Consider the following 288358-nt stretch of genomic DNA (forward strand, 5'->3'; position numbering starts at 1 on the left):
TTAAGGCAAGCAGTAGCATAAGAAGATTATATTCAATTCCTTTGTGTTTTTCCTTTTTCTTATACACAGTGTAATAGAAGCAAAACAGCTACTGCGCTGGAAGGTTAGTTAAGGTAGGTAACTCAAATGAGAAGAAACACCTAATCCAAAACACACAACAAAGCAAGCAATGTGAGTGTGTTGCGTACACTCTCCTACCTTGTTAGCAAACAAATTAGAAACTACTGAACACAATTTTGTTCCAATTTCTGTACAAAAATTCTTGTACCAAGCCACCGACTATTCTACCATGACATCAGAGAATTATGACTTAAACATATCAGTGCTCCTACAGCTACTTAATCAGATTTAAAAGAGATTTATTAGAAACAAGAGTTGTAGTTGAGCAGATCATGAAGAATGACACCATGAATACATTTCAAATCTTCTCTTGAAACTCCAGAGAATATTCAAATTCAATAAGGACCCACAGCTGATCTTGCCGGGTGTCCACATAAAATAAACAAATTAGTGGGATGCTGGTCCCTGCTTGACTTAAAGATAATTCTAATGCATTGACCACCTCAACTTCCGGTATCTACACTACCAGCACCCATCATTACATTTGCAGTCAGAAAAGCTCGACCTGTAGCTGAGTCCACTGAAGACATCTGCTATGTTTGTGACATCTGTAGAAACCAGATTCGAAAGACTGAGCAATACGTAATTCTTAGTAAGGCATGAAGCTAAGACCTGGGGCAACAGGATGTACCTGAACATAAGGTCTGGATAAGCTTTGTACTCTGCCAAATATCAAGCAATCAATGATAGAAGAGAGGCATTGTGCGAATTCCATTTACTCCTTTTTACACAAGAGAATGATATTATTCCAGAAACGTGGGGAAATAAACTAAACAAAAAGGAGGTATGGTCTGTCCTCTACCTATCTAAAGAAATTAAACAGAGAACTTCAAATAGGAGAGAGGCCACCAGTCCATGCTTAATTTCTGCAGGTGAGTGCAAGTGGTGATTAACCTCATATGTTTTCGAAAATCCGTACTTAATTTGTCATCAGATCGAGAGCAAGAGAGAAAAAGACAGAAAATGAAGAAAATACTGAGAAAAGGGGAAAATCAATTATAGTAGAAAGGGGAGAAAGCAGCCATGAAAAAGAAATGGAAGTGTGTGATCAAGAGACTGGTAGCAAGTGTAGAAGTCTGTTGAGGATTCTGGCCCACAGCTGAGAACACTAATGATCGTTTAAGGCTCTAAACTAGAGTTATAGGCCAACACCACGGACGAAAGCCTATCATGAGGGTGAGCTGCTTTAATAAACATTATAGCCCTAGGCAAAATGTTTCTGTTAGAACATTCCACTCACATTATAATGTTGAAGCAGATGGTCTGCACAACCGATCATTGCCCCAGAGCCGTTTCATTGTCATCGACGGAGTTCCCACCTACCTCAGTGTGTTAATAATTGTTATCCCTCTGGCACAGAAACATACATAACCCTAGGTATGAGTGCAGCCCAAAAGCATGGCAAGTAAAAAAAAAAAACACAATAATAATAATAACATTGTTTCTGTGTTGCAAATGTCTTTTTTATGCTACAAACATCAGTAATCGAAATAATAATTAAGGATGTTGCTGTGTAAACTAAAAGGGGTGTGCAAGCAATGTGAATCTGTAAAAAAACAATAATTTGCTGTATGTTATTAAAGAAGAGGCATTTGTAGATTCGCCTCTTTTGTTTAACATCCCACCACATGTATAAGCATATATTTAAATGCTCAAATTAAAAAAATTAGGTCTTGTTTTGATAGTTTAAGACCACACACTCCCTTGGCCACAAATGTATTTTGACAGCTCCTACTCTGATCAAAGACATCCAGTTTAAATATAGTAAATCTAGTTGACAAGAGTTTGTTCATCATCTGTAAACTGACTTTTAAAGTTCAAAAGAATTGTTTCATTTCAAACAAGTTAAACTTGGCATGAGAATTTTTTTTTTTTTATGTATATCAATAATATGTTATTTGACCGTCGAGAAGTATTCATTTCCCTATATGCCACAGTCCAGCTTTTCAAAACATTTTCTCTTTTAATATCGGCAATTTACTTCTTGAAACTACTCTCCATTGTTTTTTTTTATTTCTGTTGCTTGATGTGAGCGTGTGCTTTCCTTAATTTGTTTACTTTGACAAGCTCAATGGAGCTTACCACTACATAGTATCAAAAGACTACAAAATTCACAACATATTTAGGCTCATATTTAAGGAAAGTGGCGCTGCATTATATGCAGTGCCGCTTTTCCGGTGTCCATCAGCACATCCCTAACGCCACCATGTTTATTCTGTATTAAACATACAATGCACCATGGCACCGGTTAGGAACAATAGTGTTAACATTTTTGACGCTACTGTAATAGATTGCAGGATTAGCCCCAAAAATGCTGGCGCTCATCCAGCAAAGTACATAGGGTCCATTATAAATAAAGGTGTGCCCCTTTTTAATGCCTGCTCTGTGCAGGCATTAGAAAATAGCCACTAAAAAGGCGCAGTGGAATCTCATTAGATTCGACCGCACCATTTTTCCAGTCCGCCTAATGGAGAAACGCTCCCCTTGCATACATTATGACTGACACAGGCATAATGTGGGGCGAGGGGTTACAAAGTGGCACAATTCATGCAAAGCACCGTTTTGTAAATGTGGCGCTGTGAATTTGGCCTTGTTGAACCACATTAGTGGTAAAAAGTGATGCTAATGTACTGCAAAGAGGCAATAGGCCCTCTTAAATTTGTGGCTTAGGCCCTGATTTATACTTTTTGGTGCAAAACTGCACTAACGCAGTTTTGCACCAAAAAGTTTAGCACTGGTTTGCACCATTTCTGTGCATTAGCCGGGCACCCTATTTATGGAATGTTGCAAGCCAGTGTAAAGGTTAGGCTCGCGTAAAAAATAATGACGTTGGTTGGGTGGGGCTGGCGGTATGGAAGAAGGGTGTTTTAAACCAAAAAATGCTGTTAGGCAAGTTAGAGTGAAAAAAAATGACTCTAACCTGCCTAGAGTCATTTTCTGACACAAAACCATCCATACCACATGACCCCTGTCTTAGAAAAGACAGGAGTCATGCCCACTACCCCAATGGCCAGCACAGGGGACCAGGGTCCCCTAGACATGGCCATTACACTCTGTGCCATGTATGGGGCCCATTTCAGGGCCCCTATGGCACCTTAAAAAATAAAATACGTACCTGTACTTACCTGGGATAGGGTCCTTCATCCTCTGCTGTTCCTCTGGTGTGGTTGGGGGTGTCCCTTGTGAGGGCACCTGTGGGGTTATTCATTGGTGTTAAACCATGGAAATAGGCCCACAGGTCCCCTAACACCTGCCCTGACCCAGGAGTTAAAAAATGGGGCAAAGCAAGCTTTGCCCCATTTTTTGACCTCTCCTCCTTCCCGTGCACCATTTTTGCATGGGAGTATAAATATGGTGTTAAGGCCATGGAGTCATTTTTGCACGGGAATGCCTACCTTTCATCTCATTAAGGCAAGGTAAGTTTCCACATCCAAAAAATGACTAGCTCTATAAATGTGGTGCTAGGAGGGTCTAGTGCCAAAGTGTAAATATGGAGTTAGTTTTGCACCGAACTAGAGTAAAATAAAATGACACTAATTTTGGTGCAAACAGAGTATAAATATGCCCCGTAGTGTTATGATCTACATATTCAACTTTTAGAATTACTGTGCACCATTACTCAATCCTGGGAGGCAACTGCGCTGTTTTTAAAAATAGACTCCCTTAACTTTAGAATTCATACCTTTGAATAAGGCCCTGCTATGACAACCTGATGTAAGAGACGAGGAGCAAAGAAAGCCATAACTTTCAATTAGGGTCAAGTGTGTATATGCATCTTATCACCTCATCCTAAATCTCATTCAAATCGAAACAGTTCTCTATTCCCACTCTAAAACCTTGCAGAATTAAATTATACTCACTCACCTGCATCAGCTGGAGAACAATAGGGATTTCCTATTCTGTGTGCTTTGTTGTGGCATCCACATAGTGCTTGGAGGTCACGTCAATAGCACCCAATTGAGAAATGCAGACATCTGATTTAGTGTTGTCATAACAACAACTCAAAAATCTGATCTCAACATATCATTTGTTAACCGCTACGATGTCCCGGGCGAGCTGGTCTTGCCCTCCCACACCCACAGTCGATGATGGAAGGGGAATCGCTTCCCCTTCCACCCCCGGCACCCCCAGTGACGTCTGATGACATCAGCGCTCAAATCGTAGGCTGACCTCATCAGAGGCCACCTCGGATCGAGCTGGAAGCATGTTTCCAGCGCGATCCCGGAAGAGACATGCTTTTGCATTTCTCCTCCGAGCAGAAGGTGGGGTGGGAGAGACAAGAAAGGAAAGACCTTTCTTTTCCTTTCATGTCTCTCGCAGCATAATATAATTAGGCCAATCTGCCTTCAGGGTGGGCAGAAAACCCCTAGACACCAGGGATAAAAAATATATATATGTATATTTTTTTGTTTATATGTGGGGAGCGACCACTTAGGCAAGGGTCACTCCCAGGGGGGGGCAAATTATTTTAAGGCCATTTCTGCCTCCTCTGAGGGCAGAAACCACTAGACACCAGGATATTTTTTTATACATACTTTCACATAAGGGGAGCGGCCCCATGGGCAAGGGCTACTCCCCGGGGGGGGCAAAATATTTTTAGCCCATTTCTTCCCCCCTTGGGGGCAGATCGGCCTAATATAATTAGGCTGATCTGCCCCCAGAGGGGGGCAGAAACCACTAGTCACCAGGGATTTTTTTTTATATATACTTACGCATAGGGGGAGCGGCCCCTTGGGCAAGGGCCGCTCACCAGGGGGGGCAAAACATTTTTAGGCCTTTTCTGCCCCCCCTCCCCCCGGAGGCAGATCGGCCTAAAATAATTAGGCTGATCTACCCCCGGGAGGCAGAAACCTCTAGACACCAGGGATATTTATGTTTTTTTTTTTACTTTACGTTTTTATGTATGGGGAGCGACCCCTTAGGCAAGGGTCACTCCCTGCTGAGCCAAATTATTTTTAGGCCATTTCTGCCTCCCCTGGGGGCAGAAACCACAAGACACTAGGGATTTTTTTTTTATACTTATGCATAAGGGGAGCGGCCTCTTGGCAAAGGGCCACTCCCCGAGGGGGGGGGAAATGTTTTTAGGCCTTTTCTGCCCCACTGGAGGCAGATCAGCCTAATATAATTAGGCCGATCTACCCCCGGAGAGACAGAAACCTCTAGATACCAGGGCTATATATATTTTTTTATTTACTTTATGTTTTTATGTGTGGGGAGCAACCTTTTAGGCAAGGGTCTCTCCCTGCTGGGCCAAATTATTTTTAGGACATTTCTGCCTCCCCTGGGCGCAGAAACCACTAGACACCAGGGATTTTTTTTTATATACTTACGCACAAGGGGAGTGGCCTCTTGGGCAAGGGCCGCTCCCAAGATGGGGGGTAAAATATTTTTAGGCCATTTCTGCCCCCCGGGGGCAGATCGGCCTAATATAATTAGGCCAATCTGCTTCGGGGTGGGCAGAAAACCCCGCGACACCAGGGATAAAAAAATATATATACATATTTTTGTTATATATGGGGAGCTACCCCTTGGGCAAGGTTCGCTCCCCGGGGTTCCAAATTATTTTTATGCCATTTCTGCCTCCCCTGGGGGAAGAAACCACTAAACACCAGGGATTTTTTTAAATATAAACTTAGACATAAAGGGAGCGGCCCCTTGGGCAAGAGTAACTCCCCAGGAGGTCAAAATATTTTTAGGCCATTTTTGCCCCCCCTGGTGGCAGATTGGCCTAATATAATTAGGTTGATCTGCCCTCGGGGGCAGAAAACAGTAGACACCAGGAAATGTTTAGTTTTCTTTATACTTGCGCATAAGGTGTGCCGCCCCTTGGGCAAGGTCCACTCCCCAGGGGGGGCAAAATATTTTTAGGCCATTTCTGCCCCCGGGGGGTACAGAAAAGCCATAGACACCAGGGATAAAAAAAATGTGTTTCGTTTTTTTTTTTATGTGGGGAGCGACCCCTTAGGCAAGAGTCGCTCCCAGGGGGGTCAAATTATTTGGGGGCAGATCGGCCTAATATAATTAAATGAGGCTGATCTGCCCCTAGAGGGGGGCAGAACCCACTAGACACCAGGGATTTTTTTTTTACACCACTTACGGATAGGAGGAGCGGCCCCTGGGCACGGGCCACTCCCCAGGGGGACAAAATATTTTTAGGCCTTCTCCCCCCCCCCGGAGGCAGATCGGCCTAATAGGCCGATCTACCCCCGGGGAGGCAGAAACCTCTAGACACCAGGGATATATATATATATTTTTTTTTTTATTTACTTTATGTTTTTATGTATAGGGACCGACCCCTTAGGCAAGGGTCGCTCAGCTGGGGAGCAACTTGTATTTAGGCCATTTCTGCCCCACTTGGGGGCAGATCAGCCTATTTTTGTTATGCCAATCTTCCCCCAAGGGGGGCAGAAACCACTAGACACCAGGGATTGGTGTGTGTGTCTGTGTGTGTTTTGTTTTGGGGGGCAGCCCCTTGGGCAATGGTCGCTCCCCATGGGGGCACATTACTGTTGGCCATATCTTCCCCCTTTGGTGCAGATCGGCCTATTTTTGGAAGGCCCATCTGCCCGCAATTGGGCAGAAAGCTCACCAGAGGCCAGGGATTGTTTTTTTCAAAATAAGAGGGTGGGGGTATGGCAATACCCCCGCCCCAAAAAATGGGGCCAAAGTTGTTCTGCCGATTGGGCAATTCCCCCGATCCACACCCCGGGGGCAGAAAGTCTACTAGATGCCAGGGAATTTTAAAAAAATTGTGGGGTGGTGGCTACCAACCAGTATGGTCCTGGTCATGGCCCTACTCCAGCTAAAGGGGGTAACAGTCTTTCAGCTCTCTCCTGCACACTAAATGATCTTACCCCACGGCAAGCAAGAGGACATTTGATTATTTTGGGTTTTGGTTTTACATTTGGGCCATGAGAGCTTGGTAACTCTCAAAATCGTCCCACTTGGAATGGTGAGGGGTGCACTTTTTTGACTTTGGGACGCTGCCATGTAGAAAAATCCACAAAACCTAGACACATCTGAAAACTAAACATATGGTTGATTCCAGGGTGGTGTGCTTTACATGTACCCTGCACCATTTCCTTACTCACAATGCCCTGCAAACCTCCAACTTTGCTAGAAGTCATACATTTTTCCCGCATTTTTGTAATGGAACCTTCCGGAATCCGCAGGAATCCACAAAATTCCTACCACCCAACATTCCGGTCGCGGCGCTAGACCTACCCACATAAGTGAGGTACCGTTTTTATCGGGAGACTTGGGGGCAACGCTGGGTGGAAGGAAATATGTTGCTCCTCTCAGATTCCAGAACTTTCTGTCACCGAAATGAGAAGAAAAAGGTTTTTTGGGCTAAATTTTGAGGTTTGCAAAGGATTCTTGGTAACAGAACCTGGTGAGAGCCCCACAAGTCACCCCAGCTTGGATTCCCCTAGGTGTCTAGTTTTCAAAAATACACAGGTTTGATAGGTTTCCCTAGGTGCCGACTGAGCTAGAGGTCAAAATCTACAGCTAGGCACTTTGCAAAAAACACACCTACCCACGTAAGTGAGGTTCCATTTTTAACGAGGGACTTGGGGGAATACAGAATAGCAAAACAAGTGTTATTGCCCCTTGTCTTTCTCTCCATTTTTTCCTTCCAAATGTAAGACAGTGTGGTATAGAATTTAAACCCATTGTAAGGTGCAGCTAATTTATTGGCTCTGGATACCTAGGGTTCTTGACGAACCTACAAGCCCTGTATAACTCCGCAAACAGAAGAGTCCAGCAGACGTAACAGTATATTGCTTTTAAAAATCTGACATCACAGGAAAAAGTTACAGAGTAAAACGTAGAGAAAAATGCCTGTTTTTTTCACCTCAATTTCAATATGTTTTAATTTCAGCTGTTATTTTCTGTAGGAAACCCTTGTAGGATCTACACAACCTACTCCTTCCTGAATCCAGAATTTTGTCTACTTTTCAGAAATGTTTAGTTTTCTGGGATCCAGCATTGGTTTCATACCCATTTTTGTCACTAACTGGAAGGAGGCTGAAAGCACAAAAAATCATAGAAATAGGGTATGTCCCAGTAAAATGCCAAAATTGTGTTGACAAATTGGGTTTTCTGATTCAAGTCTGCCTGTTCCTGAAATCTGAGAAGATGGTGATTTTAGCACTGCAAACCTTTGTTGATGCCATTTTCAGGGGAAAAAACACAAGCCTTCTTCTAGAGCCCTTTTTTCCCTTTTTTTAAAAACAAAACAACATGTTTGCTATATTTTGGCTAATTTCTTGATCTCCTTCAGGGGAACCCACAAACTCTGGGTACTTCTAGAATCCCTAGGATGTTGGAAAAAAGGACGCAAATTTGGCAAGAGTCGCTTATGTAGACAAAAGGTTATGAGAGCCTAAGTGGAAACTGCCCCAGATAGCTAAAAAAAGGTCTGGCACCCGAGGATGAAAAAGGCCTGGCAGCGAAGGGGTTAAAATCAAAAAGGATACATTAAAATGACACAATTCGGTTAGAGTACATTATACTTCACTGAGAAAATTCTGCTCTAACCCTGGTGTCAAGTGCAGAAGCAGTTGGCCTTCACACACGGAAATGAGCGAGTGGTTTAAGCAGAATTTAAAAAATAATAATAATGAAGTCCAAAAAAACACACAATGAAAGTACCATGTCAATTAAAAAAAGATCAAATAATAAGCACAATCACTTAACATTGTTAAAATAGTGTTGAAAGAAACAGATATTCATTATCAAATTTCTATTTAAAACGGACAAAGAAATTACAAAATGACAATCAAGCAAGCATGAGCATACCGGACTAAACCAGGCCATACTATCCGACTGTATGAATCTAACACACTCGTATAGAGTTCCCTGGCTAAAATATATCATGACCTTTTTCAAAAATATGGGCTGCGAAGCGTATTATCTAAACCCACAATTACTGGAAAAAATAACCAGGAGAGACTTGAAGGCTCTGACTTTGAAGTATTTGGATGAACAGAGATGGGAAGTGGAATAAAAAAAAACAACAGTAATGTCTAACCAACTAATTCTGTCGACGGACGCAGTCCAGCCCTACTTAGTAAGCGTGGTAAATCCCCGACATCGATTTGTTCTCACAAGATTCCGCTTAAATATCTTCCACCGGCTAGTAACTTTTCCGACTATGCGTGACTGGAGTACAGTCTTAAGAGCATGTCCATGTGATGCGAAAGCTCCCCAATCTACAATGCATGTGGTCCTCCTTTGTAAATTTTATGATATACCAAGAAAACGCTTTTTACTGCCTTTTTTAAGATCAACTAATATGCACAAGTGTCGCGACGCGTATTTTAGCTTACAGATTTTATCCTCTATTGAAATATGTGGAATTTTAGCACATTTTTTATGTACAGTACTCTCTGTAAGGAAGTCTATGGGTGTACTGAATTAACTTTACTTCTAAATCTGCAATTTCTGGCAAATTCCTTACTCCCAAAAAAAACAAAAAAAAAAAACACCGTAATTGAACCCGTCTTTGCACTGATGTATATTTATCAAGTTTTATATATACCTGTTCTTGAATGAATTAAGGATGTGTCTTATAATCTTACTTATTTTATGTACAACCCTTCTTATATTTATTTATTACCAATGTGCTATTACTTGACACTTTTATGGCTCGTTGAAAGCTGAATAAAGTTTTGTTTGATTTGATTTGATTTGACAATCAAAATCAATACTTGTGGTTGACAGGGACATATGCGTGTTTTCAAGCCAATAGCAAGAGAGCAAAGTTATTATTTGCAGGTTGCAGTAGTCAAACATTGTACTTTGGGACTCATGCCTTGTTTAGGGGTTGGTGAGGCTGCAGCACCTTTGCAAAGAGGGGGGCCCTCGCCCCTCCAAACTTGCACTTCTGTCAGTTCATTTAGAGCTGGAGAATTGATGGGTTTCTGTTGGTAGAGGCACTTCTGGCTCTGTGGATAGCAACCCCTGAGCAGGTGCTCCAACAACCACCAAAGGACCTCTGGATCATGCTGGCAGTTGCCACAGCTTGTTGACATAGGGAAAGCCCTTATTGATTTTCCCTGAAAGGTCTTCCATACAAATGGCGGTTGCAGGCAGCAAACTCCCTGTACATGCAGATCATGTGTTTTCTTTTTATTTAGATAAATTGAAGTCCCATTTCGGGGAGTTTGTTTCCTCAAAACAAAATAGTTTGTGAAGCAAGTGCTTTTATCATGGTGCCTGCTCACCAAACCTGTAATTCGGTTACAGGAGCAAATAGGGGAGCAGTTCCCTTCACAGCACAGAGATTCTTGTTAAGTAGATGAGGAATTCTATATAAAGCTGTTCATCCATGTTAGAAATGGTGTCTTTGGTTGGCAGTCAGGTTACCCCCTGTCCAAGTAAGGACCCTCACTTCAGTCAGGTCAAAGGAGAAACAAACCTGGTTAACCCCCACTCACCCCATTGGCAGCTTGGCATGATCAGGAAGGCTTATCACAGAAACAACGTGTGAAGTATTTGTACCAACACCCACAGTAATACAGTGAAAACACTGCAAAATGGACACCACACCAGTTTAGAAAAATAGGCAATATTTTTTTTAAAAAATCAAACAAGACCAGAACAACAAAAATCAAACATACACAGTCAAGATATGAATTTTCAAACGAATGAGAGTCTTACTCCATAGAAAACAATGGAAGCATTGATTTTACACAAAGTATCTGGTTTGCATAAAAAATAAAGCCGCACGGGTGAGCGTGTGTCAGAAAAGTCACTGATGCATTGATTCTTTATTCGCAAGTGAGGCCATGTTTCATTTTCTTCTCCGGTCGAATCGGCAATCTTTTGCAAGAGAGAGATGCATTGATTTCCAGATGAGGCACCTTGGCTCTGCGCAGGTTCACTATGACTTTGCCACTCAGCAGCGATGCGTAAGAAATCCGGTTGCACGGTAATAGAAAACCATGCTGCGTGGGGTTTGTGTTGTTATCAGCAGCCCCAAGCGGATGTTGCATCGTTTTTCCAGCCACAATGAGTCAATCTCCCAGCAACAATGAAGTCGGAGAGTCAATTTCAGCTGCGAAATGGGTGCTGCGTCATTTATCAGCCGCGTTGCAGATGGTGCGTCAAACATTTCTCTGCACTGTTGCGTGGATTTCAGTCCTTGTCCTGTCAACTTCAAATTTCAAGGGACTGGGTAGGGCACCACTTGGCAGGACAGGAGTCTCAGCAGAGAGTCCAGGTGCTGGCAGATGGCCCTGAGACTTCAAAACAGAGAGCAGGCTCAGTTCAAGACCTTGGAGATTCTTCTCAAGCAGGAATGCACAACAAAGTCCAATCTTTGTCCCCATTCACTGGCACAAGCAGCAACTTCAGGATAGCCCAACAAAGCACAATCACAGGCAGGGGCAGCACTTCTCCTCAGCTCTTCTCCTTGGCAGAGGTTACTCTTGGTTTGGGGGGTTGGGTCCAATGCTTATACCCCTTTTTACCTTTGAAGTAGGCAAACGTCAAAGGAAAGTCTCTGTTGTTCACAAGATCCTACCTTGCCCAGGGTAGGCCCCAGACACATACCAGGGGGTTGGAGACTGCATTGTGTGAGGGCAGGCACCACCCATTCACATGTAGGGGACCACTCCTCCCTCCCATCTAGCCCAGATGCCTCATCAGGATATGCAGGCTACACCCCAGCTCCCCTTGTGTCACTGTCTAGAGAAGATTCTCAAAAAGCCCAACTGTCAGTCTGACCCAGACAAGGAATCCACAAACAGGAAGAATCACAGAATGGTTTAAGTAATAAAGTAACTACTTTCTAAAAGTGGCATTTTCAAACTAACAATCTAAAAAACAACTTCACTAAGAGATGTATTTTTAAATTGTGACTTCCAAGACCCCAAACTCCACATTTCCCTCTGCTCTCAAAGGGAAACTGCTCTTTAAGGATATTTAAAAGCAGCTCTCATGTTAACCTATGAGAGAGATAGGCCTTGCAACAATGAAAACCGAATTTGGCAGTATTTCACTACTAGGATGTAAAACACATCAGTAAATGTACATGCCCATTGGGCTACCTAGGGCCTACCTTAGAGGTGCCTTACATGTAGGTTTAGGCCTGGCAAGTGGGGACACTTGCCACGTCGAATTGGCAGTTTAAACCTGCACTCACAGACACTGCAGTGGCAGGTCTGAGCCATGTTTGCAGGGCTACTAATGTGGGTAGCACAATCAGTGCTGCAGGCCCACTAGTCCCATTTGATTTACAGGTCCTGGGTACCTCTAGTGCACTTTACTAGAGACTTACTAGTGAGTCAAATATGCCAATCATGGAAAAGCCAATTACACATGCAATTTACACAGGGAGCACTTGCACTTTAGCACTGGTCAGCAGTGGTAAAGTGCCCAGAGTACCAAAAACAGCAAAAACATTGTCCAGCACAGAGTCAAAACATGGGACCCAGAGGCAAGAAAGACAGGGGAGACCACGCCAAGGATGCCAGGTCTAACAATCCACAACCAGAGAGGTAGAGGCCCAGATCTAAATGTCCCCTTAGTCTTTTTTTCAGGAAGCCACACTCCAACAGCAAGGCACAATAAGATGCATAATTCGAAGTTAGATGCACTGATTCTGGGCCCTCAGTGATATGTTTTGTTTCAGTGCCAGAAGCTCAGAGTGCAACCATGCTGCTGCTTCTTGCCAGCAAATCAAATTTCCTGTTCAGGTGCCTTCGCCATAATATCCAAGTACAAAGTACTGTGTTCCAATGTAGACGGACATTAAGATTATGGTGGGTGGCCCATCAGCATCCCCCCACACGTCAGCCCTGGCATCTCCTATATTTCAAGAGTCCCATCTGTGTGACAGGGACCTATGTATTAGAAGTGCATTCACCAATGCACTTTTTTACCTTTGAATACCTGATGGCCATGTTGATGCAGCCCACTCAGCATTCCCATTTGGTTTGCAGTAAAAAAATAAATAAATAGCAAGATTGTTTTTTGCAAAGACAAAGACCATTGTCTCTGGCATGCTGGCAGTTTTATCCCTGTGAATCAGGGACATGTACAGGTTTTTTTCTGTCCCAGATCACCAGGCCTTGCATGGTGGTCATCAGAAGGAAAGAACGGTGACAATACTCTGTCCTAAATAAGGTGAGGCGATTGCCACTGTGACTTAGTGGTTCTGTAGTGAAGAGACCATCTGCTGATGATTTGCCAATAGAAATCTAACATTTCCACCACCTCTAAATGGTTTAGCACAGAAGGGAGTTTGCCACAGTTTGACCGGTATCTACCACTCTCTAAATAACCCTTTAAGTTTATTTTTGTTCCTCACAAATATACAGCAGGAAAGCAGAGTGATTGAGGTGCTGAGGGTTCTGTGATGTACGATAATTCTGTTCAAGAAGTCGCAAGGAGTTCACTGGAAAAATGCCAGAGTGAGATAAACTGACTACCAAAGGAACCCATAATAAATGTCCTGTTCTACTTTGTCTTACTTTTCATATTCCATACATTCTCTCACTTTTGTCTCCACTTCTAAAACTACATGTGGCCACCAAAAATCTCCTCTTACTCTTTGATTTGTCCAAGTACTGCCAAAGTTGTTCTTTGTACCTCATCCACAAGGTAGTCTAACACTAAAATAGTGGTCCCATCCCCTCTTTAACCTATACTATCCTTGACCAAAATCTAGTCCTTCACTAACCAATGTTAGTGATCCAATTTCTCACAAGTGAACAATCATATTCTGCCCAGAAAACACATCCATTTACCTCTCATGTTCGCCCACAACTTGTGATGACTTCCCCTTTTGAACAATGCTTTTACCTTTGCTCAAGAGTTAAGCTTTAACTTGTTTGTGGATAAAAGTTATACTGTGAAATAAGTGTTTCAAATGAATAGAATAAAATGAATTGTTTTACTGTTTCCAAGTTGGCCCAAGTGTGATCTCCTAAACCAACTGCACTTTGCCTAGCCCACATACATGTATTTCTATAACAGAATGCCTTGTTAATTGAGCCCCCTGTAATTAACATTACATAACAGAATGCTCTGGATAGTGGCGGGCAGAAGGGTCTAATGTACTTCAACACCAGGAGACAGCCACAGCTGGGAGAAACAGCCATTGCCCTCAGCTGGGGAACAATGAATATATTCCTGTTCATATGTAATGTTTTACATAGCCTTGCATTCTCTGACAGAAGTTGTTTTTCTAGGATGATGTATTTCTTTAGTTATTTTCATGCAACATAATACTCATGTATAGTGTGTTCTGTGGCTTCAGTTTGTGGGTGGGAGTTTATAATGGGCCACAATTGAAAGTTGTGGAAGTAAGGGTGAAAGCAGTGCAGATTTCTCACAGTGAACTATAGTCAGTCATAAAGAAGTTTGGAACACATGCTCATCCTATCCTTGGCCTGTCTGGACAGACCATAGAGCAATCGTGATGAGTGCCAGTTCTAATTGTATTCTATGCAAAGGTGTGTGTCGGAAGTATACACTTGTCAAACGACTGACAGGGTGAAAGGTAAAGAAATGCATTGCTTATTAGTGAGTGGGTGTGTAATGTTGAGAGGATGGTGGAGGAGGTGCAATAAGGTGTGTGCAAGAGAAAGAGAAAAGAAGGTGCTGAAGAGGAATGTGAGGAAATGTGAGTTATACAGAGTGGAGTGAATAGCAGTGATGGAATATTGTACACAGCAACACAACATACAACACAACATACAAAACAACATCAAAGTCATATGCAAGTGCCACACATCACACAACTACACCACCCACTCCAGATCCATCCACCTTACCCAGACAATTGCATCGCAAACACACATAAACATACTGACTCACACTTAGAACTTGCAGCACAACATGACAAATCACCAGGCAATGTGCACACATGAGCACAGTGGTCAGGTGTGAATGTACTTTCATTGTGGTGGCAGCATCCATTTACCAATGAATACTGGCATCATAATGACAGTTGTGTTTGGGTGCAATATGTTTGGCGTACCCGTGTCTGCCCTCCAGGTGTCCTCGACATATTCATGTAACAGTAGCTTAAAAAAAAATTACTGTGACATGTATATGTCTGCATTGGTCCCATGCACATGTGCAGCGACCCCCCGGCTTGTTCCATACCTTCGTGTTCATCGACTTGGGGGGGGGGTTCTCGATGATCCTTTGATAACAGCAACAGAGGGCCCTCTCCAGTCGTGTTCAGTTGAAAACGAGAGAGGAATGGGGAACAAAGATGGGCTTCCACCCCTTCCCCCCAAAATCTGCCAACTCTTACTTGAAGGTTGGACTGCCACTTTTTTCTTGGTTGAAAGGCAGATTCATATTTACTCTGTCATAAGTGTAGATGCTTTTCTGGTTTCAGCCACCATTTCCTATGGCACAGTCGACGGCTAATGGGATTCCTTGGCGGATTCAGCATGACTCAGGCGAACTTTGCCTATAGGACCGCCAACATTTAAATATAACGGGTGGACCACCAAGACAGGGGGCGGTTTTCAGTCGTAAAACCGAGAGCGGGACCATTACTGGCAATATCTAAATCGTTCCTTAAGACTCCAAAGACCACTGCCCCGTCCACAGACAATAGCAACGTGTAATTCACATTCTGCCTCTCTGCTTAAAAAGTTTAATCACTTTGTAAACATAGATAGATAGATAATCTTCACAATTGCCTGTTGTAAGTTGCGTGTCAGTTTCATCTAACGCTACTGCCTCTGGATGTTCTATGCAGTGCACACTGCACATGAATTGAATCATTGTACATTCGCCTACTGAAATATCGGTTTGTTTGGCAAAATCTTTAATTAAAAGACTTCCGTTTTTTTGTTTTATGAAGATGAGCCTATCAAGAGGCACTTCTCGGCCTTGTGCATAATTGATTAGGCTCCTTCAAAACCCCTCTTGCGTCTTCCTCACCTTTTTTGCCTCACCTAGATAAATTAGAAGCTGCCTGGCAGTCCACATAATGAACGAGAAAACAACATAAATTATGCCATCCTTGAACAATAAATGCTCTCCTCATCAATCAAGGGATGAGCTGCACTTGGACCTTGAGGTGTTCAGGCAGAGCTGATATGCAAGGCGCAGAGCGCACTGCCTTCTAATGACACTAACCTCATTTAACAGTTTGAACCTGACGGTGGCGATTTATTAAATACTCCAAGCTCTCGCTTCCCAATTACTTTATCAGGAAGAGCAGCGGTATAAACAAGCGCGCGCCTAACAACACAGATCATGCTCCGCACTGATCCGTCATCAGGAGAACATGTTTTCAATTACGCAGCTCGCGAGTGAATTTGTCCGACTTGTCAGCTGCCAAGGCTCGTGGCATCCTCGCGTGTAGCTCACCTTCCGCAGAATCCCAGCCTTATCTAGAATCCCAAAGCATATACTTATGTGAAGAGGTTTGAAGTGATCACCTAGACGTGACCTAAGCTTGTACCAATATGGCTTTGTTAATACTTAAATACATGTAAACGATATTTTAAGGAGAGGTTTGTGAAATTCGAATAATTTGATTTTCTAATTACGAATACCTTCTGGAAAATTATATGAAATTATGGCCATATTTATACTTTTTTCAGCGCCGCATGTGCGCCACTTTTTGACGCAAAAGCAGCGCAAATTTACAAAATACAATTGTATTCTGTACGTTTGCGCTGCTTTTGCGTCATAAAGCAGCGCACATGCGGTGCTAATAAAAAGTATAAATATGAGCCTATGTGTAATTATGCGTATTCCTCACCTTGCACTATATTTGAGTTTGAAATGCATTCTTGCATCCAGCGGCATAAGGAAACTTAAAGGGGACCCACCGCAAAGTACCTCCAGGGGTCACCCTTCCACCTGGACCCAGTCAGGGGCCTGCCTCCCGTGCAAAGTGTACTGTGCTGAGGGGTCCTCCTGGAGGTCGGCCTCTGTACCCCGGGGCTGCAGGGCCTTTGTTAAGCCCCTGGTGCATCATTTTTTAATGTAATAATTAATTATACCCTAACAAAAATAGTGTAAAAAGACAAATGCACCACGAGTAACAATTACCCTTACTGTACCACCCAGTGAAGGGAAAAGACCCAAGAATCCTTTGAGTCTCCATTTGAAAACCTATGAACGGACCAATGGGTGCCGAAATCACAAACCCTTTTGCATGTGTAAGAATGATTGACACCAGCGAATGGTAGGTTGAACACGTCTTTAAAAAAAGGTGATTTTGCACTCATAATTCTTTTGATCACATGTACTATCACCCAACAATGGTGTAACTCTGCACATAAGTAAATTCCACACAAGGGTGGGATAGGATGTTCCATCGTGTGATTTGGCTAGAACGTTTGACAATACCTACAAGCTTGGGAGTTTGTGGTTTTCTGCTCAATGACTTATGCCCGCACTAAAATAGTCACATATTTACCACTGAGTTGAGCAGAATGGAATCCTTCTCCATAATTGAAAGGGGGAAGTAAATACTCCCAAAATTGACAGGTGGTTGGGGGAAAGGGTTTAGCGGTATGAAAAAGAAAAATGTTTTCATTGGGGAGAAGAAAAACAAATGTGCCTTCTCAGAAAAAAATAAACATTTTAGCATGCATCGTTGTACAAAATATACAATTGTGCAAGCATAAATGACTGCGCATAGGCAACTCCCGATTAACAAACGTGTCCATGATGTTCAGATGGAAATGTGTGTGATTCAGCAATCTAGGTTAAACTCCGGGAAGGTTTTAAAATACCCATAAGTCAGAAATGTGCACACGTGTGAAAGTGTAAGTCTCGGTACAGGTTGGCAGTATTTTTTGGAAATTACATCAAAACGCATTTATTTTTTGGTTTTGCTAATGATCTGTGTTTAAGTATGGATACGTTTTATTCAACTATGTTGCAAAAAATGTCACGATTCGGAAGTATGGTTTCAAAACTTAAATATAACGTTTTTCCAATTTGCGAAAGGCGGAGACCAATTCCATGTATTGCCACCATACTAAACGTGGTAACCATGTAGTCCATAAGAATGTTCTTCACAAATTATTTAATGATATTCTTTCCTTACTTAAAGGTTTATGATTTTATATGGTTTATCCATGTTTGTTTAGGGTCCTCAACACTCCATACTCAGTCATTGTCTGTTTCTATTTCTTCTCTTATTAAACTTTACGCGAACAAACCACATATGCAAACAGCAGCTCGGTTCACAGATCTGTGCGACAACCCAAGTTGGATAAGTATGGAGAGGATAGTGTATTTGTGTATAATGGACCGCTGCACTGTTGTGATGGCATCAACTCCACCTCCCTGGTCTTCATTTCTCTGTTGTTACATGCTTAGCTCCTCCTTGCACCAGGAGCACCAGCTGCCCAGGAGAGGTGGGCAAGCGGGCGCCCTAATAGAAGGACCTGAGCCAGGGCCGAGTTTTGGTCTTGGCCCGAAGAGCCACAGCACCAGTCAAGGGAACAACATGTTTAGCTTATACATTGTACAATAAATATCGTATAAAATATGATAAATGCTCTTCAGAATTCCAAAATCTGCATTCCCTTAATGGTTGGAATGGTTTCACTGTAGTACATTCAATCGTATCACTGCATTAAATGGCATTTTTTAAGAGTGATAAACATCAACTTAAGAACATTTATTAACTCGTCGTCGTACTAGTTCTAGTCATTACACTTTTAAGTCAAGTCTGCCTTGATAGAATGACCATCCCCTAACCAGTCTATTATCAAATCAACCTGAATCATCCCAGGAAACTCTGCCAAGGTTCAAAATATTAGACTGACTTCTATTGTTTCCTGCCCTCTAAGCATGACGGTCCACGATCAGGAAGAAAGACTAATGCAACTGCCTTATAAAGCAACAATGGTTCCAGCGAGCCCGGCCGGGTCCATGGAATCAAGGAAGGAGTAAGCATGGATCAATTTTGAAGAAAAAAATAGAATATGACAGAGCAGGGCTGGCTAGAGTGCATGTGGCTCCCGGTGCAACAGTCTTTGTGGGCGCCCCCTAGTGACTTACTTCTCCAAGGACTCCCACACTACCATCCTGCAGAGGTGACTCTCATCTCTCCATAGCCGTCCTCCCACATGCATGACGTTTATTTTCTAGCACTATTCATACCAATGAGGGGTGTGAGAGTGCTTTACATCACACATATCAGAAAGCTACAACCACTCATAAATGAGTAAATAAATGTATAGGAAATGTTATATAGGACACTGAGGACTACAAGGTGTAGGAGTCACATGCCATTCATACTGGTAGGCACTATATTTTAAGTGTGTTTGGCTTGGAGTCGCACAAACAAATTGGTTTTAGCAACTGTAAGATAATGAAAGGCTGGGGGAAAGCATACGTTTCTAACCTATGTCTTGCAGCTTGCACGTTTGATGCCAGTTCATAGGCTCAATATTTTAAATTAGGATTGTAATTTACGGACTGAAAGTAATGAAATGATATCCGTGACACATGCAGTAACCCACTGAGTTAGCTGCATTTAATACAAATCTGTGAGCTGCATGCTACATGTGCTTTGCAGCAGTCACATTAGACCTCTGAACTACTTTACGCTGAGACAAAACTGCAACTATACCAAACTCTGATCTCTCTCCAGCAGCTACATTAATCACTAGTTATCTTGATGCTTTATTATTGCCTCAAAATTGCTGGGTGCACAAAGAATGCAGCAGCAGGTGCTTTACACACCATTAAACATTTCAAAACTGAGTGCACTCCCAGCTCACTGCCAGGTCGGTGGCACCCGTTGCACTGCTCTAAACCTGGCCCTGTGTCATGGCATAGCGGTTAATTTAACTTCTAATGGAGAGTACCTAGCTAGAAATGAAGCAGAGTGCTGGAACAGTGTTGGGAATGACCCTTGTTGCAGTCATCCCTAAACTTTTTGCCTCCTTCCTCCTATTTTGTCTGACCAGTTTTTGTTGGCTTTAGGACTGTGGGCACTTTACCATTGCTAACTAGTGCTAAAGTGCAAATGCTCTCTGTCTAAATTGTATTGTTGATTGGTTTATCCATGATTGGGATATTTGATTTACTAATAAGTCCCTATTAAAGTGCACTAGATGTGCCCAGGGCCTGTAAATCAAATGCTACTGGTGGGCCTGCAGCACTGGTTGTGCCACTCACACTGGTAGACCTGTGAACGCGGCCCAGACCTGCCACTGCAGTGTCTGTGTGTGAAGTTTTAAACTGCCAACTTGACTTGGCAAGTGTGCCCACTTGCCAGGCCTAAACGCTCCCTTTTCATACATGTCAGGCACCCCTAAGGTGGCCCTAGGAAGCCCCATGGGCAGGGTGCAGTGTATGTTAAAGGTGGGACATGTACCGATGTGTGTTACATGTCCTAACAGTGAAATAATGTTAAATTCAGGCCCGTATTTATACTTTTTTTTAGCGCCGCATTTGCGCCGCTTTTTGACGCAAAACGGCGCAAACCTACAAAATACAATGGTATTTTGCAAGTTTGCGCCGTTTTTGCGTCAAAAAACGACGCAAATGCGGCGCAGAAAAAGTATAAATACGGGCCTCAGTCTCCAATGTTGCAAGGCCTATCTCTCTCATAGGTTAACATGGGTGCTGCCTTTAAATATTATGAAAGTGCAGATTCCTTATGAAAGCAGATAGAAATATGTGGTTTGTGGTCTCTGAACTCAAAATGTAAAAATACATCTGTTAGTGAAGTTGGTTTTTAAATTGTTAGTTTGAAAATGCCACTTATAGAAAGTAGATATTTTCTTGCTTAAACCATTCTGTGACTCTGCCTGTTTGTGGATTCCCTGTCTGGGTCAGTTTGACAGTTGGGCTGTTTGTGCATCCTCTTTCTCTAGACAGTGAGACAAAGGGAGCTGAGGTGTAGCCTGCATATCCTGATGAGCCACCTGAGCTCGAGTGGAGGGTGGAGTGTTCAGTTTCACATGAATGGGCTGTGACCGTCCTCTCACAATACAGAATCCACCCCTCTGGTGTGTGTCTGGGGCCAGGCCTGGGCAAGGCAGGAGCTTGTGAACAACATAGATTTTCTTTTGTTGTGGTGTCCTATCCAGTCCCTGGGCTACATTTTATACAGTTGAGGAAGATTAATTACTTTTTTAACCCAGAACACAGGACTTCAGGATTTGGCAGATGGCTCCATACAGCTGAATACCCTACAGTCAGACAATAGCTTTCACTGCAGAGCAATGTGGCAGCCAACACATTTGTTGTGCCATTGCCTACGCTTCATATAAATGAAAAAGGCTGAATTTTTAATTCCACTAGCCAAGGTGGAGGAATTTGGTGACTCTATGATACTCTTCTAACTCAAATTGGCGAGCTAAATGGCAGAATTATTTTCCTGTTCAAACAACTCAAAGACAACCGGAACAACATGAGGCTACAGCAATCAATCTGGCTAGTATGAGTGAAATGTGGCATCGCTTAGCTTGACTTTTGGTCACTGAGAAGTCTTCCTTTGTGATTTTTTAATGAGAGTGGTCACACGCATGGTCACAGGACTGCTTCTCAAGTAGATTTCTCGAATGACATGTGCCCTTTTGCAATACGTGTTGCCATTCACTCTGATTTTTCAACATAGAATGTGCTTTCAATGCAAAATTGCAGTGCAAGCAGCACCAACATGCATTTTTTCCGCCATCGATGGAACTCCACGGAATCTCACTGATTTTTTAGTAACTTAGTGGAATTTCATAAAGTGAAATTCCACTGAGTTCCACCAACTAGTAATACATATTATTTGTACTCCTATATTCAACTATGTTGTGTTCCAGAATCTTAGAGCATGACATCAGTGATGTTTAGAGATTAAGAAATATTTATAATGGTACCTGAAACTTAGATAACATGCAGATGGGAATTTAATTCCATATTGTTTGCTTTGATAATATAATTAGATTTTAGTTATCAGGGGATTGTAGTCTTTGGAAGACAGAGGTACATCTTCAAATTGGAAGGAGTTGAAATGGAGCAGCCTCCAATCTTTCTCATAGAGTTGCCAGAACTAGATTGTTTTGTTCTCCTAAGGATGGTGAGCAGAGTGGCATTGATTAATACTCAGGCAGGTGACAATCCTTGGGCTTGTTGACCTTGGAGTTTAAACCCTGACACGGAATCACCTCTGCAATTAGGCGGACATCTACATCAAGACACGTTGAAGGTTTGGGAGTGGCAAACATGTCTCGTTCACAAGGATATTGTGGCACAGCCCCTCTAATTACAACTGCCGCACACTGCTTTCCCATCCAACACACACAGAACATTCACAGTTTGCTTATGTGACAGAATGAAATCTTTTCAAATGCATTGACTCAATTTGTTTTTTACTGTACCTTAAAGCAAAAGGACTAAGGCCCATATTTATACTTCATGGCGCAAAACTGCACAAATGCAGTTTTGCATCAAAAAGTATAGCGCCGGCTTGCGTCATTCCTGGGCCCCAGCCGGGTGCCAAATTGATGGAATCCCGCAAGCCGGCGCTAAGGGTGGGCTAGTATCTGGGGAAATGACATTAGCCGGGTGGGGGTGGTGGTATGGGGAAGGGGGTTTTGCCCCCCAAAAATGATGCTAGGCTGATTAGAGGCAAAAAATGCCTTTAACCAGCCTAGCGTCATTTCCTGATGTAAAACCATCCATACCACATGAGTCCTGTTTTATAAAAGACAGGAGTCATGCCCACCACCCCAATGGCCAGCACAGGGGACAAGGATCCCCTGGCCATGCCCATTGCACTCAGTGCCATGTAGGGGGGCCCTCTACTTACTCTACTGACCTTACCTTATCAATAACGTTCATCTTTCATGTCTCATATGCACACCAAGGCATAATCGCCCTCATTGGGAAATGTTAATCTGTATGAGTGACAAGAGAACACACAATTGCTGAATGCTATGCTGTACAAAAACTCAGAAACATAACATAAGGGTACTTTAGGCTTGGAGGGCTGACTCAAAAGAGAAATGAAAACATGCCTTACTCAAATACACTGAAGTAAAGAATAGTGACTGAACATATGTAGGGACTGGTGAATTTCATTCCTCATTGACCTCACTGTATTAAAAATATCAACGGTATGTACATTTTCTGACTCATTACAAATAAGGTGTGTTCTTCTTCATGCACAGCAACTTTGCTCTATCAAAGTTTTTTTTCTGCAATTCCTGTCTTCTCTGACAACATAAGAGCATGAAAGAAGTGCCATCACCTAAGAATCCATGTGTGTTTTTCTATCTCAATTGTATATGAACTTTGCTTTGGTGGCTGCTGTGTCCTGAGCACTTAACACCCACTTGGCACCACTCCTGCTGGTCTTTAGGCTTTAGCAGGGTGCAGTGTGAGAATCTGGATTATAGAATAAGGAAGTACTGGAAGACTTCCCCATCACCATGCATTCTCCAAGTAATTGTTATAGAGCTTCTGCCACCTGTTAGCCATAAGTAAGTAGGAGACCAGCATGGTGTGAGGGTGCAACATGACTAGTCATTCCAAGAGAATATACTTGACCTTTTAATAATGTTTCTCAGCATTTTAAATAAAATGGAAAAACAGAAGAAGTTGATATCTAATATTGCTTTGATTGGGGTCAACGCATTTGCATTTTGCCTGTATTACCTATGGAGTAGAGTTGGCATACTGAAGAGCTATGAAATCAGCAACATTAGGGTATCATTTGTAGGGTTAATGCATTCTGGAAAAGACCTACAGGAATATCTAGCAGAAAGGCATTGATGTTTTTTTCCTGAATTATAGCAGGAATTTATTTCAAACACCATAGCTCTTGAGATCATTTAACATTTTACCTAAAAGAGTCCTTATAATGAAACCCAGACTCAGGTTTAATGACGAATACATAACCATGATCTGAAAATATAACAGCAACTTTGGTCAAAGGCATGAACATTTTGTTTCCAAAAAAGGCCATTGTATTAATACTCATTGGAGAACAGTTTGATGTAGGTGTCTCCGTCTACCTGTCTCCCTAGTTGGCTCGGGACTACAGTAAAATGTTAGCAAATTCCTGCTCTTCTGCATGGGTTTTCACACTTTGATTTCTCACATTCTCACCTGCGCCATGGAACATTCAGAAGTTATGGTAGAAATTCTCTTTTAGCCACACAGAAGCTTGTAGTAAATTGGACTGTGAAATCGTGAAGAAGAGTGGCTACAGTATTGATACGTGCCATGTCTGGCATCCAGCAAAGCCAAACCAATCTGATTTACACCCCACAGGACATCACAGGAGGACAAACAGAGAGAATAAAGTGAAAGAAGATGAGCGGAGAAATAAATTATTAATGAATGGTGAACACACTGATGGAATAAGTAGACCGATGGAAGAGCAGACGTGCAATTTCAGAGTAGAGCGGGGCACGCAGAGTAATAAAAATTGAAAGACGAAAATGGGAAATATGGAAGGAGAGACACCGTGAAACTGATAGGGCAAACAATAAGGAGAGGCAGTAAGAAGTGAATGCAGGAAGGAGTGGGATGTGGAAAGAGTAAAATCTTTGGGAAACAAGAACAATGCATGAATAGGTTAGATTAGATTAGGAAAGAGCGTGAAAGAGTTAGAGATGCAAATGGGGCAGAGAATGTGAAAAGTAGATTGAAAGAGACATACCAGAAGAAAAATGAAGAGAGGTAGAGGAGAATAAAAGGGTTAGGTAATGGACAGCAGTGGAAATTAAAGTTTGAGTGAGAGTAGGTAGACGTAGTTGGAATAAGATAAAGCAGGAGGAATACTAGAGAAAGTAAAGAGGGACAGACATTGAAGTAGACCAAGTGGCAGGGTGAAGTAGACAAAGAGAGGGGAAATAAACAGCACTGGGAGAAAGATGTATAATGGTGTGAGGGCAGTGTTCTTAAATCAAGTCTCCTGCCCGAGTGGAGCACCAATAACACAAAGGTGAAACTGAGGTATGCACAAAGTGCACACAGCACAATCTTTGATGGGCCATTAAGCCAGATGCCAGGAGGGGGTCCCACATTTTGGTGTCATTCACCCTCAATCTTTGGAAATACATCAAGACTAAAGACTATCCAAAAGATAAAGAAGTGAGTACAATGTCTGCTGTTAAGATCACAAATGAAATATCTATGTTGCTTTCTGTGACACAAGTCTAGAGGCTAGCTTGCATGCATAGAGAATTGTATACTCTGCCAAAAAAGTGCTGATGTGCACATATGGAATGAGCAATAAAGACGTCCACAAAGTTAGCAAAAATTTCTGTCGAAACAGTCGAATATTGATTCTAATCGGCCAACTATTAATGGTTCTACATGCACTCCACTCGGTACTGTTGCTGCATCTTCTTTAATTTTACCCATTATCAAGAATTACGTTTTTCCTGCACTGTTGTGCATTCAGGGTCATAATTATGGTCAAGTTACATAGTGCAGTGCAGCAAGTCACCTTGCTGAGTTGTGTGCCAGAGAAAGGGCAGGATTGAACCGTATTTGGGAGAATGCAGTGCATATTCGTTTCCTTTCTTCATGTGCTGACTATTCCCAACGTAAGTGCCCTTACATCACAATTCAAGGAGGCCTGAGTTGTAAGGAAAATCGTTTTTGTGCATATTAAAACCATATGAAATAAAATGATGACGTGTAAAACAGACCTGGGCCATATTTATGACCTGATTTGTTTTGCTTTTGCACCAGACAACTTGGTGCAAGAGTGACACAAATCTTAAGACCTATTTTTCAAATGATGCAAAGCCACTTTGTGTGGCTCCAAAACTATGGATTAATACAATGCAGCAAAATCGCTGTGTTGCATTACTCTTCCGTGGTAGGCATTCCGTGGGCATTGCATGGATGTTCCCACGAAACACCCATTGTTTTTTTATGTATTCCCAGGTTTCCAAGACCTTGTAAAACTGAGAATGCGCCAAAAAGATACACCTCCCAGGAAAACGTATAGAGGAGAAATGTGTTTATTTATCCTTGTTTTTTTCTGTTTCCATGTTGCTGCATTCTGCAGCACACATATAAACGAAAAAGGCGTCAGCAACCATTTCATTAAACAACAGACAAAAAACTACCATTCCCAGAAACACTTTGGAATGGAATAACAACACTAGCCAATCAGCTGTCAGCAGTTCCAACCAAGGGGTATATATTTACAAGGAATTGGCATAGGGCAGCGCTGCAAGCTTTTCCGCTGCACTGCCCTATGCCAATTCAAAAGGGCAGAAATGCACTTAGTTACAAGATAAAGCGCATTTCTGTCCTTTCCCTCGTCAGTGGTGCACAAATTGCACAAATTGCTGCCTAGCGCCAACACAGGCACCCTTGCACCATGATGCAAGGGTGCCTGCATTGTCAGCAGGATTGTTCTTGTGCAGGACGGAGCATTTTACTGCACAATAACAATCCAAAGTAGTATTTTCCTATACTATGTGTGGTGCAGAATGCAGTATACATGGAAAGAGGAAACATCTTCTCTGTGGAGGTGTGCAGTTTTCACACATTACCAGATTTACAGATTCTTGTAAATCTGGGAATGTGTCAAAACCCATAGGTGTGCATGGGAACACCCACTGCAACTCCAATGGTACTTCTCCCTGATGTAGTGTAAGGCAATGTAAGGCAACTCGCCCTGCATTGCCTTACACTGTATCTATTAGGCTGTGAAAAGCCACTCAAAGTGACTTTTTGGAGCTTTGTAGATATAGGTCTGGACTATGCGCCACCAGTACATCACAGAAATTGATGCACCAGCGGCCCACAGGGCTTGTACATATTTGTGTTGTTACTGCCTCTTTCATCGCTCAAGTCATGTGCTGCACGGTCACCGTGAATCCTGTTTACCAGCATCAGACCCTAGGAATGAAAGAGTCATCAGCCAAAGGTCTAAAATAAGGTCACATACATGAAGATAATTATCATTTCAAACATAAAAAAATTATCATCCAATTCCACTTCAGCATCATCGTAAAGTATCATTAATAGAATGATCAGAAAAAGCTATACTTACAAGCCATGTTGAGGGTCATTCAAAAAAGATTCCCACTGAGTGGGATAACCTTTACTTCCAAGTCCTTAAAAGAATAGAAACTTTCTTTTAAAATAGCTAGGAAATCTTTTGTTCTATATCAGGAGCGGAGGCAAGGATTTTGCTGGTTTAAAGCTTGCTCACCACCAAATGAGCCATATCCAGCACCAACTTAAAATAGAATGGTTTAAAGTTGGAGTCCGAGGATCAGTCTGCTGCATATGTCCTTCAAATGGACACCTAAACTGAATGCCTTGGAAGCTATAGTCCCCATGCTGAATGTGCCCGAAAGACCTTAGGGTCAATGCCAGCCTCCCGTTTGACCCATCTAACCCAGTGGGCCATGGCAAGAGAAGAGACTGCCCTATGTGGTTGACATAGCGCAATAAGGAGCTGCCATTTGCCTGGTGGCTGAAACTCTTCAGACATTTCCTTGTATGTCTTGAGGCACTGCATCTACTGACTGTAAAGGACACCCCGGATGGGGAAAACATTTGACCTGTAACATCCAGGGCCTATGCATCTGAGAACCATCCAAAGGATAGCAGGCAGAAGAGCATGGCCAACTTGGCTGAAAGCTCTTTTTGAGATAAAAACCTGTTAGGTTGCCAAGACAAGAATAAGTTCACTTGATTCACATCACAGTGCACTGAGTAGCATGGATCTGGGGGATGGGACATGTGAATCACCTAAGGAGGCACTGCACACCATGGTACTCACCCACTGGGAAAGCCCACCACTGGGGAGTGCCCTGATAAGATGGCCAAAAGGAAGGTAATAATTGAGCGACACACCAAACCCTCTATTGCCAGACTAGCAAAAATATTGAGTACCTGTACTATATTTTGGTGACCACAGGATCAGCACCCCATCACAGACACCAATGTGTCTATAATGTCCAAGCCAAGCTGTACTGCTTTACTGTACTGTCAGCCCAGGATTTAGGTAGGAGGCCTGATCCTCTCTCGAAAGGCAATGAACCATCCATTGTCCCCTGTAATCTGTCAAGCACAAGAAACTCTCCAGCACCATCTCGTGCTGAATTTGGTCCGGATTCAAAAGGAGAGTCTGGAGAAGGGGGAGATGCATTGGAAAATCCCAAGAAAGTTCAGTCAGAACCGTAAACCAAACTTGAGATCTACAAATGGGAATGATTAGTACCACTGGGGTACGCTGACGTCTGATCTGGGCCGAGTCCTAGGTGATCATTGTGAACAGGGTAAAAATGTAACCTTGCTCCTGAGTCCAATCCTGGAGGAATGCATCTGTCACTAATGCTTGTGGATCTGACCTTCAACTGAAGTATCCAGGCTGATGATGATCCAACCAGGATGCAAACAGGTCCACTAAAAAAGCTTCCCAACATTCCTTTATCGTGGCAAAGACCTCTAGATTGAGCTTCCAAAGGCTGGAGTCCTATAAGTGGTGAGAGTACCAATCTGCCACCTGATTTGCCTGGCAGGGAAGGTACTCTTCCATGACCAAAATATGGTGGTCCAGACAGTATTACCAAAATTTGGCTGGCAGGGTGGACAGTGCCATGGATCGAGTGCACTCTAGGTACTAGATATATTGGACAGCCCATAGGTTTTTCCATCTTGAGGAGGACGCATGATTGAATCCTGTCTCTGGTCCAACAGCACACTACAAAGGATCCGGCTATGAGCTCCAAGCAATTGATATGCAATTTCTGTTCTTGAGGTGACCATGAGCCCCCTGTGGAAAAACTCTCCATACCTCGCACCTTAGCCTGATCTGCTGCAATCGGATTCCATAACAATGTCTGGGGCCAACCTGAAAATTGCTCGCCCAGTCCATGTCTCCATGTGGGAAATCCACCTGTCGATTTCCTCTTTCTCTTCGTTCAATAGGGGTACAAGTTGGGAATAAGTGAGTGCCTTGTGCAAGTGATAGTCTTTGAGGCACTGCAGGGCCTAGTAGTGGAGAGGACCCAAGAAGTTGGCCTGAATGGAGGATGAGAGCAGTCCTACCAGGTGAGCAATCTGATGCAGCAAGATGCGTTGCGTGGCCAAGGTCTTCCTCAACCTGTGCCATATTTTTGTGACTTTCTGAGACGAAAGGCTCAGAGAAGTTGTGGTGGAGTCTATCACAAAGCCCAGTAAGGTAGTTCTGTGAAAAGGCACTAGAAACAACTTTTTTCTCATTTATCACAAACCCCAGACCTTCCAGAAGGTTATTTGCTATTTGTAGATGGAGCAACAGCTTCTGAGGACACAGGACCAGTATCAGCATGTTGTCCAGGTAAACATTGAGGCACTACCCTGTACCTGGAGGTGTTCCACTACAGGTTTGAGGACTTTCATGAAACACGATTCAAACATTTGTCGACACCACACAAACTGGAGGAAACACCAATGTGGCAGGAAAAACTGAAACCATCAGGTAAGCATCTTTTAGGTCCAGACGGACCATCCATTCAAAGGGACACAGCACATCTTGGCAGTGGTGGATACCCTGAATTTGAAGTGGCAATAGATCAGTCACTCATTGAACTCCCATAGGTTGATAACTGGCCATTCACCCCCATCTCTTTTGTCCACCAGAAAGAGGTTGCTGATAAAACCATTGTGATGTGGAACCGCTGGACACATCGCCCCTTTGTCCAGGAGTGCATCAACGTCTGCATCTATAAGCTCAGCTGCCTGAAGTGAGAATTGTATCAGGCATGGATGAAGATCCTGTTAAAGGGAGCCACAGAATTCGATCTGAAACACTTGAACTGTCTGCAAGACCCAGGCATCTGCTGTTGTAGACTTCCACGTATGGAAAAAAAGGTCCAGACTGTCCCTTACTTTTCAGAAGGAAGAAAGTGGTTACTGATCAAATCAATGGGATGTGAAACCACTGGACATATAGCCCCTTTGTCCAGGAGTGCATCAACTTCCACATCTAGGAATTCAGCTGCTGAAGCAAGAATTGTATCAGGCGTGGACGGGAATCCTGTTGAGAGGAGCCAGAGAATTCAATCTGAAACACTTGAACTATCTGCAAGACCCACATGTCTGCTGTTATAGACTTCTATGCATGGAAACAATTTGCCAGCCTGCCCCCTACTTTTCTAATGGAAGAAGCGTGAACACTCACCAGTATTGGAGGTGGAGGTGGAGGTGCTGTGTGCTCTGAAGCCTCTGCTATGGAAAAGCTGACCGCTGGTCGGGTAGAAGTTCTTGTAGTGGGACTGATGTTGCCACTGGCCTCGCCTGGATTTTTACCCTCTAGAGGGGTATTAGAGAGGAGCATGGCCAGCCAAGCAACCCATGCCATGACCACCTCCATGAATTAATGTGGCCACAAACTTGGTCAGTTCATTGATAAAGGCCTCCCCAGAGAATCCACACTGTGCCACTGCCCCCTCCTCTGAGGTTGCGAGGTCCCCAAGCTTTGGGTCCACCTTAATAAGCATGCAACAGTGATATTCTATGGATCGCACCCAGGGGACATTGCCCAGAAAGATAATTGTATGCTCCTAACTAAGAGGACTTCAGGGGACATAAGGGAGCCTGAAGACTTCAACCATGTTCAAAAAGCTTTGTAAGAGGCCTGATTGTATCAAACAACTTAACCTGGTATGACCTCCAGGATCTACCTATGCCCTTCTTGGTGTCTTTCATGAATTTGACCACAAAGACAGACATGTTGGAATTGATGTCAGGGCGACCGTACCCTCCAAAGCAGGACAGGATTCAGCCCATAAGTGGTTGCAAGCCTTCTTTACCAGTGGCTTTCTAAGACAACATGCTACATAAGTTGCCACCTTCTCCACTGGGGCCCACACAGAAGACTGAGGGTGGAGGATGTCATCAGGGTCCAACATGTCTGGCTCCACATCTAGAGAGGAGGGTTCAATGAGAAAAGGGACTGGGGAAGGGCACCAAGGCTTGGAACACCTACCTCCTTGTCAGAGTCTACATATGAATAATTATCGGGTATGGCGAGCCCAGCTGCAGGGGAACTGGGACAGGCCTAGCAGGTGCTGGGTGGGGGATAGAGGGAGGGGGGCCTGGGCCAGAAAGGGCCTTTTGAAATGTGCAAATGTGTCATGATCCACCCTGGCTTCATTGTGTCATTTTGGTCTGGGTTGAGGAGGACCAGAAGACCCAGGGCCCCTGCAGGAACCTGGGACACCTGACACATTCACACATGATTTTCCTCACAAGGCATTGTTATACAGGTCCATAGACCTCTGAGAGTGCCCTGTAGATAAACTCATCTACTGCCTCACAGAGCTCATCGTCCCATAGTAAGAAAGCAAAGGCATCCCCTTCTGTATGTGTTCTGTCAGAGGTCTCCATGACTTGAGCACAAGGGACACAACAAGGAAAATACCAGTAGGAATAGCACTGAAGCTTTGGTACCGGATGGCCAGTAAGGATATCTGTTTGGGTCAAGCTACAGTCTTTGAAAGATCTAAGACTGTGTCAATCCCCTGTGCGGTTATCTGTGGGGTAAAAAGCCTGAGATTGTGTCCCCAACTTTGGCCTGAGTGGCCTCTTAATGTATACAGACCTCATGGGGCGTCAATAAAATCAGGCAATACTGAGTCAAAAGGGCACAAAACTATACCATGCAGTAGTTGCAGACCCCGTTTGCATGCAGGCTATCACTATCCAGGCCGGTAAGGCTCCAGTAGCTACCGGAGCGCACAACTCTGAACCCGTCTTTCAGGAGAATCAAAAGCCTTGTATCATGGGCCATGAGCACTGCTGATTACAGTGCGACCTTGCAGGTGGGAGAACACACCACGGTTTGCTTCAACACGTGTGGTCAAGAAAACCAGCCACATAAAATAGCAATTGGGTTTCCATTGCCCACCACACAAACAAGGGCACTCAAGCAAACAAGAAAAGTACCCCCAATAGCTCCAAACAGTTAAATCGGAATAAAAAACTTTGTCAAAAAAGGAGGAAACAAAAATATGACTTATCTCTGTTGCGAGCAGCAAAGAAAGAGTCAGTACCAACCCAAACAACAGAGTCAGGACTGCTGACAGCTGATTGTCTTTTGTTGTTGTCCCATTCCCAAGTGTGTCTGGGTCTGGTAGTTTTTTGTTTAGTGTTTAATGGAACGGCTGCTGTAAAAATAAAGTGAAGGAACAAAGCACAATCCTCACTTCCAGTCCTGGCATTGAATTGATCATTTTATTTAACAGAGTTGCAATATAATATAACATCAGAATAAATATAAAATCGAAGTGCATCAGGTTCAAATTGAGCACATAGGAATTTATGTAAATTTACAATCTTCGAACATTTATAAAGATAAATCTATGCCAGCATTGTCTACCAATTTTTGATACTGATATTTAATGGAAAGCAAATAACTCAGCCTTTGTACTATGCCCTTAAATGTTTCTATAGTTGAAAAACTTTAGGAATTTATTCTAAGACTTCTTTTATGTTTATGGATATTCACTTTAAAATGCCCAATAGTTATCTCTATGAAAGAAAAAGGTGGCGTTGTAGCTGACCAATTCTTTCCTTAATTATTTCTCAAAGTCAAATAATCTGAGAAATAATGAATACTAATAGTCACCAAAAATATTTTGATTGATCCCTTATTTAATGATTGTTGAATTCTGCATTTAAGCCAAGTGCAATGCTATCCCTAATCCTAGTTTTGCCATTCATACCTGGGACATTATATGATCAGAAAAATATTTGTTAATGTTGTGAGTATCTTGCGTCTGACTTGTTTATGATTATCGGGTAATTGTTGGAAGCACAGAAATCCTTTGTGTGAATCAGTTACGATGTGTATTCAATGTATTAAAAGAGATATCATATTTTCTAACATATTTAGCTTCTTATAGTAATTTAAGAAAATCCTTTTTATATGGTCACGTTTTGTAGTGTGTAAACCTGTACTTGGGTCTGTGACTTTCTGTACCACATTGTTAGAATGTCTTTTTTATCTAAATTTTCATAGCAGTCCTCCAGCAAATTTGTACTCTTCCTATCAGCATTGCTCATTTGCTGATGAGTTGACAATATCCTGCTGTATGTAATGATAAATCCTGTTTGTTGTAATTTGTTTTCAGATGACCTCACGTGGGTATAGTGTTGCTTTCAATTTAGCAATGATGCTTCTATTTTAAAAGACCCTACTTCTTTTTGCTGATTGTGGCTGTAAATGCTTTACAATTCTGCATATAAAATTGATTTAAAGGCCTCTTAGACAACTGATAGATGTGCTCACTTTTTGCTTCTTTTTGCATAATCACCATCATATTTGAGAACTGATGCTGCTCCTTTTTTGACCATGTGAATTGGTACTCTGCTAGCAAGGCACAGTGCATGTGCCCTGACCCCTACAACATATTGAATTGACTAAATCCCTACTTGGCACACTTAACTTACCTAAAAGTCCCTATTATATGGTATCCCAAGTACCAAGGGCTTATAAGGTAACTGTCACTATTGGAGAGCAGCACTGATTTTGCAGCCACCACGTGACAAGATAAAACATATATCCATGCCTGCTGCTGCCTGGTGGTGCAGTTTTAGTTTGACCAAAATAAACCTTCAAATAGGCCTAAACCTTCATTTTTAATCCTTATAAGTCACTCCCACGGTAGGTCTTAAATACTCATGGGACAGGGTGCATGGTATTTAAAAGCAGGACTTGTTGGTTGTAATGTTTTACCTGCCCTGGTAGTCACTCTCCAAATTGTTCCACTGTGGCAAGGCAGGCTCTTCCACAGGCTAACCTTAAGTTACACTAAGGCAAAGCCTGGTTTACACTATTACATTTAATAAGTGCTAAATTTAGTTTGAGAACAGCTGCAAAAATAATTGACTGATTCATTTTAATAGTTATTGAAAATGCAATTTAATAGTGAGGTCAGATTTTATGTTACTATAAATGAACATACATCTTCTTTTCTGCTCAAAGCTAAAAGTATTTCTTGCAAGTGTCCAGCTGTCACCTGATGGCTCCCCTAGAATGAGATTTGGATTGCATCCAGACATTGGACAAAGGGTTTTGGGTGTAGGGACGTGTCTTTCCTCCTTGAGCAGAACTGCCTGGGTCTGTCCCCAGGGATGCCTACCCTATCAGTGACAGATGTGTCTCACACCTAGGTCATCTTCCCCCCTTGTCATCCTAGTCAGGCTGCCTCCAATCACAGTGCGAGCTGTGCAGGAACTAATTTAGTTTGATCTGTGGGGTGGGTAATTTTGCCCATTTCCACAGCCACACTTGTGGTAGGCAAAGGCTGCTCCCCACAGGGGAAGAAAGGTTCTACCAGTTTGGCTCTGGGCATTGGCATTGTGGGATTGTTTGATTCAGGCAAACAAATGTTGCTGCAAACTTGGGCAGGGTTAAACCTGAGATTTGTTTCCCTACTGCTTAGGGAGGGGCCAGGAGTCAACCCCACCTACAAGCTTGTACCAGGCATAACTGTGGCATCCCTGGACACATTCTTCACTACACTACTGGACCTCTGGAAGACAAAGGACCACGCCTGCTGTTGAGAGCTGTGGGCATAACCTAAATGATAGAACTGCCTCCATTTGTACCCAGAACAAAGAAGTGGAATGGCAGTGTCAGCAGCTGAACTCCTCCTCCAGTTAAGCTACAGAGATACAATAGCTTTAAGAAGCCCACTTCTCTGCAAAACCCAGCTAATCATTTTCAACTGGACCTGCTGAGGATCCTGCTGGTGGCTTCCACTGGAGTGAGTGTTGACCGCAACATGCTGTTCCGAGGTCCTGGAACAATTGGATGCTGTCAGAGTGTATTCTTCCTGTCTGATCCTAAAAGTAGAAACTTAGGAACCTTTAAGCCACGCTTTTTCAATAGAACCCACATTGAGCTCTCCACTGGCTTCAGCGTACAGCCTCTGCTGAGGTAATGCCAATCTTCAGAGAAGCACTAAAGGCTGACTGTAGACAACCTCATTGGAATCAATGTGGTCTGACACTTTCAGGTCATTTTTTAGGCCGTTAAGACCATTTTTGGTGCAAATCATGAACTTCTTCTCTTCAGCACCTTCACCGGTTCATGAACAGCCACACTGAGACTCCTATAACCTATTGCTCTGCTTCCATTTCAGCCTGCTGTCTTTGACACTAGCAATATCATTGATGATCCAACAATGGCTAGAACTGTTTCTAAGAAACAAAGGTAACCCAGCTAAGGACTAACCCAGTCCCTGTATCAGACCAGCAATTGCCGTCAGCCTAAACTTTTGACACACCAAGGTGTACTCAACCAGTTGCTCATGGTTGGCACCATCATTTTTATGTACAATTTTGAACATTCATATATGCGGGTCGCCTTATTGGTTTATTGCTGTTTTTGTGTCATTTTGTTCATTAAAATATTCCCTATTGTTATCCTTAGGAGTGGGATCCTTATTGTTAGTTGTTTTCAATTTTTTAACTGATTTGTTATTTCTAAATGCTTAGCACATTTTCGTAAGTTATGCCTGTCTTCTCTGAGCCACAGCTACTAGAGGATGAGCTCAGGTTTAAACTATTAAAACGTTTACTGGACCTAACACAAATAGTGACATTATTACCTGTGGTGGACTATAATCCACCCCAACAAATAATCCACTTTCTTATCTCACAATGTCTTGAAAAAAACAAGAGGATAAACAAATTTATGGTGCCCTACAATTAACATAGTACAATTTTGTCAAAGAGTCATCTCTATAAGATGATTGAGGTTTGATGACACCAAATTGTAATTTGAGAGAGTGGGGCATTAAGAAATAATCTATTCTGGAGGCAGTGATATCTTTCCCCAATATAAATTTGTTTTCTAAAGTATCACGATTATTTGGGCACCAAGAATCAATGAGGTCAAATACCTGCTTAAAATGTGTCATAGCCATGGCTGCTCCTTTGCTTTGATTGGTGTCTTTTAGAACTGGAGGAGTCTAATTTGGGACCCTGAAAGTCGATTGGCCCACCAGCATTTCTGTGCATCTTCTGAATGAGGCAATGTGCCTCTTACATCCACTAGGATCCCACCGGGAGCCCTAGTCAGGACTGCAGCCTTCACCGGACCACAGAAGTGCCGGCACAGCCAGAGAAGCCTCCGCTACAATCTGGGAGCCATCTGGGACTGGGCCCTATTCACTCTAATAGACGCGCCAGAGGATTGATTTTAATTTCTTCTACCAGCAGCCTTTCTAAACCAGGACAACATGAGGCCCCCAAATCACAACAACAGGACATCCTATGTTTCTGCTTCCCTCGTGGGTGGAGTTTAAAGGAGTACAGTAAGTCTCTAGACCCCATACTCATTGCCTAATGGCCTAGATTTTCACCCAGACCTTTAACCTGGATTACCTTATCAAAGTATTGACATTTTGGCTGCAAAGCTTCACCATAAAAAACAGGAATCCTGATACAACCTTAAACAAAACAAATCCTTAACAAACTCAGCAACCCTTTAAAGAACTCATCAGCTCACTAAGGGATTTGCTAAGTAAATTTATGGTGGGGGCACCCCTGATATTTGGGGACCATTGCGAGGGGGGATTCATTTACCCTGGTGGGACTGTCTGTCCCAGGGTTATTGTGCCTGCTTCCCCGTCTGAGATTTCTGCCCTGGTGGGACTACCTGTCCCATGGTGCTGCTTCCTCTCCTTGCCACATTGATTCCACCTGTGCTATGGAGGAGGCGTCTCATCACGCTTATAGCGCTGATTCTCCCCCCACAGCGTGTGACACCCCTGATGTTTGGGGGCCATTGCAAGGGGCAATTCATTTGCCCTGGTGGGACTGCCTGTCCCAGGGTTATTTTGCCTGCTTCCCCACCTGAGACTGCTGCCCTGGTGGGACTAGCTTTCCCAGGGTGCCCTCCTGTTTCCTCTACCTGCCACAGTGATTCCACCTGTATGAGGGAGGAGGTGTCTCATCGCGCTAGGCTGGGACCCCCTCTTTAATTTTCAATTCTAAACTCCCCAATGGTTGTCGTGGACTTTGTTACCACAAACAAGGTATTTAAGGGCTTACTTGCATCTGGGCAAGTAATTGATCGCCTGCTAGTAAATCAATTGTGCAACATGGTTGTGAGACCCTATCAGGTGGTGCTAATTACCCTTCTTTGGGAAGATAACAGGGAAATACCAGTAAATAAGGAGTAGGTTATAGAAATAGAAAAGACGTTAATAACAGGGGCTGAGTAGATTGGGATCAAAGCTAATTAAAACAACGGATTATGGGGAAATGTAAAGCGGCTGAGCTTCCTCTGGGTAAGGGGAAAATCCCCAAGAGAATAAGAAATGCAGGTGAAAATTGTACCATTTCTGAGATTGATGGCCTAATAAAAGAGGTCGAATCCTTGTTATGCGTGAAGTCCAAATCACAGAACTCACCCAGTAAAAAGATCATGTCCTCCTATACATTTAAGCCAAGTGCTATGCTATCCCTAATCCTAGTTTTGCCATTCATACCTGGGATATTATATGATCAGAAAAATATTTGTTAATGGTGTGAGTATCTTGCGTCTGACTTGTTTATGATTATCGGGTAATTGTTGGAAGCACAGAAATCCTTTGTGTGAATCAGTTACGATGTGTATTCAATGTATGAAAGAGATATCGGGGGTGATTCTAACCCTGGCGGTCGGTGTTAAAGCGGCGGCCAACCCGCCAACAGACTGGCGGTCAAAAAAATGGAATTCTGACCCTGGCGGGAACCGCCAACACAGAGAGCCACTTTAACACTCCGACCGCCACGGTGGTACAAACAAACAGCGCGGCGGTCACCGCCAACAGGCAGGCGGCAGACAATGTACCGCCCACACTATCACAACTCACCAATCCGCCACCTTTTCCGGGGCGGGAGCACCGCCGATAAAAACACGGCGGAAACAGACTACGAACGGGAAAACGCACACCACTACGCACTCCAGGAGGAAGGAGGACAGCATGGAACCCGAATTAAACATCCTGCCTGCTCTCGTCTACCTTCTCATCTACCACGAGTACGAAGTCCGGCGCAGACGACAACGGTGAGTACTGCACCTACGACACACGGGAGGGGGAGGACGAAAGGTTACGGCCACACACATATGCGACCCCCCCCACCCCCAACTATGTACACACCAATGCAGAGCAACAAGTCACAGTGACACCACCCAAACACCCCTGAAAAATGCTATGACATAATCAAATTTGGAATAAATATTTATGTACAAAAAAGCTCCTGAAAATTATCGTACAACCATGAAAGATATTTACAAGAAAACAAATGATATACACATCAGTGTATAACTGAAGTAACAAGTCCTGCACATCCTACGAATTCATCATGTCAGTGGGCCAAAGTTTTGAGAAACAAGGGCAAAGCCCACACAGGAGACCTGAGTCCTTTGGAGAGAACACTGCAGGGGCATCAGATGTAAAAACTACAGGCACCTCAGGGGGAAGGGAAGGGGGGGGCACCACAGCCACATGAGTCCACGACGCCAGATCCACGAGGAGCCACCATGCCCACTGTACCATCCTAGGGAGTGCAAAGCCACAGTCTCTCAATGTCTCTACAGTGGGTGGGCTGCACACTGTACCATCCTGGGGAGTGCAAAGCCACAGTCTCTCAATGTCTCTACAGTGGGTGGGCTGCCCACTGTACCATCCTGGGGAGTGCAAAGCCACAGTCTCTCAATGTCTCTACAGTGGGTGGGCTGCCCACTGTACCATCCTGGGGAGTGCCAAGCCACAGTCTCTCAATGTCTCTACAGTGGGTGGGCTGCCCACTGTACCATCCTGGGGAGTGCAAAGCCACAGTCTCTCAATGTCTCTACAGTGGGTGGGCTGCCCACTGTACCATCCTGGGGAGTGCAAAGCCACAGTCCATCAGGTGGATGACAGTCTCCACTGGTCAAAGAGGAGGCATGGTGGGCACAGTGAACCATAAACAGTGCTTGAGACGGCGGTGCCCAGCGGAGCGGTGCTTGAGAAGAAGGGCCCAGCGGAGCGGTGCTTGAGATGAAGGGCCCAGCGGAGCGGTGCTTGAGACGGCGGTGCCCAGCAGAGCGGTGCTTGAGAAGAAGGGCCCAGCGGAGCGGTGCTTGAGAAGAAGGGCCCAGCGGAGCGGTGCTTGAGACGGCGGTGCCCAGCGGAGCGGTGCTTGAGATGAAGGGCCCAGCGGAACGGTGCTTGAGACGGCGGTGCCCAGCGGAGCGGTGCTTGAGACGGCGGTGCCCAGCGGAGCGGTGCTTGAGATGAAGGGCCCAGCGGAGCGGTGCTTGAGAAGAAGGGCCCAGCGGAGCGGTGCTTGAGACGGCGGTGCCCAGCGGAGCGGTGCTTGAGATGAAGGGCCCAGCGGAGCGGTGCTTGAGACGGCGGTGCCCAGCAGAGCGGTGCTTGAGAAGAAGGGCCCAGCGGAGCGGTGCTTGAGAAGAAGGGCCCAGCGGAGCGGTGCTTGAGACGGCGGTGCCCAGCGGAGCGGTGCTTGAGATGAAGGGCCCAGCGGAGCGGTGCTTGAGACGGCGGTGCCCAGCGGAGCGGTGCTTGAGAAGAAGGGCCCAGCGGAGCGGTGCTTGAGACGGCGGTGCCCAGCGGAGCGGTGCTTGAGATGAAGGGCCCAGCGGAGCGGTGCTTGAGACGGCGGTGCCCAGCGGAGCGGTGCTTGAGAAGAAGGGCCCAGCGGAGCGGTGCTTGAGACGGCGGTGCCCAGCGGAGCGGTGCTTGAGATGAAGGGCCCAGCGGAGCGGTGCTTGAGACGGCGGTGCCCAGCGGAGCGGTGCTTGAGATGAAGGGCCCAGCGGAGCGGTGCTTGAGACGGCGGTGCCCAGCGGAGCGGTGCTTGAGATGAAGGGCCCAGCGGAGCGGTGCTTGAGATGGCGGGGCCCTCTTCAGCGGTGCCTATCTTCACGGCGGGGCCCTGTTCAGCGGTGCTCTTCTGCACGGCGGGCCCTGTTCAGCGGTGCTCTTCTGCACGGCGGGCCCTGTTCAGCGGTGCTCTTCTGCACGGCGGGCCCTGTTCAGCGGTGCTCTTCTGCACGGCGGGCCCTCTTCAGCGGTGCTCTTCTGCACGGCGGGCCCTTTTCAGCGGTGCCTATCTTCACGGCGGGGCCCTCTTCAGCGGTGCTCTACTGCACGGCGGGCCCTGTTCAGCGGTGCTCTTCTGCACGGCGGGCCCTCTTCAGCGGTGCCTATCTTCACGGCGGGGCCCTGTTCAGCGGTGCTCTTCTGCACGACGGGCCCTGTTCAGCGGTTCTCTTCTGCACGGCGGGCCCTCTTCAGCGGTGCTCTTCTGCACCGCGGGCCCTCTTCAGCGGTGCCTATCTTCACGGCGGGGCCCTCTTCAGCGGTGCTCTACTGCAAGGCGGGCCCTGTTCAGCGGTGCTCTTCTGCACGGCGGGCCCTCTTCAGCGGTGCTCTTCTGCACCGCGGGCCCTCTTCAGCGGTGCCTATCTTCACGGCGGGCCCTCTTCAGCGGTGCTCTACTGCACGGCGGGCCCTGTTCAGCGGTGCTCTTCTGCACGGCGGGCCCTCTTCAGCGGTGCCTATCTTCACGGCGGGGCCCTGTTCAGCGGTGCTCTTCTGCACGGCGGGCCCTGTTCAGCGGTGCTCTTCTGCACGGCGGGCCCTGTTCAGCGGTGCTCTTCTGCACGGCGGGCCCTCTTCAGCGGTGCTCTTCTGCACCGCGGGCCCTCTTCAGCGGTGCTCATCCAGCAGGTCAAGGGAGCCAGACCTGTGCTGCACTCCCTGCTCAGTCGCCCTCGGACCGTGACGTTTCTGGACCCTTCGGGGACGGACTCCTGGCCTCTTTAGTGTCCTCCTTCCCAGCTGGGATGTGACATGTGGGGTCCACCTTCTCCGCGCTCCTGCTGCCCTTCCGCTCCTTTGATGGGGCTCTCGTGCCCTTGCCTCCCCTAGATGGTGTGGCTGGTGAAGTGGCCGCACATTGCTCCTTGGGGGCAGCCCTGTCAGTCCTCGCACGGCAGCCCTTGTTTTTGCGGGTCCTCTTGCCGGGGGGGGGGGGGGCTGGACGTGTCCTTGCTGCTGATCGATGTGTCACTGCTGGCAAAGGGTGGACTCCAGAACCCATGCACAACAGTGACACTCGAAGCTGGGCTGGTGGTGGCTGCGGTGCTCTTGGGACTCTTTGCAGATGGAGGGGGGAGCTCATCGGAGGGAAAGAGGTTAAGATTAGCCAGGAAAAGCTTTTTAGGTCCAAGGTAAAGGGTAGGAGAAGTGGTGATGGGAGTGGAGGAAGAGGATGTGGTTGTAGGAGAGTCAGGTGTGCTGTCATTGGGTGAAGGTGCTGGTGCTGTAGGCTGACGTGAGGTGGATGGCTGTTGGGTGGGTGGCTGCCTGCGTTTGTGTGTCTTGGAAGAGGGGGTGACAGACACAGTGGGAGAGGACACAGGGGACGTGTAAATGGCAGTGGGGGTGGTGACTGCACGAGTGTGGACTGTACTGGAGGGTGAGGTGGTGATGGAAGCACTGGCTGATGTTGGGGTGCATGCAGGTGTGAGTGTAGACGTCACAGGGAGGGAGGAGGGAGACGAGGAGGAGGGGGACACAGAGGTGGTTGTGACTGCTGGAATGTCTGCATCTGTGTGTTGCTTGGGTGAGTGTTTGTGGGATCTGTGGTGCTTGTGTCTGGATGAGCTGCTCTTGGGTGTTGAGGTGTGTGCAGGCTGGTCTGATGGTGTGGATGGGATAGGCTGAGGAACAGGAGACAGAGACAGGCTGGAGGCAGTCAGAAGAGGGAGGCTGGAAACAGGGACAATGGCTGCCGTTAGTGCTGAGGCCAGAGCAGTGAACGCTCGTTGATGGGCAGCCTGACCCGAATGAATGCCCTCCAGGTACGCATTGCTCTGTTGCACCTCCCTTTGCACACCCTGGATGGCATTCAAAAGGGTAGTCTGCCCAACAATGAGCGTCCTCACCAGGTCAATGAGCTCCGCACTGAGGGCAGCAGGGGCAACAGGGGCAGGGGCTGAGGTGCCTGGGGCGAAGGAGACGCGCGCCTTCCTGGACGAGCGGGCACGGAGCGTAGGCTGAGGGGCTGCTGGGAGGGCGGTGCTGGTGCGCTGGGTGGCGGCTGTACCTGTAGAGGCGGGGGCCCGGATGTTGCCGCCACCGCTAGGGAGCACCCATCCGAGGACGTGTCTGAGTCGCTGGTCTCACCACCGGTCCCCGTTGTGGTGCTCCCCTCGCCCTCCGGATCACTGGTGCCCTCGGTGTCTGTTCCTGGGCCCACCAGGGCCTTGTGTCCTGCAGCTCCCTCGTGCTCCGATGCCAAATCTCCTCCGCCTGATGATGCTAATGCACACATGCACAAGAAGATGAAGAGAAAGGGTGGGGGGAGAAAAAAGAAGACCAGGTTGAGTGCATGCAATGTCAACACCGTTGGCGGAGAGGACAGACACAGGAGCCTCATGCACTAAGCCGCGCATTCGGGGTACACTACTCAGTACTACTGACTAGGACAACAGGCCAAGAGACGTCAAACGCGCACATGGGTGATGCTGGACCATCAATGGCTGTACTTGTCACCCTACAGAGGTGGGGGCCGGGGGCACAGGGCCATGCCTAAGGGAAAGGACTACACTACAGAAAGCGCCCTGGCCTAATGTCACCCACAGCCCTCCTCCCCCACCCAGACGCCTCCACTGCGCAGAAAGATAGGAGAATGTGCTGATACTCACCCCCTTGTGTCTGCTGTGATGTCTTAAAGCGCCCATCCAATTCAGGGTAGGCCACCGCCAGGATCCGGGACATCAGGGGGGCCATGGTGCGACTGGCACCCCTCCTAGGTTGGGAGGCCATCCCCAGCAGTGTTTCTGCGGTCTTCCTTGTTCCGCGGCGGATGTCCTCCCACCTCTTGCGGCAGTGGGTGCCCCGTCTGTTGTGGACCCCCAAGTTCCGGACTTCCTTGGCGATGGCACGCCAAATCTCGATCTTCTGATGGGCGCTGACCTATTTGACATGTACAGGGTGGAAAGGAGGAAATCATCAATGACCTGCATGTTAGATGTGATTGCCCCCCCCCCACCAACTTTGCCATATGGCACATGCTCTCATCTGTCGTGCGTTGCACTCCTCATTCGCCCCCCACCCCACCAACTTACATCCACCCCAATCCACACAGGCATAGCCCATTCCATGTGCACCCGGTGTACTCACTTGTTGGTCTGGAGGACCGTAGAGTAGCGCATACTGGGGGAGGACCCCATCCACGAGCTTCTCCAACTCTTCAGACGTGAAGGCAGGGGCCCTTTCCCCAGTCGCAGCAGCCATTGTCACTTCCAGACCGAGGTCACAGCAGCACTTGCAGTATAGGTCCTCTCCTGTGGATGATCAGGTCTCGAGTGATCAATCAGCTAGGAAATGGCGGTCACGCCCGCGGCGGTGCGTACCGCGACCGCCGGCGCACATCGTCATTGGCTCCTGAAACCCATAGGGTTCAATGTTAACCAATGCGGCTTTGCGCCGCGGTCTTCTACCGCCTACCGCCACGGTGTGCCCCGCCAGCGCATTGACCTCACATCCCATTGTCCCACTTCACAGGTCAGGCAGCCGCCATTTCAAGGGCCTACATGGCTTAATTTTGACTGCGACACACAGGCCTAGGCCTTGCATTGCCACACATACACGCCTTTCAACCCATTGCCATTCTTTAACTGTGCAAGCTGTCTGTACGTACCTGTGGTTTGCCTGACTCTGTGCTCCATGTTGTCCTTCCTAGGCACCGTCCGCTGGGACTTGCGAGGAGAAGGACGAATCCTCGCGTGTACCGACCGCTGGTGGACCTGTCGACAATGGAAGAACGCCATATAATACTTCGATACAGACTTGACCGTGCCACTATCCATGAACTGTGTGCCCAGCTGGAGCCAGCCCTGATGTCCCCCATCCGCCAACCCACAGGGATTTGGTTGGTGCAGGTTTTGTCAGTCCTCCATTTTTTGGCAAGTGGGTCATTCCAGACAACAGTGGCCATGTCATCTGGAATGTCTCAGCCTATGTTTTCAAAGATTTTGAGCAGAGTGTTGTCTGCCCTGATGAAACTCATGCGGAGCTACATCATTTTCCCAGAGGAGGGTGACTTGCCTACAGTGAAGGGTGATTTCTATGCCCTTGGACATATCCCCAACATCATTGGTGCCATTGATGGGACCCATGTGGCTTTGGTACCCCCAAAAGACGATGAGCAGGTGTACAGAAACAGGAAAAATTATCATTCGATGAATGTGCAGGTGGTCTGTTTGGCTGACCAGTACATCTCCCATGTAAATGCCAAGTTCCCAGGATCAGTGCATGACGCGTATGTTATGCGAAATAGCAGCATCCCCTATGTGATGGAGCAGCTACAGAGACAACGTGTGTGGCTAATTGGTGACTCTGGTTACCCCAACCTGCCTTGGCTACTGACCCCAGTGAGGAATCCCCGGACCAGGGCAGAGGAACGGTACAATGAGGCCCATGGGCGAACTAGGAGGATCATCGAAAGGACCTTTGGCCTCCTGAAGGCCAGGTTTAGGTGCCTGCATATGACAGGGGGATCCCTGATGTACTCACCAAAGAAGGTGTGCCATATCATCGTGGCCTGCTGTATGCTTCACAATCTGGCATTGCGACGTCAGGTTCCTTTCCTGCAGGAGGATGGTGCAGATGGTGGTGTTAAAGCAGCTGTGGAGCCTGCGGAGAGTGAAGAGGAGGAAGACTCAGAGGACGACACAGACAACAGGGACAGAGTAATAGAACAGTATTTTCAGTAGCACACAGGTAATAATCACCCATGCCATTTTACATTTCCTGAAAGCCTCCTGCATCTCAACTTTGTCGATTTCCCCCCAGAACTATAAACATGATGTTTGATTTTCCCTTCCCTTTTCTGTGCTGTATGAGCCACTGCGTGACCTCGGCTTGGTTGGCCCATGGACTAATGCTAAGTTACCTCGGTATGTGTAATTCACAATGTTAAAAATACATAATTGATATGTAATGTGTCATACATTTGTAAATAAGACAGGCTGAGTCCTGATTGATTTCAGTGCAATGTGTGATTTATTATTAGTGCATAGATATTGGTACATGATAGTGAAACAGTGATGGGTGGGGGTGGAGTAATGTCCATGGCAGAGTCCAGTTCTCAGTCTGAAAGGTGCATTGTCCATATGCCTGTGGCAGGATGGAGCAGGGGCAGTTCAAGGTTTGACAGGGTGGCAATGTTGAACAGTGGGAGGACTTCAGGGGGTATGTGATGCTGGCGGGGGTCTTGACATCCTACTCTGTCGGTTTTTTTGATCTCAGGCTCCTTTTGCGGGGTGGTTGTTGTTCAGCAGGAGGTGGGGTTCTGGTGGGCTGTCGTTGTGGTGGGGCCTCCTGTCCACTAGCGCCGGCGGAGGTGGTAGGCTGTTCCTGTTCCTGGCTAGTGACAGGGGCCCTGTGTGATGCCACATGGTCCCGAAACGTGTCCTCTATACGGTTCAGGGCCTGGACTATGCTCCCCATAGCGGTTGAGATGTTGGTGAGTTGGTCGCTGAACCCCATGTAGCGTTGCTCCTGCTGTGCCTGGATCTCCTGGAACCTGGCCAGTACCGTCGCCATCGTCTCTTGTGAGTGGTGGTAGGCTGCCATGATGGTGGTGAGGGCCTCTTGGAGAGTGGGTTCCCTGGGCCTCTCCTCCCCCCCCTGTCGCACAGCAGCCCTCCGAGTTGCCCTGTTTCCCTGGGCCTCTGTCCCCTGGACGGTGTGCCCACTCCCACTGCCCCCAGGTCCCTGTTGTTGTTGGGTTGGTGGGTTACCCTGGGTGCCCTGTAGTGGTAGACACACCGCTGCTTGACCTGTCCTAGAGACAGAGGCATGGGCCCGCTGGGTGGGAGCTGTGCTGTTGTTCCCAGAGGGGGTTGGGTCTGCAGTGGCCTGTGTCTGGGTGAGGGGAACCGACTGCCCAGAGGTCCCCGATGGTCCGGGCTGGTCATCAGGGTCCAGGTCGACAGAGCTGCTGTCATCACTAGGGGCCTGTTCCGGGGGTGGGATGGACATTTCTGGTCCCTCCTGACCGGTGTGTTGTCGTTCGGGTCCTGCATGGGGTAAGAGGGTATGGTTATTGTTTCTGTGTGTGCATTAGCTTGCGTTTTATGGGTGGATGTGTGCTGGGGGGTTGGGGGTGAGGGTGGGGGTTAGCATGCTGGGGGGGGGGGTGAAGTGGTTGGCCTTGTACTTACCAGAGTCCATTCCTCCGTGTACTCCAGCGAGGCCATCAGGATGCAGGATGTTTAGTACCTCTTGCTCCCATGCTGTGAATTCGGGTGGAGTGGGTGGGGGTCCCCCGCCAGTCTTCTGCACTGCGATGTTGTGTCGCGAGACCATCGATCGCACCTTCCCCCGTAGGTCGTTCCATCGTTTGCGGATGTCGTCCCTATTTCTGGGATGCTGTCCCACCGCGTTGACCCTGTCCACGATCCGCTGCCAGAGCTCCGCCTTCCTAGCTATCGTGGTGTGCTGTACCTGTGTGCCGAAGAGCTGGGGTTCAACTCTTATAATTTCCTCCACCATGACCCGGAGTTCTTGGTCCGAAAAGCGTGGGTGCCTTTGTGGTGCCATGGGGTGGTGTGTATGAGGTGTGGGGTGGTGTATGTGTTGATGTGTGTGTTGGTGTGTGGTGCTTTGTGCTTCTATGTGGTGTGTGTGATGTTGTGGTGTGCCTCTGTGTGTCTGGCTCTCTATTCTCTGATGTGTCTCTCTCTCCTTCGTCTCTGGTTTTTGTTGGTAGGGGTTTGTGGGTGATGTGGGTGTGTGTTTTATATGGTATTGGATGTGTGGGAGTGGTGTATGTATGTGTTTCAGGTGTGTGCCTTTCAAATTGTCCAATGTGGTAGGGGTTTGTAAAGGTGTGTGTATTTTGACCGCGGCAGTGTGTACCGCCAATGGAATACCGCGGTTGAATGACCGCCGCGTGGATTTGCGGGTCATAATGGGATGGGCGTATTTCTGTTGGCGTGGCGGTGGAGGTTTGGTCTTCTCCAGTTTATCGCTGGCCGCTGATGTGGCGGACTGCAGTGGAGGGCGGATTTTTGGAGGTTTTGCAGTTGTGGATCAGAATGTCCGTTGCGGCTGACCGCGGCGGTATTGTGGCGGCCTTCTGACCGGCGGTAAGCGGCTTTTACCGCCGAGGTCAGAATGACCCCCATCATCTTTTCTAACATATTTAGTTTCTTATAGTAATTTAGGAAAATCCTTTTTATATGGTCACCTTTTGTAGTGTGTAAACCCGTACTTGGGTCTGTGACTTTCTGTACCACATTGTTAGAAGGTCGAATCCTTGTTATGTGTGAAGTCCAAAACACAGGAATCACCCAATAAAAAGATCATGTCCTCCTATACAAAAAAGATAGGGGCGCAAAGGGCAAAAGTCACTGATGGAAGGGGGGATGCTGTCCGACAATCAATCCACCACAGTTCTGATATTATAATGGAAAGAGATAAAGATAAATCTGCACAGGCCCCATACCAGCCCCTCGGTCAAAGCTAAATAATTGAAGAAAAGGGCGCAGCACAAAGGTGCAACATAATTTGCTCCAACAGATATACTCTTCTGGTGGAGGATGGGTTAAACAACGCACCTGACAAAAATTGTATAGATACTTACTCCCAATATGGCCTGGTAATACAATTGACCAAGGAGGGAACTGCATCATTACATCAAGACAGTACAACTGCCCGAAATGTAAAATGTGGAACAAAGTAGACCTACATGAGATAATTGGTAATGTAACACAAGAGGTTAAGGAGTTAAGGTGTCTGTTAGAAACCCTGTTAATTTATGCCAAGGATAGACAGGAAACAGGAATAAATAGACAGGCAGATATCAAAGGAAACTCACCCAGTCCCTTGCATTTATTAGGTAGATGCTCAAATCCCCCACGACCCATTGCACAGTTCAATCAAACTTCAGAGCAGTGCAATACTACTTATACATCACATGGGCATAGAGAATGGGATAATGATTGCAACAGCAGGGCACATGATTGTATTGATCTCCAGGTAGGAGCTCCCATAAGGAAGTTCATATTGATCTCCAGGTAGGAGCACCCCATGAGGAATTTAGAAAAACCGGTTGGAGGCCCGTTTTAAATCTTGGCCACTAGAGATAACAGCATGGTGTCCAACTAAACCACATATTATATCTCATGACAAAAGGGCAACTAGCTCTGTAAACATGCAATATTCTGAGAGATGTTCAAGCACCTCAAGGAACATATAGGGGGTCATTCTGACCCTGGCGGCCGGTGACCGCCAGGGTCACCGACCACGGGAGCACCGGCAACAGGCTGGCGGTGCTCCCAAGGGCATTCTGACCGCGGCGGTTCAGCCGCGGTCAGAAAGGGTAAACCGGCGGTCTCCCGCTTCCCCATTGAATCCTCCATGGCGGCGGAGCGCGCTCCGCCGCCATGGGGATTCAGACACCCCCTACCGCCATCCTGTTCATGGCGGGAAACCCGCCATGAACAGGATGGCGGTAGGGGGTGCCGCGGGGCCCCTGGGGGCCCCTGCAGTGCCCATGCCAATGGCATGGGCACTGCAGGGGCCCCCGTAAGAGGGCCCCACAAAGTATTTCAGTGTCTGCTTTGCAGACACTGAAATACGCGACGGGTGCAACTGCACCCGTCGCACCCCTGCAACTACGCCGGCTCAATTCTGAGCCGGCGTCCTCGTTGCAGGGGCATTTCCGCTGGGCCGGCGGGCGCTCTTTTGGAGAGCGCCCGCCGGCCCAGCGGAAATGTTTGAATGGCCGCCGCGGTCTTTTGACCGCGGTGCGGTCATTTGTTGGCGGTACCTTGGCGGACGGCCTCCGCCGTCCGCCAAGGTCTGAATGACCCCCATAGTCTATTTAACAAATGTGCTGAAACTGCATCAATCATGTGAGGAAGATGGGGACTCCCTTAAAAATAAATGTACCCACTGGATTAGGCATAAATGGCAACGTTATCATTTATTCACTCAGACATCGTGAAAGTAGAAAGGATGTCAGGAGGTAAGGGGAGATACAATGCAATTGCACTGACAGTGAGGGAGAAGAGACTAATAGATGGTTTAATTGCTATGGAGCTGAGATCTGGTGCATCCCCTAAAGCCACTATCAGATTTAGATTACACAACCTTTGAGGAATAGCCAAAGAGGGATGGGTCAGTCAGTAATGACCAGAAGAGATACTGACCTTGAGATAGTAGATTGACTGACTCAATTGGGCCCGTTATCCCAGGGCAAGAATGCAGGTGTAACAATAGATGGAACCCTAGGTAAGAACAACCAGCAGAATTTGAGTTCAGAGAGGAAAGAGGGGCTAACACTTGGTAGCAATGATCTTGCAATATCCCAGAGACCTGCATCAAGCTCCGTGGTTCAATCAGTGAGGGATACTGTTTCCATGATCTCATGGAACGTGGCGAGTCTAATGAGCAAAATAATTGACCCTGATTGGCACAAGTATGTTGATTTATTCCAGCTCAGCCTTTTTCAGGAGACTTGATTAATGGAACCACCATACAAGCTGGGCTACAAAATGTATTTTGGGAGTGCACCCTGATATCAAGGGGGAGAACATCTGGGGGATTGGTCCTATGGATGAAAATCTCCCTAAATGTTGAGATAAATATGTATGACATAGTCTCTCCTGATATCCTGGGGTGTCAATGTCAAAAACAAAATCTCATTCCACCTTTTCAACATTTATATAAGACCAAGGAGACAAACCCGGAGTCACGTGCAATATAAATTCTAGATGATATGTTAAAGAATATCTCTATAGGAGAAACAATATTAGTAGGAGGTTACTTCAATTGTAATTATGAACCCATAATTGGTCTAGAACAATTGGTGGTGGATGAAGACCTGGCAAGAGGTATTCCCCTCCTGTCCTCCAAAGAGACAGTTCCTTGTACAATTGTGGCTCTGCAAATTATGGAGCTGACTGTAAAACATGGGTTAAGGGTCTGCAATGGTAGAATAGCACAGGATGGTTCCAATTTGGATACGCTCAAGACTTGATTATTTTATGCATAGTATGACCACGTGGGATAGGGTAGCAATATCTAAAATAGATAATAGAAGAGAAAGCAACCATTTTCCATTAAGAATAGAGCTAAGGGGATGTCTTCTACATTTAAGTTGCATGGGGAGGGATAGGGTAGAACATCAACCTACTGTCAGAAATTACCGTAGGTCAGTAAAATGGCCTTCAGTATTGAATAACTTGGGGGACATAACAAACATATATAATACATTCTCAGATCTACTGAACCCATATGTCCATAGAAGACCCACTGACATACCAATACTAGATATTCATCAATCCTTGATTATAGCTCTGAGGCCTTACCTTACTAAAACAATACAACAAAAGCAATACCAGGGCTAAGACATGGTATACGAGTGAATACAAAGAGGGGAACAAACTACTCCTTGAAGCCTTGAAGTTGAAAAATCGGATAATAGTACAGCAAGCAAGGACTAGCTATAGGAAAATCTTGGCCAAGGTAGAGAAAAACTGGGAGGATACAAATTGGGCTGATCTTCTCGCTGCAGTCAGGTGTAATGATACAGTAATGTTTTGGAGGATAGTCACCCATGAGAGCAAAGAGGGGATATCTAACACCAAGCACCATAAAGATCCAGGCATATGGGTCAACCATTTCACCAATCTCTACTCAGAACCATTGGAGTACCATCAACATTCTCCTTCTGCCAGGGAACAAATAACATTGGCTACAACAACGGGTATTTGCCTTAGCCTGGAAGAAACAGTGGGCACCATAGAGACCATCAAACTAGGCAAAGACCTGAGTCTGGACAAGATCCCAAGGAACCTATTCAGACACAGCACCAACCTATGGGCCCCATATATAAACGTAATAAACAGCACAATATCAAGGGGATACTCTGTCCCTGAGAAGTGAAAAGAGGTGGAAATTATACTGATCTATAAAAAAGAATCCGGCCAGGAGCCTGGAAACTACAGGCCGATTATTTTGATTGATGTACCACAAAAAATCTATGCCAGGCAGCTGTTAAATAGAATAGCTGACTGGATGGGGGAGGGTAACATTTTAACATCTTGCTAAGCAAGCTTTAGACCAAGAAGATCGCGCACAATCGATCAGGTCTTCAGGCTCCTATATATTATTTGGAAATACTTCAAACTGAAGAAAACTCATCTCTGTATCGCGTTTGTGGGCTTACGCACTACCTTTGATCTGGTTCCGAGGGGCACCCTATAAGCCTCGTTAAGGAAAGAGGGTATCCCATAAAACCTTTTACATCAGATAATTAGGTTGCATGAAAACAACTATGCAAAGCTCAGGTGGGGTCCGAACGAAAGGCTAACAGATCCTATTCTCTTCAACAGTGGCATGAGACAGGGATGCGTACTTGCACCAACCCTCTTCTCACTCTCCATTAATGATGTATTCGACCATCTTAACCAGTGCATCCATGATGCCCCGAGATTAAGTGGGGACTTTGTCCCCTGATGTCCCGAATCCCAATGGGGTTACAGACTCTACTAGAGAAGTTTAACAAATATTGCATGTTAAAGGGGATAGACATTAATATACATAAAATGAAATACTTGATTGTCAGACCTCAAACGCTGCTTAAGAGGAACATTTTGATCCAAGGGCTAAAACTGGAATATGCAAATGTTTAAATATTATTCAGGGATAATGTTGGATTCCAATTTACCCTGGGCTCCCCAGGTGGACAAAGCGAAAGCTCTTCTTGTCCATAACTCTATAGTGGTCAGCAATAAATATCGAAACTCAAGAGTAAAAGTAGTATCCCCTGTGCTCGAGGTCTACAGACATAAAGCGCAAGCTGGCGCATTATACGGGGCAGAGCAATGAGGATCAACTAATTTGAAACAACTAGCGTCACAAGAAAACAATTTTATGAGAGGCACATTAGGATTACCTGCCTCAACACCCCTGATTCCAATGTTCCTAGATTTGAATATAAAGCAAATTGATTATATTTCATCTCTAAGGCCAATACTCTATTGGTGCAGACTGTGGACAACGCAAGACCTGGGCCATTATAGAGAAGCATTAATTGAGTTAGTGGACCTTGATAGATATGTATCCTTTCCCTGGCTTCGTCATGTAAGGACCTGGGGACATATTTATGGTAAGTGGCGCTGCACCGAGTGCAGCGCCACTTTCCCTGTGCCCCTTAGCACCCCTTACCGCCACCATGTGTGCGCGTATTTAAAATAAACCACACCATGGCGCAGGGTAGGGGGCAATAGCGTAATTTATCATTACGCCATTGATGTACTCTGCAGGAGTAGTGCCAAAATATCATGGCAGGCTCTTGAGTAGGCATTAAAAATGCCGTACAAAATGGCGCAAGGAAATCTCATAGATTTCCTTACGCCATTATTCCAGCTCCCCTAATGGGGAACACCCCCTCCGCATACATTATGCCTGGTGCAGGCATATTGTAGCGCAAAGGGTTACAGAGTGATGCAATGCATGCATTGCACCACTCTGTAAATACAGCGCAGGGACTTCTGCCTCATTGGGCCACATTAACGTAAAAAATAATGACGTTAATGTGGTGAAAGGTGGCGCTAGGGGCTTAAAAATATGCCCCCTGGTTTTTTAAACTCAGTTTCAAATCTTTCTGGGAGGAACCCTACACCCTTACGGTGCACTCAAAGGGTCATCTGAAGCAAGTGTTTTGGGACTATCTCTTTTATAATCTTTACCAAAATTCGGGATTGGGAAGGTTGACCTCTCAATTTTTAAGCATCAAATTAAATCCCAGTTTTGAAGCGTGATTAGATATAATTCATTCAAGGCGTGCAAAAACACTCTACATGAAATTCCAGTATGTAATTCTCTAAATTAAGGCATTTATTGTTAAATGTGACCTACAGAGGAATAAAAGAGATGATTTAATTGGCAGCTTATGCAATACGAGAAGTATCAAAACTATAGAGCATGTGCTACTGTTATGCTAAGCTTATGAGAAGCATAAAAGGAAATGGATCCGCCCGATCTGTAACAATCTAGGAACTAGGAAGCAGAAGGAAGCTGTAAAAATCCTAAAGTCCAATACTACCCCTTACATAGTATTTGGAACACGCCGCATCTTATTAGAAGCTGCATACACTAGAGATAAAGCGTCCTTGAGCCTTTAGAGCACTGTAGGTTAGGCTACTTTTAAATTTTAACCTAAAGTCACAATCAGTCTTTCATCTGATACAAAGTGAAGACACAGAATCTTACACAATATGAACTGAGAATATTGAATTCAGATTTTAATTGATTTGACTTGGATTTAGCACTTTGCACTCTATATATTTTACTGAGGTTTCTTTTTACCTAGGTTTCTGGCCTTATTGCTGCCCTTTGGACAAATTATTTAAATACAATATACAGCATGTTGTTAGCACTTTCATTCTTGCTTTAGTTCTGGAGATCGCCAAGTGAAATAAACCAAGTATGTCGAGTTTAAACTTAGAAAACCGATGAATAATGGTGATTGTTAATATGGACTGTGAATACTGAATCCAGATTCAAATTGGTTTGATTTAGAGTAAGCACTTCTCACTTTTGGGAGGATTCTATTAAAGGTTACTAGTTGCGCCCACTATCATGCACTTTGGATTTTAGATTTTATTTAGAATGCTTTCAGTATTTCCAACTCTTAGATCTGGAACAACGTTATGCGCAAAGAATTTAGTATGCTAGACTTAGACCCAGGAAACTGTTATATGGTTGTTTACTATTTACCTCTAATTTGATTAATTGACTGATTTATGATTTTATTGTATTACTGTTTTTAGGAAATGTTTTATTGTAATGTATGTATATGTTTACTATTGTTATTGTGTTGCATTATCCTTTATTTTTCATAGTCGTGTAAAGGTATTTTTGACTGAGTCACTATACTGTACAGCTAAAATCTATAAACTGTTATGTTAGTTGATAAGGCAATGAATATTAAGCCATATAATATTGCTGGGTTATCTTCACTTATGCCTTATTAAGTGGCCACTGCATAGCTTTTGTCATCCTAATTAAATCCACACCTATATCCCCAATTGATCTGCACCAGTGGCAATTATATCAATTTTCAAGCCTATCTATAAGAATTGCTTTCTCTCGCAGTGGAGAAAATAGAATGGTCAATCCATTTTCAGGAGATTTTTTTTTGGGGTGATTGCGATGCTAGATTTATTTCTTGTAATATGTTAATGGAAGAGTTCTGGTTCCTAAGCTAGGACCCTATGGCTCTCTTGTTCTATAAATTGTTTAAGCCATTTACACTATAGCTCACTAAGCTATTTTGACAGATATCTTAAAACTCAACTATTGAGTAGATAGAGATATGTGGAATATTTTTCTTTATATTAAAATTTTCAACAACTAGAGGCACGCCAGATATTGATTTTGACATTTTATTTTCACAAAATAGATTTTTTCACCATTTTATCTACTCTATTGTGTGATCATAGTACAGTTGTTGAACTGCTCACTCTAACACTTCTTATCAACCATCCTCCCTTGCCTCTCTATCGCCCTCCATCTGCCTCACTGTTCCTTATCCTTACGGTGCTTAAGTCCTAATCATTATGAGATTCGGTCCCAGAATCTCTTGTGGGTCAGACAGACACATAATTTTCTAATTAAATTAAAGAAAATCAAGAGCAGCTACAGAAGACAAAAAGAAAAACAGGCCAAAATATAATATACTAGTCATAAAAATAGTGCTTATCTGGCTGTTGACAAATATGCACCTCTTAGGTCTTAGCAAAAACAAGTGATATGTTCCTTGAATAACAATATATAAGCTATTGCAGAGTCGTACCGTAGCACCCAGAAGTAAAAAATAGCTTGAGATAAAGCAATTTCTTTAAGGTTTAGTTCTTTATTGTTGAAAAGACTTTTAGTTTAGATAGTCAGACAATTGTTACTTGGGTGCCAACTGCATGAAAGGGATCTATAACCTGCTTTAATTCCCAGCACCTTTTATTTGTTTTGTATGATGTGTCAGAAAAAATACAGAAATGAAACTCATTGTTCACAGGAAAAGTTTTAGCTTGGGTAGCATTTTACAAAAGTATCTATTTGATTCTGAAATATTCAAAGTTAAATGGGATGATGCCTGGTTACACATTTGGCTTTTGTATTTGACAATGTGCTCAATGACCTCTGGTAATAATCAATCCTCTGTAAAATGTTTGAAAACATATTCTTTAATTAAATTGTTTGCCATTGTGGTGATCACATTATTATCATCTCAGTGCTAGGAGTGCCAACCAGGTAGGGATCTTCTGGACCAGTTATCAAGGTCTTCTTGCCCATCATCAAACATTAAAAGTCCTTTCTTTACCAATCTAGCGCCCATATTTTTTTTTTTTTCGCTGCATTTGTGTAATTTTCTGACGCCAAAGTGGCGAAACATACAAAAAACATTTTGTTAGTTTGCCCCGCTTTTCCGTCAAAAAATGACGCAAATGTGGCACAAAAAAAAGTATAAATATGCCTATAGGTATCTTGATACTTGTTCCATCATCAACACCAAACCCACCATGTATACTAACTAACCATTTCTCTGACAATCACTGACTTACTATTCACATCCTTTCTAGCCTCTTTCAATAATTCATCCAATAACTTATTCTCTTGGGTTTGGAAACCTTGCACACAATACACTGATCTGGATAAGCTACCTTTCCCTCTCATAAGCTCAAATTAACATTTCCAGTGTCTACGTGAGTGGAGTACCAATTGTTTCCCACTGCTTCATCCACCTCTTACCTACTCATATAGGTAAACCCCATATGCTCCATAGGCACTTGGTTACATTTGTCAACCATGTCATTGCTCTACATCTAATACAAAGGTGCCCTTAAATGTTTAATCCTACACCTGCCTAAAAACTCATTTGTGACATTGGAGGTAATTTGGACTACACAGTGTGAATGATATCGCAGACTCAGTCCTTAGAGGCCTCTTCCAAAAATCTGCATCACCCCTTTGACAGTGCCCATTCACATAAACGCAGCTTCAATCTATCACAACAAAGGATCTATCAGCACAATCATGTACCATAAATGAGTAGGAAGAATATAAAATGGGACACGGACACTGAAACTGACCACTTATCAAAGCCATCCAAAATGTGAGTTGATTTATTTTTTAAGTGGCTATCAGTTTATATACACTCCACACACTCCTTAAGTTTCTTTCCTATATCTCCATCAATCAATCTATTAATCAATCATTTATTGACTTTGTAAAGCACAGCTTATCACATTGGGGTGTATTCAGGCACTCTTGGATGTGGCTGTCTGTCAGAGGCTACTCCTCAAACAGCCATATCTTGAGCTTTTTCCTGAAGTTGAGAAGGGTGTGCAAGGTGTGAAGGTGGGGGGAAAGGTCATTCCAGCTCTTGGCGGTGAGGAAGGAAAAGGATTGTCCTCCACTGCGGCTGCGGCAGACACTCCGGACATGTGCGAGGGCTAGAGCTGTTAAACAAAGCTCCCTGGTTTGCTGATGGAAGTAGAGTCTGTGGTTGATTAGCTTATGTCCGATGTTGTGGAGGACTTTGTATGCGATGGTGATAGCCTTGAATTTGCACCTCTTGTGAACCAGCAGGCAGCGTAGACCTCTGAGGTGGGGGTGATGTGGGTCCTTCTGGGGAGGTCTAGGATGAGTCTTGCTGCTGTGTTCTGGATTCTCTGGAGGCGGCAGAGAAGCTGGGTGGGTAGTTCGACATAGAGGGTATTTCAGTAGTCTAGTCTGCTGGTGATGATGGCTTGGGGGACTGTCTTTCTGGTTTTGATGGGTATTTGGAAAATCTTCCTTGGCATGCAGAGGTTATGGAAGCTGGAGGAACCCACTGCATTTATATGCTGTTTGAAGCTGGGTTTGCTGTTGATTATGATGCTGAGGTTGCAGTCATGGTCTGTCGGGGTTGGGGGCTGACCGAGCATGGATAGCCACCAGAAATTGTCCCAAGGAGAGGGGTTGCTTCCAAAAATGATCTTCTCCGTCTTGTCTGTTTTCAGTTTCAAGCAGTTGGATCTCATCCAATCAGTGGCTTATGTCATGGCGTTGCTGAGGATCTCTCTGGGCATGGAGTGGTTTTTGGAAAGAGAGAGTATTACTTGAGTGTCATCAGAGTAGGAAATGATGTTGAGTCCACGAGAATGAGCAGTCTCGGCCAATGGCGTCACATAGATGTTGAAGAAGGAGGGGCTGAGAGAAGATCCCTGAGGGATACTGCATATATTGCTCTTACGTTCTGAACTGAAGGGTGGGAGGCAGACCCTCTGGATGTGGCCTGTGATGAAGGCATGGATCCATTTGAGTGTATTGCTTCAGATCCGGATGTGGTGAAGTCGGGAGATGAGGGTGAAGTGGGAGATAGTGTCAAACATGGTTGAGAGATCTAGGAGGATTAGAGCCGCTTTCTCCCTTTGGTCGATGTGGTACCTGATGTTGTTTGTTGTGATGATGAAGGCAGTTTTAATGCTGTGGCTGGAGCAGAAGCCACATTGGGAGGGTCCAGTAGGTTGGGTCTTTCCAGGTGTTCAGAGAGCTGCTTGTTGATGGCTTTTTACAGGACCATGGCTGGGAAGGAAAGCAGAGAAATGGGGCAGTAATTTGTTAGCTTACTGGGGGACGAAGATTTCTTCAAGACCACTTTGACCTCATGCTTTGGGATGGTGGCAGTCTTGATGGAGGTGTTGCAGATAGGAGCGAGGATGCTGCTGATTTCCTTCTGGCCCAGGTTGAAGATGTAATATGGGCAAGGATCATTGGGTATGGTGGATTGGGTTTAAGTCATGAGGATGACTGTTTCCTGGATCGATAGTGACTTCCAGTCTGTGATGAGGTGACTGGGGGAATCCCTCCTAATAGGTCATCAAAACTCCTCCCTGAAATGTTCCTGGTGAAATTGACATCATGCCCGACATCAAGGATCACCAAGGAACCCAATTAGGGAACAAATTGTTAACTATGAAAAATGAATCCATTCACCTGAGAACTTATATGTAATTTTTGGATGAACCTCTTGGAGAAATGCCTTCTCTCTGGATTACACTCTGTCTGTAACAAAAATTGCACAATTTTAGCATTTCACATTTCTTTCATGTATTTGTCCTCTCTTATGTGTACTGCTGCATTTACATTTGGCTCTGCTATTATATGTTTCTCAGTTTCTCCCATTTGTCCCCTAAGCTTGATTCCAGGTGCAATGTTGATAAATAATCTGCTCCAACATTTACCCAGAGGGGAATGACTCAGTCTGAAAATTGAATTCTAAATGAGTTGTGGCCATCCTGGGGAGCCAACCTATGGTGCTCTGAGAACATATAACATATAGGTCAAGGATCATATTTAAAATTGGTCTGCCCAACATATATATGCATATTTTGCCAAACCAATGATGCAACCCAGCATCTCCCTCACTATAACACTATGACAGAGCATCTCTGTTCAACAGGCTTATGGATTTTTTAAGTGGAACCGTAGTGAACTCATTCTGACCACCTATCTTGCTGAATATACCCAGCTCATAAGCACATGTGCCTACGGTGATGTGACTCACCCTTTCACAAATCACTCATCAGTTAGGCTTTAGAAATCATTTTTTTCCATGTTACACTCATTCTGACATGCACTGTCTCAAATAAATAGGGTTTATTTCTTTTGAAAGACCTCTCAGTCACACTAGTGAAAGTCACATATTTCAAGGAAAGAGGGTTACTCATCATGATCCTTGGAATACAGGGCATTCACAACACCTTCAATCGAACACCACTTGAGTGTTATTCAGAACTCTGTTGAAGCATAACCCAAAATGCTCTACCTTGTTTGATCTGAAAATACATTTGTCCTATGTCATGTTCCTCCATGCTCACACAAAATTTGAAGAATCTCCTCTAACATTATCATATTGTTGCAAATTGTTCCTAAATATCAAAATATAATTCTCAAGCGTGACGACACATACAACACCCTTCAACATGTTTAAAATCACCTTCTGGAAGACTGATACTGCACTTGCCACTCCAAACAGAATGCAGTTAAATGTGTACGTACCAACTGAAGTAACAACTGTGGTGACAGTCTAGATTCATTATTCAATACAATTTGGTGATATTCTGATTTCAAGTTTTTTTGATTACTTGTCCTGACTAGTAACGAACAATGAGTCTTCATTTCTTGGGAAAGGGAATCTCGACTCACATATCTTCATCTAGACTCCTTAGCTCAATACATAGGCATACTTTGCCTGATTTTCTATGAATCACAATAATCTGCAAAAGCCTGTGTCAGGCATAGAGGCTCAATGATCTCTTGTTTCAAAAGTCATATATCTTGTTGTCAAGTTCTCCCTGGACACTGAATTGTATTATGTTGTACACTGAAGTTCTTAGCTTCATAAATAGCAAGCTACACCATATAAGGTGTGTGGATTGAAGGTTATTGTGCTTGTTTTGAGCCTTTGTGGTAAGTGTTTTATTTATGCTGTGCCTGATAACCACCATGTTGAGATCCCTGGCTGTGTGATGGCTGAAAGGATGTGAGAGACATATGTGAGAGACAGATATGCACATTATATAGGTAATAAGACTGTAACATATGGACACTTTAACAACCACAGCTTAGCCATAGGAGGAGTGGGATTTTGTGTATGTGTACATCAAAAAGGGATAAAAAAAGAGAAGGCTTGTTAATATATATGCAATATGTGCCAGGGTTAAATAGTGTCAAATCGGTAAAGGATACCTGGAGCCAAGAATAAGAATTTGTGACATGAGCACCTATTCATTTTAAAGTCAAGAATACTGTCTATTGGTAGCAACCTCAGAAGAATCTACTCACTTTTCACAAGGTGAAGGTTCAACCTACTCGGGCTGGGTTGAAGCAAGCCAAATTTTTGAGCAGAGTCATGCCACAGGCTCCTCTTAAGCTCCATAAGGTAGATAATGTAGCTTGCGTTTACCTGGAGTCTTGTCACATTTGACCTTAATTGCTTGTTGATACCCTTTCAATTCACCTAATGTGTCTCTAAAACAACTTTATACTTATAAGCCAAGTTGCAACTTTGTCATCAACCTTTAATGAATTCTGCTTTTAATCACTATCATTTTCAAACCCTTTTTTGTATTATATTTTCCCCTTCATTCGATTGATCCTTGAATGTAATCAAGCAAGAAGATCTTGTTTATGGAGATACCAAAGTTGCTGCATGAACATGAAAACTGGTCCATACTGGCTATGTTACCAATTCAGAATTTAGTTTTGTACATATGAAAAGGCCTTTTTGTGGTCGCAATCGGCTCATTTCTGCATTTTGATCCCTTTGCAACCATAGAAAGGCTTTAAAAATCTGGCCCCAAATATTAAATACATACCTAAATTTATGATCATAGCCCTCTTAGTGATACCTTCGAACCGAGTCACAACCTTATGAACCACAAGTGCTAGTTCATCAAATTTTTACCCAGCTGGTTTGAGCATACCGTACTGGGACAGAAGTACATAGGAACATCTTTGGGTGTTTCAGTACTCCTGGCTATACCAAGAGCCTTGTCAAGAGTTTGGTTTTTGCAGGTTATTTTTTATATGTTCTGATCGGGTAATAAAACCAGTAAAGCAACTGTACAACCAGCTCAATCAAAGCAGTAGAAAATTCCATAGTACCAACATCAGTTATTGTAAGATAAGGCTAATGTGGGTGGCACAACCAGTGTTTCAGGCCCACTCATAGCACTTGGTTTACAGGTCCTGGGCACCTCTAATGCACTGTACTAGGGACTTCCCAGTAAATCAAATATGCAAATCATGGAGATACAATTACATACACATTTTATATAGGAGCACTTGCACTTTAGCACTGGATAGCAGTAGTAAAGTGCCCAGAGTAACAAAAACAGCAAAAACAGACTCCAGCATACATCCACAAACTGGGAAACAGAGGCAAAAAGTTAGGGGAGACCACACCAAGGATGCCAAGTCTAACACATGTTCCCCCCAGCTGCAAGTGGGGAGCAACTACCCAACCTCATGGGAGTTCTCATCACTAAAGCGGAAGAATCTGGACGGACTATCAGCATTGGCGTGTCCTGTACCAGGGCGGTGTTCCACCATAAAGTCCATCCCCTGTAGGGAAACGGTTTTGGATTCTCTCCCCTCATCTGCATTAATCATCTGAGGGGCCTGTGGTCAGTCTGAACCTGGAAGTGAGTCCCAAACAAGTAGGGTCTTAGCTTCTTCAGCACCCAGACCACACCAAAAGCTTCATGTTCTGTGGCACTCCTCCTACGTTCACTGGGAAGTAACCTCCTGCTAATGAAGGCCCCAGGTTGATCTAGGCCCTCTTCATTAAGCTGTGGGAGTACTGCTCCAATACCATGCTCTGAGGCGTCTGTTTGGCCAACAAACTCCTTAGAGTAGTCAAGTCCCTTCAGCACAGGTGCTGTGCACATGGCAGCCTTCAGGGAATCAAAAGCGGTCTGGCAATTCTCTGTCCTGATTACCTTCTTTGGTTTCTTCGTAGAAGTCAACTCTGTCAAGGGGTAACAATGATACCATACCCCTTGACAAACCTCCTGCAGTAGTCAGAGGCCTAAAAAGGCTGTCACCTCAGTCTGGGTTTTGGGAGGCTCCCAAGCCAGAATGGTGTCAGTTTGTGGGTGTAGGGATGTCACCTGGCCACTCCCTACCTGGTGTCCCAAGTACACCACAGAACCCAGCCCTATTTGGCACTTGCTTGCCTTAATAGTGAGGCCTGCCTTTTGCAGGCCTCCAACACTTTGCAGAGGTGTTGCAAATGTTCCTCCCATGTGGAACTGAAGACAGCAATGTCATCCAGGTAGGCGGCACTGAACTCATCCATCCCAACCAACATCTGGTTGACCAACCTCTGAAGGGTGGTGGGTGCATTTTTCATCCCAAATGTCATCATTTTAAATTGAAAGTCCCCATCTGGGGTAGAAAATGCAGACCTCTCCTTGGCCCCCTCAGTCAAGGCAATCTGCCAATTCCCAGACGTTAAATCAAACGTACTAAGGTAGGTGACAGCTCCAAACCGATATATGAGCTCATCAGCTTGGGGGATGGGGTGTGCGTCAGTCCTACTGACCCGATAAATCCCCGGTAGTCCACACAGAACCGGAGTTCTGGAGTGGCACCAGGTGCAGCAGCCTTTGGGACCAATAACACAGGGCTGGCCCAAGGACTGCTGGAATGCACAATAACCCCTAGGGTTAACTTCTTGGATACCTCATCCTTAATGTTAGCCCTGGTCACCCTGTAAATTAACTGTTTAATGCGTGTACTCTCCCCAGTGTCCACATCATGTATGCACAAGTGTGTGACCCTTGGAATCAAGGAAAACAGTGAGGCGAACTGTCCCAACACCTGGCGACAGTCCATCTGCTGCTGTGCAGTCAGGGAGAGGGAGAGGATCACTCCCTCCACTGACCCATCTTTCTCTCCTGCATACAGAAGGTCAGGAAGAGACTCACTCTCCTCCTCCACCCTGTCATCTGTTGCAAGGAGCATGGACAGTTCAGTCTGCTCAAAGTGTGTTGGTTAACATGCAGGACCCTTAAAGGGTTCCTGGGAGTCTGCAAGTCCACCGGGTAGGTGACTTCACTCTTGCGCTCCACCACCTGAAATGGCCCAGTCCACTTGTCTTCGAGTGTCCTAGGCTCCACTGGTGCCATTACCCACACTTTCTGACCAGGTTGAAACTCAGCCAGAGTGGCCTTCTGGTCATAACAGCGTTTCATATCCCCCTTGCTTTCTTCCAGGTTCTCCTGGCAGCGGGCAGTCTGGTTTCTCAGAGCCAGCATGTAACTGAATACATCCTGGGGGGTTTAATAGGAGCTTTTTCCAAAGCCTCCTTTACCAGACTTAAAGGTTCCCTCACAGGGTGGTCATAGATCAGTTCAAAGGACTAAACCCAAGTCCCTCTTGAGGCACCTCCCAGTAAGCGAACAGAAGGCATGGCAAGAGGACATCCCACTTCCGCCTCTAGGACTCTAACAGGCCCATGATCATGCCTTTCATGAATCTCTCAACCAGACCATTGCTTTGGGGGTGGTAAGATGTGGTGAACTTGTAGGTTACCCCACACACCTTCCACAGAAACTTCATATATGTAGCTATGAAGTCGGTACCCCTGTCAGATACCACTTCCTTAGGGAGCCCATTGAGGGTAAAAACCCCCATCAATGCACGTCCCACCACAGGGTAAGTGATTGACCTCAGAGAAATGGCTTCTGGGTACCGGGTGGCATGGTCCACCAAGACCAGGATGAACCGGTTGCCCATGGCTGTCTTTGCGAACCAGAGGCCCTACAATGTCAATACCAACCGCTTCAAAGGGGGTACTAACAACAGGAAAAGGTTGGAGGGGAGCCTTGTATTTTCTCCCACTCTTACCACTTGCCTGACAAGTTTGGCAAGACCTACAATGAGCATCTGAGTGCCTGCGCATTAGGGGCCAATAGAAGTGGGTGACAAGCCGCTCAAAGGTCTTGTCCTGCCCCAAATGTCCTGTTAAAGACACATCATGAGCCAACTCCAGTAGGAAGGCCTGAAGCACTGGGGTGCCACCATCACACAGGCTGACCCGGGCTCAGGAACCTTAGGCTCACTATACAGGAGGCTATCCTCCAGTAGATCAGGTGAGATCCTGGCTTCTTGCCAGCTGCCTGGTCTGCAGCCTACTGCCACAAACCTTCCACAGTAGGGCATGTCGTCTGTGCCTCACAGAATGCTTCCCTGGTGGACCCCCCTTCCTGCTGCCACTGCAACAGCTCAGGGACCTCTCCCAGTTCAGCCAACTGTTCCCCTGTAGGCTCTGGGACGTCACCCTCAGGCTCCACCTCCTCCCGGACCGTGGGAACTTTTGGGGCCAGTTTCCCGCGCCCCCTTTCCTTACTCTTTTTGATGGTCTCCTGGGCCACTGTTTCAGGCTACAGGGGCTTTTGACCACCCTGACGGCCTGCGATTGACCTGGTAGATACGCATACCCACCCAGGCAGACCCAACATCTCCAAGTGTGACCTGTGTTCCACCTCCTTCCAAAGGGAATCCTCCAGGTCATTGCCAAGCAAACAATCTACAGGCATGGTTGGACTCACAACTATCTTCAAGGAACCTGAGACCCCCCCCATTCAAAGGGAACCTTTGCCAATCTACACAGGCGCCCTGTGTTGTCCTCTGCAACTACTTGGTGAAGTACACAGGGATCAATCTGCTCTTCAGACACCAAGTGACTCCTCACTGTAGTTACACTGGCTCCTGTGTCTCTCAGAGCCTCCAGCCTCTGTCCATTGATGGTCACCCACTGCCTGTACTTCTTAGTGTTCTCAGGCACTAAGGTTCTCTGGACCATCTCACCTTCCCCTAGTGAGATAAGGGTCATCTCAGCTGGCTCCCACCCATCTGGAAACAACACCTCCCCAAGCGCTTCAGAAGCCAAACCTTGGGACTGCGCACCAGTGGGTGCCAGTTTTCTCTTGGGACATATCGGGTCCCTCTTCAAATAACCCACTTGGTCACATGCATAACACTTACGTGGGGGCCCCCCTGCCACTGGTTTCCCTTTGGATATCCATGGCTTCTTCTTACTGTGGGGCTGGGAACCCTTCCCCTGGGAATCAGATTGGGGCCCTTTAGAGAATTCCCCCTGCTTACCCTTGCACCCCTTTCTTCTGAGAGGGACCCTGCCCACCCTTGGCGTGGTCTCCCCCATACCTCTTTTGGACCCTGGAGCTCTCCCAGCAGTCCGCTTCTTGCACAAGATTCCTGGGGTCAGTCTGCTTGCTGACAATTACGGGCTATTATTTCACCAAATGAGTCAACCCCAAGTATATATCTAGGCATTTCTTGTCTTGACACAAAATCACATACACCCTCGTTTCCTTTAGGAACGCTCTGTAAAACAGGACAATTCTCTGTATTTAAATCGCTAAACTCACTCTATTATTTCAAACAATCAATCATCTTAATCACTTGTTTGTTAGAGTGCCTATGAGCATAATACCTTGCTTTTGTAACAAATAGAATCTCCTTTTACAACAGTTTTATAAACCATTTGAAAATTAATTAAGCGGGTGCCGAATTTATCCAAATACTCCTATGGTAGTATGAGAACTAAATGATTAGATTTCTTTGCTCAACACGTTGAAAGTCATGTGAGTAAATGATACTTACTGATATCTAAGTTCACAGGGTGCTATATAATAGTTAAATATATATAGTCATGAGATGTAAAGAGATATAGATAAAAAATAACAATTGAGACCATAAAAAGATATGAATTCACATTTATTATTAAAAAATCAAAGTGAGATATTAACTAATTGCCTTACTATGCAGTTTTATTTATTATATTTTTAGAAAAAACGCTATTGATTAGAAGACATTAATGGAAATTAATGGAAAAACTCTGCAAAATAGATGAGTGGTGTCTTTTGACTCCTAATTGGAAGAGAAAATTCAATTAAAGATATAAACATTGAAGAGATGACTATAAAAAGACAAATAAATATTTCTGTTTCTACCTAGGTGCGACTGACAAAAAACTCTTAGTCCTGAAGATTTTCTGTTAACTAATTTTATATAGGGTTGGAACATTGACCATTAAATGTGGTTTAATATATAAGGTGACTTCAAGACACCTGGAGTAAAGGGGTACTTTTGAAGTTCACTGTTCTTCTTGGTTGTTTTTAGCCACATTTTTGTAAATATTGTATAAAACACTATGGCACTTTAATTATCACTTTAATCACTGCACTGCACCGTTACATTTTAGGAGTACCTATGTTTGAAAATGTATAAGCTTTTTATAATTGAAGAAAGATTTGGTCTGGATGATAAAAATAAAAAGTAATTTGTACTAATTTAATGATGGTATGTTTGGTTATAAATAGCCTCTGAATAAAAAGTTAAGAATTCCGTGGAAGTGTAGGCATATACTCTGCTACCTGCCCTTGAGACTCTCTCCCTAGACATAAAAGAGCCACCCACTATACCATTGTGAATGGATTGCACCTCCTACTCATCATCCTCCTCCACCTCTGTATACCCCTTAGATTCTTTAGCTGTCACCCAGGCACTCAGCGCCTTTTGCAGCTCCTCCTTCTTGGCAGAACCCTTAATGAAACAGGCAAAGGGGGTTATTCCAACTTTGGAGGAGGTGTTAATCCGTCCCAAAAGTGACGGAAAAGTGACGGATTTACCACCAGCCGTATTACGAGTCCATTATATCCTATGGAACTCGTAATACGGCTGGTGGTATATCCGTCACTTTACCGTCACTTTTGGGACGGATTAACACTCCTCCAAAGTTGGAATAACCCCCAAAGTCTTTACAGAACTGCTTCAACTGAGCCACAGTATAGCTCTCTAGTTTCCCTAGGTCAAAAGCAGCTTCAGCTGATGCATCTCCAGATTGGTACTTGAAGAAGGGTCAACAAAGTGCAAAGTTTCAAAGGAAGAAACAAGTTTCCAGTGAAGTTCAAGAAAAGTCAATGAAGGGATCCGCAAAAATATGGAAATAGAACAAAAAAAGAGTTCCACAGAGAAAAAGCAAATATCACAAGACAAGTAGTATGTGGTCACGTAGTGGTCTGCACTGAAAACAATAGTGTACACTTAATCACTGTATGTCAACTACAAAATACAAGTCCAATCCCAACCGCTGATCACCAATGTTGGAAATGGGGTCTTTGGTTGGCAGCCAGGTTACATCCTGCCCAAGCAAGGACCCTGACTCTGGTCAGGGGTAAAGCAGAATCGCCCTCAGCTAACCCCGCTCACCCCCTTGGTAGCTTGGCATGAGCAGGCAGGCTTAACTTCAGAGTCTAGGTGTAAAGTATTTGTACCAACACACACAGGTACTCAGTGAAAACACTGCACAATGACACAACACAGGTTTCGAAAAATAGGAAATATTTATCTAAACAAAACAAGCCCAAAACGACAAAATTCGAACATACACAAGTTAAGTTATTTATTTTAAAACCAAACAAGTCTTAAATCCTTTTGTAAACAGTAAAAACATTGTTAACGTTGAAAATTACCTGGGTAGCGTCAAAATAACACGCACGGGCGTGTGTGCATCGAAAACGTTCAGCAATGCGTCGATTTCTCACCCGCAATCGAGACCATGCGTCATTTATCCTTCTCCAGTCAGGTCGGCATGCGTCAGATTTCCTCTCCACAGGAGAGCGATGCGTCGATCAGGGCAGCACTTGGATCTGGGCAGGCGTTATGTCATTTTCCTGTGCCCAGCAAGGTTTGCATCGAAAATCCTGCCCCACGGTATTAGCAAAACTGCGCTGTGTGGGTTGCGATGTTACCAGCCTCCGTTAGTGGTGTGGCTCATCGTTTCTCCTGCTGCGTGCATCGATCTTCCAGCCGTGCTGCAGGCTGAGCATCGATTTGAGCTGTGAAGCTGGTGGTGCGTTGTTTCTTCAGCCACATCTTAGAGGTTGCATCAGAAATGTCCCTGCACGGCGGTCGGTGCATGGATTTTCAATCTTGGTCTGCCAGCTTCACCTGTCAAGGCCCCAAGAACTGGATAGGGCACCACTTGGCAGGGCAGGAGTCTCAGCAGAGAGTCCAGGTGCTGTCAGGGGAAGTCTTTGATGACCATGAGACTTCAACAACAGGATGCAAGATCAAAACAACCCCTTGGAGATTTCTTCACAAGCAGGAATGCACAACAAAGTCCAGTCTTTGTCCCCTTTCACCAGGCAGAAGCAGCAACTGCAGGATAGCTCCACAAAGCACAGTCACAGGCAGGGAAGCACTTCTCCTTAGCTCTTCTCCAGGCAGAGGTTCCTCTTGATGTCCAGATGTGATCTAAAGTCTGTGGTTTTGGGTGCCCTTCTTATACCCATTTTGGTCTTTGAAGTAGGCTTACTTCAAAGGAAAGTCTCTCTTGTTTGTGAAATCCTGCCTTGTCCAGGCCAGGGCCCAGACACACACCAGGGGGTTGGAGAGTGCACTGTGAGAGGGCAGGCACAGCCCTTTCAGGTGTTAGTGACCACTCCTCTACTCCCTCTTAGCATAGATGGCTCATCAGGATATGCAGGCTACACCGCAGTTCCCTTTGTGTCACTGTCTAGTGAGAGGTGCAAACTGGCTCAGACAGGGAATCTACAACCAGGCTGAGTCACAGAATGGTTTAAGCTAGAAAATGCTCACTTTCTGAAAGTGGCATTTTCAAACACACAATATTAAAATCAACTTTACTAAAAGATGCATTTTTAAATTGAGAGCTCAGAGACCCCAAACTACACAAATTTATCCGCTCCCAAAGGGAATCTATGCTTTAATCATATTTAAAGGCAGCCCCCATGTTAACCTATGAGAGGGATAAGCCTTGCAACAGTGAAAAACGAATTTAGCAGTATTTCAATGTTAGGACATTTAAAACACATTAGTATATATCCTACCTTAAACATACACTGCCCCCTTCCCATCGGGCTAGCTAGGGCCTACCTTAACCCCTTCGCTGCCAGGCCTTTTCCCCCTCCTGTGCCAGGCCTTTTTTTGCCTATTTGGGGCAGTTCGCGCTTAGGCCCTCATAACTTTTTGTCCACATAAGCTAACCAAGCCAAATTTGCGTCCTTTTTTTCCAACATCCTAGGGATTCTAGAGGTACCCAGACTTTGTGGGTTCCCTTGAAGGAGGCCAAGAAATTGGCCAAAATACAGTGAAAATTTCGTTTTTTTCAAAAAAATTGGAAAAAGTGGCTGCAGAAGAAGGCTTGTGGATTTCCCCCTGAAAATGGCATCAACAAAGGGTTTCCAGTGCTAAACTCAGCAGCTTCCTAGCTTTCAGGAACAGGCAGACTTGAATCAGAAAACCCAATTTTTCAACACAATTTTGGCATTTTACTGGGGCATACCCAATTTTTGCAATTTTTTGTGCTTTCAGCCTCCTTCCAGTCAGTGACAGGAATGGGCATGAAACCAATGCTGGATCCCAGAAACCTAACCATTTCTGGAAAGTAGACAAAATTCTGAATTCAGCAAGGGGTCATTTGTGTAGATCCTACAAGGGTTTCCTACAGAAAATAACAGCTGAAAAAGAAAAATATTGAAATTGAGGTGAAAAAAACATCAATTTTTCTCTACGTTTTACTCTGTAACTTTTCCCTGCAATGTCAGATTATGGAAAGCAATATACTGTTACGTCTGCTGGACTCCTCTGGTTGCGGGGATATATAGGGCTTGTAGGTTCATCAAGAACCCGAGGAACCCAGAGCCAATAAATGAGCTGCACCCTGCAGTGCGTTTTCATTCTATACCGGGTATACAGCAATTCATTTGCTGAAATATAAAGAGTAAAAAATTGCTATCAAGAAAACCTTTGCATTTCCAAAAAGGGCACAAGATAAGGTGCTGAGGAGCAGTGGTTATTTGCACATCTCTGAATTCCGGGGTGACCATACAAGCATGTGAATTATAGGGAATTTCTCAAATAGATGTCTTTTTTACACACTCTCCTATATTTGGAAGGAAAAAATGTAGAGAAAGACAAGGGGCAATAGCACTTGTTTTGCTAATCTATGTTCCCCCAAGTCTCCCGATAAAAATTATACCTCACTTGTGTGGGTACGCCTAGCGCCCGCGACAGGAAATGCCCCAAAGCGCAACGTGGACACATCCAAAATTTTGGGAGAAAACAGAGGTGTTTTTTGCGAAGTGCCTACCTGTAGATTTTGGCCTCTAGCTCAGCCGGCACCTAGGGAAACCTACCAAACCTGTGCATTTCTGAAAACTAGAGACCTAGGGGAATCCAAGGAGGGGTGACTTGTGGGGCTCGGACCAGGTTCTGTTACCCAGAATCCTTTGCAAACCTCAAAATTTGGCTAAAAAAACACGTGTTCCTCACATTTCTGTGGCAGAAAGTTCTGGAATCTGAGAGGAGCTACAAATTTCCTTCCACCCAGCGTTCCCCCAAGTCTCCCGATAAAAATGATACCTCACTTGCGTGGGTAGGCCTAGCGCCGGCGACAGGAAACACCCCAAAGCGCAACGTGGACACATCCTAAATTTTGGAAAAAAACAGAGGTGTTTTTTGTGAAGTGCCTACCTGTAGATTTTGGCCTCTAGCTCAGCCGGCACCTAGGGAAACCTACCAAACCTGTGCATTTCTGAAAACTAGAGACCTAGGGGAATCCAAGGAGGGGTGACTTGCGGGGCTCGAACCAGGTTCTGTTACCCAGAATCCTTTGCAAACCTCAAAATTTGGCTAAAAAAACACATGTTCCTCACATTTCTGTGGCAGAAAGTTCTGGAATCTGAGAGGAGCTACAAATTTCCTTCCACCCAGCGTTCCCCCAAGTCTCCCGATAAAAATGATACCTCACTTGCGTGGGTAGGCCTAGCGCCGGCGACAGGAAACACCCCAAAGCGCAACGTGGACACATCCTAAATTTTGGAAAAAAACAGAGGTGTTTTTTGCGAAGTGCCTACCTGTAGATTTTGGCCTCTAGCTCAGCCGGCACCTAGGGAAACCTACCAAACCTGTGCATTTCTGAAAACTAGAGACCTAGGGGAATCCAAGGAGGGGTGACTTGCGGGGCTCGGACCAGGTTCTGTTACCCAGAATCCTTTGCAAACCTCAAAATTTGGCTAAAAAAACACATGTTCCTCACATTTCTGTGGCAGAAAGTTCTGGAATCTGAGAGGAGCTACAAAATTTCCTTCCACCCAGCGTTCCCCCAAGTCTCCCGATAAAAATGATACCTCACTTGCGTGGGTAGGCCTAGCGCCGGCGACAGGAAACACCCCAAAGCGCAACGTGGACACATCCTAAATTTTGGGAGAAAACAGAGGTGTTTTTTGCGAAGTGCCTACCTGTAGATTTTGGCCTCTAGCTCAGCCGGCACCTAGGGAAACCTACCAAACCTGTGCATTTCTGAAAACTAGAGACCTAGGGGAATCCAAGGAGGGGTGACTTGCGGGGCTCGGACCAGGTTCTGTTACCCAGAATCCTTTGCAAACCTCAAAATTTGGCTAAAAAAAACACATGTTCCTCACATTTCTGTGGCAGAAAGTTCTGGAATCTGAGAGGAGCTACAAATTTCCTTCCACCCAGCGTTTCCCCAAGTCTCCCGATAAAAATGATACCTCACTTGCGTGGGTAGGCCTAGCGCCGGCTACAGAAAACACCCCAAAGCGCAACGTGGACACATCCTAAATTTTGGAAAAAAAACAGAGGTGTTTTTTGCGAAGTGCCTACCCGTAGATTTTGGCCTCTAGCTCAGCCGGGGGCACCTAGGGAAAACCTACCAAACCTGTGCATTTCTGAAAACTAGAGACCTAGGGGAATCCAAGGAGGGGTGACTTGCGGGGCTCGGACCAGGTTCTGTTACCCAGAATCCTTTGCAAACCTCAAAATTTGGCTAAAAAAACACATGTTCCTCACATTTCTGTGGCAGAAAGTTCTGGAATCTGAGAGGAGCTACAAATTTCCTTCCACCCAGCGTTCCCCCAAGTCTCCCGATAAAAATGATACCTCACTTGCGTGGGTAGGCCTAGCGCCGGCGACAGGAAACACCCCAAAGCGCAACGTGGACACATCCTAAATTTTGGAAAAAAAACAGAGGTGTTTTTTTGCGAAGTGCCTACCCGTAGATTTTGGCCTCTAGCTCAGCCGTTACCTAGGGAAACCTACCAAACCTGTGCATTTCTGAAAACTAGAGACCTAGGGGAATCCAAGGAGGGGTGACTTGCGGGGCTCGGACCAGGTTCTGTTACCCAGAATCCTTTGCAAACCTCAAAATTTGGCTAAAAAAACACATGTTCCTCACATTTCTGTGGCAGAAAGTTCTGGAATCTGAGAGGAGCTACAAATTTCCTTCCACCCAGCGTTCCCCCAAGTCTCCCGATAAAAATGATACCTCACTTGCGTGGGTAGGCCTAGCGCTGGCGACAGGAAACACCCCAAAGCGCAACGTGGACACATCCTAAATTTTGGAAAAAATCAGAGGTGTTTTTTGCGAAGTGCCTACCTGTAGATTTTGGCCTCTAGCTCAGCCGGCACCTAGGGAAACCCACCAAACCTGTGCATTTATGAAAACTAGAGACCTAGGGGAATCCAAGGAGGGGTGACTTGCGGGGCTCGGACCAGGTTCTGTTACCCAGAATCCTTTGCAAACCTCAAAATTTGGCTAAAAAAACACATGTCCCTCACATTTCTGTGGCAGAAAGTTCTGGAATCTGAGAGGAGCTACAAATTTCCTTCCACTCAGCATTCCCCCAAGTCTCCCGATAAAAATGATACCTCACTTGCGTGGGTAGGCCTAGCGCCGGCGACAGGAAACACCCCAAAGCTCAACGTGGACACATCCTAAATTTTGGAAAAAAACAGAGGTGTTTTTTGCGAAGTGCCTACCTGTAGATTTTGGCCTCTAGCTCAGCCGGCACCTAGGGAAACGTACCAAACCTGTGCATTTCTGAAAACTAGAGACCTAGGGGAATCCAAGGAGGGGTGACTTGCGGGGCTTGGACCAGGTTCTGTTACCCAGAATCCTTTGCAAACCTCAAAATTTGGCTAAAAAACACATGCTCCTCACATTTTTGTGGCAGAAAGTTCTGGAATCTGAGAGGAGCTACAAATTTCCTTCCACCCAGCGTTCCCCCAAGTCTCCCGATAAAAATGATACCTCACTTGCGTGGGTAGGCCTAGCGCCCGCAACAGGAAACGCCCCAAAACGCAACGTGGACACATCCCATTTTTTGAAAGAAAACAGTGCCTACCTGTGGATTTTGGCCTGTAGCTCACCCAGCACCTAGGGAAACCTACCAAACCTGTGCATTTCTGAAAACTAGAGACCTAGGGGAATCCAAGATGGCGTGACTTGCGGGGCTCGGACCAGGTTCTGTTACCCAGAATCCTTTGCAAACCTCAAAATGTGGCTAAAAAAACACATGTTCCTCACATTTCTGTGGCAGAAAGTTCTGGAATCTGAGAGGAGCCACAAATTTCCTTCCACCCAGCGTTCCCCTAAGTCTCTCAATAAAAATGGTACCTCACTTCTGTGGGTAGGCCTAGCGCCCACGAAAGGAAATGGCCCAAAATACAACGTGGACAGAACATATTTTTTCACAGAAAACAGAGGTGTTTTTTGCAAAGTGCCTACCTGTGGAGTTCGGCCTCTAGCTCAGCCGGCCCCGGGAGGGGGGGGGGGCAGAAATGCCCTAAAATAAATTTGCCCCCCCCCGGAGCGACCCTTGCCTAAGGGGTCGCTCCCCCTGCGTGACATTGGCGCCAAAAAACAAATCCCAGGTGCCTAGTGGTTTCTGCCCCCTTGGGGGCAGATTGACCTAAAATCTGCCAATCTGCCCCCAAGGGGGGCAGAAATGGCCTAAATACAATTTGCCCCCCAGGGGAGCGACCCTTGCCTGATGGGTCGCTCCCTATCTCGAAAAAAACAAACAAACAAAAAAAAAGACACAACAAAAAAATTTGCCCTGGTGCCTAGAGGGTTCTGCCCCCCCTGGGGGCAGTTCGGCCTAATAATAGGCCGATCTGCCCCCAGGGGGGGCAGAAATGGCCTAAAATAAATTTGCCCCCCCCAGCCCCCACCCCCCCAGGAGCGACCCTTGCCTACGGGGTCGCTCCCCCTGCGTGACATTGGCGCCAAAAAACAAATCCCCGGTGCCTAGTGGTTTCTGCCCCCTTGGGGGCAGATTGACCTAAAATCGACCAATCTGCCCCCAAGGGGGGCAGAAATGGCCTAAATACAATTTGCCCCCCAGGGGAGCGACCCTTGCCTGATGGGTCGCTCCCCATCTCGAAAAAAACAAACAAAAAAAAAAAAAAAACACAACAAAAAAATTTGCCCTGCTGCCCTGAGGGTTCTACCCCCCCTGGGGGCAGTTCGGCCTAATAATAGGCCGATCTGCCCCCAGGGGGGGCAGAAATGGACTAAAATAAATTTGCCCCCCCCAGCCCCCACCCCCCCCCGGGAGCGACCCTTGCCTACGGGGTCGCTCCCCCTGCGTGACATTGGCGCCAAAAACCAAATCCCCGGTGCCTAGTGGTTTCTGCCCCCTTGGGGGCATATTGACCTAAAATCGGCCAATCTGCCCCCAAGGGGGGCAGAAATGGCCTAAATACAATTTGCCCCCCAGGGGAGCGACCCTTGCCTGATGGGTCGCTCCCCATCTCGAAAAAAACAAACAAACAAAAAAAAAAACACAACAAAAAAATTTGCCCTGGTGCCTAGAGGGTTCTGCCCCCCCTGGGGGCAGTTCGGCCTAATAATAGACCGATCTGCCCCCAGGGGGGGCAGAAATGGCCTAAAATAAATTTGCCCCCCCCCAGCCCCCACCCCCCCCAGGAGCGACCCTTGCCTACGGGGTCGCTCCCCCTGCGTGACATTGGCGCCAAAAAACAAATCCCCGGTGCCTAGTGGTTTCTGCCCCCTTGGGGGCAGATTGACCTAAAATCGGCCAATCTGCCCCCAAGGGGGGCAGAAATGGCCTAAATACAATTTGCCCCCCAGGGGAGCGACCCTTGCCTGATGGGTCGCTCCCCATCTCGAAAAAAACAAACAAACAAAAAAAAAACAACACAACAAAAAAAAAATCCCTGGTGCCTAGAGGGTTCTGCCCCCCCTGGGGGCAGTTCGGCCTAATAATAGGCCGATCTGCCCCCAGGGGGGGCAGAAATGGCCTAAAATAAATTTGCCCCCCCAGACCCCACCCCCCCCCCCCCCCGGGAGCGACCCTTGCCTACGGGGTCGCTCCCCCTGCGTGACATTGGCGCCAAAAATCAAATCCCAGGTGCCTAGTGGTTTCTGCCCCCTTGGGGGCAGATTGACCTAAAATCTGCCAATCTGCCCCCAAGGGGGGCAGAAATGGCCTAAATACAATTTGCCCCCCAGGGGAGCGACCCTTGCCTGATGGGTCGCTCCCCATCTCGAAAAAAACAAACAAACAAAAAAAAAAACACAACAAAAAAATTTGCCCTGGTGCCCTGAGGGTTCTGCCCCCCCCGGGTGCAGTTCGGCCTAATAATAGGCCGATCTGCCCCCAGGGGGGGCAGAAATGGCCTAAAATAAATTTGCCCCCCCCAGCCCCCACCCCCCCCGGGAGCGACCCTTGCCTACGGGGTCGCTCCCCCTGCGTGACATTGGCGCCAAAAAACAAATCCCCAGTGCCTAGTGGTTTCTGCCCCCTTGGGGGCAGATTGACCTAAAATCGGCCAATCTGCCCCCAAGGGGGGCAGAAATGGCCTAAATACAATTTGCCCCCCAGGGGAGCGACCCTTGCCTGATGGGTCGCTCCCCATCTCGAAAAAAACAAACAAACAAAAAAAAAAACACAACAAAAAAATTTGCCCTGGTGCCCTGAGGGTTCTGCCCCCCCCCTGGGGGCAGTTCGGCCTAATAATAGGCCGATCTGCCCCCAGGGGGGGCAGAAATGGCCTAAAATAAATTTGCCCCCCCCCCCCAGCCCCCACCCCGCCCGGGAGCGACCCTTGCCTACGGGGTCGCTCCCCCTGCGTGACATTGGCGCCAAAAAACAAATCCCCGGTGCCTAGTGGTTTCTGCCCCCTTGGGGGCAGATTGACCTAAAATCGGCCAATCTGCCCCCAGGGGGGCAGAAATGCCCTAAATACAATTTGCCCCCCAAGGGGAGCGACCCTTGCCTGATGAGTTGCTCCCCATCGCTAAAAAAACAAACAAACAAACAAAAAAAAAATTGCCCTGGCGCCTAGAGGTTTCTGCCCCCCCCCCCCCGGGGGCAGATCAGCCTAATATTAGGCCGATCTGCCCCCGGGGGGGCAGAAATGGCCTAAAATAAATTTGCCCCCCCCAACCCCCACCCCACCCGGGAGCGACCCTTGCCTACGGGGTCGCTCCCCCTGCGTGACATTGGCGCCACAAAACAAATCCCCGGTGCCTAGTGGTTTCTGCCCCCTTGGGGGCAGATTGACCTAAAATCGGCCAATCTGCCCCCAGGGGGGCAGAAATGGTCTAAATACAATTTGCCCCCCAGGGGAGCGACCCTTGCCTGATGGGTCGCTCCCCATCTCTAAAAAAAGAAACAACAAAAAAAAAAAACACAACAACAAAAATTTGCCCTGGCGCCTAGAGGTTTCTGCCCCCCCTGGGGGCAGATCGGCCTAATAATAGGCCGATCTGCCCCCAGGGGGGGCAGAAATGGCCTAAAATAAATTGCCCTCCCCCCCAGGGAGCGACCCTTGCCTAAGGGGTCGCTCCCTTTGCGTGAAATTCACGCAAAGAAAAAATTCCCTGGTGTCTAGTGGTTTCTACCCCCCTTGGGGGCAGATTGGCCTCATCAAAATAGGCCAATCTGCCCCCAAGGGGGGCAGAAATGGCCAAAATATAATTTTCCCCCAAGGGGAGCGACCCTTGCCTAAGGGGTCGCTCCCCACCCAAAAAAAAAGAAATGAAACATAAAAAAATAAATAAAAAAAATGGTCCCTGGTGCCTAGAGGTTTCTGCCCCCCCTGGGGGCAGATCGGCCTAATAAGGCCGATCTGCCCCCAGGGGGGGGCAGAAAAGGCCTTCTCAAAAAAATGCCCCCCCTGGGAGCGACCCTTGCCCAAGGGGTCGCTCCCTTTTGTCTGTTTCAATAAAAATAAAAAAAATCCCTGGTGTCTAGTGGGGTTTCAAAAGCCGGATTGCAAGCAATCCGGCTTTTGAAACCCTCGGAGGGACTTCAAAGGGAAGGAAATACTTTTCCTTCCCTTTGAAGCCCCTCCGGGCCTCCCAAGTGATTGAAAAAGAAATGCTTTTGCATTTCTTTTTCAATCGCGCTGGAAGCAGAGCTTCCAGCGCGACTAGGGAGGCCCCTGTGACAAATCAGCGCGCGCTCGCGCGCTGACGTCACAGGGGGGGGTCGGGGGTCGAAGGGGAAGGTCTTCCCCTTCCATCCCGACTTGGGGGGGGGAAGGGGGGTGCACGGGGGGCGCGCTAGCGCGCCCCCAAGTTCCCCTGTGCCTAGGACGAGATTATCTCGTCCAAGGCACAGGGGAACTGTAGCCTTGGACGAGATCATCTCGTCCAAGGCACAGAAGGGGTTAAGGGTGTCTTAGATATAAGAAAAGGGAAGGTTTAGGCCTGCCAAGTGGGTACACTTCCCAAGTCGAATTGGCAGTTTAAAACTGCCATACAGACATTGCAGTGGCAGGTTTGAGACACCATTACAGAGCTACTAATGTGGGTGGCACAACCAGTGCTGCAGGCCCCTTAGTACCATTTGATTTACAGGCACTGGGCACCTCTAGTGCACTGCACTAGAGACTTACCAGTAAATCAAATATGCAAATCATGGAGATCCAATTACATTCACATTTTATATAGGAGTACTTGCAATTTAGCACTGGCTAGCACTGGAAAAGTGCCCCAGTAACAAAAACAGCAAAAACAGAGTGCAGCACACATCAACAACCTGGGAAACTGAGGCAAAAAGTTAGAGGAGACCACGCCAAGAATGCCAAGTCTAACACTTCTCATCTGTGTACTGCACTTGAACAGTATTCTGCCAGGCAGGGTGGTGTATGACCTGACGGGATGGGAAATGAGACATTAAACCAGCAAATTGTACTACCCCACCATGAGCCCCTAAGAGGACCCTCCAGTGGGTCATGTACTGTTAAAAAGGAAAGCTTGGATATCCAACAGTCTAGCAACCAGGACAGCATAGAAGCAGTGTTTCAATTGTAATTAGTGCCAGGACTGTGAGTGCAGCAGGTGCAAGTGTCCAGCTTGAAGAATATGGTCCAGGGTCATTATCTCCACACTTTTCCATTCGCTCCACATTATCTGTCGATCACCCACATGGAAGGCTGAAATATGTGAAAGGAGTGCTTGACGGTATAATCGAAGCATGGAATTGCTATATCTTATGATAGTGATTCTGGACCCTCACTTTAGTCTGTATCATGGGGTTGGTAGTCAGTGCAGCAGGTGACTCAGCAGTAAAGGAAGTATTAGCCAGAACGGCTGGGTACAATGTTGCTGTCCAATCGAACCCAGAAGGGGGGAGAGGTCTGCCCCAGACCCCACGGAGGAAACTTATGCCAGGTTTAGGGAATTGTAATAGTGTTCTGTTGGTTTTTGAAGGTTTACAATTACTCTCATACTTTACTTGAGTTGCATCTAACAACTAACTGTCTTTTATTAATTGGGAAGTGAAATCCTCACATTCATAAATTCCTGTCAGTACTCTTAAAGCAGTAAGAGAAACAACCAGATACTTTCCCCCTCAAAATACTTTTCTAATTGTTTAACCCCAGTCTGGTTCGAATCTAACTTGTTTCTTACCTTAGTCACACATGCAAATGATGTTTGTAAATAACTTCACCTTCCTGGGCCAAATGATAATGCAGCATTTTTTCTGTGTGGTCTATACTTTTGACTATCTATAAAACTTTGACATGCCTTTAAGTACCATATCAAATAGCTTCATAAAAATGGGGGCTTTCCTGGGTTTTGTGGGATAGTTAAAGGAGGTGTGATATTCTGCATGGTAAATATAATGAGGCTACATCGTAACCTAGCATACACACACTCCCATAAATATGGTGGCAAAATTACACAGTAGACGTTCAGCTGAAATGTGCTGCGATCAGAAAGATAACAGAAAACCAAAACATAATTGTCAAAATGTCACAGTGTATAGATCACTGAGTAGAAGAGCTGATGGTCACAAATCTTCAAATGATATATCTATCAAAAGAATTCCATTGTACAAATCACTGAACTGAGAAAGAGATCTGTATTAATGCTTTCGAAAGTATTGTCAAAATCATAGCAGATAGGATGTAGACTTGGCGGGCATAGAATTTGGAGTACAGAGAATCCTAAATTTATAAATACTCTGCAATTCTTAGACATCCAGTAGGGGACCTTGGAAAAGAGCAGCCAAAATAAAACTGCAATTCTAAATTCAATACATATTTTTCATAAACTTAGTAAATTCTTTAGAGTCAATAATGAGAGTTGGAGTTAGAATGTAAAAGTTTTATCAACCATAGGTTCTTATCTCATTTTCTTCATTAGTCAAGCATGAATTACAGAACATTGCATAAAGAGTGTGCCATAATCTAATCCCTATTCTAGATTTCTAAGTCAAAGTAAATTAGAAAATTGAGTAATTCCTAAAAGAGCTTTCTTGCAAAAGAGCATACAAGGCTCAGCAGTAATAAATTATCAGAGAATATCAAGCAATGTAGTGAAAGAATAGTGAAAAGGAACAACCATCTGAGAATCAGTCTAGCCATTAAAGTTATCAGTACTCATAAACAATGCCGTATCAGACTCTAATAGAGAATAGTCTAGCAGAGAGCAAAATCTGTCTGACAGTTGAAAAAATAGAGTTTCAGAGTTTTGCTCACAGGCACGTCCTGTCCTGAATGTCTGAATATCGAGCTTGCTATCTGTTGTTTCCCTGGGATACTTTTAAAGCACAATGCAATAGAAACAAATTATAACAAATGTTTCAGATGAGTACTATAGTTGACTAATAAATAGATGAGAGCATTGTGAGACAGGAACAGTTTCCGTCAAGATGGTAATTCTAACAATGAGTCTTCTGCACACAGGAAACATTCAGCTACATTTCCACAAATTTGCTACATTCAGGTGTATTCACATCCATTTGATTTCTGAAGACAGAACATTCATATACGTTTTATGTGCAAACAGCTTATGTCATTTTGATTCTCATACATTTCCACACTAAAAGCCTATTTATAAAAAAGCACATTTAAGATTAGTTTAGCAATTCCCAAAATTCCAATGCAGGTCATCGGTTACAAATAATAGAAAAATATAAGTTTCTTTGTTAGCATAGGAGTTTGTATCATGAAAAAAGGCCATGCAGGGGGCATGGCTTCGGCATCGGGCGGATAAAAAGCAGCCGGCTCATGCGCTTCTGAGCGGAACTGCTTGGGAGTGGGCCATGCCACTCGGATGCGCTGGAGAGGCGACGGGGTTGACGCTGGATCCGCCGGCCTGCAAAGCACAGTGAAGGGAGCAGCCTGCCCAGAAACACTCGAATGCATGGGGCCCGAGGTAACTCAATCACTGTGATTGCGCCGGCGGTCACAGGTGATGTGACGCGGGCGGCACTGGTCAGGATGAGATGGCGATGGCGGGGTGCTGGGTCCTGTGGGTGGCAGTGATTCGCCTACCTTGATCATCTGCTAATCCAGCTCCTATAGCATAAAACAAACATCACTCTTGGAAAGGGAAAACTGCCACTGGGTCTGGAGGTGGACACCATGGTGGGCAAGGCTGCAGGAGAGGGGAGTGACCCTGCCTTGCCTGACTGCCCCACCCTGTAGCTTGTGCGATCGCACTGGGGCAGTCGGATGCTGAGGTAGTTTGCCACGGGAGTGGCTACAAAGCTACTCCCCTACAGCGCAGACACAGCGGAGAAGGAGGATGCTTGTGCTGCTGCGCTTTTCCCGCCATGCTGCTCTTGCAAGCGGGCCGCCCCCACCCCTACCTCGGTCAACTACTGAACTGGCTCCCATCGCTTATAACAGACGGCACTACCGGGATGGGGACTGCCATTGAGCCCATAGTAGGACACGTGTTACACAAAGCTACGAGAGAGGGAAGTGACCCTGCATTATCTGGCTGCCCCCTCTTGAGCCTTCTCCAATTGTGCTGGTGCAGTCAGATGCTACTATTATTTGTCACTGGAGTGGATACCAAACAACCCCCCAGTGACGCGATTACAGCAGAGAAGGAGGCTGCTCATGCTGCTACGCCTTTCCCACCACGCTGCGCATGCAAGCGGGTCTCCCACACCCCTACAAATTGAAGTCTGACTGGCTTCTGCAGCTACAGTCTGTGCTGGTCCACATCGCCCCCTCGCCCCACACAATGGCAGGTGCGGGCCACCTTCGTTCAAGTACTAGATCTAAGTCACTGACGAAGGCCCTCAAACCGGACAGCCACAAATTGGACGCAGTGCAAGCAGCTGTGGAATGCATAGGCACCTCCTTAGATCTGTCTCAGACCTCACTGGAGGGCAAGATTGATAAGGTGGCCAGCAACCTCACCTTGCTCCATGCAGATCACCGCAAGCTGGTAGACAAAACACTCCAATTGGAGGACCAGCTCCATGACCTTGCACCTAAGACAGATCATCTGGAGTCTTCGCTACAGAAAGCACTGGACCAGATAGAAATACTGGAACATTGTGTAGAGGACGCTGAGGGACGTACTAGGAGGAATAACATTCATGTCATAGGCCTCCAGGAAGGACTCACCTACTCTGAAACCTGGCTCTGGGAATTGGTCTTGGAGGGCTTCCTGACACCTTTCTTTTCAGAAGAATGAGCCCACAGAGTCCCCACCAGGGCCCGTCAGCCAGGTGCTGGTCCGCGTCCCTTTCTACTTTGCCTGCTACACTACGCGGACAGAGATATTATCCTATGCACAGTCAGATCGCTCCCAACAATCCAAGAGGACAACACCCGGTCATGCTATTCCCAGACTACACGATTGCCGTAAAAAGAGAACGTGCTTCCTTCTTACCAGTAAAACGCAAACTACGTGCCCTTAACTTGTCATACATCCTAATTTTTCCAGCCAGACTATGAGTAGAAGCAGCCTGGGAATAGCTAGAGTCCACGGATCAGATCAGCAGGCGCAACACAGCAATAGAGAAACCATCAATACGGGGTTTTCAATCCCACAAATGGAGAAATTGCAAAAAACCCATGATCGCCCTGAGAGAGGTGAGACATGCCCCCGATCTGGAACAAATTATATAAGAGCACCGTTGTGCACTGCAGTCTGCAGCAGCCATTAATATCCTACCAATTCTCTTGGATTCAGAGGTGGAGCTCTCACAATCTAACAGAGAGGATTTTTCTTCCCTCAAAACTTCTTCTAAACTGGGATCCTCCGCTCATCCCGTGGTGACGCCACAGACAGCAGACAGAACTACTCTAAACCTATTGTACTGACTCACGACATACAAACCTTCGGTTAACGGTGGAGCTGTGTGGGGGACCTGGGAGGCCCCATTTTGTTGCAATCCACATCTGTCTTAACGGTGTCCTGGCTGGCTTCCCCACGATCTTATGGATGGCTCGGTGGTGCCGATACCGGCTTTGGAGTCTCCTATGGCCGGCAGATGGTCCTCAGATGGCGCACTGCCCTATGCCTCCTATACACACTGCCATATCCTGCTGCTGATGGCCCCCTGCGCTTATGCTGAACTTGGGGTCATGCCCTAGTTTTTGTCGAACACACCTCACCTTGCCCATTCCACTCCCTAATTAGCGGGGACCTCTTCCTTACATTTGTTTCGATAAATAAACGAGTTGCTTTGTTTGGCCAGACATCAGTTGTTCTTCTGCTCTAATGGTATTTTATCTGCTTGTTATTGAATGGAGTCTAAGATCCTCTTGCCCACTGACCCGCAGGAACCCCGTTGCTGGTTGCGCAACATTCCCTATGGCCAAGGGTTGGACTACTGGACACTATCAACACAATGACCCACCATGAACTCCTTTGCCATCCTCACATGGAATGTGCTAGGCATACATACGCGAGCACGCAGATATTCCATATACTCATAACTTAAAGACACTCAATTCATATAGTGCACTTGCAGGAAACTCACATGGCGCAACCAGAGGTGCAAGACTACAGCAACTCTATGTGACAGGTAGCTATTGTCTGGGTCAGATTGGGCATTCCTTTTGTGGCACAGGGGTGATATGCCCTGGTATGTGGACACCTTGCTGGCCGTGCACTGGTGCTGGGTTCTATATATGCTCCGAACACAGATCAGGCCTCAATCCTTCATTCGCTATCTAGCCAGCTTTCTCGTTGGACTGACCTTCTCTGGTTATTGAGGGGTGATTTTAGTAGTGTACTGGATCCTTATTTGGACCAATCTTTCCCACCATTACACACTGCACCTGCCGTGGCGGCTGCACACGCATTAAGTAAATGGCTCCAGAGCTGCCGATTACTGGACATATGGTGCTAACCTAATGTTATTACCAGAGTCTATTCATATTTTTCTGTCCCACACCAATTGCATGTCCGTCTAGATAGAATACTATATACAACTAACCAATATCCTGCAGTGCTGGGGTCCGACTATTTGGGTCGCACTCACTCAGACCACAATCTACAACTTCTGCACTTGGGATGGGAGGTATCTCCATCAAGCATTCCTACTTGGAGACTCCGCCCGGAGCTATTAGAAGACACAGCATTCAAAGCATCACTAGACTAAGCGATCCCTGAATACTTTCAGCATAACACTGGCACGGCTTCTTCTGCTTGGTTGAATGAGAAGCATTTAAAGCCTTCATCAGGGGCCATTTTATGGGCACACATTGGAACTTGCGTAAATCCATCCAATGCGACCTAACTAAAGTGGAGCGAACCCTGATGCACCACGAACAGTACGCTGCCCAAAGCTCCTCAGAGACGACACAAATATCCTCTGCCCGGGCAGAACATTTATCCCATTTAGAGAGATTACGCTGTTTAAATTATGCAGCCCACTCAGCATGCACACATGCCTCTGCTGACAGATCAGGCAAACTGTTAGCCTCGCTGATTCATCAAGACCATGACTGCAGTCCTATCACAGAACTCCGCTCGGCAACTGGGTATATACTCCACACACCCCAAGAAATTCACTCTGAGCTCACACAACATTACAAGTCACTTTACAGCTCCACTACGACAATAGACCAGACGGAATACAACAACATTTTTCCTTGATCACCTTGCCTCGATTGACAGACGACCAGCGTGGAGAACTTGAGGCGCCCCCGACGCTCTCTGAAGTGCAGGATAGCATACACGCATTGTCTGCAGGTAAAACCCCAGGCCCAGATGACCTCCCATCCGACTTTTACAAATCCTTCTATGTAACTCTCACTCCTCGTTTTCACTGTCTCTACGAGGAGGCACTGTAGACAGCATTCCTACTGGCATTGCACAGAGAGAGCCGCTACTGGTGTCTCTCCCCAAACCTGGCAAGGACCCGTTAGAGCTCGGCTCTTACAGACCAATGGCAACGCTCAATACTGACTATAAAATCTCCTCTAGGCCTTGGCATTGCGGTTGACGCCCCTGGTCCCACAGCTGGTTCATTCAGATCAGAACAGTTTTATACCTGCACGGGACACGCCCCACAACATTAAATATCTATTTTGAGTCATGAGATACTAAACATGGGATTGGCCTTGAGCAGGATGTCTGGTATTTGACTTGGAGAAAGCCTTTGACGACTTAGAATGGTCTTATCAGTTCGAGTCACAGTAATGATTTGGTCTTGGCCTTCGTATGGTGAGACTGTTGTATACTCGGCCTCGGTTCAGGGTCAAGGTAGGCATGATCATAACAGGGCTGCCCTCTGTCTCCATTACTGTTTTCCCTAGTGAAGGAGCCGCTGGCTGTGGAGCTTCACAAGAGAGGAAAAAAATGGAGCATCCTACTGGGCGACGGCCCACATTGCATATCTTTGTATGCAGACGATCTCCTGTTGTACTTCAGAGACATTGATAACATCCCTCCCAAAATTACGGACATTCTGTAACAATTTGCCACCCTATCTAGCCTGCGAGTTAACTGGGTGAAATCATGCCTCTTCCCCTTCAATCCAAATCTGCTACATCCGTACTTGCATCTTTCAGGAGTCAGCATTCCTTTGCCAACCAGGACGTTCAGTTACCTGGGTATACACATATTCCACAGGGAGGAGGATCTTCATGATGGGAACCTCAGAAAGGCAGTATCATTCATTCGCTCCCAAATGACCTTTTGGCAAAAACTGCCACTGTCAGTGGCAGGAAGCATCACCCTTCTGAAGATGATAGTGCTCCCTCGCTTTATATATTTCTTCTCCAACTTACCATACTATGTCCCAGCCAGCTTCTTTAAAGAATTGGAGCCCAGAATAAGGGAATTTATCTGGAACAAAGGCTGATGAAGAGTGGCGTTGAAAAAACTCTGTTTGCCTTTAACTCAAGGCGGCCTCCCGGCGCCAAATATGGAAAAGTATTATTTGGCCTCTCATCTTCAGTGGGTGGCGCGATGGCTGGTGGGTCTTCAGCTATCTGACACGGCAACTAACTTACTGGCCTGGATACTTGCGCAGATCATGCACCTCTTCCTCTCACTCACGACTGCGAAACCACCTGTAGAACTCTTTTTAAATGTGGCTCATCGTTGCTACCCCAGATGTTTATGCCTCACAAATGAAACCATTCCCTATGCCCCGGCATTGGCACTGCTAGGTACGCAACGTGGTACAAGGATCACAACTGCCGCTGAACTAGGGCCTTGGCATGCTGTAGATTTATACACACTAGGTGACCTCTATAGTGACAATAGGCTCACATCATTTAGTGAACAGATGGCAGAGACTGGCCCTCCCGGCAGGACAATTTTTACTATACAACTCATTGGTGAGGGCATTGTCAAGCAAGTGGGGGAAACTGGCAACTGAACCCCAACTTGTTTACTTGTACAATATATACAGGTTATAGGACAAGGCAAGCATCTGCTACAATGGTTCACTGAAGAGCTTAGAATGCATACTCCACATACCCACACTGCGCTGCGCACCACCTGGGAAAGCGTTTCAACTAAACCGTTTACTGATGCAGCATGGGGAGCGGCGCTAATATCCCCCACAACTCCAGATTCTGCCTTATCTAATTTTATATCATTCACAGAACATACCTCACCCCGGCCCGCATTAATAAATACTTCAACCGCATTCGCGTTGCTTGTCCACGCTGTAGGCTAGTGGGGGTGGATATTCTCACATGCTGTGGTCCTGTCCCTCCTTAAGCACCTACTGGCACAAAATAGCATCATGTCTATCAACATGCATGTCACACTCATCATTGACCGATTGGGAATCCTGTATCCTTGGCCTCTTTACCAGAGATAAAAAACATAAAGCCTCCACCAGATTCCTAGACCTTTGGCTTCTAACGGCTAAGCGTCTAATCACTCAGAGATGGAAAGCCACTGAGCCCCCATCTGGGCTGGCATGGAAGAACTCTTTTCTAAAATGGGCAGAGGCTGAAGGACGCGAAGACGCCTTGGGTGCGCGCAAATATTCCCTATCTGCTAGCTGGGACGTGATGCTGTTTTGTCTACGCGAATCGGAAAGGAACACAAACACTAGTGAAGCAAATGCACATGGCACAGAAACAACATTGCAATAGGCAATTCACATGCTAAGATTGACATCTGAACCCTTAATAGCTTATCTATTTCCGTATGCAATGTATGGTCAAAACATGCCATTGACAACCTATTTTAAAGTTTAACCCTGGACCCAAGCGAAGTGTCAATTATGTAGTTACACTAGAGGGTCCTCGGGCTGGGGGTTGGGGCACTTAACTCATACTCCAAGTTTTGTTATATCACTCTTCTGTTTTATATTGTTCTGCTTATTATCAATACTGAATCTACCAATTATCAGTGAACCAATGGACACACTATTTATACTGAAGCTAACATGTAGGGTTACATGCTACATGAAGAGACATCCAGGGGGTTAAGAAAATGGAGTTTAACCAGGACTTCTCCCCAATTGCAGATGTGGTATAAAACAACTTCAGTTCCACTCTGTAGCTCATCGCTGTCAATGAACATAGGCAACATTTGTTTATTTCTCTGGAGTGAGTTTCAAAGGGATAGTAATTGTATCCAAAATGTGAACCTATGTAACAAATTCAATTACCATAACTGTATCAGAAAAGCTTAAATGGTTAAATATTAATAAAAAGAATCAAGCAAAAACAAATGAAAAAAGGCCATGCAAAGGTCACAATAGAAACATTACTGCTGAGCTAAAGCAGTATGGAATTAGTTAAAGTTAGCAAGTGAGAAAGTCAGGCAAATGTGTGTCGCCCAGTGTCTAGAAAGGAAAATGCACATTTAAAGTACAGCATTTGGTTAGTTCTACATTTTACTCATATATGGATAAACTCTCTAGCAACTTCCCCGATCGGATGGTTTGAAACCATCACAAAAAATACATTTACAAATGTATAGTTAGAGTTCACTTTCATCTTCTTCTTCAGTAGCTCATCTTTTCCATTTTAGATTTTCTCTTTATTTCAATTTCTTATATTATTCATTCACTCTGTCACACAATTCAAAAATGTTCTTCATTATTTTATTCATGACTCTTGCCCATTCCCTTACTAATTTCATTTTTATTGCCTTATACATTGCTAATGTAGGAAGGAAACAAGCTATCTCTATTAATACAGGAAATAAAATAGTTTTAAGAACTCCTTCTCATACAGCCTCATACCTGTTAGCTACTAAGGTGAACACTTTTTAAAAACTTTGAACGATACTAGTAGTTCCAAAGGTTCTAGATCAAGCTTCAGTTCAGAGGTATTTTTAGCATATTCTATTATCTTACTACTCCTGTTGGGTAAGTAGGTGCTACAATTTTCAATTTTTAGCATTTCGCAAACTATGCCTTTCACTGCAAGTAGGATATATGAGGCTTAGCAATTCTGCAAAACCATAGATCTAACTGCTACAAGCTCAGTGTTTTCTACCAATTAAGCTGTATATGTGCTAGTGGCTAATCTATCAACTGCAGTTGAAAGTTTTCAGATTTTCTCATCATTCAAGACTACAAGTCTACTCCTACAGCAGGTGTAATTTTGCCATACATGTCTCACGCTAATTGTGTTCCCTCATTCAAACTGTGTGCATATCTTCTGTGATCAGTAGTCATAGGCAATGCATCTAAGCTCTGTATGTGATATATTGTCAGAAAAAATAAGCCTAAATAGCAGATACCCTCCCAGTAAGCAGACAACTTAAAATATGCATTCTCTCCACATATGAAATACACTCCAGATATTGTAGGATTGTCTTCTTGTAAAATTGGCCATGAACCTCCAGCCAGTTCAAACACATGCTCATACTTACTGTTTCCCACTAACATCATTCTCCAGTTTATTCTTTTCTTAAACACACATACTTTCCCTTTTTGCCTTTTACCTAATGTATACTTAGGGACATACATCTTTCTTCTAAATTCATCCTCTTTTTTCCATACATTCTTTTGCAAATCCCTTTTCTTATATGCATCTTTTACAAATTGCTCAGTTCTCTCTTCCAACATTAAAACAAAAGCTTTCTCTTGTGAGTTAATTAAGCATGTTAGGTTTCTTCCATGTGCTTTAACAGTACCAATATGAAGAACTGTGCTAAACTAATGCCATGGAGCTCCATTTCTCTAGCTTGTGGGTGTAGATTCCTACTCTTCATTAGTGGAACTTTAGAAAGGTCCATGTACATGTTTGAGTAATGATATTCAAAATGTTGCTGTCTACAGACTAAAGTAAGAAACATAGAGGGTCATTCTGACCCTGGCGGCCGGTGGCCGCCAGGGCCACCGACCACGGGAGCACCGCCGACAGGCTGGCGGTGCTCCAATGAGCATTCTGACCGCGGCGGTTCAGCCGCGGTCAGAAGCGGAAAGTCAGCGGTCTCCCGCTGACTTTCCGCTGCTCATTGGAATCCTCCATGGCTGCGGAGCGCGCTCCGCAGCCATGAGGATTCTGACCCCCCCTACCGCCATCCAGTTCATGGCGGGAAAGCCGCCATGAACAGGATGGCGGTAGGGGGGGTCGCGGGGCCCCTGGGGGCCCCTGCCGTGCCCATGCCAATGGCATGGGCACGGCAGGGGCCCCCGTAAGAGGGCCCCAAAATGTATTTCACTGTCTGCCTTGCAGACAGTGAAATACGCGACGGGTGCAGTAGCACCCGTCGCACCTTCCCACTCCGCCGGCTCGATTACGAGCCGGCATCCTCGTGGGAAGGTCGTTTTCCCCTGGGCTGGCGGGCGGTTTAACTGGAACCGCCCGCCAGCCCAGGGGAAAACTCGTAATACCCGCCGCGGTCTTTTGACCGCGGCGCGGTAATTTGGAGGGCGGGATCCTGGCGGGCGGCCTCCGCCGCCCGCCAGGGTCATAATGAGGCCCATAGTGCCTGAGATAACATAGAAAAGTGGAATATGGTGATATGAAACCATATTACCTGCTTTAGATTCTGCAATCACAAATTCTACTACAGCCTTTTCTGTGTAATTTATTAAGGGTAAAAGTAATACTATTGCTACCTCTACTAAAACTTTAAGCATAAATAAATACTCAAAAAATTGTTTATCCCTAGTACTATTAGATGTACATATTTCTCTACAATCAGATCAATTACCAATAACTATTTGTAACAGCAAAATATGCCTTCCTGTTAAAAATGAACAATATCAATATATTCTTCTTCAGGTTAGATTCTCCTTGAGTTAGTCTTCTTTTTTAATTGGTTTTTATTTTTCTTTAGTCTTTTTGTCTTTGTTATTGATAATATCTTCATATAGATACTCCTTAACACTACTCTGTATTCCTCTAACATATTATCCCTACTCTTCAGGTGCTCCCTCGAACCTAGGTACTTTTCTTATATTCTTTTAAATTTTTTATTAGTCTTTTTATTTCATAAACAGTTTAGAAAAATGTATTATTCTCTATTTCTCCGTTCTCTCGATGGCATGTCAATATTTTTTCTGCAATCAAGCGCTTTCTATGTTTGACTTTCTCAAGGAGGTTCTAGATGTTCCTTGCTTCAATGAAGCAAGTCAGAAATTGGAACATTCAAAACTTGACTAACCTAATTTGTCTGTTCAGGTGACAAATATCTTTGACAAGGTACCCCGAGTCTGCTTGACCTCCAGAATGTATTTTATTCTTCTTCTGCATCACTTATATTTTGTGACTCTGGTTCTTCTTTGATTGTTGGTGGTATAGATTCAGCTGACACACTCAATCTTAAGCTTTTAGCCATCTAGCATTTTGCTGAACACTTCTTGTCTCTGTTCCAGAACACATTCCTTCCCCTGGATACTCAACATTTTCTACTTATTCAGGGACTGATCAGGAAGTTACTTCTGTAACTTGAGTTTTTGGTTCTTCTCCAGTACCAAAAGCTCTGACGCCATTCTGTGAGATGTCCGACAGTTGGACCTCTCTACCTGTCAGATATTCTTCAGCCTTTTCTCTTTCTTGCTTACTCTGATCACAGTATTTTCTCTCTTGAGTATGATCTCATACAACTTGCAGTGGTGCGTACACCAGGGCCCTCAGTACTGGCTCATAGAACACTATTTCTTATTTAGGACACCTCATTCTCTCGGTATGGGAAGCATGTAACCAGTTTGGGATTCCAGCATAAATAAATGCTGTATTCATAATAAGAATTACTTGATAGGGGCCTTTCTAATGTGGATCCAGATAGGACTTACTCATGTGTTTCTTAACTAAGACCCAGTCACCAGGACTAAGGTTGTGACATTGTTCCTGGTGTGGATTTGAGGTAACAACTTCAACCTGTCGAGAAACAGAATGTATCACATTAGCCAATCCCTTACAGTAATTGAGTGCCATATCATCTGCAATATTCATGAGTGCATTTGTTGGAATTGTAGGTAATATAATTTCCCATCCGAATAAGACCCCATGTGGCAATAATCCAGTTTTTCTATCAGGTGTACTTCGTAGACTCATCAACACTAGAGGCAAAGTATCATGCCATTTCAGTGAAGAAGAAGCACAAAAGTTTGCCAATCTTGATTTAATTGTCCCATTAAGTTGCTCTACTATGCTAGAAGCCCCGGGAAGGTAAGTGGAATGCACCTTCTGTTCAACGTGTAATGCTGCCTGTAACATTTTTATAATCTCACTGTTAAAATGTGTACTTAAATCTGACTCTACAGAACTGGCAGGCCATGCCTGGGTACTAACTCCCTCAAAAGTAACCTTGCTACAGTGAGACTAACATTTCCCCTTGTTGGATAAGCTTCCACCCATCTGGAGAAGATGAAGACAGTCACAAGGACATATGTCAACCCATTCAAAGGGGTACTTCAATGAAGTCCATCTGCATCCTGTTGAAAGGGCCTCCTGACCTCCCTTTGTGAATCGATGTGACATATGTTTTCTTGCCTACATTCATCTGTTGACATGCTACACATCGATGACACAATTCTCTATTAATATGGGATTAAACTAATACTGTTCAAAGGCTCTTATCATTGTATCTCTTCCCAAATGAGTCAGCCCACGGACACGTCTTGTCATTGGAGATAGCAGACTGTCTTGCAATGCTGGTCTTCTGTCTACCGAAACCCAAACATTGTACTTATCTATGCCACATCCAGCTCTGGTTCAACCCTGATTCTCTGTGTCTATTGCATGTTCTTACATTTTTCTCACTTCATCCCAAGTATCAATCACTCTCATCAGCATGGAAAATATGTTTTCTCCCTGATTTTCAATAGTGAATCATCCATTAAATGTACAGCTTCACAAAAGAGGACTTTGCCTGGACTCTATAGGATGCAGGAGTGGACTCCCTGTAAGTTACAGGTACAAAGGAGCTTCCAAGAGTCACCTGCATTCAGGGTTCAGTGGACTTTTAAGAATTTGGCCAGGTGCATTGTGGGAATTGTAGTCCCAGCACCCCAAGGAGCAACTCAGAGTTTCTAGAACCTTGGATTGGTATTGTGCACCACTTTCCTGCATCAGGAAAAACTACTGGAAGTAAGTGTTAAAGTGTTACATCCCGAAAGACTGGAACTCTTGAATTTGTCACGGTCCAACACAACATTTTTTAACTCTATGAGTGCTATTTGCTTCTAAGCACTAGTTTTACTTTTAATCTTAAAATATTCATATCTCTGGTCACCTATATTGGATTTTTGCCGTTTTGGTCTCATTTTAAAAATACAAATATTTCCTATTTTACATAAATTAGTGTTGGATTTTGTGACTTATTTTTTTATCATGTTGGTCTTTCAAAATGCTTTGTACACCTGTCTCCTAAATTAAGCCTGCATACTCACTGATAGCTACCAGGGGCTGAAGAAGGGATTCATTTACTGAGACCTTGAGCGGAATTTATATTGTGATTGTGGCCTTATTACTAGTGGTGGGTACGTACCAAACCTTACTAATAATCACTTTCCAACATTTGGTGTACAGCAGTGAGGATGCGTACTTGTGTTTAAACTACACCATACAAGAATTAAGTGAAGATCTAAAAATCTTTACAAATCCTCTAAATTAACTTAGAACAAAAAAAAATTTTTTTACATTCTTAAATTTGGAACAAACTGTTTTAAATTCATTGTTGTTTTTTTTCTACATTGTTCTATCGCTCTGATTCACAAAGTTTTTTTGTTTTGACCCAAAACTAGAGAAACCATGGAGCTGGAGCTCGCTAATCTATCCACACTCACCGTAGCTGAGTTTAGGGTACAGTGTAGGTCCAGGGGGCTACCTGCTGCTAACTGTATTAAGAAAGCAGAACTGATTACATTCCTTAAGGCCTGGTCAAAGACAGCTCAAGAAATTGAATGGGAGGGGGGATGACCCCTCCAACGACTTCCACCGAGAAGAAGAGGATGACAATCTGATCATTACTTCCAGTACTAGGTTCATACTTCTAGCTAGGGGAGGGAGAGGAGGCTCCACCACGGGGAACCAGAACTGTCCCTTGAAGAGATAAAGCTTCAGGCTCTGTTGGATGCTCTGGCTATAGATAAGGAGAAGCTAACACTAGAGAAGAAGAAGTGGGCAAGGAAGGTAGAGCGAATAAATTATGGCAGCAATGAAGAGGAAGATGCTAAGATATCCAGGGGTGGTTGGTTTGATCCCAGGCTTCCAAGGGAATTGTTCCCATGTATGTAGAGGGGGACAACATTGACAGATGGCTGACTGTATTTGTGAGGGCCCTTAAAATTAGAAGGGTCCACTCTAAGCATTGGGTTCACTTCCATGGGAGTTAATTCCAATAGCTGGGAGGAATATGCTTTTGACCCTAGAGGGGGATGAAGCAGAATCCTACACACACATGAGTAAATGTCTATTCAGGAAGTGGATTCTTACCTCAGAACAGTACAGGGTAAAGTGCAGGGAGACCCAGAAGGTAAAAACACAGTCCTGAGTGGACTTTGTAGATGTCTCAGTGAAGGCACTAGAGGGCTTGATTAAGGGTAACCAGATCAGTACTTATGAAGGTCTGTATAATTTAATTCTTAAAAAGCAAATCCTGACATATTGTGTACAAGACAAGTCACATCAGTATCTAGTAGACTCAAACTGGTCTGGTCCCAGGGAACTGGGGGAGACAGCTGATAAGTGGGTGAGGACCCAGGTTTCCAATCAGTAGCAAGGGATGATTAAAAGAAAGGAGGACAGATTCCCCTCCCAGGGGAAAGCCCATGGAAAAGATAATCAAGCAAAAGAGCCCTCACAAGGCCCACAAAAACCTGCACAAGATGGAGAACCTTGAGCCATCAATTTCCAATGGGAGGGAGTATCAGGGGAAGAATGTTGATCCTAAAAAGACTGGGAAGTTCCTTGAGCTTTTGAAAGCAGGGATGTGTTATGACTATCATCATTCAGGACAAAAGAAATGAGATGCTGTCTGCTTAAAGAAGCCCCCACTGGTGGGTAGTCCACAGGGATTGCTAGTGTAGGTGTTGGGGTGGAGATTGTCCCAGAGATGCGTAAGTGGTTAACAGAGGCAGCCTTAGTTCCCCTGGGTGAGGTGGAAATTACAACCCCTGGCCGCCTTGCCTCCCAGAATGAAGAGGTACAGGGAGAGGCCTACATTCAATGTAACTGAGATTGAGGCTCTGAGAGATACAGGAACCAGTGTACATATGGTCACAGGGAAACTGGTTTCTCCAGAGTAGGTCATGCCTGGTGTGCATCACCAGGTAATCTATCCAGACAGTAGAGGCAAACTCCATCCCATGAAACGGGTGAGTTTGGAATGGGGAGGTGCAACAGACCCTAAGAAGGTGGTTGAGCCTTCTCCATACCTAGTAGATTGCCTACTGGGAAATTATCTTGAAGTGTCTGACTGGTCAGGGGTGGAGAGAATGGCAGATGCAAGGATGCTGGATCTCCCTGAGTGGATGTGTGCTGTGATCAGGTCACAGGCTGCTCAGCAGAAAAAGGCTGGATACTTGGACTCTGGAATAATGGGCCAAACATCCAATGATGAGATAAAGGGCACTAGCTCTGGTGAGCCACCCAGAGAACTCCAGAGGTGCAGGGGGAATCTGACCCTGAGGGGGAGGATCTGTGCTCTGATGGTGGGACTTCACCCCTGCAAGATCTGTCTGACGTGGCAGAATTGATAGGAGCTGGTAGATCAACTAGAAAGGAGTTTTGTCAGGGACAAAAAGAGTGTCCCAGTCTTGAGGACCTGAGGCAGACCACCTCTAGGCAAGAGGAAGGTGATGACAGTGGATTCCACAAAGTCTACTGGGATGAGGGAGCCATATACACTTAGCCCAGAGGCCTCAAGGAGTGAGCCACTAGGATGGTGGTGATCCCCCAAATGAATAGAGAATTCCTCCTCACACTGAGTCTTGACATCCCCTTTACAGGTCATTTGGCTCAGAACAAGACTTGGAACCAGTTGGTTAACCATTTCTATTGGCCCAACATGTCTGCCAAAATGAAGGAGTTCTGTAACTACTGTGCAATCTGTCAAGCCAGAGGCAAAACAGAGGCCAAACCAAAGGTTCCCTTGATACCACTGCCAGTGGTTTGGACTCCCTTTGAGAGACTAGGGGTGGACATTGTTACCCCCCTAGACACACCAACTTCCTCAGGGAACAGATATATATTTGTGGAAGTAGACCAAGCCACACGATAGCTTGAAGCAATTCTCTTAAAGGCAATCCTTCAGGGGCTAGGGCCCTATTTGGTGTCTTCACCGGAGTGGGTTTCCCAAAGGAGGTGGTTTCAGATAGAGGTACAAACTTCATGTCTAGGTATCTGAAAGTGATGTGGGAAGAATGTGGTGCTACCTACAAGTTCACTGCCCTCTATCATCTACAGGCTAATGGTCCGGTGAAAAGGTTCAATAAGACACTGAAGGGCATGATTGGGGGTTTGTTTGATAAACTCAGTAGGAGATGGGAGGTTCTCCTCCCAATCCCACTGTTTTCATACAGGGAAGTCCCACAAAAAGAGCTTGGCTTTAGCCCATTTGGATTGTTATTTGGGCACCGCATAAAAGTCCCATTGTACCTAGGGAAAAGTCTCTCAAGGAAGCCAAGGACAATGTTTTGGACTATGTACTAGGCTTGGATCTCGCATGGCAGAGTACATGTACAAAGCAAGCAGGAACCTGCAGGTCAGCCAAGCTCTGGTATGACCAAGAAGGCTACTATGCCAGAGTACAAACCAGGACAATTGGTGTGGGTGTTGGAGCCTTTGACTCCTAGGGACCTGGAGGACAAGTGGAATGGGCCCTATCCAGTCCTAGAAAAGAAGGCTGAGGTTACCTGCCTGGTGGACCTTAACACCCCCAGGAACCCTCATAGGGTCCTGCATGTCAATAGGTTGAAACCCCACCAAGACAGGGAAGACATAACTATGCTGCTGGTCACTGATGAAAGAGGAGAGGAGGAAACTGAGCCACTTCCAGACCACTTCTCCAACAATGTGCAAGATGAGTCAGTAGAGGGAGTTGTACTCTCCCAACGTAGCAGACCAGCAATACACAGACTGCAGGCAGGTGCTGGAGTGATTTGCTGGTCTGTTCTCTTTGACCCCAGGTATCACTGACTGGTGCATGCATGACATTGACACGGATGACAGCCTACCTATCAAAAGCAAGTTGTACAGGTTTTCTGACCAGGTCAGGGCCAGCATCAAAGCTGAAGTAGCTGAAATGCTCTAATTGTGGGTAATTGAACCTTGTGACAGTCCATGGGCCAGCCCAGTAGTGCTGGTACACAAACGTAACCTTGAAGGGAAGAAGAATGAGTTAAGAATCTGTGTGGACTACAGAGGACTGAGTGCAGACAATAGACTGATGCTCACCTCATACCTAGAGCTGATGAGCTCATTGACAGACACATTTCACTTGACCTCTGGCTGCAGGCAGATTTCCCTTAGTGAAGCAAAGGAGAGGTCAGCATTCTCCATACCAGAGTGGCACTACTGATTCAAAGTAATACATTTTGGTTAAAGAATGCCCACCACCTTCCAAACGCTGGTGTACAGGGTCCTGTCTAGGTTGGAACGAAGGAATGTGCTTACATCACGCAGGATTTCCGGATATCGAGAAAAGCCGGAAGCAGAGGAGGAGAGGGAATTGCGGGAGAGGTGGGAGACGAGCCAGAAGATGAGCACGGAAAGGACGCCGGACAGCTGGAGGAGGAGGAGAAGAGACATGAGGAATGCAGAGACTAAGGAGAGCCAATCCGAAGCAAAGTCGAAAGGAGAGCCGGTAAGCAACCGCGAGGAACAAGTAGAGCGGAGAAGCCAGCAATGTCCCGGGATCAACATGGCTCTTCCAGGTACATGACCGCTTGCTCACTCAACTATCAGGGCTGGTGGGGAAGGTAGGGAGAGACAGAGTAGGAAGGCTGGAGCACAGGAAATCACGTGCACCAAGAGGTGAAGAGGACAATTACCTTATGAGCAAGAACAGAATAGGGGAAAGCACTCTATTTGTACCGTAGTTTTCTTTTTTTCTTTTTTGTTTTGTGCTTTGCTCCCCTCTCTAAACTGCACCAACTCAAGACAAATAAAGACACAAATCAAAGAAAACCAAACTCCTGAAACCACCAACGGGCCCTTAGGCAGCACTAATTAAAAACCCTTCTTTTGCTGGTTGTTTGGGAGTGGAAGACAGAAGAATTCCTGACGTCCTAAGGAGAGAACAAAGAAACTGTCACACAGTGAAGGAAACAAGAGACATAATACAAATACATTGTCCCAACATAGTCTAAGAAAACATTAACACTCAGTATTGGGTACAAATAAAGTACATCTGATCAAATATACATAGCCTAGAGCACTTTATAGACGGAATAGAAGCACTATATACCTCCTTGGATACCATCCCCTGTCACAGGAGGCTTATAAAACCCAGACATAGGTCAGGGCCTTTCTTGGCCTGACTGGTGTTACAGAGATTTGTGGGTCCCCTGCCAGAACTAACCTCAAAGAAACAGCCCAAGAGAGTAATTTGGGCTCCAGACTGTCAGAAGGCCTTAGACGCTGTGAAGGAAGCTGTATGTTCAGCACCAGTGTTACTCCAGACTGGATAAAGAAATTTGTGGTTCAGACAGATGCTTCAGAATATGGGACTGGGGCAGTGTTAACAGAAGTAAATGAAGACAGCCTAGATCAGCCAGTTGCCTTCCTTAGCAGGCAACTACACCCCAGAGAACAAAGATGAAGTGCCATTGAGAGGAAAGTCTTTGCTATGGTCTGGTCCCTGAAGAAGTTGAGATCATACCTGTTTGGTACTCAATTCCATGTTCAAACAGACCACAGAGCTCTCAGATGGATTTTGCAGCTGAGGAGGATGTGGATCCTAAACTGTTGAGGTAGACTATTTCCTTACAATGGATAGACTTTTACAGTGAAACACAGACCTGGGACTGCCCATGGCAATGCATATTGATTTTTCAGGTTTTTTCCACTTAGTTGATGAGGACTATTATGGTGTAGGTTAGTGACTCATCACCTTTCGTCTGGGGGGATGTGAGAAGTAGTCCTTTTTGCTCTGGTCATCCCCATTTTTGGACTGATACTGGTGGTTTCTGACTCTAACTGTGCCCTGATCTATGCTAAGTAGACCTAGGGCCAGTGCTCGGTTTAAAAGGTATATGTAAATTAGTCACAATTACAATTGGCATGACAACCTACGTGTAATTCTCTAGTATATTGTGGTCTTAATACTAATGGTGGTACCTAATAACTCCTACTAATAACCCACTTTCTAATAGTAAGGTGCTAAGGGCCTTATTTATACTTTTTGGTGCAAAACTGCACTAAGGCAGTTTTGCACCAAAAAGTTTTGCACCGGCTTGCACCATTTTTTAGCACCAGCTGGGCACCACATTTATGGAATGGTGCAAGCCGATGAATAGGTTAGGCTAGCTTATAAAAAATGACGTTAGGCAGTTTTGAGTCAAAATAAATGATTCTGACCAGATTAACATCATTTTTTGACGCTAAGGGGCATAGTTATACTCTGTTTGCACTGAATTAGCGTCATTTTTGTTTTCTCTAATTCAGTGCAAAACTAACTCCATATTTATACTTTGGTGCTAGACCCGTCTAGCACCAAATTTATGGAGTTAAAGTCATTTTTTGGAAGTGGAAACCTACCTTGCCTTAATGAGATGCAAGATAGGCGTTCCCGTGCAAAAAAATGACTCTATGGCCTTAACACCATATTTATACTCCCATCTAAAAATGGTGCAAGGGAGGGAGGAGGGGTCAAAAAATGGGGCAAAGCTTGCTTTGCCCCATTTTTTAAGACCTGGGTCAGGGCAGGTGTTAGGGGACCTGTGGCCCTATTTCCATGGTGGAACACCATGGAATAAGCCCAGAGGTGCCCTCCCTAGGCCCTAGGGGCACCCCCACCCACACTTGAGGGACTGCGAGGATGGGGGACCCCATCCCAGGTAAGTACAGGTAAGTGCATTTTATTTTTTAAAGTGCCATAGGGGGCCCTGAAATGGGCCCCCATACATGGCACCGGGTGCAATGGTCATGCCCAGGGGACCCGTGTCCTCTGTGCTGGCCACTGGGGTGGTGGGCATGACTCCTGCCTTTTCTAAGGCAGGAGTCATGTGGCATGGTAGGTTTAGCACCATAAAATGACTCTAATCTGGTTAGAGTCATTTTTTTTTACTCTAACCTGCCTAAAGCCATTTTTTGGTGCTAAACCCTCTTCTTCTATACTGCCAGCCCCACCCGACTAAAGTAATTTTTTTAAACTCTAGCCTACCATTTGCACCGGCTTGCACCATTCCATAAATATGGTGCCCGGCTGGTGCACAGAAATTGTGCAAGCCAGTGCTAAACTTTTTGGTGCAAAACTGAGTTAGTGCAGTTTTGCAGCAAAAAGTATAAATAAGGGCCAATATTTTGTAAGTTTGCGCCACTTTTGTGTCATAAAATGACGTTAATGCGGTGCAAAAAAAGTTTAAATCAGGGCCTTGGTGCTAGATGGGTCTAGCACCAAAGTATAAATATGGAGTTAGTTTTGCACTGAATTAGAGTAAAAAAAATTGACACTAATTCGGTGCAAACAGAGTATAAATATGCCGCAGAGTATAAATATGCCCCTAAATATGGTGTTAAGGCCATAGAGTCATTTTTTGCACGGGAACGCCTACCTTGCATCTCATTAAGGCAAAGTAGGTCTCCACTTTCAAAAAATGACTTTAACTCCATAAATTTGGTGCTAGAGGGGTCTAGCGCCAAAGTATAAATATGGAGTTAGTTTTGCACCGAATTAGAGTAAAAAAAAAAAATGACACTAATTTAGTGCAAACAGAGTATAAATATTCCCCTAAGTATTTGTTCTTGTAAGCAAAGCTTCAGCTGAGTGAGGGATCATAAGTGTTAAAGGATGCCCCGTCACTATGTTTTCACATTTCTCAAGACTAGCACTTACTGCAGCTACTGCTTTGAGGCAGCCAAGCAAAGCAGCTGCTACAGGATCAAAGGTCACAAAAATAGATGACAGGCTTTTTGGTATCCTTATGCAGTTGGAGTAAGCAATGAGGGAGTGCAGCCATTCCTCTCACTGCAAAACTGCGTGAAATATTTTGGGTAATCTGGCACTCTCAGTGCTGGGACACAACAGAGACTTTCTTTCAGCTCTAGGAACACCTTCATAGATTTGTTGTACCATGAAATTGGATCTGGTACATCTTTATGTGTTAACCTCAGTAAAGGTTTTGCAACCAAGGAAAAATTAAGTATCCACTGTCTACAGTAGCTAGCCATTCCCCAAAACACTCTGGGGGTTATTCCAACTTTGGAGGAGGTGGTAATCCGTCCCAAATGTGACAGATTTACCACCAGCCGTATTACGAGTTCCATAGGATATAATGGACTCGTAATACGGCTGGTGGTATATCCGTCACTTTACCGTCACTTTTGGGACGGATTACCACTTCCTCCAAAGTTGGAATAACCCCCTCTGTCTTCTGTCTGTGTTTTAGGAGGGCTCATTTTCAAAATAGCTTTAACTCTCTCTCTTGACACTTTTTTTAATTTATTTTTCAATGATTTCCCCCAAATATTGGTCCTCTTGTTGACCATATTAAAGTTTGTTCGGATACACTTAGGCCCATATTTATACTTTTTTAGCACTGCAGTTGCATCATTTTTTGACTCAAAAGCGGCGCAAACTTACAAAATACAATTATATTTTGTAAGTTTGCACCATTTTTGCATTAAAAAGCGACACAAATGCGGCACTAAAAAAGTATAAATATGGGCCATAGGCCCTCATTACGAGTGTGACAGTCTTAAGATTCCCACACTCGCAGTGTTACCGCTGTGGTCCCGGTGGTAAGACAGCCACATTACAAGTTTGGCGGTTCGGATGAAGTCAAACTGCCACAACGCCGCCAGTCCTGCCTGTGCAGTCGGACCAGTGCAGCAGGCAGTAAGCTCCTCCAGACCAGCGGCCATCTTAGAAGGCAGAAAACCACCAGGCTTTTCGTGAGAAACCCTGGTGGTAATGCACCTAGTGACAGGAATCCCCATTCCCGGAGCCGGCACACACATCCCCACACATCTGAACACTTGCAGACACACACACTCACACTTGCAGACACCCCTACACCTGCTGCATACATCCAGACAGCCCCACCCAACCACATGCAAACATCCAGACACCTCCACCCAGCCACTCGCATACATAGAGACATCCCTACTCAACCGCACAAGTACATCCACACCCCCCCACTCGCTCACAAACAGACATGCACCCCCAACCAACAGAACACAAACAGGTCTGCACCCCCACTCGCTCGCACGCATACGCACCCCCTCTGCATTCATATAAACCCCCAGACTCCACATACATTCACACACACACACACACCATCCGCATTCATACACAACCAACGCTTCGCATACATACAAACACACACCCCTTCTGTGTTTATACACACCCCAACCCTCATGCTTCGCATACATTAACAAACACACACCACCACACAGGCATAAAATCACACACACGCACACCCATTCTGACACACACACACATGCTTGCTTACAAAAACGCACACACAACACACATCTACCTTCCACACGCACGGTCCACCTACCTGTCTGGGCACAGCAGCCCATGTCGAGGTGGATGTCAGCAGTTCCACTACCAATGCTGCACCTCCGTGCAAGGACTGCCGTGCCACACTACTGCTCGTAATATGGTGGGCAGAGTACATCTGGCATGGGGGTGCTGGCAGTGGACCCGCCTTTCACCTGCCGTCGGTCAGGCCGACAGTGTCAGATTTTCACCTATTTATGGGCGGAAATCTGTTGGTGCCGCTTAACATGGCAGTCTTTTGGTGCCCTCTTCAATGGCGGTCTTGGCAAAAGACCACTAAAGTTTAAATGAGGGCCTTTATGTCCAATCTCTGCCAAGTGATTCAACACTGCAATGGTGTCAACTTTGCAAGATTATTTTGTCTCTGATGCTGCAAGCCAGTTGTCTATATATTGTACCAGGGCTGAACTTCGGGGCATGACCAATGATTCCAGATTCTATTTCAAGATCTGATAAAAAATGGAAGGACTCTCTGTGTAGCTTTGTGGGATGCAAGATCATGCTAATGAATTCTCTCGGAACACAGAGAACAAGGACTAAGGCCCTGATTTATACTTTTTGGTACAAACTGCACTAACTACACCAGCCGGGGACCATATTTATGGAATGGTGCAAGCTGGTGCGAAGGGTAGGCTAGCGTAAAAAAAAATGACTTTAGTCGGGGGGCTGGAGGTATAGAAGAAGGGGGTTTAGCACCAAAAAATTACTTTAGGCAGGTTAGAGTTAAAAAAAGATTACTCTAACCAGATTAGCGTCATTTTATGGTGCTAAACCTACCATGCCACATGACTCCTGCCTTAGAAAAGGTAGGAGTCATGCCCACCACCCCAATGGCCAGCACAGGGGACAAGGGTCCCCTGGGCATGACCATTGCACCCTGTGCCATGTATGAGGGCCCATTTCAGGGCCCCTTATGGCACTTTAAAAAATAAAATGCATTACTTACCTGTACTTACCTGGGATGGGGTCCCCCATCCTCCACAGTCCATCTGGTGTGGGTGCCCCTGGGGCCTGGGGAGGGCACCTGTGGGCTTATTCCATGGTGTTCCACCATGGAAATAGGCCCACATGTCCCCTAATGCCTGCCCTGACCGAGGCTTTAAAAAAACAGGCAAAGCAAGCTTTTTTTGACCCCTCATGCCTCCCTTGCACCATTTTTGCATGGGAGTATAAATATGGCATTAAGGCCATAGAGTCATTTTTTGCACGGGAATGCCGACCTTGCGTCTCATTAAGGCAAGGTAGGTTTCCACTTCCAAAAAATGACTTTAACTCCATAAATTTGGTGCTAGACGTGTCTAGCACCAAAGTATAAATATGGAGTTAGTTTTGCACTGAATTCGAGTAAGGAAAAATGACGCTACTTAATTGCAAACAGAGTATAAATATGCCCCTTAGCGTCAAAAAATGACACTAATCCGGTTAAAGTCATTTATTTTGACTCTAACTTGCCTAATGTCATTTTTGTTTTACGCTAGCCTACCCCTTGCACCGGCTTGCACCATTCCATAAATATGGTGCCCAGCTGATGCAAACAAATGGTGCAAGCCAGTGCAAAACTTTTGGTGCAAAACTGTGTTAGTGCAGATTTGCACCAAAATGTAAAAATAAGGCCCTTAGTGACCATTCACCTCTCCTTCCACAGATGGTCCACTCTTGTCTACCTCTAAGATTGCACCAAGCATGCAATCGGCCTTCCTTCTCAGGCACCATCATTGTGAGGTGCCTGTCTCTAATATCTCAATGTTGTCAATCATGGGAAACTGTTGTGCTGCATTTTGATTTTGCATCTGCATCAAATTTCTATCTATTTTTGGCAACTGATTCTGATTTAATCATGCATTGCTTACATTAGATAGAACAACAGGTGCTTGTTGCATGGGTATCATTTGAGTTTGATTTTGAATCAGTATTTGCATCTGTTTCATGGAAACATTTGCAATCTGCATTTGGTTTACTCCCTGCATCTGATTATTAATAGTTCAATCTGGATTGAACCTAAATTTCACACATTGACCAGTGGCATGTAGGGGGGCCCAAATTAGCCCCTCCTATGCCACTTTAAAAAAATAAAAAATGATACTTACCCCAACTTACCTGTACCCATCTGGGATGGGTCCCCCCACTTCATGGGACCTGTACATACCCTCCACCTGGTAGTTAATTAAAGGAGAAGCAGTAGTTGCCTCTTTCTCCTTTGTGCAGTTTGTTTTCTTTTCTCCTCAGCATTTTCTGCCTGTTTCTTTTTCTTTTCATGTTTTTATGACCATTTACTTTCAAATTTGTCAAATTCACTCCATTTGTGTACACATTTTATTAATCCAGTGAGATGAATTTGCACTAAGTGCTTCAAATTCTGTAGGGCTGTGAAATGGCTTAAATTCATACAATGTTCTTGTAATCTGATCCAGAAAAGAAATGTCCGCCATCTAGGAAACATCAATACCCCTTCTTTTTCACTGATCTTAAATCACTGACAAAGCCAAACACATGTATGTAACCCTTCTTCAACCATCATATGATACCCTGGCGTACACTCAGGAGGTGCTTCCTCACCCTCCATAGCTGGGACTATTACATCACCTCTCATTAGACTCCTTACAGCTTTGAAAAGTTTCATAATTTTAAATGTATTTTGACAGACTCGACAACCAGAATTACAGTGTCTCAATTGTTTTGAAATGTTCTGCATACGTCAGGACACAGAACCCCTTTATCAGATCACAATATAGCTCTGTAAATCAATCATTCAATGATTTTGCAACCTTTTCCAAGATCCAAACAATCGCAGTGCAGCACTACACCATCTGATCAAAACCAGTGTGCACAATATGCACAACAAGTCGCTCCCTGCACTGGCTAGCCCTCCATTGCAATTTCCTTTGTGCGGGGCAAAAAAGACAAAACTAAGCAACATCAAAAAATAACATCAATCATTGTCTACTTCTTTTAAGAAAACTAATACCTCAATCAACAATCAGAACTAGGTTATGCACATTCTGATTCTCAATGAAAAATAATTATCCACTCACAATGATGAATTCTCGACCTGCGAAAAATCATCTAATGTTTTTGTCACCTTCCTGTATCAGGCTTCACAAACACTAAACAATATTAGTATAATCACAACAATTATCATGTCCCTAAATTTTTGAGTAGTTGACATCATTACACAACTTACACTTCTCTTAGTAGACAAGAATATCTCGACCTCTTATATGTCTGTTCCGGGATCTTAAACTGTTTCATAGACTAATACCCTTTTAGCTTCTTCGAGAAAGCACAAATAACACATAGACAAATAACAATGTACTTCAAAACAACAGCACAAAGTTTTCAATAAATCACATCCAAATTCATCAAACTTTTGATGCATTGGCCTATTGATACTCGCACCCGTCAATTTCACCAGTTCTTCACCTGCACTTTGCAACCACTTCAGAAACTGCACAACATAAGTCTTTGAAACCGGGATCTAGGCAATCGAGCTTTATCTAAATGTTGGCATTTTTTAATTATTGCAGCGTCTTTCCCCTTCTCATTTTAACCATCCTCTGCTATCAATGTTTTGAGTCAGCAGAGAACCCTACTTTTTTAAACACTCCACAACTCTTAGATACCCAGTTGGGAACCTTGGAAAATAGCTGTAGAGATGAAACTGCAGTTCTAACATCAATACAAAGTTTCCATAAACTTAGTAAGTTTTCAGGAGACAAGAATAAGAGTTGTATTTATAATTTAAAAGTTTTATTAATCATAAGATTTTTTTAATCTCTTTCTCTTTATTTGTCAAGCATGAATTACAGAACTTTCCATAAAGCATGTCCCATAAACTAATCCCTTATGTACGTTTCTAAGTCAAAGTACACTGGAAAATCTAGTAACTTCTTCCAAAAGCATTCTCACAAAATAGCATACAGGGCTCAGCAGTAATAAATCATCAGAGAATGTCAAGCAATGTAATAAAAAAATAGCAAAAAGGAACACACATCTGAGAATTAGTTTAGTCATTAAAGCTACCAATACTCATAAAGAATAAAGTATCAGACTCTAATAGAGAATAGTCTAAGCAGAGAGCAAAATCTGAGAGAGAGTTTCTGAGTCTCACTCACACACATGCTCTGTTGTGAATGTCTGAATGTAGAGCTTGATATCTATTCTTTCTCTGGGAAACATTTCTAACAAAATACAATGAGAACAAATGATAAAAACATTTTCAGACAAGTTGTATAGTTGGCCAATAGACGGATGAGAACATAGTGAGATGGGAACGTTTTCCATTAAGGTAGCACGTTCCAAAAAATAGTCTTCTACACACAAGAGACATCAAACTACATTTTAACAACTTTGCTACATTCAGATGGTTTCAAATCCATCTGATTTCTGAAAGACAGAACATTCATGTAAGTTTCATTAGATTAGTTTTGCAATTCTCTTTATTCCAATGCAAGTCAAGCGGTTAAAAATAATAGAAAAATATAACTTTGTTTTTCAGCATAGGACATTTGCATCATGAAAAAGACCATGCAGAAGTCACAATAGAAACACTACTGTTGAGCTAAAGCAGTTTGGAATTTGTTAACGTTGGCAAGTCAGACAAGGTAAATGCAGAATTTGGTCAGCCCTACATTTCACGCATGCAGGTTATTAATGCAATGAATTTTATTTTTAATTAAAACTCCAGCAGTATGTACATGACATCTGATAGCTGGTGATGAAGTCTTGAAAATCTCTGAATAAAGGTGACTACTCAAGTCAAAAGACAACTAGAAACCAGTGCAGTCCAGGAAGTAGACACCTGCTGCAACGAAAATCGCCATGGACTAGAAAGTTGCCCAATGCACATATGATTATAGAGAAGAATGTGTGTAAGACACAGAGAAGGGCCATCTTGCACTTGTGGGATGCAGTAACAAGATGTAACATTGGACCAGGCAAAGCACTGTGAAAGCTTTCTGAGGTCATATATATATATAGCGAGTGTTCATCGGAAAGGCACAGATGCGTGAATTCCTTTCTCACAAGGGAGGCCGTACATCATTTTTTCTCCGGTCGGGACTGCGATGCATCATTTTTCTCCCTCGCAAGAGAGCGATGTGTTGGTTTGCAGATGGGGCACCTCGGATCCACGTAGAGCCGGGATGACTTTGACGCCCAGGGACAATGCATGGAAAATCCGGACGCATGGTGTTAGAAAACCACGATGTGTGGGGTTTGCGTCAATATCAGTAGCTGCAAGAGGGTGTTGCACATCATTTCTCCAGCCGCGATGCATCGATCTTCCAGCCGCAATGCAGGAGGAGCATCAATTTTAGCAGCAGCGCATTGTTTATCAGCCGCGTTGCAGATGGTGCATCAAAAATTTCCCCGCACAATGTGCGTGGATTTTCAGCTCTTGTTCTGCCAACTTCACCTTTCAAGGACCCAGGGACTGGATAGGACACCACTTGGAAGGGCAGGAGTCTCATCAGAGAGTCCAGGTGCTGGCAGAGGAAGTCTTTGATAGCTCTGAGACTTCAATACAGGAGGCAAGCTCAATTCAGGCAGCACTTCTCTTCAGCTCTTCTCCTTGGCAGATGTTCCTCTTGAATCCAAAAGTGATCTAATTTTCTGGGGTTTTAGGTCCAATACTTATACCTGTTTTTGCCTTTGAAGAAGGAATACTTAAAAGGAAAGTCTCTGTTTTTCACAAGATTCTGACTTACCCAGGCCAGGCCCCAGCCATACAGCAGGGGGGTGAAGACTGCATTGTGAGAGAGCAGGCACAGCCCATTCTGGTGTAAGTGACCACTCCTCCCTCCACTCTAGCACAGATGGCTCATCAGGATATGTAGGCTATTTCCCAGCTCCCTTTGTCCCTCTGTCTAGAGGGGATTCACAAACAGCCCAATTGTCAAACTGACCCAGACAGGGAATCCACAAACAGGCAGTCACAAAATGGTTTAAGCAAGAAAATGCCTACTTTCTAAAAGTGGCATTTTCAAACTAACAATATAAAAACCAACTTTACTAAAAGATGTATTTTAAATTGTGAGTTCAGAGACCCCAAACGTCATATTTTCATCTGCTCTCAAAGAGAATCTGCACTTCAATTGTATTTAAATCAGCCCCTATGTTAACCTATGAGAGAGATAGGCCTTGCAACTATGAAAACTGAATTTAGCAGTATTTCACTGTTAGGACATGGAACACTCATCAGTACATGTCCCACCATTAACATACACTGCACCCTGCCCATGGGGCTACCTAGGGGCTACCTTAGGGGTGTCTTACATGTAGAAAAAGGGAAGGTTTAGGCCTGGCAAGTAGGTACACCTGCCAAGTCGAATTGGCAGTTTGAAACTGCACACACAGCCATTGTAGTGCCAGGTCTGAGTCTTGTTTACAAGGCTACTCATTTGGGTGGCACAATTAGTGCTGCAAGTCCACTAGTGGCATTTGATTTAGAGGACCTTGGCACCTCTAGTGCACTGTACTAGGGACTTACTAGTAAATAAAATATGCTAAGCATGGATGAGCCAATTACACGTACATTTTACATAGGAGCACTTGCATTTTAGCACTGGTCAGCAGTGGTAAAGTGCCCAGTGTAATACAAATAGCAAAAACAGAGTCCAGCACACATCAGCAACCTGGGAAGCAGAGGCAAAAAGTTAGGGAGACCATGCCAACATGCCAAGGATGCCAAGTCAAACAATACATAAATATATATATATATATACACACACAAACATATATATATATATCTATATACATGCATACATATGTATATATCTATATCTATATATATATACACATAAATATATATATATGTATAGTTTTGTAAAAGAAAGGAAGAAAAGAACGAGAAAAAGAGAAGAACAAATATAATATACCTTTTTGTATATCATTGTTAACAATATTCAATGTGGGATGTTCAATAATGTTCAAAAGGTCTCTTTTAAAACATGTTTAAAAAATGTTTTAAAAAATGCTTAAAAATGCAAAAATAAGATTCTTCAAAAGAATTAGTTTATATAAGGGATCATAGTTGATATATAAAATGCAATAGGTAGGTTTTAGACCTAAGTATTTGGACTTGAATAGATAAGTTAACTTTGAACATTGTGACGTTATAATAAGGCCGCTGTTTTTCACATTTTGCACATTTGGGGGGTGATTCTAACCCTGGCGGGCGGCGGAGGCCGCCCGCCAGAGTTCCCCCCTCCAGAATACCGCACCGCGGTCAGAAGACCGCTGCGGTTATTCTGGCTTTCCCACTGGGCTGGCGTCGACCGCCAAAAGGCCGCCCGCCAGCCCAGTGGGAAACACCCTTCCCACGAGGATGCCGGCTCCGAATGGAGCCGGCGGAGTGGGAAGGTGCGACGGGTGCAGTTGCACCCGTCGCGAATTTCAGTGTCTGCAAAGCAGACACTGAAATTCTTTGTGGGGCCCTCTTACGGGGGCCCCACGACACCCATACCGCCATCCTGTTCCTGGCGGGCGAACCGCCAGGAACAGGATGGCGGTATGGGGTGTCTGAATCCCCATGGCGGCGCAGCAAGCTGCGCCGCCATGGAGGATTCATCTGGGCAGCGGAAAACCGGCGGGAGACCGCCGGTTTTACTCTTCTGACCGCGGCCAAACCGCCGCGGTCAGAATGCCCTGCGGGGCACCGCCAGCCTGTTGGCGGTGCTCCCGCCGACCCTGGCCCCGGCGGTTCCTTACCGCCGGGGTCAGAATCAGGCCCTTGGTCAGTTAGGTTGTTAAAGACTGAAGAAGGACTGGAACATTTAAATAGATGGATCTAAAAATGTCTGCCAATGTCCAGTTGAAGGCTTTCGCCGAAACGTGTTGACATTTGGCCGGGACAGCGTGTGTGAGTTGTTTGTTTTTCGGCACTTTATTGCTTTACTCGTTTTCGTATGTGACTTTCGAAAGTGCCTTTTCATTCATGAACTTTCTTTAAATAAATAGAGCCAACGATTATTCATTGCACTTATTTTGCAATTGGGTTCATTTTTTCACTCAATCCGAGCTTCTGGATATTGTGCGGCTTGTTGGTGCACTATTAGACAGCACCGCGTTTTTGATTTATTATATGTATGTGTGTATATATATATATGTGTGTGTGTGTGTGTCGTTCAACCCATATGTACATGGAGTTCCTCATCTTGATTTATTCCTCAAATAAATTTACTATTCAGTTGATAATATACTCTGATTCCAATCATCTCAAAATGAGCTCCCTGTCTTCTCCTCTCACATTTGTCCTCACCCTGTCAATCCCATAGAAAGATAGCTCATCAGGGTGCAGTTTATGTACTTAATTACAATATCTTGCCAATTAGTAATTCAAATCATTATCCCTCATTGCATGAAAAAGACTCACACCACAAAGTCCATGTTATTATTCAAAAACCCATGATCCAGACTTTTCAACCCAGAGGTACGGTGTATGTCTTTCTGTTCTTACTATGACCAAATGCCTTACATTTCTTACATGTGAAAAACCCCTGTGATTCCTTAAGTCAAACACTGTTTCTTTGTAGAGCAACTGTGTACTAACATGTCCCTCAAGGAGCTACACCTTCTGTATGTGATGGAGAAAAAAGTAATGACCAATTTACCTATCACTCTTTCAGATGTGATCAAGTGCCATTACTTCTTAATGATTCTGTTGATTGCAACTGATTCACTGTTGTAGGTAGTGATAACCTTCACTTTGTTTCCCTCGATAGCTTTCACTTAAGGTGTAAGGAGAGTATCCCTACTGACTCTTGAGACCTTTTCACAAGCTACCTTGATTACCTCCCTAGGCTATCCTCAGGACCAAAATATTTTAGTCATTATTTCTTCTTGTGTCAGAGAGGCCTCTTGGGTGCTACTGTTCCTTTTTGCCCTCAGACATTCCCCGTATGGGATACTCCACTTAAGATTAGGCGGATGATGGCTCTAGGCATATAGAAAACTATTTTCTATTTCTGTGGAGGCTGGTATGCATCATACCTTCCTCCACTGTGACAAGAACAACAAATATCCCATCATTTTTTAATGTGTATTATATATGAACTTTAAATTCAGATCGTTATCGTTGACCCAGGACAAGAATGCATCCAAAGTGCACTGCAGCCCATCCCATATTATGAAGAAGCTATAAATGTACTGTTCCAAAAAAATAAAAAATAAAGTGTTGTGTCCACATCTCATTTCGTCTGTCCAGATGAACTGTAACTCCCACCACCCCATAAAGATACTAGCATAAATGGGAGCAAAGCAGATTCTCATCACTGTCCCAGTCTGTTGCCCATACCACTGATCTACAAATAGAAAAAAATTATGTTGGAGACTGAATCTTAACATCTCGAAAAGCATCACAGAGTGGTCGTATCGACCTAAGGATTTGTCACAGAAGAATTATATACATGCCTGTATACCGAAATTATGATAAATGCATGTATTCAAAGACACAACATCAATCGTAATATGATAATGCAAGGTTTCCAAGGAATGCTCTGAATCTTGAAAATAAAATACATACTGTTCCTACAATTTGCTGGTAAGCTCAAAACATAGCGACAAAGAAAATGATCCAGGTAGATAGACGTGTTCTCAAAAGGACTGTTAATGGTGACATCATAGGTCTTCAAATGGGGGTCAGTGCCATGTTTGTGTATGTTAAGAAGCATGTAAAAGCATAGTGCAGTCAGTTTCCTAGTTAATAACTGAAATTCCTCCACTGAAAGAAGACCCCCTTTATGCCAATCAGAAAACATGATATGGTATTGTGTAACAGTTTGTTTGAATGCTCCTAGTGATGATTTGTCATAACTGTCTGACCGAATTAGCTGTCTTTCTGCCTTCTGTCAATAGTTATTCACATCCCATAAGACAACATTACTACCCTTATCTACATGTTTTATGACAAGGGAGGTAGCTTTAGTAAGATTACCTGAAGCTATACGTTGCCCTGCTGTGAGAGTCCTTGCAACAGTTTAGCCAGAGTTTCATGAATTCCAAAGACACTACCTCATGAAATGTTTCAATATTGTCATGGGGTAATTGAATTGCATCTTGACGTCAGCCCAAAATCATCCTTTCCAGATCTATCAATTTCTCAGCACAAATCACGTAACAGATCACTATCTGCATCCCAATCTCTGGCCCAACAATACAATTCTGTAAGAGCTGCCAGGTCTTCAATGTTCCCAATACAAACATTTTCAGCAATAATATTGTTCTGTTCCTCAGTAGCAATCTCACTGTTAGGCAAAGATTTACACTTCTCCTGCTGTTCAGTGTGCACTTTCTAAAGTTTCAATTTCCTGTTAAACAAAAAAAGTCTATTCTAGTTCTAGAGTAATTAAAGTCAGCAGTAGTACAAAATGACAAGCCCAGATCTAACAAAATAATGTATATCAGCAGTTAACTCATGGGTGGATAAATTAATAAGTGTTAAATTGTTCTCACCCATCATTTGTTCCTTTTGTTCTTCTGAGGATTCTTTCCATGCAGCAATTTGGCTCTTGTTGTTGGTATCCCCTCATATGCTTTCTTCGGCGGTGCCTTCTCTGCCTTTTGGAGGTTTTCTCCCGGGAAGTTGATTTTGCTGTAAAAATTGTATTTCTCAAAAGTTGTAAAAGGATAGACTGTAGACCCAAATTGATCCTGGATATCCTCTAAATCAGAGAAGTTATCTGAACTGGATTCGAAAGACACCAATTTCTGTTGCCTCAGGGAGGACAATTTCCAAAATACCTGTTTAGCTGTGTCAAAATTCCACCCAAACGTGAGGAACTGGCAATTTGCATAGTCAATCCTATCTCTCCGAAATTCCAGTGTTTTCGTTGTCTTGATTATCTCTTCTTATTTGCTCAATATCACTTTCATCTCCTTAAAAAAGGCTTGAATCTCCTCTTGTGCAGGATGTTGGTCCACAACGACTTTCAACTTCCTGATTTCTTCACTCACTTGCTCCAATTCTGTTGTTGCATATATTGAAAGCAACCTAAATATACTCCTGCATGTTGCCACCATGAGCGCCGACCATTCCTCCAGCTGTTTCAGTTGGGGATTCTGATACATAGGTGCTATCAAAATCCTCAAACCATGTAGTACACTGCCAACCTCAATGTAATTATCCAGGGATTTCACTTCCCAGTTTCTATTAATCTCCTTCCTTGAAAGTTTCACATAAAGAAACAATTGTTGTTTCAAAGCCTTACTTCTCTCTTTAGCATCCGGGTATTCCACTGTTGTGCTGCTACAAAGACTGCTACCCTGCTGAACTGCTGCTCTGGAAGAACTGCTTTTCTGCTCTGCAGACCTGCTGCCCTCCTGACCTGGGGAGGAAGAAGTGGACCTGCACCTTGATCTGAACCCTAGACCCCATAGTGACACCAAGGGCTTGCTGGCTTACCTCCTGTTCTTCTGAAGTCTCAGGGACACAAAAGGCTTCCAACTCATCACCCCCACCTCCTGGCCCCACCTTCAACAAACTCCAGATCTACAAAAGGTACTGCCCTGGTCCTGCACCCTTGAAAGTTGTTTTTGGGCTCTTGAAATTCAGCTGTTAGGCTGATCACAACTGTGAACATGCCTGTTTGTGCCAAAACCGTGCACTTCACCTGAAGAATTAGAGTGAGCCATCACAAGTTTCTGACTTCGCATAGCAAGCATCGGTCCAGTTTGCTCATCCGTGACACCCAGCCGACTCTTTTCACTTGTGGACCACCACAACGGATGTTCTTCTTGCTTGCTGTGATCTTCTTTTTCCTGCAAACGGGCTCAGTTTCTTGAGAAGGTAAACTTCAGCAGGACTTGTATGGGACTGTATCCGAACCACACTCCATCACTGTTGGCCTGAACTTTTGGATTTAACTCAGTCTAGCAAGACCAAACAGCCCCGGTGGGTGCTCTATTTTTTAAGCACCACATTTCAGTTTATTCTTTAAAAATTAATATCTTGACTTCTTATTTGATTTTTTTATTTGGTTTAGTTTTGTTCATCTGAACATGAACTATGTTCCTAACCTGGTCCGAAGTATTTTTGTGATGTTTTCACTGTGTTACTGTTTGAAGTGCTACACAAATACTTTACAAATTCCCTCTTAAGTTAAGTTTGCCTGCTCTGTGCCAAACTACCAGAGGGTGAACACAGGTTAATTTATGGTGTGTAGCTGGCATACCCTGGTTAGGGTTGTGGTTTCTGCTTAGATAGGGTGCATAGCTCTGCCAAGCAGAAACCCAATTTCTAACATATGGACAAAGTGATGAATATTCAGAACTCGAAATGAACTCCGTAGAAAAACTAATATTTCCTAGTGTGCTCTAGATGAGAGCGTAACTCCTCTCCTTTGATGGCAACACTTAACAATAATTATTTGGATAGACATGAACCTGTGTCTAGATCATTCTACTGCTGTGTAATGCAGACATCCAAATACTTTTTGACCAACCACCAAAGCACAAGGAAACAGAGGTGAAGTTGGCAATCAGTTAAAAGTTCTAAGGCAAGACAGACAGTACTTTTGTCATCAGTGACCATTTCAACCAGATTTGATTTTTTTTAGGCAAATTCCTAGTGCTATCACAAATTGCACCTATGGGCCCAAGAAAGAGAGAGTCTCTACTCTCCACCCAATCAGCTGACATTTTTATTTATTTATTTGCCAGTTCAGATACATAAAATCCATGAACAACACACACATAAGTTCTCTGAACATATTTTACATTTGCAGTTGCCAGACTGCTGAGACTTAAGAGGTTCGGGCTCTCTTTCAAACAAGGCCATGTAAGGAAATGACCCACTCCTGCCGGGAATAGCTCATCTTATCATATATTAAGAAAGCAACAGTTTTAACGGCTATTTATTCAGTGTAGATTAGGAAAGGATAAGTGCTAGCACCAAGTGATCCTCCTTGCAGATAGCTTGCAATTTCCTCAATGTTGCATGGACTTGGTCAAAACTTACAAGTGGCCTCTTAATTCCGATGTAGAAACAACTGAAATCTTTGTGAAAATGCAGGGGAAAATAAGGAATTACTATGGCAATTTAACCCAAATTACTGATTCTGCCGTAATGGTTCATTTCTTAGTGGGCCCTGAGGATCAAACTCTTAATGGGCCGGATGTTTCCACCATCTAGGATTCACAGTACTCCCATTATTGGTAACTTCCGGTTCTGGGTATCCATGGTATCAGTAACACTGGTGACCATTGGGAAATCTGTCTATTTTCTGGGACATTCGTAATGAAGGCCTTAGTGTCAAACATATTAGGAACAATGTAACCACAGTTAGCTTGCATCAAACTTATAGGAAGTTGTACTAGGGAAGGGGCATACTGCATTGGTAGACAAGGTAAATCCACTATAGTAGGTCTCCAAGAAGGTGGCCCAAGAACGGAGGGTTCTGAAACAGGCTTTTTGCCACTAACGGTTGTGTGTCACTATAACACTGATCAAACAATAATCTTCCACAAAAACACAATATCCAATCTGACTTTATTGTCAAGATAAGTATATGTAGATAAGTATAGAATTACCATTCATTGCTCAACATCTATTTACCTTGATGATATAGGGATAGTCGCATTATAAATGTGATACTTTGGCAGGTCGATATTTTGTCCATGATTTTCTCATATAACACCATGCTATGTGATTATGAACAACTAATGGCCAGATTTACAAGGCCCTAGCACCTCCTTGCAGCACATTAGTGTAATTTGTTTTTACTTTGCGACCCCTTGGACCACGTTATGCCTGTGCCAGGAATAATGCATTCAAGTGAGTTGTTCCGGTGTTAGGAGGCCCATAAAAATGATGCAATCAAATCTACAGGATTTCATTTCACCATTTTTGGTGTCCTTTTTAAGGCTTGCTCAAAGCAGGCGCTAAAGGACACACCAATTGAAATCAATGAGCCTCCTTTCACTTTGCTGCACTAGCGCCAAACTTTTTGACACTGGTGCAGCAAAGTGCCACAACAGCGTCAACAGCTTTGACACTATTGGCCTAACGTGAGCCATGGTGTGCCATATTGTAAATACGGCGCACCCATGGTGTTGTTAGGTGGCAGTGGGTGTGTCGCAAGAAATCTGGTGCATCAGCACTGATGGGCCATATTCTCGTAAATCTGGGCCTAAGATCTCTAATAGTTGTGTTCTCTAGGTATGTGCACTTTAAAACATGCTTTTGATATGTGATTGATTTACGATGATGTTCTAAATGCTGCAAATTACTTTTTAAAATTATGACCATAATTTGTAATAAATCCGATGTTTAAATGGCAAGTACGGTGATCTTTCTAGTTCTAATAATCAATGAACCTGACCAGAAAATGAGGAATAATTAAACGTACTAATTGTTAGGTTAATAACGCCTTTCCTAAAGAGTATTACATCTTTTTTTAGCTTTGCATCTTAGCGTGTAATTCCCTGCAAATTACTTTCAAGAGGTAATGACTAGGAGCATGATCAGATTATCAATGCAAATATAATATTGCCAGGATAGCAAAGCAGGGTCAGATTATCCTATTGTAAACCTGTACCCCACCTTGTAAAATGTGCCTTCAACTGTACATCACTAAAAGTCTGCCACTTGGATAATGCCCGATAGCATTATCAAACATTGTAGTAATGATTCATGGGATGTCTTTTATGTTTGCCTAATCAGTATCACATTTTCCAATTTGCCTAGATCATTACCTCTGGCATGTGTCACCCTGCTCCTGGGACCTTGGAATTTAGCTAACAGTTCAGAAATAAAAAGCATCACTTGCTGCCAAACCATTCCTTCCTTTGCCCTAAAGCAATCAATAGGCTGTTTTAAATAGGAGCCTGAAATAGTACATTATTTCACAGAGGATGGCTCTAGCCCAGTGAACATTACAATTTGCAGAATGGTTTTAGTCCAGTGAACACTGGAATGTCCAAGTTAAAACAGGCAGGCTGTCATGCTTTGCATGAAGCTGTTGTCTGGACTGCATGCTAATCGAGAGATTCATTCCTATCACTGATATTTTATCGAAATAACCGGTATCCATCCTTACAATGGCACGTATTCTCCAGGAATTCTGTGGGAAGCTGTGCGACTGACATGGCAGCCATGATTTTGCATGCATAACAAATTCTCAGATTTTTTAACGTTTTTGCAGCTAAGGTACAAAATAAAATTGCAGACCATGTTGTGCAGGTTCTCAATCCCGAAATAAAGAGTTTCAATTCCAATATAAATGGGCTCAATGCAAAGGATTTGCCCGGCCCTACCCTGCGTTAGAGCACTTTAGCTTGCCATCAGCCCATGACACACCCTTGCACCACAGTGCAATGGTATATGCGTTCTGTTAAGAATGGGTTTTGTAAGGGAAGAGGACCTTTCTAATGCAAAATGCATGCTTTAGTAATGTTCCCACTTTGTATATGTGCTGTACGATGTAGCACATCGTAGGAAAAATGTTGAGGATTTCTAAACTTGCTCCAGTGTTATCCTTGCTTCCAGGAGGTGTCATTTTTTGACACAAATCCGTGTCTACAAATATTTGTAGATAGGGATTTATCTAAAAAAAAAAAAAAAAGCTGGTGCATGGGAATGCTCTTGTACCACTAATGGTATGCCCCTTGACATATAAATATCCAGAGTAGGTCATTGAGCTACTTTGTGCTACTTCAGGCAACTTTCCAAAGCAAATCATGATTTGTGTTGGACAAAAAATCCTACAACACAAGGCTTGTTTTGTATCATTTTGTGACTCACACCTGGTGCACTGTTAGTAAGTCTTCCCCAAATGTTTATACTCGATTCTGATATTTATACATCACTAAAAAAGATGACCACCATTTTAAAGGAAAACACATACTGCATGCAAACTTCATTTTTCCATCACAGTGCAATGTAGAGCAAAGTGTGCTTTTTGGCCTAATCCATTATGTAAACAACAAATCATATGGGGGTGTGGTTCCTGGCTTTGCCAGCTTTATTAGCCACTACCTCTACCAAAAATTACATGCATTCCACAGGGCCTATTCAATGCAGTATTTTTTTAAAGAAACTGCACCTTAAAGCTTTCATGATGAGATCCAAATAATTCCAAATTCGGTCATAAGTCGTCAGCGAAAAAAGCCCCAGAATGTAGCAAATATCCATAGTTCAGTGAGGACATATAGGGGCTTATTTACAAGGCCTTTGCTCCACAGCAGATTATTTTTTTTATGCTGCGGTGGCGCAAAAACAACTCCAAATCAATATTACCTCTGGGCACCAGGTAGCGGCAATGATATGCAAGGTATGTGATCCCAGGCAAAAAGCCACGTCAAAAATGTAACACCTGCTCAGGGCAGGCATTAAACTGAAGCAGGGCTTTTTCCATGGAAGCCTTCCACGCATTGCTGGAGCAGCATCATTTTGTGCCATGGAGCTCTGTATTGTAAATACAGAGCATCTATGACGTTGTTAAGGAATCGCTGAGCAGCTCAAGGAATCTGACGCATTTGTCTGATGCATCAGTTTCTTGTAAATGAGGCCCATAGTTCTCTGCAGTAACTTTCCATGCCCCAAAGACAATGCAGTAATAGTGTGGGACTATAGCACTCTGAAATCAGGCACCCATTGACATTTGCATTTCCTGGTGCAGTATTACTACATTAGGAGCCTGCAAAGCTCATAATGACAGTCTCAAACTTAAAGAGCAAGCATGGTGGCATAAAATAGATACAGATCATCATTCTTTGCATTTCTTTTGGAAAGTGTTCAGTTGAAGCCCTCACCCATTTTCTTTCTTCCATGCAATGATCAAGTCATCCAAAGCAGCCCAATGCAATATTGCCAAACTGGGGGCAGGACACTCTTGTCACTACCCTTAACACTCACACAAGTCCCTCAAGAACACATATGACGGGAGGTAGAGTGGAGCATTTGCTACTATTTCTTTGACCTGTCTGTGCCATCTTGTTGGCTATTTAGGTCTAGTCTGAGGGTTCATGTGGGAGCCATCATCATTATTAATGCCAGCACATTTCCAGATTTAGGCCTCACTGTATGCATAATGATGATGATGTTATGGGGCTCTGCCTATTCGGAATTTAATGTTTGCTCCCTGGCTCCCAATTGCAGAATTTGATGAATCACTTTCATAGTCCTGAAGGGACAACATGCTGCCTTAGTCCACTTTCAATTATTTGCCACCCAGCCACATGTGTTGGAATGAGAAAGAGGCCTTCACTGTCTTTCTGATAGAGACCAATTGACAGGATGCTTCATGATTGGCTACAAAGTCATGGTCAACACTGGAGTGGTCTAATTATGAGCATTACTGAGCTCAGACACGTTGCAGGGTACCAATGAAAGGGGCAATCTCCCATTTTTGGTTCTTGGCATGCTGCCTAAGCAGAGAATTTGGGGCCAGATGTAGCAATGTCCGATATTGCGAATCGGAAATTGTGAGTTGGTGCGACTCGCAAGTTCCGAGCCGCAATATCGGATGCAGAACGGTCTTTCAGACACCGTCTGTGAATCGCCATGCGGTCGCAAAGACGCACCTCATTACTATTAATGAGGTGGGTCGCATTTTGCGACCCCATAGCGATACCCTGCACTCACAGGGTTGGTGGCCTGCTGGAGACAGCAGAGCTCCATGTCTGTGACTGCTTCAAGGAAAACGATTTGCAATACAAACAAAATAAGGAAACCATTTGGTTTCGTTTTTTCAGAGTAGGCAGTGGTCCACTGCCTGCTCTGAAAAAACATTTCTGGCAACATTCACAAAGGTGCAAAGGTTGCGAATGGGTTTCCACCAGTGTGACACTGGTGGTAACTGCGAATTGCTTTGCGACCGCGTTCGCGGTCACAAAGCAATTTAGCATTGCGGTGCGAGTCACAAATAGGAAGGGGACACCCCTTCCTATTTGCGAGTCGTATTCACATTTTGCGAGTCAGTACCGACTCGCAAAATGTGAATGAGCATCGCGATGCATGTTTTGCATGGCGCAAACTGCAATTTTCACAGTTTGCGCTATGCAAAACGCTACCTACATCTGGCCCATAATGTTTTCACAATGAAAGGCTAGTAGAGGGCATAAGAGAAAAGAATGAGCTTGACAACATCTAAGATAGCCAATTCTACCCAGTGCTTTCAGTGACCTTACTGCAACTTTGCTCTTATTCATAGCTGTGTGGAGCGCCTAAAATTCCCCCCATGATATGATATGGGGGAGTCAAGAACAGAATGGCACTGAGGGCCTCATTTAGATCTTGGCAGATGGAATACTCTGTCACAAATGTGACAGCTATCCCGTCCACTGTATTACAATCTCTTATTGGATATAATGGGATCATAATATGGCAGAAGGGATATCTGTCATTTTTGTGACAGAGTTTTCCCGTCCACTAAGATCTAAATCAGGCCCTGAGTCATCAGAAATGCCAATGGTGCAGAGATGGAATGAACAATGGATTAATTTTCTCCCCCATGCACTCTACAACAAAATGAAGAAGGTACAGAGAGAGCGCTACCAGGGGTACTGAAGTAGTGACACCTGTTCTACAGCAGATGCAGGAATCTGTGCTGGGCTCGACGACTACTCCTATACTATACTGTCAGTGTTGCTGGAGGTGCTGCCCCTCTTAACCTGCGTTAGGAAGAAAGGGGACCTCACCACCCGCATGAGAGGTGGGAGCATGTATGGTCATGAGAGGCCTATTATGCTGTACCAGGATCAATGCTGGGGCTCTGACCCTCTTCATGGGACAACATGGGCTGGAGAGGAAGTACGCAGAGAGGAAAGAATTAGAAGGTGTGACTTCTTCTTTCTTTATGACCTGTTACAACAGCACAGTGTGATGTAAGGTCTACACACACTATTCCCCTCTGTGATCAGCATTTAAGATTTAAGACCTACTTCTATTATTTGGCTTATGCAATTTAGAAGAATTGTGCAGTTGTATATTCCCTCTGTTCAGCATACAAGACTTGAATGGTGCCTTTTCCAAGTTATCCCCTTTCCTATCGACCTCTTCTGACAGGCTTTCTGTGACTGTCCAACTATTGCCAATCCTGTGATTCTCAACTAGGGAAATCAGAGCTACTTCATTGCCTATGACACTTGCAGGCATATTACTCTGGCCTCTCTCACAGTTAATATTGGCACCTTTCAGAGGGTGTAACTCATTCCTGTTTCTCGAATGTCTCTCTAGCGATGTGAATATCAGAGCTGTGATTCTCTACTGCGTGACTCGCTGTTTTGACTAGGAACTGGAGTATACCGATATTCCTAGACTACACTCATATTGGAACACACAACTTGGTTATGGATGACACCCCACACCCAATGATAGAACCTTTCACTTAGCAAAAGTCCTCTGACTTTAGTTTCCCAACAAATCTTTTTTACTGTGGTGATAACCAGAAAAGCAAAGTAAGACCAACTATCCAAAAGGAGCCATATCATGTCACGTCACACTAAAATCAGTGTTGAAAGAATTTGCTTCAATTCATTCCTTCATCTAGGTACTGCAAGGGAGCACTGATGAAACAAATGCAAACATAAAATCCCTACACACAGACCTCTCTTTTCAAAATAAGCTCAACGCGAGGGAGTGTTCCCTTGTAATGGAGGAGGAACTGGAACAGATAGTGCAGCTGCTGGACTGGGACCAAGAGTTATGACTGCTCTGCAAGAAGACTGTGGACTTGGAGAATGGATCTAAACTGTCGGACCAACTTTCAGATTACAGGATTTCTGGAAATCTATGAACTTGATGACATTCTAACAATTCTAGAATTGTTCCTCCACAATCTACTGGGTCAGACATTATCAAGTCATCACTTCATCACTAGTTCCAGATAGTGCAAAGATGAGACTCCAAGGCCTATAGTGGAACCCTCTTTTATCACCAACAAGCCAGGCAGTGTTTCAAAACACCAAATAAATGGTTACTCAGTTTTAAAATCAACAATATACTCAACTGAATAAAATGGGGCATCCAATAGAGCCGCCTGGAATCAGCAACAATACTGGTCACAATAGATGAACAAAATAACGAATTGTATGAACAGGCAAAATAGAAAACAATGATTCTGCCTCAGTGGATACTTCTTAACCAGTCATCTCCGCCAACTGCACCAACACTGTAACAGCTAGAGGGCCTACTCACGATTTCATAGCCAGGACTGAATACAGAATTAGAATGAACAGAATCAGTTGCAGGACATGGAACTGTTAAAGATAATCCACAAGACATAACAGAGAATAGAAACAGAGATAAATACAAGCTGCACATTAGGTCATGATTTGATAACTGTAGCAAGTGGTCTAGGTGAAAATCCATAGCTTGTGGTATGCATAATCTAAGTATTTGGTAGTTATCCCTTTTTAAGATTATTGAAGGGAATTTCTTTAAAATATAGGTTTTCTCTCTGGAAAGAGGGTTTAAACTAAGACTATAGAACTGAAAGTGCCCAGGAGCCTGCTCATCAGACCCCAGTGTGAGTGCTCTTTCCCTAATGTATGAAGCATGTAAATTGGTAACTCCAGTCAGCAAGAACTTTAACCTTCTTATAAGTCCTGTGTATGATTTACCAGTGATACTCAGGGCAGTTAAGGAGTTCACCGGAGAGTTAAGCACTGACTATGCCATCCTGAGTGACCCAAGTAAACTGATGACAGCAGCCCTGCTAATGCAAACTGCATGAGCAGTACAAACTGCTCAAACCTGACTTTTCCCTCAACATGAGTGGCAAGGTCACTATTTTTAATATATGTCGGAGACCCCTAAGTTAGGCCTCCTGAGCCCAGGAGACAGGGGGTATTTGATTAGAGGTCTGGACATAGAAGTGCAATGTTAAATATCCATATAGTAGCACCTTTCCATTAAGGGCTACTATGAGTGTTCAGGGGGCCATAGGATAACATGAGCTGGCACGTAAGCAATCCAAGATTGCCAGATCCATTATGGTCCCACTGAAAATTATCATTTTGGTATGATAAAACTTGCTTCTCATCAAACCCAGCTTGTTCCCTAAGTCAGATTTAATGTGACATGCACCCAGGTGTTACCTTAAGGGTTGCCAACCTGGTTGTCCCAGACTTTCCTGTGCCCTGACTGACAGTCTACAGCTGCTGCCACCAAGACAAGAATCTGACCCCCGCTAGGAGATATGAACTCTCCCAAGAGTCAGAAACAAAGCCTGCCTGGGTGGGAGGATTCATCACACCTCCCTGCAAATAAATTCACCTGTAGCAAGCACCCTGCAACTGCAAGACTATGACTCATCTTGGACCAGAGACCGGTTCCAGAGAAAGGAGAAACTCCCTATGCAAGCCAAAGGCAACTCCAGAACTCGCTTGGACTAGAGGTACTAGTCCCCTGCAGCCTCCAGGAACTTGCCCAAAAGTAAATGATCCAGTACATTGTGGGAAATGTAGTCCTGACTTCCGGCAAGTTTCAGGCAGCTACTTTTTTCTCTCAGACACCAAAATAACCAAAGGTTGAGTTTGCTACAACAAAGGCTTGTTCATGGTCAGTCGGGCAAGAACTACCTGTCGATCCTGAAGCATCTTCAACCCAATGCCTCAGTGGCTCTCCTGTTGAGATTTAGCATCCCCTTTCTAACCTTTCCTAGCCAGCACCATCCAAGTAGCAAAACCAGCACCCACAGCTCCCTCATTTACCATGATGGACAGCCAGGACAACTCTCTACCCTGGTCCTATGAGCCAGATAAAATTCAGCTGACTGTGAGACCCTGGTCCAGGGACCTGCCTCACCTTACTATCCAGTAGTTTACACTGAAATCTACCTGCAAGTGGTCAATTGTCACTAGTGTGTTTTTCCGCTGACTGCAACATTATCATTTAGCAAAAGTTAAATGCACTGATTTATTTTCCCTCTAAAAATCCATAATGGCGGTTATACTCATCTGATTGTCTTTGTTTTGGATTCTAAAGGTATAAAAAAAATCCAATAGATATTTATAAATTGTTGTTGGATTTTTTTTTTTTTTAGTTGTGTTCATTACATATTATCCATGTTGGTACTCTGAAATCCTTAAAACATGTTCCTATAGTGAAGCCTGACTGCTTCTGTACCACACTACCAGGACTGAGCTAGGGATTCATTATTGTGAATTCAAAGGGCCTATTTGGGGCAATGAGAGAGTATTCCATAGTTATTTTATGCCAAAACAGCCTCACTGCATAATGCACCCACTTTCCTACATAGGGATACACCATTATCCTTTGTAATAGTGAAATTGTTCTTGTTGAAATGAATCTCTATCTTCCCTCTCGCCTTCCTCTTTTCAAACAATGTACACAACCTTGTGCACATCCATTCTCTTACAGGTGGCTTTTCCTAACCAACGTGTAACTCACACTCCCAATATGATGTAGGGATTTAGCTGCAGGGACTTGCCCCTTAGCATAGTAAAAAATACTGCAGGATAAATACTCAAAACAATTTTAAAGAAAGTAAATAATGATGCGACATTTTATTTTATTTTCTTCTGAATTTAAAATAAGTGTGTAACATTAAATCATATTCATATTTGCAAGAACAATAATATTACAATGTTTTTTCAAGTTTAATTTTTGTTTCTCTTCCTTATATTTTAGCATAGGGAGACACCTTCCCCACCTGGGTGCTGGAGATCTCCCTATGATAGAATGTCAAGTTGTAGCATTTTGGAGGAAGAAACAGCAAAGGTTATAAACATCATGAGATCTGGGAATTCCCCACGGGATAATGGATTCCAAGTAAACAGGACTAGGATGTCAATGCTGCACTATTTTGGTCATTTAAGAACACGTAGGTTATCTGTGACAAAACTTCAATTATGCAATAATTTTGCTTATTAGAAACCAGACAAAGACTTCTTACCCTATGACACTTTTCTGAAGCTATCTTTCTATTGAACACAGATGTGAAAATCTTTGCCAAATTTATACCCACTCAACATAACTCAATGATTTCCACCTTCATACATCCAAGTCAGTTATGCTTCATAGCTGCAAGATCCTCTGGGTATAATATGATAATGCTGCTAATCCTACCAAGGCAGATTGTTAGACATGGCATCATTGGCGTGATTTCTCCTGTCTTTTTGCCTCTACTTCCTGTATTTTTAACTGTGCACTGTAATTCATTTTTGCTGGTTTTGGTTATCTTAGGTATCTTACCACTGCTGACCAGTGCTATAGTGCAAGTGCTCCCAGTGTAAACTGTATGCGCGATTGGCTTTTCCCTGATTGGTATATTTGATTTACAGGTAAGTCCCTAGTAAAGTGCACTAGAGGTGCCCAGGGCCTGTAAATAGCATGCTACTGGGGGGCCTGCAGCACTGATTGTGCCACCCACATGAGTAGCCATGTAAACATGGCTCAGACCTGCCACTGCCGTGTCTGTGTGTCTAATTTTAAACTGCCAAGTCGACTAGGCAAGTGTACCCACTAGCCAGGCCCAAACCTTCTACTCTTTTACTACAGGTAAGTCACCCCTATGGTAGGCCCTAGGTAGCCCCATGGGCAGGGTGCAGTGTATTTCAAAGGTAGGACATCTACTGGTGTTTTTTACATGTCCTCAAATACTGTGAAAGACTGCTAAATTCAGTTTTCACTATTGCAAGCCCTATCCCTCACTTAGGTTAACATGGGGACTGCCTTTAAATATCTTTTAAGTGCAGTTTCCCATTGGGAACAGATAGGGATATGGAGTCTGGGGTCTCTGAACCCAGAATTTAAAAATGTATCTTTTGGTAGGGTTAGTTTTCAGATTGGCAGTTTGAAAATGCCACTTTTTAAAAAGTGGGCATTTTCTTGCTTAACCATTCTGTGCCCCTGCCTGCCTGTGGAATTCACGTATGGGTCGGACTGACAGTTGGGCTGTTTGGGAGTTCCCTCTAGACAGTGACACAAAGGGAGCTGGGGGAGTGTCCTGCGTATCCTGATGAGTCTCCTGGGCTAGAGTGGGGAGGGAGGAGCTGACACCTGCACCTGAAAGGGCTGTGCCTGTCCTCATCCAATTCAGTTTCTAACCTGCTGGTGTGTGTCTGTGGCCAGGCTTGGGTTAGGCAGGATCTTGTCAACAACAGCGATTTTCCTTTGAAGTTTGCCTTCTTCAAAGGCGGAAATGGGTATAAGTAGTAGACCCAAAGTCCCAGACTTTTAGAACACTTCTGGATCAAGAGGAACCTCTGCTAAGGAGAAGAGCTGAAGAGCTGAAGGATGAGTACTGCCCTTTAGTTGTGTATGCTTTGCTGGATTGTCCTGCAGTTGCTGCTTCTGCCTTGGAGGAGACACACACTGGACATTGCTGTGTATCCAGCTTGTGAAGTTTCTCCAAGGCCTTGGACTGAGCTTGCTCCTGTTAGGAAGTCTCAGGGACAGCAAAGACTTCACCTACCAGCCTCTGGGTTCCCTTGTGGTGAACTGCACCTCAATAGGTGGTGCCTATTCTAGTTCCCGTGTCCCTGGATGTGAAATCGGGTTAACAAAAACAAGAAAAGCTAAGTGCACTGATGCCGGACGATGCCATGATGATGACGTTGCCTAATTCCATGACACCGCCTGCAACCAAAGTCGTGGTTCCGACCGGAGTACGATGACCCTGGCTGACATTGCAGGCCTGATGCTGCCACAGCCACACTGACGTTCAGTGACTCCATGAGTCCGGGTGCTGTGTCACCGCCGCCTCTGACACCCAACGCTGCCACGGCACATGCAGCCCTGTGGCATGACCGCGACCCCGTGAGGTTCGCCCCACAGCCTTTTGACCCTCCAGACAATAACCCCGCCGGAGTGTAAGGAACCAACACTTTGCACCAACGCTGCCTCATCTCCACTGCTCTGCAGCAAGGAGCTTACACTTCGCACCAATGCCTCTTCTCCACTGTTCCGCAGTAAGGGATCGACGCCAACATGGATCCAGAAATGCCTTGCTTCCCCGAATCCATGCACCAGTTTGTTTCCTCACTTTCAAAAGGTACTGTACATGGGGGTCCGTGCGACTCCGTGACCGGCGCCATTGGTGTTGGTTTGTGGGGATCGACTCCGTCACAACGCTGTGATAACCTAATGGAAGCATTTGTGTTTATAAGCGTTATATTGAAGTTTAATTTATGAAAATTCATAACTTTGCTTTTGTATGTTGGGTTTTTGTCATTTTGGTCTTGGTTTACTCAGGTAAATATTGGCTATTTTTCTAAACTGGTGTTAAGTACTTTTGTGGTGTCTTCACTGTGTTCCTGTGTGATTGTACAACTACTTTACACATTGCCTTTGAGATAAGCCTGTCTGCTTGTGCCAAGCTACCAAGGGGGGTGAGCAGGGGTTATCCTAGGTGTGTATCTTCCTTGCCCTGATTAGAATGAGGGTCCCTGCTTAGAGAGGGTGCATAATGACTGCCAACCAGAAACCCCATTTGCAACACAGATCAACAATGATGGTGAAAAAAGTGGGGTCTATGCCAAGGACACCAAAAAGGCATCCAAGCATGTGATGAAGGTGCTACATTTTCAGGAATTTGGAGAGGGCTGGATTGGAGGCAGACTTTCAGAACAAAGTTCTATTTTTCTATAATCAGTGGGTCAGAAATTACATTAGGCTAATTAGCAGCAAATATCTGCTGCTAGTCAGTCTAGCGTCATTTTTTGATGCACAAGCAGCCAAAAAATTACTCCGGTCCAAGTTTAGACATGAGTCATTAACCCTACCCCAATGCCCACCACAGGGGGCCAGTGTCCCCTGGGCAAGCCCTACATACCCAATGCTAGACAGGGGCCCCATGTAAGGGGCCCCCAATGGCACACCACACCCAAACACTTACCTGCTACTTACCTGGGAAGGGCCCCCTCCTCCTGTTGTGTCCCTGTGGTGTGGATGGTGGTGTTGCTAGGGGTTGGGATGGGCATCTCTGTGCCCATTCCATGGTGTTTACTAATGGAAACGGGCCTACCTGCACTTAACGCCTGGTCTGACCAGGCGTTAAATAATGATGCTAAACGGGCTTAGCGCCATTATTTAGGCCTGCCTCCCAGTTGCACGTTGTTTCTGTGTCGGGAGTTAAATATGGCGCTGGAGGGCTAGCGTAATTTTTAGGAAGGGAACGCCTACCTTGCATCTCATTGACGCAAGATGGGTTTGCACATCCTAAAATGGCGCTAACTCCAATATTTTGATGCTAGACGGGTCTAGCATTCAAATATAAATATATAGTTAAGTTAGAACCACTTTAGCACCAAAATAAATGGTGCTAAGGTGGTGCTAAGCTTCCATAAATATGGGGCTGGATATGTTAGTGTTTGCTTTGGTGAGTGAGTGGGTGTATAAGTTGGTGCATAGGTGACTGAGTGAGCGTGTGACTGGTTTTATGGATGTGGTACAGGATTTGTAAGTGAGAGAATTGGTGAGTGAGTGGGTGAGAGGTTAAGTGGGTGTATCAGTGACTGTATACATAACTGACAGGCTGTATCAGTAACTATATGGACGAGTAAATGGATGTGTGAGCTGTTTTCAGGCAGAAAGTGAGTTGGTGTCTGCATGGGTGACTGACTCTGTGTGTCAGTGATTGTACGGATGAGGATGTTGTTGTACAAGTGAGTTACTTTGTAAGTGTCTGTATCGGAATTTCAGAGAGTGAGTAGCCTTGTCTCTGACTCAATAGCTGAGTGTGGGTGTTTGACTGCTTCTATGGGTGGCTGAGTGGGTATATTAGTAGCTGTGTAGGTTTGCTATTATTTTTTGTGAGTGATTCTTCAGGTGTATGACTTGGTGTTTGAGTGGCTATATGAGTGCGTGAGTTGGTGTGTGAGTAGCCCTGTAGCTGTATGAATAGCTCCCTTAGTAATGTATGGTGAGTGAGTTGTTGTGTTAGTGACTGTGTGAGTGAGTGACGATGTGTCTGTCAGTAGTCTTATGGATATATGATTAAGTGTGTGAGTAATTGTGTGTGTGGATTTACAATTGTATGTATGGAAGTATGAGTAGATGTCTTTTTTTGTGGATGATATAATCAGTGATGTCATCAGTGATGTCATATAAGATGTCATCAGTGATGTCACTTACCATGTCACGAGTGATGTAATATGGGAGGTCATAAGCAGTGCATTACGGGGCTCAAGTTATAGTTAACCATAGCTATAAATGCTGAATGTCAATAGTTTTGAACGTGTGAAATGTGAGCCTAATTATGATGTCTCTGTAACCTTTGGTCCCTTCAAAGAATTTCTATTTATTTCTAAAGACCTAACTATAACATCCCCTTAACGTCTGTTTTCTTTCAGTGAATTTCTGAGTTTTTTTAAAGACGTTCACCTAATCATAATGTCCCTTAAACCTCTGTTTTTTTTCAGTGAAGTTCCATAGTTGAAAATTCTATTTACTAACTATAAGGTTTCCTCTAACCTCTGGTTTTTATTTATACATTTGTATAGTTTTGTGAAATCTGTCTACTAACTGTAACATCCCAATAAACCTTTATGTGTTATATTCACATTCTTTCCTTTTTCCATTACCAATTATGAATTAATAATCTTTATTGTACAGTTAAGTTAAACCATTACAATGGTGTGCCATATCTTGCCAGCGTAAAATTAATTTTTTTTTGTAATATATAAAACAATGCATAAATGTTACACTTATTAAATAAATACAGTATAAAAGGAAAAAATTGCCCATAACCTTGGTCTTTGTTTGTCCCCCTCCTGTCTCATCGTTCCATTCATTTCCCTAAAAATTTCTTCTCAGCCTTCTTTTAAATTTCACCATATGTGAGTTCAGGATTGGGTCACCTGGTTTTAGGCATGCTATTACTGCTTGTCTGCATGTCCTTATACCACGTTGATTAAATAGCGATTTTAGCAAGCATTTTCTCTCTTGCTCTAAGGCAGGGCACAGGCATAAAAGGTGAATCATAGTCCTCTTCCCCTTATTACATAACCTTCAAATTTGATTAGGGCTCTCCTTCCTCCCTGAATAGTCTTTATTATCACCAGGTAACTTTCCTAGTCAAATATCCAGAAATTCCATTCTTAGAACACAGGACCAGCCTTCTTCAAAATGGAACTGCTGTCATAGGCATTTATACTCATTTAGTACACGCCAGGCATGCGATCTTTTAAATAATATTTCTTTGTCCTTCAATAGAGATAGCATCTTGGTTTTGTTCTTTACTACTCTTTTGAAACATGCTACTTTCCCAACTTTTTTGCAGCCCTAAATCATTTATTGCCTTGTTCAGATAGAGCGCATCCGGATGCTCACTATTTCTTTTGAGTTCTTGTCACAGAACCTGACACAGTTAATTCCTCTTATTAGTTATTATTCTATGTCAAGTTTTCATGTAGGCCCCTTTCTATCTACTGTCTGGTTTAATAGCCTGAACTCCAATCGTATCTGTGTTGGCGATGCATTTGGAGGTAGGCGAAATAGCTGTCTATATGTTCTTATTATATTTGTATTTAGACATTGTGCATTGCGCCCTCGCAGTGCAACACTGCCATATGTTAAGCTAGGTGCCAGTTTGGCTGATAATACCTTTAATAATGGTAAGATGCTAGGGCCGTTCAAGGTTCTTTTTAGGGTTGAGATCGCTATGCACAGTGTTAGACCTTTCCTTTTTAACTTCTCCCTATGTTGGGTAAAGCACCCCTGTTCATCAAACCGTACTCCCAGGTAGCAACAGGAATGAACTAATTCCACATATTCTCCGTTCATGAACCATCTATATTTTTTATTCATCCTACAGCTGCATTCCATTACCTTGGTCTTTTCTAAGTTTACTATCAGGCCATTTTGCTTTGAGTAGTTTGCTATCCCCACCAGTAGTCTTTGAAGCCCGACCTGAGTTTGGCTTATCAGAACAACATCATCTGCATATAGCAGATTAGATATAATTATCTGGCCTAATCTCGGTTCGTGTGAGTTTACTGCTTTTAGGTCTTGTGATAGGTCTGCTAAAAACAAATTAAAAAGATAGGGTGCCAGGACACAGTCTTGCTTTAGTCCTTGAAAGGTATCTATTTTTCTTGACAAGACAGACCCGTCCCCTATCTAAATCCTCACCCAAGTATCAGTACACAGGAGCTGTATAGCTTTAAGAAGGCTGGATGGAATGCCCAATGCTGTGAACTTCCTCCATAGTACATTTCGATTTACAGAGTCAAAGGCTGATTTAAAATCACTGAAGCAAAGGAACAATGGTAACTTCTTTTGAGTTTGTTTGTCCATTAACAAGGATAATGTTAATATATTAGTTTCTGTTTCTACTCCTTGTGTGAATCCAGTTTGATTTAGTGGGACAATCTTTCTCTCCATTGCCCATTCTCTTAGTTCACTTAGAAGTAGGCTAGCAAAATACTTAGCTTCAATATCTTGTAACGTAATTAATCGGTAATTTTCTGGTGCATCTCTGTTACCTTTCTTATAAACAGGGTTTATTATAGAACCCCGCCATGCATCTGGCACTATCTGCTGTTGTAGCACACAGTTATAAAATGTGGTTAATACTGGTGTCCAGAAATCTGTGTTTGACAAATAAAAAGCTTGAGGAAGCCCATTTGGTCCTGGAGCACCATCCTTCCTAGATTTTAATACTATTTTCCTTATTTGATTCTCCTGGAAGCTGTCTATAATGCTATCTTTGGTTTCTATAGCCCCCTTTCTGATGTCTTTACTTTTATGCATTTCCTTTCTAAGCCCTATTGCTGTAGGTTTAAATATTCTGTTTAAAAATTGGACCCATGTCTGTTCTGCTATAATGGAATTTACTACTGGTCTGTGTGCCCGATTTATTCCATTTACAGTTTTCCAGAACTTCCTTGCACTTTTTTGTTTAGCCAAAAATAGCATCTTTGCCCAGAACACATCATTTTGTTCCCTTTTTTCTTCCCAGACCAGTCTTTGAAAACTCTTATTTACTTTACGGAAGATATGCTGTAGATCTTTATTTTGTGGGTCTTTCCTAATTTTTCTTTGCAGTTTGTTCCTTTATTTTCGTAACTTCTGAGCAGATATGGATAGTTTTATTCTTCCCCGGGTCTCCTCCACTTGTCTTCAATGCGGGCCCTTATGGGGCTTCTTTGCAACTCCCCTTTCTTTTATACTATTTAGGAAAATCCCCCACTGTTTAACTTTATTGCCATATCCATTTGCTAGGGTTTTTTTTTTACTAAAGTTTCTTTTACTTGGGCGTTCACTTCACTAGACCATCTTAGCCTTCGGTAGTTTATTGTGGTATCTTCCCCCGCCCACATGGGTATCTGTTGGTGATATTGTATTTGTGGTAAGAGCACCATTCCCTGTTGTGCATGATCACTACTTGATGTTTTTTTTTATAGTAAAGGATTTATTCCTTCCCCAAAGATTTAGCGTTACTACTGTGTAATCTATTATGGAGTAAGTAGAGGGTGAGAAATAGGTCCACTCCGGTGGGGTGTCTGATTGAAATCTCCCATTTAGAGTTCTCATATCTAGGGACTACAAATCCTTTATTAAGGAGTTCGCCCTTTTATTGTATGTTCTTCTCAGGTGGCCCCTATTACTTTGGGGGGGAATTGACCATACGTAATCTTGCTGGATTACGTGTTCTTCGCGCTCCGAAATATGAATCAAGTCCATTTTGAAGTCTCCCATTAATATTATGTCTGGTACATTGGTTCCCGTAATACGCCCATTATAACCTCACGTAACTCATAAGCTATAGTAGACATTATGGGGGTCATTCTGACCCTGGCTGTCACGACTCACGTGCTGCTTGCGCCTGGAATTTGCAGACCGGGTGGCGTGGATCTTCAATGTTCGGCTTTGGCCCAAAAAGGGGCGACTCTTTCTGGTAGCCACGGTGCTGTAGGCAATGGAGACGCCAAGAACAGACCGTGCCCTTCAGAAAATAGCGCCAGAGGAAAAAAACCCTTAGAAAAAGGGGAAAAACCTCCAACAGGAAGATTCCTGGAAAAAACAAGAACAAACAAACTGGAATCCAAAAGGAGCAAAAGTCAGGAAACACAGAATGCTGAAATCCAGAACCTACAGGAGAGGAAATCAGGAGCGAAGACACTAACTGAGCAGAAAGTGTTGCAGCGCAAGGAAATTAAGAAAACACAGCCCTTATATACCAAAAGACAGGAAGTGACCCACAGGAAGTAAAAGGACACCATATTAGACAGGGAGAGGTACATAGAACAAAACAGAATAGAAACCATAGAGAATAGGGAACAATGAATGCTGGGAAAAGAAAGGTAACCTGGGAAGGGAAGAAGACATAAAAAAAGTACAACAAAAAGACCCAAGAAAGAAGAAAAGAAAGAGGACAAGAAAGAAGAACAGGTAAGAGGGGTCAGGAGACCCCAGCAAGGTGGTGGAAAACGACAGAGCGAGGCCCCATGCAATGCCTGGGGCCTCGAAAAGTGCATGAAAGGCTGGGGGCGCGCCGCGTTTTAGAAACGCGCTGTGCGGCCCCAGCCGAACGCCCGGCTTGTGCCGAACATTCGGCCCGCGCCGCACCACGCGGCGCGACAGTAGGTCCCCCTCCCGAAGGCCCAGGTTTGAGAGGAAACAAACGTTGAAAGCGTTGAATCAGGAGAGGAGCGTGAACAGAAGATGCATCTTCCCAAGAGCATTCACTGAGAGGATAACCCTTCCAATGAATCAGATATTGAAGCCGTCTGTGAAATAGACGAGAGTCACAGATTTCCTGTACCTCATATTCAGGAACATCGTTCACCAACACAGGAGGAGGACAAGGAAACTGACGAGAGAAAGGGTCAGGTACGTAAGGTTTGAGCTGGGAAACATGAAAGACGGGATGAATTTTCCAAGTATGAGGTAAGCGAAGACGGACAGTGACAGGATTGACCAACTGAAGAATACGGAAAGGCCCATAGTAACGAGGTGTGAACTTATTTTGAGAAAGACGTGAGGGTAAGAATTTGGAGGAGAGCCAAACTTTATCTTGCGGATGATAGTCTGGATTGGTTGCACGTCTCTTGTCTGCAGCCTTCTTCATATATCTCTTGGTATGTAACAAATTAGATCGAATTAGTCTATGGATTTGGAGAAGGCGTTTGGAGAAATAGGAAATAGCGGGTAGAGGAGAGTTGGATTGTGGAGAAGTAGGAAAAGAGGTAGGATGAAAACCATAAGAACAGAAAAAGGGAGTGACCTTGGAGGCGCTATGGACTGAGTTATTGTAGGAAAATTCAGCTATAGAGAGGTAAGTGTTCCAGTTACTTTGGGTAGAATTGCAAAAGCATCGAAGATATTGCTCTAGTCCTTGGTTCAGACCCTCGGTCTGGCCGTTGGTCTGAGGATGGAACCCTGAAGACAGGGCTCTATTAATATTCAGTGTTTTACAAAAATGCCTCCAAAACCGGGAAATGTACTGAGGTCCTCTATCAGATATTATGGTATGTGGAAGTCCATGGAGACGGAAGATATGATCAATGAATATTTGACTTAGTTCTTGAGAAGTAGGTAGCCTTTTCAGGGCAGTGAAATGAGCCATTTTCGTGAAAGAATCCACAGTGACCATGATAACCCGGTTTCCTGCTGATGGTGGGAGTGAACACATAAAATCAGTAGAGATGGTATGCCATGGGGCCGGTGGAACAGGCAAAGGCTGTAGTAATCCTGCAGGTCTGGTATGGGGTATCTTGATTTGGGCACATATGGGACAGGCCTGAACGTATCTTTCCACATCCAGCTTCCAGGTAGGCCACCAGAAAAATCGTGAAATAAGTTCTTGTGTGGCCTTGATGCCTCTATGACCAGCCACAGGTGAATCATGGCACATTTGTAATGCTTTTTCTTGCACCTTGTTAGTAGGGAGGAATATCAGGTTTTGATAATAAAAATATCCTTGCTTCTTATGTAATAATGGTCTTAGTTCTTCTATATCGTGGTCCGATAGGTTGGCGTATTCCAGTTGTACTTCTTCCAGGAAAGACTGAGTCACTCCAATGATCTTACTGGGTTCCAGAAGATACTGAGATGAGGAAGGAGTACACTCTGGATATCGGCGAGACAGAGCATCAGCCAGAATGTTTTGAGATCCAGGAATATATGTGATGAAAAAATCGTACTGACTGAAGAAAAAGGCCCAGCGGGCCTGACGACTATTCTGGCATACAAAATTTCGTAAACATTGTAGGTTACGGTGGTCTGTCCTCACCTCAAATGGTTCCTTGGAACCCATCAGAAACTGTCTCCACTCAAGGCAGGCTGTTTTCAGCGCCAATAATTCCCTTTCCAGTACAGAATAGTGTTGTTCAGCTGTGGAAAGGATATGAGACAAGCAGAAAACAGGATGTTCAAGACCATCATCCTCTTGTCGTTGGAGTAAGACAGCTCCGATGGCTCTCTCAGAAGCATCAGTTACGACTATAAATTGTTTGGTGGTATCTGGATGTCTCAAGATGGGGGCTTGGGTGAAGGCTCTCTTTAATTCTTGAAAGGCTGCTTCAGCCGCCTCAGTCCAGACAAACCCTTTCTTTAAATTTTCCTTTTTTAAGGTGTGAGTTATGTGGCTAGTCTGTCTGGCAAAGTCTAGAATGAATTGTCGATAGAAGTTTGCTAACCCTAGGAAACATTGTGTTTCTTTTATGGAAGAAGGAGAAGGCCACTCTAGGATAGCTTGTACCTTTTCTTGATCCATAGCTATGCCGGTGGGACTTAAATGATAGCCCAGATATTTGACTTCCGTCATGTCGAACTCACATTTTTCTGGTTTGCAAAATAGTTGATGAGCACGAAGTCTTTGAAGAACTTGTTTCACGTGGGAAGAGTGGAGTTCTGGATTTCTAGAATAAATAAGAATATCATCTAGGTAGATCACGACTGTCTGATTCAGAAGGTCTGAAAACACTGAGTCCATAAACCTCTGGAAGATTGCGGGGGCGTTAGTGAGACCAAACGGCATAACCCTATATTCAAAATGGCCAAATGGAGTCCTGAAAGCTGTCTTCCATTCGTCGCCTTCTTTTATGCGTAAAAGGTGGTAAGCTCCTCGTAAATCTAATTTAGTAAAACGTTGAGCCCCTCTGATAGCTTCTAGTATGTCCCTGATGAGAGGCAAAGGATAACGGTCTTTAATTGTTATTTTATTCAGACCTCGAAAATCCAGGCAAGGACGAAGATCCTTTGTCTTCTTGGGGACAAAAAAGAGAGGAGCCCCAGCCGGAGATGATGATGGAACAATAAGACCACTCTGTATATTTTCGTCCAGATACTCTTTTAGAACTTCCTTTTCGGGTTCCGTGAGAGAGTACATCCTCCCAAAAGGAACAATTGTGCCGGGTTCCAATGGAATAGCACAATCATATTCTCGATGAGGAGGTAGCACAGGTTTCGACGGTTTTTGGAAAACATCCTGAAACTCCAAATAGTGGTCTGGGACCCCTTGGACCGTATTAATGGACATACCAGTGGCACCTTCAGTATCTAAGGATCTTTTCGGAGACCAATACTTGTCGGAAGTAAAACAGTTCTCATGACAAAATTGCGAAGACAAAGAAACTGTCCGGGTTACCCAATTTATATACGGGTTATGTCTGATAAACCGCGGAATTCCAAGAATGATGGTATGGTTGGGGGACGTGATAAGATCGAAGGAGATGTGTTCTTGATGGTTTCCCACCTGTAGACTTAACATCAGGGTAGTGGTGTCTACAGGACCAGAGGATATCAAGGATCCATCCACGGTGTGTACCTGTTCGGGTACTTCTTTTGCTTGTGTAGGAACTTGGTGAGCAGCAGCCCACGTCTTGTCCATGTATATACCACTAGCACCACAATCTAGTAATGCCATAGTCTTTTCTTGACGACCGTCAGGAAGTTGTAACAGGACAGGAAAAATGAACAAGGCGGTTGTATTGTCATCAAAGGAGCTGATGGAAGGTATAGCAGTAGATCCCGTCCCCTCCCTTCTTACAGAGGACGGGAGGTGGCGTTTCCCGAAGGCCTGGGTGGACGTACAGGACAGGTACGAAGCATGTGACCAGCAGAACCACAGTACAGGCACAACCCTCTCTTGCGTCTGTCCTCTCGTTCACTAGCAGAGAGCGGACCTCGGGTAGTAATCACCTGCATGGGTTCCCCTTCGATGTCTCTAGCAGGAGTGCGAGGTTCCTCGGAACGCTGCAGGCAAGCTCGTGAGCTACTTGGCTGGGAAAACCCTCTACTCCTTTTCTTTTCCGATCTCCGTTCCTGAAGACGATATTCGATGGACAGTGCTTGATCCATCAGGCCACGAAGATCTTCCGCTCTGGTAGAATGTACTAGTTCATCCTTTATTTCTTCTTTGAGTCCTCTACGAAATAAAGTTACCAGAGTACGTTCCACCCAAGTGGTCTCTGCCGCCAGCTGACGAAAACGGGTTATATATTGCAAGACGTCTTGCGAGCCTTGTTGGATATCACATAAGGCTTCTTCGGCAGAGGCTTCCAATCCAGGACGGCTAAACATCTGTTTGAAGCGACTCACAAAGGTGGAATAGTCCGACAATACAGGATCGTTGGAGGACACCATCGGGGTTGCCCAGGCCAAGGCTGGACCGGATAAGGCACTGATAAGATAACCCACCTTGGTCCTGTCGTGGGAGAATTGGGTAGGTCGGAAGGCGAAGTACACTGTTAATGCATCCAGGAACTCGCGAAGCTTGGTTGGTTCACCAGAGAAACAAGGGGTAGAAGCGGAGATAGTTGGAACATCACTGGTGCGAAGAGCCAAAGCCTGTCGTAACGCAGCATTTTCATTGCGTAGTTGTTGCAATTCCTGAGCTTGTTGCTGAATCGTGGTCAAAAGAGATTGTTCCGGATCTGCAGCAGCCGCCACTGTGTCATCCATGGTGTTTGAGGACGTCGGAATGGTTAGGCGCTGCAATCTGTCACGACTCACGTGCTGCTTGCGCCTGGAATTTGCAGACCGGGTGGCGTGGATCTTCAATGTTCGGCTTTGGCCCAAAAAGGGGCGACTCTTTCTGGTAGCCACGGTGCTGTAGGCAATGGAGACGCCAAGAACAGACCGTGCCCTTCAGAAAATAGCGCCAGAGGAAAAAAAACCTTAGAAAAAGGGGAAAAACCTCCAACAGGAAGATTCCTGGAAAAAACAAGAACAAACAAACTGGAATCCAAAAGGAGCAAAAGTCAGGAAACACAGAATGCTGAAATCCAGAACCTACAGGAGAGGAAATCAGGAGCGAAGACACTAACTGAGCAGAAAGTGTTGCAGCGCAAGGAAATGAAGAAAACACAGCCCTTATATACCAAAAGACAGGAAGTGACCCACAGGAAGTAAAAGGACACCATATTAGACAGGGAGAGGTACATAGAACAAAACAGAATAGAAACCATAGAGAATAGGGAACAATGAATGCTGGGAAAAGAAAGGTAACCTGGGAAGGGAAGAAGACATAAAAAAAGTACAACAAAAAGACCCAAGAAAGAAGAAAAGAAAGAGGACAAGAAAGAAGAACAGGTAAGAGGGGTCAGGAGACCCCAGCAAGGTGGTGGAAAACGACAGAGCGAGGCCCCATGCAATGCCTGGGGCCTCGAAAAGTGCATGAAAGGCTGGGGGCGCGCCGCGTTTTAGAAACGCGCTGTGCGGCCCCAGCCGAACGCCCGGCTTGTGCCGAACATTCGGCCCGCGCCGCACCACGCGGCGCGACACTGGCGGCCGGTGACCGCCAGGGTCACCGACCACGGGAGCACCGCTAACAGGCTGGCGGTGCTCCCTCGAGCATTCAGACCGCGGCGGTTCAGCCGCGGTCAGAAGCGGAAAGTCGGCGGTCTCCCGCCGACTTTCCGCTGCTCGGGGGAATCCTCCATGGCGGCGGAGCGCGCTCCGCCGCCATGGGGATTCTGACACCCCCTACCGCCATCCTGTTCCTGGCGGGTCTCCCGCCAGGAACAGGATGGCGGTAGGGGGTGCCGCGGGGCCCCTGGGGGCCCCTGCAGTGCCCATGCCAATGGCATGGGCACTGCAGGGGCCCCCGTAAGAGGGCCCCGCATAGTATTTCAGTGTCTGCAAAGCGGACACTGAAATACGCGACGGGTGCAGCTGCACCCGTCGCACCCCTGCAACTCCGCCGGCTCCATTCGGAGCCGGCATCCTCGTTGCAGGGGCATTTCCGCTGGGCCGGCGGGCGCTCTTTTGGAGAGCGCCCGCCGGCCCAGCGGAAATGTGAGAATGGCCGCCGCGGTCTTTTGACCGCGGTGCGGTCATTTGTCGGCGGGACTGTGGCGGGCGGCCTCCGCCGCCCGCCACAGTCAGAATCAGCCCCTATGTTTTCATTTGGGCTGAAAATACACATTCATTAAATATAAAGGAGTGTTTGTGTCTTCTCTCCAATTATTTAGTTTTAGCCCCAGAATATTATTATTTGCTATGGGTACCTGGATTGCTTCTATTCTGAGCACTATTTCTATAAAAATTGCTACGCCTCCTTTTGGTCTTCCCTGTTTTTTTATTTTTGTTGCCGGTCCATAATGTCCTGCATACCCTACTATATCGAAAGGTTCTGTCGCCCATGAGGCATATTATTCAGCTTCCTTTTAGCATCCCGGATAAATATTTCTTCTGGGACTTAGTTTAGGCTCCGTTAATATTCCATGAGCTAATGTCTAAAATGTCATGCATCTATTTGCCTCATTATACACATTAGTTCATGTCCTACACTTTCTATGTAGAGCCTCAGCTATCCAACCAGCGTTTACTATTATTGGTCTTTCCTTTCCCTCTATGCTATATGATTCTTGACTCTCCTCAAGCTTTTCCATCCTTCCTCTAGCGTCCCTAAGAACTGAATATAATAGACCTCCCCCATTCTTGGTTCTTACTATCATAAACGGTTCTGGATACATATCTTTTGGGGGTAATGATAATTGTATTCCCCAGGCTGCAAAAATTGCTTTTTCTCTCATCACAGTTTGGGCCAGTGTACTATTTTGAAATGAAGCCATAGTGGCTTCCTGCACACTCCCCTCTGTGAGATTCAGACATTCAATTAACACTATATCAAACAATGTTATATTTGTCAGTGATGGAATTGCATGCAGTAAATTTAATATGTTACCCATGTCCAAAATGTCATGTGCACCTCTAGACTTATATATGTGGGTATAAAAAAAAAATTATCTGAAACATTTAGACTTTCTATGTCATTGTTCTGATCTTCCCTTTCCCTTGAACTTCTCCCTGGACCGTCTTTCCCAAATCCTTTTTCCAGTTTCCTGCTTCCTTCCTCTTCATAATCCGGTAGTCGGCACATCATGTCTGTTCCGATTATACTTTGTACTTTTAATGCATGATCATTTGTGCCCGAAGTTTGCATATTCCTTTCCTTATTATTCTCCTCGCTGTTTGTCTGCTGAGGTTGGTAGTCGATTCCTTTTTTTCCTGTGGTTCCCATAATTTTAGGAGCTTCGATTAGTTGCTGTTTTTGAGGGGTCAGTTCAGAGATTATGTCATCCCTGTTTCTTGAGAGAATTGTAATGAGCGACTGCTCTGGTTTCATTGTGTTCTTTGCAAGACCAGTTCCCCTAGTTGGTTTTTACATCCACTATCTTTCCGGTATTATCCTCATTTTTCTTCTTGTGCCTTTGTAAGATTGGAAAGGATTTTATTCATTCTCTCCCCTGTGAAGCCATTTCTGATGTCGTCTCACAGGTATTTTCTGTCTTTTGCCTCGCAATTAGGAGTTCTAATTTTGCTGAGCTTATTTGTTGCTTTTTTCTTGCTTTATGCAATTTGTTTCTCTGTTTTTTTGTTGTTACCCCTGACGGTGCATGTTTGTTTTCTTGCTGCAGGAGTACCATGGGTTTTCCCAGAGTTCCTGCTTCGTTATTATGTTGAGATTTCCAGGGGAGTCATCTTTGTCGACTCTTGTTGCTTCATTAAAATCCATTATTATTTCATAATCTTTCCACGTTGGATAATAGCACGTGTCCCATTTGTTCTCGGTTTTTCTGTGCCCTGTAAGATTATTTTTTTATATCATCTATGATAGTACTTAACACTTCAGGGATTTGTTTCAGGTTTCCACTATTGGGGCACACGCACATTCTATATTTGTTGTTTCTGCCAGGGTTTGTGCTCGAATAATCAGATTATTTAGATCTACCAATTTCTTATCAATACGTGATATTGAGGTTGCTATTATGTTTAATAGATCTATCTGGACATCCATTTTATTTCATTGGTATGTCTTTGCCTCGAGTGTCAGTTGTTATGTTTTAAAGGCCACTTCCCACACGTCTACTCTCTTACTTTGTTGGTCTATTAAACATTTTCTTAGCTAATGTGTGCGACCTGCATCTCTTGTCGAATGTTTGCCTGTATGTTGTTTTGGAGATGTTTATGTTTTTCCAATTCTTTGTTGTCACCCTCCATTTTCCTTTCAGTTATTTCAGTATTATCCTTTCCCTCTGATTTTATCACTTGTCCCTTTGTTCCCCCTATCTTGTTCCCAGCCACTTCCACGTTCACTTCTATAGGTGCAGGTTGTCCATTTATCAGCAGGGTGGTTTTATTCTCCCTTTTGTTGCTTTGCTAGAATGGTAACTCTGGTAAAATTGATAAAAGATCTGTGTCACTTACCGACCCCCACCCTAGCATTGCACTATCTTCAGTTTCCTCCTTATTTTCATGTTTTTGCTTGTTTGAAGAAGTCTTTAGCTCACTTTCCTGCAAGTTCTCTCTTACATTGCCCTTTTGATCCTTCGCCTGCACTGCGCTGGATTTTATTGAGTAATTGGAGCAGTAAGTAAGTTTGTGTCCTTTGGGGTAGAGAAGATTATTTCTACTGGGTGCTTTAGGAAATAACATTTTCTGTACCTTGTCAAACATTCTTGCGACGGGTGATATTAGAGCTGTATTTTCCCTTGCTACGTTTGCCTTTACTTTTTTTTACGTTTGCTCCGTCCAAATCCCTCTCCTCTTGTTTACTCGTGTAGTAACTTGTCTTTCACTTCCTGATCTAATTTCCATTACCAATTAATTATTTTAATGTCTGTGAATGAAAGTACTGTTTTAAGTTGGATTGTGATGTCAGCAGCACTGAGTGTCACCATAGTGTGTCTTGTAATGTAAAAATTTTGCAAAACTATGTAACATACACCTTTGTATTGCTAAATAGACCTATTGTGAGAATTATATCAAGTACAGGACTGTTATTTGAAAAAATTAGAGGCTCAGCGTTTCCAGTCATTTTATTCTGCTAACCACACTGTGTACCTTGTAAATCAACTCCCATGTAAAATACCAATTGAAATCCACCTTGCCATAACGTAATCGTAAACAAAAATTATGTATGGAAGGGACAATAGGGGAATGAGTAATAACTTGGTGCTAATGAGACCTACATCATATATGAATTAATAATATTGTTATATTTCTGTCATGGGCCTTCATGCTGAGTTAATAGTTTATCCACTACTATTAATAATAACTCTTTTCTTTATAAAAAAATTAAGAGTCGCATACTATACGTGAATTTTCATATATACTGCGCAACTCTAGCCTGAATCATGTTTACAAAATACAATTATATGCAATATATTAAAACTGAGTTTTACATGGCTAGTTTAATAATGTTGTCTTTTTACTTTCATATAAGTAATCAAGCATTGTTTCAAACATGTTTGTAGCACTTTTTAAAAAGTCGAGATGGCATCGTGCACCATCCCTGCACGTATTTCCAGATTCGTGCATATTACCAAACCCCAGTGTTTTTGAAAAAGCACATTATACACATATATACTCTTATTTAATGTTTGTATTTGATATAGGGGTTTACTACCGTGTCCTTAGAACTAATGTTTCCAACCAAGAAATATGTTTTATGCAATATTTTAATGTTTTTCTGGCTTACTTCGTGGTGGAATCACAGTGGCGTTGCACATCCTGTGACCAAGTAAAATGGAATTCTATTGGCTAAGATCAATTACATCTCTTACACTGTGACAAGTCCCACCCATTGCAATTTACTCTGGGAGTGGCTGTGTGGTTTCATACTTCGCTGGCACACCCATAGTTCATACTTCTGGATTTGTACCTGTGTTTCTCTCCTTGTAAGAACATGGAAGCATCACAACAAGAGCAGGAGGTGGAGGATCCAATGTTATAGAATAAAGAAGAGGTAGTTCCCCCAAAAATAAGGAAAGTATTGTTTGGCAATGTTTTACTATTCCTGAGGGGGATAAAAGTGAATGGAAGAAAGGTGACCTGCAGCCTCTGCAAGAAGATTCTATCTCAAAGAGTGAGCAGAAGTACTCTTGCGGTACTTCACGCATGTATAAACATCTTAGTACTATTCACCGTACTCAGTTGCCTCACACAGAAATGAAGAGACTGGAAAATGAGGGGGTGCTACTAATTCTGGAGGACAAGCTGTACCATCATCTGTTTCAGATGTGCTTTCTCAAATTCCTCAAACTATTTCTTAATCTGGGAAGTAGACATTGTTAGAAATGACCAAACCAGTATCAGTAATACCCTGCTACCCAAGCAGTTGTCAGAACGTTACACATTACTGTCACTCTGCAGAAATCAGCTGCACTCACATACAACACACAGGTTACTCATTATTCTGCAACATAAGCAGTACTCAGGGAAACATTACTAAAGAAATGCACTTGTCATAAAAGTATCATGAATGCCCATACCAGGAATATTAGAAAACCCATGACAAGTCATAAGAAGCACATCATCATAAACTGTACAGGTCCTAATGACCACTGGTCACCTACCAGATCACATAGCATTAGGAATGTACGCCAGTATCTTCATATGACACAGGAAATAATGGTAGGGCTGCACACACAAGGGAAACCTATGTCCCCAAAACAGCATCACAGGATGCCCAGTCCACCCTATTTACCAGGGAGCTCCACAACTCTTTCCAGGGGAAGACAGGTTGTGAGGACCGGTGACCCCACCCCTTGCTCGAGAGCCACCTCGTCTCGTCGGCCCACAGCCAGGTGGTGTCTCTCCTGCCCGCCTGAGTGAGCTCCAATCGGCCCTCTATGCATTCTTCCTTAAAGGTGGGGAGACCAGCAGGAGCATGGGGGGCACATGCGCTGCCCACAATAACGGGGTGACCTCTTGGGGTCTCCTCTCTGCTGGGCACAATCTCCCTGCTGCCGCTCGCCCCAAGGTGAGAGCGGCTCCTTACATCTGCGGCACATGCCTCCCAGAGGGCGTCATTAGTCCTCTTGAGCTCCTTAGGTGCCCAGACACGCACCTGGCCAGGGGAGAAACCCTCAGTCAACGGGTCCTCCAGACAGGGAGACGCGCTCACTTTGCGATCCAAGCTGTGGTGGTGATCTCCTTCAAAGATCCGTCCCTATTGGTGCCCCAGGGGTGCTACTGTAAGTGCTCTGGTACCCCAGAGGCACCAATTACAGCACACAGTTTGTGCGTGTTGTGATTTCTCCTTCAGTAGCTAGACAAAGCTAAATGGAAAGAGCTCTTCCCGTGCTACCAAGAAAAGGAGGGCAGAGCGCTCCTGATGTTTGAGGCAATTAAAACCTCTCCTTCTTGGGTTCTAGGGAAAACAACAAGCACACCTATGCTGTGAAACAACATGGTACAGGGGGGCAGGTACCACAGCGCCCAGCCCCTGGAGACACAAGGGGAGAGCACAGGGCCGCCAGGCCCAACAAACAAGCCAGGATAAGGGATGCAGATAGTGGCAGATCCTCCTAGTGAGCCAGCAGGCCACAGGTCAGCACAACATCAGCAGTCCAAGGCAGTTCCTGGTGAGTCCATCTAGCAGCGTTCTGTGTCCAGTTCTAAGTATGTTTCTTGTCTGTCTTTATGGGGAAAAATCCCATGTGCTTGTACTCAGTTTTGCAAAGCATTTTCAAAGAGGGGGAGAGGAGGTTCCAACCAGTTACCACTGGTTTTGAGAGTGCCCACTCTCACCCCAGCACAGGCTCCAAACATCAGTTGGGGGTAAACAAGCCCTTAGTGTGAGGCCAGGTGACAGCCTTTACAGATGCAAGTGTGCCCCGCCTCCCCTTCTCTCAGCCCAGGAAGACCATTCAATATGTAGATGCACCTCTGTGTCACGTCCACCCTCCCTGTCTACAGGCTGTCTGAAAAGTATGCACAGAGCCCAACTGTCACTTTGCCCACACAATCTGAAGACAGCAACCAACATGCACCAATGTTGACATTTGTTTTATTTTTATTTTTTGGTTCTCTGAAACAGAAATCATTGTACTTGCTTTTGTAAGTAATGTTCATTTTTTTTAAACAAGAAATGAAAGCACAACTTTTTTCAAAAACAGTTAAAAAACACAAAACTTACAAAAAACCTCGTTCATATTGGCACCACATCTTTCTTTTTTAAATATAAATGTGATGACTGGTTTAAACAGTGAGTGTGTGAGTACGAAAGTTAGTTCTTGATTGAGTGACTGTGAGGGTGAACTACTACTTGTATGGGTTAGTGACTGGGTGCATGAGTGTCTGTATGGGTGAGTGAGTGCATGTGTGAGTAGCTGTATGGATGAGTCACTGGCTGCGTGCATGGCCGTATGGATAAGTGAATGGGTGCACAAGTGCCTGAATAGGTGAGTAACTGAGTCAGAGAGTGGCTGTAGAGGTGAGTGACTGGGTGCATGAGTGTCAGAACGGGTGATTGACTGGGTGAGTGAGTGGCTCCAAAGGTGATTGACTGGGTGTGTAAGTAGATGTATGGGAAAGGGCTGGATGCATCAGTGTGTGCATGGGTGACTGACTGGGTGCATAACTGTCTGTATGGTTGACTCCCTGCATGTGTGAGTGGCTGTATGGGTGAGAGACTGGGTGGAGGAGTGGTTGAATGGGATAGTGACTGGGTTTGAGAGTACTTGTAGATGTGTATAAATGGGTATGTGAATGCCTGTGTGGGTGAGTGCCTAGATGCATTAGTGTGCGCATGGGTGAGTGAGTGGGTGCATGACTGTCTGTATGGTTGACTGACTGCATGTGTGAGTAGCTGCATGGATGTGTGACTTGGTACATGAGTGACTGTATGAGTTAGTGACTGAGGGGGTCATTCTAACATTGGCGGGCGGCGGAGGCCGCCCGCCAATGTTCCCCCATCAAAATACCGCTCCGCGGTCACAAGACCGCTGAGGGTATTTTGAGATTTGCCCTGGGCTGGCGGACGGCCGCCAAAAGGCCGCCCGCCAGCCCAGGGCAAATCTACCTTCCCACGAGGACGCCGGCTCCGAATGGAGCCGGCGTAGTGGGAAGGTGCGACGGGTGCAGTTGCACCCGTCGCGTATTTCAGTGTCTGCTTTGCAGACACTGAAATACACAGTGGGGCCCTCTTACGGGGGCCCCTGCAGTGCCCATGCCATGGGCATGGGCACTGCAGGGGCCCCCAGGGGCCCCGCGGCACCCCCTACCGCCATCCTGTTCCTGGCGGGAGACCCGCCAGGAACAGAATGGCGGTAGGGGGTGTCAGAATCCCCATGGCTGCGGAGCGCGCTCCGCAGCCATGGAGGATTCACCTGAGCAGCGGAAAGTCGGCGGGAAACCGCCGACTTTCCGTTTCTGACCGCGGCTGAACCGCCGCGGTCAGAATGCTCGAGGGAGCACCGCCAGCCTGTTGGCGGTGCTCCCGTGGTCGGTCACCCTGGCGGTCACCAGCCGCCAGGGTCAGAATGACCCCCTGAGTGTATGAGGGCCTAAATGGATGAGTGACTGGGTGTGTAAGTACTTGTATGGGTGAGTGAGTGGATGGTTCAGTGTGTACATAGGTGAGTGACTGGCATGACTGTCTGTATGGTTGACTGACTGCATGTGTAATTGGCTGTATGGGTGAGTGACAGGGTGCAATAGTGGCTGAATGGGTGAGTTTCTTGGTATGAGAGTGACTGTATAGGTGAGTGGATGAGTGTGTGAGTGCCTGTAAGAGTGACTGACTAGGTATATGAGTGGTTGTATAGACAAGTGACTGGCTGCTTAAGTGGCTCTGAGGGCCAGTGACTGACTGTGCACGTGCCATTGGGGTGAGTCACTGGCTGTGTAGGTGGCTGTATACGTGAGAGGCTGGCTTTGTGCATGGGTGTATGGGTGACAGACTGGGTGTGTGAGTGGCTATTTGGTTAAGCCACTGGCTGCATGCATGGGTGTATGGCTGAGTGACTGGGTGCATGAGTGGCTAAATGGGTGAATGACTGGGTGTCTGAGTGGCTCCACAGCTGAGTCACTGGGTGAGTGAAGAGCTGTATGGATGAGTGATTGGATGCGTCAGTGCGTACATGGGTGAGTGACTGGGCGCATGGCTGTCTGCATGGTCGAGTGACTGCATGTGAGAGTGGCTATATGGATGAGTGACTGGATGCATGAGTGGTGAATAGGTGAGTGTATAGGTGTAAGAGTGGCTGTAGAGGTGAGTGAATGGGTGCAGGAGTACCTGTATGGATGAGTGACTTGGTGTGTCAATGACAGTATGGTTCAGTGACTAGGTGCCTGAGTGTCTGTATGGGTGAGTGACTGCATTTGTGAGTAGCTGTATGAGTGAGTCACTGCTTGTGTGTGTGGCTGTATGGGTGAGTGACTGGGTATGTAAGTAGCTGTATGGGTGAGTGACTGGATGTATCAGCATCTGCATCGGTGAGTAACTGGGTGCATGAGTGTCAGTATGGGTGAGTGAGTGCATGTTTGAGTGACAGTATGGGTGAGTGTCTGGGTGCATGCATGGCTGCATGGGTGACTGTAGAGGTAAGTGAATGGGAATATGGATGAGTGAATGACTAGCTGCATGACTGGCTGTGTAGGTGAGTGTATGGGTGAATAAGTATCTTTATAAGTGAGTGAGTGGGTGCATAACTGTTTGTATGGGTAAGTGACTGGGTGCATGAGTGGGTGTATGGGTGAGTGAAAGGCTAAATGAGTGACTATATGGATGAGTGACTGGGTGCATTTATGTATTAATGAAGCAACAAGTAATTGCTTACCTTCATTAGTTCATAAAATGGTACTTGTATCTGTATTAAAAAGAAAGAAGACAAATAATAGTTAAAGTTTGATATAATTATTCTGGCCTTCATTATGACCCTGGCGGTAAGTGATAAAGTGGCGGTAATACCACTAGCAGGCTGGCGATAATTACTAGAAAATTATGACCATAGCGGTGATAACTCCCATAGACAGCCAATGTACCACAACATCCGCCAGGGCGGAAACACCACACACGCCAGCGGTCACCATCAATAGCCCGGTAAGAGACAAATGACCACCCACCATATTAAGACCTGACAATCTGCCACATTTTCTGGGGCGGTACCAACGCCATCAAAAGCCTGGCAGAAACACATCACTGAATAGAAAAGACTCACCATCAGAGACACAGTGAGGAACAACGCCGCCATGGAACCCGAACTGCAAGTTTTTCCGATGATCTTCTATGTTATGCTCCACCTGGAACACAACACCGACGAAGACGACGACGATGAGTACAGCCACCTAGCACACAAAGAATAGAGGGAGGAAAACAAGGGTGGCACACACACACGCACAACACACACCCGACACGTACCCACCATACACACATCCAGCTGCACACGAAAAACAATTTGCACCTGATACACAGCAGAATAATGCAAGGACAACAGGAATGTACCAAGGTGAATGTATTAATATCAACAGCTAACAAATATTCAAATTGACCATGAAACAGATATGCACACATGTACACAAAGGGACACTGCCCAGTCCAATGTTCAAAGGGCCCACATGGCCACAGGGCACAGTCCAAGGCCCAACTCGAATCCAGACTTCATCTGGAAAGAACTCTACAGGAGCATCAATTTGCAAGTGGGCAGGCACCTCAGGGGGATGGGGTAATACCTCAACCGAAGTCAGGAACAAGCCCACTGGTTCAGGAGGGGGCTCCATGCCCATTTCTCCCTGCTGGGGTGTGCAGCGCCACAGTCTCTGGAGGGGGTGACTTTCCCACTGGTTCTGGAGGGGGCTCCATGCCCATTTCTCTGTCCTGGGGAGTGCAAGGCCACAGTCTCTCAGGTGGGTGACTTTCCCACTGGTTCTGGAGGGGCACTTCATACAGCACCCCTGAAGGGTGGCCTACATGGCTTCCGTTGGTGGTGATGGCTGCAGAGTCGCCTACATGGCTTCAGCTGGTGGTGATGGCTGCAGTGTGGTGGCAGATGGAGGTGCCTCCTGGGCAGCCTCTGCTGGTGGCGATGGCTGCAGTGTGGTCGCAGATAGAGTTGCCTCCTGGGCAGTCTCTGCAAGTGGTGATGGCTTCACTTCCTCAGCTGGTGGTGTGGGCCCCGTGACCACTGGTGGTGGTGGAGGTGTCACCCTGACAGCCTCCGCTGGGCTTTGTCCTCTCCATGACAGGGGTTGATGGCTTCTTCCCCTTCATAGCAGGTTGTACGTGGTCCTTAGCCTTCTGGGCAGGAGTCAAGGGCTTCTTCCCCTTCAAAGCAGGAGGTGCAGGCTCATTCCCCTTCTTGGCTGGAGGTGCAGTCTCCTTCCTCTTCTTGGCTAGATGTGAAGGCTCCTTCCCCTTCTTTGCTGGTAGTGCAGGCTCCTTCCTCATCTTGGCTGGAGGTGCAGGCTCCTTCCCCTTCTTGGCTGGAGGTGTGGCATCCTTCCCACCATGACTAGGTGGTGCCACCACTGTCCCCGTGGACTGTTTGGCTGAGGTGCTGGGCTTGGTCATTGGGACCCTGCTCTTACAGGCAGGACAGGGGAGAGGGGGAGGGAAGAGGTCAAGATGGGCAAGGAAAAGCTTCTTAGGGATGGTGGGGCAGGAGGAGGGAGGAGTGATGGGAGTGGAGGTTGAGGGAGTGGTTGTAGGAGGTGTATATTTGCTGGATTTGGGTGCAGGTGCATGGGCAGTATGCTGATTAAGGTGGATGGCTGTTCGGTGTGTGAGTGCTTTCGTTTGTGTCCTTTAGGAGGAGGGACAGACAGGGTGGGAAAGCACACAAGGGACGCATGCATGGATGTTTTCGAGGCATCTGCTAGTGAGGTGTGTGTGCTGCTTGGTGTGGTGATGCTGGTGGTGGATGTTGATGTAGTGCATGTAGGTGTGAGTGTGGACGAGACTGGGAGGGAGGTGGAGGAGGAGGAGGAGGGGGAGACAGTGGAAGCAGTGGATGTTGTTGTGTCTACAACTGTCTGGTGTTTGCATGTGTGCTTGTGGGATGAAGTGTGGTGCTTGTGTTTGCCTGTGCCACTCTTGGGTGTTGTCTTGTGTGCATGCTCGTCAGTATGTATGCCTGGGATGGGTTGGGGTTGAGGAGAATGGGACTGGGAAGTGGGAGTTGGAGGGGGGACAGTAGAACAGGCACAATGGTTGCCATCAGAGAGGAGGCCAGAGCCTGAATTGATCTCTGTTGGGCCGCCAATCCACAGTGAATGCCCCCCAGGAATGCATTACATTGCTACATCTGGGATGCCAGTCCCTGGATGGCATTCACAATGGTTGATTGCCCTACAGAGATGGGTCTCAGGAGGTCAACAGCCTCCTCACTCAGGGCAGCAGGGATCAATGGGGCAGAGTCTGAGATGCCTGGGGCAAAGGAGATGCCCACCCTCCTGGGTGAGAGGGCACGGGCAGCTTGCTGAGGGGCTACTGGGAGGGCGGTGCTGGTACGGGGGTGGCGGCTGTACCTGTAGCTGAGGGGGTCACAGAGGTGTCTGCCACCACCAGGGAGCTTCCATCGGAGGAGGTATCTGAGTCTGTGTTGTCCTCTCCAGTCTCCGCTGTGGTGCTCCCCTCGCCCCCCATCCCACTGGTTACCTTTGCATCGGTGGACTCTGCCTCCTGAGTCCTGTGGAATGCAGCTCCCTTTGTCGCCTGTGCCCCTGCTCCTCCGCCAGATGATGCTAATGCACACAGGATGACAGAACAAAAAAGGGGGGGAGAGAGACAAAGGAAACACTGGGTCAATGACTGCACCAACACCACAGTTGGCATACACAGCACTGTCACGCACAGAGAACAGGCTTAAGCATTATGCATTGCACTGACAGTGATATGGCTAGATGCTAAAGAAAGATGAGGGCCACACACCCCCAACTGCACCCCTCCTGGGACCCACGAAGCCCTGCCTGAAATGGAATGCTAACAAGCTAGGTTACCTGTATTTGATATACACCCATTACCCTAGAGTTGACAAATGCGGCAATGTCTGGCCTGGCCTTAGGGGCACCCACTAACTCTCATCCACCACCCGGATCCCACCACACCCGCCAGATTTTGTAATGATATCAACTGTACTCACCCCCTTGTGGCTGTTGTGATTCCCTCAAGCGCCCATCCACCTGTGGGTAGGCCACCGCCAGTATGCGGGCCATCGGGGTCAGGTTACGAGGGGCACCCCTTGCTGTTTGGGAAGCCATCCCCAGCTGGGCCGCCACGGTCTTCCGTGCCCAGTGTCTTAGATCCTCCCACCTTTTCCGACAATGGGTGCTCTGCCTACCATAGACCCCAGGGTCCGCCTGTCATTGGCAATGAAACACCATAATCCCTTCTTTGATGGTCGCTGACCTGCAGAGGCAATACAGACAGGAGAACACCATTAAACAAACAGTCCAGCCTGTCACACAAATGGCCCACATACCCATTTCAATCACCATTGGCACACACATTGCCTGGCGCACACCATGTACACCACCACAAGACATTCCCGCCGCCTCACCCATGACACGATGCTTGCACACACATCCCCATGCATCCTTCCCACATGCATCGTGCCCAATGTGCATTCACCTGTTGGTCTGGAGGCCTATACAGCAGTCCGTACTGGGGAAGGACCCCATCCACCAGTCACTCCAAATCCTCTGAAGTGAAGGCATGGGCCCTTTCCCCGGTCACACCCGGATACAGGTCACAGCAGCACACGCAGTGTAGGTGTTCTCCTATTGAAGGTCAGGAAACAAGTGAGGAATCAGATAGAAAATGGCGATCATGTCCGCGGCGATGTACACCGTCACCCCCTGTGCAGATTCCCATTGGCCACTGTACTCCATAGAGCCCCATATTATCCAATGAGGAATTGAACGGCTGTGCAAGACCGCCTTCCGCCACGACGCCCAACGCCGGTGGAATTACCTCACTTCTACCAGTCCCTACATACAAGACAGGCAGTCGCCATTTACGGGGGGGACAATCATATCGACATTAACTGCATCACAGGTTAGATTGCACATTGGCACACACATTGCCTGGCGCACACCATGTACACCACCACAAGACATTCCCGCCGCCTCACCCATGACACGATGCTTGCACACACATCCCCATGCATCCTTCCCACATGCATCGTGCCCAATGTGCATTCACCTGTTGGTCTGGAGGCCCATACAGCAGTCCGTACTGGGGAAGGACCTCATCCACCAGTCACTCCAAATCCTCTGAAGTGAAGGCATGGGCCCTTTCCCCGGTCACACGAGCCTTGGTGGGTTCCGGATACAGGTCACAGCAGCACACGCAGTGTAGGTGTTCTCCTATTGAAGGTCAGGAAACAAGTGAGGAATCAGATAGAAAATGTCGATCATGTCCGCGGCGATGTACACCGTCACCCCCTGCGCGGATTCCCATTGGCCACTGTACTCCATAGAGCCCCATGTTATCCAATGAGGAATTGAACGGCTTTGCAAGACCGCCTTCTGCCACGACGCCCAACGCCGGTGGAATTACCTCACTTCTACCAGTCCCTACATACAAGACAGGCAGTCACCATTTACGGGGGGGACAATCATATCGACATTAACTGCATCACAGGTTAGATTGCACATACCTCGACATTATCACTGTCCCATTACATAAGTGCACCGAGTATACTGAAGTTGTGGTTCCATTGTACAAATTGTGACAGCTTACTCACTCTTGTATCCCTTAGATACTTACCACTGCGGATGAATAGGAGGTGGAGATATACCACTGTATACAGCCCCCTTGTGGACAGCTACACTAGGGGACAGGCACATTATCCTCACCTATAGACTGGACAGGGCCACAATCATAGAACTGTGTGCCCAATTGGAGACAGACCTGATCTCATCTATCCGTCATTCAACTGGGATTCCCTCTCTTGTGCAAGTGCTATCAGTGCTCCATTTCTTGACAACTGGTTCTTTCCAAGTGATAGTGGGCTTGGCAGAAGGAATTTCACAGCCAATGTTCTTAGTCGTGCTGACAAGAGTTTTGTCTGACCTGGTGAAACACATATGCAGCTACATTGCTTTCCCCCTGGTGGAAGATTTGGCCACTGTGAAGGCTGGATTATTGGGGCAATTGACGGTACACATATTGCTTTTGTTCCACCCTTGCCAGAATGAACAGGTGTTCAGGAATCGTAAGAGTTTCCACTCCTTGAATGTGCAGATGGTGTGCCTGGCAGACCAGTACATCTCCTACGTCAATGCTAAGTATCCTAGGTCAGTGCAAGATACCTTTGTTCTGAGGAATAGCAGCATCCCAAATGTGATGGCCCAACTACAGAGGCACAGGGTGTGACTAATAGGTGAGCCTTGGTCCCCACACACTGTATGTTAGTGTATGCCTTCTGATGATAACCCCATAGGGATTGTGTGATGCTAAATGTTGTCCCTCAATACTTGCAGGTGACTCTGGCCTCCCAAACCTATTGTGGCTGCTGACCCCTGTGAGTAATGCCAGGTCAGGGGCTGAGGAACATTATAATGAGGCATATGGGTGAACCAGACGAATCATCGAGAGGACCTTTGGCCTCCCGAAGGCCAGGTGCCTCAACCTGACAGGTGGATCCCTGTACTACTCACCCGAGAAGGTCTGCCAGATAGTAGTGGCATGCTGAATGTTGCACAACCTGGCCCTCAGACGCCATGTCCCTTTCTGCAGGAGGAGGAGACTGGAGATGCCCTGGTGGCAGCAGTATTGAGGACAGTGATGATGAAGATGCTGAGGATGAGGACAACAGAACATCAGTCATCCATCATTACTTCCAATGGCACACAGGTGATACAGTGCAACTGCACATTCCTGTGACTATTGGTGTATTCTGTGTGGCTGTACCATGAAGGCATTAACTTCCTTTGCATCTCAACTTACTGTCACCTATGGTTTGTCATTTTACAGATGCTGACGATATAACAACTGTGTACTGATGTGCTGACTACAGACAGTTACAGTTCATTATTTCTGTGCTCTCACAGTTTACAGTTCATTTGCACTAGATGTGACTGTTTCCATAAATACACATTTTCAATATATAAAATACTAGTAGTCAAGTTGTGTTCAATGGTGTTTATTCTAGTGCTAAGAAATTGAGGGGAAAGTGTAATGGAATAGGGTTATGATGGAGGAAAGTCCAGATTATTGTTCCAGTCTGTTTGTAGCACAGGTGCAGTGTCCAAGGGACAATAGGAAGGGGAGCAAAGGCAGTTCAAAGTGGCCAAGGTGACTGAGTGGGACACAAGGGGTGCAATCAGGAGAGTCTCATTTGCTGGCAGTGGTCTTGGCAAGTGTCTCTGGCTTTGATCTGGTTTGCAGGGAATGTTTGCGGGGTGGTTCACCTTCTGCAGGGGAATAGGTGCTGGTGGCCTGTGGGTCCTGTGGTGGGACCTCCTACCCACTAGCTGCAGCGGAAGTGGAGGGCTGGTCAATGGACTGGCTAGTGGTAGGGGCCCGCTGGTGTGCTGTTGCCTCACTTATGATGTTGGCCATGTCTGCCAGCTATGGAGATCAGGGTGGTGTTAATGGCCTGCAATTCCTCATTGATCCCCTGATACTGTCCCTCCTGCAGCCGCCTGTTCTCTTGCACATTGTCAGAGATCTGGCCCATCATATCCAGGGAATGTTGGTAGGCTCCCAGGATCTCAGCCAGTGCTTCCTGGAGAGTCAGATCTCTGGTCCTGTCCTCCCTCACTGCACAGCAGGCCTCCCAGTGTCCTTGTTGGCCTGTACCTCTGTCCCCTGAATAATGTGCCCACTGACATCAGGTCCATGACTGTCTTGGGTATGAAGTGTGGCCTGGGGTCCCTGTACAGGTGGGCACACTGTTGATTGATGTGTCCTGGGGACAGAGGTGTGGGTACACTGGGTGGGTGCTGTGGTGTTGGATCCTGATGCGGGAGGCTCTGTGGTGGACCGTGAGTGGGCTTGGGTGACCAGCTGTCCAGTGGTCCCTGATGGGTCAGGTAGATCATTCAGATCCTGAAGTCCAGAGTTGCTGTCATCACTGGGGGCATCGTCTGTTGGGAGACTGGATAGTTGTGGGACCTCCTCTCCGCTGAGATAGGCTTAGGTACCTGTGGGGATGTAATTGATGTATTATGCTTCGTGTGTTTGACATGTTGTACATCCCTATCTTCCCCTCTATGGTTGCTTTTGCCCTGCCACCTTTGAATGTGTATAGTGATGTATTGTGGGATTGTTAGTTCCCCTATGCTGTGCATGCTTTGGTGATGGGTGTCCATGCAGGGCTGAGAGGGCTGTCCATGCATTGGCATTGCATTCAGGGCTTGGCATTGTGGTTAGTCATATGTGCAGGTGCAGTTTGTGGGATTGAGTGGAGTGATGGGAGTGAGGGTGAGGGTGTGAGATGGAATGCAGGTATGGGGGGTAATAAGTATTAAATATTGACTTACCAGTGTCCAATCCTCCAGCTACTCCAGTGAGTCAATCAGGATTCAGTATTACCAAGACTTGCTCCTCCCATGCCGTGAGCTGGGGGGGGAGGAGGTGGGGTCCACCGCCAGTCCTCTGTATGGCTAGCTGGTGCCTTGCTGCTATGGAATGTACCTTCCCCCATAGGTTGTTCCACCTCTTCCTGATGTCGTCCCTTGTTCTTGGATGCTGTCCCACGGCGTTCACCCTGTCCACGATTCTCCGCCATAGCTCCATCTTCCCTGCAATGGATATCTGCTGTACCTCTGCTCCAAATAGCTGTGGCTCTACCCTGACAATTTCATCCACCATGACCCTTAGCTCCTCATCAGTGAAACGGGGGTGCCTTTTGGGGACATGGGTGTTGCGTGGTGTGTGTTGGTGACAGCGTGTTGAGTGATGTGGTGGGGCGTGTGATGTGAGTTGCATGAAGCATGTATGGGTGTAAGTGATGTGTGTGTGTCGAGTTGCACAGTGGTCTTGGTGTCAGTCTTGTGGCAATGATTTGTATTCGTAAAGGGTTGTGGGTAATGTGGGTGTGTGTTTTTCAGTGTTGTGGGAGTGTGGGTGTGGTGTATGTAAGAGTGTCAGGTGCGTGCCTTTAGTATTGGCCAATGTGGTGTTGTTTTGTATGTGGGTGTCCATTCTGAGCGTGGCGGTGTGTACCGCCAATGGTTTACTGCCATTGAATGTCCATTGTGGTGATTCATGGGTCATAGTGTGATGGGTGTTGTTCTGTTGGCGTAACGGTAAGGGTGTTGGTACTGCCACTTTATCACTGACCATTGGGCTGGCAGATTTGTGTATGTGGCTGAATTCTGTCAGATTGGTGTGTGTGTCATAATATGGCAAACAGATATTCGCCACTGTGGCTGTACGTTGGCTGCCATCACCGCAGCGGTAAGCGGGATTTACCGCCAATGTCATAATGGGGTCCTACATGTATTAAAGCTTGTGACCTGCAATATAAAATGTATTATTAACAAAACACACTCATCTTTTCATTTTTAATACAGCAATTACATACATTATGTAGAAATGTTATGCTTCCTTGTCTACTATTCTCATTTACTATGCTTCATTTCTATAAAAGATGTGGGTGTAGCTGCTCATCGCTGAACAGTGGGGGGAAAAACAGTCATATGGACTTGAAAAAAACCCCAAGCACATAGCATGTTAGTTAAAATTAACAATACTATTCATATTAAGTGTAACTAAGAAACATTTCTCTTCAAATAACTATTATTTGTACGTACTACAATTTCTGAGTAGAATGTACTTATCCTACAATTACTGTACTAAAATAAAGTACAGATTCTATAATCATGTTGTTAGTTATTATACATGGTACAAAACTATTTTTGTCATAGAAGCAGTATCAAGAACTTCATCCACAGTTAATTTTTCCGTAGCTCTTTTTGACATCTCCCTCGATAGGCCACAAATATATCTTCATCAGTGATGAATAATGAACACAGAAGGCTGTGTACCTATTTTGTTTTGTGAAAAGCATTAGAATACATTTAAGCAGACAATACTTTGTCAAATGGTTTTAAAGACATGATGTCTGAGATAGTAATGATCGACATACAAAGAAGACTGTATCCAATACTATCCTACTCATCTGTCTGAGAACTTTAGCTGAAGAAACAATATATTATTAGGAAGTTTGAAAGGTAGTTTCTGTTTAAATTGGACACTGCTATCATTGCATTCTGTCCATCCCTTTCAGTCTTCAAATATATGATGTAATGTCCAGAAGTAATATTTTTATAGCCAAAGTACAATATGTTCTTCCAGAAATTGATACTGGCCCAGCTTTAAAGTTTGTAATCTTGGTATCTAATTTTGTTCCATCTGCTCTGCAGTGTTGCAACACACCTCTGTATAAGCAATGTAGACAATACATTTGATTTTCATGTTGGACACATCATATTTTGGTCACTCTTTTTTATAAATTTTTCAAAAGATATACTTTTACATCCGGAAGACTTAAGTACAAAAATTGCTCTGATTGGATTTTAGTGTTACATGAGAAAGAGCATGAGAAATAGCCATCGCCCACAAATCTACCCTCAAAATCCACACCCACACGGACGACACCCTCAAGACAGCCGAACACCTCCACTTCCAGATCCACACGGACCCCAACACGACCCTCAGAGGTACCCTCATATACCGCCCTCCAGGACCAAGAGCCCCCTTCAGCGACACCGTCGCCGACCTCGCGAGCACCCACGCCCTCGCTTCCCCAGACTACATCCTCCTGGGAGATCTAAACTACCACCTGGAAAATAACAACGACGTCAACACCGCATCTCTGACCTCCAACCTCCTCAACCTCGGACTCCGTCAACTGGTCAACACTCCCACCCACATCGCCGGACACACTCTTGACCCCCTCTTCACCTCAAGCAACCACATCTCTTTCAGCCACACCTCCGAACTCCACTGGACCGACCATCACTGCGTCCACTTCTCTTATACGAAAATCACCGAACACCACCGCATCCCTCGACCTCCTCACCGCCGCTGGGGAAAAATCACCCAAGACCAACTAACCAGCACCCTCATCAAAGACCCTCCACCCGGCTCAACCGACCCAAGCACTGCCGCCATCAACCTCCATCAATGGATCCTCGACTGCGCCAACACCTTAGCCCCACTCAAGAAATCCACCGCCAACCAAGGAAAGAAAAAACCAGCCTGGTTCACAGACGAACTGACCGCCTCCAAAAGCCTCTGCCAGAAGCTCAAGAAGAAGTGGATCTTAGAGCGCACACCCGACAACCTCGCCTCCCTCAAAAACGCCAACCGTGAACACCACCAACGGATCCGAGTCGCCAAGCGCGCCCACTTCACTGAACGCATCAACAACAACGCCCACGACTGCAAAGAACTCTTCGGCATCGTGAAGGAACTCTCAAACCCCAACGCCAACTCCAACGACATCCCGCCCTCCCAGAAACTCTGCGACGACCTCTCCACCTTCTTCCACCAGAAAATCACAACCATCCACGACAGCTTCAACGCCACTCCGCCGCCAGACCCCACCCCTGACATCCCCACAGACGCCTGCCGCCTCACCGCCTGGACCCACGTGGACGACACCGAAACAATAACAACCATGAACACCATCCACTCAGGCTCCCCCACGGACCCATGCCCTCATCACGTGTTCAACAAAGCCAACGCCATCATCGCCCCCAAACTCCGCGAGATCATCAACCTCTCCTTCGACTCCGCCACCTTCCCAGACAGCTGGAAACACGCAGAAATCCAACCCCTCCTCAAGAAACCCAAGGCTGACCCCAACGACCTCAAAAACTTCCGACCGATCTCTCTCCTCCCTTTTCCAGCAAAAGTCATCGAGAAGATCGTCAACACACAGCTCGCCCACTTCCTCGAAGACAACTCCATCCTAGACCCCTCTCAATCCGGTTTCAGACGAAACCACAGCACCGAGACTGCTCTCCTCGCCGCTACAGATGACATCAGAACCCAAATGGACAACGGCGAAACCTCGGCCCTCATCCTCCTCGACCTATCAGCCGCTTTTGACACAGTCTGCCACCGCACCCTACTGACCCGCCTCCATGAAGCCGGCATCCAGGATAAAGCCCTCAACTGGATCTCATCCTTCCTCTCCGACAGAACCCAGAGAGTCCGACTCTCCCCTTTCCGCTCCAAAGCCACCAACCTCCCTCAGCCCTACGTTGTTCAACGTCTACATGGCCCCCCTCGCCAAACTGGCCCGTCAACATCACCTCAGCATCATCTCCTACGCCGACGACACCCAGCTCGTCCTCTCCCTGACCAAAGACCCACTCACCGCCAAAACCAACCTCCACGAGGGACTAAAAGCCATCGCCGAGTGGATGAACGACAGCCGCCTGAAGCTCAACTCCGACAAGACGGAAGTCCTCATCCTCGGGCGCACCCCTTCGGCCTGGAACGAATCCTGGTGGCCCACCGATTTCGGACCCCCACCCACCCCAGCCAGCCACGCAAGAAACCTCGGCTTCATCCTGGACTCAGCCCTCACCATGTCCAAACAGATCAGCGCCGTCTCCTCTTCCTGCTTCAACACCCTTCGAATGCTCCGCAGGATTTTCAAGTGGATCCCAACAGGAACCAGAAAGACGGTGACCCAGGCCCTCGTCAGTAGCAGACTTGACTACGGCAACGCACTCTACACAGGCATCCCAACAAAAGACATCAAACGACTCCAGCGTATCCAAAATGCATCCGCCCGCCTGATCCTTGACATACCCCGCCGATGTCACATCTCCCCTCACCTGAAGGACCTCCACTGGCTCCCCGTGGACAAGAGGATCACCTTTAAACTCCTCACCCACGCTCACAAGGCTCTACACAACACCGGACCTACCTACCTCAACTCCAGACTCAACTTTTACGCCCCCACTCGTCAACTCCGCTCTGCCAATCTCGCCCTCGCCATCGTCCCCAGGATCCTGCGCAAGACCGCCGGCGGCAGATCCTTCTCCTTCCTCGCCGCCAAGACCTGGAACTCTCTCCCCACCTCACTGCGCCAGACCCAGGACCTCCTCGCCTTCAGGAGACTCCTCAAGACCTGGCTCTTCGACCGCTAACAGCCCCCCCCCCCCCCCCAGCGCCTCGAAACCCTGACGGGTACATAGTGCGCTTTACAAATGTTATGATTGATTGATTGATTGATTGATTGAAAAAGCAATCTTCACACTTATGTTTTCATGTGTAACTAAGTCTAATATATCATCAATATTCACATTTTCTTCTATAGTTCCAAGAATCACCATAGCAAATTCCTGTGCATCTTTTAGCATTTACAGTAAATACTATAGATATTTATCTACTAGTTCTCGAATTCCTGAACCAGATTGTATTAGTTTTGTTTTGTGATAACCATTAAAGGCAATTAAAAAGTGCTGTACACTATGTGTTCCATGGCTTTTCTTAGACTGCATTTACTACATGTGGTAGATGGAAGATAACATTGAGAACAACATTAGCATTAGAGTTAACACCACTAGTGTAATCCAACTGGTAACCAAAAATATCTGCATACTTGTCCAGTTTTCTTTTCTTCCCACCTTGCTTTCTATCTTATCTATAGTCTGTTTTGACTGTTTTGTGAGTTTCCATTTAGGTCATAGTATTTGTTTTTCATAAACAGGGTACTGTCCTAAGTGAGGAGCATATTTACTTCTTAGCCTGTTCTACTCTCTCACGCAATTGACATCTGCACTTAGCTTTTTCTCATCAAAATCAATTAGAAAGAAACCAGCTAATGTGCAAACTTGTGACAATGCCACATATGACATTCCTTCTTTAAAAACGGTACTTCTGATATTAATTAATGCAGAATCAACACTTCAGACTTGAGACAGTTGGATCATTAAGGCATACGCAAGACAAACTGGAAACTATTTTAATCAGACATACAAATCTTTCACAAGCAAAAAGCGTACAACACATAGGGGGTGATTCTAACCCTGGCGGTCGGTGTTAAAGCGGCGGCCAACCCGCCAACAGGCTGGCGGTAAAAAAAATGGGATTCTGAGCCTGGCGGGAACCGCCAACACAGACAGCCACCTTAACACTCCGACCGCCACGGCGGTACAAACAAACAGCGCGGCGGTCACCGCCAACAGACAGGCGGCAGACAATGTACCGCCCACACTATTACAACTCACCAATACGCCACCTTTTCCGGGGCGGGAGCACCGCCGATAAAAACACGGCGGAAACAGACTTCGGACGGGAAAACGCTCACCACTACGCACTCCAGGAGGAAGGAGGACAGCATGGAACCCGAATTAAACATCCTACCTGCTCTCGTCTACCTTCTCATCTACCACGAGTACGAAGTCCGGCGCAGACGACAACGGTGAGTACTGCACCTACGACACACGGGAGGGGGAGGACGAAAGGTTACGGGCACACACATATGCGACCCCCCCCCCCCCAACTATGTACTCACCAATGCAGAGCACCAAGTCACAGTGACACCACCCAAACACCCCTGAAAAATGCTAGGACATAATCATATTTGGAATAAATATTTATGTACCAAAAAGCTCCAGAAAATTATCGTACAACCATGAAAGATATTCAAAACAAAACTAATGACATACACATCAGTGTATAACTGAAGTACCAAGTCCTGCACATCCTACGAATTCAGCATGTCCGTGGGCCAAAGTCTTGAGAAATAAGGGCAAAGCCCACACAGGAGACCTGAGTCCTTTGGAGAGAACACTGCAGGGGCATCAGATGTAAAAACTACAGGCACCTCAGGGGGAAGGGAAGGGGGGGGCACCACAGCCACATGAGTCCACGACGCCAGATCCACGAGGAGCCACCATGCCCACTGGACCATCCTGGGGAGTGCAAAGCCACAGTCTCTCAATGTCTCTACAGTGGGTGGGCTGCCCACTGGACCATCCTGGGGAGTGCAAAGCCACAGTCTCTCAATGTCTCTACAGTGGGTGGGCTGCCCACTGGACCATCCTGGGGAGTGCAAAGCCACAGTCTCTCAATGTCTCTACAGTGGGTGGGCTGCCCACTGGACCATCCTGGGGAGTGCAAAGCCACAGTCCATCAGGTGGATGACAGTCTCCACTGGTCAAGGAGGAGGCATGGTGGGCACAGTGAACCATAAACGGTGCTTGAGACGGCGGTGCCCAGCGGAGCGCTGCTTGAGACGGCGGTGCCCAGAGGAGCGGTGCTTGAGAGGAAGGGCCCAGCGGAGCGGTGCTTGAGACGCCGGTGCCCAGCGGAGCGGTGCTTGAGACGGCGGTGCCCAGCGGAGTGGTGCTTGAGAGGAAGGGCCCAGCGGAGCGGTGCTTCAGAGGAAGGGCCCAGCGGAGCGGTGCTTGAGACGGCGGTGCCCAGCGGAGCGGTGCTTGAGAGGAAGGGCCCAGCGGAGCGGTGCTTCAGAGGTAGGGCACAGCGGAGCGGTGCTTGAGACGGCGGTGCCCAGCGGAGCGGTGCTTGAGAGGAAGGGCCCAGCGGAGCGGTGCTTCAGAGGAAGGGCCCAGCGGAGCGGTGCTTGAGACGGCGGTGCCCAGCGGAGCGGTGCTTGAGAGGAAGGGCCCAGCGGAGCGGTGCTTGAGAGGAAGGGCCCAGCGGAGCGGTGCTTGAGAGGAAGGGCCCAGCGGAGCGGTGCTTGAGACGGGGGTGCCCAGCGGAGCGGTGCTTGAGAGGAAGGGCCCAGCGGAGCGGTGCTTGAGACGGCGGTGCCCAGCGGAGCGGTGCTTGAGAGGAAGGGCCCAGCGGAGCGGTGCTTCAGAGGAAGGGCCCAGCGGAGCGGTGCTTGAGACGGCGGTGCCCAGCGGAGCGGTGCTTGAGAGGAAGGGCCCAGCGGAGCGGTGCTTGAGAGGAAGGGCCCAGCGGAGCGGTGCTTGAGACGGCAATGCCCAGCGGAGCGGTGCTTGAGAGGAAGGGCCCAGCGGAGCGGTGCTTCAGAGGAAGGGCCCAGCGGAGCGGTGCTTGAGACGGCGGTGCCCAGCGGAGCGGTGCTTGAGAGGAAGGGCCCAGCGGAGCGGTGCTTCAGAGGAAGGGCCCAGCGGAGCGGTGCTTGAGACGGCGGTGCCCAGCGGAGCGGTGCTTGAGAGGAAGGGCCCAGCGGAGCGGTGCTTGAGACGGCGGTGCCCAGCGGAGCGGTGCTTGAGAGGAAGGGCCCAGCGGAGCGGTGTTTGAGACGGCGGTGCCAAGCGGAGCGGTGCTTGAGACGGCGGTGCCCAGCGGAGCGGTGCTTGAGAGGAAGGGCCCAGCGGAGCGGTGCTTCAGAGGAAGGGCCCAGCGGAGCGGTGCTTGAGACGCCGGTGCCCAGCGGAGCGGTGCTTGAGACGGCGGTGCCCAGCGGAGTGGTGCTTGAGAGGAAGGGCCCAGCGGAGCGGTGCTTCAGAGGAAGGGCCCAGCGGAGCGGTGCTTGAGACGGCGGTGCCCAGCGGAGCGGTGCTTGAGAGGAAGGGCCCAGCGGAGCGGTGCTTGAGAGGAAGGGCCCAGCGGAGCGGTGCTTGAGACGGCGGTGCCCAGCGGAGCGGTGCTTGAGAGGAAGGGCCCAGCGGAGCAGTGCTTCAGAGGAAGGGCCCAGCGGAGCGGTGCTTGAGACGGCGGTGCCCAGCGGAGCGGTGCTTGAGAGGAAGGGCCCAGCGGAGCGGTGCTTGAGAGGAAGGGCCCAGCGGAGCGGTGCTTGAGAGGAAGGGCCCAGCGGAGCGGTGCTTGAGACGGGGGTGCCCAGCGGAGCGGTGCTTGAGAGGAAGGGCCCAGCGGAGCGGTGCTTGAGACGGCGGTGCCCAGCGGAGCGGTGCTTGAGACGGCCGTGCCCAGCGGAGCGGTGCTTGAGAGGAAGGGCCCAGCGGAGCGGTGCTTGAGAGGAAGGGCCCAGCGGAGCGGTGCTTGAGACGGCGGTGCCCAGCGGAGCGGTGCTTGAGACGGCGGTGCCCAGCGGAGCGGTGCTTGAGAGGAAGGGCCCAGCGGAGCGGTGCTTCAGAGGAAGGGCCCAGCGGAGCGGTGCTTGAGACGGCAGTGCCCAGCGGAGCGGTGCTTGAGAGAAAGGGCCCAGCGGAGCGGTGCTTGAGACGGCGGTGCCCAGCGGAGCGGTGCTTGAGACGGCGGTGCCCAGCGGAGCGGTGCTTGAGAGGAAGGGCCCAGCGGAGCGGTGCTTGAGAGGAAGGGCCCAGCGGAGCGGTGCTTGAGAGGAAGGGCCCAGCGGAGCGGTGCTTGAGAGGAAGGGCCCAGCGGAGCGGTGCTTGAGACGGCAGTGCCCAGCGGAGCGGTGCTTGAGAGGAAGGGCCCAGCGGAGCGGTGCTTGAGACGGCGGTGCCCAGCGGAGCGGTGCTTGAGACGGCGGGGCCCTGTTCAGCGGTGCTCTTCTGCACCGCGGGCCCTGTTCAGCGGTGCTCTTCTCCACGGCATTGGCTCTGTTCAGCGGTGCCTATCTCCACGGCGGGCCCTGTTCAGCGGTGCTCTTCTGCACCGCGGGCCCTGTTCAGCGGTGCTCTTCTCCACGGCGGGGCCCTGTTCAGCGGTGCCTATCTCCACGGCGGGGCCCTGTTCAGCGGTGCTCTTCTGCACCGCGGGCCCTGTTCAGCGGTGCTCTTCTCCACGGCGGGGCCCTGTTCAGCGGTGCTCTTCTGCACCGCGGGCCCTGTTCAGCGGTGCTCTTCTCCACGGCGGGGCCCTGTTCAGCGGTGCCTATCTCCACGGCGGGCCCTGTTCAGCGGTGCTCTTCTGCACCGCGGGCCCTGTTCAGCGGTGCTCTTCTGCACCGCGGGCCCTGTTCAGCGGTGCTCTTCTCCACGGCGGGGCCCTGTTCAGCGGTGCTCTTCTGCACCGCGGGCCCTGTTCAGCGGTGCTCTTCTGCACCGCGGGCCCTGTTCAGCGGTGCTCTTCTCCACGGCGGGGCCCTGTTCAGCGGTGCTCTTCTGCACCGCGGGCCCTGTTCAGCGGTGCTCATCCAGCAGGTCAAGGGAGCCAGACCTGGCCTGGACTCCCTGCTCAGTCGCCCTCGGACCGTGACGTTTCTGGACCCTTCGGGGACGGACTCCTGGCCTCCTTAGTGTCCTCCTTCCCAGCTGGGATGTGGCATGTGGGGTCCACCTTCTCCGTGCTCCTGCTGCCCTTCCGCTCCTTTGATGGGGCTCTCGGGCCCTTGCCTCCCCTAGATGGTGTGGGTGGTGAAGTGGCCTCACATTGCTCCTTGGGGGCAGCCCTGTCGGTTCTCGCACGGCGGCCCTTGTTTTTGCGGGTCCTCTTGCCGGGGGGGGGGCTGGACGTGTCCTTGCTGCTGATCGATGTGTCACTGCTGGCAAAGGGTGGGCTCCAGAACCCAGGCACAACAGTGACACCCGAAGCTGGGCTGGTGGTGGCTGCGGTGCTCTTGGGACTCTTTGAAGATGGATGGGGGAGCTCATCGGGGGGAAAGAGGTTAAGGTTAGCCAGGAAAAGTTTTTTAGGGCCAAGGTAAAGGGTAGGAGAAGTGGAGATGGAAGTGGAGGTAGAGGAGGTGGTTGTAGGAGAGTCAGGTGTGCTGTCATTGGGTGAAGGTGCTGGTGCTGTAGGCTGTCGTGAGGTGGATGGCTGTTGGGTGGGTGTCTGCCTGCATTTGTGTGTCTTGGAAGAGGGGGTGACAGACACAGTGGGAGAGGACACAGGGGACGTGTAAATGGCAGTGGGGGTGGTGACTGCACGAGTGTGGACTGTCCTGGAGGGTGAGGTGGTGATGGAAGCACTGGCTGATGTTGGGGTGCATGCAGGTGTGAGTGTAGACGTCACAGGGAGGGAGGAGGGAGACGAGGAGGAGGGGGACACAGGGGTGGCAGTGGCTGTTGGCATGTCTGCATCTGGGTGTTGCTTGGGTGAGTGTTTGTGGGATCTGTGGTGCTTGTGTTTGGATGAGCTGCTCTTGGGTGTTGAGGTGTGTGCAGGCTGGTCTGATGGTGTGGATGGGATAGGCTGAGGAACAGGAGACAGAGAAAGGCTGGAGGCAGTAAGAAGAGGGAGGCTGGAAACAGGGACAATGGCTGCCGTCAGTGCTGAGGCCAGTGCAGTGAACGCTCGTTGATGGGCAGCCTGACCCGAATGAATGCCCTCCAGGTACGCATTTCTCTGTTGCACCTCCCTTTGCACACCCTGGATGGCATTCAAAAGGGTCGTCTGCCCAACAATGAGCGTCCTTACCAGGTCAATGAGCTCCGCACTGAGGGCAGCAGGGGCAACAGGGGCAGGGGCTGAGGTGCCTGGGGCGAAGGAGACGCGCGCCTTCCTGGGCGAACCGGCACGGAGCGAAGACTGAGGGGCTGCTGGGAGGGCGGGGCTGGTGCGCTGGGTGGCGGCTGTACCTGTAGAGGCGGGGGGCACGGATGTTGCCGCCACCCCTAGGGAGCTCCCATCCGAGGACGTGTCGCTTTCGCTGCTCTCACCAGCGGTCCCCGTCGTGGTGCTCCCCTCGCCCTCCGGATCACTGGTGCCCTCGGTGTCTGTTCCTGGGCCCACCGGGGCCTTGTGTCCTGCAGCTCCCTCGTGCTCCGATGCCAAATCTCCTCCGCCTGATGATGCTAATGCACACATGCACAAGAAGATGAAGAGAAAGGGTGGGGGGAGAAAAAAGAAGACCAGGTTGAGTGCATGCAATGTCAACACCGTTGGCGGAGAGGACAGACACAGGTGCCTAATGCACTAAGCCGCGCATTCGGGGTACACTACTCAGTACTACTGACTAAGACAACAGGCCAAGAGACGTCAAACGCGCACATGGGAGATGCTGGACCTTCAATGGCTGTACTTGTCACCCTACCGAGGTGGGGGCCGGGGGCACAGGGCCATGCCTAAGGGAGAGGACTACACTACAGAAAGCGCCCTGGCCTAATGTCACCCACAGCCCTCCTCCCCCACCCAGACGCCTCCACTGCGCAGAAAGATAGGAGAATGTGCTGATACTCACCCCCTTGTGTCTGCTGTGATGTCTTAAAGCGCCCATCCAATTCAGGGTAGGCCACCGCCAGGATCCGGGACATCAGGGGGGTCATGGTGCGACTGGCACCCCTCCTAGGTTGGGAGGCCATCCCCAGCAGTGTTTCTGTGGTCTTCCTTGTTCCGCGGCGGATGTCCTCCCACCTCTTGCGGCAGTGGGTGCCCCGTCTGTTGTGGACCCCCAAGTTCCGGACTTCCTTGGCGATGGCACGCCAAATCTCGATCTTCTGATGGGCGCTGACCTATTTGACATGTACAGGGTGGAAAGGAGGAAATCATCAATGACCTGCATGTTAGATGTAATTGGCCCCCCCCACCCACTTTGCCATATGGCACATGCTCTCATCTGTCGGGCGTTGCACTCCTCATTCGCCCCCCACCTCACAAACTTACATCCACCCCAATCCACACAGGCATAGCCCATTCCATGTGCACCCGGTGTACTCACTTGTTGGTCTGGAGGACCGTAGAGTAGCGCATACTGGGGGAGGACCCCATCCACGAGCTTCTCCAACTCTTCAGACGTGAAGGCAGGGGCCCTTTCCCCAGTCGCAGCAGCCATTGTATCTTCCAGACCGAGGTCACAGCAGCACTTGCAGTATAGGTCCTCTCCTGTGGATGATCAGGTCTCGAGTGATTAAGCAGATAGAAAATGGCGGTCACGCCCGCGGCGGTGCGTACCGCGGCGGTGCGTACCGCGACCGCCGGCGCACTTCGTAATTGGCTCCTGAAACCCATAGGCTTCAATGTTAACCAATGCGGCTTTGCGCCGCGGTCTTCGACCGCCTACCGCCACGGTGTGCCCCGCCAGCGCATTGACCTCACATCCCATTGTCCCACTTCACAGGTCAGGCAGCCGCCATTTCAAGGGCCTACATGGCTTAATTTTGACTGTGACACACAGGCCTAGGCCTTGCATTGCCACACATACACGCCTTTCAACCCATTGCCATTCTTTAACTGTGTAAGCTGTCTGTACGTACCTGTGGTTTGGCTGACTCTGTGCTCCATGTTGTCCTTCCTAGGCACCGTCCGCTGGGACTTGCGATGAGAAGGAGGAATCCTCGCGTGTACCGACCGCTGGTGGACCTGTCGACAATGGAAGAACGCCATATAATACTTCGATACAGACTTGACCGTGCCACTATCCATGAACTGTGTGCCCAGCTGGAGCCAGCCCTGATGTCCCCCATCCGCCAACCCACAGGGATTCCCCCTCTGGTGCAGGTTTTGTCAGTCCTCCATTTTTTGGCCAGTGGGTCATTCCAGACCACAGTGGCCATGTCATCTGGAATGTCTCAGCCTATGTTTTCTAAGATTTTGAGCAGAGTGTTGTCTGCCCTGATGAAACTCATGCGGAGCTACATCATTTTCCCCGAGGAGGGTGACTTGCCTACAGTGAAGGGTGATTTCTATGCCCTTGGACATATCCCCAACATCATTGGTGCCATTGATGGGACCCATGTGGCTTTGGTACCCCCAAAAGACGATGAGCAGGTGTACCTAAACAGAAAAAATTATCATTCGATGAATGTCCAGGTGGTCTGTTTGGCTGACCAGTACATCTCCCATGTAAATGCCAAGTTCCCAGGGTCAGTGCATGACGCGTATGTGATGCAAAATAGCAGCATCCCCTATGTGATGGAGCAGCTACAGAGACAACGTGTGTGGCTAATAGGTGACTCTGGTTACCCCAACCTGCCGTGGCTACTGACCCCAGTGAGGAATCCCCGGACAAGGGCAGAGGAACGCTACAATGAGGCCCATGGGCGTACTAGGAGGGTGATTGAGCGAACCTTTGGCCTCCTGAAGGCCAGGTTTAGGTGCCTGCATATGACAGGTGGATCCCTAATGTACTCACCAAAGAAGGTGTGCCATATCATCGTGGCGTGCTGTATGCTTCACAACCTGGCTTTGCGACGCCAGGTGCCTTTCCTGCAGGAGGATGGTCCAGATGGTGGTGTTGTAGAAGCCGTGGAGCCTGTGGAGAGTGAAGAGGAGGAAGACTCAGAGGACGACACAGACAATAGGGACAGAGTGATACAACAGTATTTCCAGTAACACCCAGGTAAGAATCACCCACGCCATTTCCCAATTGCTTCTAGCCTCCTGCATCTGTACTTTCTGTAGTTCCCACCAGATATCTTTGGGTAATTTTTGATTTTCCCTTCCCTTCTCAGTGCTGTATGACGCAGTGCCTGACTTCTGCTTGGTTTGCCCATGAACTACAGCGTATTGACATTGGTATGTTTTCATCACTAATTGACAGAACAGATATTGAACAGTAATATGTAATACATTTGCTAATAATACAGCATGACTCCAAACTGATTTGTGTGCAATATGTGATTTATTTACAGGGCTAGATATTGGTACATGTGATTATAAGGGTGATGGGTGGGGGTGGAGTAATGTCCATGGCAGAGTCCAGTTCTCAGTCTCACAGGTGCATTGTCCTTTTGCCTGTGGAAGGATGGAGCAGAGGCAGTTCATGGTTGGACAGGGTGGCAATGTGGGACAGTGGGAAGAGTTCAGGGGGTATGTCCTGCTGGCGGGGGTCTTGACATCCTACTCTGTCTTTTTTTTGGATCTCAGGCTCCTCTTACGGGGTGGTTGTTCTTCAGCAGGAGGTGGGGTTCTGGTGGCCTGCCGTGGTGTTGGGGCCTCCTGTCCACTAGCGCCGGCGGAGGTGGTAGGCTGTTCCTGGTCCGGGCTAGTGACAGGGGCCCTGTGTGGTGCCACATGGTCCCGCAACGCGTCTTCTATCCTGTTGAGGGCCAGGACGATGGTCCCCATTGCGGTCCCGATGATTCTCAGCTCCTCCCTGAACCCCATGTAGCGTTCCTCCTGCTGTGCCTGGATCTCCGTGAACCTGGCCAGTACCGTCGCCATCGTCTCTTGGGAGTGGTGGTAGGCCCCCATGATGGTGGTGAGGGCCTCTTGGAGAGTGGGTTCCCTGGGCCTCTCCTCCCCCCCCTGTCGCACAGCAGCCCTCCGAGCTGCCCGGTTTCCCCCGGCCTCTGTCCCCTGGACGGTGTGCCCGCTACCACTGCCCCCAGGTCCCTGTTGTTGTTGGGGTGTTGGGTTAGCCTGGGTGCCCTGTAGTGGCAGACACACCGCTGATTGAGCTGTCCTAGAGACAGAGGCATGGGCCCGCTGGGTGGGAGCTGTGCTGGTGTTGGCAGAGGGGGTCGGGTCTGGTGTGGCCTGTGGCTGCCTGAGGGGAACCGACTGCCCAGAGGTCCCCGATGGTCCGGGCTGGTCATCAGGTTCACTGTCGACAGAGCTGCTATCCTCAGTGTGGGCCTGTTCCGGTGGTGGGATGGACACTTCTGGACCCTCCTGGCTGGTGTGTTGTCGTTCGGGTCCTGCATGGGGTAAGAGAGTTTGGTTATTGTTTCTGTGTGTGCAATAGCGTGCGTGTTATGGGTGCCCTTGTCCCCCAGTGCAGGCATTCCCTTGAGGGAGGTGTTGTGAGGGTAGTTAGTGGGGGGGGGGGGGTTAGTGCAGTGGTCATGCTTAGGTGATGGGTGCCCATGATTTGTGTTGGCATGCAGGAGTTGGTGTTGGGATGGGTGGGTTGTGCTGGTGAGACATTGTCAGGGAGGATGTGGGGGTTGGGGGTGAGGGTGGGGGTGTGGGTTGGCATGCTGGTGGGGTGGGGGGGATATAGTAGTTGAGATGGGACTTACCAGAGTCCATTCCTCCGGCTACTCCAGCGAGGCCCTGAGGATGCAGGATGGTCAAGACCTCTTGCTCCCACAATGTAAATTCGGGAGGGGTGGGTGGGGGTCCGCCGCCAGTCTTCTGGACCGCGATGTTGTGCCTGGAGACCATCTATCGGACCTTCCCCCGTAGGTCGTTCCATCTTTTGCGGATGTCCTCCCTATTCCTGGGATGCTGTCCCACCGCGTTGACCCTGTCCACGATCCGCTGCCATAGCTCCGCCTTCCTGGCTATACTGGTGTGCTGCACCTGCGAGCCGAAGAGCTGGGGTTCCACTCTTAGGATTTCCTCCACCATGACCCGGAGTTCTTGGTCCGAAAAGCGTGGGTGCCTTTGGGGTGCCATGGGGTGGTGTGGGTGAGGTGTGGGGTGGTGTATGTGATGAGGAGTATGTTGGTGAGTGGTGCTTTGTGCTACTATGTGGTGTGTGTGATGGTGTAGTGTGCCTCAGTGTGTCTTGCTATGGATTGTCTGCTGTGTCTCTCTCTCCTTCTCTCAGTAATTATGGTCGCAGGGGTTTGTGGGTGATGTGGGTGTGTGTTTTATAGTTGGTTGATTGTGTGGGAGTGGTGTGTGTATGTGTATCAGGTGTGTGTATTTCAAATTGTCCAATGTGGCTGTGTTTTGGTGATGTGTGTGTATTCTGACCGCGGCGGTGTGTAGCGCCAATGGAATACCGCGTTTGAATGACCGCCGTGTGGATTTGTGGGTCGTAATGGCATGGGCGTATTTCTGTTGGCGTGACGTGGAGGTTTGGTCATCTCCAGTTTATCGCTGCCCGCAGATGTGGCGGGCTGCAGTGGAGGACGGATTTTTGGAGGTTTGGCCGTTGTGGGTCAGAATGACCGTGGCGGTTGACCGCGGCCGCGGCGGTGTTATGGCGGTCTTATGACCGGCGGTAAGGGCATTTTACCGCCGAGGTCAGAATGACCCCCATAGTCCTATTTGCTTCACACCATCAAACTGATCAAACTTTATAGCTAATAATTCAACCTGATCATTTAGGAAAATTAATGAACTCAACAACTATAACCATGGCACAATTTACCAATCCTTCTTTTACAGTTAAATTATGGCTTAAAATTACTTTACAGTTTCTGCAGACACGTAAACACTTCTCTGGTACAGTAGTCCTCCATACAGATTTTTCCAAAGAGTTAAATTTATCTTGTAATTTTTCACTTAGCAGTACAGCTACTCATTGGTGTTCCATTTAGTCAATAGCATTAATCGCAAGAATTTCTTAATTCTCAAGTTTTAACAGTTGTTCATTAAACACAGCACACTTTTGAAGTATAGGAATCAAAGAAACTATGGCTGAATTTACAAAAAAGTGCTGCGGCACAGCAACAAAATTCGCAGCTACACAGTACGCCACTTTTGAAACACAGGGATGTGCCTTATTTACAAAAATGCGGCGTACCCCCGTGTTTCCCCTTGCACCAGAGTGGAATTTAGCAGCCTGTGGCAACACAGGCATCCTTGCACAATGGTGTAAGGGTGTCTGTGTTAAGGAGATTGATTGTTTATGTGCAGGAAGGTGTTCCTTCCTGCACATATTCAATCAATAGTGGTGATTTGGCACTTTTATGTGTGCTGCAGAATGCTGTACACATAGATGTACCAAAGCATCATTTTTGAACTATTGTTTATGTGCAGGAAGGGACACCTTTGTGCACATGAACATTCATTCATGGACTTCTGGTCCTTCGATGTGTGCTGCAGAATGCAGCACACATGGAAAAACCTAAAAAACAAGGAGCAATAAAACTATTCCTCCTCGTTGTGCCATGCTAACGCCACCTTTGGGGTGGCGTTAGTTTTTGGTGCTGACATAGATTTACATTTTCCTGTAAATCTGGAGCAGTGTCAAAAGCAATGTGTGCTGCAGTGGAACACCCACAGCAACACCCATTGCACGCCTCTCAGCCGCAGAAAACTGCTTGGGTCTTGGCGGATCCATATTTCAGACAGAAAGGCAAGGTGAACAATCCAGCATATTAAAGGGGGTGATGGAATGATTTATACACAACTGCAGGCAATATTAGAGCAGTTCTCCATTTTTTATCAGGAACTATATGGCCAATCCCAACAGAACAGTCTGTCCGGGCTTAACACATTCATCCAAGGCTGCGGACTATCATGCTTCGAAGGTGCGCTAGCTGCTCTGCCATCGGGTAAGGTGACTGGGGAGAACCATTATGTCCTGGCACCGGAGCAAGCGCTAGCGCTCCCTCTGTGGCCTTCCCCCCCACACCCACATGGCAGGGCTAGAAGGGGAATCACTTCCCCTTCCACCCAACCCTCCCAGTGATGTCTGATGACTTCAGCACGCGATCGTGTGCTGACCTCATCAGAAGCCGCCTCCCATCGCGCTGGAAGCTGAGCTTCCAGAACGATCGAAAGAGAAATTTCCTTCCCTTTGATGACTCTCAGAGCATTCCATAGACACCAGGAATAATTTTTCTATGTAAAAGTGGAATAAGGGGAGCGACCCCTTGAGCACGGGTTGCTCACCAGTGGGGCAATTCTTTTCAAGGCCTTTTCTGCACCCGCATGGGAAAACCTCTAGGCATCAGGGGTCTTTTTTTTTTCCAGACGTGGGGAGTGACCCCTCAGGCAAGGGTCACTCCCCTGGGGGGAAATTATATTCAGGTCATTTAGATCAGCCTATTTTTATTAGGTCAATCTGCCCGCAAGGGGGCAGAAACCACTAGACAATTTCACGAGAGGGGAGCAACCCCTTAGGTAAGGGTTGCTTCCATGGGGGGGGGGCAAATTTGCTGTACGCCATTTCTGCCCCCCTTGGGGGCAGTACGACCTATTGTAAATTTGGTCGATCTGCCCCCAGGAGGGCAGAAACCCCTAAACACCAGGGATTCTTTTTTTATTTATTTTTATTTTTTACATGATGGGAGCAACCCCTTAGGCAAGGGTCACTCCCCTGGGGGGCAAAATGTCTTTGGCCATTTTTGCCCCCTTGGTGCAGATCGGCCTATTTTTATTAGGCCAATCTGCCCTCAGGGGGACAGAAACCACTTAGGCACCAGGTATTGGTGTATGTGTGTGTTTTGTTTGTAGGGGCAGCCCCTTGGGCAAGGGTCGCTCCCCATGGGGGCACATTACTGTTGGCCACATCTTCCCCCATTGAGGGCAGATAGGCCTATTTTTGGAAGGCCCATCTGCCCCAAAGACCACCAGAGACCAGGGAAGATTTTGTTTTCAAAATAAGAGGGGGGGGGGTATGGCCATACCTCCACCCCAAATAAATGGGGCCAAAGTTGTTCTGTCCACCAGTGAGCAGATGGGGCAATTACCCCCGATCCACACCCTGGGAGGGTAGAAAGTCTATTAGTATGGGTCTGGTTATGCCCCCACTCCAACTGAAGGGTGTAACAGTCTTTCAGCTCTCCCCCCACATAATAAAACATCTTATCCCATAAAAAGCAAGAGGACTTTTGATTATTTTGGGTTTTGGTTTTACATTTGGGCCATGAGAGCTTGGCTAACTCTCAAAATCGTCCCACCTGGAATGGTGTGGGCTGCACTTTTTGGTCTTTGGGACGTTGCCATGTAGAAAAATCATCAAGACCTAGACACATCTGAAAATTGAACACCTATGTGATTCCAGGGTGCTGTGCTTCACATGCACCCGCAACATTTTCTTACCCACAATGCCCTGGAAACCTCCAACTTTGCTGGAAGTCACACATATTTCCCACATATTTGTGATGGAACTTTCCAGAATCTGCAGGAATCCATAAAATTCCTACCACTCAGCATTGTCTCACCTATACCAATAAAAATTCTTCCCCACTTGTCAGCCTAAATCTTTTTTTTTCAAACTGCCCTTTTAGACCCACTTTGGTTCCACCTCAATTTTTACATGTTTTAGCTCTTCCCTGTCACAGGCACTTGGCCCACCTACCACAAGTGAGGTATAATTTTTACCAGGAGACTGAGGGGAACATTCGGTGGTAGGAAATATATCCTGGTGCAGTTATCCGACACAGAAATGTGGGAAAAAATTGTTTTTTTTTTAGCTAAATTTAAGTTTTGCTGAGGATTCTGGTAGGAAAACACTGTGGGATCCACGCAAGTCACACCTTCCTAGACTCCTCGAGTTTTTAGTTTTCAGAAATGACTGGGTTTGGCAGGTTTCCCTGTAGGGCTGCTGAGCCCAGTACCAAAAAACCTCCAGTGCCCCCCCCAAAACAGGTATTTTTGTATTTGATAATGTTGATGTGACCAGATAGCTTTTTGGAGCATTTCCTTTCGCGGGTAGGTCTACTGACACAAGTGAGGTACCATTTTTATTGGGAGACTTGGAGGAATGCTGGGTGGAAGGAAATTTGTGGCTCCTTTCAGATTCTAGAGCTTTTTGTCACCGAAATGTGAGGAAAAAGTATTTTTTGGGCCAAATTTTGAGGTGTGCAAAGGATTCTGGGTAACAGAACCTGGTGAGAGACCCACACGTCACCCAATCTTGGATTCCTCTAGTTTTCAAAAATGGACAGATTTGGTCAGTTTCCTTAGGTGCCGGCTGAGCAAGAGGCCAAAATCCACAGCTAGGCACTTTGCAAAAAACAGTTCTATTTTCTTTGAGAAAATGTGACATGTTCATGTTGTCTTTTGGAGCATTTCCTGTTGTGGGCACTAGGCCTACCCACACAAGTGAGATACAATTTTTATCAAGATACTTGGGGGAATGCTGGGTGGAAGGAATTTTGTGGCTCCTCTCAGATTCCAGAACTTTCTGTCACTGAAATGTGAGGAAAAAGTGTTTTTTTGGCCAAATTTTGAGATTTGCAAAGGATTCTGTGTAACAGAACCTGGTGAGAGCCCCATAAGTCACCCCATCCTGGATTTCCCTACATGTCTAGTTTTAAAAAATGCACAGGGTTGTTAGGTTTTCCTAGGTGCCGGCTGAGCAAGAGATCAAAATCCACAGCTAGGCACTTTGCAAAAAAACAGCTCTGTTTCCTTTGGGAAAATGTGATGTGTCCACGTTGTGTTTTTGGGCATTTCCTGTTGTGGGCACTAGGTCTACCCACACAAGTGAGGTACCATTTTTATTGGGAGACTTGGAGGAATGCTGGGTGGAAGGAAATTTGTGGCTCCTCTCAGATTCCATAACTTTCTGTCACCGAAATGTGAGGAAAAAGTGTTTTGTGGTCATATTTTGAGATCTGCAAATGATTCTGGGTAAGAGAACCTGGTGAGAGCTCCACAAGTCACCCCATCCTGGAATTCTCTAGGTTTCTGTTTTTCAAAAATGCACAGGTTTGTTGGGTTTTCCTAGGTGCCAGCTGAGCTAGAGATCAAAATCCATAGCTAGGAACTTTCCAAAAAACACATCAGTTTTCAATGTAAAAATGTAATGTGTCACTGTAGCGTTTCCTGTCGCAGGCATTAGGCCTACCCACTCAAGTGAGGTACCATTTTTATCAGGAGACTTGGGGGAACACAGAATAGCAGAACAATTTTATTTCCCCTTGTCGTTTCTTTTGCCATTTTTTCCTTCAAAATGTAAGACAGTGGCCCTCATTACAACCCTGGTGGTCGGTGTTAAAGCAGCAGTAATACCAGATACAGGCCGACAGGAGAAAAATGGAATCACGACCATGGCGGAAACCACCAACATAGACAGCCACTTTAACACTCCGACCGCTACGGCGGTAGAAACAAACACCTCAGTGGTAACCGCCAATAGACAGGGAGAAGACAAGGTTCCGCCCACTGTATTACAACACGCCTATCTGCCACCTTTTCCGGGGCGGTACCAACGCTATCAAAAGCACAGCAGAAACAGGACTTGGAATGGAAACCACTCACCTTTCCACACTCAAGAAACAACCAGGATGCCATGGAGCCCGAACTAAAGGTCCTGCCCATGCTGGTCTACTGCCTCTTGTATCAGGAGCAGGAAAGACGCCGGCGACGACCACGGTGAGTACTGCACCTAGCACACAGGGGATGGGGAGGGAAAAGAGAGTGGCACACACACACAACATGCAACACCCCCATCCCCCCCACCTTCACCCACAACACCATACACACAAATACATGCAGCAACATTACATACACACCCCGTCACCCCCTGGAAGAACGCAAGGACAAAAGGAAATTATTGTAACAAGTGTAATTTATTAAATATCAGATAGGCCAAATTCAGAAATTAGTATATACAAATGTGTACACCAACTGCAAAAGTCCGGATAGAAATTAAATCATTGTCCGTAGATCAGTGTCCCAAAATGCATGGGCGAAGCCCACACAAGATACCTGTCTCGAAACAGAGAGAACACTGCAGAGGCATCCGATGAAAAATAAACAGGCACCTCAGGGAGAGGGGTAGGGGGGCACCTCAGCTGGATAAAGAGATAACGCCATTGCTCCACAAGGGGGCTCCGTGCCCACTGCATTATCCTGGGGAGTGCAAAGCCACAGTCTCTCAAGTCTCTCCAGTGGGCGGTTTGCCCGCTGCATTATCCTAGGGAGTGCAAAGCCACAGTCTCTCAAGTCTTTCCAGTGGGTGGTTTGCCTACTGTATTATCCTGGGGAGTACAAAGCCACAGTCTCTCAAGTATCTCCAGTGGGTGGTTTGCCCACTGCTTTATCCTGGGTAGTGCAAAGCCACAGTCTCTCAAGAGAATAACCGTCTCTACTGGTTCTGGAGGGGGCTCTGTGCCCAGAGTGCTTCATCCTGCCAAGGAGTGAGGTAGTGGATGTGAATCTCCACTGGTTCTGGAGGGGGGCTTGGTGCCCAGATTGCATGTGGCAGGTCCCATTCCCTCACCTGGGTGTGTGTGCCATGAGATTGCCTGGGAACAGGTAGCATGATACTCCATGGAGGCAGGGACACACTCCACCCTGCTGCGACTTCGCCTGCCACCTGCAGGTACAAACAGTGCTGGTAGTCAAGCCTCATGTACGCTGGGCAGGGTCCAGGACGTCTCCTGCAGCCTTGGAAGGCTGCCCACTCGGAATGATTGCCATGTCAGCTGTGGTGGCACTGTGTAAGCACTTTGCAGGGTCGGTGGCGGTGCTTGCTGCGGTGTCTGTGGCGGAGGTGCTGGCGGTTGTGCATGTGTCTGCACCTGTTGAGGGACACAGCAGGACATCTCCTGCAGTCTCGCATGGCTGCCCACTGGGGATGATGCTGGGGACTGTTGCTGAGGCAGCAGATGACCAGATGGCGGTGCTGGTGGCGGTGCAGGTGGCAGTGCAGGTGTCGGTGCAGGTGGCGGTGTCCACCGCCGTACAGGTTGATGTTGTTGACAGAAGGGGTGACTCTGGTCCCTCATCCGCAGCCACCGTGCCCCGTCCTGACCTGCTCTTCGGCTTGTGTCCCTTCCCCACCTTTGATGTCGCTGCTGGTGCCTTTCCACTGTCCCTTTTTGGCTAGGAGGAGCCCTAGCTTGCTAGGTGCAGTTTATCCCTCCGGCATTTGCGCACCTTCTTCACCTTGGCAGGTGGAGGAATGGCCTGCTCATTGGCCTCGCTAGGTGGCACACAGCAGCCCTGTTGGGTGGCACCCGGATGAGACCGGACTTTGTGGGAACACTGTGCTGGAGGATTTGGTGGCTGAGGTGCTGGGCCTGGACCTGGACAGCCTGGCCCTAGGGGAAGGACGGGGGGAGGTGTAAGGAAGAGTTCAAAGTTTGTGAGGAAGAGTTTCTTAGACACACTGGGACGGGAAGATGGAGGGGGTTTGGGAGTGGAGGAAGAGGTATTGGTTCTAGGAGGTGTAAGTTTGCTGAATTGTGGTGAAGGTGCATGGGCCAGAGGCTGTTGAGAGGTGGATGGCTGTTGGGTGGGTTTGTGCCTGCGTTTGTGTAGTTTGGGATGAGAGCTCACATACACACTGGGTGAGGACACAGGGGATGTGTGAATGGTAGTGGGGTGGTGATTGAACGTGAGCGGTGTGTGGTGATGTGCGTGCTGGTGATGGAGGTAGTGGCTGAGGATGTAGTGCATGCAGGTGTAATTGGAGATGAGACAGGGAGGAAGGAGGAGGACGTGGAGGAGGGGGACACAATGGAGGCAGTGGGTGTTGGTGTGTCTGCATGGGGATGGTGCTTGTGTGAGTGCCGGTGGGATGTGTGGTGCTTATGTTTGCCATGTCCACTGTATTGATGAGTGTGCATGTTGGTCCTATGGTGTGCTTGGGATAGACTGAGGTACAGGGGGTTGGCTCTGGGTGGAGGAAGTTGGAGGGGGGAGGCTGGACAGAGGAAAAATGGCTGCCCTCAGTGCTGAGGCCAGAGCCTGAAATGCTCTCTGTTGGGCCGCCTGGCCAGAATGAATGCCCTCCAGGTATGTATTTGTTTGCTGCAAATGCCTCTCAACACCGTGGATGGCATTCAAAATTGTATATTACCCAACAGTAAAGGATCTTAGGAGGTCAATAGCCTCCTCACTGAGGGCAGCATGGCTGACTGGGGCAGGGCCTGAGGTGCCTGGGGCGAAGGGTGAGCAGGCACCGGAAACTCAATGAGGGGCTGCTGGGAGGGCGGTGCTGGTACAGGGGGTGGCAGCTATACCTGTTGATGTGGTGGGCACAGAGGTGCCCGCCACCGCAAGGCAGCTCCCATCAGAGGAGGAGTCGCTGGTGTCTGCTACTGTCCCTGTCGTGGAGCTCCCCTCGCCCTCCGTCCCACTGGTGCTTTCTGACTCCGTTACTGCACCCTCCAAGGCCATGTGGGATGCAGCTCACTCCTGCTCCAGTGCCACTGCTCCTCCGCCAGATGATGCTAATGCACGCAAGGACAGGGTGACAAAACAAAAGGGGGGGGAGGACAGAGGGGACACATGGTCCATGCATGCAACACCACTACTGTTGGCAGAAACAACACACAGGGAGCAGCCCTATGCACTAAACCACTCAGTGACAGGGCAGGGGAAAAGCACATGCCCAAGGGGGACTCAGTCTAGACCCATTTGATGGACAGCAAGAACCCGTGTGATCCTGACTAGGTGTAGAGGGCAAATACTTCCTTTAGAGTTGGAGTGGGAATGAGCCTGCAAATCAATGTATCTACCTTTGCGCGTCTGCCCTGGCCTAGGGGAACCCACAACCCACCTCCCCACCCAGACACCCTGTCAAGTGCGCAGAGTCAGCTGAATGAGAGTGTACTCACCCCCTTGTGGCTGCTGTGATGCCCTCACGCGCCCATCCAACTCAGGATATGCCAGCGCCAGGATCCGGTACATCAGGGGGGCCACGGTGCGACGGGCACCCCTTCCACGTTGGAAGGCCATCACCAGCTGTGCCTCCGCCGTCTTCTTGCTCCAGCGGCACAGATCCTCCCATCTTTTACGGCTGTGGGTGCTCTGTCTATGGTAGACCCCCAGGGTTCGCACTCCCTTGGCGATGGCACGCCAAATACCCTTTCTCTGGGGGGCACTGACCTAGAGGCAAAGTGAAGTTATAATGGATGTTACTCTCCCGTACAGTTCTTCTCACACATTGCCCACAAACCCCCCCCCCCTGGCCCAGACATACATACACACACCATCCTCACATGCTGGCCTGTGCCCCCCCTTCCATCCACGATACTCCATACAATCATGTGCCATCCACCATGCACACAGTTGACTCACCTGTTTGTCTGGAGGACCATACATTTGCGTGTACTGGGGAGGACCCCATCCACCACTTTCGCCAACTCCTCCACAGTGAAGGCAAGGGCTCTTTCCCCAGACACTGTAGCCATTGTCACTTCCAGACGCAGGTCACAGCAGCACTTGCAGTGTAGGACCTCTCCTGTTGAAGGTCAGGTATCAAGTGAGGGAACAGATAGAAGATGGCAGTCACGTCCGTGGCGGTGCGTTCCGTTTCCGCGGGTGTACATTGCCATTGGCTCCTGGAACCCATAGGGCCCAATGGTAACCAAAGCTGAATTGTGCAGCCTACTCCGATGCTGCACAACGCCAGCGCAGTTACCTCTTTTCCCCTTGTCCCACCTTACAGGTCAGGCAGCCGCCATTTCAGGGGGCCACATGGCAGTCCAACTAACTGCGTCACACCTATTTTGGCCAGGAATACGGACAGACAAAAGCACATAGAGAAAATGTAACGATTGTGCTAAACAGCCTTGCGAAACCTATGTGGTGTATGACCCTATGCTCATTGTTCTCCTCAATAGGGCACGTCCGCTGAGGCAGGTGATGAGATGGCCGCATCCTCTGGTGTACAGACCCCTGGTGGACCTGTCGACAATGGAAGACAGACACATCATTATCACTTACAGACTTGATCGTGCAGCAATCCAGGAACTGTGTACCCAGTTGGAGCCAGACCTGATGTCAGCTATCAGCCAACCCTCAGGATTCCTCCGCTAGTGCAGGTCCTGTCTGTACTCAATTTCCTGGCCAGTGGGTTGCCATGGCATCAGGGATGTCACAGCCAATGTTCTCTAACGTGTTGTCCAGAGTGTTATCTGCCCTGCTGAAACACATGCGCAGCTACATTGTTTTCCCTCAGGTGGAGGATCTGCCCACAGTGAAAGGTGACTTTTATGCCCTGGGACATATCCCCAACATCATTTGTGCCATTGATGGGACACATGTGGCATTTGTCCCCCCTGTAGGAACGAACAGATGTACAGAAACCGTAAAAGCTACCATTCAATGAATGTGCAGATGGTGTGTTTGGCAGACTAGTACATCTCCCATGTGAATGCCAAGCATCCTGGCTCAGTGCATGACGCTTACATTTTGAGGAATAGCAGCATCCCTTTTGTGATGGGGCAAATCCAGAGGCACCGTGTGTGGCTAATAGGTAATCCTAAATTCCCCACACAGTTTCATTTGCTGTCTGGGTATGGGGGATTCCATAATGTTTGGAGGATGTCTAACAGTTGTCCCTCGATATTTGCAGGTGACTCCGGTTACCCCAACCTGTCATGGCTACTGACCCCAGTGAGGAATCCCAGGACAAGGACAGAGGAACGCTACAATGAGGCACATGGGCGAACTAGGAGGATAATAGAGCGCACCTTCGGCCTCCTGAAGGCCAGATTCCGGTGCCTCCATCTGACAGGTGGATCCCTATACTACTCACCGAAGAAGGTGTGCCAGACCATTGTGGCCTGCTGTATGTTGCACAATCTGGCTTTGCGACACCAGGTACCTTTTCTGCAGGAGGATGGGCCTGATGATGGTCTTGTGGCAGCTGTGGAGCATCTGGACAGTAAAGAAGAGGAGGCAGAAGAAGAAGATGTAGACAACCGAAACAACATCATCATGCAATACTTCCAGTGAGACACAGGTAAGAGGATGGAACTGCTTCCCACATCTCATACTATTGTAGGGCCTAGCATAAGTCTGCCTTTTTGACTCTGTGTGTGGACCCTGACTTGTCACTTAGGCTTTCCATTTCATAGATCTGGGTCCCCATTTGTGCCCCCTGCTATGTTTACTCCTGGCCTATAGCTGTGTAACATTGGTATGTGAACAAGTACATTGACATTGCTATATTTCAGAGATTTTGCAATTACACATTTGTGAAAGCACAGACTGACTCCAGATTTTTTGGTGATTCAGGGTGTTTATTTCTGTGCTAATAAGTGGAGGGGGTGTGCAATGGGCTGGGGTGATGGTGGAGGAATCTCCATGGCAGAGTCCAGTCTCTTGGTCTCACAGGTGCATTGCCCAATGGGGCATAGGAAGGGGAGCAATGGCAGTTTAAGGTGGACAGGGTGACAAAGTGGGACAGAAGGGTGACATTCAGGAGGGTCTTATTTCCTGGCGGGGGTCTTGGCAATGTTCTCTGTCTTGTTCATGGGTCTCAGGGACCGTTTGCGGGTTGGTTCTCCTTCTGCAGGGGGTGGGGTACTGGTGGCCTCTTGGTCCTGTGGTGGTGCCTCCTGTCCACTAGCGCCAGCGGAGGTGGAGGGCTCTTCACCATCCAAGCTAGTGTCAGGGGCCCGTTTGTGTCCCACTGTGTCCCTCATGGTATTGACAAGGTCTGCCAGCACCCCTGCAATGGTGCCCAGGGTGGTGTTTATCAACTTCAAGTCCTCCCTGATCCCAAGGTAGTGTTCCTCCTGCAGCCACTGGGTCTCCTGAAACTTGGCCAGTACCGTGCCCATGGTCTCCTTGGAATGGTGGTAAGCTCCCATGATGTTGGAGAGTACCTCGTAGAGTGTCGGTTTCCTGGCCCTGTCCTCCCCCTGTCACACAGCAGTCCTCCCAGATTCCCTGTTATCCTGTGCCTCTGTCCCCTGAACCGTGTGCCCACTGCCACTGACCCCAAGTCCCTGATTTTCTTGGGATGGTGGGTTTGCCTGTGTTCCCTGTAGTGGTGGACACACTGCTGATTGACGTGTCCTGGGGACAGAGGGATGGGCCCCGAAGGGTGTGTGCTGTGCTAGTGTGTCCTGAGGGGGGTGGCTCTGTGGTGGGTAATAACAGTGGCAGGGGAACCGACTGTCCAGAGGTCCCTGATGGGCCGGGCTGGTCATCTTGATCCAGGCGTGCAGAGCTGCTGTCATCACTGTAGGCCTCTTCTGTGGAGGGACTGGATATGTGTGGCACCTCCTGTCCAGTGACGGTGGGTATGGGTCCTGTTAGGGTGTAACTGCATAGTGTTAGTATCTGTGTGTGCCATCTTGTGCATTGGGTAAGGTACCCTCTACTCCTGTGCTTGCATCATTGTGTTTGCCCTTTTGTGGTACTTGGTTTGGGGTCTGTGTGGGTATCTGTACTGGACATGCTTTGGTGATGGTGGTCCATGCATAGGTGTTGCATGCAGGGCCTTGGTATTGAGATGTGTGGGCAGTGATAGAGGGACATATGTGAGATGATGGAGTGATGGGAGTGAGGGTAAGGGTGGGGGTATATGATGGCATGCAGGTGGGGTGTGGGGATATGGTAGTAAAGTTATGACTTACCAGAGTCCAGTCCTCCTGCTACTCCTGCGAGGCCCTCAGTATGCAATATTGCCAATACTTGCTCCTCCCATGTTGTTAGTTGTGGGGGAGGAGGTGGTGGTCCACCGCCAGCACTCTGTACAGCAATCTGGTGTCTTGAAACCACGGAAAGCACCATCCCCGTAGGTTGTTCCACATCTTCCTGATGTCATCCCGTATTCTTGGATGCTGTCCCACTGCGTTGACCCTGTCTACGATTCTCCTCCATAGCTCCATCTTCCTCACAATGGAGGTGTGCTGCACCTGTGATCTGAAAAGCTGTGGCTCTACCCGGATGATTTCCTCCACCATGACCCTCCTCAGAAAACCTGGGGTGTCTTTGAGGTACCATGATGTGGTGTGGGTGATGTGTGAGGTGCTGTCTGTTGTGATGTGTGGGGGATGTGTTGCTGTGTGTTGTTTGAGGAGCGTGGATGTTGTATGGGTGATGGTGTTGTGGTTCTATGGATGCTGGTGTTGTGTTTGCTAATCTCTCTGTGCTTCTTCCAAAGTTTTTGTTGAAAGGGTTTGTGGGTAATGTGGGTGTGTGTTTTATAGTGTTGTTAGTGTGTGGGTGTGGTGTGTGTTTGTGGATCAGGTGTGTGTATTTTGAATTGTCCAATGTAGTTGTGTTTTGTAAATGTGTGTGTATTTTGAGCGCGGCGGTGTGTACCACCAATGGATTACCGCGGTTGAAAGACCGCGCATTGATTAGTGGGTCGTGAGAGTGTGGGTGTATTTTTGTTGGCGTGACGGTGTAGGTTTTTGTATCACCAGTTTATCACTGACCTTTGGTGTGACGGACTTGTGTGGGTATCTGTACTGTGGCGGATTCCGAGATGTGGGTCGTAATACCTGTAGTGGAATTCCACCTCCACAACGGTATGTTGGCGGTCTTAGGGGTGGCGGAAAGCAGGATTTACCGCCAAGGTTGTAATGAGGGCCAGTGTGTAAAAAAGACAACTATTTGAGAAATGCCCTGTAATTCACATGCTAGCATGGGCACTCCGGAATTCACAGATGTGCGACCCGGAAACCGAAGTTAGGTCCAATAAGCTGGACCAGGGATGATCTTCGTCACCTTGAGTCTCTGAAACGCACCACCCATTGGAACCTGATCTCGACTAGGGATCGGTTACCTGTGTTAACGAGTTAACTTTAATGTAAGTTGACGGATATCAATGTATCCTTGTCTGTGATACTCACTCCGACTATTGAATTGTATAGGTCCTGAAGAAGCGTCAATGGATCCGGCTGGACCAATAGACGCGAAACATGTCGACCAGTGAAATAGAGGTCCTTTTAGTTTTGAGGTCCCTTGATTAGATTATTCACCTTAGAAAGACTTTGAGCATAATCCTCATTTTTTCTTTCAAACTTTTCTATTTTTAATCTTGGTCTTCATCCTTGTTATCTCAGACTGATTAAATGATGGTGTTTAGTGGATGAATAACCAATTTTAATCTTTTTTATCACTTGTTTGATGGTGACTTTTAGCATTACGACTGGATAGTTGAACATATCAGTCGCTATCACGTTATTTTGGCTGAGAGCCCCCCCTCACTGGGGTGCCCACTAGGCATTGCAGCGCCAGCCTGGTGAGGAGCAATTCCCAATGATGATGCTAGCCATCCAATGTGATGCTTGAGGGTTCCAGCTCCTGAGATCACAGGTCTCCTGGTGTTATTGCTTTGCTTGGAACAGTGTACTCATATTTTTATTACTACTGTTGGGAGATTGTTCACTGGACCAGAACAGTCCCGGTCCCTCTTCTTTTTGTTTTGTTTCGTTAAACAGTGCCAAAGATATAGGCAAGCCAAAAAACTCCTTTTCTGTGGAAACATGGTCATAACTATAACTCATCACAAGGTTATATGTTCACTTAAAAAAATAAAAAGTTACCTGTATGTTATAGTCAGGCTCACATTTTAAACTAACAAAACTATAGAAATTCACATGTTACAGTTAGAATTATTTCAAGCAACTATAATTCATATCCTGAGATAACTATAACTCAAGTCCTCACATCCACACTTTTTTTGTCAAAACTTATACTGCAAATATTACAATGACATTATCAATGATATTACCAAAGATGTAATGAGTGCTGTAATTTGTGAGGTAATTAGCCGTGCATTGTGAGTGTGTGAGTTATAGTTACATTAGGGCATGAGTTGTAGTTACTTGAGATAACTATAACTATAACAGGTGAATTGCTATGGTTTTGTATGTATAAAATGTGAGCCTAACCATAATGTTCCTTTAACCTTCGTTTTTTTAACTGAATTGCTATGTTTTTTTTAAATTCTATTTCCTAACTATAAAGCCCCTGCAACCTTTGTGGATGGGTCTGGTACTAGGTGCATGACTGTATGAGTGGGACTCTAAGTGGATGTGTCTGTGTCTGACTGGGTCTGCGAGTAGGTTAAATAGTCTCCCAGTGTTCTGTGAGTGAGTGTGTGAGTGTCTCTGTGTGTCTGTGAGCGGGTGTGCCAATGCCTAAGTGGGAGTGTAACTGAGTACATAGTACATGTGAGTGGGTGCATGAATGTTTGAGTGGGTCTGTGTGTAGGTGCATGAGTGTCTAAATGGATCTGTGAGTGAGTGTCTGAGTCTGAGTGGGTCTGTGAGTGAGTGTGTGAATGTCTGTATGGGCCTGTGAGTGGGTGTATGAGTATCAGAGAGGGTCTGTGAGTAGGTACATGAGTCTCTGAGTGGGTCTGTGAGTGGGCATGAGTCCATGAGTAGGTATGTGACTGGGTACATGAGTCTTTGAGTGGGTCTGTAAGAGGGGGTGTGAGTCTCTGAGTGGGTCTATGATTGGTGTTTTGAGTGTGCGAGTAGGTCTGTGAGTGGGTCTGTGAGTCTCTGAGTGGGTCTATGAGTTGTTATGTAATTTTCAATGTGGGTATGTGATTGGATGCATGAATCTTTTAGTGGGTCTGTGAGTGGGAGCGTGACTCTGAATGGGTCTGTGAGTGGATGTGTGAGAGTGTGAGAGGGTCTGTGAGTGGATGCATGAATGTTTGAGGGAGTGCATTAATTAGTATGAATAGCACTCAATATTTTTTGGTGTTGTTGATATTTGCAAATTTGTTGCAGCATTAGACAGGGGACCACACTGAGTGTCGCAACATAATTGTGAATATTGCATGACATGATTTCTGCACCCTTTACCACCATTATGTGTGCGCTGTATTTAAAATACGGAGCACCATGACGCAGGGTAGGGAGCAATCGCATCATTTCTCATGACGCTATTGATGTACTCTGCAGGAGTAGTGCCAAAATATTGGTGCTACTCCTGCAAAGTACATAGGGGCCCATTATAAATAATGGAAGCCCCCTTTTAATGCCAGCTCTGAGCAGGCATTAAAAGTACAGTAAAAAATGATGCAAGGAAATCTCTTAGATTTCCTTGCACCATTGTTTCGGCCCCCCTAATAGGGGAACACCCCCTTTGGATACATTATGGCTGGGGCAGGCATAATGTAGCGCAAAGGGTCACAAAGTGGCACAATGCATGTAAATGTGGTGTGAGGATTTTGGCACAATAAGCCACATTGGTGTAAAAAGAAATGTTGCTAATGTGGCACAAGGTGGCACAAGGGGCTTATAAATATGCCCCATATGTTTTAAGGTAATGACTTCAGTCTTGAAGACCCCTATATCAAATCCCTGGGATCATGGTGCCTCTGCCCTGACCCTTTATGCCAGTTTTCAATTTTATTTTCAACCCAAAGACCGTGTTCCATTACATAAAATGGCAGCCACAACGTCCTGGTCATGTTGCGGCCAGCCAATCACAGCATTCTTGCAGGCACAAGCATTTGCAAAGGTGCTACGATCAACCCAAAAACATTGTGATGCATCCATGACGGAGCACCATGACCCTAGACATACAAATTTATTTCCCCTTTAATTTTTTAAAAACTACTGAAAAGAATTACACCAAATAAACAAAAGTCTAATCTGCATACCAAAAGCTATCCTTCTGCCTGATTTGGTGTAATTCCATCAAATAGTAAATACCATTACCTATGATTAAGACATTTCAGCCGAAACAAGTCAGGAAGACTTTGTGGGAGATGCTTTTCACATCATGAGTCAACGCTTGGATGTTTTTGAACTGGTACCTTGGCATTATGTGTTGTTTAATGCCGCAATGGATGCTTCGTCCTTGAAGCTGATGTGGCCCTGCAGGGTCAGTGGCTCTCTTACAAAGCTTTCTTGTGTTCATATCATTAATTTATGGGGGCACGACCCGTTTGCATCCTTACTACACAGCATTTAACCAAGATATTGAAATATGGAGGTTGGCAGGAGGCGGAGGAGAGGTATTTTACCTCTCCTCTAGCAGTTCTAATCTTCCTGGCAGTTGATGCCTGATCACAATAAGAAGAACAGCTCTACAAATTAGCGCACTATAAAGAACATGGACTGTAACTGTGGTATATTTTTGACGCTATGTTAATAAGATTGAATACTACAGTGAAAAATACATAACATCATGGGCCACTATGTGAAACATAGTTGGTGATTATCAAGTCACATGGGTTACAAGTTAAAAGCACTGGCTTTGTGGCAACCTGCAACTATATACCTATGATTAAGGCATTCCAGCCAAAATATGGCAGGAGGGCTTTGTGGGAGATGCTTTTTACATCATGAATAAATGCTTGAGTGTTTATGGTGCCTTGGCATTAGGTGCTGTTTAATGCTGTAATGAATGTTGCAATGGATGCTTTATTCTTGGAGCTTTAATGCATATCTATATATATATATATATATATTATATATATATAAATATATATATACATATATATAGACATTCATCACAAAAAAATATATATCAATATTAGGATATTGAAGTCACATGACTGTGTATTTAAAAACGCACTGGCTTAATCACACCTACTCTTACTTACCTGTGAACAAGGCATGTTGTCGCCAAAATGCATCAGGATTTTCAGTCTTGCTGCTCAGAAGTGCTATTAAACACTTAGATTTTATCGTGGACTGGGTATTTCGTGTTTGGGAGACAGATAGATAGGTATATAGATAGATCTATTACAAAACAACCTGTTTTTCCAAGGGGGGGACCTGAGTTTTTGGTCCTGGGCTCAGCAGCCATCTGGAGAAACCTACCAAACCCAGACATTTCTGAAAACTAGGCACCCAAGGGAGTCCAGGAGGTGTGACTCGTGTGGATCTCCCAGTGTTTTCTTACCCAAAATCCTCAGCAAACCTCAAATTTAGCAAAAAAAACACATTTTCCTCACATTTCTGTGTGGGAGCACACCACTGGCACAAATTTCCTACCACCCAACGTTCCCTTCGGTCTTCCAATACAAATGATACCTCACTTGTGAAGGTGGGCCAAGTGCCTTTTACAGGAAAGGGCCAAGAAAATGTCAAAATCGAGAGGGAACCAAAGTGGGTCCAAAAGGGCAGTTTGAGAAAAAAACATTTTTAGGCTGACAAATGAGGCAGTATTTTTATTGGTATAGATGTGACAATGCTGGGTGGTAGGAATTTTGTGTATTCCTGCAGATTCCGGAAGGTTCCATCACAAAAATGTACCGAAAATTTCAAGCAAAGTTAGAGGTTTGCAGGGCATTGTGGGCACGAAAATTAGTGTGGGGTGCATGTGACGCACACAACCATGGACTCACCCAGATGTTTGGTTTTCAAATGTGTCTAGGTCTGGTAGATTTTTCTAGGTGGCACAGTCCCAAAGTCCAAAAAGTGAAGCTGCTCAGCATTCCAAGTGGGACGATAATGAGAGTTTGCCAAGCTCTCTTGGTTCAAATGTAAAATCAAAACCCAAAATAATCAAATGTCCTCTTGCTTGCTGTTGGGATAAGATCCTTTAGTTTGCGAGTGGGATGAAAGACTGTTACCCCCTTCAGGTGGGGTGAGGGCATAACGATGCCCATACTGGTTGGCAACCCCCACAACTCCATTTAAAAAAAATTCTAGTAGACTTTCTGTCCCCACAGGATTGGATCAAGGGTTATTACCCCATCTGTCCACCACTGGGCAGAACGACTTTATCCCTACCCTCTTTTGAAAAAAAGATATCTATTTTCTGGTGTTTAGTGGCCTTTCTGCCACTTTTGGGGGCAAATGAGCCTTACAAAAATAGGTCGGACTGCCCACAGGGGGGCAGAAATGGCCATCAGTAATGTGCCCCCATGGGCAATGACCCTTGCCCAAGGGGCCACTGTCAACACCAGAGCAGTACGCGCTCTATTGGCGACAAAAATGCAAAAACCCAGCACTCTCAAAACAACGTAATTTATGCATTGTGCTGATATGTTGTGGTTTAACCTTTTGCATTGCAGAGTTCAATCCTGAAAACTTATGTTTAATATGCTTACAAATACTGTTCCTTTGCAATGTATTGCTGCAGGTTTTCAGAGTATGTTAGGGTGTGTTCCCTTTCCAGGGCCTTCCAGAGACTTTCCCTGCAACATGCCTGGGCGTGGTTCTGGACTGGGTCAAGACTCTATAAAAGAGTGCCAGCCCAACTCCCAGTGCTCACTATTCAGAGGTCCCGGTGCAGAGCAGTAGCTTCTTCCTGAGCTCCTGTCCCGGCGGCCTATTTGGATCTTCCAGTCTTCTGCCCTTCATCCTTCATTGTGATCATTGTTCCAGTCGGTAGGACGGTGGTTGGACTATCCGGACACCGTTATTTAGAATTTTCATATTCTTGGTTTAATTCATAAATGAGTAACAGATTACTTGCGCGCTACCATTTCTTGACATTTATATGGTAGTTTACAAATAGGCAAGATGCGCGATTTGTTTCATAAAGGTCTGACTTTGTTATTCATTGCGTGCTACCATTTCTTGACATTGGCATGGTGGCTTAAGAATCGGCAAGACGCACAATTCGTTTTATGGTGTTTAAACATTGTTGTCCATTACATGATGTTTTACGAATTGGCAAGATGCGCAACTCGTTTCATGAGGATTTAACTTTGTTGTTTATTGCGCGCTACCATTTCTTGACATTTACATGGTGGCTTAAGAATCGGCAAAAGAAGCACGATTCGTTTAATTGTACTTTGATTTTGTTATTTATTGGGAGCTGTTATTTTTTGACATTTACATCTTGTTTTACGAATCGGCAAGACGAGTGATTCGATTAATGATGATTTGACTTTGATATTCATTGCGTGCTACCATTTCTTGGTATTTTACATTGTGACACTCGAATCGGCAAGACGCACAATTCTCTCCTCAAGTTTAATTCATGTTGTTTATTGTATGCCACTATTCTGAGATATTTATTATATAATATTCGAGTTGACAAGTTATGTGATTTGTTTCCTGAATCCATATTGTGTTATTCATGGTGCACAATTCTTTTATGGTGTTTACTATATATATATATATATATATATATATATATATATATATATATATATATATATATATATATATATATATATCTGCAATATGTGCAATTTGTGTTGAAACATGTTAGGAGTACACAGAAGGCCAGAGTTTCTAGATGCACTATTGTATGGTCCTAGTATACATTCTCAAAACAGGATTTATATGACTGGTTTAAAATTTAGTCAGAATGTTTTTCTGATTCTCATGTAAAGGAAAGTACTTGAATACGAAAGTTTTCATTTAATTCATCTTGATTCCCCTACAGGTATCCCGCCATCTTGAAACTTAGTCATTTTAAACTTAACTCTTAGATTGTTCATGTTTTCAGAGTGACTAGGCTTAGAATCATAGTCTTGTATTGATTTCAGGAGATATAATTTTCTTAATGTGTGTTCTAACCTTTTTCTTACTACAGGTCTCCTTCCCAGCTGTTCCCTTCCTAATCCCCTCTTCCCCTCTTGAACTCTCTCAGTCTCTGTGATTTATCTATCAGAGTCTTGGAGCTGTTCAGTTGTGGGCGTGTTGGGAACGTGCACAGACCCCGAGGATCTGGTGACTCTGACAGAATAGTGAGCCCACAAATTGTTATCCTCCTGGCTTGTGTATGTTTTCAGCATGGCCACGCTAGACGAGTTAGTCAAGGCTATCACCCAGCTCCAAGCAGAGGTGGTATCATCCAAAGAATTGACAACTAGCTTAGCAGAGAGAGTGAGTCATTTGCAAAATAAGGTAGAGAAGAAGGAACAAAGCCCCACAGGTGTGTCTTGGCCAGGTACTTCTTCTCAGGCTTCTGGAAGTAATCCGATTTCCCTGAATGTTCCTTATGCAATTCCTTTAGCTCCCCCAGAACGTTTCTCAGGTGACCCTTTGAAAGCACAATCTTTCCTGGTTCAAGTGGAACTACACTTCACCTGCAGACAAAATACTTTCCCCGATGCCCAGTCCAAAGTAGCTTTCTTGTTATCATATCTGTCTGGGGATGCAGCTACTTGGGCAATTCCCCTTGTGCGTAAAAATAGTCCCTTGTTGTACAACTGGAGAAATTTTGTTGGTGATTTTGAGAAAGTTTTTGATCTCAAATCAAGTAGAACTGTAACACAGTCAGCAGATCGTGAATTATTAGATTTACGCCAAGGGAATCAAGACCTAGGGACTCAAAGAGGAACTAAAAGATATCTTAGTGCAAATCAACCCACAACCTACAGACTGTCAAGAATTAATAAATCTTGTCTTGAGACTTGATCATCGTAAAGGAACGCGCAAAAAGATTGAAAAATATTCATGGCGCGTTCATGATAACAGAGACTCAAGAACTCCGAAAGAAAGAACGCCGGAACCGATGGAAATTGGAGCCATCAGAAGACCTTTGACCAAAGATGAAAAGGACCTACGCAGAAAAAATGGACAATGTCTTTATTGTGGCCAAAAAGGTAATTTTGCCAAAGATTGTCCAATCAAACCAAAGATAAGCACGGTCCAGTTCAGAAGGTTGCAGCCAATGCACCAGTCGAGTTGGAAAACTAAAACACCCAATATGCTGAGAAGGGTTGCTCTTGGGTGTCACCGTGGACCCTTTTCAATCTAGACATCTTAAACTGGAAATAAGAGTTCAGGTCAAGAAAAAGATCTATTTGAAAAAGGCTCTAGTCGATTCTGGGGCTACTGGGAACTTTGTTGATGTCCAATTGGTTCGTGCATGGGGGATCCCATGTATTGAAAAGAAGACCCCAGAAATCATCCAGGCAGTCGATGGAAAACTCTTGACTGGAGGTCCGGTAACTCTTCAGACTATCCCCTTGTCGTTGATTGGTGAAGATAAGAATCAAAGAAAGAAACATAAAGAGAAAATCATCCTTGACGTGATCCATGCTCCCCAATATGGGATTATCCTCGGCTTGCCATGGTTAACTCATCACAATCCGGAGATCAGTTGGGCAGAACGAAAAATTGTGTTCTCATCTGCGCTATGTAATGAACAATGTCTCCAAAAGATTCAAGTACCAAAAGTTTGGAACTCTTACAAAGCTACAGCCGCGGAGAAAGAAATTCAGCTGCCCAAACAGTATTCATCTTACAAAGATGCATTTGATGAGAAAGGAGCAGAGACTCTACCTCCTCATAGATCTTATGACTGTCAAATTGAACTAGCCCCAGGTGCGATACTTCCCAACTGTCGTGTATATGCCCTGTCAGAACATGAAAATCAACATTTACGAAAATACCTAGATCATTTTTTGGAGAATGTCTTCATTCGCCCCTCTAAGTCTCCTGCAGCTTTGCCTTTGTTTTTTGTTCCAAAAGCTAATGGAGAACTTCGAGCTTGCATCAACTATAGGGGTTTGAACAAAGTCACCATCAAGAATAAATATCCTTTACCCCTAATTCCGGTCTTATTGGAACAAGTAAAGAGAGCAAAAATATACACAAAGTTTGACCTTTGAGGTGCTTATCATTTGGTCAGAATGAGAGAGAGTGACGAATGGAAAACAGAGTTCAAGACAAGATATGGCCTTTTTGAATACGCCGTCATGCCTTTTGGTCTGTGTAATGCTCCAGCAGCATTTCAATTTTTCTTGAAGTACGTTCTTAGAGAGTACCTCGACATATTTGCCATAGTCTACATCGGTGATATTTTGATCTAATCAGACAATGAAAACGAACATGTCCAACATGTCAAGAAAATTCTTGCAGCCCTTTGAAAACACCATCTATAATGCAAACTAACCAAGTGTGAGTTTCATGTTACCACAGTTGAGTTTTTAGGGGTTATTCTTACCCCTCAAGGTATGGTGATGGCAGAAAAGAAAGTAAAAGCTGTATCTGATTGGCTCACCCCAAAGACTGTTTGTGATGTACAATGTTTCCTGGGATTTGCACATTTTTACCAGAGGTTCATAAATCATTTCTCCCAGACAATGGTTCCAATCACTAAGCTACTAAGAAAGAAAGAAAAGTTTGTATGGTCCCCACAAGCTGATCAAGACTTCTCGACTTTGAAGGAAGCTTTCTCCACTGCCCCAGTCTTGACTCATCCTGATGGGAATCAGCCTTTCATAGTGGAAGCTGATGCTTCAGATGTAGCAATAGGAGTTGTCTTATCACAACAAAATAAAGACACTGGTCAACTTCATCCTGTAGCTTATATGTCTCGGAAGTTGAACAAAGCCGAACAGAACTATGTGATTGCTGAAAAAGAGCTTCTGGCGATTCTTTAAAGAATGGAGAAATCATTTGTTGGGTGCCAAATACACTGTCACAGTATATACTTGATCATCGTAATCTTCAATTCATGAGTTACGCAAGACTTTTGACCCCTCGGCAATTACGCTGGATGCTTTTGTTTTGCAGAATTTGATTTTGTAGTAACCTTCCGGCCTGGTAAAGATAATCGCAAGGCTGACGCCTTGTCCCGTCAAGAGTCTTCCACGTTGCCTGCATTTCAAGCCTCCAGAGCTATCATTGCTCCTGACAAGGTTCTATGTATCATAAAAACTGAAGATTTCTTCGAAGAAATTCGCAACTCTTTCACTGTTGAAAAATGGCAAACATGGGCCCAAGCAGATCCCAAAAGGTCAATCAAGCAAGGTTTACCCTTTCATGATGCTTGTTTGTTCGTACCCACTACCAAACTTCGCAAGATAGTGTTTCATTGGTTGCATGTTATACCTACGGCAGGTCACCCAGGTACTCCTAAAACTCTTGAACTGATCCAACGCTATTTTTGGTGACCTACCTGTTAAGATACGTAAACAGGTAAGTGATAATAACAACTTTATTCCTTTGCCACCAACCCAGGACAGAGCGGCTACACTCAACGCTCACTCTGTCCAACTGACACCGAAGCCCCCTTCACTCATCTCTGACACATGGAACCCTGATGACATGAGGGTTCTCAGATGTGCTTTAGCATTCACAGATAACTACAAGACAAGTAACCAGGTGAACATAACACATCCCCCTTACCCCCAATCAAACACTTAAAGAAAAGATAATGAGTAAATCTTAAAAAGAAAGAAAAATAATAAATACATACTAGGAAGAAAAATAACCTACTACATATTACTATAAAGGTTTCCACTATGATGCAATAATATGCAAAACTTACTACGAATTACTCTACAGATTTATACTATGATGCAATTATGTGCAAAGCGCCAAGTCATGTTAAACACAGTACCAATAAGTTTTAGTGCACAAAATCTTTCAACCATTTCGGTTTGGAGGGTAATCTGGAGGAAACATTGGTCTGAACCCCAGCCTTGGACTCATGGCAACTTCCCTTTCCTGGGTTCTCAGGAGAAGTGGAATCTTTCACCTTTTCCTTTCCCCAGTTCTCTGGAGAAGTGGAATCTTTCACAATTCTAGACATACTCCATACATCTCCATTATCCAAAACAACAACATTTCTTTTTACTTCCTTAATGCAGAAAGGACCCTTGAAACTTTTCCTCCCCTTTGTTACAAAGCTAGGATTCTTTACTAACACCATGTCACCAATCTTCCATTTAACTCTGGAAACGCCCCATTTTGAGTCATAACGCAATTTGTATTTAGATTGGTAGTTTCTCTTACGGTCATACGCCTCATTAAGCTTCTTATGGTCAAGATGATCAAAATCTTCCAGCCCCAATCTGTTTTTCATCCAAGCTGGAAACATTTTGGTGCACCATGACCTACCTCTCTTATACTCGAAAGGAGCAATCTTAGTGATACTATTAGGGGTATTCCGATGTGCCCACCACAAGTCTCTGAGTAGTCCGGCCAGTGGAGCTCTGGTCATGACAGCCTCCTGTACACATGATTTAACCATCCTGTTCATACGCTCAGCAAGACCGTTGGTCTGAGGTAAATATAGAGCTGTCCTTAAATGTACTACAGCCAAAGACTCCAAGAACAGTTTAATTTCTTGAGATGTCAGCTGCACCCCCGTTGTCCGTAACCAAATGACTTGGCACACCTTCCCGAGAGAATTCTTCCCTCAGAAACTCTATAACCGTTCTGGTGTCTATTGAACACACACACTTCGTTACCACCCATTTCGACGCATAATCAACCAACAATAAGACATACCGTTCATTGGCAGGCAAAAGATGAAATGGTCCCATGAAATCAAGAGGTAATTTCAACCAAGGCTTCTCAGGAGTTTCTACAGGGTAAAGTGGAGCTTTCACTATAACCTTACTTTTATCACTGCATGCGCAGGATACACAATCCTTCACGACAGCCTCTGCATCACGGTCTAACCCAGGCCACCAGTACACTGCTCTCAGTCTAGATTTGGTCAAATTTCTGCCCAGGTGCCCTTCATGAGCTAAGTTAATTATTTTACCTCTCAAAGCAACTGGAGGTATGGATTTAGTACCTCTAAATAATCCACCTTCACTCAAACTCAACTCATCCCTTACATTCCAATATTTCCTCAAAGAATCAGAGATGTCTTTATACTCTGGCCAACCTTTCACAATGAACTCTACAAGAGATCCCCTGTCAGAATCCTGTTCAACTGCCAACTTCCATTCATCTTGGGTTATAGCCATTTCTCTCACCCAATTGATCATCATCAATACATCAGAAGAATCATCAGTGGAATCATCATTACAGCTGACAGAAGCATGGGACAAAAAATCTGCTACTACATTCTTTGGTCCTGGTACATATTCCACCGAAAAATTATATTCCATCAGCCCTTCTACCCATCTCCTTATCCTAGGTGTAAGGTCACCTCCCTTTTTTGCAGAAAAAATTTGGACAAGGGGTCTATGGTCTGATCTGACCACAAAAGGTAAACCCCATAAATAAAATCTAAAATGTTTGATTGCCCACATACACGCTAGTGCCTCTCTCTCTATAACCGAATAGTGTTGTTCAGCTTCTTTAAGAGAGCGGGACACAAAGGCAATAACCTTTATTTCCTGGTCTATTCTTTGAATTAAAACAGCTCCTAAACCCTTGACACTTGCATCCGTGTACAAGAAGGTTTTCGCCAAAGCATTAAAATGTCCCAGAGTGGGCATTTTGCTGATACTATCTTTGATAAATGTGAAAGCAGAAGTACAATCAGCAGTCCATGTAAATTCACTTCCTTTCTTCAGAAGAGATCTTAAGGGTTGAGTTACACTAGAAAAATTAGCAATGAACTTGGAATAATATTCTGCTAACCCCAAAAAGGATCTGACACCATCCTTATCCTTGGGCTCAGGTGCTCGGGTGATGGAATCAACTAACTCTAACTTGGGCTTAATTCCTTCACCCGATATAGTGTGACCAAGGTAAGCTACTGAAGTGACCCTGAACTTGCACTTCTCTTTTTTAACAGTAAGACCTGACTGGGCAAGCTTTCTCAATACTTTTCTGAGGATCTCGTCATGATCACTTACAGTCTTACCATGGATCAAAATGTCGTCTTGAAAAAATAAAATCCCAGAAATCCCTTCAAGAGTTTTCTTCATAACCCTCTGAAAACATGCAGCTGCTGAAGCCAACCCAAATGGCATTCTTAAGAATTGATATGCTCCCACTGGTGTCACAAAGGAGGCGAGATGCCTAGATTCGGGATGTAAGACAATCTGATGGTAAGCAGAGGATAAGTCTAACACACTAAAAATTTTCGACCCTCCCAACCACGATAATTCTTCTGATATGTTTGGAAGAGGTTGACGATCTACCCAAATGGGCTTGTTTAGATCCACGCACATGCGGATCTGTTTTCCATTATCCTTGGGAGCCAAAACCACGGGAGCAAGGCATTCTGAGGATTCTATTTCCTCAATTATACCTGCGTCTAATAACTTATTCAATTCAGCCTTGAGAGGCTCCATCATCAGTCTTGGATCTCTCCTTACTCTGTGCACTGACGGAATCGCACCCCTTTTAAGTATTATTCTGTGCATGAAATTGGTTAAACACCCTAACGTGTCACTGAAAACTTCAGGAAATTCTTTGAAAACTTCTAGGTCAGTACTACCATCACTCACCACTGAAACTTGAGAATCAGAGTTGGGGTCTAATCTAATTCCCATGTCACGCTGGTGATGCCAACCTAGAAGATTATTCCCTCGCTTGGCTACATAAACTTTACCTATTGTGGATTTATTCTGAAACTGGATCTTCATAACCCTGTAACCAATTACATCTATTTTCGTACCACCATAACTGACGGGGTTAATGTCCGGTTCAATTAAGGAATTGCAGTTCTCACCAAAAACAGCTTGCAAATTCTTGTTGCCTACCATAGTGTATGGGGAACCTGAGACTGCTAAGACTTTAATAACTTTGTCATTGAGATGGATGGTGCATTCAGGCAAAACAATGGGCCCATCAGCAACCATACCAGTGCTAATTCCTACATAATTAATAACAGGCTCAACTCACAGGATCATTTTGTTGACATTTTCAGCAACAGCATCCACAGCACATTGTTTGTCACTATTACAAATTCTCGCATAATGGCCCTTCTTTCTTACATTTCCTACACGTTGAGTTGTGCGCAAAACAGTTTGGGCTATTCGCTGTGTGCCCAGCATTGCCACATCGATAACACCGTAGTCCTGAATGTTTCTTTTTCTCATGCAACAGTACAGGGACTTTGTCATCAAAACCAACTCTCGAAATCTCCTCCTGAACACGTGTTGTTTGTGCCAAGCCCGAATTGTCTCCTTCATGGTTATTTATTTATTTGATCCAGCTATTGATGCTCTCCATACCTTCCACAATCGCAATGGCTTCTCGCAAATTGGGGTTCTTTGTTAAAAGCTTCTCTTGAACCCGTTTACTGTACGTACAGCGAACTAATTGATCACGAAGAAGTGAATCAGAGATGTCTCCAAAGTCACAAGTACGTGCTAGAGTACGTAAAGCAGCAACAAAATTCCCAACACTTTCCAATTTACCTTGAGATCTCGCAAAAAAATTGTGTCTCTCCAACACAACATTAAGGCCCTCATTCTGACCTTGGCGGGCGGCGGAGGCCGCCCGCCAAAGTCCCGCCGTCAGGTTACCGTTCCGCGGTCGAAAGACCGCGGCGGTAATTCTGACTTTCCCGCTGGGCTGGCGGGCGGTCGCCTTCAGGCCGCCCGCCAGCCCAGCGGGAAAGAGGCTTCCACGATGAAGCCGGCTCGGAATCGAGCCGGCGGAGTGGAAGCTGTGCGACGGGTGCAGTTGCACCCGTCGCGTATTTCACTGTCTGCGCAGCAGACAGTGAAATACATTTAGGGGCCCTCTTACGGGGGCCCCTGCAATGCCCATGCCAGTGGCATGGGCACTGCAGGGGCCCCCAGGGGCCCCGCGACCCCCCACTACCGCCATCCGGATCCCGGCGGTCGGACCGCCGGGATCTGGATGGCAGGAGGGGGGGTCGGAATCCCCTCGGCGGCGCAGCAAGCTGCGCCGCCTTGGAGGATTCAATGGGGCGGCGGTACACTGGCGGGAGCCCGCCAGTGTTGCCGGTCCGACCGCGGCTTTACCGCCGCGGTCGGAATCCCCATTGGAGCACCGCCGGCCTGTCGGCGGTGCTCCCGCGGTCCTCCGCCCTGGCGGTCTTTGACCGCCAGGGTCAGAATGACCGCCTAAGTTTGGACTCAAAATGAGCTGCTAACATAGTTACAGACATATCATAAATATTGCTTGGTTCACCTTCCGCCCCTCCAATGGGTAATGTTTCAAGACTGTCATAGATGTTCCTACCTTCAATGCCCAAATTATGTAAAAGAACAGCTTGCTTCCTAGCTGGGGAACATTTTTCCCCACCTATTGCTATTAAATAAGAGTCAAAAAGATTTTTCCAACGCTTCCAGGGTAAAATGGGCTCACCTTTGTCAGAGAGGAAAGGAGGAGGTTGGGACATCGTGGTTGCAGTCATTATGTAATAGTCACTAAAATCTCCAACAAATTTCAAAGTAAATCGATACTCTATTCAGAGGTGAGTAGTCTAGTTTCTTCTTACAGTTTCCATGGTAACTTAAAGCAGTTGAATGCAGGAATCAGACTCCACAGTGCTTCGAGGTGGTTGCTAGGTAACGAGCATAACCAGATCACAAGAATGCATCGGGGGGAAACAGACAGCGGAGTCGCGAGGCAGAATCGCGTGCAGTAGCTTCACGCGCAACGATCAACAAAGGCCAGGGAAATATCTTTAAAATGTTTGTAAAACGTTGCGAGGAGACGCGCTAACGTTACCGTGTGTGAAAGGTGGAGTTAATCAGGATCGTTGCGAACTGCGGCGATCGTACAGCTAGACTTGTTGTGACCTGCGGCGGTGAACTGCAGCGGCGTTTCCTCTCGGTTGAGGTCAGCAGGGCAGGAGAAACAGAGAGACAGTTCTGAACAGCACGACGGTCCGGTCCAGCAGAGACAGTCCAGAACTGCACGACGGTCCAACAGGAATTACTCAAAAGCAGCAGCAATCACAGGAACAAACGAGGCAAATTCCAACGGTGGGTCCAGGGTTGGTGGCGGCGCCTGTGAAGATCAGGCCCTCGTCGCCAGTGTTAAGATACGGAAACAGTTAAGTGATAATAACAACTTTATTCCTTTGCCACCAACCCAGGACAGAGCGGCTACACTCGACGCTCACTCTGTCCAACTGCCACTGAACCCCCCTTTGCTCATCTCTGACACATGGATCCCTGATGATATGAGGGTTCTCAGATGTGCCTTAGCATTCACAGATAATTACAAGACAAGTAACCAGGTGAACATAACACTACCCTAACAAAATATGTAAAAGCAATGGTAAACAACTGTGAAGTTTGTGCTAGCATTAAAACAAGTCATTCAAAACCAAAAGGGTTGTTACATCCACTTCCAACCCCAAGTCGTCCATGGGAGCACATTTCTTTAGACTTTATTACCAGTCTGTCAGTGGTTCAACAGCATTCAGTAATTCTGGTGGTAGTAGATAGTCTCACGAAATATGGACATTTCATTGCCTGTAAAAAATTGCCCACTTCTAGTGAATTGGCAACTATTTTACTGAACAGAGTGGTTCGTTATCATGGACTGCCAAAGGTTATCCTCTCCGATCGGGGGTCACAATTTTCCTCCAATTTCTGGAAGACATGGTGTAAAACACTCCAAGTGACATCTACGCTATCTACTAGTCACCATCCTCAAACAGATGGTCAAACGGAGAGACTAAATCAGACTTTGAAACAATACTTACGTGCCTACGCTGAAAAGGCACTTCATTCTTGGACATCTATGCTCTGGTTAGCTGAGTTAGCTTACAATAACTCATTCCACACTTCTATTGGCGTTACACCCTTTTTTGGTTTATTTGGCTATCAGCCTGACACCTTGCCCATCACAATTCCTCAAGAAAGTTCTCTTACTCCAGCTGTGTCAGAAACCATTCAGCATTTACATCAAACCCAGAAACTGATTCAACAATATTTAGAAAAAGCCAAACAAAAATATAAAAGGCATTATGACAAGAAACATTGTGAGGGACCGCAATATCAACCAGGTGAAAAAGTGTGGCTTTCCACAAAACATATAGACTTCAAGAAGAAGCACATGTTTAACCCCAAATTAATAGGTCCTTATACTGTCCTTCAGCAAATCAATCCGGTGACCTATAAACTACAATTGCACAGATCCTTACGGATTCATCCAGTGTTCCACACTTCCCTCTTGAAAAAGGCAGTCCAAAAGGTCCACCCTCATCCAGCTCCTGTTCTAGTACAAGGGGAAGAAGAATACAAAGTCAAGAAAGTGTTGGATTCTAAACGGAGAGGGCGTAATCTATGGTACTTAATTTCATGGAAAGGTTATGGTCCTGAAAGTAACTCATGGGCTTCCGCATCCGATGTTCATGCTCCAGTACTTGTGAGACGCTTTCATCGTCTTAATCCAAGCAAACCAGGCCCTAGAGCGCGTCTGGGAGAGGGGAGTACTGTCAACACCAGAGCAGTACGCACTCTATTGGCGACAAAAATGCAAAAACCCAGCACTCTCAAAACAACGTAATTTATGCATTGTGCTGATATGTTGTGGTTTAACCTTTTGCATTGCAGAGTTCAATCCTGAAAACTTATTTTTAATATGCTTACAAATACTGTTCCTTTGCAATGTATTGCTGTAGGTTTTCAGAGTGTGTTAGGGTGTGGTCCCTTTACCGGGCCTTCCAGAGACTTTCCCTGCAACATGCCTGGGCGTGGTTCTGGCCTGGGCCAAGACTCTATAAAAGAGAGCCAGCCAACTCCCAGTGCTCACTATTCAGAGGTCACGGTGCAGAGCAGCAGCTTCTTCCTGAGCTCCTGTCCCGGCGGCCTATTTAGATCTTCCAGTCTTCTGCCCTTCATCCTTCATTGGTGATCATTGTTCCAGTCGGTAAGACGGTGGTTGGACTATCCCGACACCGTTATTTTGAATTTTCATATTCTTGGTTTAATTCTTAAATGAGTAACAGATTACTTGCGCGCTACCATTTCTTGACATTTATATGGTAGTTTACAAATAGGCAAGACGCGCGATTTGTTTCATAAAGGTCTGACTTTGTTATTCATTGCGTGCTACCATTTCTTGACATTGGCATGGTGGCTTAAGAATCGGCAAGACACGCAATTCGTTTTATGGTGTTTAAACATTGTTGTGCATTGCAAGCTACTGTTTCTTGACATTTACATGGTGGCTTAAGAATCGGCAAAAGAAGCGTGATTCGTTTCATTGTACTTTGATCTTGTTATTTATTGTGAGCTGTTATTTCTTGACATTTACATCGTGTTTTACGAATCGGCAAGACGCGTGATTCGATTAATGATGATTTGACTTTGATATTCATTGCGTGCTACCATTTCTTGGTATTTTACATAGTGACACTCGAATCGGCAAGACGCACAATTCTCTCCTCAAGTTTAATTCATGTTGTTTATTGTATGCCACTATTCTAAGATATTTATTATATAATATTCGAGTTGGCAAGTTATGTGATTTGTTTCCTGAACCCATATTGTATTATTCATGGTGCACAATCCTTTTATGGTGTTTAATATATATATATATATATATATATATATATATATATATATATATATATATATATATATATATATATCTGCAATATGTGCAATTTGTGTTGAAACATTTTAGGAGTACACAGAAGGCCAGAGTTTCTAGATGCAATATTGTATGGTCCTAGTATACATTCTCAAAACAGGATTTATATGACTGTTTTAAAATTTAGGCCCTCATTACAACATTGGCGGTATTAGGTGCTTACCGCCGTGCAGAAGACCGCCAATACACCGTCACGGCCGCGGTAGACAGCCACAGCTATTATGACACACATCACGAAATCCGCCGAAATTCAGACACCCACACAATACCGCCACACCAAAGGTCAGCGATAAACTGGCGGAAACACATCCTCCACCTCCACGCCAACAGAAACACTCCCATGCTATTACGACCCACGAATCCACGCGGTGGTCTTTCAACCGTGGTATTCCATTGGCGGTACACACCGCCGCGCTCAAAATGCACACACATCGCCAAAACACAGCCACATTGGACAATTCAAAATACACACACCTGATACACATACAAACAACACTCCCACACACCCAACACAATATAAAACACACACCCACATCACCCACAAACCCCTACAACCAGAAATTCTGAGAGAAGGCCAGAGAGACAGCACAGCTATTGACAACCCCATCACACAGAGGCACACAGCACCATCACCCACACTACATCCACGCACTAAACACCACATACCACTACACTCACCACACTCATCACCACATACACCACCCCACACCTCTCACACACCACCCCATGTCACGCCAAAGACACCCCCGCTTCTCCGAGGAGGAGCTCAGGGTCATGGTGGAGGAAATCGGACGGGTAGAGCCACAGCTATTTGGCTCACAGGTACAGCACACATCAATAGCCAGGAAGATGGAGCTATGGCGAAGAATAGTCAACAGGGTCAACGCAGTTGGACAGCACCCAATAAATAGGGAGGACATCAGGAAGAGGTGGAACGACCTACGGGGGAAGGTGCGTTCCACTGTCTCCAGGCACAACATTACAGTGCAGCGGACTGGCGGCGGACCCCCACCTCCTCCCCGCAAGTCCTGACCATCTTGCATCCTGAGGGCCTCGGAGGAGTCGGTGGAGGAACGGACACTGGTAAGTCAAATCTTAACTATCACTTCCCCCACCCTACCTGCATGCCATCACACACCCCCACCCTCACACCCTCCCCTATCACCCCAAATCCTCAGTAATGTACCCATGACACCAACCACCCATCCTAACACCAAGCCCTGCATGACACAACTAAGCATGGGCACCCCTCACTAAAGCATGGCCACTGCACATACCCAGTACACCCCCCCCAACCATCACCACACAAGCCCCCACACAGGAATGCTAGCACTGGGGTACACAAACACCCACCCATTGCACACCATGACACACACACACATGCAATACTCATGTTCTTATACCCCTGCAGGAACCCGAAGGAACGTCACCACACCAGTGGGTCCAGGCAACACCACTCCACCCCCAGAAGAGGCCCACAGTGACGACAGCAGCTCTGCCCGACTGGATCCTAATGACCAGCCCGGACCATCGTGGGCCTCAGGACAGTCGGTTCCCCTTGTCCAGCCACAGCCCAACACCGAGCTGCCACCCTCTGGTAACACCAGCACAGCACCCACCCAGCGGGCCCAAACCTCCCTTCCCAGGACAGGTCAATCAGCGGTGTGTCCACCACTACAGGGCACCCATGCTAACCCACCACCCCAACAACAACAGGGACCTGGGGGCAGTGGTAGTGGGCACACGGTCCAGGGGACGGAGGCACAGGAACATAGGGGAACTGGGAGGGCTGCTGTGCGACAGAGGGAGGACAGGCCAAGGGAACCAACTCTCCACGAGGCCCTCTCCTCCATCATGGGAGCATACCACCACTCCCAGGAGACGATGGCGACGGTCCTGGACAAGTTGCAGGAGACCCTGCGTCTGTAGGACAAACTGTATTTGGGGTTCAGGGAGGAGCTCAGGACCATCAGCTCCGCCCTAGGCACCATCGTAGGGGTGCTGACGGACATTCAAAAGACCTTGAGGGACACTGTGGCACTCCAAGGGGCCCCTGACACTAGCTAGGACGACGAACTGCCCACCACCTCCGCCGGCGCTAGTGGACAGGACGCCCCGCCACAGGACCAACACACCAGCACCCCATCCCCTGCTGACAGACAACCACCACGCAAGCGGGCCCTGAGATCCAGGAACAGGACAGAGCAAGATGGCAAGACCACCGCCAGGAAATAAGACCACCCTGATTGTCCCCCCACTGTCCCACTTTGTCAGCCTGTCCAGATTGGAACTGCCCCAGCTCCACTTCCAATGCCCAGATGGGCAGTGCACCTGTGAGACTAATAGACTGGACTCTGCCATGGACATTCCTCCACCATCACCCATCCCCACTTTACAACCTTCCTTGATTTTTTTATCACTTAAATAAACACCCTTGAAAGCCAAAGAAATCTGGAGTCAGTCTATGATTTGGAACTTTGTATTATCAATTACAGTGTCATAAAGGGTTACCCATTGTAAGACTAACATACCAATGTCACACATCACAAGCCCTTCAAGGATGCAAGCAGTTGACACGTAGGTAACCGCACCTGTGAAACTGAAATGGAAGGGTACAACTCAATTAACAAATAGTGAGTGAAATGGTGGGTACAGGATAGAGGTAGACGTGTGAAAGTTAATGTAATGTTAAACCTGAAAATGTTCTCACCTGTGTGTCACTGGAAATATTGCTGTATGACTGACTCCCTGTTGTCGTTTTCTTCATCCTCATCACTGTCCACTGTCCACCCGCTTCACAGACTCCACAGCTGCCATAACACAGTCATCTGGATCATCCTCCTGCAGAAAAGGCACCTGGCGTCGCAATGCTAAATTATGGAGCATGGAGCAGGCGATGATGATGTCGCACACCTTCTTCGGTGAGTAGAATAGGGATCCACCTGTCATATGGAGGCACCTGAACCTGGCCTTAAGAAGGCTAAAGGTGCGTTTTATAACCCTCCTAGTCCGCCCATGGGCATCATTGTACTGTTCCTCTGCCCTGGTCCTGGGATTCCTCACTGGGGTCAATAGCCAGGAAAGGTTAGGGTAACCAGAGTCCCCCAATAGCCATACACGGTGCCTCTGGAGTTGACCCATCATATCAGGGATGCTGCTATTCCGCAGGATGTAGGCGTCATGCACAGAGCCAGGGAACATAGCATTTACCTGCAAGATGTACTGGTCTGCCAAACAGACCATCTGGACATTCATTGAATGATAATTCTTCCTGTTCCTGTACACTTGTTCACTCCTGTGGGGGGGGGACCAGAGCTACATGGGTCCCATCAATAGCACCTATGACGTTCGGGATATGTCCAAGGGCATAGAAGTCACCTTTCACTGTAGGCAATTCCTCCACCTCAGGGAAAATGATGTATCTCCTTACGTGTTTCAGCAGGGCAGACAACACTCTGGACAAAACGTTGGAAAACATAGGCTGGGACATCCCTGATGCCATGGCCACTGTTGTCTGAAAAGACCCACTTGCAAGGAAATGGAGCACTGACAGCACCTGCACGTCAGGGGGGATTCCAGTCGGATGGCTGATCGGTGACATCAGGTCTGGCTCCAACTGGGTACACAGTTCCTGGATTGTGGCACGGTCAAACCTGTAGGTGACGATGATATGTCTTTTATCCATTGTCAACAGGTCCACCAGCGGTCGGTACACCGGAGGATTCCGCCATCTTCTCATATGTCCCAGCTGACGGTGCCTAAGAAGGACAACAGCGAAGAACCAGTCACTATTCCTCCAGGTATGTACCCACAGTTACACACAAGACTACACCAGACAAAACCCCTTCCTGTATGTGTCTTCAGTATAGGCCTAGCTATGTGTGACGCAGTAGTAAATGAAGCCATGTGGGCCCCTGAAATGGCAGCTGCCTGACCTCTAAACTGGGACAATGGGATTGTGGGGTAACTGCGCTGGCGTTGCACACAGTCGCGGTAGGCGGTCGTAGACCGCAGCGCAATGCTGCATTGGTTAACATTGGACTCTATGGGTCCCAGGAGCCAATGAACAGGTGCGCTGGTGGTGATGATGCGCACCGCCGCGAGCGTCACCGCCATTTTCTATCTCTTTAATCACTAGATACCTGACCTTCGACAGGAGAGGACCTACACTGCTAGTGCTGCTGTGACCTCGGTCTGGAAGCGACAATGGCTGCTGCGTCTGGGGAAAGGGCCCCTGCCATCACTGCACAGGAGTTGGAGAAACCTGTGGCTGGGGTCCTCCCCCAGTACACGCTACTCTACGGTCCTCCAGACCAACAGGTTAGTACACAGGGAGCACGTTGTATGGACTAGGCCTGGGTGGAGCGGGCTGGGTGGAAGAGGGAAGGAGGCAGAGTTCATAGAACATTAATGCATGGGAATGAATGGGCCACATGGCCAGAGTAGGGAGGGGGCCACTCACATTGACGGTGCAGTTGGTAATGACTGTTCCTCTTTCCTTGTGCATGTCATGTAGTTCAGCGCCCACCAGAAGAGGGACATTTGGCGTGCCAAAGCCAAGGAAGTCCGGACCCTGGGGGCCCACCAGAGACGGGGCACCCACTGCCGTAAGAGATGGGAGGACATTCGCCGCTGCAGCAACAAGACGGCGGAGGTTCAGCTGGGGATGGCCTCCCAATGTGGGAGGGGTGCCTGTCGCACCATGACCCCCCTGATGTTCTGGATCCTGGTGGTGGCCTACCCGGAGTTGGATGGGCGCTTGAGGACATCACAGCAGACACAAGGGGGTGAGTACTACCTCATTCTGAGGACTTTAAGCGCATTAGACGGGTCTGGGTGGGGGAGGAGGCCTGTGGGTGTACCTAGGCTAGGGTGAGTTAGGTAGGCAAGGCCCCTTCGTAATGTAGGCCATGTGGCACTCAACCCCACCTCAGCAGAGTGCCAAGTTGAGGTATAGTTGCCCCTGTGGCATCCATGTGCGCAGATTTCCACCATTGCCATGTAGGCCATGTCCCAGAAATTGCATGTGCAGAGGTCAGGAGCAAGGCGTAATGCAGGGGGCTGCTGCGTCAGTCTTGTCCGCCAACGATAGCGGAATGCCATGCACTAAAACTCTCTTGTTTCTGTCTCCCCCCCTCTTCCTGCTCTCCCTGTCCTTTTGTACATCAGCATCATCAGGCGGAGGTACAGTGGCACCGGAGCATGAGGGAGCTGCATCCCACATGGCCATGGAGGGCCACACCACAGACTCTGAATGCACCAGTAGGACGGAGGGCGAGGGGAGCTTCACGTCGGCCACCGGATCACCAACCAGCGAAACGGACTCGTCCGCCGATGGGAGCTCCCCTGTGGTGGCGGCACCATCTGTGCGCCCCACTTCTACAGGTACAGCCGCCACCCCCCCTACCAGCACCGCCCTCACAGCAGCCCCTCAGCGTTCGCCCCATGCCCGCTCACCCAGGAGGGTGGACATCACCTTCGCCCCAGGCACCTCAGGCCCTGCCCCAGTCACCCCTGCTGCCCTCAGTGAGGAGGCCATTGACCTCCTCAGGTCACTCACTGTTGGGCAGCCTACCATTGTGAATGCCATCCAGGGTGTAGAAAGGGAGTTGCAACACAGTAATGCATTCCTGGAGGGCATTCGTTCTCTTCAGGCTGTCCTTCAGCGAACCCTGCAATCTCTGGCCTCAGCACTGATGGCAGCCATTGTCCCTGTGTCTAGCCTCCCCCCTCCAACTTCCTCCACCCAGACCCAATCTCCTGTACCCCAGCCCATCCGAGGAGCACACCTACAGACCAGCATGCACACAAGTCAACACACACAAGTAGCTCAGGCAAACATAGGCACCACACACATCACAGGCACTCACGCAAGCCTCACCCACATACAGACACAGCAACATCCACTGCCTCCACTGTGTCCCCCTCCTCCTCTTCTCCCTCCTCCCTCCCAGTCTCATCCATCTACACACACACCTGCATGCACCACATCTACAGGCACTAGGACTCGCACCAGGACACCCAGCGCCACAAGCCACTCACCACCTCCACTGCCATTTACACGTCCCCTGTGTCCTCTCCCAGTGTGTCTTTGAGGCCCCCTCCCAAAGTACACAAACACCGGCAATCACTCACCCAACATCCATCCACCTCACAACAGCTTCCAGTACCTGCACCTGCACCCAAAACAGCTAAAGTGACACCTCCTACAACCACCTCCTCTTCCTCCACTCCCAGACCCCCTCCAGCTACCCATCCTAGTGTTCGTCAGAAACTGTCCCTCTGTCAAATGTACCTTTTTGCCCCCACCACCCCCTCCAATTTATCAGTCCCGTCGTAGCCCCTCAGCCAAAAAGCCTCCAGTACCTGTGGTGCGTGTTCCAGGTTTTTGGAGTGCACCGTCCACCAGGGCAGGCAGTAGGACCCGGAGCCAAGGCACTGCCAGCCCACCCCCTGAAAAAGGCTCTTAAAATGGAGAGTGGACGATGGGACTGTCTTAAGACCCCTGGTGGGACAACAAGTGACATTGGATCGAAGGGGATGGGTGAGTCATCTGTAACTCCAACAAAGTTGGGGAAGGTCCAGAGGAAGTCTGCCCAGCCTATTGTGAGTGTCACGGCGGAGAAGTGCGCCATCATGTCCGGCGGTCCAGACACAACCGCCAGCACCGTCGTCACTGGTCAGGAGACCACCACCGCAGTCACAGCCCAGGAGGGCACAAGTATCGTCACTGGTCCAGAAATCACCGCCAGAGTCACAGCCCAGGAGGGCACAAGTATCGTCACTGGTCCAGAAATCACCGCCAGAGTCACAGCCCAGGAGGGCACAAGTAACGTCACTGGTCCAGAAACCACCGCCAGAGTCACAGCCCAGGAGGGCACAAGTATCGTCACTGGTCCAGAAACCACCGCCAGAGTCACAGCCCAGGAGGGCACAAGTATCGTCACTGGTCCAGAAACCACTGCCAGAGTCACAGCCCAGGAGGGCACAAGTATCGTCACTGGTCCAGAAACCACCGCCGGGGTCACAGCCCAGGAGGGCACAAGTATCGTCACTGGTCCAGAGACCACCGCCGGAGTCACAGCCCAGGAGGGGCCAGGATGCCACAGCCCCACTGAGCAATGATGGAACGTCATGCCACACACCAATGCCCAGTGTGGAGATCGTCATGCCACACAGCAATGTCCAGTGTGGAGATCGTCATGCCACACACCAATGCCCAGTGTAGAGATCGTCATGCCACACACCAATGTCCAGTGTGGAGATCGTCATGCCACACATCAATGTCCAGTGTGGAGATCGTCATGCCACACACCAATGTCCATATCAGAACCGCCATGGCAAAGCACCGCTAAACAGTCCTGAACCGCCATTTCTAAGCACCGCTGAACAGGGCAAAGACCGCCATTGCAAAGCACCGCTGAACAGGGCAAAGACCGCCATGGCAAAGCACCGCTGAAAAGGGCAAAGCACCGCTGAACTGTCCAGAACCGCCATGGCAAAGCACCGCTGAACAGGGCAAAGACCGCCATGTCAAAGCACCGCTGAACAGGGCAAAGACCGCCATGGCAAAACACCGCTGAACTGTCCAGAACCGCCATGGCAAAGCACCGCTGAACAGGGCAAAGACCGCCCTGTCAAAGCACCGCTGAACAGGGCAAAGACCGCCATGGCAAAGCACCGCTGAACAGGGCAAAGACCGCCACGTCAAACCACCGCTGAACAGGGCAAAGACCGCCATGGCAAAGCACCGCTGAACAGGGCAAAGACCGCCATGGCAAAGCACCGCTGACCTGTCCAGAACCGCCATGGCAAAGCACCGCTGAACAGGGCAAAGACCGCCATGGCAAAGCACCGCTGAACAGGGCAAAGACCGCCATGGCAAAGCACCGCTAAACAGAGCAAAGACCGCCATGGCAAAGCACCGCTGAACAGGGCAAAGACCGCCATGGCAAAGCACCGCTGAACTGTCCAGAACCGCCATGGCAAAGCACAGCAGAACAGGGCAAAGACCGCCATGGCAAAGCACAGCTGAACAGGGCAAAGACCGCCATGGCAAAGCACAGCTGAACAGGGCAAAGACCGCCATGGCAAAGCACCGCTGAACAGGGCATGCACCGTGTAGGAATGAAAAGGCCGCCACATCAGGCATCCTTATCCCATGTGCAGCTGGGACAGTGACAGGACAGGTACTTCCACGTGGAAACTCATCCAGTCTGGGCACCAGTCCCCCTAGAGAACCAGTGGAGACCTGCATGTACTTGAGAGACTGTGGCTTTGCACTCCCCAGAATTGAACAGTGGGCAAGCCACCCACTGTAGAGACTTGAGAGACTGTGGCTTTGCACTCCCCAGGATGTAACAGTGGACAAGCCACCCACTGTAGAGACTTGAGAGACTGTGGCTTTGCACTCCCCAGGATTGAACAGTGGGCAACCGACCCACTGTAGAGACTTGAGAGACTGTGGCTTTGCACTCCCCAGGATTGAACACTGGGCCAGCCACCCACTTGTGAGACTTGAGAGACTGTGGCTTTGCACTTCCCAGGATGGTACAGTGGGAAAGCCACCCACTGTAGAGACTTCAGAGACTGTTGCTTTGCACTCCCCAGGATACATCAATGGGCATGGAGCCCCGTCGTGGATCTGGCTTCGCATTCATCTGGCTGAGGTGCCCTCCTTCCCTTCCCTTCCCCCTGAGGTGCCTGTTTTATTTCCAACTGATGCTCCGGCAGTTTTCTCTCCGATTTTGGTCAGGTATCTATTGTGGGCCTCGCCCATGCATTTTTGGACTGTTGGTGCACGGACATTGTTGTGTACATATCTGCACTACTTCTCGGATTGTATGTGTAAATGAGAGTGATTTTGAGATATATATATCTGTATATTTTTTTATGACATGTATATTGGAACATTACAATGTTTGCCCAAATTTGGCTTTGTGTTTTCATTCTTCCGGGGGGATTGTGGGTTGCTACTGTGATTTTTGATAATGCATTGGTGTGTATGTTGTATAATGCGAGGGTGGGGTTGTTTGGTGGGTGTCCCCCTAACTTTTGCCTCCCCCTCCCCGTGTCGTAGGTGCAGTACTCACCGGTATCTTCTGCGCCTACGTAGCTGTTGGTCGTAAAGGAGCAGAAAAACAAGCGCAGGGAGTATTTGGAGTTCGGGCTCCATGGTGTCCTCGTTCCTCGTGGGATGTGTTCAGGTGAGCGTTTTCCCATTGCAAAAGCAGTTTCCGCTGTGTTTTTATCCGCGGTGCATCCGCCCCGGAAAAGGTGGCGGATTGGCGGGTTGTAATAGTGTGGACGGTACATTGTCTCCCGCCTGTCTGTTGGCGGTAACCGCCGCGCTGCTTGTCTGTACCGCCGTGGCGGGCGGTGTGGTAAAGTGGCTGTCCGCCAGGGTCATGATTCCCTTTTTTTGTCCGCCGGCCTGTTTGCGGTATTACCGCACCTTTAACACCGTCCGCCAGGGTTGTAATGACCCCCTAAGTCAGAAGGTTTTTTCTGATTCTCATGTAAAGGTGTTGCGTGGGCTCTCATTATTCTAAATGAGACTACTGGATTTCTAGGTAGCAGGATCGATAACGGTGTGGGGGACTGAGTCTGACCCACGTGTAAAGAACTCTGTCACCCTAAATCCGGTTTTTGCTCCGGCTAACTAGCAGTGCCTCATTTCTCCCATGTGGAAGGAATGATTGGGCAGCCGAGCGCATGACATCTTTGGAACTTCTCAGGGAAGTCGTGGTTACTCAGATCCAAACCAACTCTCTCATTTCCAATATGATCTCATATACAAATGACAAAGACAGTATAAGTTTTATATAATGTTTTAATAAAACGACTGTATTTTAGATATTAAGGCGTGAGCCGCAATAACCAGAATGATACAACACAGTAGGATTGTAATAGTTACCAGGAGAGTAAAACATAAAAACAAAGCTATCATATTGTCAAACAGTTTCTACTCTCCCTCTGCTTATTCTATCTAGAGCACAGCATGTTAAGCTTCCAGCTATTAGAATCACTGTGGGGATATCAGCCCTCATACCTGAGCAAAGACCTGTGATCTTGGTTCAGCATTTGCAACGAGGCAGTCAGCGTCAAGTTGTGGTTCCCTGGTCGGAATCTCCCTCTTGCGTGTATTGGGACAAGGAAGTGATTTTATAACTAACATGTCACCGTGATCACGAAACGTCCCTACGCAGGAATGCCAAGTCTAAACTCTTACCACGTCTATCGGCAATGTACCAGACTGTATCCTTGACTGAAGCACAGAGTAAATATGTTATGAAGAACTCCAGTGCTGAAGTAGGCAAAACAGTGTGATATGAATAAAAAACAACACCGTAGAACTGGCTATTTGAAAAATAACAGTACGAAGCCTAATAAAAAGCATGTAGAGCAAATTGCACAGAGGCTCTAAGCTGTCAGCAAATGAATAAAATACATTCAGGGTAAAATGCACAAAGGCCTAAAGCCTGAAGCTAAAGCGCAATGAATACGTAAAACTAACCACACTACACCCTCCCCTTGTCGGTAGCAAGTGGTTCCAATAATATAAAAGGATGCCCTAAATATAACAATATCTAAAACAAGTATTTCGACAAGGTGAGAAGACAACAAAGTCATAAATTTAGGTAACATGTGAGCATAACCAAATTCAATATAGTGTCAATTTCGTAAAAATCCAATCGTCAGACAGAAGCAATAGAACGCAGGAGTTCCTCCACTTCGATATATATGTCAATATCGGAAGATCCACGCCACAAAGTACCATGGAGCAGGTGTGATCCAAAGCCCCAAAACCATTTAGGGCGGCATCCCGTGCAGGGCCTATGAAAGAGACAACACCATCTTCCTCCAGGAAGGGAATCTCATAAACTGCCTCACGAAGCAAGCGCATCCGTAGTGAACAAGTCTGGGAATGAGCCCTAATCGGGAACATCAACAGATCAGTATCGACCATTGGAGGGCGCTGCAATGAGAGACAGAGAGCCAGTGCATGTTCAAACGAGCACCAAAGGCATCGAAACACGGGTTGCACACAATCCAAAACCGGTCTGAATGACAGAGACCAGTCGCACTCCAAATGTCCCAGGAGTGTTGTTCCAAAATGCTGCATCATGCGTTCACGACACAGCTGCGCTGATGGGAACAGCAGTACAGGATCTCGTCGTGACGGGACAGTCATTGCGAAAAAATAGCAACAACAGCAAGACTCCAGCCAATAAAGCCAAAGTAATCGGGAAACCCCCAAAAATGCTTCCGAAAATAGAATGTATAGCCGAAGGTATCAAACCGAATATGGAAGAGAAGGTATGAGCAAAACCAACACCAACGACTTTGAAAAAATGTGCAATACCAGCGGTGCTGGATGCATTAAATATACGTCCCACAAGTTCACCGAAGTGATTCGGAAAGTTAGTATTCAAAAGGGACTGTATCTCCGCCGATGACCTTGCCACCTGAAGTGCGTAGGTCTCGCTAGCAGATGTAAGGGCCACATGCTTTTGAAACAATAAAGCTTTTAGCCGACTCAACTTGTCGAAATCAACCTTGGAAGTAGCAATATGAGGCCAGATGTCTGCTACCTCCCTAAATTGAGTGAGGGGAAATAACACATTCCCGCAGCACGTAACGGCCTTGTTGACAACGACGATGTAAACTATTCCGGCACGCATGCCACAGCAGCGTTCGCTGTTAAGAACAATGTAACTGCCGTTAGAAAGCACCTGGAAAGTGTTTTTAATAACCGGGACTGGAACTCCCTTCAGATAACAAGCTAAGTTAGCAATCGAAGCGTTACACGCCCCGTGCAAGGACAGCTGTTTACAAACCATTGAATGGCTGACAGAAGCTTCGCATTCGCTGCCGCTAAGAAAAACCTCCTTCAAACCATTAACACATCTGTACTGAAAGGGAAGGTCCCACACCTCGTGTATGTAACTGTCTCCCAATAGTTCATATCTACCCACCGGAATGTGCTTCAAACACGAAGTAAATTGCAACCAAATCTCATTATAAACCTCGTATAAGAACCTTTTCTTCCGTGGTACTCTGGGACCTGACAAAAAATCTTGTAAATCAGTAGTATTAGACAGCAACATGAGATGTGATTTAACTGCATCCAGCGTAGATGACTTCAACCATTGCTGACAAAGCTTCCCCACACTGTATGTAGTTATAATATCAGCATGTTCTGGTGAAACGTAACGAGGGTCTGCCCTACTAGTCCTGAACCCCCCTGAAGAGGTGACAAAACGTTGATGACACACATTAGTGTCTACAGGCCATAATAACCACCCGCCTGGATGTAACGATGAAGTGTTAAGCGTACCATTCTGGACCCAATGTGTAAAGTCACTGAAAGTAGCATTCACATAGCGCTGCCAATTTTTTAATTTAGAAGGGACAGGTATACTAGGCAAAGTTAACTCCCTAATTGTCGCTAAGCCCAAACAGCTAGTCTGTTGTACTGTGTCATTGAGGAAAATCATCTGCACAGGGATAATACATGCTCTAAATAACGTGTCCCTGCCTTGCATTTGCCAATTTTTCGTACCCCAAACACTTTTCAAGTCAACAGTTTTGAACCAGTATTCATATCCCTCGACCGACAGTTTAGATACAAACAAATTGGAATACAGTAATTTAGTATCGGTCAATAACATTTGCTTATTAGAATACGGTGTAACTTTAAAATAGTAGGACCTAGCATTACGTTGATCATGCCCAGCAAAATATGCAAATTTGTCATAATACGTTTTTGAACTCCCTTGTGGAGGAGTCGAGCAATGTTCCCATTGCACATAATTAAACATGGGCTTAGGGCTACTAGCTTTATGAATAAAGTGGTGTCCATAATAGTTGTAACAAAACATGTCACCATGATTATCTCTAAACTGGTAAGCATCTTCATCGTCATAGACAGTATAATATTGCAAATCCGTTAGCATAGAATCTACTGTCTTCACATCCCAATCATCAGAAACAATGGCAGGTATAACAATATCATTCATTGATAATTTGAGGACATACGGTATTTGAATCAATTCAGTGGGACCATATATATCAAACATTACTTTATCCCACACAATTCCATCCGGAACTGGTATAGCAGAAATGTTCACTGTGGACAAGTCTCTTCGAACCATATGAGACGAAAAATGTGGTTTTAACACAGTCTCCACGTGCTCAATGTCAGATCGATCAGGAAGAAAATGACCATGTATTATCAGAAAAAAAGTAACCACAAATCCCAACCATAATAAAATAGTCATCACGGCCAAAAACAGCCAAAAATAGTTCCAAGGAAAAACAAAATATGTTCGTTTAAGCCATCCCAGCAGCCGTCGTGGACCGTGGACAGAAGACATCGAAGACGAGGAGCCGGACCCCTCATTATCAGCGTCGTTGAAGCAGCCAGAAGCAGTTCTAGCAAAAGGTGCAACTGTGAACGAAGAAGCAGACGGAGGCTCTCGTCGTGGCACGCTATAAACCACATGTTCAGAAACGTCAGTAGAACGTACAGCAATTTGATCACAAGATTCCATATTAATCACCGTCGGTGGAACAATCGCAAGATCATCATCCACCCTCCCCAAGCTCGGCGAGGAAACAGTGTCGGTGAAAATCACCTGCAGCGGGACCTCGTCCCCAGTAGTGAGAGGGATTCCGGAACTACTGGGTGCCCCTCTTGGTCTGCTGTGCAGAATCGGCCACATGTTGTAACTTGACATTATCAATGGAAACAAAGCGATTTCCTTTGGCCCCTCGCAGCGGCGGTAAAATCACAGTTCTCGTGCCGCTTACCCCTAACACAGGGACAGGTTCTCGATAGGAAGGACCAAATTCTTTTTTAACTGCGACCTTTTCACACACTAGATCCCCAACCCTGGGTATCCAACCAGTAGGTGTTACTGACCCATCCTTAATTCCTGAGGAGGCAGCATTAGCAGAAGAGTTATCTTCACGGAATTGTTGTAAATCCTGCAAAACAGTGACACGATCATTTATGTCAAAGGGCGTATCTGCCGCCTCCACACCAGGACCATCAAGATCAGGAACATACATTCGTGTTCCAAACAGGCACTCATATGAAGTACGACCCCCCAGTGACCTTCTAGGCAAGTTATTAAGTGCTCTCTGTACTCCATATAGGTGGGCTAGCCAACCACGACCCGTACCTATAACTCTGGCCGTTAAGGACTGCTTTAAATCACGATTTAAACGCTCCACGACAGAATTTCCCTCGGGATGAAATGGAGACGAGAATTGGAGTTGGACCCCCAACGAAGCCATGGTGTCCCTGAATGCCTTAGAGGCAAAAGCAGGGCCCTGGTCCGAATGAAAAGCCGCAACTGCAAATATATCGACAAAGATGCGCAAATCTTTAATAACAGTGCGAGCGTCAGCCGAGCGTTGTGGCCATACCCATACAAATTTGGAGCACGAATCTACAGCAACCAATATATACTTGTATGCACTATCTGGCGTCAGCGGACCACAATGATCCAAGTACACACACTGTAATGGTTTGTTTGAAATCAGAAGGGGCGTCTGCTGCGGGCGTCTAGCCGACGATGCCTTAATTTGTTGACAAATGTCACAACAAAGGACATACTGCTTCGTCTCCTTATAGAGACCAGGCCACCAGTAACGAGCCTGTAAAAGTGAAATTGTGGCAGCCACCCCAGCCTGTGCAGAAGCCACCCCTTCATGGGCTGCAGAAATCAATCGAGGTCTCTCTATTTTATTCGGAACTTCACGTACACCAATGCCTGGAATTGTAACAGTAGCATTTAGCGCACCATTCAAGCAGTAACTATATTTTAAAGGAAATCCTTTAGGAAAGGGCGTGCCATCAGCAGTAGCTTTTATGGCAGCCGATATTTCTGTGTCTGGTTTGGAACTCGAACGAGTCACTGCGGCCACAGTGGCGCGAGCCACTGCTGATTTCGCGGTTTCATCAGCCAAAGTATTCCCAGCAACGTGTATTCCAACGCGCTGGTGTCCAAGTGTATGCACAACATGGACTTTAGGAAGCGTTTCCTTCAGATCCGCAACCTTACCCCACAACATTTTATGCTTAATGGTGTTGCCTTTAGAATCTCTGAACCCATTCATCTTCCAATAGTGTAAATATTTGTTGAAAGACTGCACACAGTAGTAGGAGTCACAGACCAGCAGGTTAAAAGTGCCGGATCCGCGTGCTCCAACGCTAACAATAGAGCTTTGAGCTCAGCCAGCTGTGCCGTGCAATCTCCCAAGGTTTTAGTATAAGTATGTCGGGGGCAGAACACTTCCCCCTCCATAGTGCCGCTCACCACCGCACATGCAGCAGAATACTGTTGTTTAGTCCCAACCGCTGGTTGCGCAGAGCCATCAGTATACATGACCACTTCATATTGGTCAATAGGCAATGTACCAGCAGGAACAGGGTATTCTATTTCATATTGAAGAAATTCTTGAGTCTGCAGTTTAGGGTCAAATACATAATCCACATCAGTGGCTGTCAAAGACGTAGCCCATTGTATCCATCGCGGGTGTAGAGCCTTCGAATTAGGAACACTCGCTTTCGTAACAGCCTCCAAGGCCGGAACCGGTGAAACGACAACAATGCGTTGACCCTTGGCCAGCGGTCTTTCTTTAATAACAGCCATCTGTACTGCAGTGAGAATTTTCTCAGTTTGTGCAAAACGTTGCTCTGCAGCAGAAAACAAGTGAGATTTGTATGCAATTGGGACAGTCTCCCCTTCATTAAAGGTGACATAAGTAAATCCAACAGCCCCAGGTATCACCCTGATCACTAAATGTGTCTTATTGTCCCGAGTGTGTAAGTGTTTAACTGCAAAAAGATCACTCTGTAATTCCCGCAGTATGTGTGTATGTTCAATCGTCCAAAATTTACTCGAAAAATTCGGGCGAATCAACTCGTATAAGGGTTTTATACGCGATGCATATTCAGGAATGTAAGTTCTGCCAAAATTCAGAAACCCCAACAATGACTGGAGCTTCCGAACCGTATTAGGAGGCTGCAATAAAGCACATTTCTCCAAAAAATGTGGCGCTAAGCTCTTGCCCTCACTCGACAACTCATATCCCAGGAAAATGACGCTGAGGAAGGCAATCTTCGATTTCTTAAAATTAAACCTATAGCCAATATTAGCAAACCCCACAACAATGCGTGATACGCGCCTTAGATGTTGCAGAATCTCATCATCTGTCAGATATATGTCATCAACATATGATAATGCTTCAGGGTCGAACTCATGCAGCAGTTCAGTTACACGAGCCGAAAACAGTCCTGGGCTATTCTTATACCCCTGAGGCAAACGACAAAAATTTTTCTCAGAGCCAAACGCACTGAAACAGGTATAGTCCCGACTCTCGGGCGCTATATTCTGGCAGAAAAATCCATTCGAGATATCTAATGTTGTCTTGTATTTTTTACGCACTATATTATTCATAAGCGCTGCGCTGTGTGAATTCTGTATTGCATATGTGCGTGTATGACTATTTAAATGTCGATAATCCACCACTATCCTATACGAATGGTCCGGTTTAGCAACCGGAAACAAGGGATTATTCATCGGCGAGACACAGAACTCAATTACACCCTGATACTCCAATTCTGTAAGAATCTGTCTAACCGATGCCCTAGCTTCAAATTTGATAAGATATTGCGGTTGTGGCTGAGGTTCGCCCTTTATCGGTATTACATGATAAGGTGACTGTCTGTCCTACCCCACGTTATTTCTATACAAGGCGGGAGCCTGTGCTAGAGCCCATGATTTACTATAGGACTCCGCGAGTTCTCTCGGAACAAGTGGTGAGAAGGAAGGTGTAATAACCTCCTCCCCAACCGGACAGTTGCGAACAAAGTCAGGCGGCCAATCTTGTTCGGCCAACAGAACATCATATGATTTTACCACATGGTCCCAAAAAATGACGTTTATAATACGGTCAATGTCTCCTTCCAATCGCATATACTCTATCAGGATCAGAGACTCGCATATCCGCCGTTTCGACTTGTATGAAGTCATCAGTTGCTTTCACCTCCAGATGCTCTAGAAGACTCCGGCGAACTATTGTGACCTCTGCCGCGCTGTCTAACAGTGCTAACGCCCATGTCTTGTTCGTCAAGAGAACTCTCTTCTTGAGCGGCATGTCTAACTGAGACAGCTGCCACCTTCTTCTTTTTGAATTGCTGTTTCTGTTGCAGCGGTTTCTCTTCTTGTTTAATAGAAACCTCCGCTGAGCGTTGTGAATCCTGTCTCGGTTTCACGTACTCCGTCCTCCGCGCTGACCGCCCACCTCTCTCACTTCTCTTTTCCGAGGAGTCCTGAAAGGAACGAGATTGGCGTGTATCAGTATATTGATATCTATCAGGCGTCTTCAAAGTATCCCTATTCCTGAGATTATACTTATTCTGTGGGGTCTCCGGTTGCGGAGACTGCCCATCATCCTTCTTAGGTGTTTGCTGTTTCTTTTCCCGGCGCTTTTTCGAACCCTCTGGTTGTTGCTGTTTAGCATTATCTTTATTATTTTTACCCTGTAACTGGGGTTTTTGTGGTCTAGCCCCTAGGCTATCACGACCAATACTAGAATATGTTTCCGCTATAATTCTCGGAAGCTCCCGCTCCTGTTGAAGCAGCGGAACATCCCGAAGACGCATACGCACTGCTAGTGCTACTGCCTCTCCTTTGAGATTACTCAAAATAATAGAAGAAACTGTGGCAAAATTGCCCAGCAACTGCATGCCCAAATCCAAGGCAGGGGAAGCCCCATATTCATCCTGAATCTGTTTAAGTACGTCCAGTAAATTAGCTAATGTCGGTGTACCGTGTGCCGTAGTGTAGAGCGCGGCAAACACCGTGCCCCAGGTATTACAAAGGTCCACAGGAGGAACCATCCCGTACGGCAAACACATCGTCAAAATTCTATGTTTATCCTGAGGTCCCGTATGGGGAAATACTGCTTCCAGCGTATTAATTTTTTGCGCCAGCCAAAACGGAGTCTCCTCTCGTTTAGCCGGTACTTTACCCATAACTGAGTGTACAGTGGCCGGATTAAGGCCCGGAACCACCGCCTGTGGGTGCGCTGGAGCAGCACGCGCTGCATTCGTGTTTAATGTCTGCATCACAAACTGAACTAATCGTCTATATGTAGCCGTTAATTCTGTATATAAACGAAGAACTTCAACCACTGCCAATTGAGCAACCGCAGGATGTGGTGTATATGTAGCCAATAAAGGCCAGGTAGGACCATCATTACTCAGTGGCCCTAACCTTACTTGTGCTATTGTGTGTGGGAGGGCGCCATCAAGCCAATTATGGTGTTCTTGATAAGATAGAGGTATTTCTAAATAAGCGTAAGCCCTGTATTGTCCAGGGACATTCGCAACTGTGTATTCGTGAAAAGTATTTGTCCCCCCATCCACTGCTGGAAAAGCGACCCAAGAATAAAAAAGTTCCGTTCTATAGGCTGCATGGGCGTCCACCACAAAAGTGACCGGACCCCCCTGGACTGTCAGTCCATGTGTCAATAGATGTCCCGTGAGCGGATGTCGCACATTAATAGCTATGTTCACTACATTAGGATTTGCCATTTTATTAAAAAACAGCTGCAGGTCAGAGAAGGCACACCAATATCGGGGTTTTTTCCTTTCAAAGTTCAAGCTTGAACAACCAACCACTAAGCAATAGGACACCTATGCCGTGGCGGCGGAAACCCTCAGCCCCACGGACGTCTCCGTATACGGAACCGAGGAGTCAAAATATATATGAGACCAAGAGAGTCAGTCGGACCTAATCATTAGAGCCAGACCAAACGTTGGCGGCGCCATGTCGCGTGGGCTCTCATTATTCTAAATGAGACTACTGGATTTCTAGGTAGCAGGATCGATAACGGTGTGGGGGACTGAGTCTGACCCACGTGTAAAGAACTCTGTCACCCTAAATCCGTTTTTTGCTCCGGCTAACTAGCAGTGCCTCATTTCTCCCATGTGGAAGGAATGATTGGGCAGCCGAGCGCATGACATCTTTGGAACTTCTCAGGGAAGTCGTGGTTACTCAGATCCAAACCAACTCTCTCATTTCCAATATGATCTCATATACAAATGACAAAGACAGTATAAGTTTTATATAATGTTTTAATAAAACAACTGTATTTTAGATATTAAGGCGTGAGCCGCAATAACCAGAACGATACAACACAGTAGGATTGTAATAGTTACCAGGAGAGTAAAACATAAAAACAAAGCTATCATATTGTCAAACAGTTTCTACTCTCCCTCTGCTTGTTCTATCTAGAGCACAGCATGTTAAGCTTCCAGCTTGCCTATTAGAATCACTGTGGGGATATCAGCCCTCATACCTGAGCAAAGACCTGTGATCTTGGTTCAGCATCTGCAATGAGGCAGTCAGCGTCAAGTTGTGGTTCCCTGGTCGGAATCTCCCTCTTGCGTGTATTGGGACAAGGAAGTGATTTTATAACTAACATGTCACCGTGATCACGAAACGTCCCTACGCAGGAATGCCAAGTCTAAACTCTTACCACGTCTATCGGCAATGTACCAGACTGTATCCTTGACTGAAGCACAGAGTAAATATGTTATGAAGAACTCCAGTGCTGAAGTAGGCAAAACAGTGTGATATGAATAAAAAACAACACCGTAGAACTGGCTATTTGAAAAATAACAGTACGAAGCCTAATAAAAAGCATGTAGAGCAAAGTGCACAGAGGCTCTAAGCTGTCAGCAAATGAATAAAATACATTCAGGGTAAAATGCACAAAGGCCTAAAGCCTGAAGCTAAAGCGCAATGAATACGTAAAACTAACCACACTACAAAGGAAAGTACTTGAATAAGAAAGTTTTCATTTAATTCATCTTGATTCCCTTACAGGTATCCGACCAGCTTGAAACTTAGTCATTTTAAACTTAACTCTTAGATTGTTCATGTTTTCAGAGTGACTAGGCTTAGAATCATAGTCTAGTATTGATTTCAGGAGATATAATTTTCTTATTGTGTGTTCTAACCTTTTTCTTACTACAGGTCTCCTCCCAGCTGTTCCCTTCCTAATACCCTCTTCCCCTCTTGAACTCTCTCAGTCTCTGTGATTTATCTATCAGAGTTTTGGAGCTGTTCAGTGGTGGACGTGTTGGGAACGTGCACAGACCCCGAGGATCTGGTGACTCTGACAGCCACACACCCAAACAAAACACACACACACAACAATCACTGGTGCCTAAGTTGTTTCTGCCCCTCTTGGAGGCAGATGGGCCTAATGGAAATATGCCTACCTGCCTCCAAGGAGGCAGGAATGCCCTAGTATAATATGTTCCTTCGTGGAGGGACCCTTGCCAAAAGTAGGGCAATCTGCCCCCAAGGGGGTCAGACATGGCCTAATAGAATATGCCTCCCCTTAGTCAAGGGTCGCTCCCCTTATGAAATTATAAATAAAATAAAAAATCCCTGGTGTCTAGTGGTTTTTTACCCCATTCGGGGGCTGATTGGCCTAATAAAAATAGGCCGACATGCCCCCAAAGTGGGCAGAAATCACCTAAAATAAAATTGTCAAAGAGACCGCTCCCCTTATTTGTTTACTAAATTGTAACAAAGTCCCTGGTGTCTAGTGAGCATTCCTGAAGCACCATCACTATGCTTACAGTGCAATGGAGGCAACCTCTGATGAAGTCAGCAAGCAATAGCACACTGACATCATCAGATGTCACTGAGGAGTCGAAGGTGGTAGGGGAAGCGCTTCCCCTGCCATCCCTGCCCAGGGGAGGGAGGTGGGTGGTCCATGGGGGGGCGTGCTAGAGCTCCCCCCATGGGATGGGTGCAGGACGCAATGGTTACGTCCTTGACAAAGCAGCGATGTAGCCGAGGACATAACTGTTACATCCTTGGTACAGCAGTGCTGTAGCCGAGGACATACACGTTATGTCCTGGGCACCCAAGAGGTTAATCACATTTTTAAAGTGGGTGTACTATTTATTTGGAAACTAGCCTCTACACTGACACATTTACCCTGCTGATATATGTGTATGGTAATGATTTGTGAATGTCTAGGTGGTTCATTGAGATTTCACTCCACAACAATGGCTTAGTATAGTTCTGTAGTTTGACACACTGACCAGTTTCCTTAGGTCTATCTCCCTAGTGCTAAGTAACTGTAGTAGTATATTGCAATATGTAAATCTGTTCACTAAGACCTATCTTTAAGGTGATGGCCTAGTGTAGTAGACATTTACAACATACTTACCTCTTTGTCCACACCTTTCTCTAGGGTAAAGAATCATTTTAGTAGTGGCTTGTCATATAGTGGCCTCACCGCTAGGACATTTCTACTGAAAGTATGTTGTAGTGGCTTGTGTAAATCTAACATTTGCACTAAAACATTTTTCCAGGTTCCCTAACTGTGTTGTTGCAGTTTGAAAAAGACTATCAAATTATTGCCAAGACTTGTCCCTCCCATGTTGATAGTTGTGGGGGAGGAGGTGGGGGTCCACCGCCAGTTCTCTGTACCTGGTGTCTTGCAACCACGGAACACAGCTTCCCCCATAGGTCGTTCCACCTCTTCCTGATGTCATCCCTTGTTCTGGGGTGCTGTCCCATGGCGTTGATCCTGTCCACGATTCGCCGCCATAGCTCTATCTTCCTAGCAACGGACGTCTGCTGCACCTGTGATCTGAATAGCTGTGGCTCTACCCGGATGATTTCCACTACCATGTCCGTTAGCTCCTCCTCTGAGAACCTGGGGTGTATTTGGGGTGCCATGGATGTGGTGTGAGTGGTATGTATGAGGATGTGTGGGGTTATGTGTTGGGGTGTATGCTGTGAGGAGCGTGGATGGTGTATGGGTGATGGTGTTCTGTGGCTCTGATTGAATGGGTGCTCCTGGCTTGTGTCTCTCTGTGTAGTGTGTATTGTGGCGATTTCTCTGTGTGGGTCATAATACCCGTAGCGGAATACCGCCGTGGTCACGGTATGTTGGAGGCTGTCAGCACTGCGGTAGGCGGCATTTACCGCCAGGGTTGTAATGAGGGCCTATATCACCTCCTCCATCAAATGAAAAATTGCTAATTTTGGGAAAATCATGAGACAGGCACAAATATTTACATATGTAGAAACACATTCAATTGATCTTCTTGGCGCTTTGATCTTTTGCCACAATCTGGTTACTGGAACCTGTAAACAGTCACCTTCAATGTCAGAAATGGAGTTTTCAAAATCAGTCTTTTGTTCAACATCTCAAGCTGAAGACATATGAAACTCAGGCCTGAAGTGAGAAGAGTCTCTGATAACTGATTATCCAGCTCGGGGGGCAATCACCATGTGTCCTTTAGTAGACACTACTTGAAAAGGTTCAGCATTGTAAGGAGCATCAGATTTTCCTTTCCATAACTTTTGAAAGATCACCAAATCTCCTTTTCTGAATGAGAAGTCTTTCTCATGTTGCTTCTTTTCTACATACACTCTTATATTCTATTTTTGAACCAAGTTCCTTGTACGAATCAGGTTTCCATCACTATCTCTTTCAGTGTTTCATTGGGATATCTTGGTTGCCATTACTCTCCCAAACATCAAAGTCACAGGACTTTTACCTGTTGTCGAGTTCAGTGTCGAACGATAAGCTTGTAAAGTAGATTTCAGTACTGTTTTGAGACTGAGCTTCATAAGAGTTGCATGCTGCACTGCTTTCTGTAGTGTACGCATAAAACTCTCAACAAGTCCATTGGCCTGTGGCCAAAAGGGTGTGATTTTTTGATGCTTTATTTTCAGATGCTCTAAAAATTCTTTACAATTTTTGCTGTTGAAGGGTGGACTAGTGTCAGACTTCACAATGGCTGGCAAACCTCATGTTGCAAAGATGCATCAAGTTGTTTGATTATTTGCTCATATGTTGTGGATAAGAGATCTTTGACTGAAGGAAAATGTGAATAGTCTTTGATTATCACCATTAAATGATGTCTATTGTCAAGCAGGCCAATTAAATGTATTACTATTCTCCTAGGCATGTTTAGGGAGTTCTTGCATGTTTAGTATATGTTGAGTGTCTCACGCTGTCTTGCTATTGCATTTATGCAGGCCTTGAGTTCCTTTTCAACTATTTCATCTAGGTATGAAACCAAACTTGGTCTGGAGAGCTCTCTTTGTAGCAATAATACCACAATTTCCTTCATGAGCCACATCTATAACCTTTTGTCATAGACTCTCCAGAATCAGGCTCCTCAATCCTCCCAGAATAACTCTTTCCTGAATTATGAACAATTCATCTGTGATATTCTTGCACTTTTGACATTCACCATCATTACTGAGAGGTCAAATGTGTTTGTTCCGTAACTGATGTGCAATTATGTCTTTAAGCTTGAGCAGGTCACTATCACCACTCGTAGAAGTGACAATCTGGGCTAAGTATACAGCAGCTGGTGTACTTGACTTGACAATGAAATTGATGTAGGCCTCAGCCGTTTTAGCTAGAGCGCCATGACCTTGAATGGTCACTGTTGAAAAGAAGTCCACATAATTTTGATCCTTTCCTAGGTGATGCACAACTGTATAATCATACTCTTGCAGTGATAGTCCACATCATTCAGTTCGAGGAGCCATCTTGGCTTTTGGATTGCGGAAGATGGTCAGCAAGGCTTGATGATCATTCATCAGCGTCAAAGGCTTTCTGTTCAGGAATACATGGGAATGTTCACAAGCCCATACTACAGCCAAACTTTCCTTTCCCAGCTGTGAGTAGGTGCATTCTGTTTTGAAATAAACTTCAACTAGCATAGGCCACATTATGTTGTCTTGCATTTGGGTGACGACTATGCTGTGCAAACAAAGTGCTAACCCAACGGGGAAACTTCAACTACAGTCTCAGTATTGAGCTTTGGAACACTCGTTTTAACTTGCTTCTGTGGGACTGTGTTGGGTGGGCTGGACCTTTTGGTTTTTATCTCATTTCATTGGTTGATACCCTCCAGTCCACAGCAGCACTATTTGCTGAGTGTGCAGAGAGGGTGCCGGCTTGCATACTCACTTCCTGGAGTGGCTACTGTCACTTTTGGATTTCTGCAGACTAGTTTTTGACCACTTTACATATGGGCTCCATTATAAGGAGTATGCCAGTGTGGAAGTGCAGGGGATCCACGGCTCCATGGCACCCACATTAAGCAAAAGTACATTTTCACATACTCCTCTTGCTAAAAATCACGTTCTGGCAGAACTTGTGCCTTAGTGTTAGTGATTGTATGGAACTTGTATCTCACTGTTTGTTTTAACTTGTTTCTGCGGACTGTGTTGGGTGGGCGGAACCTTTTGTTTTTCATCTTATTTCATTGATCGACACCCCCAGTCCGCCGCAGCACTATTGGCTGATTGTGCGAATATGGTGCCAACTTGCATACTCTCTTACTGGTGTGACTACCACGATTTTTTGGATTTCAGAGGACTAGTGGTTGGCTGATTTCTATTTGGCTCCTTTATAAGGAGTTTGCCAGCTTGGACATGCAACGGACTCTCAGCACACGAATTGAGCAACAATGTATTTTCTTTTACTTTTCAAGCTAAAAATAGCACTCTGGCTGCACTTGAACCTTAGTGTGAGTGATTTTATGGAACTTTTATTTCATTGTTTATATTAACTTGTTTTTGCGGACTGTTTTGGGTAGGCGGTACCTTTTGTTTACATCCTCCAGTCCACAGATTTCAGCATACAAATTGTTGGCTGCTTTTCATTTGGCTCGTTTATAACGAGTATGCTAGAGTGCACGCGCAGTGGACCTCTGGCTCCGCAAATGTATATTTCAACTACTTTTTATGCTAAAAATCACACACGGGCTGCACTTCAGCCTTAGTGTTAGTGATTCATGGAACTTTTATTTCACTTTTAGTTTTGACTTTGTTCTGAGGACTGTGTTGAGTGGGGGCGGGGCTTTTGTTTTTCATCTAATTTCATTGGTTGACATCCTCCAGTCTGCAGCAGCGCTATTGGCTGATTGTGCAGAGGGTACCAGCTTGCATACTCACTTCCTGGTGTGACTAGTTTGATTTTTGGATTTCAGCAGTCTAGTCGTTGGCTGCCTTCTATTTAGCTCCTTTATAAGAAGTATGCCAGCTTGGACACGCAATGGATTCCCTGGTCCCCGGCACCCGAGTTGAACAACCATACAGTGGACGCATGTAGCAGACATGCCATTGGCATGCCAAAGGCACACCTAAGGCAAGCATGTCTCCACCCATTTGCACCTGGAAAATGTAAGGGCCAGGGATGCTACCAGTTTTGAACCAAAGAAGGGCCTAATTCTGGGTACCTAGGTCTCTTAGACTTCAGCATCACAATCTTAAATCGGTTTGACCATCCATTCTCGATGTCTCAAATCACTTGTAAATCATTATTCGAATTGTGGCTTTCGTTTTACAACTAACTTCGACTCCATGACATTCCACACCCTATTGAATGTAAGACACTTCCAGTCTAAAACCTCCAGCCCTATATCCCCACACTCTGGGAAGCTACAATTGCCCTTGCTTAACAAGCATTCATTGATAAAGCATAAGATTGAAACACATGAGTTGATTCTTGCAGAGGCCCTTGATTGCCTCTTTCTTACAGAAGCCTGGGTCAGGGAGAACTCGGATTGCATTTTAGTTGATGCCATCCCGCCAGAGTATACTATCTCCAGACAGGATCATCAAGACAAGAAAGGCGATGGACTGGTTATTATAACTAAGGATGAGCTTGATTGCACGCTAGATCCCATAACCTTTAATATCAAGGGTGGAACAGAGGCAGCCTTCTTTAGACTGAGGGTTGTGGCCAAGGACAGACCACCTGGCACAAGGGCTAGCTTTATCAAATCTTGGGGACAGCTGATTGAACCTTATTTGGGTTACAAACATATTACAATAGTAGGAGACTTCAATTTTCATTTGGATGACCCCGCTTGTAGGGACACAGCTGTATTGTTCAAATCCATGGCTAGTTTAGAGTTCTCCCACAAGGTTGTAATGCCTACTCCCTCCTCTGGGCACACTGTAAGGAAATGCCTCCTTGGCATGGTTGCCCCCTGACTTTTTGCCTTTGCTGATGCTATGTTTACAATTGAAAGTGTGCTGAGGCCTGCTAACCAGGCCCCAGCACCAGTGTTCTTTCCCTAACCTGTACTTTTGTATCCACAATTGGCAGACCCTGGCATCCAGATAAGTCCCTTGTAACTGGTACTGCTAGTACCAAGGGCCCTGATGCCAAGGAAGGTCTCTAAGGGCTGCAGCATGTCTTATGCCACCCTGGAGACCTCTCACTCAGCACAGACACACTGCTTGCCAGCTTGTGTGTGCTAGTGAGGACAAAACGAGTAAGTCGACATGGCACTCCCCTCAGGGTGCCATGCCAGCCTCTCACTGCCTATGCAGTATAGGTAAGACACCCCTCTAGCAGGCCTTACAGCCCTAAGGCAGGGCGCACTATACCATAGGTGAGGGTACCAGTGCATGAGCATGGTACCCCTACAGTGTCTAAACAAAACCTTAGACATTGTAAGTGCAGGGTAGCCATAAGAGTATATGGTCTGGGAGTCTGTCAAACACGAACTCCACAGCACCATAATGGCTACACTGAAAACTGGGAAGTTTGGTATCAAACTTCTCAGCACAATAAATGCACACTGATGCCAGTGTACATTTTATTGTAAAATACACCACAGAGGGCACCTTAGAGGTGCCCCCTGAAACTTAACCGACTATCTGTGTAGGCTGACTAGTTTTAGCAGCCTGCCACAAACCGAGACATGTTGCTGGCCCCATGGGGAGAGTGCCTTTGTCACTCTGAGGCCAGTAACAAAGCCTGCACTGGGTGGAGATGCTAACACCTCCCCCAGGCAGGAGTTGTCACACCTGGCGGTGAGCCTCAAAGGCTCACCTCCTTTGTGCCAACCCAGCAGGACACTCCAGCTAGTGGAGTTGCCCGCCCCCTCCGGCCAGGCCCCACTTTTGGCGGCAAGGCCGGAGAAAATAATGAGAAAAACAAGGAGGAGTCACTGGCCAGTCAGGACAGCCCCTAAGGTGTCCTGAGCTGAGGTGACTCTAACTTTTAGAAATCCTCCATCTTGCAGATGGAGGATTCCCCCAATAGGGTTAGGATTGTGACCCCCTCCCCTTGGGAGGAGGCACAAAGAGGGTGTACCCACCCTCAGGGCTAGTAGCCATTGGCTACTAACCCCCCAGACCTAAACACGCCCTTAAATTTAGTATTTAAGGGCTACCCTGAACCCTAGAAAATTAGATTCCTGCAACTACAAGAAGAAGGACTGCCTAGCTGAAAAACCCCTGCAGAGGAAGACCAGAAGACGACAACTGCCTTGGCTCCAGAAACTCACCGGCCTGTCTCCTGCCTTCCAAAGATCCTGCTCCAGCGACGCCTTCCAAAGGGACCAGCGACCTCGACATCCTCTGAGGACTGCCCCTGCTTCGAAAAGACAAGAAACTCCCGAGGACAGCGGACCTGCTCCAAGAAAAGCTGCAACTTTGTTTCCAGCAGCTTTAAAGATCCCTGCAAGCTCCCCGCAAGAAGCGTGAGACTTGCAACACTGCACCCGGCGACCCCGACTCGGCTGGTGGCGATCCAACACCTCAGGAGGGACCCCAGGACTACTCTGATACTGTGAGTACCAAAACCTGTCCCCCCTGAGCCCCCACAGCGCCGCCTGCAGAGGGAATCCCGAGGCTTCCCCTGACCGCGACTCTTTGAACCTAAAGTCCCGACACCTGGGAGAGACCCTGCACCCGCAGCCCCCAGGACCTGAAGGACCGGACTTTCACTGGAGAAGTGACCCCCAGGAGTCCCTCTCCCTTGCCCAAGTGGAGGTTTCCCCGAGGAACCCCCCCCTTGCCTGCCTGCAGCGCTGAAGAGATCCCGAGATCTCTCATAGACTAACATTGCGAACCCGACGCTTGTTTCTACACTGCACCCGGCCGCCCCCGCGCCGCTGAGGGTGAAATTTCTGTGTGGACTTGTGTCCCCCCCGGTGCCCTACAAAACCCCCCTGGTCTGCCCTCCGAAGACGCGGGTACTTACCTGCAAGCAGACCGGAACCGGGGCACCCCCTTCTCTCCATTCTAGCCTATGTGTTTTGGGCACCACTTTGAACTCTGCACCTGACCGGCCCTGAGCTGCTGGTGTGGTGACTTTGGGGTTGCTCTGAACCCCCAACGGTGGGCTACCTTGGACCAAGAACTGAACCCTGTAAGTGTCTTACTTACCTGGTAAAACTAACAAAAACTTACCTCCCCCAGGAACTGTGAAAATTGCACTGTGTCCACTTTTAAAACAGCTATTTGTCAATAACTTGAAAAGTATACATGCAATTTTTATGATTTAAAGTTCCTAAAGTACTTACCTGCAATACCTTTCAAATGAGATATTACATGTAAAATTTGAACCTGTGGTTCTTAAAATAAACTAAGAAAAGATATTTTTCTATACAAAACCTATTGGCTGGATTTGTCTCTGAGTGTGTGTACCTCATTTATTGTCTATGTGTATGTACAACAAATGCTTAACACTACTCCTTGGATAAGCCTACTGCTCGACCACACTACCACAAAATAGAGCATTAGTATTATCTATTTTTACCACTATTTTACCTCTAAGGGGAACCCTTGGACTCTGTGCATGCTATTCCTTACTTTGAAATAGCACATACAGAGCCAACTTCCTACATTGGTGGATCAGCGGTGGGGTACAAGACTTTGCATTTGCTGGACTACTCAGCCAATACCTGATCACACGACAAATTCCAAAATTGTCATTAGAAATTGATTTTTGCAATTTGAAATTTTTCTAAATTCTTAAAAGACCTGCTAGGGCCTTGTGTTAGATCCTGTTTAGCATTTCTTTTTAGAGTTTAAAAGTTTGTAAAAGTTTGAATTAGATTCTAGAACCAGTTGTAGATTCTTAAAAAGTATTCCAACTTTTAGAAGCAAAATGTCTAGCACAGATGTGACTGTGGTGGAACTCGACACCACACCTTACCTCCATCTTAAGATGAGGGAGCTAAGGTCACTCTGTAAAATAAAGAAAATAACAATGGGCCCCAAACCTACCAAAATACAGCTCCAGGAGCTTTTGGCAGAGTTTGAAAAGGCCAACCCCTCTGAGGGTGGCAACTCAGAGGAAGAGGATAGTGACTTGGAGGACAATTCCCCCCTACCAGTCCTATCTAGGGAGAACAGGGTCCCTCAAACCCTGACTCCAAAAATAATAGTCAGAGATGCTGGTTCCCTCACAGGAGAGACCAACACCTCTGAAATCACTGAGGATAGCCCCAGTGAAGAGGACATCCAGTTAGCCAGGATGGCCAAAAGATTGGCTTTGGAAAGACAGATCCTAGCCATAGAGAGGGAAAGACAAGAGATGGGCCTAGGACCCATCAATGGTGGCAGCAATATAAATAGGGTCAGAGATTCTCCTGACATGTTAAAAATCCCCAAAGGGATTGTGACAAAATATGAAGATGGTGATGACATCACCAAATGGTTCACAGCTTTTGAGAGGGCTTGTGTAACCAGAAAAGTGAACAGATCTCACTGGGGTGCTCTCCTTTGGGAAATGTTCACAGGAAAGTGTAGGGATAGACTCCTCACACTCTCTGGAAAAGATGCAGAATCTTATGACCTCATGAAGGGTACCCTGATTGAGGGCTTTGGATTCTCCACTGAGGAGTACAGGATTAGGTTCAGGGGGGCTCAAAAATCCTCGAGCCAGACCTGGGTTGACTTTGTTGACTACTCAGTGAAAACACTAGATGGTTGGATTCAAGGCAGTGGTGTAAGTAATTATGATGGGCTGTACAATTTATTTGTGAAAGAACACCTATTAAGTAATTGTTTCAATGATAAACTGCATCAGCATCTGGTAGACCTAGGACCAATTTCTCCCCAAGAATTGGGAAAGAAGGCGGACCATTGGGTCAAGACAAGGGTGTCCAAGACTTCAACAGGGGGTGACCAAAAGAAAGGGGTCACAAAGACTCCCCAGCAGAAGGGTGATGAGACAACCAAAACTAAAAATAGTAAAGAGTCTTCTACAGGCCCCCAAAAACCTGCACAGGAGGGTGGGCCCAGAGCCTCTTCACAAAACAATGGGTACAAGGGTAAAAACTTTGATCCCAAAAAGGCCTGGTGTCATAGCTGTAAACAGCATGGACACCAAACTGGAGACAAGGCCTGTCCCAAGAAAGGTTCCACTCCAAACTCCCATCCAGGTAACACTGGTATGGCTAGTCTCCAAGTGGGATCAACCGTGTGCCCAGAGCAAATCAGGGTTCACACTGAAGCTACTCTAGTTTCTGAGGGTGGGGTGGATTTAGCCACACTAGCTGTCTGGCCGCCTAACATGCAAAAATACAGACAGCAACTCTTAATTAATGGGACTAGAATAGAGGGCCTGAGGGATACAGGTGCCAGTGTCACCATGGTGACAGAGAAACTGGTTTCCCCTGGCCAATACCTGACTGGAAAAACTTACACAGTCACCAACGCTGACAATCAGAGAAAAGTACATCCCATGGCAATGGTTACTTTAGAATGGGGAGGGGTCAATGGCCTGAAACAGGTGGTGGTCTCCTCAAATATCCCAGTGGACTGTCTGCTTGGAAATGACCTGGAGTCCTCAGCATGGGCTGAGGTAGAACTAAAAACCCATGCAGCAATGCTGGGTATCCCTGAACTGGTGTGTGTGAAAACCAGAGCACAGTGCAAGGCACAGGGTGAACAAGTAGAGCTGGAGTCTGGAAGAATGGCCCAGCCTACCAAGAGAAAAGGAAAGTCAGTTGGGAAACCAACTGCAACACAGCAAAAGAAAGGGAACCTCTCTTCTCAGGAAGAAGTTCTGCCCTCTGAGGGAACTGAGCCTTTGGAGCTTGAACCTTATCAGGTTGAGCTCTTGGGCCCAGGGGGACCCTCAAGGGAAGAGCTGTGTAAGGGACAAGAAACCTGTCCCTCTCTTGAAGGCCTTAGGCAGCAAGCTGCTGAAGAGTCCAAAGGCAAGAAAAATGGAACACATAGGGTCTATTGGGAAGATGGGCTCCTGTACACTGAGGCCAGAGACCCCAAACCTGGTGCCACTAGGAGAGTGGTAGTGCCTCAGCTGTTCAGAGAGTTCATCCTAACATTGGCCCATGACATTCCCCTTGCTGGACATTTGGGACAAACCAAGACGTGGGAGAGGTTAGTCAACCACTTCTACTGGCCCAATATGTCCAACATGGTTAAGGAGTTTTGCCTCTCCTGCCCCACCTGTCAAGCCAGTGGTAAGACAGGTGGGCATCCAAAGGCCCCCCTCATTCCACTTCCTGTGGTGGGGGTGCCCTTTGAAAGAGTGGGTGTGGACATAGTTGGTCCACTAGAACCTCCCACAGCCTCAGGAAATATGTATATCCTGGTAGTAGTGGATCATGCTACCAGGTATCCTGAAGCTATTCCCCTTAGGTCGACTACTGCCCCTGCAGTAGCCAAGGCCCTCATTGGTATCTTTACCAGAGTGGGTTTCCCTAAGGAGGTGGTGTCTGACAGAGGTACCAACTTCATGTCAGCATACCTAAAGCACATGTGGAATGAGTGTGGAGTGACTTATAAATTCACTACACCCTACCATCCACAAACTAATGGCTTAGTTGAGAGATTCAACAAGACATTAAAAGGCATGATCATGGGGCTCCCAGAAAAACTCAAAAGGAGATGGGATGTCCTCCTGCCATGTCTGCTTTTCGCTTACAGGGAGGTACCACAGAAGGGAGTAGGATTCTCACCCTTTGAACTTCTGTTTGGTCATCCTGTAAGGGGACCACTTGCCCTTGTTAAAGAAGGCTGGGAGAGACCTCTCCATGAGCCTAAACAGGACATAGTGGACTATGTACTTGGCCTTCGCTCTAGAATGGCAGAGTACATGGAAAAGGCAACCAAAAACCTTGAGGCCAGCCAACAACTCCAGAAGTTTTGGTATGAACAAAAGGCTGCACTGGTTGAGTTCCAACCAGGGCAGAAAGTCTGGGTTCTGGAGCCTGTGGCTCCCAGGGCACTCCAGGACAAATGGAGTGGCCCTTACCCAGTGCTAGAGAGGAAGAGTCAGGTCACCTACCTGGTGGACCTGGGCACAAGCAGGAGCCCCAAGAGGGTGATCCATGTGAACCGCCTTAAGCTCTTCCATGACAGGGCTGATGTGAATCTGTTGATGGTAACAGATGAGGATCAGGAGGCAGAGAGTGAACCTCTCCCTGATCTTCTGTCATCAGACCCAAAAGATGGCACAGTAGATGGAGTGATCTACTCAGACACCCTCTCTGGCCAACAGCAGGCTGATTGTAGGAGAGTCCTACAACAGTTTCCTGAGCTTTTCTCCCTAACCCCTGGTCAGACACACCTGTGTACCCATGATGTGGACACAGGAGACAGCATGCCTGTCAAGAACAAAATCTTCAGACAGTCTGACCATGTTAAGGAAAGCATCAAGGTGGAAGTCCACAAGATGCTGGAATTGGGAGTGATTGAGCGCTCTGACAGCCCCTGGGCTAGCCCAGTGGTCTTAGTCCCCAAACCTCACACCAAAGATGGAAAGAAAGAGATGAGGTTTTGTGTGGACTACAGAGGGCTCAATTCTGTCACCAAGACAGATGCCCATCCAATTCCAAGAGCTGATGAGCTCATTGATAAATTAGGTGCTGCCAAATTTCTAAGTACCTTTGACTTGACAGCAGGGTACTGGCAAATAAAAATGGCACCTGGAGCAAAAGAAAAGACAGCATTCTCCACACCTGATGGGCATTATCAGTTTACTGTTATGCCCTTTGGTTTAAAGAATGCCCCTGCCACCTTCCAAAGGTTGGTGAATCAAGTCCTTGCTGGCTTGGAGTCCTTTAGCACAGCTTATCTTGATGATATTGCTGTCTTTAGCTCCACCTGGCAGGATCACCTGGTCCACCTGAGGAAGGTTTTGAAGGCTCTGCAATCTGCAGGCCTCTCTATCAAGGCATCCAAATGCCAGATAGGGCAGGGAACTGTGGTTTACTTGGGACACCTTGTAGGTGGAGGCCAAGTTCAGCCACTCCAACCCAAGATCCAGACTATTCTGGACTGGGTAGCTCCAAAAACCCAGACTCAAGTCAGGGCATTCCTTGGCTTGACTGGGTATTACAGGAGGTTTGTGAAGGGATATGGATCCATTGTGACAGCCCTCACTGAACTCACCTCCAAGAAAATGCCCAAGAAAGTAAACTGGACTGTGGAATGCCAACAGGCCTTTGACACCCTGAAACAGGCAATGTGCTCAGCACCAGTTCTCAAAGCTCCAGATTATTCTAAGCAGTTCATTGTGCAGACGGATGCCTCTGAACATGGGATAGGGGCAGTTCTGTCCCAAACAAATGATGATGGCCTTGACCAGCCTGTTGCTTTCATTAGCAGGAGGTTACTCCCCAGGGAGCAGCGTTGGAGTGCCATCGAGAGGGAGGCCTTTGCTGTGGTTTGGTCCCTGAAGAAGCTGAGACCATACCTCTTTGGGACTCACTTCCTAGTTCAAACTGACCACAGACCTCTCAAATGGCTGATGCAAATGAAAGGTGAAAATCCTAAACTGTTGAGGTGGTCCATCTCCCTACAGGGAATGGACTTTATAGTGGAACACAGACCTGGGACTGCCCATGCCAATGCAGATGGCCTTTCCAGGTTCTTCCACTTAGAAAATGAAGACTCTCTTGGGAAAGGTTAGTCTCATCCTCTTTCGTTTGGGGGGGGGTTGTGTAAGGAAATGCCTCCTTGGCATGGTTGCCCCCTGACTTTTTGCCTTTGCTGATGCTATGTTTACAATTGAAAGTGTGCTGAGGCCTGCTAACCAGGCCCCAGCACCAGTGTTCTTTCCCTAACCTGTACTTTTGTATCCACAATTGGCAGACCCTGGCATCCAGATAAGTCCCTTGTAACTGGTACTGCTAGTACCAAGGGCCCTGATGCCAAGGAAGGTCTCTAAGGGCTGCAGCATGTCTTATGCCACCCTGGAGACCTCTCACTCAGCACAGACACACTGCTTGCCAGCTTGTGTGTGCTAGTGAGGACAAAACGAGTAAGTCGACATGGCACTCCCCTCAGGGTGCCATGCCAGCCTCTCACTGCCTATGCAGTATAGGTAAGACACCCCTCTAGCAGGCCTTACAGCCCTAAGGCAGGGCGCACTATACCATAGGTGAGGGTACCAGTGCATGAGCATGGTACCCCTACAGTGTCTAAACAAAACCTTAGACATTGTAAGTGCAGGGTAGCCATAAGAGTATATGGTCTGGGAGTCTGTCAAACACGAACTCCACAGCACCATAATGGCTACACTGAAAACTGGGAAGTTTGGTATCAAACTTCTCAGCACAATAAATGCACACTGATGCCAGTGTACATTTTATTGTAAAATACACCACAGAGGGCACCTTAGAGGTGCCCCCTGAAACTTAACCGACTATCTGTGTAGGCTGACTAGTTTTAGCAGCCTGCCACAAACCGAGACATGTTGCTGGCCCCATGGGGAGAGTGCCTTTGTCACTCTGAGGCCAGTAACAAAGCCTGCACTGGGTGGAGATGCTAACACCTCCCCCAGGCAGGAGTTGTCACACCTGGCGGTGAGCCTCAAAGGCTCACCTCCTTTGTGCCAACCCAGCAGGACACTCCAGCTAGTGGAGTTGCCCGCCCCCTCCGGCCAGGCCCCACTTTTGGCGGCAAGGCCGGAGAAAATAATGAGAAAAACAAGGAGGAGTCACTGGCCAGTCAGGACAGCCCCTAAGGTGTCCTGAGCTGAGGTGACTCTAACTTTTAGAAATCCTCCATCTTGCAGATGGAGGATTCCCCCAATAGGGTTAGGATTGTGACCCCCTCCCCTTGGGAGGAGGCACAAAGAGGGTGTACCCACCCTCAGGGCTAGTAGCCATTGGCTACTAACCCCCCAGACCTAAACACGCCCTTAAATTTAGTATTTAAGGGCTACCCTGAACCCTAGAAAATTAGATTCCTGCAACTACAAGAAGAAGGACTGCCTAGCTGAAAAACCCCTGCAGAGGAAGACCAGAAGACGACAACTGCCTTGGCTCCAGAAACTCACCGGCCTGTCTCCTGCCTTCCAAAGATCCTGCTCCAGCGACGCCTTCCAAAGGGACCAGCGACCTCGACATCCTCTGAGGACTGCCCCTGCTTCGAAAAGACAAGAAACTCCCGAGGACAGCGGACCTGCTCCAAGAAAAGCTGCAACTTTGTTTCCAGCAGCTTTAAAGATCCCTGCAAGCTCCCCGCAAGAAGCGTGAGACTTGCAACACTGCACCCGGCGACCCCGACTCGGCTGGTGGCGATCCAACACCTCAGGAGGGACCCCAGGACTACTCTGATACTGTGAGTACCAAAACCTGTCCCCCCTGAGCCCCCACAGCGCCGCCTGCAGAGGGAATCCCGAGGCTTCCCCTGACCGCGACTCTTTGAACCTAAAGTCCCGACACCTGGGAGAGACCCTGCACCCGCAGCCCCCAGGACCTGAAGGACCGGACTTTCACTGGAGAAGTGACCCCCAGGAGTCCCTCTCCCTTGCCCAAGTGGAGGTTTCCCCGAGGAACCCCCCCCTTGCCTGCCTGCAGCGCTGAAGAGATCCCGAGATCTCTCATAGACTAACATTGCGAACCCGACGCTTGTTTCTACACTGCACCCGGCCGCCCCCGCGCCGCTGAGGGTGAAATTTCTGTGTGGACTTGTGTCCCCCCCGGTGCCCTACAAAACCCCCCTGGTCTGCCCTCCGAAGACGCGGGTACTTACCTGCAAGCAGACCGGAACCGGGGCACCCCCTTCTCTCCATTCTAGCCTATGTGTTTTGGGCACCACTTTGAACTCTGCACCTGACCGGCCCTGAGCTGCTGGTGTGGTGACTTTGGGGTTGCTCTGAACCCCCAACGGTGGGCTACCTTGGACCAAGAACTGAACCCTGTAAGTGTCTTACTTACCTGGTAAAACTAACAAAAACTTACCTCCCCCAGGAACTGTGAAAATTGCACTAAGTGTCCACTTTTAAAACAGCTATTTGTCAATAACTTGAAAAGTATACATGCAATTTTTATGATTTAAAGTTCCTAAAGTACTTACCTGCAATACCTTTCAAATGAGATATTACATGTAAAATTTGAACCTGTGGTTCTTAAAATAAACTAAGAAAAGATATTTTTCTATACAAAACCTATTGGCTGGATTTGTCTCTGAGTGTGTGTACCTCATTTATTGTCTATGTGTATGTACAACAAATGCTTAACACTACTCCTTGGATAAGCCTACTGCTCGACCACACTACCACAAAATAGAGCATTAGTATTATCTATTTTTACCACTATTTTACCTCTAAGGGGAACCCTTGGACTCTGTGCATGCTATTCCTTACTTTGAAATAGCACATACAGAGCCAACTTCCTACACACACCCTCAATGGTATTTTTCCAATCGTTCTGATATCTATTAATAGATGCTATCCTCTTAGTTGGACAGACCATCAAGTCATTATTTTTAGCATTCCTTCTTCACACCTTAGCTCCAATGGCAATCAGGTCTCTCAAAAGTATTTTACATGTAGGAATGTGAAAACAATTACTTCAACAAATTTAGAACAGGCACTTCATTCCTCTAAGGACAGCCTGGCTGCCTCCCCAAAGGCCTCATTTACAAGGAACTGCAGGATTGGCTCCAATGCACCAGTTTACTTGCATCACCCTGCGCCCCCCTAATAACACCATGGTAGCGCTGTATTTACAATACAGTGCACCATGGAGCTTGTTAGCACAACTGCGTAAAAAGTTTTGATACAGTTGTGGCGTTTCAACATTTTTTAAGATAGTCCAGCAAAGCTCCGGAATACCCACTGAAAAGAGACTAGTGTCTGTTTAACATGAGCCTTGAGCAGGCATTAACTAATGATGCTAGAATGGCACAGTGAAATCTGGTAGATTTTACTGCATCATTTTTGGGCCCCCTTGCGGGGGGAACGCCTCCCTTGCATGCATTATACCTGGCACAGGTATAATGTGGCACAAGGGTTTAGAAATTGGTGCAATGGTGACAGTGGGGGACTGTTTTGTGCCACTGTAGCATATAAAACATTACACTACAGCAGCTCACGGGGTTTGTAAATGAACCCCTAGGTTCTCTGCTGATAGTTTCCATACTTGGGTTACGTCCTCTTCGGACAGCATTGCCCAACTGAAGACTAAAAGGAAGACAAGAAATAAACCCTCCACACCTTGGAATCTAGGGAGCTGAGACAGGAGTATCACAGACAGGAACGTAGGTGGAGATTCACCAACAATCCTGAAGCAAATAATGTTGAAAAAGGAAAGCACAAGATCTTGTTGCTGCATTACAAGCAGGGGATTAAAACTGCCAAGGTAGCTTTCTTCACTGAAAAAATTGAGGAAGTGAGCAATTCTTCCAAACAACTGTTTAATGTGGTGAAGGATCTGTCTATCTGTCCCCCACAGAGCTGGGTACCCATCTCACAAGACTTTTTTTATATGATGGTGCACTACTTTCAGAGCAATATTCTAGATATCTACTTTACCTTTGAACTCCATATGGTAGGTGATTCCTTGCCTAATAATGTGTGCTCTACTATCAACCAACTCCTGGAATTTCCTTCCATTTCCATTTCAACAAACAAAGGAGCTACTGCTGAGCATCAAAATGGGATCTCCGATGAATCTTTACTCTGCCAAATTATTTTATCTGGCCCCTGACCCCATTGCTGAAATTTTGCAAAACAGGTTTATGTGCGTACTGCAATCTGGAGTCTTTCCTTCTTCATGAAAGTAAGCAATTGTCACCCCACAATAGAAAAAAACATACTACAGACCTGGATGCCTTTAAAAACTCTGTCTCCCCAGCCAGTAAGAATCTTAGCAAATTGTGTTAATCAGGAGTTCATTAAGGCACATGATGCTTTGGTTCCTTTGCAAAGTGGATTTAGGACTGGCCACAGCACAGAATCTGCCATTGCGGTATTGATGGATAGTGTCCACCATCTTGTCCATAGGGGGGCAGCCTTTCTGCAAATGCTTGACTTGTCTGCAGCATTTGACACAGTGTGGCCAGCACGGATTATTCAACAGAGCAGGATATTGGGGTTGGAGGCCTGGCCCTCTGTCTACTATCCTCTTTCCTTATGGATAGAGTGCAAACGGTCAGCTGCGGGGGTTTTAAGGCAGATGTTTTTTATCTTCTGTGCGGTGTTCCTCAAGGATCGACTTTCAGTCCAACTCTTTTTATGTATACGTAGCTCCTCTGGTGCATTCCTTTGGTTTCAAAGTACAGTCATACACTGATGACACTCAAATCACTGTGTCCATTTCTAATGATCTAACCTTGGTTGCTGAGAATTTCAGTAACTGTTTGTCCAGTATTAATAAATGGATGAATGACAATGCCCTTGAACTTAATCCTGGCATGACAGGGATGTTGATTTTTGACGCCCAGGAAATGGTCTGGTCTAACATCTAGTGGCCGGGGTAATGTGGGCCTCTCCCCATCCTGGTCAAATCAGCTAAGTACCTGGGAGTCGTATTTGACAACACTGAGTTTTGACACCCAGGTCAATCGTACGATGAGTATGTGCTTTCATATCATTAGAATACTTAGGAAGATGCTCCTTAAATTCCAGGGGACTTACGCCGTATGGTCATTACTGCTCTCATTACATCATGTGTACACTACTGTAATTCTCTTTATCTTAACACCAGTGTGTCCTGTGTCAACAAATTGCAGGCCTGTCTCATTCTGAATATCCCTAGGCATGTTTCAGTCAGGGAGGGATTACAGTCTTTTCATTGGCTCCTAATCAAAAAAAGGATTGTTTTCAACGTTCTATATATGGCCTTTCTGGCCCTGCATCAGCAAAGCTCAGAGCAGTTGACAGATTTGTTCCATTGGTATTCTCCAAGTACACTGGTTAGGCCCTCCTCTTGAAAATTGTTGCATGTCCCCATCTCTGATCCTGCAGTCCACAGAAGACCTCCGGCCGCACCACCACGAAAACCCTGGCGGAAAGGCTACAGGTGACAGGGAATTTCTTCTCTGTCACCAGTAGACGACCCCCAGCAAGTACTAAACTCCCACTGCCCCTTCCAGAAACAGCACCCCCTTCCCCCTACCCCAACCCACCCATCCCCCTCCAGACACATCGCCCCATTCCCCCACCCCCAGACACAGTACCTCCCACACCTTCCAGACACATCACCCCCCCACCCCGCATACATGCACACGCACACAGACACCCACATGCACTACACATACACTCACTCACCTACACTTACATACATGAATTCACACATCTATACACACATATTCACACCCATCCTAAAGCGCATACTCACACGCATACACATATCCATGAATACACATACTCACGTCTACATTCAGACATGCATACAACCACGCATACACACTTTCATGCACACACACAGACAACACACACTCACAGACAGACGCACACACAATACCCCCTCTTTCACTTATTATTGAGGCTGAAAACTGTTAGACAACGATTTAGATGACAATTGACCTAGTTAAGTATCTATTTGCCTCAAATGATTTTGCTGCTTGGCTTTGTGCGCATGTTGAATGTTGCTTCATGAATGTTCTCATGGCCATTTTCTCTTCAGGCCATGACACACTTAGGGCCATATTTATACTCTGTTTGCACCGAATTAGCGTATTTTTTTATAACTCTAATTTGGTGCAAAACTAACTCCATATTTATACTTTAGTGCTAGACCTGTCTAGTGCCAAATTTATGGAGTTGCCTTAATAAGATGCAAGGTAGGTGTTCCCATGCAAAAAATGACTCTAGGGCCTTAACGCCATATTTAGGGGCATATTTATACTCTGTTTGCACCGAATTGCACCAAAAAGTATAAATAAGGGCCATTATTTAGCAAGTTTGCACCACTTTTGCATCAAAAATGACGTTAATGCGGCGCAAAAAAAGTATAGATCAGGGCCTTGGTGCTAGACGGGTCTAGCACCAAAGTATAAATATGGATTTAGTTTTACACTGAATTGAAGTAAAAAACAATGATGCTAATTCAGTGTAAACAGAGTATAAATATGCCCTTAGCGTAAAAAAATGACACTAATCTGGTTAGTGTCATTTATTTTGACTCTAACCTGCCTGACTTCACTTTTTTGATGCTAGCCTACCCTTTGCACCGGCTTGCACCATCCCATAAATATGGTGCCTAGCTGGTGCTAAAAATGGTGCAAGCCGGTGCAAAACCTTTTGGTGCAAAACTGGGTTAGTGCAGTTTTGCACCAAAAAGTATAAATGAGGCCCTTACTTTTTCCTTCACTATACACATCATCACAAAATGTTTCTCTTTATCACAGTCTTTGCATATCTGACCAATGACGAGACACTTTCCTTTGTGTGAAAACACAAATCCATATCTGAAGCACAATTTCTTTTTGCATGTAGACATCACTTTGTGTCCTTCAGTCTTTTGTTTTGACCTATTTTTATACTCATGACTGGCTCGCTCTGGGCACTTATGGCATCCATGTTGGCAGCTTGTCTTTCAGCATGTTCCTCAGCTCTAGCAGCCATAAACACTCATTACAGACTAAGAGTTTCTCTCAGCATTCATTATCTGAATGAATTGGACAAGCAACCATCTATCACTCTAAGCCACATAGCTCCTTCATCGTTAAATTTATTCAACTTGTTTGAAGTGTTTGATGAGTGTGCTGACTCTTGCTATTAATTCATTGATTGTTTTGCCAAATCTTTGATGCTCTTGACAGAAAACATATTGCTCATAGCTGACATTTGGTACTGGATTAATTTTGAGATTCAACGCATTAGTAATCTGATGGTATGTGATTTTTTCATCAATTTGTGGCATTTTCTTTATGACTTCCTTCACACAATCATCAGCAACATGTTTGAGATATTTGCTCATCTTCCTTGTATTAGTCTCTTGAAGTGCATCAATGGAATCTTCAAATGTCTGTATCCAGGAAGTCCATCTACCTTCACTATTTAGATTTTTGGCAATGTTGTCATATGGTGGTGGTGATTTGAGGAAGGCAGCAGCATTGTAGACCAGTGTGGAACTTACTGATGTCAGGATTTCAGCTTTCCAGGCCTTTCTGACTGGAAATCCGGATCAGTTCTATTCATGTCCCGGCCATGCAATGGGCCAGCCTCGGGGTCATCCTTGATGGGCTCCATTTGCAAAACAGCCATCTGTCAAATTTCTGGCTGCCTGTAAATATGGACTGCTCCTTTTGCACAATCCTGGGCACTTCCCCTAGGACTGCAGTCAACTGGTGTATGATAATGCTGTCTATTGGGCTTGGTAATTCACCTATTTTAATCTTTGTATACTTCAGTTTGTATTGTCTCACATCCGGTTTATGTCTGCCTTGCAGTGCTATTTTGTATCTGACAACTGGCTTTAGCTGCACTTCGTAAGCTTGGGTAAATAAGCGTTCAGCATTAATGCTACATATATTGTATTACTTTAATTTGCATAGCAGTGGGGTACCTTTTGTAGAACCTTGGTAGTAGTTTCTTGACTAACGATGCATAGACCTTTCCGTGACTCTCTCATTCCATTCACACGCTTCACACCAGATGGAGTTGCACTTACGACAATTGTCGACTCGACGCTCTTCAGCAAAGGCACATGTGGCACGCACAAGCAGTTTGCTTGGACGATGGCAAACTCCATAGGAAGGCCTGATTTAGAGATTGGCGGACATTCTATTCTAGCGATTACATCACACAGATACTGAATCCTTAGGGAGACACAAAGGTTCCATTCTAAATCATGCACAGCACTACAATTGCCATCAGGAAAACTAATAAAAACAACAACTTTACTCATTACCTTTCACTAAAACGTCATCAACAGTTACATTTCAATGCAAAATCACTCTACAGTATTTGCAAAGACTTAAACATTTCTCCAAACCTGCAGTTTGTGAAACAGATTTTTCCATTGATTTCCGTTTTGCTTGTACCTCTTCATTTAGCAATACAGTAACAATCCAGTGTTCCATTTTGTTTATTGCCTCCAGTCCTAAAATGTTTTCTTTCTCTAATTATGGGAATTGTTTGTTGAAGGAATCGCACTCTTCAATGTAGACATTAGACAAACAGTAGGTTTACCTTCTTGTATGAAAGCAAACATTAGTTCTGCTGCTGTCATGGTCATTGGAATCAGTTTTAAGGAGACGGCCTTCTAGTACACGCCTACCCTCTTTTGACAAAACACATACTCTAATGTCTTTCAAACTATTTCCATATTCAATATCTGAAGTTTGTGCAATATTCCTAATTAATTCTTTGTATTGGAATTTTACCCGAACATTCACATTTCCAAAGCTTCCAAAAGAATTCCTAGTTTCATCATTGAGCAGTGTTTTGATCACATGCAGTTGTTTAACAGGTGTAAATTGCAGTAGATCTCTAAAATCAATAAAATATTTTCATCCAAATAGGACATTGTAATCTGTTCTGAGAATCTGTTGCATTCTCAAATGTACAAAGGCAAGCATTCTAGCCTATATTTATGAAATGTTTGTGCCGCCTTAGCGTCATTTTTTTTTACACTAAAGCAGGGGAAACCTAATTCAATATATATATTTTGATGCTAGACCAGTCTAGCGTCAACATTTAGGAGTTAGTGTAATTTTAGGGAGCACCAATCCACTTTGCGTCTCATTGCGACAGTGAGAATCAAGTTAGGTGTTTCCTTCCTAAAAATGATGCTAGCTGTAGGAAAGTACCATCTTGCCTGGCATGTTACCCCCATTTTTACTTATATGTATTTTGTTTTTGCCTGTGTCACTGGGATCACAGTGCTCATGAAGTGTGCCCTGTATGTGTTCCCTGTTTGGTGTCTAACTGTACCACTGAGACTCTGTTAACCAGAACCTCAGTGTTTATGCTCTCTCTGTTTTTAAAAATATCTCTGCAGGCTAGTGACTAATTTTACCGATTCTAATTGGCACACTGGAACACCCTTATAATTCCCTAGTATATGGTACCTAGGTGCTCAGGGTATTGGGGTTCCAGGAGATCCCTATGGGCTGCAGCATTTATTTTGCCACCCATAGGGAGCTCAGACAATTCTTACACAGGACTGCCACTGCAGCCTGAGGGAAATAATGTCCAAGTTATTTCACAGCCATTTTACACTGCACTTAATAACTTATAAGTCACCTATATGTCTAACCCTCACTTAGTGAAGGTTAGGTGCAAAGTTACTTAGTGTGAGGGCACCCTGGCACTAGCTAGGGTGCCCCCACATTGTTCAGGGTAATTTCCCCGGACTTTGTGAGTGTGGGGACATCATTACACGCGTGCACTACATATAGGTCAACACCTCTATGTAGCGTCACAATGGTAACTACGAACATGGATATGTAACATGTCTAGGATCATGGAATTGTCACCCCAATACCATTCTGGTATTGGTGGGACAATTCCATGCATCCCTGGGGCTCCAGCATAGAGCCCGGGTACTGCCAAACTAACTCTCTGGGCTTTTCTCTGCAGCTACAGCTGCTGCCAACCCTCAGACAGGTTTCTGCCCCCCTGGGCCTGGGCAGGCCAGTCCCAGGAAGGCAGAACAAACGATTTCCTCTGAGAGAGGGCGTTACACCGTTTCCCTTTGGAAATAGGTGTTAAGGGCCTGAGAGGAGTAGCCTCTCCTGGTCTCTGGAAATGCTTTGAAGGGCACAGATGGTGCCCTCCTTGCATAAGCCAGTCTACACTGTTCAGGGATCCCCCCAGCCCTGCTCTGGTGCGAAACTGGACAAAGGAAAGGGGAGTGACCACTCCCCTGTCCAGAACCTCCCAAGGGGAGGTGCCCAGAGCTCCTCCAGTGTGTCCCAGAACTCTGCCATCTTGGATGCAGAGGTGTGAGGGCACAATGGAGACCTCTGAGTGGCCAGTGTCAGCAGGTGACTTCAGAGATCCCTCCTGATAGGCACTTACCTGGTTAGGTAGCCAATCCTCCTCTGAGGGGTATTTAGGGTCTCTCCTGTGGGTTGCTCACCAGATAATGAATGCAAGAGCTCACCAGAGTACCTCTGCATTTATCTCTTCGACTTCTGCCAAGGATCGACGGCTGACTGTTCCAGGACGCCTGCAAAACCGCAACAAGGTAGCAAGAAGACTACCAGCAACATTGTAGCGCCTCATCCTGATGGCTTTCTCCACTGTTTCCTGGTGGTGCATGCTCTGAGGGCTGTCTGCCTTCACCTTGCACTGGAAGCCAAGAAGAAATCTCCTGTGGGTCGAAGGAATCTTCCCCCTGCTAACACAAGCACCAAACGTCTGCATCACTGGTCCTCTGGGTCCCCACTCATCTTGACAAGTGTGGGCCCTAGAACACAGGAGCTGGATCCAAGTGTCCCTGACAGTCCAGAGGCCATTCTGTCCAAATTTGGTGGAGGTAAGTCCTTGCCTCCCCACGCCAGACAGTAATCCTGTGTACTGTGTGAACTGCAGCTGCTAGGGCTTCTGTGCACTTTTGCAAGACTTCGTCTGTGCACAGCACAGCCCAGGTCCCCAGCACTCGGTCCTGCATTGTCCAACTCGCTGAGTTGGACTCCGGCTTCATGGGACTCCCTTTTGTTGTGCTGAGATGACTGCCATGCTCAGATCTTCTGAATGCATGTTCAGGTGTTTCTGTGGGTGCTGCATACTACATGGGCTCTCTGTATTGCTGAGTGCCCCCTCTGTCTCCTCCTTCAAGGGGTGACCTCCTGGTTCTTCCTGGGCCCTGGCAGCACCCAAAATCCTCAAAGCGACTCTTGCAGCTAGCAAGGCTTGTTTGCGGTCTTTCTGCATGGAAATAACTCTGTATCCTTCAGCATGCCGTGGGACATCTTCCGACCAAAGGAGAAGTTCCTGGCACCTTCCGTTGTTGCAGAATCTTTGCCTTCTTCCATCCAGAGGCAGCCCTTCTGCACCTTCATCTGGGGTTTAGTGGGCTCCTGCCCCCCTGCACACTTGCATGACTCTTGGGCTTGGTCCCCTTCCTTTGCAGGTCCTCAGGTCCAGGAATCCGTCTTCAGTGCTTTGCAGTCAGTTGTTGTCTTTGCAGAATCCCCTATCTCAACTCTACTGTCTTTCTGGGGTAGTAAGGTAACTTTACTCCTACTTTTCAGGGTCTTGGGGTGGGGTATCTTGGACACCCTTAGTGTTTTCTTACACTCCCAGTGACCCTCTACACACTAAACTAGGCCTGGGGTCTATTCGTGGTTCGCATTCCACTTTTGGAGTATATGGTTTGTGTTGCCCCTAGGCCTATTGTCTCCTATTGCATTCTATTGTGTTCTACAGTGTTTGCACTACTTTTCTAACTATTTACTTACCTGATTTTGGTTTGTGTGTAAATTTTGTGTATATTACTTACCTCCTAAGAGAGTATATCCTCTGAGATACTTTTGGCATATTGTCACAAAAATAAATTACCTTTATTTTTAGTCACTCTGAGTATTGTGTTTCTTATGAGATAGTACTAAGTGATATAAGTGGTATAGTAGGAGCTTTGCATGTCTCCTAGTTCAGCCTAAGCTGCTCTGCTATAGCTACCTCTATCAGCTTAAGCTGCTAGAACACTTCTAATCTACTAATAAGGGATAACTGGACCTGGCACAAAGTGTAAGTACCGCAAGGTACCCACTATAAGTTAGGCCAGCCTCCTGCACTAGCCCCCTATGGCCATATTTACCTACCGATGCAAAAACAAAACCAACCAAGGAAGCGGACCTAAAAAATGACACTAAGGTCCTGATTTATTCTTTTTTATGCTAAACTGCGCTACCACAGTATAGCGTCAAAAAGTATACCGCCGACTAGTGCCATTCCAAACTGCCGGCCGGGCGTCTCACTTATGGAATGGTGCAATCCGGCACAAAGGGTGGACGGGTGGGGGGGGCTTTATGGGAGCCTAGCATCATTTGTTGACACTAAACTTACCATACCACTTGACTCCTGTCTTATAAAAGACAGGAGTCATGCCCACCACCACAATGACCAGCACAGCGGACAAGGGTCATCTGGGCATGACCATTGCACCCAGTGCCATGTATGGGGGCCCATTTCAGGGCCCCCAATGGCACTCTAAAGAAAATACAGAAACACTTACCTCTACTTACCTACACGTACCTTAGATGGGGCCCCCCATCTGCAAACGGCACTCTGGTGTGGGTGTCCCTGGGCCTGGGAAGGGCTTCTGTGGGCCTATTCTATGGTGGAACACCATGGGAATAGGCCCACAGGTCCACTAATCCCTACCCTGACACTGGTGTTAAATATTGTCACTAAGCATGCTTAGCACCATTATTAAGGCCCGCCTCCTTCCCGTGCACCATTTTTGCATGGGAGGATACATAAGGTGCATGGGCCTTTGAGTCATTTTTTGCCCAGGAACACCGCTCATTGACGCAAGAAAGTTTTCTGCAGGCAAAAAATGACTTTACCTCCAATATTTTGGTGCTAGACATGTCTAGCGCAAAAATATAAATATTGACGCTAATTCAGCACAAACAGAGTATAAATATGCCTCTCACAAAATTTAACTCCTGGTAAGACCAGGCAATAAAAAGAGACCCACACTCACCACTCAAGGAAAACACACAGAAAGAGCATTTGAACCCTCCAGTATAACATGCAAGTGGTAATGCTCCAGCTTGGCACATGCCTGCAGACATCAGCAAACACAGCAGGTCCCTCCACCACCACCGCAGCAAACCAAAACACCACCACAGCAGCCACAAAGGCAGCGCAGAAGGCGGGGGAGGATGTCCAGACAGGGCACAACCATCCTTGGCCTCAGGGAACAAGCTGTGACCAGGATGTACCAAATGAAGCGGGAGCCCATTGTATGCCTGCTGCACCACATTGTGCCACACATCACAGCAAGGGTGCAAACTCCCACTATGATTCTACCCATGACCAAACTCCTCATTGTCCTCCATATGCTGGCGTCTCGATCTTTTCTGATAATGGGTGCACAAGTGGCTAGTTTGTCACAGCCATCCTTCTCGGGCATCCTACTTAAGGTCATTGACGCTATCATATGCCTCACACTCCACCACATCTTCTTCCCAAACACCCAGCATCTGCAGCAGCAGACCAAACAAGCTTCCTACCAAATTGCTGGGTTCCCACATGTGCTGGGTGCAATGGAGTGCACCCATATGCAACTGGTGCCACCTGCAGCTACAAAACACCTATATAGGAACCTCAAGCACACATTAAATCAATGTTCAGGGTATGGTGGACCACCGTGGGCTCTTGACCAACATCGGAGCAAAATATCCCGGAAGCGTCCAAGATGCATACTTCCGCCATTGCACTATCAACGAGCGATTCCAGGATGGGCAATATGTCAATGGCCTACTCATAGGCAAGCCACCATGCCGGTCATTACACTCACAACAAACCAATCATCTAGGATAAACAAGACAAAAACCACACTAAATACAAATGGACTGGTAGACATAGATGTACAGGTAACAACACATATGCAACATGCCACACTACACCGCATTTATTGCACTTCACAAACACATACACCCACATGTACATAACACAGCCACACCCTCACTGGCACACCACATGTGGACAGGTGGAGCCAAGCCCTCTTTGCATACAGAAGCTGCTCACAAACCACTACAAGTGTCCACAGGCTGACAACTAAATACAGATCACACACACACTACACCAAACAAAGAACAGCCCAGCCATATCACTGGCATACGGCATGGTCATTTAAAGAAAGTCACACATAGCCACGTTGCTACGTAAATTATGGTGTGCTAGCCTCTGGCAGAACCTAAATCAAATGCCACCCAAGTGGTGCCATAACTAACTACATATCATCTACACATACCTGACATACCTATAATGTGCACATAAACCTATCTTCTGCATTGTGTTGCACACATATGAATACAAAATAACCTTCAATTAAAGACCATGGAGCAGGATAATGAGAAATGGGGCAGCACCTACTCCAGTGCCACCTCACATACACCCCTAGTGCCCCCTAACACCACCATGACTGATCCGTATACCAGAAACAGTACGCCATGGTTCAGAGTTTGTAAAAAAAACTGTAAAAATCATGGATGCCATAGTAATACTGGGTAGAAGTATAAAGGACATACCTGACCTTACATGCACCATACTAGGGGACCCAGGTAAAAATAGCAGCACCCCCTCCCAAAGCCTGCACTGCACATGTGTAGAAGTTGTCTGTGAGAATTCATGTACTGCAAGCTAGGAGGTACTATTGCACTGAATTAGATCATCCTTCTAATGTGTGATACACACCCTCTTACACTTGATGGCTGGCACAATCATCATCTGCCACAAAGGGTCACTAAGTGTTCCACTGCATGTGTAGTACCACATGGTAACATGGACAGCACAATCTAGCTTTGTAGGGCTACTATGGTGTCTCCACATCTGAGACCATTGTGGTGCAAGGAGGCAGTCGGTTCCATCTAACAATAGAACACTGTTCCAAATATGGACTATACAACACATTTTTGCTAAATTATAAGCATCATTTTGTAATCAATAGGAAAATTCCCAGGTCCTTGAACCACTACCCAAGATTGTCATGTCCATCAACCCAGTCCAATGAAACCATTTCACAAGGACAGGAACATACACTATACCACAAGCAAGTCTGGGTCACCACTCCAATACAACTATCAACTGCCATGGTATGTTCCAAACCACTGTCAAGCTTTATCAACACATCTTCTCTCTCTTTCCTTTGCAGCTGATCAAGGTTACGACATACAACCATGGGTTATGACTCTATTTGCCAATCCCACAATGGTGGAAGAGCGTGCCTACAATGAAGGGCACAGAAAATGTGGTGGAGAGGACATTTGGGCTCCTGAAACTAGGTTTGGGTGCCTGCCCCTGACAGGAGGAAGCCTATTGTGTGCTTCACCACTAGATTGCAAAATCATACTGGCATGTTCCATCCTCCACAACATCTGTGTCAGAACACATGTCCCCCAGGGATGGCCAGGTTGATGTCCCCAACGAGGAGGAGGATGATGATGGAGCAGCTAATTTGGAAGGGGAACAACAGAACACTGCTGCAGGAGTTTGCAGGAGACTCTGCATTGCATAGAACGTTTATACAAAGTGACTGGACTAACAACATCACATTGTAAATAGTACAAATAAAATACTTTGCACCTGATTCTCCTTGATCTACTCATTCTCCACTACATATACCTGTGGAATGTGACTCAAATCTCAAGGAGCAGGTAAGAAAAATAAACATACAATTGTGGTACAAGAGGGTCTACTGTCTCCATCTCTCATATCAGTGACACACAATTCACAGGCATGTGACTCCTGAAGGCCTTGATCCATGCACTACTACAAATACTGTGCAGTGAAGTGGCCAAGGTGGTCATTCCTAGCCTATTCCCCACAACAACGCTATGCCTAACAGGATATATGCAAGGGGGGCACACATAAGATAGGGGCTGACAACAAATGGATTTTAAGTAATATTGGAACTGAACACTGTCAGAACTCAGGGTGATTGCCGCTTTGCCTGCATGGTACATGTGTGACAAAGGGGGACATCATAGGTAACTATGGTCTTTCAGTTATTGTCCAGGGATTGTAACATATGTCAGATGCTGAGGCGGCACAGTGTATCCATGGGATTACATCATGGCACTGCCATTGGACACTACCCTGACACATGGTGGACTGAACCTCATGTGGCACACACTTTTGACTGTGGAGTGCGCAATGGGTAGCCAGACAAATTAAGCAGCTATGGGTGCGGAAGCACTATCCAAACATATGACCCATTGTCAGGATCTAAGAATTTAATGGGACAATGGACTACCAAATAATAGTGTGGGTGGAATTTAGGCAGAGTGTGTTGCACTCCCTATGTACATAAGATGCATACTTGCCACACAAATCTGCTGTCTTGACACATGCCTACTGCAAATCCAGAGAAACATGAAGGCTGATGCACGGGTTTTTGCATGAGTGTATGTCCTAGGTAGCAATGGGTTTGCCAGTATCAACAATACTTGACATGTCAGCCTGTTTATCTAGTATGCTCTGTATAACGATATCACACAGCACATAGCAATACATACCACTCATTGTCACTCACATGACAGAACAAGTGCATGGTAGCAACAGTAACAAAGAAACCCATACATGTATTGGGTTCCAACATTGCAATCAGGTGTGGGATGTGCTACTGTGTCCAGCATTGTTCAATAATGTCTGAGACCCAACATCAAGCTGAGCGGGAATAGACCTAGCTATATATGTTGCAGTTGCCCAATGAAAAGTACAGCACTGAGATGATTTCACACCTCAACATCATTCAGTCATGGTAAGAGTTACCTAGTTTGTGGCATACCCATGTTCAATGGAGGATGTGCCTAGACAGCTTTGAGATACCCAAAGATACTTGCAAATAAAACATGGGAGGTCACTTGGAGACAACACAAGTGCAGTGGCAGGTGTAATGTCATGTGTGCATGGCACTCATTACATCTCACAAATACTGTCAATGGAATGGTAACTATTAAGTAGCTAGTATTAGGAGATGTGTAAATCTGCAGATTACACAAGTCATATGTTGCATCCTGTCCATGTATGACCAGACAATGTTGCTGTAGAAGATGTGTGCAAAGTGCAAGCAGCTTAAATAGTTGGAGAAATATACGAGACACTACATACCTTATGAGTAATGCGGGAAAACATGAAGAAGAAACAGAAGTAGACCATCACTAACTGTGCAACACATCAATGTCTACATGTTAGCATCTAACACATGTACAGAGAGGGAGGCCAGGTCAGTACATAACCCAGCCATGTTGGCATACCCTGGTATTTGACCTTCGCGTGCCACCATGACAGGAGGCAGTGGCAGACAACACCATCTGTACCCTGGCATGTTCCCAAAATTGAAGTCAAAACAGATATACAACCCCTAAACAAGCTGCCCCTGGAAACATCTAAGGACAACAAATAATGAGACATGTCCTACACTTGCAAGCACCCAGCCCTCTGTACATGAGAGTTGAAGGCTGACATCAAGTATCACAGAGGAAAATGTGATATCCTGGTCTGTTTGATCACAATTGTGATGTGTCTGTCTGCTGGGGAGTGTGCATAGTTCTGCTGAGTAGCAATCATGAAGAGTCTAGATCCCCACTCAATAAACCCACACACCACTTCTCTGGCTACATAAACGTATGACATTGTCAGGGGCCTGATGCATGTGCACAGAGTAAACTGGAGCTCCATTACCCTGCCCCTTCACATGCAACCATGGGTTTGTGTTGCCACTATGTCAGACTGCAACACTGCTACACAGTGGTATGCCATTGTATGTGACAGTGATAACAAACATGATGTGGACAAATGTGAGTGCCTAGTTAAAGGCATGTACACATATACCACATATCTCAGCACACCTGTGGCACTATAATGGCTCAGGCATGGTAATGTGTATAGATTCTGAGCAAAAGGCAACCTAGCACAAAAGTAAGGGCATAGGTATCACAAGATCAGTGACTATAAGAGATGACCTTCACATGGGTTCCGACATACGGAAACATATGTGGCACTGTTGTGACTACACATTCATTTGTCAAATCACAACATGTGCCCATGCAGGAAGATGGTAATGTGATGTTTCACATCCCAGGAACACACCACTATGGTCAATTGCTACAGAAATGACACTACACATGTCTTTACACACACATGGCATATACCAACCTTCAAATCAAATCAAATCAAATCATTAACGTTTATAAAGCACGCTACTCACCCGTGCGGGTCTCAAGGCGCTAGGGGGAGGGGGTTACTGCTGCTCGAAGAGGCAGGTCTTGAGGAGTCTCCGGAATGCGGAGTGGTCCTGGGTGGTCCTGAGGATGGTGGGGAGGGTGTTCCAAGTCTTGGCCGCCAGGTAGGAGAAGGACCTCCCACCCGCTGTGGAGCGGCGGATGTGAGGGACGGCGGCGAGAGCGAGGCTGGTGGAGCGGAGAAGACGGGTGGGAGCGTAGAAGCTGAGGCGACGGTTGAGGTATTCTGGTCCCTTGTTGTGGAGGGCTTTGTGTGCGTGGGTGAGGAGACGGAAGGTGATCCTTTTGCTGACGGGAAGCCAGTGCAGGTGTCTCAGGTGGGCGGAGATGTGCCTGTTGCGGGGTATGTCGAGGATGAGGCGGGCGGAGGCGTTTTGAATTTGTTACAGACGTTTCTGGAGTTTTGCGGTGGTCCCAGCGTAAAGGGTGTTGCCGTAGTCCAGGCGGCTCGTGACGAGGGTGTGGGTCACGGTCTTTCTGGTGTCAGCGGGGATCCAGCGGAAGATCTTCCGGAGCATGCGGAGGGTGAGGAAGCAGGCGGATGATACAGCATTGATTTGTTTGGTCATGGTGAGAAGTGGGTCCAAGGTGAAGCCGAGGTTGCGTGCTTGGTCTGAGGGGGTCGGTGCGGTGCCAAGGGCCGTGGGCCACCAGGAGTCGTCCCAGGCAGTCGGGGTGTTACCGAGGATGAGGACTTCCGTTTTGTCTAATTTCAGTTTCAGACGGCTGAGTTTCATCCAATCTGCGATGTCCTTCAGTCCATCTTGCAGGTTGGTCTTGGCGCTGGTGGGGTCCTTGGTGTGGGAGAGTATCAGTTGAGTGTCATCGGCGTAGGAGGTGATGATGATTCTGTGTTTGCGTACGATGTCGGCGAGGGGGCTTATGTAGACATTGAAGAGTGTCGGGCTGAGCAAGGAGCCTTTTGGGACGCCGCAAATGATCTCGGTGGGGTCTGAGCGAAAAGGGGGGAGGTAGATTCTTTGAGAGCGGTTGGAGAGGAAGGAGGCGATCCATTCCAGGGCCTGGCCTTGGATCCCGGTGGAGCGGAGGCATGTTATTAGGGTGCGGTGACAGACAGTGTTGAAGGCAGCCGAGAGGTCGAGGAGGATGAGGGTGACTGTTTCTCCATTGTCCATCAGGGTTCTGATGTCGTCTGTGACTGAGATGAGGGCGGTTTCAGTGCTGTGGTTGGCTCGGAATCCGGATTGAGAGGGGTTGAGAAGGTTGTTGTCTTCAAGGAAGTTGGTAAGCTGCTTGTTGACGGTCTTCATTGTGACTTTGGCAGGGAAGGGGAGGAGCGAGATGGGGCGGAAGTTCTTCAGGTCGCTTGGGTCAGCCGTAGGTTTCTTCAGTAGGGCGTTGACTTCAGCGTGTTTCCAGCTTTCGGGGAAGGTAGCAGACGAAAACGAGGAGTTGATGATGGTCTGGAGGTGCAGGGCGATGATGTCGTTGGCTTTATTGAAGATGAAGTATGGGCAGGGGTCCGAGGGGGCACCGGAGTGGATTGAGTTCATGGTGGTTTTGGTCTCTTCTGTGTTGATGTGGGTCCAGGCGTTGAGGGTGATGGCTGGGGGTGTGGGTTCAGTGGTGGTCGGCTGGGTCTGGTGTCCGAAGCTGTTGTGAAGGTCGGTAATCTTACGATGGAAGAAGGTGGTGAGGGAGTTGCACAGGTCTTGTGAGGGCGTGATGGCGTTGGCATTGGCGTTGGGGTTGGAGAGCTCTTTTACGATGTTGAAGAGTTCTCTGCTGTTGTGGCTGTTTTTGTCCAGTCTGTCTGTGAAGAAATTCCTTTTGGCTGCGTGGATAAGGTGGTGGTGTTCGCGGGTAGCGTTCTTGAGGGCAGTCATGTTGTCTGCGGTGTGGTCCTTACGCCAGGCTTTTACGAGGCTGCGACAAGTTTTCTTTGATTCCTTAAGGGTGTCAGAGAACCAGAGAGGTTTTTTGGTGTTGGACTGTCTTGGAAGGCGTCTGAGGGGAGTGAGGTTGTCTGCGCAGTTGGTGATCCAGTTCGTGAGGCTGAGGGATGCGTCATTGGGGTCGGAGGAGAAGGTGGGTTGGTTGTCGATGAGCGTGGAGAAAAGCTGTTCTTCGGGGATTTTGTTCCACTGTCGACGAGGGATGGGTTGTGTGCGGAGGTGGCGAGTCTCGCATCAGAAGGTGAAGTGGACACAACTGTGGTCGGTCTAGTGTAGAGCGGAGGCGTGGCTGAAGGAAACGTGTTTGCTGGCGGAGAAGATGGGGTCGAGCGTGTGTCTGGCGATGTGGGTGGGGGTGTTCACCAGTTGCTTGAGGCCGAGGTTGGCAAGGTTGTCGAGCAGGGCGGTGGTGATGGGGTCGTTGTTCTGTTCCAGATGGAAGTTGAGGTCGCCGAGGAGGATGTAGTCTGGCGAGGTGAGGGCGTGCGGGGAGATGAAGTAGGTGATGGAGTCGCTGAAGAGGGCGCGCGGTCCGGGGGAACGTTAGATGAGGGATCCTCTGAGGGTGGTCCTGGGGTCTGTGCGGATCTGGAAGTGCAGGTGTTCGGCGGCGAGGGGGGTGTCTTCAGTGGAGGTGGTGACGCTGATGGAGTCTTTGAAGATGATGGCGATTCCTCCTCCTACTTGGTTGGTGCGGTCTTTCCTGGAAATCTTGTAGCCTTCGGGGATGGCTATGGCGATGTCGGGGGCCGAAGAGGCGTTCATCCAGGTCTCAGTGAGGAAGGCGACGTCTGGTGCGGTGGAGTCCAGGAGGTCCCAGAGTTCAACGGCGTGCTTGTGGACGGATCGAGCGTTGATCAGGATGCATTTGAGGTGGTTGATGGCGCGTGGGCTGGTGGTCGTGGTTGTTTCGTGGTGGAAGGTAAGTTTGCAGGTGTGGCATGCGAAGGGACCGTGGGTACGTTTCGGGTTAGCTTGGAAGCAGGTGCTGGAGCGCCCTGCGTTGAGGGCGTGGAGGGTGATGGGGTCGTAGCGGCGCAGCGGGATTTAGGAGTGCAGATGGCCAGGGATCGTGGCGCTGGGCGCTGGCCAGGCGCGGACTGGCGCAGACGGGCTTGCCTTTGGCACGCCAGCGGCGTCATCGCGCAGCGGCCGCCATAAGAGGGAGAAGGGGGGGGGAGGGGTCAGCTGGGGGAGGGGGACGGGAATGGGCCGACGAATTGGAGCTGGGGGGGGCGAGGGCGTGCAGGAGGTGGCGGCGGGAAAGCTGAGGGGACAGGTAGAGGGGAGAAAAGATGGGGGAGGGGGGTTAAGGGTGGCGGGGAGTGTAGGAAGAAAGTTAGGAGGAAAGTTAGGAAGATAGGGGAGGGGGGTTACAGAGGTGGAGGTGGGTGAGGGTGAGAGATAGAAGATAGGGGGTTACAGAGGTGGAGGTGGAGGTGAGTGAGGGTGAGAGATAGAAGAGTGAAAGGATAGGAAGATAGGGGGGGTTACAGAGGAGGTGGCAAGTGAGGGGGAAAGATAGAGAGATAGGTAGATAGGAGCGTTACAGAGGGGGTGGCGAGTGAGGGAGGTTAGAGAGACGAGACAGGAGCAGGAGGGGAGACGCGGGAAGAACCAAGAAGAAGGTAAAAGAAGAAGAGAAGCAGAAGAGGGAAGAGCAGAAGACAGAAGGTCACAGAAGAAGGTAAAGAAGAAGACGAGCAGAAGAACAGAAGACAGAAGAACACAGAAGAAGGTAAAGAGGAAGAGGAGCGGAAGATCAGAAGACAGAAGAATGCAGAAGAAGGTAAAGAAGAAGAGGAGCGGAAGAGCAGAAGAGAGAAGAAACACAGAAGAAGGTAAAGAAGAAGAGGAGCAGAAGAGAGAAGAACACAGAAGAAGGTAAAGAAGAAGAGGGAAGAGCTAAGAAGAGGGACACAGAAGAAGAAAGCACACACAGGTCGCGGTGCAAAGGAGAGAGAAAGAAGCACACAGAAGAAGAACACAGATGAAGACAGAAGACGGGGAGCAGGAAAGAAAGAAGAGTACAGATGAAGAATACAGAAGAAGAGCACAGAGGAAGAACAGAGATGAAGAAAAGAAGCAGGAGAGGAGGTGAGTAGCGCGGGGCAGGGTGAGGGGCTGGGCGGTGGGGGGGGTACTTACTGTGAATTTGCTGGGCTTGCTAGGAGGTCTCAGGAGCCTGGGCTGGTGGAGCTGCAGCAGCAGGTGGAGTGACCTACCCTTGGGTCAAGGGTCGCTAGCTCTGTCACGCCGCGGCCGCCATAAGAGGGAGGAGGGGGGGAGGGGTCAGCTGGGGGCGGGGGACGGGGGACGGGAGTGGGGCGACGAATGGGAGCTAGGGGGGCGGGGCGTGCAGGAGGTGGAGGCGGGAAAGCGGAGGGAGGGGGGACAGGTAGAGGGGAGAAAAGATGGGGGGTTAAGGGTGGCGGGGAGTTTAGGAAGAAAGTTAGGAGGAAAGTTAGGAAGATAGGGGAGGGGGGGTTACAGAGGTGGAGGTGGGTGAGGGTGGGAGATAGAAGATAGGGGGTTACAGAGGTGGAGGTGGAGGTGAGTGAGGGTGAGAGATAGAAGAGTGAAAGGATATGAAGATAGGGGGTTACAGAGGAGGTGGCGAGTGAGGGGGAAAGATAGAGAGATAGGTAGATAGGGGCTTTACAGAGGGGGTGGCGAGTGAGGGAGGTTAGAGAGACGAGACAGGAGCAGGAGGGCAGACACGGGAAGAACCAAGAAGAGGGTAAAAGAAGAAGAGGAGCAGAAGAGGGAAGAGCAGAAGACAGAAGGTCACAGAAGAAGGTAAAGAAGAAGACGAGCGGAAGAACAGAAGACAGAAGAACACAGAAGATGGTAAAGAGGAAGAGGAGCGGAAGATCAGAAGACAGAAGAACACAGAAGAAGGCAAAGAAGAAGAGGAGCGGAAGAGCAGAAGAGAGAAGAACACAGAAGAAGGTAAAGAAGAAGAGGAGCGGAAGAGCAGAAGAGAGAAGAACACAGAAGAAGGTAAAGAAGAAGAGGAGTGACGAGCAGCAGAGGGAAGAGCTAAGAAGAGGGAAACAGAAGAAGAAAGCACATACAGGTCGCGGTGCAAAGGAGAGAGAAAGAAGCACACAGAAGAAGAACACAGATGAAGACAGAAGACGGGGAGCAGGAAAGAAAGAAGAGTACAGATGAAGAATACAGAAGAAGAGCACAGAGGAAGAACAGAGATGAAGAAAAGAAGCAGGAGAGGAGGTGAGTAGCCCGGGGGCAGGGCGAGGGGCTGGGCGGTGGGGGGGGGTACTTTCTGTGAATTCGCTGGGCTTGCTAGGAGGTCTCAGGAGCCTGGGCTGGTGGAGCTGCAGCGGCAGGGGGAGCGACCTACCTATATGCACATGTCTTACCCAGTAAGACATGTGCATATAACTTCTCCAACAACTAAGATGCATGGGAAACCATATGTCACATGTGTAGCAGAGCATCATGAAGCAAAATTCAACAACACACCACAGAGGACACAGGCAAATTGTCAGGAGTAACGTGATGTCAACCCAGTCCTAGTCCACTGCACACTCTGAATACAAATTGTCATGGTTGTCATATGCCTTACCATGTGTTGGATATATTGTGTTGTTGGTGTGTGTACATTTGTATCTCAGACATAACAATGTAGTCCTCCTACAAATTAGTATTAATATGTACACACATGGCACACATGTGCCTACATGTATGTGGACACAGTGTAGCTACACATGCACATATGCACAAATTATGAGTAATTGCATGCAGCAGACTCATAGACAAACCGATGGAGTCAACATACCAATGTCACTGGTATGACATTACTGGATAGTTACACACATTTAGCCATACCACATATAGAACATTGTAGCACAGCTCATGTGACACGGTAAGTGAATCAGGGTGCACTCAAGTCCTACAATGCAAAATTCCTCACCATTCCATCATATGTAAAAAAAAAGAGGCAAACACATCAATTCCACACTCTGCAATGTCAGTAAAATGACGCCTGGGCCCTGAGCATCTGTCCCATGTTCACACACATTTTAACACACCACGGTGAAAAATGGGCGCATGAACGTCATGAGTCAAACATTTTCACACACACACATATACCATACAATTCTCCTGAGCTAAAAGACGCCTAGCCCCTGAATGTCTATCACACATCCACAGGCAATTTCATGCACCATGGTGAAAAATCAATGCATGACAGTCATGCATCAAAAATTTTCACACATGTGCATATACCATACTATTCTTCTAAGCTAAAAGACATCTAGCCTCTGAATGTCTATCACACGTCCACAGGAAATTTTACTGGAAAAATTTGACTCATGACCATATAGTGTCAAAAAAAACAACACATGGCTGGAAATGTGATGCAAAGGCCCAGGAAGTGATGAAACAGGACATCCTGCCTGCAAACATGGTACAGTGAGTCCACTTTCACTTAATAGTCTTATTGCCTGTGACTGTGTGAAGGTGTGTGGAGCTGATGCTGTAGGAGTTTTGGAATGTTCGGACTGTTTTGAGTGTTTATTCTGCTGTGTGCTATAGCTGTTGTCTTTTTTTGTCTTTAAACCTGCCTTTTGTATTGTAAGTGTATTGTTTCTGTCTATGTATTGTGGGGTGCTTGTCTGGGGTAGTATAGTTGTTGGGGTAGTTGGATTAGTTGTTTGGATTTTTTTGGGGGGCGGTGAACTGCATTTGCAGTCCAGTATGTCTGGGAAAGGGAGGATGGTGAGGATGTCGGCCGATGGGCTGGCAGATTTTATATGGCTAATACTGCATTACCTCCCATGATGCTGGTCCTAGGTGGTCATGTCATTCACGGCTACCTCACAGAGGCAAGGAAGCTGTAGTGGGGCAAGGTGCTCCATCACCTAACAAGAGTTTTTGTGAAAGGAATGAACGACCACCAGCTGGGGCACTGCTGGACAGACCTCATTAGAAGGAAGTAAGATCTGCTGGATCATCTGGGCACTGGAATTGATGGAGCAAGTACCCCATTTCCATACAAAATCCATTTTTTGCATGTGCATGACAGCTGCAGGTACAGCTGAGTGCCGCATGTAATGGTTATGGATCTGGACATGTCATGTGCTACCTGTATGAAAAGCCCTAGCTTTTAGGCCTGCAATTCAAATTTACAATAATGAAGCCAAAACAGGGCAGATGTACCATTTGCCCTGCACAATAATTACAAAGTGTTGTGATGCATGCATAGGGCACCTCTGTATTGAGCAGCACAAAATGAGGCCTGAGCCATGCATTATGTATGGGGAGGTCCCAAAACCTGTTGGGAGGCAAATGTATAAGCCACAAGGAAAAATGAGAAATACCTAAATTCCATATTTCATGTACTCTGAATGGCTGCTGAGAGCAGGTGTGATATGGGGGCATATAAATGTATGTGATGCCCCCCCATGTACTCAGCAGAAGTCACGATGATTTGTTGTGTTGCGACTCCTACTGAGTACATCATTTACCTACACATAAATAGATGCAGTTGGACCCTACCTTCATCATGCTGTGCCTTAATTCTCATTGGGCACATACATGGCGGGGGCAAGGGGTGCACTGAGGGCTCCAAGAACTGTATTGATGCAATTGGTGCTGAAGGTTCTATCGGCCCCTTTGTGTCACTGGCCAAGGCTATGTAGGGGAGCTTGACCATGCACTGGGTCCAGACTACTAGCACTTTCCTCTTCCTGTACATTGTGTATCACATACAGCCTATACTATGTCTATTACCACACACATGTGCTGAATCAGTTCCACAGGCCTGCTGCTTCTCACTGACAGCATGGGGCTGCCCTGCATCTTCTCCAACACTGGCACATTACTCAACCTGCACCAACAAATGCATCCTTGGACCACAGAGCAAGTTTGTCTGTGTTGAGGCATATGTTTATGCCCATATTCTTATCCCTCCCTGGACAAATAATGGTATACCATGCCAGCAATGGCTGGCCACACACTATTCGCAATACACCCATGATTTCAATTAGTCAATGTGCATGTCTCTACAACTATGTTCACATGACTAAACTCCCATAGCATTATTGATCATGTGTGTGCCTTGTGATGGCACACAATATTACTTACTTCACACAAGGATGTATCACAGCATTCCTCAACACTTTGGAATACACACACAACCCCTGGGCACTTGTTTGTTAGTTTGCTGTGACAACGATGTAGATGTCTACAACATCTGGGGCAAGCTCAAATGCTATGGGTGTCACAATGGGATAGCCACTGCAACAACTACTGCAAGCCCCTCAGATGCAGTATAGTGTGTCAAGCAGTCCCACATGGTCATGGAGGTGTAGAGCTAACAGACTCCTGAATGACAATGCCATGTATAAATGGTGCAGTGAGAAACACCACAGGAGTGTCAGGAACAGTGATGGTTTGTAGGTGTAATTGACTGATCATAGATGTTTGTCAGATGCTCTGATCTACCACTAGGATGACTTGCTCACTCAGCCTAACAAGTTGACAGTGAACAATGTTGTCCATTAACTGATATGTACAAATTACACTAAGCAATGTTTTCCGTTAATGTCTTGCAGGTGGACTTCTGCCCTACACGATAGTGAGGTGGCCCGATTTGAAGACCCGATGCAGCGAGTAAGTGTCATCTTGTGTGTCATGTGTGCCAATTCAGGGTTTGGTGTGAGTCAGTCTGAAATGTGGAATGCTATGAAATATGGTTTTGCCTGACCAATGGAATTATATCTTTGGAGAGTGGGTGGTGACATCATGTCTATTGGAATGTTATGCAATGAGAATGGCTTGCTTATAGCTCAAGGGGAAGCGTGTAATAGGAACTTTAATGGCTGGCCACTTATTCATTGATGTCTACCATGATAGGTGTCAGGGCAGCTGTTAATGTACATAATATGCCTGTTAACATCCACTTTCTCAGACCCCTAATGTCAGCATTGTGTGCCAAACATAGCTTACACTTACTGACAAGACAGTACAGATGTGGGTTATATCTGCAGAGGTCCTATATGCCCTTATGTAGGAGACGCATACACCACAGGTGCCTCAGTACCCTTCAAATATAACTAGGCTGTAGTACTGCAAGGACCCATATTGTGCTGCACAACAGTCAGTAGTGTACACAATTAGTAGACAACTCAGCTCCATATGGTTGTGGGAAAAGTCTATGATTCTTCCCACATCAGATCTCAGCGGTTTTCACAACATGGTCCTGCTACCATGATATTTGTGAGCGATGTAGGTCACTTCACATATGCATATGATGTGAATGCTGTGTGCCTACCCAGTACTTTGATGATGTCTGACATGCATGTGCAAACGATGTACAATGTATCAGGATACTGTTGTAGAAGCTAGTGCAGTGCAAAACTCTCTGTGGCCTAAGGGCACCCATACAGCCACCATGTGTGTGCCGCTTAACACAATGTGTAGACAACTTTGATCTGCAGGCCTTGGCCAAACCTTCTGGGGACATTGCATCAGTTGTACAAGTAGGCACATCATGGGCAATGGCATGCCCCCTTGTAACATATGCTCATGCCATGTCTTACTACTAAAACCGATAGGGGTTTACCCACATAACCCTACAAGACCTGGGTAATGAACAATAATATCTAAAAAAGAAGAATGGTCAAAAAGTAGGAAAAAATACACTCCTAAGTATCAATCAATGATGCAGTAAATCAATCACTAAGCATGCAATTTAATTTGTTTTTTAATCAAAACATCTTGCCACATCCCGCCAACTAAGACAACTATTCTGATTACAGCAGTCTTTTTTGTATACATCAACAAAGGTAAACACTTCCAAACCATCTGGTTTGTGTCTCTTATACAAAAAACACTTAAACATAAAACACTGAACAATAATCATAGAACATCAATGGTTAGTCTGACAGTCCTCTGCTTGTTCAGGAAGGCATCTGGTCTCCATTGACAATTATGCAGAAGATCCACATATGAGAGATGGTTGCCTAATTAGTCCCAGACCTACAGCATCCTTATTTTCAAAGGGAAAAAATGGTAAGGCCTGTGCTATAAAGTTCTTAAAGGCAAAATTCAACATTGGTTGCAACCTCTCGAAAATATGCAGTCGGCGTGTTTCGGCTCCTTCGACTCTGGGCCTCCTCAGGACTAGTGGAGAGAACCACACCTGATAAATACAAGCATAAATATAGACTACATCACTCTGAATCAAGAAAATCTAACTTACTACCACCTTAAAAGCACCACATGTACAAATCTTAAGTAAAAGTGGAATGTAGAAACCAAATGGATGGTCAGAGCTACCCATAATCTTACTAGAGTATTGAAGCATGCTGTTCATGCTTAAAAAATGTGCTCCACAGGTCTATACAGAACACCCTTGTGTCACATTCCATTTATTCTTGAAAAATTAATTTTAGTCTAGATATTTAAGGCTGCAAAATAACCAAAACCTATTTGGTACTCAAAATTAAACTCACCCTAAAGCAGGGTAATTTTTTTCCGATCGATGTGAAAAGAATTCTTACATAACATAAATAAGGTGAAAATAATACAAAAACATGGAATCATCGTTCAGTCAAGGAATGTCCTGTTAGGCCTATCCACTTCAAGCTCTAATACTTACTTGTCTCAAAGGTGCAGTCCTAAATGCTTGCATCTATTTAGGAGTTAATGTGGCTTAAAGATATGGTCGTATGGGAACCATCGAATGTTAATCGGAGTGCCCGGAAAGTCGGCTACTCCTGAAGTGAACGTTTATAAAGTGTTAGCGGTGGCCATCTTGAAAGAATTACTTATATAGGCCTGCAGATGCTTGTTTTTGTAAATAAGGCAATATTCCCCTCGTTTATTCAACAGACTGGAACTTCACGAATTATATTGCTTCTAAAATATGGAAAAAGGAAAAAAGGAAAAAACTGAGGCTTCAGTGGCTACAACTAAATTCACTCATGGTTTTAATCGTCCCGTGGCAGCCATCTTATCATTTATTACTCTATTTGTTGAGTGGCAGCCATCTTGTAGGGGAGTCTTTTAACATTGTCTAGTGACTAAAAGTAAATAATCTACAGCTGGTATAAACACATTTTTAAATTATTTGAAACATGGATGTTTCTGAAAAAAATATATCCCCATAGATATGTTTATACTTCCAAACTGAGTGGGTGAAATATGGTCTATTTAACTAGTCTAGTGTGTGAACATTATACGGCATGGCTGTTGACAACTGGGGGCACCTATAACTGAGTAAAATAAATGCACATATGTCTAATTAAAAAGAATTATAACATCTTAGTGTAAAACAGGTCTTACAGCAGGACACACGAATGATGAATTACCAAACCTTGGAATAGCCGTTGGGAAATTACAAGAACCCCTATTATATGGCCCCCACTTAGCACACATGATGACTGGGCAAGCCTTGATATTTCACCAGGGGTGCTGAGTTGATGGATTGCATGCACACCTCCCCTTATACACAGGGTTACAGTAGATCCAGACTTGTTAGAGCACGTGATCCTTACAATTTTGATGACAATTTTGATGACACAAGTGTTGGTCATAGACAATTTTGTCCAATCAGCTCTAGGCCCTGTCGGTTAACAATGGATATCCATCATTCCAGTAACATGACCATGATACTGTTGATGGCTGGTAGGAAATAGTCATAGATGAGGAGTAATTCATTGTTGAGGACTGTGTGGTAGACTGTAAGTGTTATCTGCAGTTACAGTGTACATAATATGTCTGTACAACCTCCACCCAATGCTGAAACTGATGCTTGTTTCCCCTCATATTACAGCTGCCAATCTGACACCAGACCAGAGGCACGATTTTCAGAAGAAGGCTGAACGCTACCGGAACATTATGGAGGTTGAAGCTGGATAATGCTGAATGGAAAGGAGGTTCCTCAGTGAGAAGGCATCTGGGGAATGACTTTTAGCAAAAACATCAGGGTTGCAGGAGGCCACAGCTGGTCCAAGGCCCTCCAAATCAGCTGCACCAGTCAGGAGCCAGGCACCAGTTCAACCACATATTGCAGTTGTTGCCAGCCTATTTGAACTAGGCATGAGACGGGACATGGCCAAGATTTTAGCCAGACTTGGAAAATTGGAGGAGGAGAGTGCTGAGAAATAGAGAATGTTGCGATATTTCAAAAAGAAACTGAAGAAATCAAAGAAATGAACTTATAGTGTGATACAACCTCCCAGTTCCTTTCACTCCCTTTTACATAGTTTTAGATTGAGTTTTTAATGAGTAGTATTAGGTTAGTGTAGGATAGGCATAGGTTAGGTTAAATATGATGGTGTAGGTTTTTCTACAATGTTTTACTGATGGGTATTGGGTGGGGAGTCATGTTGGGGTATTTGTGTATAAAAAATAATATATATATATATATATATATATATATATATATATATATTAACAACAAAAGTACCGCAGTCACAGGTACTCAAAAACTCACACTCCAAGGCTTGTCATATGCAAAAGAACAATTTAATGGTGACACATTTCAATCTCAAATAAATCTTTCTCACAGCCAATGTAAACGTTAAGTGCACCACCACCCTTAAAAACAAATAGGGGGTTATTACAACTTTGGAGGAGGTGTTAAAAGTGACGGTAAAGTGATGGATATACCACGAGCCGTATTACGAGTTCCATAGGATATAATGGACTCGTAACATGGCTGGTGGTATATCCGTCACTTTACCGTCACTTTTGGGACGGATTAACACCTCCTCCAAAGTTGTAATAACCCCCATAGACTACATTGAAAATGGCAGAAAGACTATAACCCATTTAAAATTTGAAGGAGGAAAGACTTCTCAAATATATAAATTACAGATCTCCTCTTAAATAAATAAATCACTAAATAGTGACCTATTATACATTTCACAAATATAAATATAAATATAAAAAACATTTAAATAATGAAAAACATTGTAATGCAGCTACCCAATTGCAACCCAAACAGCTGGCATTATTTCTATATCCCCTTAAAGGAGAATAAGATTATAGTCTAATTACACTATGTAAATGTCTATCTACCCCATCAAGAATCACATAAACGTACTGGCCAAGTGGCCATTGCATTGTTGTCGACCCAACTCCATAACATCCTTTCCATACAAATGGATATACTGTCTTTTTTCAAATTATATACAAATTCATATACTTGATAGTGACATGAATGAAATATATATTTAAATATGCATGCTAATCAATTGGCTATTCTTTTGTACCAGTATAATCAACCCTAAAGGTGATTTATCCAAGACACTGTCAATGACCAAAACATGATTTCATCATATAGCTCTTTTCAATCAAGTATCACATATGAGATATAAAGACATCACATAACCTGTATTCAAAGTCTCTATAAATGCCAAACCCCATGATATGTATCTACCAAGTGGTCATTATGTCTTCTTCCTAAAATGTAATCACAATGCACCCCCAGATTCCATTATCCGAAGTTTCCTTTTCCTATTGCGTCCTCTTGTCGACACCACCACTCTGTTAATACCAAAAAAAGAAAAGTGTGTCAGGATTTTTAGCATGCACTTGTTCCCAATGTCTCGCAGTTTCTAATTGCCCTTAAGTGTTCCAAAATATGTTTATTAACAGGAAATATAGTACTTTCAATACACCATAAACCACAATGGCTTACAAGAACATAGACACAGAAATCACTGTTATATATAATCAATTTGTTAATCTTTCTACTCTGCCAATTGGGGATCAAGTAAGTTTTCATATTCTTACTGCTCCTACGTGCTTTACATTTTCCACACTTGTAAAAACCCCTTTGTTCCGCTTGTCAGCCACCCTGTTTGGGATCTGACTTGATGTCACTGTGAACCAACATATCTCTCACTGACCTTGACTTGCAATAAGTGATCAAAGGCTAGACCTTATTACAAAATATAGGAGTAGATTTTACCACATGCCAATGCTTTGAGATTGTTCTACTGATTTCCCTTGATTCAGCATTGTAAGTGGTAACCAATCTCACCCTTCCTTCATTGATGGAGGATTTAGGATTTTTGATGAAAAGATCCTTCCTCTGAACCGTTCTTGCTGTATCTCTGGCTGCCAAAGGTATTTTATTGGGACACCATCTTACTTGAAATCTATTCAGCATGATCGCCTCCTCCTCCTAGTAAGCCTTGATATCATTACAATTTTGTCTGTCTCTCAAAAGTTGCCCTTAGTAGATACTCCATTTTGATTTAGTTGGGTGATGACTTTGTGCATGCAACAGACCTTTGCCTGCTGTGTCTTTATGATGAAGGCAAGTACACACCTTGCCTCCCTGAATTTCCACATGCACATCCAAGAAATCAATTGTATTGTGATGTATCTGGTGGGTAAAAGCTAGATTTACCTCATTACATGACATGAATGTTAAGAATTCATGTAAAAGACTGACAGAACCATCCCAAATGACAAAAATGTCATTGATGTATCTTATCCAAAGGGCTATAGGTCTTGTCCAGAACTCATTCTCTTCAGTCAAATATCTTACTGTTCCCACCATTCCATGAAAATTCTGGCAAAACTTGGAGCAAAGCAACTACCCATAGCAGTCCCGGTGATCTGTCTATACCATTTGTTACTAAAAATGAAGAAATTGCTACTTAGACAGGAATCCAACATGTCTAATAACATAGTGTGATCGTACATATGGATAGTCTTATATCAAAAGAAATGCCTACATGCTCCGATTCCCAATTTATGATTGATACACGTGTACAAGGCCACCACATCCATGGTAACCAAAAGATATGTGGGCTGCCAAGGTATAGCTTAAATTTTTGGGATGTAATCTGAACTGTCTCTGCAACATGATGGAAGATTCAAAACATAAGGTAGCAGGAAAAAATCCAAATAAATGGAAGTAGGTTCCAAAAGACTGCCATTAGCCGAAATATTGTCTTCCAGGGGAATTGATCTTATTCTTATTGATGTTTGGAAGCATACGAAAACATGGTGCTACAAGTTTCTGTGCATACAAGAACTGAAATTCTTCCATACTCAGCAAACCTCGTTCTCTCCAGTCACTAAGTTTGCTAAGGTAATAGATAATGGACTGTTTACAGACTTCACAAGATGACGTCTCATAATCCCTTGATTTCATGAGCTGTCTATCAGCTTCCTTCAAATACTTTTGAACATCCCATAAGACTACATTCCCTCCCTTGTCAGAGGGTTTAATCACAATGTTAGAATCCTTCACTAATGATTGGAAAGACAATTTCTGGGATGTCGTAAGATTTTCAGCAAAACGATTCTTACTTTTCTGCCACATCCTCAACAAGTTCTGTGTTACTGACTCATGAAAGGTGTCAATATTATCATGTTGGGTATTAGGATTACACTTCGGCTTAGGTTTAAATGTATTGTTACTTGTCCTATCCAACTCAAAATTCATTTATAACAACACATCCCTTACTGGGTGAGAAGCCTGAACACCATATTCCAAATCATGTAAAGTCATAAGATCCTCAATATCACTCAGACATAGATTGTCAAACGTATGATCAACACTAGGGACAAAGTAGGAATTCTTGTAGGTCTCTTCTCTTGTTGTGTGAAAATCTTTAACAATTTTAACTGTTGACAAAACAGGAACATATCAACTCGAATTCTGCAATTCATATTAGCTACAGGAGAAAACAACAAACCTAACTCCACAAGGGATTGTTCGCCTTGGTTAAGTTCATGAGATGACAAGTTAAAGACAGTCAATTGGTTCTCACCCATTATTTGTTCTTTACTTGCCTTGTTAAACTCCCATGTGGCATTGCTGTGCTGTCTTGTTTTCCCACCTTTCCTGTTTTTCCACCTTTGTCACTGCCGGCATCTTTACCGCCTGACCAGGGTTTGTCTTGTGGGCCCCAGCTTTGCCATAAAACATTATACTCATCCAAAGTGGACAGCGGTACTATTTCTCTATTGCTGCTATTAGGAGGCTCCTCCAGGTCTGAATAAACTTCTTATCTGCATTCCAATGTAAATAGTTCTGTTTTCTCAGCACCCCCCTTGTTTGAACACTCTAACCACATTGTCATATTTCCTGCCAAAAGTAAGGATACGACCGGATGCATAGTCATTGTTTGTCCCTCAAAAATGTTCACCTTTTCTTTGTCTGGATGTCTTGTTCATACTTGTCAAGCCTCTGTTCCATATCAGTAATGAATTTCTTGATTTCATCCTGCTCTGTATGTTGGTCTAAAATCACTTTCACCTCCGCAATCTCTTCACATGTCTGTTCAAGTTTCAATTTGGCATGCTTGGATAGGAGGCCCAACATGCCCTTACACAAGGAAGCCAATAAAGCAAACCACTCCTCCAACAATTTCAGATTGAGATTTTGGTATGTTGGGGTAATTAAAATATGTAAACCCCTTTGGACTGTGCCTACCTTGATGTAATTATCCAAAGATGTGATTTCCCACCATCAATTGATTTCCTTTTTCAAGAGCCTTTCATATGAAAATACATATTTTTTCAATGTTTTAGGAGACTCAGTTCCACTACTTGTTCAGCGCCCAGCACAAAAAAATTACATCTTCATTCTCCTCGTTAAACATTTTGTGCACTGCTTCTGCTTGTTTCTGATGCACTTCATCCATGTCAACTAGAATTGATAAATCCTCTTCCAGTATTACTTCTATTAAAAGAAACTAAGTACTATCATTCCACAAGCTTACAATTTACGATTTATATATATATATATAGTTGGTAGTAGCTGACAACACCATCATTCACCTTTCTCATGATAGTATATCATATATATATATATATATATATATATATATATATATATATATATAAGCACTGGGTCACGGCATTTCCCGGCTGCATCCAAAATATCGGGGTCGGTGCAAGGTGCAGAAGCCGGCTGCTGCTTCAATAATAACAACAAAATTACTGCTGTCAGAGGTACTTAAAAACTCGCACTCCAAGGCTTGTCATATGCAAAAGAACAATTTAATGGCGATGCGTTTCAATCTCAAAGAGATCTTCCTCAACGCCAATGTAAAAATTTAGTGCACCACCACCCTTAAAAACAAATAGACTACCTTTAAAATGGTAGAAGGACTATAACCCATTTACAAATTGAAGGAGGAAAGACTACTCAAATACTCAAATATATAAATTGCAGCTCTCCTCTTAAATAAATTAATCACTAAATAGTGACCTATTATAAATTTCACAAATATAAATATAAAAAATATACATATGGAAAATAATCTTTATGAGGGGTTTTGCCCTGTTTTGGAAGAGTTTGGGCAGCTTTGGCTTGTAACTGTAACTGTAATTGTAATATCTATATATCTATATCTATATCTATCTATATATATATATATATATATATATAGTTGGTAGTAGCTGACAACACCATCATTCACCTTTCTCAGGATAGTATCTTAGTGTGTGGCTTTGTGCCTGAAAGTCATGCACTCATGTACTGATATTCTTTACACATTGACATGGATTGACACAATGCTATCTTTTAGCTGAGTAGATGGATCACAGTAAATGTAGGAATGCTACATGTGTGTAAGGTGCTTTATTTACAGGTGCAATTGTATTTGTGAATTCTATACAATGTCCATTTCATAGACCCCATGAGTGAACGTTAGCCATATGTAACACAATGGGAGTCCAGGATTGAGGGGCATGTTATGAGACATCGTTAGGAATAGTGTGTATTAGTGAGGAGTTCCAAAACTGCCAATTGATATGAAAGAGTTAATGACAGCACATAGCAGACAAATCAACGGTGGTTAGGTGAAGAGGGCACATTTCCTCCTGTCACAACACTAGCATGACCTTAAGCCCAAAACTAAGAAGAAACTGTCCAATGGGCACAGAGTGGCGGTACCGGGTGATTTTCCTTGTGAATGTTATTTTTTCCACATCTTCATCCTCTGATCTGTGTGGTGCCTCCTGTGCCATGGCTGATGCTATTGTAGAGGTAGAGGGGGCCACACATACTTCAAGGGATCAATATGTTATCCCAGTAGCTGCCATTTGTGGCAACAAATAAGGTAGGAACTGTTGAGTTTTCAGCACCGCAGCAGCATCACAGTGGTAGGCAGCTATGCTTTCTCTGAGGGAGGCCACTTCCTGCTGTATGGACTCCAGCATCTCCTGCATAGCTCCCGGCTTGTTGTCTGTTCTGCTGCTGCCAGTTTGGGAGGGCATTTGTTGTAGCCTCTGCTCCATGACAGCAGCTATGTCGGCCAGAGAGAGCTGAAGTCAACGTAGAAGGGAGTGGGTGCATCTGATTGCAGCTGAGTTGTTCTTATTTGGACTGCAGCACCTCTGCACTCCCTCTAGGCTGCCTGCCATTGTCTCCATCCCCACCCTCACCTGCTTGTCCAGCTCCCCGCTGAACTCCTAGCACTGCGTGAGTACTGGCTGGTGGCATGTGTTGGTAGCTGGGTGGTTCATGTGGAGACCACACAACACTGTGGGGGTTATTACAACTTTGGAGGAGGTGTTAATCCGTCCCAAAAGTGACGGTAAAGTGACGGATATACCACCAGCCGTATTACGAGTTCCATAGGATATAATGGACTCATAATACGGCTGGTGGTAAATCCGTCACTTTACCGTCACTTTTGGGACGGATTAACACCTCCTCCAAAGTTGTAATAACCCCCTGTGTGTCTGTGACTGGAGGTGATGTCTGGAGTGACCCTAGGACATCCTGGAGAGTCTGTTCATTGATGTTTGGCAGCTGGTCATCCATGTCATCTGCAAAATCCAGGAAAGGTCGGTACGAGGTAAGCCATCATCCTCTACAATAAGGTAGTGTGAAAATTAATATTTCATTGTATTGGCTGTTTACATGGGACTTCAGGTATTTGCCACTGGTGGCTCAGTGACATGTTACCGACCCAAGGTCATGGTTTTACTTATGTGTAGCATTGTGCATCACATATGGGTCAAGCTCCCTATGTATTTTGTGGCATATATAGGTGCCCCAGGCGCCACCTGAGTGTCACTTTTGGTGAGGCTTTGGTGGTGCAAAGCCCTGAAATCTATGTACAAGGTGGCATAAAGCCACTTTTTGTGTCTTGATGCCACCTTGTATATATGGTCCCTTCACACCCAGCACTTTGCGTGGAAGGTGTGTGCAATGGGTTTTCCTGTGGGCGTACCACAGCAACACCCAGGCCCATAGTTATACTCGGTTTGCATTGAATTAGCGTAATTTGTTTTACGCTAATTCAGTGCAAACCTAACTCCATATCTATACTTTGGCTCTAGACACATCTAGCGCCAAAGTAATGGAGTTTACATCATTTTCTGGAGCAGAAACCTACCTTGCATCAATGAGATGCAAGTAGGTGTTCCCGTCCAGAAAAGGACAATATGGCCTTTGCGCCATATTTATCCCCCCCATGCTAAAATCAAGCGCCATTATTTAACACCTGGGTCTGGGCAGGCGTAAGGGGACCTGTAGGCAGATTTCCGTGGTCAGAGACCATGGAAATTGCCCATAGGTGCCCTTCCCTGGCCCCAGGGAGACCCCCTCTCACCCCCACCCACACCAGGAAGACACCTAAGGATGAGGGAGCCATCCCAGGTAAGTCTGGGTGAGTATACATTTTCTTTCTTCCCAACACCGCTCATGGGCCCTGGCTTGGGGCCCCCTGCACAGCACTTTCCCCAGTGGCCATGCCCAGGGGACACTTGGCCCCTGGGCATGACCATTGTGATGGTGGGCATGGCTCCTGTCTTTACTCCCGGAGGAGCTGGTCACTGGAATCGAAGGACAGGACAGCGCAAACTCCTAGGAATCACCACAAATGCAGGGTAAGTTGCAGGGGGGATATCTGGAACTCCACTAATGGGTGTTGTAATGGCACAGCCACACTATTTGCACATGCCTACCAGGCAAAGTTGTGCATATTTACATGGTGGAGTATAGCCATAGTGAGTGGTCTATGTTGATGTTGTGTAAATGCTGGAGTACATAGCACAACCAAAGCGTCAGTACATGTGTGGCTTGGGCTGGGATAGTGCATCTTGATTCAGGGCCTATGTGTCCCGATGCAGCCCCTTAGCATGCATTGAGTGTGTCCTATGTGCCTCCCCCTTCTGCCATTAGTGGAGTTCCAGATATCCCCCCTGCAACTTACCCTGCATTTGTGGTGGTTCCTAGTAGTTTGCGCTGTCCTGTCCTTCGATTCCAGTGACCAGCTCCTCCGGGATGACCCCTGTAACTATCTCCTCCAGCTCATCCATGTCCTCCTGTTGTGCGGGACTTCCACCTCCAGTCTGCAGTGGTGCCTAATAGGTTCCCGGTGAGTTTCTCCTTTGTCCTGCACTTGCAATCCTGCCAGAGCTTCTTGCACTCAGTGACAGTCCTCTTGACCTCTGGGGCACTGTTGATTTTGTGCACTATTTGCTGACATATTGCGTCTCTCCTACCAACTGGCAATTTGGAGGTGACAAAGGGCTGGTGTTGGTGCTTTATCACCTCTCTGACCAGGATGTCATGCTCCTCCTCACTAAAGTGACACTTGTGTGTCGTTTCTCCTTCTCCTGGGACTTTTCTGGACCCTCCTGGCTGCTACTTGGGTGACTGGGGTCTCCCAGGGGTCTCTACTGGCCTGATGATTCCATCTTCTCTTGCAATTCTACTTTTTCCTGCTTGTGTGTTTTGGTTTGATGCAAATGTGATAAAAAGATGGCGCTAGTCCTTTTGCAACATCTTTATGTGCCGCAAAATGTTCTAGCACCACATTTGCAACATTAACATCATTTTTCCTTATGGCATGTCGCAAATGCTAGCATCATTTTTTTTTCATGCTAGCCATTCCTTAGCACCATCCTACGTCATTTCATAAATATAGTGTACGAATGGCATTAAGGAATGACGCTAGTTCATGTTAATAAAAATAACGCACATCTGCACTGGCGCAGTTGTGCGTCATTTTTCATAAACATGTCCCTAAGTTTGAGACCATGCTCACCTCATCAATGATTAAAAGTTTTAACTTTTTTAAATTCATGACAAGCTTAACTGGTTAACGTTTTGTATTCCAGTGTGTTGCCATGTTCCATAGGAACCATCAAAACTCTATGTAAATTAATACCTTTCATAATACACACAGCTAATCCAGTAGCTGCTGTAACTACACATGGCAAATTGCAGTCTGTAGTCTTCTATAGGAAAGCAGTAAGAACTTGTATTAAGAAACCTTTCCTTGTTCCAGCTTGACCGCTGACATACAACAGCATAGGCTTAAATGTTGAGTCTGCGCACTATTTCTTGTCATGAAGCAATCCATGCTCAACTGCAGCTTTCACCTCCATATATACTTCCAATAGCTCATCATTTAGTTGTCTAAGTGTGCCACATCAATTGTTTCCTGTCTTGCATGTTCCATTGTATTCTCCACCACATACATTGCAATAGCTGCTTCATTTTCAATAAATCGCTGTCCAAGTGGATCTTGACTCTGAGCATCTAAACCTTGGCTGTTTTGTGAACTCTCCTTAGCTACCTCAGCAGCAATTGTTTCTTTTTGTTAAATTTCATCATTGAACATTTTCAAGTAGTTTGGAAATAGTGAACAGTCAAAGTTATCTTTTACAGCATTGAAAGAGTTTTCAAATCATGCCTTGGTTTAAATAGCTGCAAGAGCGCTAAATAGAAAAACTATTTTTTCAGCAGTCTGGCAACTCAGTTTTCTATGATTAAATTAAATACCTTTGCTGTGTCATAACAAACTACCATTGCAACCAACTACTGCAAATTTAACTTCATTTACATTTTCTGTCACATTGTTTCTCATGTGTAGTTTTGGAGTATTTCATAAAGACAAACATCTTCAAGATATACACATCTTTCTGAATAGTAAGTGCCTGACTTCAAGTTTGACGACTGGGTACTCAGACACAAATGTGACAGATACCCTGTCCTCTGTATTACGATGCCCAAAGGCTACAATGGGATCGTAATATGGTGAATGTGATATCTGTCATGTTTGTGATGGAGTAACCCTCTCTGTCAAACTCTAAATCAGGTCCTGGGTGTCCAACATGTTTTAGCAATGTCTGTCCTCTCTGGATCAAATTCTGCAAGGTATTGGATTTCCGTAAAAGACTTCAAAACTCTATTTTGATTGTATGCTAGCCCTAGACTCACCCAAACAATTCCTCCCAATTTAGAATATAAGCTAGCTGATAAGCTAGCTGAACTCAACCAATCACAGCATTTTACAGGATTCAATGTCCCTCTGTGAAAGTATCTTTAAACTGAACCTGTACAATTTTAGATACTTTTCAGCAGAAATCTCTGCTACACATCTTTCATCTCCACCGTCTCCGATTTTGTTATGTATGAAGTTACATGCCAAGCAACAGCTATAGAGTTGTCTACCACAAATTGAATACTCATACGGCATGCCACATTTTCAAAATAACAGGGTTGTAGTAATTATTGTATTTTGAAGTCTCTGTTCTCTTCAGATTGTAAGTGTTTTGGGGTGAGTATATGTCTCAATGCAGAAAAAACAACTGTTCACTCTTCCGCTTATAATAACAAATCTTGGAAATCCAAAACAACATTTTGTGTAAAAGTTTCCTTGTGCTCTGTATTTCCTCTGATAGTACTCCCCACTTCTATGTGATTGGAAACACAGGGCACGCTGTTTTAGGCTTTTTTCTTCATGTTATTTTGGGATGCTACATGTAACATACTGCTCGATCAAAGAAAGTACAGACTCTTCTGTGTATGTTTTAAAGTTGGTTGCATTTTTCATCCACAATAGCATGTGAATATATTTTAGGAGCACCTATTGCCTGCTATTATTTGCAACAAAAAAAAAACAGTAAATTTACCAAGAAGTGGATATTTTGTAGCATATGAAGGACGGCATGGCTTGAAATCTGTGGTTAACATACCTGCAAACATTTGAAGGATCCAAAGAGCAAAGTTCTCCTCTCTTTAATGTGATGCCTTTAATGTTAGAGTTTGCGTCTCTCAAAAAGTCATGTAAGTCATCCCATATATACTCTGTACAATTTAGGGTCACAAAGCAAGTTGGTGCACCTAAATTTTGCAACATACACTTCAGTTCAATATGACGATGATACCAATACTCATTGGTCCCACATTGAAATACCATCAAATTTATTAAATTGTACTCCAACCTCTCATCTTTTCTATGAAGTTTGTCAACAAACTCTTTTGCAGACATATTTTGTAGTGTAACTCCTGTCCTAAGAATATTGTTAACAGCACATGACAGACCAGGCAAATCACTTTCGAATAAGAGATGGACTATATATTTAAACCTTGTTGAATTCTATGGACCTCCGAATATAGGCCCAGAATTATACTTGCTTCACGCTGAATTTGCTGCATTTTTTAATGCAAATTCGGTGCAAACTCAATATTTATACTTTGGTGCTAGACTCCTCCAGTGCCAAAGTTTTGGAGTTAAAGTAATTTTTTGATTGTGGAAAACTACCTTGCGCCATTGAGATGCAAGGTGGTGTTCCCGTGAAAAAAATGACAATATGGCCTTAGTACCATATTTATCCTCCCATGCTAAAATCACGTACGGGGGGGCATTAAATAATGGTGCTAAGCTTACTTAGCGCCATTATTAAACGCCTGGGTCAGGGCAGGGGTTAGGGGACCTATGGGTCTATTTCGATGGTCAGAGACCATAGAATTGGCCCACAGGTGCACTTCCCTATTCACAGGAACACCCCTACCCACACCAGAGAGACACCACAGGATTGGGGGATCCCATCCCCGGTAAGTAACATAAGTAATTTATCTAATTTTTAAAAGTGCCATGGGGGGCCTAACTTGGCCCTCCTTAATGGTACTGGGCCCAGTGGCCATGCCCAGGGGACATATGTCCCTTGGGCATGGCCACTGAGGTGCTGGACATGACTCCTGTCTTTCCTATGACAGGAGTCATCTCCATGGGGGTTTTACGTCAAAAAATGTCGCTAGTCAGGTTAGTGGCATTTTTATGCCACTGACCATACTAACGTCATCCTTTGACGTACAACCTCCTGTTCCCCCTACACCTCCCCCACCCGGCTAGCATGCTATTTCATGACACTAGCGGGCCTTACCGCCGGCTACCCTCTTTCCATTAATATGACACTCGACTGGCATCTTGCAATGGTGCAAGCCCGCGGTATACTTTTTCACGCAAAACTGTGTTAGCGCAGTTTTGCGTGAAAAAGTATAAATCTGGGCCATAATGTTGTGGACCTATATTCTGCTGCAAGTATTTGGTCAGGTTGGTCATCATACCGTCCCCCTACTGCAGTTGGAAAAAGTTGAGGAAAACATCAAGCTTCAAAACTTTTCTCCCAAACACTCAATCAAGCTTTTTTAGCTTGTTTCATCTGATACAGTTCAATGACATCCTCATAACTTTGCTTGAGTGGATGGATATTGTAGTGCTCATATATTTCTTCATATCTCCGACTATCCACTTTTACAAATGTCTACTTGATGGCAAGATTTTTTTTTCTCCATGCAACGTCCATGTGCAACAACATCTACATCTTTGTAATACACATTATTCTGTTAGAGATAGAATGTAGCTGTGCCATCTTATTCATATCAACTAGTTCCTGCTGAATTTCTTTGTTTCTTTTGTGGGCACACCTTTAACTAAAATAACAAGTGGTTGATCCAGCTCTCCACACCCACAGTTTCAATATTGTTTTTAAAGCTAAAGGGAAATACACAACTCTACTTTTAAATCCTTTCTGAAGCTCAGTAGGTGGCAGTTTCCCGGTCTTTGGTTCCATAGAAGAGATTGCTTGAAAAGGATTTATAGATTGTATGCATTTACCTTCATAAACATTCTGATGTTATAGTTCCCCTGGAACTTCAACCACCTCTAACTTATTGTGTATTGCTCTGGCAGGCATTTAGTTGTCAACTAATTTGTCATGGAAATACTTATATGTGATCCTGCATGTTGACAGATCAAAATGTTCCTCCACAAATAAATACACAGCAGATTCTAACCATTTATCTCGGTTTTCGTTCTCGATTTTTAAGAACACATTTCAAATTTGGCTTTTATAGTGAGGATATCAACACCATATACAAAAATAGCTTTATTTCTCTGTAGAAAATGCATTAAACTTTGCAATTTCTCATGCAAAGTTATCAGTACTACCACCTGTTTTCTCTTTCTCTACACCTGACCATACTAAGATTGTTTTAGAATCAAAGAAGTGTGAATTAATATCTTCACAAATATTTTCAACCTGTAATATTATACCATGTAAAACTGCTTTGTTCATTTCTCCCAAACCCTATGCAGGGTTTTTATAACATAAAAGCCCTCATTATGACTTTAATATGACCACCAGTGTTGGTGGTCTGAAGACCGCCATATTATGGCTGCTGGCTGCTCTCCACCACTATTGGGCGGGGAAGCTGCCAGCAGCCATAATGGTGGTCGGCGGTCTAGTGGAGCTTACTCCATCACCACAACACCGCCCACCTTATTACAAAATTGTAAATGGCATGGTGGTGTTGTGTTGGCGGGCGCTGGTGGTGGAGGAAGCTCCATGAACCCCTTTCCCTCCCAGACAACTACCTTGACCGCTAGGTAAGGTGATCATCCGACAGGGGAGGGGGGGTGTTGAGTGTTGTGTGCATGAATGGGTGTGTGTGTGAATGAAGGAGAGTGGGTGGTGTTGTGTGTGTTTTTGTGCATGTGTGCAAGGGTCTGTGTGCTTGTGTGAATTCCTGTATGAGGGGGGTGTTGTGGGCGTATGTGCATGTGTGTGGGAATGTGTGTGCATGTATGTATGTAAGTATGGTGTTTGTGTGCATCAATGGGGGTGCGGGAGGGTAGAACGGGGATCGGGGAGAAGGGGGGCATTGCTGCTTGAGAGGTGGGGGCTTCTGATGTGGTCAGGGTGATGGGGGATAGTAATGAGTATTCTTGTAGCCAGTATCCTCACCACCAAGGATTGTGTGGCGGGGTTGCCGTCACAGAATCCCTGGCAGTAAGGATACTCAAAATACTATGGGCGGTGTTAGGTGGACCATCGGGATGAAGGAGGTCAACCTTCGGCCAGGCGGTCCCACCCCATAGTGGTACAGGTGGCACTGTCATGATTTGGCAGTCCTGCACCGCTATGCTGTCGGCGGTCTGACCCCGACCACAGGCGTGGTGGAGCAGGACCACCAAGGTCATAATGACGACCAAAGTCTTCTAAGTAAATTTCACATTTTTGAATGATGAACAGCTAGCAGTCTAAAATGTTGAAAGGTGCTTATGTATACTTTCCTGGATAGATTCGCCAGAGAGGGTCGTTGCTAATTTTTATATTTCCTGACTTTGCATTGATCTAATGCTTGTAACATTGCAATTTTTCACTTCTATCTGGAAATTAACATTCAATATTTCTTAGTATTTCAATTGAGTTGTGCTGAACACTAAAAATACTAATGCAGTCAAATGTATAACAGCAGCTTGGCTACACTCTCCTTGTTCTTCTTCAATTATCTCTTGCTTTACATTTCTAGGAACCAGCTCCTCTTTTGCAATGGGAGTTCCATCTATTACCTCATAGCATCAGCCAGTTGTTTCAACTGCATGCACTAAACAGTTCTCTGGTAAGTAGCTTCCTTCATTAAAGAAGGCTTCAGTACTAGACACATGTTTTCATTCCCCTCTAAACACTTTGCAAAAATTACTTTCATTAATTATCCTTTTTTGACATTTTTCTTCATAGACAATACTGCCTTTTTTTCAGTATTCTCATTATGTTTAGTATCAAGCTAAATAGTCTGTGATTCAGGGCAAATGGTTTCTCAACCACATTCTCAATTTGTTGTTTTTGCTTGAGTGCTGCCCTTCTCTGCTTATATTGTTTTATGTTTCGTACCAAATTCTGTATTCATCTACTTCTAAAATTCTCATTTGTATCTCTTTAAAATGTTTCTGCCTCTGTGTCAAATTAGGTGTTTTATTATACGTTTCTCAGTTTCGATGTCAATTACTGCTTCTCTTTTGTAAGTTGATTTTAAACCTTGCCTTTTATTTGAAATATTTTTTATATTTTGCATTGTTCTACATACTGTTTTACGAAACTCTTTAGTAATCTTACCAGCAGCTCTTTTTTCCAGGACATTCTCCACAGCACATCATTTTTCACTATCACTTTTCTGCAGATAATATTCTTCCCTTAGTTTGTTCTCATTTGTATCTTTCTTGAAATTGTAAACCCTCCTCTTTAAACAGAAGTAAATATCTGAAACCCAGATTTAGGATACATCTAATAATAGATTGCAAACTATTAGATGAAATGTTAAAAGCAAATCAGTAGCTACTAAGGGGCATATTTATACTCTGTTTGTGCCGGAATTGCGTCGTTTTTTTTTACGCAATTCCGACGCAAAACTAACTCCATATTTATACTTTGGCGTTAGACGCGTCTAGCGCCAAAGTCCATGGAGTTTGCGTCATTTTTTTGCGTGGACACCTACTTTGCGTTAATGATATGCAAGGTAGGCGTTCCCGTCTAAAAAAGTGACTCCGAGGCATGTGCGCCGTATTTACACTCCCGGGCAAAATTCACGCCCGGGAGTGGGCGGGTCCAAAAAAATTACGTCCAGCCGCTTTTGCGCCGTTTTTTAGCGCCTGGTCAGGGCAGGCGTTAAGGGACCTGTGGGCTCGGAAGGAGCCCAGAGGTGCCCTCCCATTCCCCCAGGGACCCCCCCTGTCACCCTTGCCCACCCCAGGAGGACACCCAAGGCTGGAGGGACCCATCCCAGGGACATTAAGGTAAGTTCAGGTAAGTATTTTTTTTTTTTTTTTTGTGGCATAGGGGGGGCCTGATTTGTGCCCCCCTACATGCCACTATGCCCAATGACCATGCCCAGGGGACATAAGTCCCCTGGGCATGGCCATTGGGCAAGGGGGCATGACTCCTGTCTTTGCTAAGAGAGGAGTCATTTCAATGGGGGTTGGGAGTCGAAAAAAATGGCGCAAATCGGGTTGAGGCGAAAAATTTGCCTCAGCCTGACTTGCCCCATTTTTTGGCGCCCAAGCTCCATATCGCCCTACGCCGGCGCTGTCTGGTGTACGTCATTTTTTTTCACGCACACCAGGCAGCGCCGGCAGCTAACGCCGGCTAACGTCATTGAATAAATACGGGGCCGCATGGCGCTTCAGAATGGCGTTAGCCGGGGCTAATTGTTTTGACGCAAAACTGCGTTAGCGCAGTTTTGCGTCAAAAAGTATAAATATGGCCCTAAGTGCTTATGTTATGTTCTAACAGACTGCCCAAGTGTCTAATTACAGGTGAATTAATTGGTATATAAGTTGCTCTACAGGTGACTGAGTGGATGTGTCAGTGGTTGATAGGATATGTGAATTAATGTATTATAGCATTTGTCATCATGTCACTGTGTTAGTGACTGTATCGTAGTGTATATATGAATGTAACTACATCTATTGATTGGTAATTGGCTAAGTTAGTGAGTATTTGGGTGTGTAACGATGTGTATTATTGTCTTTGTTAGTAGTGCGTGCATAAATGCTGTGTGGGTTAGTGAATTGGTGTCCAGTTGCCTCTGTCGCTGTGTAACTGGGTGTGTACATTTTGTAAATAGGTATATCAGTGCTTATATGAGTAGGTCACTGAGTGTATAAGTCTGCAACTGTCTGCTCACCTAACTGTCTAAGTGCTAGGTATATTGATGACTGTACAGGTATGTGAGTGGGTGTGATGGTGCCTAAATGGGTGTGAGAACGATAATGTAAGTGGATGTTTAGGTGAGTAAATGGGTGTGAAAAAGGTTATATCATTGTCTTTCTGAGTGTGACAGTTATTGTGTGGCTATGTGAGTGATGGATATATAAGTGGTTTTCTGGGACTGTAACTGGGTGTATGAGTGCCTGCCTAACTGTGTGACTGGGTGCAAATTACATACTATTACATTGCATATTGTAAGAAGTCACCCACATCTACTTCCAAGCAAAGTCACTCATAGTAGCTTAATAACAGACATATATTCTATCTATAGCCAATTCTGTTTATCCATTGCTGCTCCCTATGTTTTCACTTAACATCTTCATTTACCCTCCTTTTTCCCTTTTACTGTTGTATATAACCTACACATTTTCTTTTAGCTTATATACACTCATAACTTTTTATTTATGTATATTTTCATAAAGTGTACCCTAATTCAAATACCTGTGAAATCTCTTTGCTGTGCTCCACGTTTTATCTCAGTATCACTTAGAATCTCTGGACAGTGAAAATTGCAGGTCAGAAATATAGAAATGGTATTCCATTCAAGGCTAATCTTCCCACTGTACTTTCACTGATAGTGCTGTACTTAGCAAATCACAACTTTCCTTTCATCTTTTATTTTTCTTATAGTACTTCTAAATGTCAATACATTTAACCCTTTCTGGAACTCCTGCAAAGAAGCCCAACTTGGTAGTGCTTTTGAGCAAATCCGCAGATCCATCACAGTGCTCAGCACGGCCCCCCTGTGCAATTTCCTGGTGGATCTGTGAATCACCTGGAAGCCTGTAAAATAATTTAACAATCTGCTGTTTGTGCTTTGTATTTATTTTTCACTTTGTTAACAGTACTCAGTTGGAAGCCAATCAATCCCTAATGAACAATCTTTCTATACCACTTTGGTTTTTAGTTTCACAGTCTATTCTTCTTTCTTCCTTTCCCCCTCATTCTTTTAGCTCCATTTCAATGGTAACCATGTTTTCAACACTCTCTAGATACCACTTGGTCAAAACTTCTCATGACATTCTCTAAGCAGGTTATGCTTTGCATTTATATTTTACATTCTAAAACTCAATTAGAAGCCAAACACTTCCTAATGGGCAGTGTTTGTACACCACTCTGTTTTTTAGTTTCACAGTGCAGTCTTTATTGTTTCTTTACCCCATTACTCTTTTAGTTTTGTTTTCATAGTAACCATTTTTGGCACACTCTCTGCTAGCACTAGGTCCAAATTGCTACTAGCATACTAGCTTCAAATTGAAGTGTAGCACGTGTGATTCATTGTTTGCAATTCCAAGCATATCAGAAACCGCATTAAGAAATGTATTTGCCCAAAGCTAATCACAGATGGAGTTACTTTTTTCTTAAAATCACTACCTAATTTTAGTTACCTACATATCTCTACCATCCAATCAAATACGTAATTTTATATTTGAGGTGCTATCCTCCATTGTAGCTGCCTTCCATTTCGAAAACTGCCTCATTCAGCTGCAGCCTTCTCCTGTGTACTACTCAACCTTCCCTCCAACATATTCAGAATGTGGATTGTGGGTCAAAGTTTTGGGTTTTGGGCCAGGGAGTGTGCTAGAAAGAGTGGCATTGACAGGGACTTGGGTTTGCCTAATGTAGACACAACTTGGGTTGGCTAGAGAGGGTTAAAGTGGTATCAATTACTACCTTTGTTTGAAAGCATTGTGGAGTGCCAACATCAAAAGCTTATGATTGTGCACTGTGGTGGGAATGACCTAGGCACAATCACTGACTTAGGACTGGAGATCCTAATGAAGGAAACCTTTGATAAATTTATGTCACTTTTCCTACTCTCTGGCTCGATGTACTCCAACATTCGTCAGGCAGAAGTGGCAGTGGTCAACTGATTTTTTTCCACCACGGATAGGCAAATCCAGGAAACATCTTCATAAAACTGTTTCTGCATACATATGTGTATGTGTGTTTGTATGTGTATATATATATCAATATATATATATATATATATATATATATATATATATATATATATATATATACATATATATATATACACATATGTGTTTGTGTCTTTATAGTTATAAGACACCTAATACTTACATTTAATACTTTCCAAAATACTTATATTTACATGTAAATTATTTCCACGAGTATGCCTTTACCACTCATGCTTTTACAAAGAAAAACATTTTAAAAGCATCCGTGGTAAAGGTATACTTGTAGTAAAAAATGTAATTGTAAAAACATTTGTGGTTAAGACAGTTTCATTGTAACACCTTCATTTGAAAGGCATTTGTTGTTAAGACATTTGTTGTAAGAATATCCCAAACACCATTACTTTTTTGGTATTTCTCAAAATCCGATCACACATCTACCCACTTTTATCTTAATATCACTGCCTACTTTTAGGCACCATCCTATTCACAACATTGAATCAAATATGATATTTTAAATCTTAAGTGCTTTCCTCCATTTTAACTGCCTTTAATTTCAAATCTTTCTCATTTAGCTCCAGGCTTCTCCTGTGTTCTATTCCAGCTTCCTTCCAAAATACTCAGAATATAGATTGTGGGTCATAGCTGTGCATTTTAGGACAAAGAGAGTGCTAGAAAGAATGGTATTGACAGAGACCTGGGTTTATCTAATGTGGATATTATTAAGGTTGGCCAGAGCAGGTTAAAGTGGCATCAGTTGCTGCCTTTGGTTGAAAGCATTGTGGATTTCCAATACCCAGACATTGTGATTTTGCACTGTGGTGGCAATGACCTGGTCATAGTTATGGGGGAAAATTGGAAATACTAATGAAAGATATCTTTGGTAAACTAATCACACTTTTTCCTTGATATATTTCAATATTTGCGAAAGACAGAAGTGAAAGTGGTCAACTTAATTCTGTCACCAGATAGACAAATCCAGGAAACATGTCAATAAAACTGTTTTTGCATTCCTCAGAGACCACAACATGAGTCCTATGGGCCCAAATAATTTCCACTTTGATATGCATGGTATATATAGTATTGATGGAGTTCAGTTGACAGAGAGAGGCAATACAATCTTCCTCCAGGACGTGAAAGACTGTATCCTGTTTCTTGTGTAGTTATCACTTACACATCATGAACACAAAGGCTCTTTTCAGAGCCAATCCTTTCACAAGAGACCAGATTTATTTTATTTTCAGTTCCACATTTTTTAATCTCATGTGGATCCACGGATCTGCTGTGGATTCACAAACCAAATGCACTTATTCAATATAGACCAGCAACACTACAGGATGTCTCATTGGATATCTGAGTGTTTCAACACTCTAACACTAGGTGTGTAAGTGAATATGTGGGTGTGTGAGTGGGAGTGGGAGTGTTTCAGTCTGTAAGTGGGTGTGTGAGCATCTGAGTGCATCTGCTAGTGGATGTCAGACTGCCTGTGTGGGTCTGTCAGTGGGTGTCTGAGTGTGTGAGTCTGTGAATGTGTGTGTCAGTGTCTGAGTAGATCTGTGCGTAGCCCTGTGAGTAGGTCTGTGAGTTGGTGTGAGAGTGTCTCTGTGGATGTCTGAGTGAGTGAGAGAGTGTCTGAGTGTGTGAGTGGGTGTGCAAGTATCTGTGTGGATGTCTGAATGGGTGTGATAGTATCTATGTGGGACTGTGACTGTATGTGTCTGTGAGTTGGTGTGACAGTGTCCATCTGGGTGTGTGATTGGGTGTGAGTGTCCGTATGGGTGTCAGAGTGAGTGTGAGAGTGTCAGTCTGGGTGTGTGGGTGAGTGTGAGAGTGTTTGTATAGGTATCGGAGTGGGTGCGAGAATGTCTGCCTGGGTATAGGAGTGGGTGTGATAGCATTAGTGTAAGTGTGAGAGTGGGTGTGAGAGTCTACTTCTGGGTGAGTGAGTGGGTGTGAGAGTGTCTTTATGGGTATCAGAGTGGGGGTGGGAGTGTCCATCTGGGTGTCAGAGTGCGTGTGTGAATATATATCGTTTACTCAGTGGATCCATAAATGAATTACAAAGGGGCTGTGCTGAGCCTGGCAGAGGATTGGAGAATCCTGTCATTAAAAAATTGTTTCTGGCATTTTGCTGCCCATTGCACATACTTTTGCCAAATCTAAAAAAATACACATGGGGCCAGAAATACTCTAACCTAACCCCTTCATTTAGTTTATACACTTCTTTTCAGCACTGGGGACTGTTTCTCAATAAATGAAATGACAGTCACAACTTTTCTGTCAAGTTGCAGCCAGCCAATCACAGCCATGCTTTGGCGAGTGAATCCATTGATTCACCATGGATGGATCCCGGAAAGTCGGGGTCCGTAGTGAAACAAATTTATTTTTCCTTTAAAATCTCATAAACTACAGAATGGATTTACACCAAGTAAAAAAATGCATGATTTCTGGACCAAAAGCTACCTCTCTGTCAAATTTAGTCTAATTCTGTCCAGCAGTTCGGGCTGTAGTCCTATTAAAAATCATAGGGCAAACCCATTGTGGGACCCCTGCTTTTTATTATCCCCAGCTTGCAATACACCAAGAGTGCAGCTGAAGTGAGTGGCGTACCAATATTGAAACTTTAGTGAAGGTTACAGGGATGATACAGCTAGGCTCACATTTTAAACGTACCAAACCATAGACGTTCACCTGTTAAAGCTAGATTTATCTCAAGTAACTATTACTTGTGACTTAAGTTAACTTTAATGTTGAAGTAACCGTTGTTTTTTTAATTGAATTTCTACGTTTTTTTAACTCTATTTCCTAACTATAGTACCTCTCTAACCTTTATTTTTTCAGGAAATGTCTATTTTGTTTTTACGTAAAGTAATTTTTATTACTATATATTAATGCAACCACCACAGAAGGCCGTGTTCGGCAGAATTTGACTGCAAAGCCTGGCCTGCAGCCAGCCCCTGGGGCCAACCCCTATACCAACCAAACCCTTCATGGCCCCCCTCCCCAGGATGATCTACTCCTGGGGACCTCATCACCAGGGGTCCATCCTAAATATTACATTTTTGGGGGGGAAGAGGCATATGGCCCCGCAGACAGATCTTAGCCCCAAATTTGGCAGAACAGTAGCTCTTGATCCAGGAAGAGCTCTTTTTCTTATTCAGTGTAAATCCATTCACTAGTTTTTGAAATATTATAGGAAAAATACATTTGTATATCTAATCTGTTGGTGTTCAGATGTGCTATGATTGGCAAAGTTAAAGAAGACCAGGCAGTCCTGATTGG

Source organism: Pleurodeles waltl, chromosome 2_2 (genome assembly GCF_031143425.1).
Source record: "Pleurodeles waltl isolate 20211129_DDA chromosome 2_2, aPleWal1.hap1.20221129, whole genome shotgun sequence".
In the NCBI taxonomy this organism is placed as follows: Eukaryota; Metazoa; Chordata; class Amphibia; order Caudata; family Salamandridae; genus Pleurodeles; species Pleurodeles waltl.